Source organism: Rhopalosiphum maidis, chromosome 1 (genome assembly GCF_003676215.2).
Source record: "Rhopalosiphum maidis isolate BTI-1 chromosome 1, ASM367621v3, whole genome shotgun sequence".
In the NCBI taxonomy this organism is placed as follows: Eukaryota; Metazoa; Arthropoda; class Insecta; order Hemiptera; family Aphididae; genus Rhopalosiphum; species Rhopalosiphum maidis.
Window position 1 is genome coordinate 60636424 of NC_040877.1, and position 288358 is coordinate 60924781.

At 28.5% G+C, this 288358-nt stretch overlaps 5 protein-coding genes and 5 non-coding genes across 11 annotated transcripts in view; 6 read left to right on the plus strand and 4 right to left on the minus strand.

The window, feature by feature from the left end:
* The window catches only part of LOC113547769 (protein bunched, class 2/F/G isoform-like), a 10068-nt gene extending 6384 nt beyond the window's left edge, over positions 1 to 3684 (plus strand). The window contains exons 4-5 of one of the 2 annotated variants that reach the window (XM_026948254.1): positions 639 to 850; positions 2025 to 3684. In XM_026948254.1, coding sequence (XP_026804055.1) covers positions 639 to 850; positions 2025 to 2131 — 319 coding nt within the window. In that variant the 3' untranslated portion in view covers positions 2132 to 3684. The remainder of the gene's footprint in view (positions 1 to 638; positions 851 to 2024) is intronic. The other variant, XM_026948255.1, reaches the window with a different exon arrangement.
* Positions 3685 to 5159: 1475 nt separating this feature from the next.
* LOC113549337 (protein LZIC-like) lies at positions 5160 to 8029 on the minus strand. The gene is made up of 5 exons (XM_026950589.1): positions 7777 to 8029; positions 7414 to 7549; positions 7117 to 7272; positions 6859 to 7000; positions 5160 to 5481 (listed from the first exon to the last, which is right to left on the minus strand). Exons 1-5 carry the CDS (start codon positions 7863 to 7865, stop codon positions 5441 to 5443), a joined length of 564 nt encoding a protein of 187 aa, XP_026806390.1. The 5' UTR covers positions 7866 to 8029; the 3' UTR covers positions 5160 to 5440.
* Positions 8030 to 13020: 4991 nt separating this feature from the next.
* Positions 13021 to 142363, minus strand: LOC113548779 (alpha-mannosidase 2). Its single transcript, XM_026949840.1, has 6 exons — positions 142001 to 142363; positions 97002 to 97103; positions 58691 to 58863; positions 25890 to 26023; positions 16267 to 16556; positions 13021 to 16155 (listed from the first exon to the last, which is right to left on the minus strand). Exons 1-6 carry the CDS (start codon positions 142361 to 142363, stop codon positions 13777 to 13779), a joined length of 3441 nt encoding a protein of 1146 aa, XP_026805641.1. The 3' UTR covers positions 13021 to 13776.
* On the plus strand, positions 54347 to 54419 carry Trnav-uac. Its single transcript has one exon. It is a non-coding gene; the product is annotated as a tRNA-Val (tRNA).
* Trnav-uac lies at positions 55706 to 55778 on the plus strand. The gene has a single exon. It is a non-coding gene; the product is annotated as a tRNA-Val (tRNA).
* Positions 61274 to 61355, minus strand: Trnas-uga. The gene has a single exon. It is a non-coding gene; the product is annotated as a tRNA-Ser (tRNA).
* Positions 66517 to 66598, plus strand: Trnas-uga. Its single transcript has one exon. It is a non-coding gene; the product is annotated as a tRNA-Ser (tRNA).
* A 49776-nt stretch (positions 142364 to 192139) lies between the features above and the next one.
* On the minus strand, positions 192140 to 192221 carry Trnas-uga. Its single transcript has one exon. It is a non-coding gene; the product is annotated as a tRNA-Ser (tRNA).
* Positions 192222 to 209681: 17460 nt separating this feature from the next.
* LOC113550387 (zinc finger MYM-type protein 1-like) lies at positions 209682 to 211896 on the plus strand. Its single transcript, XM_026952165.1, has 3 exons — positions 209682 to 210972; positions 211583 to 211806; positions 211885 to 211896. The coding sequence occupies exons 1-3, from the start codon at positions 209682 to 209684 to the stop codon at positions 211894 to 211896; spliced, it is 1527 nt and encodes a 508-aa protein (XP_026807966.1).
* Positions 211897 to 226158: 14262 nt separating this feature from the next.
* Positions 226159 to 234659, plus strand: LOC113550537 (troponin C-like). Its single transcript, XM_026952438.1, has 6 exons — positions 226159 to 226320; positions 226447 to 226519; positions 226585 to 226728; positions 232191 to 232316; positions 232442 to 232573; positions 234371 to 234659. Exons 1-6 carry the CDS (start codon positions 226318 to 226320, stop codon positions 234394 to 234396), a joined length of 504 nt encoding a protein of 167 aa, XP_026808239.1. The 5' UTR covers positions 226159 to 226317; the 3' UTR covers positions 234397 to 234659.
* Positions 234660 to 288358: the final 53699 nt, after the last annotated feature.

Genomic DNA, 288358 nt, shown 5'->3' on the forward strand with positions numbered 1-288358 from the left:
TTGATTTCCCGTACCACTAGTGGTACGTGTATTTACTGTAGTACTGTAATTTTTAGAATCTCTGGTATAGTAGCCAGCAGGTATAACTAATGTAAGTACATCATAGTATAAATTAAAGTAAGATGTTCAAAAACAAAAGTAAATATTTGCAGCTGTTTAAAGTGTTATTTTGTCATAAATTATCGGTTAATATATACCAAAATCAATAATAACAATGAATTGCTTAAATTATTAGTATTATATAATAAAATTAATTGCATAAGTAAAGATTAAATAATTAAAGTATACCGTAGGTTAGGTAAGTATGCCTATACTAGGTATATTTAAATAATCATGCAGATATGCTACAGACCTACCACCTACAGTATAATATTAAGTTATTTTTATATTTATTTAGTAAACTTTATTTAGTAAACGTTTTTTTTTTGTGATTTTTTTAATAAGCCAGCATCCTCAAATTTAAAAATTTTTAATTTACGTTCTGCCACACAATCTTGCGCGAAATTCCAAAACATTTTTCAATACACCTAATGTATATAAACGCATGTTGAGTTCCCGTAGTTATAATCATAAATACTGACAAACGACGTTCGCGGTCACTTACTATATTTTATTATAATGAATCGTTTGGTGTTTAGCAGCATCAACTCGGCGTTCGACGAGCTCCGCGGTCATGTGCCCACGTTCCCGTACGAAAAGCGGCTCAGCAAGATCGACACTCTCCGCCTGGCAATCGCGTATATTGCGCTGTTGCGCGAAGTGTTGTCGGCCGACTGCGACCCACTCACTTATGTCCAACGATGTCTAAGCGGCGAACGGACACCTGAACGCGCTGAATGGAACACCAGCGGTCAGTATGATGTCCATATATTATACGATTTATGCGTGAAAATATTTTATTGCAGTTTTTAAAAACTTCGCAGTCACAAATAATTTTAGTATTGATATATCAAAAAAACTCCTGCAGAGTGAACATTGATAATGTTGTAACTTTATAACTTTAACAATTTTTGACACCTTCACTTTAATATGAAGATATTGAAAACTATAAGAAGACTGAATTAAACTGAACATTCATACTATATATTGTTATATTACGCGCTTGTGAGACAACTACAATACCGTGTAGCATCCTATAATACTCCTATACCTATTAAAATGTCGCATGATTAATATGAATTTTAATTTTCATCTCATCCTCCCTTGAAACAAAGTCATTGTGAGACAGTCTTTCTCGACGTTGCGCAGATATTTGATCGGGTGTGGACAGAGGGACGTCTTTACAAAATTTTCACGCCTAAGTCTTTTCAAACTAGTCACAAATTTGCAGCACAGATAATATTTTATATACACAAGGTAATCCTCTTGAGGTAATCCTCAAGGAAGTAGTGTATACTAACTTCTATCCTCTACAACATTTTTACCTCAAATGTACTTCACTTAGATGACATTTATATTAGGTAGATATTTTGCTACCTCCGACGATGATACGACTATAATCTCTTCCCACCCAGACCTTGAATAATCCTCAAAACGACTTCGGGATCATCTATTAGGTAAATCTCCAAAGCTGGTTCCTTTTTTGGAGAATAAAAATAAATGAAACCAAATCTAGCCAGACAACCTTGTTCACTCTAGGCTCAACTAATAGTATTTTCCTATCTATCAACAACAATGTTATCCCTGAACATAATAATGTTAAATACCTACCTAGTAATCTACCTCGATAAAAAACCACATAAAAACTAAACGTAATCGTTAACCATTAAACTTTCGTCTTTGTACTTTGATAAACCTGAATTTACTCAAATTGTAATATAAATTTGGATTATACTAGTCTTTGAAGTTCACAACCTGTTGCAGAAAAAATAATCCTATACGACTTAACGACCTCAAAAACAATGTTAAATATTATACTCTAATAAGTTATTTTAGTTAAAATTTAGGTTTTAATTTGTAAGCTTTATTGTTTAAGTATACCTATTAAATGTATGGATGATAAATTGTTTTTTTTATTCCCACAGATCTAACAGCTAGACTTTCGTGGATCAACTGGGAGAATTTGGGCGTGAATCCCAATAGGCGAGGTGTCTTGACGTCTTACTCGATTCCTGACAACGTAAACAACTAAAATTAACTTGAATACTGGCGGACACTTTGATCGTCGTTTAAAATTATCACTGTGTATATTACATACAAATATGTATATTATTTTTGTTTTAGGGATTTTATTCACTGTTAATATTTTATTATATCGATTAATACATTTTTAGTTATAATATAAGGGAATGTGCAATAGGTACTTTCTTAAAAGATAAAAAAAAGGAGACTGCATATTGTAGACGTTTTGATCCTTATTAATTACTTACTTACTTATATGTTATAATAATAATGGTATTTACTATTTTAAGGGGATTCGTTATCAACCGTTTAAAAGGAGTACAATATAGGCAATATTTAAGTGCGTTCATGCATGTTGAAAAATTACTAGAACTTGCAGCAAACGCACGCACATAATATTACCAACTGATCAACTTGTGGTCAAAAGATATATTTTTCATTAAAAAATCGTAGTAATATTTTTAATCTACCATTTTTTTGTGAATCGTATCAATAAAACTAAATATTATACTATTATGTTAAGAAATCTGAAAACATATTCATTATAGTATTTAATTTAATCTTATTAAAATTGTTCATCCCCGTTTTTATTTTCATGATTCCATAATTCCGTATAATTATAATAATTAAAAATTATTCAATTTTTACATTTTAAAATCAAATTTAAAGAGACAATAAAATTTAGTTAAAACGTATAGAAGTGGAATAATAGAACTAAAATAAACTTTTATAGTTTTATTGATAGGAATGTGGACCAAAAACAAAATATAGATATATATATTTGTCAAAAAAAAGTAGGTATGGATGAATCCCTTTAAGTGCTAATAGTATACTTTATGAAAATAAAATTAATAACTATTTATTGGTCATTATAAATTATAAGCTAAAATTAATTTTAATACCTAACTAAAATATTATCACCACTCATAGTGTTATAAAATACAATATATTTATTTTACAACATACCTAATTTATAATTTGTACATTTAAAACATTGTTGTTACCTACTTAATAACCTGGCTTAATAGTTCCTGACTGCCAAAGATAAAGTTATTTATTTTACAATAATATGTGTTTTTTTTTTTTTTTGTTGCTTTGTGAATCACTTTTTGAAGCATTAATAACGCTCCAAAAAATCTATAATATTATATTTGTTTCCTCAATTGGTTACAAATATTAAACAAGGTTAAAATATTGCATAATATATTGACATTTTTAGCAAAAGAGTGAAACTGTTTGATCTGGAATGACATAGTAGATAAATATGAAATATGACTATAAGACAGTAACAAGTACAAATATAATTGATTCATATTCATGACTGGTATTTATTATTTGGTTTGAATAATTCAAAACATATACGATATACCTATTACACTGAATATGTGGTTACCATTTGAGGTACTTATATATTATTTAAAATAAATTTAAAAAAAATTGTATAAGATCAAATCAAATGAAAATAGACAATATTCAAAGATTACACATTATAAATGTATTCAAATAATGAAACATCACCGAAACCTGTTTATAAGTATCATGTTTAATCAATTATACTTAGACTTTGGCGAGATAATTTTAATTATTATTTACTATTCAATTTATTGTAATGTTCAAGTTATTTTTTTTTTTTATAATCTTAATATACATTTTAATAACACCTATTATAAGTGATTTATTATTTAAATAGGTAATGAAATTTAATGTAAAATTGTCAGATCATTATGTCGACAGTTTGAATATTGGACTTAAACATTTTTTACAGCATTAATATTTTACAATATATGGCATAAATGCCAATGTAATGTTCACTTTTTTATATTAACCATAACTTGCTAACCTAACCTAGACCCTAATAGCTAACTACTTTTAAGTTATATCTTGTATCAAACACAAACACAAAATAAATAAGTACAATATACAACTATTAGAGAAATGTATTAAATCATAATATTTAAATAAAAAAGTCTTAATACTGTTCTTCAGCCAGTGAATCCTACAAAATATAATTTATTATCTTAATAATTCAACATAAATACAATTACCAGACTTTATTTTTTAAGTAAAAAAGTACGATATAATAAAATCACATAGAAAAATTAGGCATGTGGGTATCACTTTGTTATACATTGGGTATCGAGTAGGTCACTGTTATAGCCTTAAAGGTATGTTAAATCTGAATTTAGGTTGTGAAACTTTTGTATTTAAGATAATTTGTTTTTGAATTAAAATAAAATACTAATGAATATTAGTAGTAAAAATTTTAAATTCAAACAGTCATAAAAAAATTAGTTTACATTTCCAGTAGAATTTTTAAATGTTTAATTATATAATTACTGATTAATTGTATACACGGTTATCACATTTTTGTTTGTTTTTCCTGACTAAAAAAAAGTATTGAACATTTTTTTCTTCTCTAAAGTACAAACTAAATCCAATTTGCTATCCAAAACCAAATCACAAAATTGAAAATTGAAGAAATTTATTGACTACTTATCAACTATTGCGTACACAATAGAAAACACATCATTATAAAATTATTAATACATTCATCGCTCTACTTAGAATCTTAAATGTAGTTATATCGTATTAAAATGTTGGATTAAAAAATATATACCGTAACTGCACCTAACTTAATAAAGATAAGTATTTTTTTTAAGTAAACATTGATCTTAAGAAAATAATTAACATTCACATATGACTAAGATTAATAATGGAATCAAGTGCCCACAAGTCATAAATAATAAATTACTTTAAGAATTGTCACATTGACAATTTATACAATTTACGTCTGACATTGAAAACCTGGAGTACCAACTATGAATAATTCATAGGTTAGTGGTCTCAAACTTAAATTACCTACCACAATTTTAGACCATTGATTTCAAAAATATTAAACAAAGAGAATAAAAGTTATATAATAAACATGACTTTATGATATTCTTAGGTATATTATATGGCAAATAAATTTAAATTATATAATTATATTCTACACAGTATAACAGATGTTTTTTAATATAAATTTGGAATTGCACAGCTTTAGTTAAATTATTACTTTTATTTTTAAATTACATTTCTTAGGGTAATAAAATATTAAAACTATTTAATATTTTTTTTAAATAAAATTCACAAATATTTACAAATAACACATAAGTATTAGCATATAATGTACAAGTCTTTTATAATTAAACATTGAAAATTTGGTCAATATAAATTAGGACTATGTAAATACATGTACAAGAATTAATCATACAAAAAATATAATTCATTACCACACTGGTTAGTAGTTGGTGTAATATTAACATTAAATAAGCGTTGTTTACATTGTAGAGTCATCCAGTTTCAAAAACATATTGAAATCTGAAAAAAAAAACATTGTTATTTTTTGTGTACATATTAATCTATAAGTATTTACTACTTATAGCTAAAATATAAAAATAAAGCTAAAAATCATAGTTGTTTTTTAATTCATGTCTATTATGTATACTTATATTATTATTTTCTTATTGTAATTACAAATTTGTTTTCTTATACCTAAATTTAATTAATAATTATACCATTACTGTAATTATCTATATATTTTTTTCATTATCTGAGTAGATATTTTACTATATAGCCTTATGTTATGATATTGTAAATTATTATTAAATATTATTTTTGCAGGAAAAGTTATTTTTTTTTTTTAAGTTATTAAAACTAGTGGCCCAGTCAATTATTCACTGATAATTTTTAATAATAGTGGTATTTTATAATTTATATTGAAAATTGTTTTGCTGAACGTAGCTTATAAAAATAAATAATTTATTAAAAAAATACAAATTTATTAACTTACTTTACGGTTACTTAACAAAGTTAAATTGGGTACATAATAAATTATTAAAATTGTGTAATAGCGACTTGGCCATATAGATTTTATGAAATGAACAACAAACTCCAATAAACTTAAAAATATTAAATTTTTTTACAAAATAACTCTGTATTTAGTTAATATTTTTAATAATCACTTTAGTTAATTTTACAACCACTAATAATTTTTTTTATTTTATAATCATTAATTTGTGACCAGTATAAAATTGTTTATAGATTATCTCGAGTGTTTATTTTTTGTTATAAATATGATAACTTAATTTATGTTTTGAACACAAAATTATTGTTTAAAGTGTATTGCATCATCCCATATAGTTTGTTATAAAATAACCTAAAAGTGTTGTATATTTTACGATAATATAAAAAGAATAATATTTAAAAAATATGCAACATATAAGAAAGATATAAAGTTTATAACAAAATCAAACTCACATCTGAATGTCTTGCAAAAAAAAAACCTTTTATGGTTCAGAAGTAATGGAATACGAGAAAATTATAACAAAAGTATAATTGTTAATGAATAAATAAATAAAGACAAATCTCTGGAAAGTAAAACATGTAACAAAAACATATATATGAATATTTATTACTTGTGATATTAAACTAATTTTAATATTAATATCAGACCTAAACTATTTATTCTAAAAATTATTAACAACAATATTTTGAAGCAATTATTCTAAAAATATATACTTAATATTATGTTAAAAATTATCTTACAATTTAAATTGTTTAATATTAGTTTTATTTCAGATACATCTTTAACAATTAAAGTAATAAATTTAATTAATTCAAACTGGAGATAAATACCATACTTATATACATATACAATTTATGTGATTTAAAATTTAAATAATGAATTATTCATACCAAATCCATTTAATGAGTCTGTTATATTAAAACCATTTGATAACACACTGCTTTGAAGTTTGCTTGTTTCTTCTCGAATAAATATTTTATCACTATCTGTCAGTTCACTACCAAGATGTCTCAACGCAGTTAACACTTCAAGCTGTTAAATAAAGAATAAGCCATAGAAGAAACAATTATACCAATACATTTAATTTGAATATATCAAATACAAAAACATTTTAAGTATACATCTATTTTTAGAGAAATAAGTCTAACCTTTTGTCGATTTCCAACCTCCAAGCTCAATTTACCTAATTTTATATCTCTTTCAATTTGATTGCGTTTGTCTTTGAGTGCATTTGGTTCATTCTTAGCAAACATCTTAATGACAGAAGGTGTTTGAAATGCTTTTGTTATGGCTGCACTAGTTGCCTATGTATAAAACATAAATAATACACAGTTAATTACTTACTTTTATTGATTAATGATTATTTTTAAAATTAACTAACAAAATGTATTTTATATCATTGAAATAAGTACTATTATATTATTACAATTACATTTAATACTAACTAAACGCATAATGCTCAAATTGTCATGAATAGTCATGTCACCAGCAGTAATTTTACTTAATCTATCGTTAAATTCTTTTAGTTGTTCGACGGTGTCTTCTTTTGACTCGTTATATTCATCATCAGTCATGTCACTTCTGTAACATAATTTTATTTTTCAAACAAAGAATCTAACTACTGTTCTAAACAATATTCTTGTATCAGATATTGAAAATACTTAGGATTTGCTACAACAATAATATCAATGGATTAAAAATCATTGAAATGTTTTAAAAACATTATGAAATATGATAATTTTTATGACAAATAATATTTAAGTTAATAGGAATATGTGGGTATTATAGATGATGCATAACAATTTTACCTGCATTCTTCTAAGTCGCTAAGTTGTTGGACTAAACGTTCCAATTGAGCTTGTAGATTTTCTCTTAACATTTCATTTTCGTCAGACATTTTGAACAAGTCTAACAGTATGTGATAAGGAAACTGTTTTAAAATCTATAGACAATTAATTTTTTATATGCTAAATTCCTACCGGTTGTAAAAATATTGTGATTTCTAGACTTGTTAAATAATAAATTTTAGAAACTTGTCAGTTCTTAGTAAGTTGTTTTCGGTCGTTGTCAGTTTATCACTTGATAAATTATATTATCAAATCAGCTTTATTCGGTCTATCGTTATCAATATATTCTATAAAAACCACAGAGATAAAACAATCACCGGTCAAAACAAGTCTTGGAGTTGATATTACTATAAATTATAATACTATGTTAACGGCTACCTATCTCAAATTTGTAATTTTTTTGCAGTTTGCGAGCCTAACAGTGATGGTCAAACCGGAGGATTTTTTTTTTAATATTTATAGCAATTAAATAAATATATATTGTACTACCTATAATGTTGATGTATTATTATAATTTTGTTTTATTTTTTTCTCAAAACAACGCCTATGAGCGTATAATATGATTATTATCTAGATTCTAGACTCATCCTAGGAACAAGGCTATCATTATTATTAATATTTAGTTGCTTATACAAAATATATGGGAATTGCCCCGCTCGATAATCGCATGAATATTCAATAACATAAACTCTTCACTTGTTATAAATAAAGTACTAATTTACCTTAATTTAAAAAATTGATATTAGACATAAGTGCTTAGTGCATAAACATAAATTATATAAAAATGCAATTAAGTAGTGCATCAAAAATCAGTCACGTCCGTTCTCCCGTGACAAAATCATTTGACCACCACTAGCACCACTGGAGCCTAACAACCGTCATCCAAAAAATACAAGTATGTGTACGTAATTAAATAATAGATAGGATCATGAGGATTTTATCCGTTCTAAAGGCATAACAAATAACGATTCCTATCTATTACACCAGATATTTGAGATATTATATAATATGATGTCTACATATACATATAATACATGTACAATGAGTCAATGGATCTATAAGAAAAAAAAGATACATGAAAATATTGACATAAATTGTTATAGTTATCTATTGGGTTTATATTTATATATATACATTACATACAGCGCATATATTATATTTCGATTGACTTATTAGCTATTTGCAGTTTAATGACGGACGATGATTTAGAATTGGGTATACATACTTATTAAAAATGTAAAAATTACAAAAATGTACAAAATATATTACAACATTTCAAGTAAATATAACAAATGGATAAATTTATTTGTAGTTTTGTATCCTACATAGCATATATAGGATTTCAAAGTAAATATATTAGGTACGTATGGGTCAACATTTCAAAATCATAAGGTACATTTATGTGCTCGATATCGTTTAAATATCGTATCTTTATAGTTTTTTTTAATGATACATGATTCTCCAGCAGTTAGTCTATAACGAATAGTATATCATAATAAACTAAACGATATAGTGTACTATTGTCTATTATGTCTTTTAAATGTTTACAATGGTTTTATTCTCAAATAGGAGAGAAACATTGGAGAAAAAAAGTATGGAAATGCAATGAAAAAAAAAATGTACTGATCAAGCTCATGTAATCCAAGGTGAAATTATTAATCTCTAAACATTAGGTCAAAAAGTTCGGAATATAGACGAATTTGAGATAAAGAAGTTCGACTGTTCAGTCTTGTGAAGTATTCTAATAAATCTATTCGAATTAAACACTCATAATACAATAACCATATAATAATTTAATATTTATTGATATTAAACATAATATAAAAAAAATTAGCAAGGAAAAATATATCCTAAAAGTATTTGAATAACTATACTGACTACTTTAATACTCATAACTTGGCATTGCCCATAATTTAAATTTTTGTAGATAACAAGTTTTGTTTTTGTCTATATTTAGATTTAATTTTTTTTTTTTTATAAATAATTAATATTTTAGCCTTTAGGTGACAATTATTGTCATGTACTTGTTTATGCTTATTAAATTATAAAAATTAATTTCAATGATAAAAAAATATTTCAATAATTATTAAATATTGAGTTTAATACAATAATTTTATGCGACAAATCGATGTGCAACCAAATACAACATCCTTCGAAATTACATCACAAGATGACATATCGTACACGTCCAAATGATCGCGATGAATTAACGCGCAACCAATAAATTATAGAATATATTATTTTGTCATTGTATTACGCACTGGCCACTGGCCCTTCTTGATAAAAGGCGGCCAATTGGTGATCATGACGTATGTTGTATGTGCTGTTAATATCAATACAATATCTAATAGAATTTTCTTAAAATTTACATTTTTTTTTTTTTTTAGAAAAGTGTTTTTGTTACTGTTATATAATTTATAACACCTCTCCCCATTACAGCCTCTATGATCGAGGGGTGCAAATATATCTGAAAAATTAACCCTCCTTCCATGAAAATATTTTTATTATATAACATAATGTAGAAACTGTACTAAATTCCATTTAGTAGGTAACTAAACGTTAAAAATTTCTAACAGTCAGGTTATTTGTATCATATATGTTGACATATTGCATGTACACAATGACTCACTCCGTTCAGAATCTAAAAGCGTCGTATGTAAAGAACTTTTTTTGTTTGTTTGGGGGTGCCTCTGCATATCCTGCAGCACACCCCCTAGCATTGCCTTGCCTCTCCCCCTACCCTCCCGGCACCCACTCGTTACGAAAATGAATCCTGAATGTGCTACTGAACTGAAAACGATACCAATTTGTACTCGGAAAGTCGTGAACAATAATATATTATTGCAGATAATGCTTCGTCAAACAATATCATAATTATTGACAATACAGACTGCACGGACAGAAGAATACTATGCTGTTAGCTTCAAAGGCAGTCTAACCAATTAAACTGCTTTCTGCAGTATATGAAACTGCGACGAGTATACCAGGTGTAATAATTGACGAGTAGATTCTGTGAGAGTGGATGTCTAAATTGCGTTCATATGGCTGTATAGGTTTAATAATATCGCATAACTAAAATTAATTGAAATTATTTTGGAGTTCATTAACGATTTTAAAGTTTGATTTAAAGTTCCCTGATGCATAGAAATAAACCTGATCAAAAATCACGGATTATAATTGTACACCTCAAGTCCCCAATATTAAATAATACATAGGCAGGTGTCACTCTACATTACAACGATTCTCCAACTTTGATATATATATATATATACATATGCGATAATGCGATATATTATGCACGGTGAACGCGTTTCGTCAAAGGCGTACAAAATAAACGCCAAAGACACTTCAAAAGGGTGGATGAGTTGTGATCGATGAACATATTCTCCAAGTCGTATGTATAAATTGGAGGGCTACAGGTACGTGATCGAAACCGGTTTTCACAAGTACACGACTATAGGTGTACACAATATAACCTAATGATCGACGTTCAGTCAATATCGTACGTTTACCGTCTTTGATACTCGAGTCTTACAATATTATTTCCAAAGATAATAACAGTAAATCAATAATATACAATATTTATTTACAACATTGTTAAATAACACAATTTTACCATAATATTTTATACTGTACATATTATATACTTTATAGGTTTACACCTAACCGATTTTCATAGAATTGGCGTATTTTTTTTTAAACATATTATTATGTTAGTGTGACAATTCAAGGATATAAATCATGTATAAAACTAAAAAACATTAAAATTCAACATTTCTATTTAATAAAAGTTGTTTCAATAATAAAACACATTTTATATATCTGTAGTGTGGTTATAAATTCATCTTACACAATACGCCAGTCGCCAATGCTCCCATACAATAACAATTTGTTCGTTTAATTTCATAAACGATGAATAATTAAATTCATTGAATAATATGTAGTTATGGTATGATATGATATAACTGACAACTGTCTAGACTTCAAATAGAGACAGTAGTCGACAGATTTGAGTCTGACTTACCGTTTTAAAACACACCCAACATAAATGTGAGACTCTTAGCTATCAAGTCTTAACCCGGTTTGTTTATAAAATTGCGGTTATTTACGCAATAGTGTAATTTTACACTGAAAAATGTTTTAATTTAATGAAATATTAACATGAGTTATTGTATTCAACAATTATTATAACACGAATAGCAGTTAATAATGAGCAAAAAATAATTGAAAATCTTATTACAAATTACAAATTATAATTATTTATTAATAAGTGTCATGAATTATTACTACAGTCTACACTGTCTTCAGGAGCACGAGGCAATGGAGTTTGAGAAACTCGTTTGTATAATTTATAAAAAAATTATATTGAAATCTAAAACTAAAAAAAAATTCCACGGGAGCTTATCTAAAAAATAAGATCCCAAAAAGGTATTATTATGGAATTCGTATTTATAATAGTTAAATAGTTTCTTGTGTCCTAATTTCAATTTAAAATTTGTCTGACCGATAGGAACCTATTGAACATTATAATTTATAATGTAATTCTCAACAGAAAATAAAAAAATAAAAAGTGTTAACAGTTTCTTATGAACATTTTTTTTTATTATTATTATCAATAAACACCGATCCATTTATATTATATCACAATTCCTACAGCCTATAAATATAAGTTAACAATATTTATTAACACATGGGTATTTTTTTTAATATTTATAAAAAATAACATACAATATAATATAATACACTACTTATAGTAAAAATTACTTATTTATATATGAGTATATGACACACCTAATTTCCGTTTATCGTAAAGAAAAATGAAAAGAAAAAGTAAAAACAGTACTTAAATTTAATAATAGTATTATGATATTACCAAAGCTACACAATGTAATATCACTAATATCCAAATAATAGTCAAATACAGTAAGTTTAAAATGAACGGAAATTAGTATACATAATATGTTTATTATCGAGATTTGCGTAAGACATGTGACTAGAAATAAAAAAATTTCCATAATTTCTAAAGATAAAAATAAAAGAACAATAATATTGTAAACAACATTTATGCAATGTTATTATAAACGTTGTGCAGTGATTATATCCGTAACATATAATAATAATAATAATAATAATAATAATATAACAACAACTTCATACATGCGTTATATTTAATTTGATATTTTTAGTATTTTTCAACAAATTTTAAATTCAAAATATAACATTATATAGGTATAAATCATACCTACTATACTGTTGCGAGAAAATAATATACAAGTTTCATTAAATATATATTTTTTTACAAACAATGAGAGCGTCGTTAACGATAACACGTATAATATAATCGCTTACGTTTATCTATATATATATAATACATTTCTGCGCGACGAAAATTTTGCGGTAATGCTACATATTTGCGCATAGTGTTCACGGTAAGCGGTTGTGAACAACTTCCTCTTACGGAGAAGATTCGTGTCGATGTTTACATTCTCGTAAACAATCTACTGCCAGTCGCGGTGTGTGAGAAACTTAAAAATTAATACTTAATAGTACGATCGAGTCAATTATAAAATATAATATTTATAGTTAAAGGTCTTAGAAATGATTCTTACTCAATGCCGAACTCGGAATAATTATCGAGGAAGGGGAGGGGGGGTTATGAAATATTAATGAAATGTTAGATTTACGTTAGATTACGTAATCTGAGAAATTTTCGACGATAGATGTTTGAACCCTTAACCTGCCAGCCCCCAGGTACGGTCTTGTTCGTATTGTATAAAAGTATGTGATATATAAATGTAAAATTGTAGTTGTAGGCGGAGACTAAGTAATATTATACGACATTTCGTTTTCGTAACACAGCGCGAGGTTCTTGAAATATGGTCGCGGGCAGATAAAGTACAAAGTATTATAATATCAAATATATGTTGTGTGATGGGAACGCAAGAGCGACTAATGACTCGCTCAATCGACAAACGTGACGTTGAATACGGCCAACTCCATCGGAGCCACCTCGACCTGGTCGAGTCGGTCTACCGTGTCCATCGGATGCATACCGGTGACGGTGGTCCTGGCGATCTGCAGACGGCCGAGCCCGGTGAACGCGGTGCCCGCGTCGAATACACCCCTGTCCCGCCTGAGCTGGCACTCGGGTATCCGGTAGCCCTTGTCTGCCCGGCAGTCAAAGCCCTTCCGGTGCAATACCATGAGCGCGGAAGGTGACGGGAACTGCTGGAACACCGGGTCGGTGTTGGTCCGGAAGTTCATCAGATGCACGTCGCAAGGCACGGGCCTGTCGATCATGGCTAGCCCGGGCCGGAGGTGGTGTTCGGCGTCCGGTTCGACGACGAACACTTCGGCCGGATACAGGAGGCTCTCGGACAGCTGATTGGCCACCAGGCTGGGGTTGGACACCCGGTCGCCGCCCTTCGAGCTGCTTCCGTCGTCCGACAGCGTCTCCAGGAGTATCCAGTACTTGGTGAGCGTCGGCTTGTTGTCCACCACCCCCTCGCCCATTCCCCTCGAGTCGTCGTACAGCGTCCGCCGGTCCAGCATCAACTCAATTCGGCCTGGCTCCCATCCGGCCGCGCCCTGCGCGTGGTTCACCAGCACGGTCAGCCGGTGCCGGTCGTCCTCGATGTACGCGGCCGTCGTGGTCGGAAAGTAGTTGCCCTCGATGCCCACCCTCTTCACCGTCACCCGCTTCTGCATCTGGAACCCATTGGAGTCGGTGTAGATGACCGCGGGCTCACCGTTAGCGATACCCGACGACAGCCGCATGAACAGCTCCGTCTCCCGGTTCTTGGGCGGCTGCTTGAAGTCCACCACGTTTTCCACGTACAGGCCCTTGCTCTCCACGCCCTTACCGTGGTATAGCCGCACCTTGTGCGTCACTATGCCATAGACGACCGTGATCTCGGACGACAGCGGACCGGAAGTTATGATCACCGTCGACGGCCCGGGATAGTCGTCCAGCACCTTCTTCTCGGTGTCCCGCAGGTTCGGGTCGGGCATAAACAGGTACGCGCCGCTGTGCAACTGAGCCGCTTGGTAAGCCGCAAAGTCGATGTTCACGTACTGCGACACGCCCGTGCCCTTGTCCACGATCGAGCTCATCAGGCCCGTCTTGCCGTTAAACAGCACCTGCATGTGATCGTTCTCCAGCTGCACGTCGCCCAGCCTCATGGGCTTGACGGTGAACACCGAGTGTCCGGCACAGTTTTTGCAGTAAACCAGCGCCAGGCCTTCCGGGTTCGGCGCCTTTTGGATGGTGAATGTGGTCAGGCTCAACGGTTCCAGCACGGCGATGAACAGCAGCTCGAAGCATACTTTGGACATTGCTAATGGCTGCTCGGCCGTTTCGCTCAGGTTCCAAACGGGGTTTATCTGGTGCCGGACCACCGATCCATCGCTATCTACCACCCGGACGTTTGGTTCCGACACCAACACCTTGATGGGTTCTGTTTTCCGGCGGCCGTGCGGGTTGAATACGATTACGTTCCGGGGTCGAGACTCGTTGATGTTCAACGCCAGTCTGTACGTCGGCTGGTCGTACGTTTGACGGTCGCTGTCGGGCACTACGATTTTGGCGGACAAAGGCGCGCCCGATTCACCGGCCTTTGACAGCAGACACTGGACCGCGAAGCTCTGGATCGCCGCGCAGTTTTGAATGCCTTCAAACAGCTTCAGAGCGTAGTCGTTCATCACGAATGATTTGGACGTGCCGGTGATGGCGTCGTGATGTTGAAACAGCGCTAAGTTCTGTCTGGCCCGGGTCAGTTTCTCGTAGTTCCGCTCCAGCAGCCTGACCGTCTGAAGCTTTTTCCGTCGGGCGTCATTAACGGCAAACGTGTACAGCATTTCCGTCGACCTGAGTTTGCTTTCTAGCTCCCGGTCCAACACCTTCCAATACGGTCGGGTCGTGTAGTAACCGCTCCAGTAAGCCGGCCGACCCTCGGAGAAAACGTCGCTGTACACGAAAAAATCGCCACGTAACGTGGGGAACCGACCATCGCTTCTCGCCCTCAACGCCCGGAAGAAATCTGAAGGCGTGCCGAAACCTACTTCCGCTCCGTGGTATCTTTCCTTGTTGGCGTTTATGTAGTCAAACAGTTTCATGTAGTTGGTGTACTGTTGGTCCCACTCGGTGTCGTGATCGTACCGGAAGTCGTCTCCCAACGGTATAAGAGCCACATTGTACGGCGATACGGAGGCCGTGCGGCCGTATTGATCCATCAGCACGTCGGCCTTCTGTTTCACGTTCTGGTCGTCTATGAAAACCGCCAGTTCCGAATAGTCTGTGAACTCGCCGGGAACTTTTCGAAAATCGTAATTGATGCACACCTTATTAACAAAAACAATACACGCGTTAAATATTTATAACGATGATAATTATACTACTATCTATAGCAATAAATTATAATTAAAAAATGAACATTTCATTTCGTCATATACCTGCGGATGAGGTCCACAAGAGCCTCTTATCGAGTAAATGGAAAACGGCATGTTGTGTACCAATGTGTCGGTGTGACCTGTCCTGTCCCAGTTCTGCCTCCACAAAAAATCGCCGTTTTGCGTCCGTGCAAACCATTCCTTCCACGCGTAGTGCAGACGCTGTATGACCGTTCCGCCGGTAATCTCAGATTTTTTCAACAGGTAGGGCACCGTAGGACCGTGTCCAAACGGGTCCACTGACCATCCGGTCTTGATGTTTACTCCAAGGTTGTTCTTCACCCATTGGTGACCTACACAGGCAATCGAAAAATATGATAAATACGACTGATTTTCATTGCTGATAAACGTTGATATAAAATCATTGAATATATACTCGTAAACGATGTATAAAAAATGATCTATCTGTGGACTGTAGTTTTTTATTCTTGCATTGAACATTATTAATGTTATTTATTTTTAATTTGTCTGTTTTGGATTTTTAACGTGAAAAAAAACGAATCTAATGATTAAACATTAAAACAATAATTTTGTCTGTATACTCTGTACAACTATTAATCTTTATACATTATCGGTAAAGTATATGTATAGAAATTCCGTTTAGAGTTTTTTGTTGTTACAGAAAACAAACAAAATAATTCTGACACTTATGTAGAAATAACATGTCACTAACACAAATTATTTACATTTAGATTGTAAGCACATCAACGCTTTATCTTTAGACCTTTCCTTTCACACACACGTATGCTTGTTATTCAAAACTTCAATTTAATTAAGAGTGATCTCTAAGTAGTATGTATGTAAACAATCAACATTTGATTAAAAATATGACTAAGAATAATAAAACATTTTTATTAATGCAGATATACTGAAAACTGAAGTTATGAAAATCTACCTTTGATAAAAAATCTAAATTAATATTTACTACCAAGTAAAAAATAAAATATTTAGAATTTAAGTTTCCGACAAAAAAATGGTTATAAAAATATCACAATTTTTTTTGTGATAATTTAATAACGACGATGTTTACGCAATCATTAGAATTTGATGTTAAACATTAAATTAATGATGATTATTATTTTTATTTTATAAAGATTTATAATCAATTATTTTATCAAATTTTAAATATAATTTATTATATATTATTATAAACATATAATATTAATTAGTATATACATATATATACATATATTAATAAGTAAATAATATTTTTGAAGGTAAGAAAAACATTAAAATGTGTACAGTTTAATTTTTTCACAACCTATTTGTAGATTCTCGTAAAATCAAAATTTTTAAGTTACCAATACATAGCAGGTTTTTAATAATTCCACCTTCAAAAACACTATTCTGATATATTACTTTAATTGAGACGAAAAATGTAGCTTTTATAAAAACATTTCATCGATTTTTAAGTTACGAACAAGTGTTACGGAAAAATTATTATTATTTTACTTTGGTAAAATAATTATTGTTTCTTAAATATCTAGTAGACCTTTAATTTAATATTTTTCTTACTTCAATAAATAATGATTATGAACTTATAGGGTTATGTATATAGCAAAGTATAAAAAATAATCTATACAGAGATAGTTATTACTTATAATATACTATATAGTATAATATTATATTATTATTAATTATTGTGATTTACTGTGTGCGATGTAAATTATATTAAATCGATTGGTTTTGTTGATAGAATGCAAAGGTTTAATTTTCAATTTAAAAACTAACTATAATATTTATAAGTAGATAAAAGTCATCAACCCAGTGACGACAGTGACGTTATATTAAATAGTTTTTGTGATGAAATAGCTTTATCATTATGATGAAGTACAATATAAATTACCCATTATTTAAGGTTATGCTGTATAGTAATGCAATGATACCCATTTCATAAATACAAATACAAAACATTTTTCTTTGAAATAAATTTCAATTGAAAAATAAATACATTTCAAAAGTGAGACATATACGAATACGCAATAGACAGTTTCGGGCGAATTTATGACTCTATAATATAGTCAAACAAAACTCGTTAACAAAGTTCACGCACGTAATAACCTAGTTAAATAAATATACGCACGTGTATTTAACCGACAGTGTTCACCATAGACATATGCGGTGCATAATGTGGCGCGGTACAGCTTTATTTTCGACCGTCGCGTGCCGGTCGCGAATTTCACCTTATTTAACACAATAATCGTATACGTATAATAGTTGATCAACGATTTTCTTAAGGAGGGCTTCCGTGATTCGATAATGGATTACGGCTGCAGTTCCGGTCTTAATTAAGCACACACACGCATACACAATATAATGGAAGCGTTTCTCGCAATTATTCTGTGCCCTTATTGTCTTGCGGACCTACACGCACTATTAAACATATTATATACATATAAATAAATATACGGGGTGATCAATTTAATTCGGGACACTATAACTATTAAGAAAAAACTTGTTTTTGACATTATTTCTCTTACATAATTATTATTAGTCAAAACAACATTTTTGAAAAAAAAATTTTATTTTTTTTAAGTTTTTTACTCTTAAAACACATCAAACATTTTTAATTTCATATTCTGAAGCAGAATATTATTCAGAGTATTTTGACCAATAAATATCTTAGACAAATAAGTTTATTAGTTATGATTTTATATAGGTAGATAAGTATTTAAAACTTAGACTATCTCGTAAAATATTTTAAATTTTTACTAAAGAAATTCAATTACCCGTATATTCTAAGTACAATAAGCCAAAAATATATCTGACTTTGATTTGACAGGTATGTGGGATTAATAGAAGAGACCTTTCACTGATGGTAGGTAGTTTGGCTTATCAATTTATAAGCTACTCGGCAATATACAATTTTTTGTATCGAAGTACTCAAAAAATATTTTTTTTTTAAATAAGGAATTAAAAATGTATGTTGTCACTAAAATAAATAAAAAATAATGGTTTCTTAACAATTTAATGTAAAAAAAAATATATTTATAAAAACTAAAATAATTTTGAAAATAATGTCTCGTATTAAACCGATCACCCGGTATAGGAGGTACATGTATAGTGGTGCTTTCAGACTCCCCATTTTGCGTGTGCGTTCGTATATTATAACGTCGAACGCGACTCGGCGTTTTTATAACAAGCCCCGACTATTATTATCGTTCTGGAAGAGTTGTCAAGTGTCGTAGTATTGTGCGTTTGTGTGTGTGAATGTGTGTGTGTGTGTGTGTGTGCCTACCTACCTGCTTCGAAGGGGCCTAAAACGAAACGACTGCAGTCGACGGCGTAACACGAATAACGCACGTATGAGTATACTCGTCGCCTGCGTCCCGTTGAAGTATATACGCGTGTGTACATTATATTATTATACTTTTGAAAGTGACGAGATCGATACACCATATTCGAAATACGCAATAATACGCAATACCAAATATACATATATATATATAAATATTCCTCTTACAGTGGGAGACGAGTTTTGTGTCATTTGGTTTTCTACCGAATGATGATTGTCCGTGATACACTACACCAAATAATATAATTATTATTGTATAATGCCTAACCAGCCGAGTTAATTAATAATTTGTTTCGATAATTCCGTATACAATTGTAATTTAAAACGGTCCGACTTTAGTAGTACATGTTATCCTATTTTTTTCAAACGTTTTACATCCCTCAACTTACTTTTATTGTGTGTTCACCAAATCATAACGCATCCCCAAACAAAAAATCATATGATTTTTAATTAACGCGCATTATATTTTTCATAAAAATAATTTACATACAACTTATATTATACTACAAATAACTAATATAGTAAACTTTATACATGTCTAATTGCATTTAACAAAAAATATATATCAAAATAATATATTTTTATACAAGAGGAAAGAACGAACATTCAGAGAATTTCGGATATTTTAATAACCTCTATTTGTTTTGAACCACTTTGACAGTTGCATGTAGCATGTAAGTGAAACGAAACTAATGATCTGGTTAATATATGACGCTCATCAGGGTGGGTGGGCGAAATAATAAATTCTACATTTGAACAATGTCCCGGGCGCCATTATCTTTAATCGAGAAAAATATAAAATGTACTTTGTTATTATTATTATTGTTATCAACACGGGTATAATGCACATAGTAATAATATTACTGTGTAACGAATGCCGCGGCATAATGTATGCGGGTTAAAATGTTGCTATTATATTATATCGTTGTGGAGAATTTACCGAATTTTTCTCCGGTAAAATCGGCGTTTTATTCGACGCGATAACATTGTGATAATAATATTATATATCATACGACATTGTTTAGCGTATTATCGCAGAGCGTTATGCTCTATACGAGACATAAAACTGTGTTGCGTTCGTCCGGTCACGGGCAGATGATTTACTCGTGCAGGAACATCGCAAAGAGTCTACCGTGGAATAATATTTGGGTTTCTATTATACGAGTATGGGCACACGGACACGAGGTGGACGTATATTTTTTTTGTTGAACGGGACGCAATAGCGGCGATCCATCATATTACTATTACTATTACTATTATTATTATTATTATTATACTCGATTACTCGAACCGATTATCTTTTACGCCACAAAGTCATAACTCTCTCTTTATCTATAATGCACCGTCTACACACGCAATGGGACCGCGTCCAAAATATATGAATAAATAATAATCCTCCGGAGCAGCTGACAAATCGTATACATCGAACTACATAATAATATTTTTTATACTTATCCGCGGTGAATCACGAGAGACGTTCACGGAATCGCTACATTATTATACATATATATATTGTATATATAATGATATATATCTGTGTACCACGCGTATAGCCGAGAAAAGAAATTATTCCGCGGTGGCGGTGGTGTCGTCCTCTAGAGAAATCACTGGCGGCACAAGTCGTGGACAGAATTAAACGACCGTGCACGTCATTTGTAGTTAAACACAATATAAAACCGTCTCCGTTACCGGTTAATATATACAGTATATAAACTTCCGACGTTGCGAGAGAGATAGCGAATATAACGAATAAATAAAACGCGCAGTATTGAGTAGGTATAGATTAAACATTGATTAATTCGTGCGAGTAAATACATTTAACAAACGTATACATAATTCAAGTTGTATCTTTGGTTCAATTATTATTTTATTGTCGGATCGATAAAGTTTACTCACGTACATTTAAGTCAAAGGTACAATGGACCCGACGAACCCGTGCCCCACCGTCTTGCTGGATTTATATGACATAAATATTGTGTTATTATGTGTATATTAATATAAAAGGAGATGTTTGTGTGCGTGTATAAGCGATCCACAGCCAAGTCTATCGCATTTTTAGTTCTTAAACTTGGTTCATAAACCTGCGGTAATTCCGAGAAAGTGCACCTCGAAGCAAATTTTTTAAATTTTGAATTGTACGAATAAAGAGGGACTCGCACAGGGATTAGTTGGCTCACGAGAACGAACGTTTTGTAACTACATATATATATATGGGGCCATTGTGGGTTACTGAAAATAAAATAGTTGTTATGATTGGATTAATTTTAGACTTGTATTTTATACTTGATCGAAACGATCCACATAATTATTGTGTTAAAAATGTGTTCAGTTTATATTTTATTCGGTTTAAAAAAGAGTAAATCTATGGGTGACGACGTTTAAGTTCAGGCAGATCGATGATTATTATTATATTTTCAGTAATTATCAATTTATTATCAGAACTATTTATTTGTAATTTGTTGTACGGAAATAATGATGTTATTGTTTAAAACACTTAATATTTTGAAAATGATTTAAATTGATGTTCTTTAAGATGTTAAATTTAACATAATTGTATAAATAGTTTTTAGCTTGATTAAGACTAGTATTGAAGCCTGCAGGGTGTATTTATCAAATTAGAGCAATACATGTTATACTATCAGATTAATAATACTATATTTAGCATAGACATATTAATTATAATAGTTCCCCGCAAAACAAAGTTAAACGCAAATAATATAATTATTATGGCAAAAGCAAAACCATATCAATCAATTTCAAAATTTAGATTGGACTGTTTAAATTGTGCAATACAAATGCGATAAGATGTGAAGTAGTTTTTTTAAAATTATCTTCGAAGTCTTTTATGTCTTTGGTAAAACTGAAAAAAAGTCTACACACCGTTCGTAAAATTTAAAACCCGTAAACGTTATAAATCAATAAGACTCGGCAATACGCAGTTGTTAGCAATAGCAGGATCGTTTCAACCGTTTGTGCTCGCTCGGCGAATCCTCTCGGAGAAGGAAGAACTGATGACCGCGGTGGATGGATCACGAACGACGTGGATATCGCACGCCGAGTTATACAATATCATTATTACTATTGTACTATTAAGGGTGACCGCGTTTTATAATAACAATATAACAATCCTCACGTCGTCAGCCGAAATATTACAAGCAATGACTCTCCGGGCTATAAGTACATTATATATTGTCTCACACCCATAATAACATAATATAATATACGGTCCGCCACACGCGAAAATATCATACACGTGATACGTGATATATGCGCAAAAAGCTCAGTCGTGTGCCGCGCGCATAACGGAGAACAATGCTGCGGCATAATAACAATATAATGTATGGCGTTCGGTATAATATTTGGCACGTCAGACAGCAATCGCTGTGCGTAATCTACCCGGCGGGGTTATGCAAACAACCCCCTAGAGCGGTGGCGGCGGCGGCGACGAGCAGACGAATCTCGGTGGAACGGTTATACGCGGCGTATACCTACCTATCGTCCTCCTCCTCCTCCTCCTCCCACTAATATACAATATTTTATATATATATATAGGTACGCGATATAAACGCGCGTTATTATATAGGCGTACACGATGGGCACGGTAAGGCCGTAGTAGTAGAGATATTCGTGATAGGACTTGACACGAAGATTTCGTGAACACACATATCCACACACACGACGTGGTCGAGCGGTGTGCGTGCGTTTTCGGGGGGGGGGGGAGGAGGAGGGAAACACGCGAGTCTGATAAAAATAATATGACGTATACCGTATATTAGGTATATATGTAATAATAATAACGATATGCGTGTAAACACGTTGTATATGATGTGTACACCACGCGTCATCCATCACCCATAAAATTCACGGTCTCGTGATTTCGCGTCGTATATATAGTCGATGCAGACGGACGGCTGCAGGTTGTCGTGTGGGTAATATTATGTTTTATGATGCTTAGTGCCGCGACTACATATATATTATTATATTATATGACTAAATATGGCCCGCGATCTCCAGACCCGAACACACGTGTGTATAAAACGCGCTATTATAATAATATTATACGCATAATATACAGTCGTTGTTATAATTATTTTTTATCGCCACGTACAACGAGTATGACGAATTAAAATTGCACATAATACATATATACGCGTAGGTATAGTCGCCCGGGCTCGACATCGCAGTTCGCCACGAAATTATAATAATATATACCTATGTAGTGTAGGTATAGATGGGTAATAAACGATTATTCGCCAACGTCTATAAAAAAAAAAAAACATACGAAATCGGATGGAAATATTTTATAATTTATTATAATCCACCGGTGCGTGCATGTGTCCATTATTGTAACCTAACCTTTCGGTTCTGCAGAGGAACGATCGTCACTCGTTTTCGTGTATACCAATGACCTGTTTAATTATTGAAATATTTTTTCCACGGACATTAAACGATTGCTTACATTACTCGGGAATTAATCGGCGTGCTATCGATTAATGTTCACGTTACGTCTTCCAGCGAATAGTGTGGTAAAATCAAAACCACTCTTAAGCCATCATATCCCGCGTTCGCCCCGAATTAAGCGCGCGGTCTTATATAATGATAAAAGATTTTTCATCGTGTATATATATATATACACTCAGATTATATATATATATATATATATATAGAACGTATATAACTACGAGAATCTCTAATTTTTCACCCTACCCTACATTATTGCAACGGCGAAAAAAACCAAAACTCGGTAGCAGATTATTTCCCATTAAAATAATGTACGCGAAGTGATTGCACTTTGAGCGCGTTCCGCGGAGGAGTCTAACAAAGTGCCGTCTGTTAGCTGCTGTACGAAAAAGCGAGTAAAAAGAAAAAAACGTGTACGCACACTTAAAGAGGGTATTATAACGGTACAACAGTTAGTAATAGTAATAATAATAATGGAAAAAAAATGAACGGAGTGCCCTGCCCCGCGCTATATAACTGCGGAACGACGAAACGACGACGACGAGAAGACGGAAAGCTGGAAATTATTTGAGTTATTAAAAGCGTACTCGAGGAACGCTAATAAATTCATTGTGCATTTGTCGGTGAATGCTCGTCGAGAAGGCGGTGTAAACGGTCGCGTTGGGATCGTGACTGACAACATTGCACAATAATAATATTTGATTAGGGGGAGGGGGTGCAATCAGTTTCGAGCTCCTAGTCTTGAAGGACATTTAAAGCTGTGCGGAATTAAAAATATGTATACATATTTTTTTTCAGTTTATAACCGACGGCGTTGTGGGGACCAGCTTTCGCAATACTTCCGCGACGAATTTTTACATATTTATATACATTAAAAATAATTTTGCTGTAGTAATAAGGGTTGTGTATAAACGAGAATAAGTTGTTATAAAATCTAATGATAAAAAAAAATGTCGGACGATCTGCTAACATTTTTTTTTAGACATCTTATTACTTCAGCGCGACATGAACAAGTCATGTTAGTTTATAACAATTAATCGTTTTATATATTATGTAAATTATTTTAAAACTTGTATGAGTTATAAATGAGAAGAACATAATAACGGAATTATACACCTTTATACGCATTTATTGCTTGAAAAAAGTGTTACAATAAGAGTATATTGTCATGGGCGACACGGGGGGGGGGTGCAAGGAGCGCACTTGCACCCCCCTGGCTTTACAAAAAATAAATAAAATTAAAAAAATTGAATGGTATTGTGAACTATTTTATTTTGCATATCATCTACATTATATTATATTATATTACGTATTTAACTATTATTATTACGTATATAAGCATTATTTAGAAATTAGCGTATACCTGCTAGCACGATGCACCCCCTGATAAAATTCCTGGCGGCGCCTGTGTACATTGTATAATATACAAGTACCCGCATATGAAAATATTATTCTAATATTTATAAAAGATAATTTTTGCTGGACAATTATAAAAATGGCAGTTTGATAAAGTAGAAAAGTGGAATCGTTTTATAGAGTTACAAAATGCAATACAACTGGAAGAAAAACCATTGGAAATCAGCATTTTGAAGGTAATTATAAATTGACATAATATTATTGTCTCATCTTACTTAGCAAATAAGGAGAGGAACGCTATTCGTAATATTGTCAAACTTAATACATAGAAGGATCAAATCAAAGCGAGAAATGTTGAGTTGAGATCGTGACCAATATCGCACAACAATAAGTAAATAACTATAATAACAGTGATATATTGTTGTTGTTGCATCGGTAGACTGTTTTATTGTACATACTACACCTCGTTGTACGCGTTCGGACTGTTAATATTATTTCCCTATTATTACATTACCTTCAATCAATTGATCCAACATGGCATAGATGTGTGTTGTGGCCTCGTCCGTCATCACCCATCCACCAGTAGTGATTTCCAAACGTCCTTCCGCCAATAACCGCTGGACCACTTTCTTTTTCGTTGGATGAGCGCTGAAACATTGTAATAAAATAATAAAATACTATGCCAATATCATTTTGTTGTTTAAAGAGTAAGTGGTCTTGTCTCTTGTATATAGGTATATAAATATTTTTTTTTTTATAAAATATATATAACGGTTAAGTATAGATAGTTGAAAACTTAATGAAAGCATGCGGGTTCGCGATTTAAAGTTTGAAAAAAAAACATTAAACTTTTTACAGCATCACCTGCTATTTATTCATTATATTTTCAAATTAAATATTTGTTAGAAAAAATAAATACAAGTTTTTTTTTTTTAATATTTAGGTACGGTTTACAGAATTATAGATGGTAATGAGAAAATTGAAATTATTTTTCAAATACAATCACCAGTGATACCGTGATAACGCTTGAAATTTCCAGCTATAAGTATATTATACACAGTGCAGTGATCCATACATAACTACTGATTTTCATTCTTAAAAAAACTTTTTGATACCTGTTAAAAGTACTTAAAACACTTAATTTAAATTTTTTATTTATGTTGTTTTTTTTAAGGAGGTGTTATAAATACTTCACATTTTATCTATTAATGTGAACTTTTTTTTTTAAATAATACGAAAATCGGTAAAAAAAAAGTATAAGCAGTTAAAATAAATTTAGACTATTATATGTATAGCTACAAAACGTCTTTATTATTTATCATATGATGATAAGTTTACACCTCTCAATACTTTTGTGAATTGATATTCATTCAATTGAAATTTATATACGACATATCGAAATACGAAATATACGAGTCTTGAACTATTCACTCATCATCCTATTTTTTTGCATTTAAATGTAAATTATGTTTTTGTTTTGATTTTGACCTACAAATTAATAAACACATTACACATTTTTGTGTTTACATGTCAAATATGCTTTAGAAATATACACTATTGGTAATTACTTTAATTCAGTTTCTTTAAATGATCATGTACAATTTTTAATTTATTCCACTATTCAGCTATAAATAAAAAATATATAGTAAATTATGAGCATATATTTTTCAAAACTACGTAAATAATAAATAACTATTGGCTTGACTATTTGAAATTGTACCAGAAATTTATAAGATTTGATTTAATTGATAACAACGCGTGTATTGCAATAAAAATTACAAACTGTATTTTATATTAAACGACGTGTCAAAATTGATTTAGGAGATAATTAAGCACGTAAAATGTTTTTTACATTTCATGTTTTTTGTTGGGTACAGCAGCATCCCCCATCAATAATATATTTTATTAGCGTCGAACTTTAATGGATGTTTCCAATTAAATAATATTCGTGTCAGATTATGTGTGTGTATACTATACATAAGTATAACGTGTAATAAAATAATACGGGAGTATTGGTACAGTGTTGTACTGTTGTCTGTTGTATATAATCATTGTGTTACACTATACGCGCGCAACATACTGTGTTACAATGAATAAAAGTTACCATTAGGATAAAACGAGATTTCTTGTTCACGTGACGTAGATGAAAAACAAATTGCGTTTTTTACGAAAAACGATTGTAAAAATAAAAAATTGTAATAATAATCATATAAATTATTAAATAAGGTTGAAACTTAAGACAATTAATTTGTTCGATTATAATATATTAATCTTTATATAAGTTCCGATTTTCGGTGTCATTTTCAACATCGAGGGAATGGCCGAAATATAGATTAGATAGTTTTTACTTCTGCAAGTAATCTGTGCAAAATTATTTCGACCATCATTATTAAAGTATAGACACGAGATAAGCGAGCAAAGAAAAAAATCGCTAATCTGCTATTGTACCCGTGGGAACAATAGTGTATTTATAGAACGACTTCTATGCCTATAATATATATATATATATGCATGTATATGTATACTGCTCGATGAGTAAGTCTGTAATCGGTATGCGGTTATTCTTTTCCTCCCGTCAAGAGATTTATTCGTGAAAAACGTCTGCAGTAGTTTTTTCGTTATGTTTTTAATTACTATGGCCCGAATAACGTTTTATTTTAAAATGTTTGCTCGAAACAACGAGAAAATCTCTGAAAACCTCTTTCTCAACGATTTTGACTCTCGTGCTTTATTAATGAAATGAAATATTAATGTATATAAATGATTATATTATAATAGAATGTTTTATCTCAAAATAATGACTGAATGCGAATACCTATATTAATGAGGCATTTAGGCTACAATCTTTAATTACGATATGCCTATACCATCATAACACACAGTTTCATTATTATATATTGTAAATTGTAATTTCTCCCAAAAACATGATAACTATTATAACACAATATATATTTTTTTTGTAAACTTTTAAAATTTTGTTTGTTACGATTTTTCAATACCTATGTGAAGTTTTTATTAATTTAGATGTTAAATTTATGCAGTTGTTTTATAAATGCAGCCAAATTAAAATAATTATTAATTTTGAACACCTATTAGTTATTACTTGTTTATAAATGGCATACCTTATTGCTTATGAAATGTCATTACGTTTGTTAATTAAATAATAAATTATATAAATGCATATATTTAACATAAATTCACCTGAACATTTCCAATGTTTTATAAACCACATTTCGATAGCCAAACACTTTTGGAAACGCTAACTCATAACCATAACCGTCAATAATACATTTTAGAGGTTGAACGATAAAAAAAAATGTATTCTTCTATTGGTTGAAAACTATTTTTGAATATGGTGGTGCTAATACCTTACTGGCTTACTGCAATGCAGCTGATCTCAACACGGCTGCTAAGCGTTACGTAAAATTATACTTATGTTTTCATAACAAGCGCCACCGCACCAGGTTAAAATGACGCTTACAAATTATATTATTTATTGTGCACGTAGATTACGTTTTGTCGATACTTCTTGTACCACCCCACCCGTACTATTTGGGTATACATCTTTCTCGTTTCGAAACCGCGCGTTCCAAACGAATTTTTAATATTCAATAATTATACGATTATAATATTGATGGTATATAGTCGACCACGCGTGTATGATTGAAGGTACGTCGAACCTATACGAAACGAAAAGTTGATTAGGTATGACATATTATTATACGGACGACATCACAGTTCCACGTAAAATCACAATATAACATCAATATTTTATCGTCTCACGCTTCATCGTGTACGTTTTGAGATTTAAATTCTAATCGAAAATAGTTATGTACTACATAAGATAATAATTCGAGTCTTACGTGTCTTTGTAGTCTTTGATTATTATTTATGCCTCGTACCTAAATATAATAATAATATTATAATCGATTCGTTTACACGCACACACACACACACACACACACACGTCATACTCATCGATTTAAGAGATTTGACGTGCGCGCAATCCGCGTCTAAAAGCTACAGTGGCTTAGTCGTGTCAAATGTGATATTTATTTTTTTTAATCGAAACATTTTATATTTACATATTATATTCATATTTGTACAACGTACTTTCGTGTACCTCTGCGAGATATACACACACACACATATATATAGCGGCAGCCGGACCGGTACAAACAACGTAATTACAATAATATCAATGCCGATCTACGTGTATTGCGTCGATTCAATAATACTAGGACTTAAGAATAATATTAATCACGTTCACCTGACGGATTATTCTTAAATCTGTATTAATAACCGGCTAAACACGACGATAAGAAACGCGTACAAGACATAAATATACATAATAATATATATTATAAATATTTTAATATAGGTATACAGTATACGTGTATAATACTCGTATAGGCGCTTATAAAATGCGAATCATATATTATATTAAATAATCGTATCATCGCATACCAATATTATACAAAGCCAGTGGACAAAACGACCTATAAAACCGACCGAATACAATAATATTATTACATAGTTAGGTATTTTATGTTATGTGGTATAATAGCTGCAGCATTTGAAATATTCATAAAATATAAAATATTAAGTACCTATAAAAATATGAAATTATGAAATATTTCAATGAAACTATTCTCGTGCAATTAATAACATTATATTTTAGAAATATAAAGGAAACACTTTCTTGTACATAATATATACTATATTATTATATACGTATACAATAGTCGATAGTCTCCATTCTGTGTCTCTCTACACCTTAACCTGCGTGCAGCTAAATCCAACTAGAAGAAAAAACGTAAATGCTTCAACTAAATATTCACTTAAGTAAAATTAATAGAAACAAAATATAAAAACGAATCTGATTTGGCGGGTCATTTAGGTAATAAAATATTATACAGCGGTATAAAAACCGCTCAAACTAAAATGCTGAAAAGGCGAAAGATGTAGGTACGAAAAAACAATCCGACAATGAGAATAATGGATAAACGAAGTACACGATAATAATTTCGCAAGTATACCTATAAGCTGCAGTCGCACAGTGGAAGTATTCCGAGGCGAAGGCTATTTCGTCATTTTCCTCTGGTAAAACATAATAATATATCATATGTATATTAGTATTATTTTTACGATTATAATAATATGCAACGGACAAAAATCCGGTCTGGTTAAACGCTCGCGTATATAGGTACATTTGTCATTCTATGACAGCCCGCGACTCCGTTATATTATTTCGCGATACCAACCCGCCGTATAATTCTTTACACAAATATTGTGAATAATTCTTTAGATTTAGAATAATTGGCCGGCATATTAATAGACCTGTTACTTTTTATAGTTGTGTGTAAAAATGATCCAAAACGAATTTAATTTATATAATATATGACATGCAGTGTCTCTAAAACGTATTATTATTAGTTCCACATTCGCGTTTTAAACTACTTATTATATATATATATATATATATATATGTGTGTGTGTGTGTTTTTTTTTGTCACATAAAAAACGTACGATTTATTTATCGTACGTTATAATAGTTATAAGCGCTGCGGCGTTATAAAAATGTAAATTTTTTTCCTTTCAACCAACTTGTTTTATTATTATTGTTCATAAGTTGTTACGAGCGAAATAATAAAAAAAAAAAAATCAACCAGCGAGCAATCGCAGTTCGAAAGAAGGAATGTAGTAACAGTCTATTTACCTGCATCGTTCAATAAATAATAGGTAATAATATACAACATTGATTTCATACAATCTATAACAGTTCAATTTTATATTTTGAATCACCACGATGCGCGCACAAGTACCTAATACCCACACACAGTGTATAATATTATAATTTATTATACACAAGTAAATATTATAATACGCCGAGTAACCTAACTCAAATGTCATCACTTGTTACCGTTGATTGGAATCATTTTTTTTAAGACCCAATAGTATCTAGCAAAAACACAACGCGTATTAAAATGTTTACGGAATCAAAATGACCGAATTCAAAGTGAACTCACTGGTAGTACAACAGCACGCATTACTAATATTATTACTATATAAGTACCTAAATCTATTGTAAAATACAATCTTACGGCCTGACAGTGCTTTCTCAGAAATGTCCAAGCATTTTGGAGTGAAGTGTTTCATCGCAAACACTATACAGACACGTAATAAGTCTGGTCGAGAGGTAAAAAAAAATTATATAAAATATCTTACTGAAATTTCGAGTTATAGCAGTTGCATAGTATTATACCGTATAAATTATTTATACGCGCCTAATACGTCATAAATGATATGCGGCGACTGGCCATTAGTTGAAAACGACGCGATTTCCAGTAACCGATAAAAAATGAATAAAAAAATATAACAATATCATAAATGATATAATATATTCACACACACACACACACACACACACACGCGCGCGCGTGTATAGTCTGTTCGCAGACGTTTATGAGAGAGCGCCATCGTTGCCACCGCTGTCGAAATGTCAATGTCAATGTCAATAACATTATTAGGTGTATATAGACGGTCTTACATATTATTATATATACATTCACAATATGCTGAATACAGTGGGTATGATAATTTATCAAAGCGAATAATAGAAAGTGTGTATATAAAAAACAAAACCAAGGATCTTATTGTATAAATATAGGTACATATATCTATATACTTAAGTATATAAAATAAAATCCTCCAGTAATTATTACTTTATTCTATTATATGTATGTGCGTCTATATTATAATTAGCTGTTGTTTTGTAAGTGCACAAAATTTAAGGCATGTTTTTTACACATGATGTGAACGACCGCGATAATATTTGTGTACAGTAGACATCTGCATGGACATAATATAGCCAATATAGGCACTGGAATAAAAATATTGTCGGAACTAATGATATTTTGACCTAAAGTTTACTTTTTTTTCAATTCTCAGCCTAATTTTTACATTTATTTAAATAAACATACTTCAATATAATATGTAATATTGTAATATTCAATAAACATAATTGCATGCAATTTTTATACATAAAATTGTAATACTCTTACTATATATACTATACACAATGCGATCATTTTCTATATGGTTTAAAGTGTTTTTTAAGCGTTGTATGGATTATAATAACTGATTGATCAGTTTTAAGTAAAATTTAAATCAACAAAAGTTTTTAGTTGTTTCCGGGGCATGTCACCGCATATCCCACACTCTCCTAGCACTGTCTATGAGTTAATGATAACATCGAGAAAATTTACATGATGGTTTTAATTTAAGCAACTCATAATATAGAATACAAACATAAATATCTTATAATATATAATAGATACTTTAGTTATATAATATTGTAGTAGTTAATATCAAGATTATCGATTTCACTATTTTAGAATGCGGGGTTACCTATATATACTTATACTATATAGTGATATCTGAAATTCTTATGTATATTATTGTGCGTCATTTTCTTAAACAGTCTTTAAAAAGTCCGAAACTAGAACAATTTATCATCAAAGTTTTAGTCGTTATCAAACATAGAATAGGTATCTATATATCTATACTCGGAGCCTAGCACTCGCTAGTCACCACCTGTACGTGTACAGTCATACAGCCCACGTATACATGTCGTATATACACGTGTTGAACTAAGGTGTACGAAAAGTGCCACGAAAGCGAATAAACCGAAAATTCGCTAGGATTGGAAAGGTTGTGTTAAGCGAAACTGCAGTTGTAATTTCCGGGCGTTCCATTATTGCGTGTACATAATTGGCAAGCGTATTATAGGAATACGATGATAGGATACGAAGAAAAGCGTTTTTGTCTGTTTTTATGTTTCGTCTTGAGTCTTTTATTTCTTCCGGAGAAACAAAACTGCAGCACACCACTTCAATATACACGCCATGTCGCGATCGCGTACATATAGCAAAAGGACGTGGAGACGCGAAGTCGGCGACTTATTGGCCGGGAAAAGGAAACGCCGCGTCTTTATTATATAATATTATGTCTATACACGTAGGTTCGGATCGTGATATTATGACGTCATTGTATTTATAGACAGGCCGAGTCGGAAATTTATGCTGACAATTTTTTCGCAATACATTTCAATAAGCCGCGGTGCATACAAAGTGTTCATTATAGAAACGTAACGGGCAGGGGAAAAATAACAAAATCTCATTTATATATACATAATATATATATATATATAAATATAATACCGACGGCGGTAGCGAATATCACGAAAAAGAAATTCGCTTATTTTTTTCCCCGTTAAAATATTAGTTGCGGAAAAAAAGTATAATATAAATAAAGAGAAAATATAAAGCGGCAGTATCGTACGCACGCACGCGCACACATACACACCACTGAACATAATATTTGTATTGTTGAATTATTCAGACCTTCTAATGAAGACATTAAAAGCTCACTATATAATAATAATATATATATATATATATATGCCCCGCCCCCGTTTCGGGCCATATCTGGCGCGTTAACCTTATCCGCGGGAAAACATAAAATGTACGATTTTCTTTTCCCCGGCAAAGTTAATGAGTTTTTTTCCTCTCGCGTAACTGGTGTTTTCGTAATTATTATGTCGTTAAACGTTTTGGCTTATTTCCTCGTTTGCTCGGGAAATTATGTTTTTGGCCGTCGCGTGCTCGACTATTATTCGCTCGTAACGACGAATCCAGTCCGATGATATCGGTCGGCCCCGTTATTCTCCGTCCTCGTGCCGGCTATAAATTACTGTTATTGGCTGACCGGGCCGCGTGCACACAACTATACGCCGACGAGAGTCGACTGGGTGCGGGTTGACGGCGAGAGTGTGATGATAGAGTATCCGCACACGCACAATTGACCGCACAATACAAATTATAAAAAGGAGCAACATAAAGTCTGTCGGTTTTTATTTAACCCTCTACACGTCTGTCTCCGCGTGTACCTATACGTACATGGCAATAGTGTTTTCCCATTATTTTTCCTTTTATGTTTATTTTTGGCGTCAGTCCACTGTCGCCATCGCGCGCGTGCAAGCACACGAATAATACACCGGACGACGGACGCACTATTCATCCGAAGTGTACGCGATAATAAATAATAATATGTTTTGCATCTTCAAATAATATGTAAAAATATTCAAACTAGATTCGGCGCGAACCGTGATCGCGACATCGCGCGAAACACACATTTGCATGTAATCTGCGTGAATTATACACGCGTACAAAGTACGACCCACCACCGATACAAATGCCGAAAAGGAAAAAAAAATTACAAACATATGCATATGAACGTGTACATTGGATCATATAAATACATAAGTTTCGAGAGTTTTTTCTTCTCTTCCAATTGCAATACGCGACTTATACACAGACGTTGTCGCAGGTGTATATATTTCACGCAATAAACAGAATTCTACGGTTTTTATTTCTTATTTTATTGTGATGCTAAATTTTAATGTTTTTTTTTTCTCGTATATATTAACACTAACGCGAGTGCCTCTCTAACATTTGGGATTAAGCACTGCGCGGGGGGGGGGGAAAACTAGCCAACATTATAGGTACCTATTATGTTGTACAATCTGATGAAATTTTTACACCTATTGTGTGCGATGATAAAGCACATACTATGTGTATAGTATTTAATTTAAAAACGGCCAAACTTTTTCCATTTCACGTCGTACGGCACGTCATATGCGCAGATACAATAGGACATATAGGTAGGTACATTTTATATATATTATTACCTATTATATTTTATACGATTTCATCGTGACCGTTTAAACACAGGTATATATGTTGACCGCGCAGTGTCGTATTTTCGGACTGAATATACCTATATACGTACACCGCATAGCAGCTGTATATTTACGAGGAAACTATAATATGCACGTGTTACTACGGTATACGAAAAATTATAACAAGTTTATGATTTTGAAACCAACTCGGGTATAATACAACCACGCGAGTTTTGTCAGATTATAATTTTTTATGATATAAATATACGTATCGCATAACATACAATATAATATAATATGTAATATGTATATAATAACTTCGTACACAGTTTATGTATGTTTCATCGAACGGACAAAAATGCGTTCATATAGATATACATCGCGTTGGTATCATGCGTGTAATATTATTACAGGTACCTATATACTCAATGCGGTCTCGGTACAAAAGTGGTGAATAAATCGTGTATTAAACTAGTATATGTTGTACAGGGTGATTTTTTTTTAGCGAGCTTTATATGTGTATACGATATATCGTATATTATGCTTAGAGACAACATTTTTGAATATTTGAATATTTTATGGAACGTAATAAGGACTGACTAGTAGTATAATATACGAACTTTTCTAACTTTATTTTTCTCAAAGTGGTACCTGCTGCTATTCTTTTTCTATATTCAAATAGGACATGATTTTGTTTGAATATGTTATGGACGAAATTGAAATTTGAGCGAATAGTTTCTGATAAAATGTATTGAATATTTAAATACAATGTTATAAGAATATTGGTACCTATAAAATAAACGAATCAACTAAATATTACCAATAGACGTAAATTTTATATTTTATTTGTATGAGGTTTACCATGTTTGATTCTAATAAACGTCTTAACTTAGTATAATAGCATATTTAATCAGGTATTCTTAGTTCCTAAGGTGTAATGACTTTCAACAACTATACTTGTTATAGGATTTTAATTTCGGTGTATCGACATAATTTTCAATAACAAATTGTACGCAGATCGATGTATTAGAAAAAAAGAGATACTACAATATTGTAGTTTGAAAAAAGTCAGTATCACTTGTAGAGGAAAACCGTGTAAAAAATAAAAATCTTTTTGTGGTAATAAATAAGGTCTTGAGTGTGTTTAAAAAACTCAAAATACTTGGAGAATTTAAACAAATACCCTCCGTTTTAGGCACGTGGCTTAAAAATTTAAAAAATCATAATTCCGTGTAATAGATACCAACGCACAGTTTGAGCATCACATAGTATAAAAACGGTAAAAACGTGCATAATACATTACCATTTACTCTGTATAAGATATAATGTATAATATACTCTGCTTATAAATACTAACATATGCAACGCACTATATATAAGTTGTTATAAAAGTCATCCGATAACGTTTCGCGGATACATTATACGAGGCAGACCCATAGGTTTTTGGTGTATGTACCTGTAAGCCGCGAGGTGAATATATATGGTCGCCGTAACATGTACTGGGCGTACACCAGACAAGTGTATATGTATACGAGTTGATTTGCTCTTAGGTGCAATAATGCAATATTATACCTAACGAAACGGATTCAGAAAGGTCGCGAAAGCAATGAATATAATACGAAAACAACTCAGACTGAGAGTACGCGTGCTTAACGTGCTTTGATCCGTGAGGCGTATACAAGATATTTTTTTCGAGGAGAGAGGGTTAAAACACTCAGCAAAACACCCATTCATAGACATTTTAAATATAATATACAGAATGATTCTTTTAATAGTAAACGACAGTCGTTGTATCAAAAAATATTAACGTTTTTTAAAAAGTTATTTTTACTTAATTAAATGTTAAAATCATTACAAAAAAACATTTTTGAAAAAATGAATTATATTTTTACTTTTTTTTTTTTAAGAAATGTTGTTATTTTATTCGAATGAAAACAGCATACATTTTTAATTTCATATTCCTAAGAAAAATATTTTTCTGAGAATTCGAATGCATATCAATAATCAATAAAATTGAATTTCAGACAAATAATCAATGTTGGTTCAATTGCAGTTCATCAGAATAATATAAAATTAAAAGTATATATTCTGTCAATCAAAAAAAAAAAATAAAAATAAAAGATTTCAAAAAATAGTAAAACAGATTAAAAAATACAGTTCAAAAATTGTAATTTTTGTGATAATGTGTGTTTATGGATAAAATATAACCACTGCTGATATAGTGATATTGCATATTGTACACGATTTTGTCTTACAAAAGCTATGATATTAATTTCAAGTGGACTTTGCTGATGCCCTCAACGCGACGTACCGATTGGCCGACAAATCAATTCGCCGACACATCATTTTGCCGACAGCCGATTTTCCGACACACTATTTTATGATGAATTATATTTACTAATTAAACTATATAATTTTATATTGTTTTAAATTATTTGTATAAATCACGAACATTGTTCAAGTCAACTGTTAATACTTTAACTTAACCTTATAAGCTTTTGTTTTTTGAATGAAAATAAAACATTATTGCATACAATAAGTAATTCAAAAGTATTCCAAAATACAAATCGTATCATCTCAAAATGATTCCACATATTTCTATTAAATAGACAAATATTTGGATCCAAGTATGTTTCGGTAAAATAATTTAATAATTTTAACACACCTAAAATAACAATAATAAAATAATTAAGTTTTGTTAAGTTCTAACAAATTACGTAAAAAGTTATATTTACTTTCTGTCTGTGGTGCTTCACTATGAATTTTTGTCTAACAATTATCAATTTTTTTATATTTTACGAAACTACGTTTTGTCGGTGAATTGGAACTTTTTTTCATTTTTACCGGAAACCGGTTTCCGCGTCGGCGAATCGGGCCTGAATCGCCCTCAAAGCGTTCCACAAGTATCTACACCGCGACGTAAGTGTTTTCGTTTTCACTGCTTTCGGTGCGTATATTATTATTATTGGTATCATACTACGCCTATTGTCACAATCACATTCAATTTGTTCAACGCACTGCGCACCGGTGTCGCATTAACCAGAGGTGTTTTTAGATTTATTTTTCGTTCTCGGAAGTGCTGTAAATAGTTTATATATAGGTAGGTACTTACGCGTAGGTAGATAGGTATTAGGTATAAACCGACTGTATATATTTTATGTGCAGGGCGGCGCTGCAGAATGTGTACGGTATGAAGTATTGAAACGGTGGCGACAAAGGAACATAGATATATGTATAAGAGCCGAGCAAACGGCGCGGTGCGACGTTGACCTTTTGGCGATCCCGCGCGCCAACGAAAAGGAATGAAAAGAAATAAGGAAAAAACCGACTATAGAACGATTCAAGACGTTCTGTGGGCGCGTTTATGCGTATAATTATTATTTATCACATAGATCGGTAGAGAAGAAAAAAAATATGAAAGAGAGATAGAGAGAGAGAGAGAGAGAGAGAAAATAACGAGTCTCGTCTATATAGCACGACGCGACGATATACCATTAACAATATAATCCATCACGCGTGGTATTTTTATTTTTTATATATATTTTCTCTCGTCTATTTTTTCTCATATATCGCGCATACCTCTACTCGCGGGAGGATGTGACTGCCGACTACTATATATATATATATATGTATATTATTATTATTTATTCGTTCAAGTTGAGTAATAACTGAAAGAAAAAACTAACTGAAAATAAGCGATAATTATCATTATATTATATAATCACGGCGGAGCGCGGACGAGACGCGTCATAGTGCGGTTTACGATGATAGGTACGCGCATAAGGGTGTTTATAATAATATTACAGATATCGTTTATTATAACGGTGAGTGAAATATTTTATGTATTTATTTCGTGCAGCAGTGTTAAACAGTAATAATCGATGGTTGCGCAGTCGCAAAATAATTATTGTTGCAGCAGCAGGGTAATCATTATTGCAAACGCGATGTTTACGGTGATGATTTACGCGGGTACAAGGCGATTCTTTTAACAGTATACAGGAATTTTTTTTTTCATTCGATAATTCTTTTTACAAAAATTGCGGTATCAAGAGAAATTAGTTGGAATTATTGCCTTGGCGGCGAGTGATGATTATTTTTTCAGAGATAGGGACATTTTGCCTAAAATGATTAATAACTTGTCCGAAATCGATTCTTAACTCGTCGAGTCGTTTTATGATTGTTTTGCATTTGTGTCAGTCATAATAATTTTGGCGTCGTCGATATAATAATTAAATGCTAATTATTTTCCAATGGTTAATTTGATATTATTATATTCAAAAAATTAACGTGTAATATTCAAATCGCACGGCAATCGTGTGCATATTAAGCATAATTGTTCCACAACTAACCAATTAAACCAATCAAAAATATATTAATTTAAGCCTTTTATTATTGATGGATAACACTTTTTTACATTTTTTTAAAAATAATTGTAAGTATAGGAGTATGTTTGAAATGTTTAAATAATAAATAATTAGTGGGTTAAACTGAATGGTTGTGCAAAATAGTTATTTACTCGATATTTAATTATTATTTATACGTTATGATACATACCTAATCAGAATGCATACGTTAAAATAGTGGAAAAGCAAACAGCAGACTCCGATACATCGATAATAACCTATAGGCTATATTATAATACCGATATAGGTATACGCGTGGAACGGTAATATAAATATATAAGACTATCGAAAATGTGTGTTTGAATAAAACACTTAAAAACGCTTGAGGCTGTAATTAATAATAAATATATACGTATATACTACATAGATAACAGATTTATTCATTCGCCTTCATTTTTTTATTATTTACTAATGAATTTATTTAAATTTTTTAATATATTTTAAGACAATATTTTTATATTCATGAGATTTTTTTGTACTTCTTAAAGAGTGTCCTACGGCGATACAAACTTATGTTTTTCAAATGACAATCCCTTTTTTTACTGTGTAATTATTTGATGGATAATTTGTTTGAAAATGTTGTTGTACTTAATTCAGAATTCATCCGAAAAACCAATTTGTCAGTTATTAAAATGTGTATGTTGAGAGGTCGCTACACCTTTATTTATTTTCTTGGTCATACAAGTGCGTAACATAACAAATCTATGCTCAGTAGTATTAAAGCTTCGTTAGTTTTGATATCAGAGTAGGCACATCAATTTACTGTGAAACTAAATGGTATAAAGTGACTAAAAACGTTATCAGTGTCCGTATGAAGGACCGTACCGAAGTACGGTCGTATAGTAAATAGTTATCTTTATGAATCAACGATATTACCCCGCGAGAGCGATAGAAAATTTTGCATATTGCATTACACAGACATACAAAAAAAATTGTTCTATAGTGGATTCAAATCAACGATAAATACCACATAAATTATAATCTTTGTTAAACCAATTAATAAGTACCAATATCCTGATACAAAAAATCAAATTATGTCAACATAGTAAACTATGATAAACATAGGTAAAAAACTAAAACTAAAAACCAAATCAAAAGTTAAAAAAAAGCAATTATTTACTTAACAGATTAAGAATATATATAGCATATATAGGTACTAAACAGCATCCTACTTACTCGCATGGCTTAATATATACGGTTTTAATACGTCATATCCTACTTTTAAAATTCAATCAACAACCAAATATATTATATTATACTACTAACTAATAACTACAATTGCAGAATGTATCCACGGAATACAAAAGAAATGACATTTTCCAACTACGTATCTAACCAACTATTATACGAAATCCCGGAATGACCTCAATTCAAATCGACCGATAAAAAAAAAAATATATAATAGTACATTTTCAAAAACAAATCTAACCGTACAAATTACCAATTTAAATAGCGTAAGTAATTATTGTAAATAGCTGTAATATATAACCATTTTTGGCAATGTTTGAGATTGAGTAAAAAAAAAAAAAAAAAACGCAGACCTATCTATGCGATAGAAGTCAAAACCCAATACACATATATACAATATAATATATCTTCTGAACAAACGTAACTATAATATTATTATTTATTATACACGGCAATTAAATTAACACAGCACACGTATAATTTGTACGACGGCTAAACTGATTTATTTTCCCCGTGTACAATCCGTAGGTATACATATTATTATATTACAGCGATAATAATAATATAGGTACCTTTAATAGCATAATGTGTAATAACGCGTTATAAAATCGTGATGGAACGATGTGCATACGAAACGGTTGTTGTCCGATACTTTGCACGGATACAATATGTGTGTGGATAGGTGTCGGGACGAGTCCGTTTTATGTTTTATACGACGTAGTCGATTTCCTGATATGTTTTGAGGCGTATAATTTCGGCACGCCACGCCACCGATTACGTTAATATCGTATCCTAAAAGCAAAACGGTCGGATGTATACCGCGCAGTGTAAACTTAATATTAAAAAAACGCAAATAACGTTCAAAAGCTTTGTGTTAGCTGTAAAAAGAGTAACGCGAAATTCCGTGCACCCACGCCGTGAATTCAATCATACACCGTAGCCCGTGGCTTAATGAGTTTCGCTTTCGCCATACATCACTATATATATAAAATATATTATACGATTATAATAATTTGACGTTTGGTAAATTTTTGAAAACTCACCCTTTATGTTCCGAAAAATATGAGTACTTCCCAAGTAAATGAGTATAATACTATTATTACATAGGTTATCCCTATTACAAAGCAATATAGGGCACCCGTTCACGTATTTAACCCCCGCGTACATTGTATAGCACAAACGAGTTGCAAGTACAACGACGGGTTCTTAATTATTTCACACCCTCAGTTATACATAAATATTTATTATACTACACTCGTACAAACCTCGCGAGTACCACCCGAGTATAGGCCATACAGTGTTTTAAATAATAATATGATGTCCTATATTTATATTTTGTAGCCATTTTCGTGCGTCATTCCACTTCCTCGATTTATTATTTATTATACTGTATTATGTATATTATTATTATATTGTAATAATTATACGAACATGTATTATTGCAATAAGAAAGATAAATCTATCGTTGTTAAATCGGTCGCTTATTTGGAAATCGTATGCTCGTATAATATCGACCGGCAGAAATAATGTTTATATTGCCAATTACGCTGTAAATTTGGAAATGGAAAATGTTCATTGAATTGTTTTAATACACCTACGTATAGCAATTACTATGCTTTGTTCTATGTCTGTCGAGTATTATAATTGCGATCGCAATTGTCTATATTTCTTCGGTTATTGCAATTATAATAAAAACACTCGATCGACAATTTAAGAAATTTGATTTAATTATCGAAACACAAGTTTACTTCGACAAAAACCATTGCATTGTCATCTCCGACGGCTGTAGTCAAATTACATATTATAATATAGAAAGGCGACGAAGATGACAACTTGTCCACAATTTCGACATACAATTTATGAAATGCATTCTGTGTAATTTTTTTTTTTTACTACAGTAGATCAAGAATTTTGTCATAATAATAGAAAAATATTAGCCACATGTATATATACAATAATATACTTACTATAGCTCTGGAGTTATTTTGGTTATTTCATCCATGTTTAAAAAGTGGAAAAAAAGACGATGAGCTACCATTAGGTTATATAAGATGAGGATTATTACATACATGCGTTTGACCGCATTCTTCGTTCACTTGTTGTATAGGTACCTAACCATATTATAAACACCAATTACAAACCTACATCATATATATATATATATTATTATTATTATAAGATGAACGAAATTTAAACTATTAACACCTAACCAAACAACACATACTATTAACAAACTGGGGCTGAGTGGGGCCGTTGACAAGCATATTCGTATGCATTTATTCCTGTATTATAATATTATATACATATAGATATATTTTACGTGGTGATTAATTTAATACAAGACACTTATTATTTCATTAATGAACACATTATACACACATTTTTGTATAATTATTTTTTTTATTCTTTTAAATGACAATATATACATTTTAAATTATATATTCCAAAGCAGAAAATTAATCCGGAGTATTTCGATTTTTTTAAATCAAATTTCAGATAAGTAGTTTATTAAAATATTACTTATATGCATATGAAGTTTGAAGAGCGAAATAGTGGATTAACATATTGCAGGGTACCTCTGTTGTGCCATTTTGCTAAACTAAACATTAAAATATTATAATTAAATAATTATATAATTAAAACTATATAATATACATATTATAAACTAGGTAAATTACTCGTCCAAAAATTAAATTTATATGTATCGAAATATTCCAGAAAATATTCTTCTTCGAAATAAGGAACAACGTTGGATTTTCTCCAGAGAAATAAGTTGGTTGTACCTAAATTGTATTTAATGATGGTCGATGGTAAGTCAGTAGCGTTATTGTGAGGCAACTCTGGCGACGGTATTATTATTATTGTAATGATATTTTTTTTCACATAGAATAAAAAATCGCCAATTTATACGTAAATATAGTTTAATTGCTATTAAAACGCAGAGAATAGTGACAATTTGTTTAAATCTTGAGTAATCGCCATTTTTAAAAAAAAAAAAATGAGACCACATAACGGCGTGTTATGTTAATCATAATATTAATATATTTTCATTTAAAGGATCTAACGTAAAATCAAAACGCATTATTTTGATTTGTAGAAAACGTTCGGCGAACGGAAGAAATAACAAATTCCAGCGCATTATTTATTACATCGCGGCACGCAACCGACCGATGATGATCAGAAACTCGTGTTACGAAAATTTTAAATTTGTATAATCGTTAAATAACCAATAGGTACGATTTTTATGATATCCGACGATAGCTTTTATCATCATTATTAAGTATGCCTATAGTATTACTTTTTTTCTTCTAAGCAGAATAAAAAATTGCCAGTTTTCGTAAACATAGCATAATATTATCATTTTGTCACCGTTGTGGAAACGGGTCCGGCGGCGATGATTTGTTTAAATTTTGAGTAATCACTGTTGCAAAACATATTGCAGCGAGGAGAAGAAGACGCGCGGCAGTCGTTACGTTAATGCCATTAATATATTTTCATTTGAGTACCACCGAAAAGGTAAGATTTATTATTTTTTTTTCCTGTACTTAAAAACCGTCCCGTTGACGAACGGAACAAATCGCCGGACATTTGTTACACGTCACCACGCAACCCCGTCCGATCGGTATAAAAATACGAGAATTGATAGGAAGCTAAACTTGTCGTATGATAGTTTTGATTTTGGTTCACTTGGCGCATGAAAACAGAAAATACCCTCTGAAATAGAGCGTAACGGATCTTCTATTATATTTTAATACACAAACTGATTCACCAAGCATGCTCATTGCCATCCCCCTTTTTATTATTAAATAATTCATTTATTCCGATTACTATAGCTGGTATAATATATACTACATTTACTCTGATTATTGTGATATTTAAGTACGCTTAAAAAACATATTTTTATATTGGTATTTTGATTTTTTTTATGCGATTTTAAGATTTGTATAAAGAGTAAAGACCACCTATTGTTATTGTTGATATTTGTTAATCAAACGATTCTTTTGAAAATTATTTCACATCTAACTTAAATTTAAACAAAAATACAGTTTTCGAGTTAATAAAATACAAATACTAAGTAGGAATAATAATTCTTAATGAAAGTATTATATATATAAAGGTAATAAAATTATAGGTGGAATATTTAGTCTTAGAATAAATATTATGCTCGGACAGTTTTTATAAATTATAAAATGTTAATACATTTATATCAGTATTACTTTAATTTTCAAATTTATGATTGCAGTATCATATTTTCGAAACCTATTATCCTTAGTACCTTAAGTTTAATAACTCAAAAAATGTCAATAAAATCAAGTGGCTTTCGTTTAAAAAAAAAAAAAAAATCATTATTACTACTTAAAGTAGGTTAGTAGTTTTGCCTATGAAGGCATATAATATGTATACATATATATAATAAGAATACATAAAAGTACTGACCGATTTATTGGATAGGTAATTAATACTGAAGTTTGATACGTGTAACAATGATACAAAATAATATACATTATTATAGCTGGTCGCACCTAAGCAAAATAGCACCAATTAATATCGAATCGTCGAAAGTTCGAATTATGCGTTTGTGTGCGTAATATCGTTTAAATCTGATGTACGAGTATACAAGTATCAAGTTATCAAATTGTCCATGATTACGATGAATTTTCATAAAAAATAAAATGATCTATTTACATACAGCCAGTTTAACATTTGATATCAAATATGTGTATAATAATATTATTATGTACAGATAATATCCCAAAGGAATTCTTCACGTTAATGTGGTAAAACTGCGCGTATAGAATATAACTTAATTGTATATTATTATTATCATCATTGTTTAAGCTCTCTGAATTACTGAATATTCTCGTGAGATGATCGTGCGGCTTACAATGCAGGAATTATAACACATAATATTATCTGATTCATCTCCGGCAATAAATGCTGTTTATTTTAATTCCTACGATAAGATATAATGGTAAATTATAAATAGTTACACTGAGATGACGTGTAGGTACTTAATATTTCAATTTTCAAATGCACTTAATACACTTATTCGTGTATAGAACGTAATGTATAATATACATACACGTCACATGGTTTAACAATATGTATTTTCTCGAGAAATATATTATATTATTATTCGATTGAAATCCGATTAATCGACAAAAAAGACTGTAATATATTGTCTGTTCAAAGTCAACAACCTGCAGGTGTTGTTGGAAACCGACCGCAATGTTGATTTCATGAATTTAGCTATATTATTATATAGTGTGGCAATGAATCCGAACCGAGGGGAACATGGAAACCACAGCGGTCCTGAAAAACTATTTATTTAACATTGTTTCATTAATGCCGCAGGAGTTTAAACCAAAAACTCGTTTGTCACTCCGAACCGTCCGTTTTAAAGGTATCACTTATATAAATCGGTTCTCAAGAAAATAATATTTAAAATTAGTGCTACGGTAGGGTACGTGAAAAATTTATGGTGCTAATTTCAAATCTAGGAAAAAAACCAGGGTAATAAAATTTAGGCAAAAAAATGACACAGGAAAAAAATAATTTTGAAAATAAGCTGTAAAAGACCTATGCATTAATCTATAAAAATAAATTAAATAAATAAACATCATTAATATCATTATTAATTACATTAATACCTAGAGATTAAGTTATATACATAATCTTATACATCTTTATTTTTGAGTCCAAAATATATTTAAATTACAAATAAATGGAAAATACTAAAGCTATAGTTTTTAATATCATGAAAGAATAGACACCCTGTATACTAAACACTTAGACGTACGTACAATTTTACTTATGTAATGAGGTACAAAACTTAATTTTAATAGTTTTTAATTTTTTTTTAAACGTACTTATTGATTTATTTAATTATTTAATAATATTATTATTAATAATTTGACTTCTTACAATAACTGTGCAATCGTGAATATAGTGATATTATAATATTCATATGCATAATCTTCATAAATAAAGCTAATGATCTTAAATGTGTTATAACGTATTTAAATTTAACGTACTTAGGAAGTATATCTAAAATAAATAAATGTACCTATATATTGTATATATTTAATAATATTACGTTTTACAAAAATTCTATAGCAATAATTGCCATCTTTGTAATGTATATAATGATATAATTCGATTAACCTTTTGATGTACAGTGATGCAAAAGCAGAACATCAGAATCATCAGATCATACCTTGCACGATATACTTAACTTACTCAGTCCGGAGGTTCTTGATTGTCAGGGGGCGAATGGTACATTTAGGCGTCACGTTGTAAGCCCGGACGAAGCTATACACGTTTAGGATGATATATATAACAAAATTGTATTGAAAAATAAATTGGTAATCGTTTGGACCAACTACATTTCTAAACGGGAAAATGTTCATAATTTTTAGTTATTCGTTATTGTTTTTTTTTTTTTAGTCATTATCGTTGTTATCGAATAATTAATATACTGTTATACTAGGGGTTTAAACACGATCATCAAATTAAAAAATTAAAAAATCCACACGCAATGTACATGATATATCTACAACATCAACTATCTCGATCGGTGCTATTCTGTCATTGTTTATTGTATTAGAAAAGGTATGAATTTTATTATAAAAGGTATAGGTTTGTACATAATATTATGCATCGTTATTGTGTTATACTAAAACGTTACATAGGTATTCGGGGAATTTTTGTATTTCGAATCCGCTGAATTCGCACTCTATCCAATTATACCACCATCCGTCGACTATCACAATAATAATATAATAACATTATATATAATACTGAATACCTACTCTTTACGACTTAACACAAATATTACAGAATGACGATAATGCATAATAATAATATTAAATGATTAAACGTCTCCGCGGGATTCCATTAAGGTTCGTGATTAAATTATTAAGAAATAATAATTACATATTTACAATTTGTTTTAATTTATAGCCATAATCGGAGTCAAAAACATTTTTTGGACCTTTTTTTTGATAATTATTTTGTAATATAATTGAAAGTACCTATCAACCTTAATAATTTTGGCACCGGTAAACATTTTTTGCCCATAGATTATCACACCTTCCTCTTTAATACCTCCACACTACTCCTAATAGCATATATCATATAATTAATATGGATATACGCGTAGTAATATTACCTCTAGCATTATTATTAATGTAAAAACCGACGGGACAAGAGGACGATTTTAAAGCAAAATTTGAAAAAAAAAATGTCATTGTATTATACGTCATTGATTTACCACGCTGTCACCGCCACTGCTTATGTATTCATGTCCATAAGCTTGTGTTTATTACGACCGTTTGACAAAGGCCAAAACTTTAAAAATCCAATTCGTTGCCACGTGTGTGTCGTTCCGTCAAGACCCAAATGCAAATGAGTTCGGGACCAAAGCATTTGAAGGGTATTATTTTTTTTCCACTGGTCCTGCATCTATGTACAGCTGGTCTTATTTACTGTATAAAATATATATGGGTACCTGTCGTTGGACTTAACAGTTTTATCTGCTGTTGGATTGTTTCTTTTTTTTTTCTTTTTTTTTTTTTTTTTGGAAAGCTGCAAAGTGTTTTCAATTCTCCTCTTAAAATGTATACGAACAAACAATAGAAAAAAAAATATATAATATAGACCTACTTTTCTCAAAACAATAATATTGTAGTATTGTCGTTGTTGAAATTTCCATTGTATTCCTATGTCTCTTGCGCATACACTATAGAAACCACTACGACTTTAAGTATTTACTTTGATAGAATTAAACTTTTGAAATATTTAATTTTTATCTTTTGTTTTCAATAAAAAAAAAAGCTGCACGCTATCACCATAGCCCGTGAGTTATATAAAAGGAATATAAATATATACATTTTATACAATTAAAATTTTAATATTACTTTGGTTTTTCCTTTTTTACAAATTTATAGTGCTGTAATAAACAGCTAATAACAGTAATAACGGATGTAGAACTATAAACCTAAAATGGCAACAAATATTATTTCCAATAACTTCTTTAAATGTTCCGCTGTATTTTAAAATAAATAATCATTTTTAGTATTGTTTATTTTCATTTATGTTATGTTATGACCATCCAAATATTTTATTTTTATTATGTCACATTAAAGAATAACTGTATTCATATTTTAAACTGCCACACGTTTTAGAGAGTTAATAAGTCTTTGGTCTTTATTGATAATCCTATATAATAATTTGTTTTATAGTAATTTATACCAACCGTGATAATAAAGTAATGATTAGAATTTAGTTTAGGTAATACGTATTATTATATTAACACATATTATTATTAATGTTGGGCTTATAATATGACTATCATTTATGTATATGTATCACACTATTATAATAGACAATATGCAATTTTTATTTGTCATATCGTAACATTATATTATACAACGAATATATCATACATATATAATAAAGTTGTAGCTGCAGACGGTAATGTTGTAGACCAGTTTATAGTACCTAAAAGAAATAAACAGAGACAAGGGAGAAACAAAGTTATTATAATTTAATAGGTATTTTAATAAAGTAATATCCGCGGTACGATGTCCATACTATGGCATCCATATAATATAACGGTAATGTGATAAATGATAATAATATATATGATTCACATTTAAACTTGAAATCTATATACAGTCGCAAACAGATAGGATTTAAAGGTCATTATTAATGGTGACCATTGAAAAGTTTTAGTTTCGTGTATATTATATCATTATATCATTATATATACACTCAACGAAAGTCGAAAACCAAAAGCATACATGACCCGGAGCTCAGAAATAATTATTTAAACCCACTGGAATTAACGACGGTGGTATTATGTATCTGCGCGGTAGTATTGAAATTCAAAACGTGTAAAACTTTTACGGACTTGTTTTGATGCAGAATGCATACTTAAAAAGTTTTTAAGCTTATACGAGACTTATACACACCGACAATAACTGTGGGTTCTATTATTCCGTGTTTTCCAAATTAACATAATATCTATAATAATATTTAACACGCGTGTATGTACGCGTATATACAGTAAAAATACATTATTTTAATTATATTGTTGACTTTATATGTGTTATAATATTGTTTATTATACAGGTAGATGATATTAGGCTATATAATGTATATTTTACGAAACTGCAATTTTTACTTTGGTTCATATTTTAAATCCATTTCATTTCACATCATATATATAAATGCTGCGTACATGAGTAATCCTCGTACATAAATGCATTGTCGTTGAATAAAATTCCAACGGATAAACACTAAAAATAATTACAAAAATATAAAATTAATTATAAAAAATGTATCCCAAACAATTCTCCCAGATCTTATTTTAAATATATTGTAGTATGTTCTTCGAATAATTTTATCGAACTCGTACTTTCGATGTATAATGTTATTTATCTTTGCAATTTAAATCTTATCGTTTAAAAATGTATATGTATATATACAGATAATAAAACCGTGTAATTTGTAAATATATTTACTAAATAGTCGTATAATCAAAGCTTAGAACTTTTCACTAGAAATTATTATTTACCATTTATACGGGGAATCACATACTTATTACTTTTATGTCATAAGCCTGCAGACTACATTAATTATAATACTTAACGTGGAGCTTTATTGACACTAGTAAAACATAGGTGCATATTGGACAAACAATTAAATCGTTAAATTAACTAATCCTCGACTAAATTCGCAAAATTGCAACATTTTGCATGTAAATGTAAAAATAATTCCATTTAAATTATTTGAAGACGAATTGCTCGTTTAGTTTTCACTTCTGAGTAATTATGCCATACATTTTGCTCATACTTTATAGCATATAAAGTTGCTCTGTTCCTATATGCACAAAATACAATTAAAGTAAAAAATTTTACGAGATAACGGTATGGGGTATATAGTATAATATACGATATTATTATGATTATTTGGATTTAACGTATCTACAACGTATTTTTTCTACACTCAAACAATAAGAGTTGAATGCGGAGGTGGTAAACATAGATTCAGATTTATATAAAAAAAAAAAATAAAAATACATATTGGAACCTTCCTGAGAGCATACAAACTATTGATACTGTATTAACTATTTATAAAGAATGTGCAAGAGTTACACAAGTAAAATTATTAATGATAAACTTTGTGATTAATCTTATAATATTATTATATTTATACAATCCAATGATGTTTAAAAAAGAAAATAACTTTGGTAACAGTTTTTAGCTTACACAAAAAGTTCCTTGGAAATAAAGTTTTCATTGTATTTATTTATTTCGACTTTCGAGTACCTACATATAGTTATTTTTACTATTTACATCAATGCATACATCATAGGTAAAAAAAATATTTTAATTACATGTACATAATGCGATGGTTGACGTTAAAATCAAATTTGAAATTCAATAAAATGTATGTGTACTGCGTGTCTGTGTAATATAACGTTTAAAAGGCCAAAAGGATATAAATGAAAACACCAAACCTTGGCAATAAGCATATGCAAATATGCAATGCATCTATATATTAATTGACAAAAATTGTATAAAAAAAAAAAAAAAATATTATTAATTATATTATTGTAATTATTTTGTACATATTAATTAATTTATTTTTCTGTTAATTCAATAAAATTACGTAAGTGATTTTAATTTTAATATATAATCAACAATTTTATATTCCATCACAGTGAAGAAACACAAAATATTTATTCAAATTAACACATCATGATGCATTTATATTATTATTATTATCTTAATATCTAAATTTGTCAATATTATATTGATTAAGAACAATTAATTAATAGACTTTACGTGATATTGTTAGTTAAAATAATTTTATCAGACATAAATGTTTCAATAATTTGTATTTAATACTCTATTTTGAATGAATTGGTTTAGGAGATTGCTCGTTATTCATTAAACGTAATTGAGGACGGGCAGGGCCATAACACAATACATTATTTTGGATTTGGGCGTTTACCAAAAGCCGAAATAAAATAAATCGAAAGTTTGTTTTTGTACAGTTGAAAGAAATATTTTTAGCAAAAATATAGTTGGGAATAATAGAATCGAATTTATTTTTCATGAACCGTAAAAATAGTTAATAATAGGTAAAAAAAAAAATAGAATTAGTGATAGCAATAACAAGGATATGTTACGAACATGGATGGACTCGCCGTTGACAGCTGACCCACAGTTTTTTTCTCAATATTATATTATAGTCCATATTCTAACATTACTACTATAATATTAAGACTGTATGTTTTCATTTGAAAAATATGTACAATGAACAATGATTATATCATTTAAAAAATGTTGCATGCTGTGTAGTCCCTTTTAAATGTTTATAATATTTAATAAAGTTTCTCTAAAAAAAGATAATAAATTATAAGTATTACAAAACATACATTATTAACAGTTATACTGCAAGATATACGAATACTCTATTACAGTGGTTTTCAAACTGGGTGCCGCGGCACACTGGTGCTGTGCCGCGGTTTTTCCATAAATTACCGATTGCATTTAATTGTGATAAAAGAAAATGCGGGTATGTGTCAACTCTTCGTCGAAGAATTAAAAATATTTGTTAGCCCATCAATCACATATTTCTTATCAAATGTTTATATAATTAAAATTAATTCAAAACAATTTTGTTCATCTAAAAAAAAGGTCAGTGTGCCGTGAAAATTTTTTGAAGTGTATGGTGTGCCGTGTATATTAAAAGTTTGAAAACCACTGCTCTATTATAATATACGAATGGTGGGAGGGATAGGTTTCCCCATGACCCTTTTTTCAATATTGATAACAATTTATATATGATTATTCTATATTGTATAATGTATTAAATGTTGTTCTAATTTTTTTTTTCTAAAAAACATAAATAATCAACAATAATACATTTTTACAAAATTTTTTACTTATTAAATTTTTATTTACTATAATTTAAAAAATGTATCTTAGACTTAATTATAAAATAATATTTTTAATAATAAATAGTGCATGTTAAAAAATTAACCACGCACCACCACATAGCAAAATTATTTTAACTCCACTGACTAAAATTCCTATTTTGTACCCTGTTATGTTCACCATTAATAACGATGGTCAAGGTATACAATTATTGTACAGTTGTCAGTTGGTAATTAATCATAGTTGCATAAGAATATGAATGGAATCTTAACGTTCGGTTCTCGTCATTACAAATCATGTTAAGAACATATTTGGACACACATTTACACCAAATAAGCAAATAACAGTCTCTAAGCATAAGAGTCGTCAAATGTTTGTAGTCTTATAACTCACTATTATTATATACAACTATATACCATTTATATCGATATATCGTATTTTATGAAGCGTTGGTATAACAACGAATATTTTCACGTCTGAGACAATAATATTATAATAAGAGAAGTTAATCGCGTTCGTTATAGGAGCGGATGAAATAATTATTTTTGTCCTGCACAGTTTCGGAACATTATTGACTGGTCACCGGTCATCCGGTATATTATATATATATAACTTTATTTCTCGTCAATCGACTCGATCGACGACTATCACTGAGTATTATTGTACTGTATATTAATACGAATAATATATACCTGCAGTGTGCAGATATCGGTACACGCATCATCCCGCCTCCAACCCTGCCGAGTACGGTGCTTGACGACGACCACGATGACGATCGTGGGCCGTTATCGGGTTTAATTAAAATACGTGGGGTCGCCCGAATTTATTTGCTCGGACGGCTTTTCAATTAAACGGCGTTTGTCTGACCGACGACGGCACTATGGATATATTGTATACCACCGCCACCGCAAAGGCCAACACTTATTCACCCCGTCAGATCGACCGCACTGTGTATACCCGCGATATGGTCTCCACAAATTTTACTCGCACACACACACACACACACACACACAATATAACATATATACATACAAAGCGCATATTTGATATATTATGTACAAATAAAACACATTATAATAAACGTGGGGCATAATGGGCACATAGTACTATAGCTTTATGTTAAATTCGTACACATATAAAGTTTAAACGTATTCGGTGTGTACATCACGAGACCGCCGATCCCATTTTAATTTGTAGGAATCGTTTTCTGATTTTATTTTCAATTTTCCTGTGAATAATAGGTACTTAAGGTACTTATTATAGTTATTATAGTAATATATTATATATTATTATGATTTACTATTTAGCATTGTGCATATTTAACCAATGCCGTCCATTCCAGTTAGGTAACTCGTAAAAGTAAAATTAGTCAATATTAAAATGCTTCGTTTTGTTTTGTATTATCGCCATCATATCAATTTCAATATCTAGTACGATGTACAAAATACAGGGAAAGGCCTGCAATCCATCAAAATACTTTCGGAATAAAAGAAAAAATGTATAGTATTTCCCCCACTTAAGTAGTTAATCTAGTCAATTCAGATGATTAATTTGGCGTTCAAGTTTAAAAATTCCAAGTATAAAAAAAATATGATGTAAGTCATAAGATAATATTATATTTGATATCAAGAAACGCATTTTAATCTTGTATGTTACCATACATTGTTTCGACCAGTTTATTCAACGTGGTTCCGTGGTGTAGCGGTTATCACATCTGCTTTACACGCAGAAGGTCGCCAGTTCGATCCTGGCCGGAATCATCTGATTTTTGCTGGATCAATTTTTTTATCAAAATTATTATTATTTCTTTCTTAATTTTTTTATTTTTAAAACTATTTTTATTTATTGTTTTACTTATAATACGCATGACACAATTTTAAATTGAGGCAATTGCTTATAATTCACTAAAATTTCTCCATAGTTAAAATTTGCAAATTTGTAAATTTAATTTATAAGCTCACACATCGCTGATATCCATTTCAGGCGTACAATATATTTAAATTGCAAATGACTATTTTTAATAAATAATTTTCTTAATATATACAAAAATTTCTTTATATCTAATAAAAAAAAATATATTTATATATATATATGTAATAATATACTAAAACTATATTGATTATAAATACTAGTATAGTACCTAGTATTTATAATTAATGTTAAAACTAATATGGATATATCTCAGTATTCTCAGCAATAGCTAGATAGTAGATACTATGTATATTATGTAATGAAAATAATATTGTAGGTGTTGTGTTAATCAAACCTGCATTTTGATCCTTTAAGTAGAAGCATTATTATAAGATTATTTTATAATTATAATTATTATTTACTATTCTTTTTTTTCTTCAAGTTTTCTATATTGTTACTGAGTAAAATAATAATAATAAAATTATTACCAAGATTAAATGTCTTCTCAGTCTTCAATATTTTCATTAACATGACTTATTAAAGTTTTGAAATTTGTTCAAGACATAATATAATTTTATTTCTCAGTACTTTATCAATTACCAACATTAATGAAGTAAATTAGTAAATATATATTATTACTTAGAATATCCTGTTTCGATGTAGGTATCTACAATCTAATTTATGATTAAATGTTCAAACTACTTCAAACACTTTCCTGGCCAAAAAATGATTGATATAAAAAGATTATTAATAAATTATACATAATAGATATAGGTATAAATTGTTCAAAGAAAATGTTTTTTTTCCTTGTTTGACTGAAATTTATAAAATAGATCATAGATATGCCATAGGTCTAAGCAATTAATTGAATTTGCTAAAAGTATTATAAAAAATATTGAATTCTAAATGGAACAAAGTGCTCGATGGTTTATATATTATGGAGACATAATATAAGTACATATTAAAAATAAGTTAATAGATTGGATAGAAAACCCTCTCCTAATGATGACTGGTAAAAAGTGTAAATTGTACTTACTAAAAAAATTTAATTTAATTGAATATAATATTTATTATAATAAAAATTTTAATGAAACATTTGCCTTAAATAATGTATAAACGTTGCGTCTCATAAGCAGGTTCCGTGGTGTAGTGGTTATCACATCTGCTTTACACGCAGAAGGTCGCCAGTTCGATCCTGGCCGGAATCACACATACTTTTTGCTTATTTTTATTCTCACGTAACAATGCTTTTATAAATTTAATTGGTAATTCATAATACTTTTATTTATTTCCATCCATAAAAGTAAAAAAAATTATTTTTATACATTTTTTAGTTTCTTTTATTTATATGATTATCATAATGCTAATACGTAATGAAATAATATAATTAATTAATATAATAATAAATGCAATAATTAATTACATAGGAATATAATTTCATGTAAATTAACATTTTGCACCTAGCTTTGGAACAAAAAAGTAATTTCGCGATCTGTTCACTAGAAAATCCGACAAAAACGTTCCGCCGATAATTGGTTTTTTTTTCAATGACTTGATAATAAATTGAGATAAATTGCTTTCAGATAACGTTATACTGCACGACGATTGCACACGACATCACGAGCTTATATCCCATGATCATGAAATATGCTGTGCAAGATCCACCCTCTAAGAATTTAAAATTTTTATATTACACGTCGTCAAAATAATACACGTGTATTATGGCCACATAAACGACAATTCAGAACGAAAGTTCAATATTTATAATCGAACGATTCAAAAACTAACTCGTTTTTATGCGCTCGTAAAATAAAACCGAACGGCATAAAGTGCAGGATCGAACGGGTGTGAGACGGAAAAAAAAATCTCATCGCGTTTCTAAATAAATAACGTGATGTTATTATAAAACGCATCGAATATGTATAATAATATTTTAATAATGGCCAAACCAAAAGAAAAATATTATGAGTCGTGTAGTACGACACGTCGACACATCGTGGCGATGGTGTAGGAATTTAGATGTTATTGCCCTCCAGGGTTAGATCTAATAATTAATAAATAATAATGATGATCATCGTACGCATTTTTGAAATATTTAGATTAACTTTAAGCTACCTATAAATAAAAACAAAAAAATTTTTAATTTTATTTCTTAAAAGGAAAACAGATATATAAATAAAGATATTGTTAATATTAAATAACTTAAAAATGTATATGACAAAATTCCTTTTATAAGATCGGAAACAACGACAATAATATAACAAGTTACAAGTACCTATATGGACAGTAAATAACACATATAATATTATTTATATTATTTAGATATTACAATACTGAATGTATAATAATAAGCAACGTCGTTATAATATGCCTACATAACAATGGTGGTGGTGTATTTATACATTAATTATATAGTCATATGGATGTATTATTATATATAATATAAACATTTTCTTTCACGGCGCACATCTACCTAAATAATATGGGTTAGTTGCGTTAAAAAAAACACATTTTTTTTTTATGTAAAACATATTTTAAAACGAATATATAGCTATAGCATTTCTACCAATTTTCTGGTTGGTTAAATATACTAAATTATTCATGTGGATAGTATGATGAAATTTTTTCTCATAACACCGTGGTAATCTGCTAAATTTATTTAAAATAAATCGGGTACCTAGGAAAACGTAGATGATAATTAAAAATACATTATAATATAAGAAGAGGGTACATATTTCAGGTACTCTAATGGTAATAATTAATATTGTATAATTTAATTTATTTTTTATGCAAAAATTCGATTTTTATTACTTAAGCAGTTAAGCCTTTAATGTTATTCCTGCACTATTTATAAGTTATAACGGTATAACGATTATTAAAAACTTAAAATATTGTGCATTATAGAAATTTGATATTAATTACTTTTTTATAGAGCTAAATTTGAAACGTTATTTCATATTGTAGTGTAATAAATCCTAATGTATATACTACGGCACTGCATAAACAATTGAACATTAAATGATTCAATTTTTGGTCCAAAAATAAATAATAATGTAGTTACAGACTTACAGTAACAAACCCAGAAATGTATAATACGAGAAATCGTATTAATATAACTAATATTAATTAATTAATAAAACTTATAAGTTATAAGCTATATAAGGACATATCAGACGATGAATAATAGCCATCATTACCGCGGTTAAGGTCAGAAGTTCAGGACATATACATAGTTACACCACACATCGATAAACAGAAACAGAACAGTTAGGAAATTGGTCAAAAAATATCATAAATTATTATGATACCTATTATATAAAACCAACGAACTTGTACATGGTACAAATTTGTTTTGATTTTTCAATTATATATACATATATAAACTCATCTATCTTCTATCTTCGATTTCTTAACGAAAAATTGTTGAGGCTTTTTACAGAAAATTCCTTATTTTATAAGTTTTTTGAATCGTACTTATTTTTAAACTGGTGGTGAATGCTCGAAAATATAAAAAGAATTTTTAAATTTTTTATATTTAACGTTTAATAAGAATACATTATTTTACATTTTCTATGATAATCACTGATAATTATATCAATTTGTTATTAAATTAATATATAATATATATATACAGTGCATAGTTTCCGTGATGTATAGGTTACGTCAAAATGTTTTCCATTGCTTGGTTACATGGGCCACACTGTATATATAGTGTATTAGTGTGTATATATAGAATACGCGCAAATTCCGAAATACCGGTCAGGTTAATAAATAACAGTATTGTGAAAACTTTCGGTGATTAACTGCTATACCTTTTACCTATATATATATATATGTATATATATGTATGGTGGTGCGCGGTGCTGGCACGACGAAGAGGGTCCCTCGCCATTCGCCTAAGCACTGAAACTTCAACGATACTCGAAATGTCCAGAGACAAATGTATAGTTTTGTGTCGGAGAACCGGACGAGACGCACATAAGTAATGGGATGGGGTGTACATACACATAATAAGAGTAATTGCTTTAGACGAATATATATAGCTGCAACGTAGGTACGTACATATATATGTTCGCGTGGGGACTATAATAGGGAGTATTATGAATGACATAAGCATTACCTTTCCCACCACAGTGCCAAAAACGATATCTCAGACCAAACGAACGTCATGTTTTTTAATACTGTCATTTTTTCCACCATGTAGTTCAGCACTTTGCTTGTTTGCAAATGATAGTAGCCCTCGAACGTTCTCAGCCATCCCGGGTCGTTGTGCGAATGGGGCACTACGATAATCTGGAAAAAAAAACGGAAACGAAATTATAATTCATATTATTATTATTATTATTATTATTATCATACTAAACAACAATAATAATAATAAAAAAAATATTGTAATAATATAATATTTAATAAAAACGGATGAAAAATACGATGTGTCTTGCAAGAGAGATGGTCGTGTGTGTCTGTGTAAGAGTGCTTGTGAAAAAGAGAAACCGATGTATAACATTTGCATAGAAAATATTATTATTTTCTTCGGGCTCTTTGTGTGTCAAAAACTCTGACTCCTTAAATCTATGAAAAAGCTCTTATCATCCGAGAACACACAAATCGCTTTGAGCGCAAGTTATATTTTTTCCCTTCATTCATCGCGCCGTCGGTCTAACTATAATATATATAAACACACTTAAAAAAATCTTAAGTTCAACTTCTATCTAGTAAACCTTTATGAATTTATTTTAATAATATAACACTAACCTAACACTTGGATAATAACAACAACATCGTGGTGCAGTGTTCAAAATGCTTACGAACAATAATAATGTTATAGAATAAGATATAAATAATTATATAAATACCACTATACGTTTTCAGACAATTCAAATGCATTTTACAATGAATATTTAATATCATAATGTTCATTTCGTGCTTGTGTGTTAGCGTTTATGTTTATTTTGTATGTTTTAGAGAATGTTTTTTTTTTTTTTGAGTTTTTTGGAGTCTCGCTAAAAGCGCACATTATTTTGTTGTTCAAACATTAAACAAATATAATAATCGAATTTCGAAACCGGCATTAAGAGTCTCGAGAAACGGAGTAAAATTGCAAATAATATATTCTAATATAATAATAACTCGTTTTGCGTGCGCACAAAAACCGCTACAGGTATATATATATACTTGTATGTATATACATACATAGCTAGGTACTATATCGTGTATATAATAATACAAAATGAGCGCAATTAGATTTACATACATAATCAAATGATTGCACAGTCCGCCGAGCAACCACTCCGCGCGGCATACACTGCATAATATCAAGGGATGTTATTATTCAATTAACTGAAACCATCATGGCGAGCGAATCGTCGTAAGGATTATAAGGCCCCGCGATAAACGAGTTGCAGGCGGCACGGCGGCGCGTTCTATTAATCAATGCAAACAAGTGGATTCAGATCGCAAAAAATCGGTGCGCATTTATACGTAATAATAATATAATATACAATTTATTATTTATTCTATCACACGCCACTACAGCGACGCAAAATTTTAATGCTCTGCCTACCAATATTTTCTCTTACTATAGGTACTTGGAATAGTTGGAATATATTATTATATATATCATACTCTCTGCTCGAATTTATGAACAGATATTCTAAGATCGTAAAAGTGCTATGCTTATATTTTCAAGTAAATATATAAGATTCGAAGTAAATACGATAGCAGCCCGTTTTTATCTGAGTCGATTATAATATTGTGAGGCTCGTTGTTTTCGAGACATTATATAATATTACTATATTATTCTAACATACAATAATGGTTGTTGTACACACAGCACTGCAGTAAGTACCTAATACATAAATTAATAATTATACAATAAACACAGTTAGAAGCACGACATTTAAAACTATAACATGATAATTGAAAATCTAGAATATTTAGTATACTATTATGTCCGTTTGTTCACTAAGGATATTATAATATTGTGGGAAATGAAAATATTTTCTTTTGAGGAATGAGAGGGGGGGGGGTTATCACTTTTAAATTTAAATCAAAAGATTCGGGTCGAATCATTATCAATTTAAAATAAAAAAAAACCATAGAAAATTTAATACCTATCTTTTAACAAAAACTCAAAATAAAATAAAAAACTTTTTTTAAATATTCATTATAAAAACTAGTGAAAATCCAACGAGTTAATTTCAAATAATAATAATTAATTAAATGAGTTATTTCCTTTGTGTATATTCATTAAAATATTTGAATGATACTAAACTTGAAATGAAGTTGAAGCCGCAGGTAAATGTGAACTTTGTGGGACACTATGGTAATATTATTTTTATAATTTATAATTTATAATATTTTTATAGTTCAGATAGCACGTTTGTATAAAATAATTATTATATGTTATCTTTTTTATATATATAATTAATATAATTTGTAAAACATAGTAAATAACTACTTGCCCACTTATTATCTACTATAAAATCTAAATTCTTTTTTTTTTATATATAATTTTGAAACATCAGAATATTGTATACATAAACTACTGAAATAATATTTACATATTATAAATTTAAGTAAAGGTATTGTACAAATCGTACTATTGTATAAACAATTAACGAAATTGTATTTGAAAATAAAATACTGAATATATAAAAAAAAAATTATTGTAAAAATTGCAAAAAATTGTAGGATACCACTTCGCTGTGGACAGGGTTCGAACCTGTGCGGGCAGAGCCCATTGGATTTCAAGTCCAACTCCTTAACCACTCGGACACCGCAGCGGATGATGATTCTCATAAAATCGATCGTAATTATTATCGGGAAGTGTACCATGAAAAAATTTAATTTAATGTTTTATGTTGAAAACTAAATTTATTTAAAATACATCTACATATTATACTGTCAAATACTAAAATATAATGTTATATAGTAACAGTTTTTATGAATTTATTATGTATCAATGTATCAGACTATCAAAGTATGATTTACAATCAATTAGCACTGTTAGTGCTTCAATTTCAGATTCAAATATGACATAATACTTGGAATCTAAAAAAAAATATGAGTGAAATAGATTTTAATTTTTTTTATTAAATTAATTCCAGGAAAGGGAATATAATTTAAAAACTACGTTAGTACCTACTACCTATATAGTTTATACTGTCGTCTTTATAAGCTATCATATATGATAGGTCTGCATACTCTGTATTATAATTCTTCATTATTGTTTAAGGAATATTATAGCCTATAGGACATAGGTGAAACTGGTACAGTTATAAAATATCTTATAACTTTAATATTTAATAAGGTATATTTTTCCATGCATAGTTATTTAAATTATAATATTATATAATATACAAACAACAAACGATTACCTAGCTCCAAGTACCTAATGACTGTAAATCGCTTAGTATTTCATAGTTTTGTTGTAATACCTACTGACTGAATTCTGTTTCAAAAAAATCTTAAGTAATAAAACTTTTAAGATAAAATAAACAAAATAAACGAAGAATTCGTGGTTATGATTTTAATATGATTAATAGCAAGTTATAATAAGTCACATTAAAATAACAGGTTAAATCTATATTATCTAAACCTTTATTGAATCGTCAAAATTTGTGGTTTTTTTAACTATAAACTTCAGCCTTACACTGTTTTTTTTTTATAAATATATAAAAATAATATACGCTGTTATCCGTGGATGTTTGTTCTAATATACTCTTACGACCTATTTAGGATCCAAAATAATGTGTGTCTAAAATTTAGTTTCAATTGATCAAATTTGATTATTTGCTTACGTGTCATTTAGATAAAATCCTACTAAAAATTCCCGTATTAGCCTTGGATTATCGATTATGATCTATCTACTCAACATTTCAGTTTTGTATCATACTGTAAAAAATGTTGTTAAATTTCAATTAACGACGCATTGTAAATTTATGGTTTATAAATATATATTATAATATATGGTTTATAATATATATATATATAATTGTGCTTTTAAGATATTTTCAATTAATTTTTTGTCAAAATCGGTTGAGTATTTTTTTTTTATACAAGCCTTAACCATATACTACCTTTATATACAAAAGCTGTTGTTAATTTTATATTTATATAGAATAAAAGCTATTATAACGCTAAATACAATATAAAATAGAATGTAGACAATTAAATCCAATCATAATAATTACGAGAATTTATTTATCCGTGCATAACCAATATCGTATAACTCTATTTATTTTAAATTCAAAATATATTTGAATTTAGCTACCTAAGGGTTGAAATAATAAGCTTGTAACCCTTGTCGAAGAATTTATTGATATATATATATATATATATTTTATTGAAATGGTCCAGTAATTTTATAGTCTATAGAAGACAAAGAAAGAAAGAAACATTAATAATTTATATACACATATAATTATATGTGTATAAAATATATAAAATCACATATAAAATCTATGCATAAATGTATAAATTGTACAATATTATGTTACCTATGTGTAATTATGACTTTTACGATATTCTTTAACCATTTGAAATACTGCATGTGAACTTACGTCAAAAATACATAATTTTAAATCAACCAATAATATACATATTACTCGATTGAACTCTAAAAGACATTGCTATTTCTTAGAAAAACCGAACTAGAGAATTATATGGTTGTAAAGCTTAGTTTGTATTGAAAATCTTTATATTATTTATTTTCCATTGTATGAGAGATAGAATATTAATGAGATCAGCTAATGGCCGTTATCAAAGTTTATAGGATTAATAATAATAATATTAGATTTATGTATATACTTACTATTAAAATTTAACAGAATTGATAAAATACTACGATTATACAAGTATTATAAACATATTATGTATATTACATTGTATAGGTACCTAATTAACTATATGCCAGTACGAGTAATACTTTCTAGTGTTGTTAAAATAATTTTTAAGTAGATACAAAAATCGAATTTCGGACGAATAGTTTGTGAGTTATAAGTATTTTAAATTTGATTGGTCGCAGAGTGGAATGGCGAGTTATATAGGGTTACCTCACAAAATATAATGGTCCACCATACTCAGCTTATCTTATTTCGAATATATTTCTTATTAATATTACTTCGGAAAACGAAATAGAAAAAGGATTTTGTTGTTCAAAAGAGTGAAAAAATTAAATTTTTTAAAAAAAATGTTGTTTTTTAACGATGACTAATGACTTGAAACTATGTAAAAAATATATATAATATATAATAACGAGTAATGAGTTTATCACGTTAAATGGATCACTCAGTGTTGCATAAAACAAGAATTTATTTTACTGGTACTTATAACGCACGTATATTATGATGTATACCTACCATGTAAAAATGTGAATATGTGTGATATGGGTTGATACGAGTGATACGACAGATACTTATCATACACGGTAAATGACTGGTACATATACTCGTGGTTGATAAAATACCAAATACGCATATATTATATACATCGGTAAATAACACGGTTTTATTGTATTGTATAAATGGGATAGGTATGTTTGATGAAAAAAAAAAAAAAAAAACTGTGCACACACGCAAAACACCGCGCCTATATCGATTTGTAAAATATTAACACGGTTAAACCGTCACGTACCTACGCGACTCGCGACGCGTACGTACCTACGTGTATTCGCACATTATTAAAGAATACCAATAAATTTGTGTGTTTTATTGATCAACGGTTTGATTAATAATAAATTTAGTTCATGGAAAACCAGAAATGATACGCCATTTAAAGTACCTGTATAAATGATAGGTATATGTAATATATATTATTATATGCATGAATTATTCGCCAGCAACACCAGTCCGCGTTAAAATATTAATAAAATATATATATAATGTCTATAGACCCGGCGCTAAGTTTTCAGAAAATGTATCGTTAAAAATAACTAACTTGGGCGAATTCATATGAAATGTATATAATAATTTACAAGTAACGAGTTATTTCTGAACACATTTTTTTTTCATATATATTTGCATACATTCAATTTATTATATCCTCGCCAAAATAAACAATAAAAATGTGAAAATGTGACGAGAATTAATTTTCAAGCAAAACCAATAAAAAATACACGATTTGAAGTAAAGTTTTTCTACATTTAAATTTTTATCAGAAATAATAAGCTTACAGAAAAAATTGTATTATATAAATAAAACATAGGTTTATTTTTATTGCACATAATGTATAGTTTAAAGTGTGTAAAATTAAAATTTGCGACGAATAAAATTAATAAAAATTAAAAAGGCATATTTTAACGATAAAAACTGAAAATTTTAAATTTATTACAGTAACTTCCATATAAAAAATGTAATATAATACATACTACATAAAATAAAATATTGTACGGACCGATACTTTATATGAACATATTATGTTAGTATATGCATTTATTTGGGTATGAGTGCGACTTTATTTAAATACTTATTTGTTAAATTAATAATTCAACGAGTATAAGACATAAATTATATTATTCATACATTTATGAGTAAAATACATTAACTTAAGAGTATATGACTCATCATATTACCTCTACTCTAATGAATGGAATAAAATATTTTTTTAAAAGTTTTTTCGTAAATTATTATGATAATATAATATGTTTAATTAAACATTAATGCCCGCAAGAGGCCAAGAGCTCATCACATCATGTGAGTACCTGTTCTAGTACTGTTTTATAGTGACCATGGTACTTATATGTACAGATATTTTCATTGTATACAGTTCTGGTTTCTTGAACTGCGTTCGAACTCCTAACGCCAACAACTACCTGTTATAGCCTATAAGTACTCCAGAGAACGGCTATTTTATTGGCATTTACGTATATTTTAGTGAAATATCAAGAAACGTTTAACAGTGTGACAGCGAGTAAGTAATATACATTTATTTTGAAATACAAATCATTAAATGTAAAATGCTATAATATTATAATTTTTCTATACCTGAATAATATTATAAATACTTATTTTCGATCATTGAACATATAAGTATTTAATTATATAATTTTTATTTTTTAATTTATACTTAATAAATACTTATACGATTTTATAATATATACATTAATTATTGTGGATAAATATGTTAATGCATATATTATTATGTATACTATTTTATTTTTACCTTTATATTGACTAACTCATATGGGTATCTGACCAATCGTATAATTTTTATTATAACTTATACGCAATATAGGTAATATAATAGGTACCTATTTATTTTATTTATTAATACCATATCGTGTTTCACAGCCGAATTCTTATATTCTTTTTTTATCGTTTCTATAATAATAGGTAATAGTTAAAATTAGTTATTATTAGGGCTCTCCGGCTCGGCTATGAATTCCCTTAAAAATACCAAAAAATGCATTATTTATTAAAAATTCAAACTATTGGGTAAAAAAAAAATTCGTATATAAGTGAGTAAACAATTTAATTAAATTTGCATTAAACTGTACAATAAGAGCGATTTGAAATTGCAGCCTTGTTTGATTTAAAACTGGATTACCTGATGTTATGTTAAAAATAAAAATAATTTTTATTACGTAGTGCTTACTATGGAAGTATTACCATAGAGTATAGTAATAACTTATTACATTATACCTATAATGTAATAAGTTATAATAAGTTATAAGTGATTTTACCTATAATAATAGTCGGTTATTTCCATGACGCGTATCACAATCTTCACAATATACGTATATACAATATGCTTGTACGTCGTACCTATTGCATACAATTATACAGATTTTTTTTTAGTAATACCTAATAATAATGATAAATGTATAATAACTAATAATAAAAATATTAAATTATTATTGATTTTGATTTATTGTCTATATTACAAGTTGTTGTATCAATATTAATTTGCTATAAAAGACACTGTTCTTGCAGGTCCTTACCATCCGCTGCGGTGTCCGAGTGGTTAAGGAGTTGGACTTGAAATCCAATGGGCTCTGCCCGCACAGGTTCGAACCCTGTCCACAGCGAAGTGGTTTCCGATAATTTTTGCAGTTTTTTTTTATCATAAACACAATCAATTTTATTTTATTGTTGTAAATAGTATATTTGACAGTTCAATTTTCACTTTTTTTTTAACAATACAATTATGTTAATTGTCTATAAACTAATTAAATTACCAACATATTATGAATTTGATACGTAGTAGGTTCATTGATTTTATATACTTAATATACTATAGTATGGTATTAGTGTATTACCTATATTATAGTAGTCAACGTATTATAATGCATACCTCAGTTAATTTGTTAATAAGTATTTTTTTTTTTTTTTAAACGATTTACACGTGTGTAGAATTACAGTATAGATAAACGATTGGTATCAGTGGCGTATTTCGGGTAATTTTTCGCGGAGTGTTAAAAAAATATACCTCGAAAAATGTCATTGAATGATTCAATTTGAATCTAATAATATTATTTTTACTCTTTCTTATATAAATATTTTAATAGGCACAAGTAAAATACAAATACGTGTATTGGCTATTTTTTTTAAGTCGAGGGGTGTTCGGACATGGACCCTCTCCCAAAAGTACGCCTCTGACTGGTATATAATCGTGATTGTAAAATATAAATTAAACATTATTATGACTGTTTCAGGTATGACCTACCTATATATTTATATATACGCGCTGGTCATCAATATGATTATTCACGTACGACCTACTCGAATAATGCGCTTACAATATCATATAATACCGATTCAGAAGTATCGGTCATTGTTGTGCGACATGTATAAATATAATGTATTGTACGGAAATAAATAAAATCGTGCAATGCACATCGGAAACGCGTGCAAAATTTAGGCGAAATTGATATTGGTGCGTTCGTTTCGAATCGGTATAGTATGTCATATATTATATTGGTCGGATACGCCGTGATGTATATAACGTCAACGTGTACATGTTGCTATATACATATTATACATAGCTTTTGTATGTGCAGATGTAACGAAATTGGACATCCGAAACAAAACAATATATATTATATTATTATATATATATATATATAATTTCTGGTGTATACGCTGCTATCATATTTTGTGTACGTGACAGCCGATTGCGCGACAGCTGATGACGTTTCAGATACCCATCGCATCTTCGTTATTGATTTTTAAATAAGCTGCAAGTGCTCACGAATGATCGCGTTGAAATAGTGTTCAATTATGATGATGACGACGATAATTATAGTTACAATAGTAATAATAATAATAATAATAATAACACTATAATAAGTTTTCGGTCTGAATGGTCGAATTATACGATACTGCTCGTAATGACGTATAATCATAATCATATAAAATATAATATTATATTCGATATTATACACGTATAATAATAGTGATATAATATTTATATCGTTTTCGTATTCATAGATGCCCGTAAAAAACATTTTGAGGGAGGAGCAAAATAAAAAAATACTCAAACTTGAGGTTTATTAGGGTGTAATGTAATTTCAACATATAACATATGTAAATAAGCTATTATTTGTATGATTAATATTTGTATTGGTAAGTTACTATAGTTAATTAAAATAAATGTCAATGGTTATATAGGAAAATAATAGAAAATAACATTTTTATAAATTTATTATTCGCTATCGATAAATAAGAAATGTACATTTCTTCGTTTCATTCATTTCTCATCTTAATATAGTTAAAAAATGTATTATATGATGTCTAAATCATTAATATTATTTTTCCGGAGTGAAGGAGTGGCACGTTTTGTCCCCCCCCCTATGGGCGCCCATGAATATATTTATTATATAATTGTGTATTATGTATTTGTTTTTAGCAGTATATTTTTTCGATACAGAAAATGTTATGATTATTAAATATGTATAGGTAAACTGATTTTTCATACGTATAAACTATTAAGTATTTCATTGAATTCATAAATTCCGCTCAGTTCGAACCATTATATGGTCAGTAGGTATATCGCAAATTCGAAAATATGGCAATAAAGAGTGTAATGATTTAATGATATTAAAAGAATAAAATAATATACTAATTAAAATAAGCCAAAAATGACAAAATTAGATAATCTACTTATATTCAGATACTCTAAGCTGTACATGTAGAAGATAATCCAGAATAACAATCTCCATAATCAAACTTTAAATTAATTGTTTTCAGTTTTATTTTTTCTTTCTCTTCTCCTTTTTATACAATGCAAACAACAAAAACTTATTACGTGTAATTTTATTTTTATTTTTATCTCCTTTTTATATGTATTTTCTTCTCGTATAGGTACAATTAATTAACTCATGATTATAAATACAATTATTATATAAATCCCAATGGGCCATGTTTTAGAGGGTTACTATAAACAACAACAATAATAACATAAATTAATATTTATGTGCTTACATTATTTACTTACCTATATTGTTTTATACATCCAGATAGAAATGCCCAAATAAAAAATTTCAGTGGTAATAATGGTTTATAAAAATGCATAATTGGTACGAATTCCAAAGTAAAAGATGGCTAACACGGATTTGCCTAAATGAAAATGGCTGCTTTGGGTGGAAATAGCCATAGGTAATAACAATTCATACCACAAAATAGGCACCTACTTAGTATTCCATGATATATATGTATGAATCTTATATTATTCTATTTTATGTTTAAAGTATTTATTCTATATTTCGAATAATATACTATTGTACACCAAGTAATGTTGAGAACATTATTATTAGCTAAAAATTAAAAATTAAAAAGTATAAAATATTTTATAAATTATAAAATACACACATATAAGCACTCAATTAAAAATTTTCAACGAGCATGAAATAGCTTAAAATAATTATGATTTGTCAATAGATCTTTTTTCGCTATTATATTCTAAAACATAATTTATTATTTATTTTGTTTTTGATAATTGATTTAAATTTTGTTTTAGGTTCAAATATAATGCTTCAACTAATTTTTAGCTAATCCGTATACCTACCTAACTTTAATTTTTGTAGTTTGTCAAATCAACGTCCAGTTATAGAGAGGTATGAATTAATAACTATTTTTGAAAAGCCATGATCCCATCCATTTGTTAGTTTGATTATTAATTAATTATGGTCCCTTTTGTTATGTCACATCACGTATCCACCTTCATTCCAAAGAGAATCTAACCGTTTTATGTTTGGAAATTTATACTTATATTGACTATTTCTTTATGGTCAAACTATTGGCCATATTGTACATGGACATTTTTAACGGATATTGAGATAAACATTTTATTATTATCTGGTAAGAAGATATAAATATTATGGTAGAAAAACAAACTATAAAAAGTTAATTGAAACATAATATAACAATAGACTTAAAAACTCATCCATGGTATAAATAATGAAAAAAATATCCATACAAAGTTAATTGATTAAGATCATTTTTTTTACAGAAACGTAAATAATATTAATATTCTATAAAAATTAATCGTAAAAGGTTATTAATACATAATAACTAAATTATAATATTATATATTATATTAATATACTTCAACTGCAGTAACCTACTGGCTACCAGCTTCTGTAAATTTAAAATTACGGTAAATTATTTTTTAAATTGTGTTTGTTAAAATAGGGTATGGATATTTTATTGGATAAAACTATACATATTGTTTATAATATAAAATGTCTTTCAGTACAATTTTACAGTGTTCATTAAAGTATTTAATTAAATCATTTTTTACTTTTTCATTTTAATCTACGTTGATACTTGATATATTATAATAATGACTTTTAAGAAGACAATTTATTTTTAATAAATCATATTATATAATATGTAATATATGTGTAAAGTTATAAGACGATAGGACAAAGTAAAACGAGAATAATTTGACGAATGTGATTTCCATAACAAAACATTGTTATTAATGTACTTAGAGTTTATATTTTATTCGTATTTCATTAATATTTCATAAAACTTTCTTCTATAAGTCGAATATATAAGTATATTATATTATTATAATTTATAAGTACATTGAAATATCTGAGAAATGTGTCAAGCACTTTCTTTTGACGTGACATCACGATGTTGTAGTAGTTATAATAAAAGACTAAAAACAGTGTTTCTGACGAAAGTAAAAAGCGAATTTAACCGTGTATTATTAGGTATATTTTGTTAATAGTTTTGATAAAAAAATGATTGTCAAGCATAAAGTGAAACTATAAGTACTATTGACGTGACGCATTTAAAACATGTATATCGTTTACAACTTTCCAGTTTTTAGCAATACAATTATAGTGTTAAAAAAAAACCCCCAAAAAAAAAATCAACAAGACAAACACGGTGTAATTAATTATATATACATGATATAATGCAGTGTAAATTATCCGTATTGTTACTGTATTGTATAGTTTTCAATTCATTAAAAACATAGCAAAAAAATTATTATACACCTATTTATAATTGCGAGTGAGTCAAGAACACATTTGACGCGTAAGTCACCGCTATTTCGATGTTTTTGTTTATGACGTGTTTACGTTATATAGTAACATAATAGTGTATATTATGTTACAATATATATACTCTATGATGTATATATACAGCAGACAGTGTGCTATTGTGCTTATTTGGTATACAGAACGATTCCCTAAAAGTATGCTCACCACACTTTTTTTTTTCAAGCAATCGAGTGATTCAAAATCTGATTTTCGGGATTTTTAAATATGTTCTCTCATATCATACTCTCAAATTCTAGAAATTGTAAGTATCCTATACTTAATAGTATGGTCCTGTGAGTAGTGTTTGATTTTTTTTTACGATATTTTTATCGGGTTGTAAGATATGGGTGCTACGGACCGCGATTTTAAAATTTTAACTTTCATTATTTTTATAAATTCTAAAACATAATACAAGTATAACTAACATTTTATAATTGTTGAAAAACTAATCGTTCAAATATCGAATTAGTCTCAATCAGGATTCTGCTGTAGAAAGGATTCCAATTTTAAAAATAGAAGTTAGTAACGCCACAAGGTACTCGTTGAGAAGTACAAAAAAATGCCAAGAATTTGAGATCGTGGTCTTGAAATATTTTAAAAATCAGAATTCGAATAAACTCGTCGTTAGAGGAAAAACGGGGTCGGACGTATAGATACTCGGAGAATCACTCTGTATACTGCATCGTACATCGAGTTCTGCGAAAACGCTTTCACCGAAAAACGACGCATTCACCGCGTAGATTGTTTAGATATTATAATGTATTATACCTATATGTTGTAGGTACCTATACGCAGTTCCTTTTCTTGCGGAAAACGTGACCGACCTGTCCGCGGGGATATCTCAATGTCTGTGGCACCGGTAACACATTGTGTGCGTGTGTATTATGTGTAGCGAGTGGTTGGATGCTGTTAACACGAACATTGTAAGACGGACGCGTACACATGCACAAATACACGGCGCTTATTATACTCGGTTTTGCCGCAAAGAAAATTGCCTGCGAAGACACGTACCTGTGTATAACAAAAGTTCGTCATACAATATATACACATCACATCCGCCCGCCCACGTACACACACACACACACACACATAAATATATACGATTTTACAGTTGTGAACTCGCTCTTTTCGACATTCGTCTCTGCAAACAGTATATAAAATCTGGCGATGGCAGTGCGCGTCTGCTGCTGTGACGCATATAATATTATAATGTATATAGGTATACCTATACTGTAGTATTATTATAATTTATTATAATATATCATTTACGACTTTATATATTATGGAAACGTTATATGCTAATATTATATAAGCGCGAATAATCGTTACCCAAACGACGCCGAATCGCTTTACCGAAACTACACATACATTTCGATGACTGCCGCCGCAGAAAACAGATTTTCAGTTTTAGCTGTAAATCATAATTGTTTAATGTAGGTAGTTAAATTCCGTATTATATTCCGCATGAATAATAATATTATATAGCTACCTACATTATACACAAGTCATTTTCAATAACATTCATATGGTAAACACATGTATGTGTATGTATACTAAGATTTACGAGTACCTACATAAAATAAAAATACTCAGGCCACGGTGGACGTTACAAATTTTTGTGAAACTTCTGGGTTTTTTTTTTTTTAAACTTGCACTCGTAAGCCATCGTCACATCTCACCGAGCCTAGCAATGGTTATCTATATAAGTATTATAGGTACAAATTGTTAAAAGACTACATAATTTCGTATCCAGGAAAAAGCAATTGAGACAATCATATATGCATATATTTTGACGTGTGTGACCTCGTGACAGTTTCCGCAGAAGAACTTGATTACGAGAAGGATTTTAATATTGATTAGTGATTACTCTATTATACAATGCGTCTTTGAAAATAAATATGCTAAACGGAAAACACTACACCATACGCCTATGTCGCAAAAATTTGCCGAAAGTACGACCTATACATAAATGTAATATATATATATATAAATGCACTGCGTTCGATCGTTCTAATTTTCTAACGGTTGGCTACGAGAAAACTTTCGGTCCCGGCGACGTCATAAACAATGAAGGCAGAGGGGTAAGAGGGCGAAGAGTTTCGGTCGGCATAGTGAAGAGATACCTATATGCGGATGGGTCGGTGTGTGTGTTATTTTGTCCCGCAGCCCCGTGAATACCTCCAGGGAAAAGCAGATATGACGGGTTATATACGAGCCCGGGGAGACGTGTATCGCAATCCGTTTGCACACACACAAAAAAAAAAGATGGATGTAATAAAAATATATAATAACAATAAAAATCAAAAAAAAAAAAAAATCGAAACGACGTACATATCGAACGTTGATGTGTGTTTCCCCCGAGAATTGCGGAAAATCCTAGTCAATAAATCCTTAGTAATTTTTAACTACTTCTCCACAATATTGTCACTGCAGGTAATGCTGCGCATCATCCACTCCCGCAGTTTTTATGTCACATTTATCCATACTTTTCCGTCCCTATTTTTATATATTTTTTCATTATTTATTAGTATTATTGTATTATGTTTCACATTAAACGTTATTATTATTTCAATTGACGCCAAACGCTCAGTCTACGCGTTAAACGATAATTGTCGTGGTCGGTGAAACGCGTATAGCATTTTTGATATACTCGAATATTACTCGAAATGCGCTTAATGTACACGTTGATCTCACGTTTTGTATTTAATTATAATTAAATTTATAGTAAAAACAGTGTTAATAAAATAACTACTTAGGTATAACTACTAGAAAATAGAGAAAATAAAATAGAAATAGAAAGCTAAATAGGCGCGTGTCCAATAAATTTTTTATAAGCGTTCCTAATCCTAGTGTTCGATAAAAATAAATAATTAATGTGACACATACACACATACATATATATATATACTTCTTTTTTTAAATTGTATTCACTTTTTTCAAAATCTACTTAAAACGGATTAATCAATAGTTAAGTAGAATAATATATCATTTTATTGGATAGTTATTACTTTGAACCAAACTAATCTGTTTTCTGCTTAAAATATTAACTGCGCCTATAATTATGATTAACTACGTATATCTTATTTTATTAAAAATTAAAATACATAAAATGATGTATAGTAACTGAAATAAGTTTACAAATTTACTTGGTATTTTCGATCATGGCTTTTTTGGAGATTCCCAAAAATGTTAAAACTATTTCGGGCGGTCCCATGCGAGATTATTAAGAAGCAAGGAACGGATAACATAATGTTTTTTCAAGAGAAAGAATTAAACAACTTCATAAAAGAGAGCTATACAATGTAAAAACTATGAAACCTATTCTATTTAAAAGAATAATTTTTATTGTAACAATACAGGGTTTCTGTTATCTCTTACACTTGTTATTCGCTGTGATAATAATATATGATCGTATCGTCGATTGATGTAATTCGAGATTTTAATGACGGAACGCTCGACCGGCGGAGGTTTGAAAATTACATTTCGAAGATAGTCAACTATAACAGTAGTATATTAACGTGTTCAAAGCTCGCATATATTTTAGGAATATTTGATACGAAGATACGATGATATATTGTATGGTACAGCTATCTAAACCGAACCTGTATACATAATATATATTATTATATATTATAATACTCGTCGTAGTATATGACCACGGAAAAGTATTTGATAATACCGCGTGGAAATAGATTTTTCGAGAATATATATATTATATTATTATAGTGTGATTTAAACAACATGTAGACAGGTAGTATAATATATTTAATACACCTAAAGTGCCTGATGAAGAAAATCATAATTTAATTAAATTTGATTTAAATGTTTTAAGATGGGGTAAGGGAGAGGGCAAGAGTGTAATAGCGAAAATAGATTAACACTTCAGAGTAATAGTCATATGAGAGTATAGTATAATACAGGCGAATAATTAAACTCGATCAGACGAACCATTTGACGTAACGATGACTATAATAGGTACCAACTACCAAGCTAAATTTTATTATAGATCGGTGATTAGGAGTCGATTATGATAGGTTCCACCAAGGTGGTAGTTTAAAACTTTTCGTAAAATTTCGTATGGTTTAGAAGCCACGTGACAGAAGAGGATATTGTATTATTTAAAAATTATTCATTATTTTTTATATAACCACACCGAATTTAACACCCAGGTCCGAGTGAGTGCATATTATATTATATTTCGCGTTGTGATGGTGCAGCGGTTCTGAACCTTTTTTTTCTTCCATATCCCTAAGCTTAATATTTTGCTAGATTGTACCTCTCATTATGAACTTTTTTCAAACTACTCTAAAAATGGTTAAATAAAAAAATAACAATAATATGATATAATGTAAAAATATATCTATTTTTATATTTTGTAATAAGACACACACACAAAAAAAAAAATGAATTATTTTACTTATTATTGAATAAGTATACGCTTAAATCGGATAAAATTCATTACACACGATCATCGAAATCTACCATATTATTATATTATTTCATACGACATACATATATATTATTACATACTCCATTTTTATAAGATAAGTTATAGTAGGTTAAGTTTTAATTTTATATAACGTACCTACATTGCATGTTTCCGAAACAATAATCATTTTAAATAAAACAAATTTGACATTTTCTGACATAACACATTTTTTTTTTTTGCGTACCTCTTAAGATCATCTTGCGTATCCCAGGTTGGATACCGCTGCTTTATTTAATACAATAATAGATCATAATATAAAATCAATAGTTTATAAATAATTTAACTCGATACCGTCCATATAGTTTACATCTAATGACAAATACGTATACTATACAATACAATATATATCATACAGGCGGGTCATATAAAATTAATGAATCAACTAGACACGTTTTCCGAATTATGTACGTACGCTATACATTAAATATTTAAACGTATTTGAGTGCTTTTAATGACATGGCCTAAACAGCCTGACACAATATGGTACAAGTTTATTGAACATTTTCCAGTGTTTAATTATATTATTATTATTAAATGTGATTAAGACACCAAGTCATAGCCAATTGTATAATATTACAGTAAATCAATTAAATTATTTAATTAATTAATATCATTACTGCAATATAACTACCTATATTGGTATGTTTTTTATGGTTTTTAAAAATTACTATTCCGCTAGAGTAATACATACGACAAATATATAAGTACAGATGATTTTTGTGGTTTTAATATAAGCATGCAATAAGTACGTCCGTTAATGATATACAATGTAATACAATAAAATAATATTAGTGTTTTTATGATGATATTACAAAAATTAAATTGAACAATAAACATCTGGAAAAAACAAACATATTACAAGAAGTATTTAAAAATTAATTGTTTAGTATATATATATATATATATATAAAAAAAAAAAAAAAAATAGCGCCAAGGATCTAATGCAGTAGTCGTAATACGTCTCGCATAACGTTTAAGATTTAAAGTTTCTCCGGGGACATTTATAATTGAAAAAGAGAGCAAAGATAAGATGGTTGAAAATCTTTTGCGAAACATTATTATACAAACGCAAAAAGGTTATCGTCGGATAAAATTCTGAAAATGGTACGACGATAATAACATTAAACTATCTAAATTCGCTCTTATAAAATAAGTTGCACGTTCTACACAAACCGTTTGATAGCTTCGCAGAAATAGCAAGCTATCTCGGTTTTTCGTTCGACATAAAAGTTCTACTTGAATAAATTTGTAATTAACTATATATTATAGGTATTGGGTATACTCTAATAATATAGTATCTATAATAGGTACACAGAAATTAAAGATCTTAAAACAGCTATTTAGGACTATTTTTGAACAGTATATATGACATATTTCTGTAAAATTAACTACGAAGAATATTAGATTTGGTACTCAAAGCTAAATTTATTAATACGTATCGTTTTGATGTTTACACGATTTAAAACACTTGTGTCTTGTTATAGCCACCCACAACCGATGTACGTAATTTAAAACTTAAAATGTTTCTATTGATAAAATCTTGGATTTGGTTTATTGATCCTCAATGTGGTGTACAATATGGTCGGAATAAGTAAACGTGAACGCGTCTGAACAGACGTCTATTTATTATAATATTTTTTACCTATTTCAAAAACGCATGGTCGCGCGCTAAGGCCCAATTTGTGCTGCGGAGACAAGTCTGCAATAATGTAATGTACATAATATATTACATACGTATGCACTATATATATATACCATACTTATTACATATATGTAGTTTTGTATGTTGTAGGTACGAAAAGGACGATTTTCACCTGTTATCCTGTCATCCTGACGTATACAAATTACGGCGTCCAATGAAATAGTAAAAATAACCATCCTGCTGCAAGACCGGTTAAAATATATATCATATCGAAACGCATGTTGCAGCTGCAGGTGCTATTTAAAAAGAAAATAATAATAATATACACGTATATACGTTTATAATATTTATTCATATATATCAACTGTGAAAGGCTGCAGTAGGACGTCATCGCGCGGTCACGATATATTATTATATATTATTGTAGATACGCGGGCGTCTTGTTCAGGCCGTTTAACGGGTAAAAAATGTGCGGTCTGCCGTTGTCATAATATACGAGTTCGTGATATAATATATGGCGTACTGCACTCACACAGAACCTATAACACGTAACCGAATTGGGTACCAATGGTACCATACATCTGAACGACATTAACTAGATATAGATTTTAGGCACAGTTGTGTGATTACAGTGTTAGGTTAAACACAAAACAACCTGTAAGCAACAACCAAGAGTTAGGATTGTAAGCGCTGAAAAAAAACCACATATTATGCATATTTTAACGCGGAAAAGTTGAAAATAAATAGATACAGAGTAATATACACAGTGTCACATTGTATATACAAATCGGAAAAGAAACGGGGTTCTTCATATTATTTTCTATAGTTTATACTTATTACAGTGTTGGAATAAAACAAATAAGTACTGTTTAATTTTTTGTTAACATTTTAAGAAGTATTTACACGTAGGAAAATGTAAATTAAATCATTTCAAACATATTATGTACTATATTATAGTATTTCGTGTTGAAATCACTCTAACTGAAAATGTCTATTTATTCACATCGAAAACTTGTGTTTTGTCGATATAACTACGTCTTTAATGCGGGCTCTTAACATTTTTTTTTTTCGTATAATCGGTGTCGTAATACGAATGCATTGCGTGAGCCTACTATATACTGCCCGATTTTACGTTTTCTAAGTCTTAAATGTATACAGAGCGGTCCAAAGCATACTAAACTAAAAATCTGATTTTTGGAATTTTTAAACATACCTAAACTATAAGCATCATATGTTTTTACTATCTACGTAAGGAGTGCTTTACAGTGAAAAAATATGTCTATATTTCAAATGAGAATCCTTCTTATTTAGTAAATAATTTATTTGAACATTTTGAGGTACCTACCTACCTATTAAAATTAAAATTTTAACGATTAGTTTTTGAGTAATTTAACTTTGTGTACCAAGAATAATAGGCTCATATTAAACAATTAAACTAAATAAAGGTTTAGAACATACGAATTATATGGATACTTGTTCAAATTTTTAATTAGTTACTTACATCAACATTTTTAAAAATATTATCCACTAAATAATTTACAGTAAAAAAGGGATCCTTATTCAAAAAACAAAGGACGTCCTTAAGTAATACAAAAAATGTCGACAATTTGGAAATATGGCATTTAAATATATTCAACAATTTCAAAAACCGGAAATTAAATGAATGTACTATTAAACAAGAAATAAAATAAAAGAAGCGCGAGTATGTTTAGTGAATCACAATGAATATTATACACATAGGGTGGCTCGATGCGGTGATTTACCGTTTTCCCGGGTCGTGGTTGAATGAGAAAACGGGAAAACACTGCAGCAGTGGTCCACGCTATTCACATGGGGTCATATACCTACTGTATACTCAATTTTATCGGTTGCGGATGTTACTATAGCCGCCGCAGTAATGATAATCGAAAAAAAAAAATGCTGCACAAATCATTAAGTCAGGCGAGAATGCTTGGTGAATTACACCCTGTATAATACGCCATAAATATGATAAAACGGGAAATCGTTTTAGATATATATATATACAGTGCGAAGTTACAGATTGTGTGCGTTATTATAATACATTATAATAAACGTCGTGACGTCCGGAAATGATGCTGCGCAGAGCTATAATAGCTAAATAACTGTCACGCACGCCGCTCGACGACCGTTATCAATCGCCAAACCCGTCGCGGTATCAACCACAGCTGCAATCTCGTCGCCGATAAACGAACCGAGGCGAGGTTTTTTAACGCACATATACTCAGATGTATTATAAATTATAAATAATATTATATAGATATACGTATCAGATAAATATTGTTGTTTTTGACCGATTTAAGTCGAAATAATTTAATATTTATAATGTGTATAATAATATGTAAGTATACATAGACGTATAGCAAAAAAGAAAAATTTGAGTAAAGTTACAATACTATTTTTTTTCTAGTTTAACAAGTATAAACATTTAATATAAACATTTCATTAAATTGTAATTGTCACTGACAAAGTTCTTTTGCGGTGATGATGAATGTTTAAAATGTTTTGACCAAATTGTTCAGTTTTTCACCGCTGAAACGCATATGAGATACAAAGTTTTATATAAAATATTATACATTATATAGTGTAGTGAAAACCAATTTTGTGAGAACAGCTTTGTCGTGCAGAAAATAATCTCGTTATGTTTACGTTATTCGAGTTGATGCTGAAAAAAAACTTGGTTAAATATATAGACATAGCTTTCTTAAATAAGTAACTGTATAGAAACGTTAAGCTTAAGACGTTCTAATTTAATAACGTTAATGTTCATTGCCTTGAAATGTGGTCGAAGATTACGAGTTTCCCGATAAGAATATTTATTCCCCTACAGAAAAATATAGCACCTGTTTGGTTAGGTTAAAGGTCTAACTTCACGTGACACCCACACTTATAAAGATCGATAATTATAATAAAGAATACAATCATCTAAGAATAGTTAAAATAATTTTTTTTATGATTTTAAGTACACTAATAATTAATATAGGTTAGTTGGTAATAAAAAAAGTTCTTAATACCAATAATTATCTTTAGTAAGCACAGGCGATCATACTAAAATATTATTAATTTATTATATATGTATATAACGGAATTTATTATCGAGGTTTTTAATTGACTTTGATACGCAACATTTGTCAAGTATAGTGTATTTTTCATGCATTTATTGTAGTTGAAATATATGTTGTAATAATACAATTTTCAGGTTAATCGTACTCTCTTAAAATAATTATAATGTACATAATTTAGTTAGTTCTATTTATTACAGTATTAAATTAAAATAATTAGTCATTTTACATAATATATACAACCATAGAATAAAATATAGTGAAGTATAAATTGATATTAAAAGTTAATTTACTAAGTACCATCATTACTAAATAATAATTAATGAACGATAATCGTTATTATATTGGGCCGATTATAAACATCTGAATATAAATAATTTTAATAAAAATTATAGTTTATTTTTGAGTCACTATATTATGGACATTTTGGTATTTTTTGTTGAAAAATGTATCAATTCATGCAATTAATTATTTAAGATTCAGCACGATAAGTTAATAAATAACTTGTGTTACATTAAAAACTTATAACTATAGATGTGATTAAAATGTATTAATACAAAGCGTCTTTAAGATTGTATAAATTAGTTTAAAAAAAACGTTTAATACAATTTGTTTAAAAAATATACATTCAATATTGCAATACTATATGGTATAAAAATATATCATTTTCGTGAAAATGTTACTATTATACACATTGTTTACTATGATAACGCAATAGCATCAACCATTAGACGAAGCCGAGAAGGTGTTATTAAATACATTTGTATTTTAAATTTCTATACTTGGCTAGATAAAATTATATACCTACGGAGTACTGACGGTACATCAACTACAATTGAATTAAACAAAATATGAAATTTCGAGATACACGATGACAGACAATACAAGTAGTATCCGTATGATATTATATTACAATAAATATAATAAATGTCAAAAGATAACTTTTTTTTTATCCGAAATAACATTAATTAAAAAACGATCCTTATTTTTTTTTCTGCAAATTAATGTATTGCATAATGTACAATAACGTCAGTAATTACATAATAAAGTAAATATAGAATAAAAAATAAAATACAAAGGAATGGTAATATATTCAAACGTTTCAAACGGTATATTCCCGGTATGTTTTTGCGTCTAACTTAAAACGACATTACAACAATATGATGTTATTGTTAGTTAGTATATTAATTAGATTCACGTTTTTAAAGTCGTGCGATTTTTCCAATAAAATGTTTTGTATGTACGAAATTTATATAATCACGTCCGACAACGGCTATAATAATTTATTTAAAAATCAAATAACTGTAAATACTTGAAATTTACAACAAATGTTTAAAGTATTGTTTTTGATTTACAATAAGATTTCGACTACTTTTGAGCTATTTATAGGTATAAGAACTTATCAATTTTTTCTAGTTTTATTTTTAGAAATGTCGACTAAAAATTATTTGTTGGATAAAAATGCCTGCAAATTTAATATCACGCTCCTCGTAATTTGTTAATTTTTCAATCAAAAAATATCGAAAATTCACAATATTTTTTTATAAGCGTTTAATATTAGAATTTTGACAAAAATTATTAAATTATTTTGCAGTTAAAAATTCATAACATTATTAAGTTTTTATACCTAATATATAAAAATGTGATACTAAGTTATTTATTAGTTGTTTAACCTATGTATGAAAAATTAATTTAAAAAAAGCCAAATTAGTTTTTTTTGAGCATTTCAAGTTTTAATGTATACAACATTCGATATTCACTTGTAAAACAATTATTTATCCTCAAACAATTTTTGATATTTTATTATATTTAAAATAATAATAATAATAAATACACGAAAGTAAACTAAATGACTTAAATAATTATATAAAAAACATATCTGCACTATCATTTTGTAATGTATAGGATATAAGAAAAAAGACTGTCTTCTCTCAGAAACGTTTTTCATATATAATGATATCGTAGAATTCAAATTTAACACACTCATGTCAAAGTAGTGACCCACTCGACACCAAATGCATACCGCAGTGGTACTCACTTTTATAATTTTTTTCTTTAATGATGCAGTTATTCAAAATCTGATTTTTAGAATTTTTTAACAGACAGAATTATGAATTTTTAAGTTCTCGAGATTTTTGTTTGTGTTACCTAAGGAGAGCCTTGTAGATATATAAACTTTTTTTTCAAAGGACAACCTTCTATCTCTACTGTAAATTATTTAGCGAAATTTTCTGAAAATGTTGACGTACCAAAATTTGAACGATTAATTTTTAGATCATAAATGTATGTACTAAATATATAATAGGTCTATACAGTGGCGTGCTCAGCTTTTTTGAAAGGGAGGATATTCATTTTTGACTTGTCATAGACCCTAAATTTTTTTTCGTGTAGATAATAAATCTTTACAAAAAAATCCAAAAAGAGGGGGATATGACACCCTGATCGGGGATGTGAACATGCCATTGGGTCCATGATAAGTTTGAACGATATAGTGGATGCTATATGTTGATTTGAAAATTCTAGTATCTAACATTTATAATTAATAAAAATGGTCCGAGTATATTAAACATTTAATCCAATATTACATCAATTTTATATTTTTATACAATTTTAAAGGATTATTATTTTATTAGTATATAACAATTTTTTATAACTGAAAAACAATATACTCATTTGAATTTTTAATTAGATACATTAATTATGCACTAATAATTTATAGTAAAGTTCTCATTAGAAAAACAGATGGAGTATAGTTTTTATAACCACAGCTATAGGATTTCAAGGCATTCTTTAAATAGTACACAATTATTCAGAAATTTGAAAATAATCTTTATAAGTACCTATATTTAAAAACTCGAAAAATTCGAATTTGAATAGATTCGTTATTAACTGAAAAGTTAAGGGTGCTTAGTGAGCATATGTATCTGTATATACATATATGTTGTAGGTAACTTACGCGTTTTTGAATGTCAAACTTAATGTATATTTGCCGCATTGTGCACACCATACATATATCTATATTACGTAACACACGTATCGGTATTGTATATAATGTGTTGTCGTTGTCGTTATATTACGAGTATTATCATCATGATCATTATTGCAATATACTGTACAGTCTTATACGCGCAGGAGGAGGTGCCTTAACCACGCGATGACGGTTTTGCATGCGCCGATGGGGCTATTTCTACGATACTGTTATGTAGGCAGGTATACATATATTTTATACACCGTGTGCTATATTATACGCATCACTAATGGGTCGAATAATATCAGTCTGCAGTGTGTACGTCACACATACCTATAGGTACATGTACAACACACCTACCCATATAAATATTATGATATCACGTAAAACGAGCATATTTTTACTGGGAAACTGTTATTTTATATAGACGACGATAAAGTCGAGTGGTGCAGATCGAGCGCGTGCAAATAAAATATATTATGTTATTGTCTACGTGTTATGTTTTAACGCGTATTATATAGCGTAAGTCTATATATTTATATCGGTTTGAACTGAAAAATCGACAATTCACGAGTGTGCGTACGGGGTAAACGGTGCCAACGAAAAGTCGAGTGTCGTTGCCGATTTCCGCCCTCGAAATGAGTTATCCCCTGTAAATACACGCGCACATTGGCACTGATGATTGACCAAAAATAATATATTGTGTATTATAATAATATGTCGTATATTATAGCCATTGCCTATTACTACGTACAATAGATACCATTATTTATCTATCGTTGGCAGGCATTCAATGATAAAAACGAATTTAAAAACATGAGTCTAAAAACAATATAATATGTACCTCTACGGCCGTATGAAAAACGTTTTCAAACGCAACATTAGAAACCAAACTTTGAATACAAAATAATATTATGAATTTAGTATTTCTTCCTCTATATCATATAAATACTACCATTGGTTATGAATACTATTATTTATAATCAATGATACAACTCACTATGCTTTACTAGTCGCTTGATTGAGTTGTTGACAAATGTATTTATACTTTGTAGAGAGTTTCTTTAAACACGTAACAAGTAACAAAATATACAAAATATAAATTACCAATTTTTTTTTTATCTTAGCACTTCTTTCAATTCCTTTCAAAATTGTTATCATGAACCAATGATTAAAGAACTCAAAAACCAATCGTTAAAATTATTCAGATGCGTCAAAATTTTCTAAAATAAATATATGCTTAATAATTTACGTTAAAAATGGCAGTTTTTGAAATAATACCCTCCTTTAGTATAATATAAATTGTATTTGAAAATTTGATTATTAAATAGATATAATTGTAAATTACAAAGATAAGAATATAATATAGAATAAATGCATAACTAGAAATAAGTGTATAGGAATACCTCCATAAAGGAAGTATACAGGATAAGTTTGGTGAATCACTTTATATTATCCATAGTATAGTATCTTAAGACCATTTGCATGAATTGTACCTTTCCACAAAGAACAAAAATCGTGGACTAATGTCTTCAATTAATTCAGATCTAGCGTCATTCGTGGGATCGACGAATTTACATAAAAAGTGTGTAGCACGGGCGAGAGTAGGATTCTTCCTTCTATCTCGGGGAACTATTATGCTACATATAGCTGTTTACACGAAAACAATAAAGTTTTTGTACAAAATTGGTATTTGATGTTTCTTTGCTATTTTCAACAAAACTACTGGAAATTGAAAATAACTTCTCTGATTTGGGGGTGCTGTGGTGGTTGTTAAATATTTTCAATGTATATATATATATATATATTATTTTATATACTTCATACCCAGAGCGTTGTGGTGGTGTGAAATGCTCGGTAACATAAAACAAATATCAAAGCTCGTCCTCAGGGAAAACGAAATCGTTTTTAATCAGTCTACGATCCACATAAACGAAATCGGTGGGTGCAATGCAAGTCTTTGTTCAAATTCGTAGAAACTGCCCAAAAATCAATAAATAAAAAAACACAGTAAAGACTTCTCTGCAAAGCCCATTGTGAAGTCAGCTGGGCTGTTTAAAATATTGAAATAACGAACTTATTAGAATCCCTCGCAGGACCAGGATTTTTCGTCAACCGAGAACTTATTAATTTTCTTTGAAATTTACGTCTTTCGATTCAGACTTGGCATAATGTCAAAATATTACTTAATATTTACTGTTACAGCCAATGGCGTATAAAGGTGCCATATAACTATAACGAAAAAAAAAAAAAACTTTTCACGTTGTGAAATAATCATAATTAGCGCCGTACTTGCATTATTATTCGCAATAATTATTTTTATACTTAATATCGAATGAAAATTAAAATGTAATAATAATAACTCTTACTGTGACGAAACACGTACCAAAAATATAATAATATCAATATGTACATCACCGAGACGATTAAAATAATGCTGTCTGTGGTAAGATACGCGTCGAACGTTATCGCGATGACATGGTTGATTAAAACCGTTAATGCGGATTCGTGAAAACTAACAGTATTTTATAGGTAAGTAGACATTATATTATTATATATTCATCGTGTACCTATATAGTATATTATATTGTGTAAAACCAATTTGTGGACGATTCTTTTTTCTTGATTATCATTACTGTGGTGACTATAATAACAACCACAAGTATAATATATACAATAAAATGAGTACAGTATTATTATACGGTATATTCCATGTGACCTCATGTGTACAGGGTGAACCACTGCAATGCTTTCCCGAATAAAACCAACTCAGGAACTTCATACATGTATATATAACATAAAGAGGTATCACCAAGTATGCTTATCCCTAATGAATGTATTCAAATTCCTATTTATAAAATTTTTAAAATATACTTGTTGACTATATTTAAAATTTTTTAAATTTTTGTACTTCTTAAAAAATGTCTTGCGGTGATAAGAACATGTATTTTTAAAACGAGACCTTCTATTTTATTGTAAATCATTTGGTGAAAAGTTGTTTTGAAAATATTGATAGATCTTATTCAAAATTTAAACAAGTATACAGTTTTCAGTTATAAAATCTTTATATTAAGCATAATTATATTAATACTTCTAGTCTATGTTACTCTTTTAAAATGTATGATTTTGTGACCACTATTAAAGGAAGAAGGATAGTGTTGCGAACGATTCATATATATCTAGATAGTCATTAAAAATATTTAAAAAAAAATATATAAAATCGATATAATATTATATATTTAGATCAATAAGTCCCTTTTTAAGTAATCGTAAAATTATTAGACTTATTATCCAAGCTTATTTTTATCAACTTATTATTATTAGTAAACAAAGTTAAATGACTAAAAAACTACTAAAACAAATTTTGATTTTGATACATAAATATTTTTAAACAAATTATCTGCTAAATAATAAATGAACAGTAGAAAAATAAGGTTTTCATTTGAAAAATAGAAGTGTTTATTTCCACTGGACGCTTCTTAAGAATGTGAAAATACGTATGACCTCTAAGAGTATTTAAAAATTTTAAACATCATGTTTTGAAAAACCGCAAGATATCTGAGAACAAATGGGACAAATGGGGTGAGTACGTTTGGTGAATCGCTCTGTATAGTTAGGCGATGGCGCCGGTCGTGTGGTATTTATATTAGGTACAATATGGTAGTTGTGGAATGATATACGTACGTGTTTAGACGTAGTTAGAATAATATTATGTACGTTTTATGCGCTAAACGCTTTGAGAAGGGACAACGGCGTCGCGGTTAGTGGGAACCTATATTAGCGACACTGATATACGGCGGCGAAGGTATACGCATTATACGTTTTGTTCGCGTGTTCTATACCCACTGATTTTAAAAGATTGTGCGAACCCATATTATTATTATTAACGGGGCCGTGCGTCGTGTTGTTATAACTAAGTTTTTTTTTCACTGTTTAAAAACAATATACGTCAATTATAATAAATAAATACTAATTGGTCGATAATAAGGACTCGAGGCGGTACCTAAATAATATGTCATTACGAATTCAACACTTTGAGCGTACATTCACACTGAATATTATTATTTTAACGTGTTACCGTTGACGATGATGTATATATATTTTATATATTAGCGTTTATACGAAAAAACTAAAAACCGTTTTGTCCGACCGGTTGACAGGTGCCGTCCGAGCACACGTTTCGATATTTGATGCGGTAATATATTTATTTATTTTACGGGCAATTATTGTCCGATTTCAAATACCGCAGTAATGATAATAACAATAGTAAATATAAATAACAATTAATTAATAAGTAACAATAAAAAGTTTAGTAAATGGACTGATAACAAACGAAATGTATTGTATTATTATACAAAATGATATTAATAATGGAATGAAAATTTAAAACTAAAAAAAAGAGGGATACTAACTACTTTAATTATATTTACATGTAGATTATTGCCATATGATTAAAATATTAGCGGGGTGATTTATAACGTAGTTTTGGGAGAAACGATGAATATAGAATTGATGGTTATTGCGTGATTGTTGTGGTTATAATATTTTTAAATTTTATCAGGCTCAATAAAAATGAGTCATCAATTTCATCATGAAATAATGCGTAAGGAAAATATTATTATAATAGCATTATTATAGCAATAATTCCACTTGCTCTTAAAGAATCCGTTTTTAAAATTCTTAGAATGATTTTGTATAACTAATGTGACTATAATATGTGAGGACTTGTTGATAAATTCGATTTATAACATACAGAATGAAGTATTATTTTACGATTTTTTTCAAGTTTGATATTTTATGTCCAATATGAACTATATTATTTTCATAAATTATCGATGCATATTTGAGTAAAGATAGGGGATAGGGGTGAAGTATAAAGAGGCTTAATTTTCGCAAAGACGCATTGACTCGCTTGCGTGCGTTTCTTTGTATAAAGGTATATTATAATATTATGTACGGTAGGTATGTACTGTTTTATTCGGCACATAAAATAAATAGGAAATTCTATAATTTGCCTTTAATTCTTTGGAGATTTTCACGGTTTATCCGCGACGAGAGCGTACTGTGTAAATCGTTACGCGCGGCAGCGTGCGCTAAATAACACGTGAAAGACCGAGATTTCACCCAACTCTATTATTAAGATTGTAAAACCTCGTTAAACGCCGCAAAGATTCCTTTTAGTGCGTTATTTCGTATTCGCTTAAAGTTTCTGCGTAATTCAATAGTATTAGCATTCTCACGGCGCTCTTAAGTGGATATAATATACACGCCGTTTTGAAAATTAAAGCTAGCACAATTATAATACGTACCATATTTTGTGTATACGTATTACATAAAATAATAAAACGCGTGATAAGTATATAATTATACGTATTATATAAGTATTAAATGTATATAATTATATTCCTACAAATCTAAACTGTATTAGTACATCATAATTCAATAGTCTCAAAAGTGCACCAGCTTAATATATAATTTGATTAATAAGAATATCCGTTATAAATACATAACGATTTGAATAAAATATAGAGTAATATCGTTTCAATACGCGATAAATATACTATAAGTCGAATTAAGGGTGATTCTATAATACCGATAATAATAATAAACTCGTATAGATACCTACAACTTAATATGCATACCTTTTATGGCTTTATGATGCAATTATTTATTATACATTGCTATATTTTACCAAATATCATTTTCCTTTAATTATTATTTATTTGATTGAAACGTTATGATAAATCGCGTCTATTTAACTATAATTAATGCCTATCAAAAAGATCCAGGATCACGTATATTCATATGACATCTAAGCTGAAAGTCTGAATAAAACTATCTGGTAAATATCTACCTATACGTTTGTATATATTACTGAAAATTATACATTTTTGTTATATTAACACACAATAATATTATACTGGGCTTATGACATGTCATCATGTAAGCGTTTTTATGAAAAAATACCCGTTACAATCACTTTAAAATTTTTACGTATATTTTAAACATATAAATTCGAATTAATACATTTAAAACAGTGCGACTGGGGTTTAGCACTCAAAATATCAGAAGACGTGTGCTTGAATACTATTATTGCTTTACGGAAAATCATAGTAAAACGTGATACAGAGCAACGAGACACAAAAATATGATACATAATCATTTATTTCATTACAGTGCGGTAAGTGTTATACGCATACATTAAATATAGAGCCATCATAATTAAACATTGTAACGCATTATTCTTCCCGACGATGTTCTGTCGGGGGTAACAATTAAGAGATGAGGGCTCGTCGTCAGTGTCGGAGGTTTCCGCAAGTATACAATATAATATATGTGCTCAACTGTAGGCCGGGTTATTACTCGGCTCTTATGCGACGGCAAGCTCATGGCGCCCGTTAAACACACATTTTCGTATTTATTTTCTATTCCCGTCCTGCTCAGCACACGCATACCTTATATATATATATAATACCTGACCCATTCGTTCAACGTGTACACTCCCCGCTTTTCACTATCTCCTTCACTCTCTTGTCTCTACATACATATCGTCTCCGTTTGGTCCCGAGGGTGGATTTTACGTTGATCTCCTGTGACGTCGGCATCATTTCACTCGATACTCACACATCTCCGTATGCGACTGCAAAAGTGTATGTGTGTGTGTGTGTGTGTGTGTGAGAGACAGAGGGAGAGAGAGAGAGAGAGAGAGAGAGAGAGACAGAACGCGCGTTATTATTATTATGCGTACATAACACAACTGATGCTCTGTATATTATTATACACATATAGGTAAACACTAAATAATAAATTCGAATAGACGGCAGAAAGGTATATATTATTATATATATACTATATAGTACACAGATATAGGTACACATAATATATTACACATTCGTCGGGCGAGAAAAAAAAGCGTATAGTAACATATATTATATATTTATATATAACATTTGCAAATGTACAAGACGCGCGTGTGTGTGTGTGTGTGTGTGTGTGTATGTTCTGTCGACGGCGTCGCTTAATCGTACTCTAGCGGCCGTCGACGTGTAAGGAAAACATGATAATATGACGTGTGATATAGGCAAGAAAAATTATTATTTTATCATTCGTCGAGCGTAATATATACAGAGTGATTCTTTTACCACTGTGAACCTGCAGACAATATCTTAGAATATATAAAGACATATATTAATTTTTGGGATGAATGTACTAATATTAATATAGGTACTTGTAAAAAACTGTCAAATATGGTGTTGCCAGTGTTGGATGTTTTTATACACGTGTGTACATACACGAAAAAAGGACTATGAGTTATAACAATGTAATTTGAATTAGGCTTTCTTATAATCTACTGGAGTGACGGTTTAGATTTCTTTTTAAATTTACTTGGCTGCTTCGTTTAGTACAATACCAACGTCGTTTTGATTGTCTCTGATTTTTATTTGGGTAAAATTATTTCAGAATACACTTTGATTGCCGTTCAGAAAACAATTATTATACAGGTATCAAAAAAAAGTCAGTGGTCAATTTATTTGTTTGCTGAGTGATAATCGACAATCTTATTGATTAAAATGATATAAAATATAGAACACAGTGGTGGTTACTTCATATTATGCACGATCAAATTAAAAAAAAATGTTACAATGCCTAGTGAATACAGAATTGAATTCAAAACAGAAGCTGCAGGTATCTATATAAATATAAATGATAGTCTATGTATACATAAAAAATCGATTCAATGAATTTTTGAAAAAATAATTTCATTGGATGATTGAATTTAAGATGCTGTATAATTCTCTATAACGTTACATGCGTCATAACTTGTGATTGATCGTTTATTTCGAGCATTTATATGAATATTATATTATTATTACAAAAATATATTAGAATAATAATACAATTGTTTCTTCGAGAATTTATTTATATTTTTGTTTCAATAAAAATTATTTTTTTTAGTGTAATATATACAACAAATTTAATAAATATGCATTCTCAATTTTTTCACGAATATATATGTACTTATAAATATAAAAATTACAAAAAAAAAAAAAAAAACGAGAAACCGAGTTCTGCTCATATTATATAACTTTGCAATCAGTCTTTAACACGGAGCCAACCAAAGCAATAGAAGAGGCTCCCACGTATAATTATTTTCAATAAATTAAATTAAAAATACATTCAACGCTTGTTGAGTTTAATGAACAAATATATAGAAAAAATAAATATATAAATCTGTGTAATATTATAATTAGATAATTTATGATTTTTTTTCTTTTTCGAAGGAATTTAAATATTTAAATATTCTATATCTGTATGAACAATACATACATTATGCGAGTTTAGCTGATAATACATAATATAATATAGTTTAAATCACTATACTCGTATTATAACAACATTATTTAAGCACATGCTTTATGATTTACTGTTATTATATATAATATAATACTGTTTATCAAACATGTACATGAAATATCTTTTTCCGTTTTATAATGCCGGTATCAAACTTACTTATTTATACAAAATTATTCCAACCGCGTTTTTCCATTGTTCATTAGTTTAAATAAATTTTTCTTAAAACTATTGAAATACATCACTTTAATAAAATTGATTGAATCCTGAAGCACTTCGAGGGAAATGTTTGTTTATTTGAGAGAATAATAATATTCGAGATATTATCTTAAATATATAGAGATAAAATGGATAGGTGTGTATAATAGATATTGACGTGAAGAAATGCGGTGAGAATGGTGAGATAACTGCATCATATAAATATATTAAATATATATATATATATATATACTGTACATATTGTATAGTAGTGATCGAAGAAAGAAACGAGGAAAGCGACCCGGTAAAGTGAAATAAAGGCAGAGAAAGATCTTTACAAAGTATTATCCCTTTAGATTACACGAGTATTTCACATCACAATAAGAAAAGTATATGGATTACAAAAATAAAAATAGAATATAAGAAACTCTCTATCCCCGTATAATATATATATATATATAATATCTTCAATCTCTTAAAATAACATCCTCTGAACTTTTTCCATTCTTTGACTCGGTATACGTATAATATAGATATTGTCACGTCAGTGGCTGAAATATTAAACGGAAAGTATAAAACTAATTAAGAACAAACAAATTAAATAGTTATAAAAAAAAAGCGATTAACGGTGATGACATCACTGCAGGAACACGAACTTCGAAATGACTGCCGGGTAGGTTTATAAGTTTATAACACACATATATATAGAAAAAAAATAACCGTTCAAACGTCATGATAATACTATAAGTACATGAGATATTTTATAAAATAAAAGTCTTATATAGATCGACATTTCTATTCGCACGAAGTGTTATTATATAGTGATTTCATAAAATGCAATATGATTGAGTTTAGGTATGTACTATGTATAACAATATAACTAAAGTATATTATAAATATAATATATATATATTGATAAATATTATCAGTTGCGCTGACTTAAGTAACGTATCAGTAAACATCGGTTTTTTTTTAATAAATAGTATTTAGCTATTAATTGTTATTAATTCTTATTGCAAATAGTTTTAATTTAGTTATATATATTATATTTATATTATGTGACGATAAAGTCGTTTGGCTTCAGTTAACCACATTCTAGTAAAATATAACGCGTTAAGATTATGAAAGAATGGTAAATATTAAAAGAAATACTTTATACTACGTTACATTTAAAATTTTACTAAGAAAAAATGCACAGAAATTTTTAATTATTAAACAAATATATTTTCTGAAATAAAAATAAGTACGGGAAACATTTTTTAATCGAAATAAAATTCGGAATCGTAATTTTCGGTGCTGTATTACGAGGAATAAATAAATTGTTATTTATTACGAAATACGCACCGAAACTTTTTTAATTGATTCGTGATAATAAATTAAGTGTTGAATTTCAATAAGTTTTAATATTGAAAAGTTATTGAAACGTATGTAACTAAAATAATAATACAAACAAAACTTCGATAAACCAATAATAATGTATATTGATACCTTATACTATATCAACCATTAAAACATCAACAATGTGATGATTGAAAATCATTATAAGTTCAGTAGCTATTCCATGGAAACAAATATTAATCAAATGTCCATGATTATAATATACACATAATTAAATCTCGTATTTTATTATAATGGAATTTAATTAATTATTTTGATTTTAGATTCTCCCACATTTGTAGATTTGTGTATATATACATGTAAAATGTACAATTACAATTATCATATTAATTTTATTTTATAACAAATATACACAGCCTATATTTATTAATACACCTATTTTCATATAATTACATGTTTGACAATGCTTTATACGAGTTGTACCAGTGTTAGCGATTAATTCACTCTAAATATTATACCTACATAAGTTTGTGTGTAAAATCGTAAATTGTTTTTAACATACCACCCGTAAGCTTGCAGATTTCAGCCCAAATAATAAACATAAATCATACGCCTTAATTAACACAACAGAAATAACCATAAATTATAATTAAATTAGAGTTGAAAAAACGTAACGCGCGTTATAACCACCCTAGTATGTAGTACGCATTTATAACAACTTCAATAACGCGAAGTAATAAAAACGTATATTATTCTATATATTACTTTGGATTTTTGTCGAAACCGGTTTTATTATTTTATGTTGTTTGATTTTTTCACATTTATTGAATTTTAATATAATATTCAACATTTTAACTATTTAATGGTTGAAGTTCCGAACATTACTCTGGGACCCATCCCCGTGGTTTTTCAGACACCAGCGTAGACAGTGAATTACTTAAAATTGTTTTTGGTGGTTACTAGTTGCATTGGTTATTCATAATCAATGCTAGTTGTTATACATAACGAATAACAAAATACCAAACAATTTTCAACTTGAAAATTTTACCTCGGTGTACAGGAGTACGCACCTATAAAAATATTATTCTATTTAATCGTTTCCATAAATATTTATTTGACCCCTTATCGTGTGATCAAACAATGATTTGAGTCAAATATATTTTCATTGCATCGACAATTCAATTTAACTTATGCATCTACCGTAAACGTCATCCGTATGTAGTGTTTGATGAACAGTTATAAGTATTATATATTTATGAAATAATATGGTATAACTATCTGCAGTTGCAACTAGGTTTATACACCTAGTTTATTAAAAAAAAATCAGTTTGTATATAAAATAAGTATTTTATATTCAATGATTTTGTTAAAAATCGATTTTGGTAATTTTACACAAAATTAAACTATCGATGGTCAACAACATAATAATGACTTTGCTCTCTTAGGCCCCAAAGATAGTGTGATAATTGTGATAATTAAAGTTTAAAATTGGAAAGGTAACTATTGTATAGGTCTTTCATCGCATTTGAAAAAAGATTCTGAGTGAATTTTGGTTGCTGACAATTTTTTGACGATAAATTTTTTTCTATGCGATTAGCTTAAAAATTGTATTGTGAAAGTCAAAAAATTACCATTTCAAAGTATCGTCTAGACTCTAAATACACAGATATTAAACTGCTAGTTTTTGAACACTCATTCTATACGCAAGAATGCGCTATAATAGGAAACAAAAAAAATAAACAGAATTTATTATAAAACAAAACACCATCGTAGAACCAATACTGCACTGTATTGTTATTCTCTTATAGGTTAAAGATCCTAACCTAATCTTTTTTAGAATCTAATAAGTTAGAGTTCACGTGGAATGTATACGTTAAATCGATCAAACAGATTATAATCTGTACTATTTGAGAAAATCAAGATATAATAAAAAAAACAACTATATGTGTTTAATGTATATTGTACATGATATGATATAAAACATCATTGCGTACATATAGTATTGTATTGATATATATATATAAGGTATCGTACGGAGACCACTTGAAAAATATATTTTTTCAGAACATGCGTCACAGTGATTTTACCGTCTCTCTAACTACAGAATGATGCGAAAACCGTACTATATGATTAATATTATTTCCGACAAGAAATGAAAAAGAAGTTTTGCTGTAGTTTTAGACATTAAAAGACGTGTCCTCCTCACCACTGGCGACCACATATTTATATATATATACACACACACATACAATAAACTATACGCGAGTGTTGTACCGTATTATATAATATGTTCCCGTTTAAATTATTTCCTGTGCCTTTGCACACTATATATTATATATATTTATAAATGTATACGTATACTGCACACATGTGTGGACAAGGTACGCGTATGAAATATTTTCGTAGTTGACTTCCGCGCGCGCGGCGTTATATATATTGTGTCGGACCAGTAAATCCTATTACCGGAAAACGAAACGTGACGACGAAAGGCATAATTTCGTACGAGTTTGGGACGCGGTATGGCTGGGAAAAAAAATATAAAATAATAAAATACTTGCTCGGTGGCACCGACCTACCCAAATTAACTTCTTGTGCGGCGGCTGCAATTTGTTTCACCCCGCTGCGGGCTGCGTATAACAGCGGTCGAGCAAAGAGTCGTGGGTGATGTGTACACCAGTGGACGGGGAGGTAAGTGGACATTTTTATTAACGGAAACGAATAGGCCGCAGTAAATAACCAATTTCGTGGGTCACCTGACACCTCGTCCCACAACCACTCCTCCACCCCACGTACACCCCCGGAAAACCGTAAACTCGAGTCTACGATCCCTGGGTTCCGGGGTCGCCGAAGTAAATAATAATAATAATAAGAACTTTCGTGCAATTATTTAGGTTTATTATGCGCATTATAAAGAGAATATGAAATTCGCGGAAAAAAGTCGTATAATACTATATTATTATAATAATTATAATTATTGTGCTTTTATGGTTATTTAAACGATGACTGCTAGGAGACTTATTTTCACCTATTAATAATGATTAGTTGATTAAATTGCGTGTATGTTATTCGTACATAGGTACTTACACGATAGATATAGAGTATAATATAAACTTACTACTACATTACTACAATGGTAGATGCGCGTGCGAAAGTTTTTATCGATGTGATTTAACGAGAAAAATATAATAAAATATTATTGGAAATACCTGCAGTGGTGTATAAATGGAGATTTTTAAATGAAAAATTATCTCATGTTAAAAAAAATGTAAGTGTTTTTATGGAAACGTAATTTTAATTATGATTAAAATTAGTGTACCTATATTGTATTACTTATACATATAGATATGAATTATAAATCATCTACTAAGAAATAAATTTAACCTGTTCGAAAAAAATCACATACAAATAAATAAAGGAGTTTATTTTTATTTACTGAAATATTAATAAAAATAATTTTATTTCAACCATAATATAAGGTTTTATGTTAAGGATGTAATTTAGACTGAAATTAATTAAAAAAATGCGTTATTATAAGTTAAAGAATCTGCGTATGAAAAGTTGATATTAATGGAAAAGGAGGGATTTTCTAAAGTAGTTATGTTCAACTGAAGTAGCGCCATAATATATATAAAAAAAAAGGTGAACAAGGTGACAGAAGTCGTCTCCACAGTTGGGAAGTGTACCCGACGGACTGTTGTAGTGATTCATCCCTAAGTGTAGAACGCCCGTAATAATAAAAAAATACCTACTTTGTATACGGAAAAATGTCATACTCGTCACGCGATGACATTAATAAAACATTTCAGACATTATTGTATTTCCTTTAAGCTGAAGTATAATAACAGCATAACGGGTTTTCCAGAACTTACCTTGAGTGGAAGTCGTTTTTTATTGATAACGTCTTCGTGGAGTTTCTTGTAACGTTCGTCGAAACTGTTGTTCCAATATTCTTTACTTTTCATCCAATAAGGCTAGAAAAAAAAATATTATATATATAAAACATATGAATTATTGTTTTGTGCATAATATAATAATATTATTCGTTGTTTTATTAATCGTATCGTTAATTAAATCGAAATCTGGTATGATTCATAACTCCGTTCTTTAAAAAAACGACGTATAGACGTTTAGCCTAAATTAATGACTATTATTGATATAATTGTACTGTTTAAAAATATTTAACACCGTTTAATGATTATCGTCTGTACAAAAATGTTAATTGAAATACAAAACCACGAAAACATCAAAAGAATATAGTCTCTCAAACGGCGTGCAGTCTAAAATAGTTTTAACATGATTATTTTGTCGTTAATTCAAAAGCTGAATACCGATTTTTAAACAATTATTACTTCACAGCAGAATGTAAATAATGCACATCGCATAAGATTTTATTATCGAATTTCGATCGAATTACAATTGACACGTGACAATAACCATCTTATTAGCTATTTACTTCCACTTGAATACAAAACTATTGTTAAGCATTACCTACCTAATACCTAAGTACAAAAAAAAAAATCATTTAAGCTATTTAAATTTTAAATACTTAACATCCCGAAAAGTATCAACGTTTTTGATACCTATGTAAAATTTGAATTGGACCGAGTAGTTATGAGATATAACATAATAAGTACTTAAGGTTTAGATGAGCCTAGTAATGTTAAAAAAGGTACCGTCCAAAATATTAGACGACTACCTATTGCAATTATTGGATCTTATAATTACTTATAAGTTATAACTAATTATCTTATTTCATAAATGCATGTTTTCATTCATCTGATATAAATACTTAAAAAATATAATTTTTGAAAGATATTAGTTATTTGAAATTATTATTTTATGTACACATAGCTGATACTTTTGATATTATATTGTATTGACATTTGGTCGATGCTAATGTAGCGATTAATTTTATATTGATTTAATATTATTATTAGTGTAATATTAATATTTGTAGATTCGTCGCGTATACCTACTGGCCGCCGTCCGCCCGACTGGACAACGATATAGCGCGGGTCCGGGCGATCGGCGTGGTATCACGTGAATTATATAATTAGTGTAGTCGCGAGTTCGCGACCATAGACCGTGCCGTTCGACATTGTCCGCGTATTATTTGTAAGCTGTATATTATTATTGACTATGATCATATATTTTTAATTCAATTCATTAATGAAACGTACTGTTCCGTTACCCGGAGAAATAAACGAAATTAGATATATACTATAGTCTATAACCCTCATTTGTTTATTCTTGTTTTCATTTTAACGCTCCGGTACAAGTGACAATCTTTTGTAGTGTACCACACTAATTTCTATTTCTCGGATTGTATTATTTGTATTGCTTTTTCAATTGTTATACATTATAATGAAATTTATTTGGTTTTAAATCCATCGATTTTATTTATCATTATGATAATACCATTTTTAAGAAAAAAAAAACAATTCATATTTGACCAGAAGTACTTTTGCTTTATTATAAAAAAAATCCCATTTACACGTTTTTTGTCACGCCTTTTAGAGTTTAATTATTGTGTTTGTGTAATGGTATTTTTCAAGGTTTCCAGACAAAATGTATAAGTCATTATTAAAATATTAGTCTAAGATGAGATATTTTAAATGCTTAAGGTATTGTGTAAGGGTACGCTTAAACGTGAGCCCTAAATTTATATCATTAAACATGGTATTTCTAGTTATTTTATAATATGCGTACTGTTAAGTAATGTAACACAGTAAATGTATTCCTTTCATACTGCTAGTACTTGTAACATTTCCATAAAGAAAAACAGATATTTTATTTTTATTTTTTTTTTTAGTTAAGTATAATAATTAATTTTAGCTGAAATCAGTTTAAATGGGAATCAAAATATTATTTTCATAATATAATAATAAATAATTTATAAATTCATGATAATATTGTGTGTACATAATTAATTCATGTTTATTATTTTTTTGCTTATTAATTTTATCAATACTTAACCATTTTACAAAATGTACAGAGAATAATTAAAATAAGAACGATGTTATTATTTTTGAACGGGCAAAATCCTAAATCCCTATGCTCATTATTCGATATTATGAATTAATTGTATGAACGTTGTATGAAACATAAAAACATAATCATTACATGTATTGTGATAGTCATATACTATAAAAGCATATATAATGCAAGTAGAACAATATATTGCATTATAAATAGTATCTACATTGTATTGCAATATAAATTAAAAATGATCGTTAATTTATTAAACAGTGCAGTGGATTATCGGTAGATATACATAGTATTTATAGACGCATAATATTATTTACTTTTACCTAAAACAAATATAATAAGCAAAATAGTTTAGTACATACTATGCAATTATTTTGAAATATAAAACTGAATTAAAAATGAACTAAATAATATTTAAAAATGGGTTCATATTTTTTTTGATATGGTCGCAAACGATAGAAACAAACCTTTGTAAACGTTACTTCAGTTTTACTCATCTAAGAAATATCATTTTCTAACTACAGAATTCCGCAAACATTAAATTTGTTACCATGTATTTATCTTAATACACTAAGACACTCATAATTTCAAAAACATTTAAAAAATATATTTTTATTAAATAATATCGTTATTCGTTATCATTTTAAAGGATTTTAATTTTTTTTAAGGACAAAATAACATTTTCATTTTTATATTCCTGAGCAGAATATATTTTTTTATTTTTTTATTTTTTTATTGACTTATAGTTCAAAACCTAAAATTGATCTATTTACAGCTGTTAAAAAATTAAAAATTATTTGATTTAATGATTTTTCCACAAAACTAACACGTTCGTATTGATTAAATGATTTTGTCAATTTTGATATTCCTTAAGTATCATATTTTAATCTAACTATCTAAGAACGTCGGGACTGAGATATTTAGGAATAATTAAGTTCATTATATAAAAAGTGATACTCTTGCTGTTATAATACATCAATATTAATGCGTTATTAAAATGTGTATATCATATTATATTTGTATGTGTTTATTTAAAACGCTTATTGTACAATTGTGCATGGAACAATATTTCTTTAGTTTTCATCGGTTCGTTATGTACAGATGTCTCTGAATTGATACGATGGTTTCGAGCTAAAAAACAACTTTTTTTTTGTGAGTCATTTATATTTTTTAATCCTATGTTACTTAAAAAATAATAATTTAATAATATAATAAGCTAATCGAATAATTAAGTTTAATTATTGGGATAAATGTATTTTATTCTATTTCCATAGTTATACATTATGCTTATATCTTCTATATTAATCAATTATATAGGTACTGGCATTGTTTACTTTGTTAAATATTTGACGAGAAGAGAGGAATTTATTATAACTTGGTATATATTTGAAGTTTCTGATTGAGGGAAAATCGTTTTTTGAGTTTACTCTTTTATTAAAATTAATTGTCACAGCTATACACAAATATACTCGTACTATTATAAATGTTTATTAATAATGATATTATTATAATATTATTTAATAAATTGAAAATTGTTTTCATTTCTTTGGACAACACAGATATGAAGTGCGCCAACTATCGTCAGAATAAATCTTGAACAGCATATTATAGAGGAGGTTTACGTCATATAGGCATTTTTAAAACATCCTCCTCGCCCCTTATAAGATACACAAGTAGTTCCCCACTTACAAAATCAAGCAAAAAACGATCGAAGGTCAAAGCTTATTATTTAGCTATTATTACGTGTTGACCTATTTTTGAAATCATACCATGTAGTTTTGTTCTAAGGTTTCTTATTTTTTAAACACTACAGCTAGAATTCGTCCATATGATTTGTAAGTTATAATAGTACCTAACCTATCCTAACCTATAGCCATAGAATTACTTATATAGGTATATAAAATATATAGGTTGAATGAGAGAATTCACTGCATAATATCCATAACAAAAATGTGAATTGTTCAGTTTTATTTTATTATTATTCGGCTATGTCTTCACAAAATGTATTGGGAGGTAATATTTTAAATATGATTTATTAGAAAAGAAATGTATTTTGTTCTGAAAACTTTAGCACAGGGTGCATATTATATTATACTGTGGTATATCTTTATAGCTAGTAGTAAATATTTTAAAGGATGTGGTATTGTGGTACGCTTAAAATTTGTTATTAAATTACAATACGACTCAAGGCGCTGTCGCCTTCGGTACATCACTACGCCTGCATCCTCGAACACTTTATATTTTAACACGTGTACATAATAAACTGAATAACAAACGACAATTTTATATTATAACTGCAATTGAACTTTAATACAAATAATATTACAAAAATCATTTCTGTTACTTTGAAGTTTTGACATATAACTGATATCAGTTATCTGCAATATTATCGATATTCATAAAACGACCCAATGTAATATAGTTTTAGAAAAATTGTAAGACTTTAATAATAACAGCTGTTTGTGTATCATGACTGGAGTACAACGTATTATATGCTTGAAAATAATCAGCATCACAGTCATAGATATTTTATGTATCGATATGTATTTATTAATTTTATTTTTTTTAAATAAAACTGATGGTAGTCATAAAAAATAATATTGTAATTAAATGAAAAAAAATGTGTAGACAAACCTTATATAAATGAATACATTATGCTTCGAGTGATTATTTAAACGATAAATACCTATCATTATCTTAATACCCATGTGTTCTTATTTTAGAGTTTTTTTTAATGAGTATTTTAATATAAAATTTGAGGATAGAAGTGACCACAGATACTACGCCAGATATTTGTGTAATATACTAAACTATTATTAATCAATTTTAACCTATCAACTATAAAAACCTAATATCGAAATTTGATGTTCGGATTTTTATACACCGAGATATTTAGAAAAACATTTTACTAGTTTGAAATGAATGTTAACTGTTAAAATAATCCACCTTTGATTTATAAACTTTACTTAATGTATATTTTTACAGCGTTCCGCGTATCGTTTTAATTGAGACGATAAATGTTATCTGCATCATAAAATATATACTACAGTTACTACTCGATTCGACGAAAAGTCGTGAGCTCGACGTTTCGGTTATTTTAAAGGCAGGACGCCGACTTGAACAGGAAATATGAGTTTATTCACGTATGCGGTGTACACGGCACGCCATCGTTAAATACATTATTACTGTGTGTTGCTGCCGTATGCGATCCGTGAAACGTTTTTCGCGGGTGAAAAAATGCGTCTAAAACGAAACGATTAATATCTTCGGGCTCGTTTCACCATAACGCGCGTACTCGTCGCGAACGCGGCCGTACGACGATGATACAACATAATGGTTTATCGAACTCGAACGGACTAATAGACGACTACTAATAACAGTCATCGGCAGCGATCGGGTCGGCGATATTAAGCGGAGTGCGTGTTATCTGGAAACCGAATCGGTACGCGCGTGATGAAGGACGAAGGACGGCTTAATGGGTGGGCTATAACGCGTGGATGACTTCGCGTTCGCCGCGTCGGTATTTTCTTTCACTCACTTCCCGGAGATAACGTCCACATATTATATAGAAAGTGTCCACAGATTACCTATCAGTTCGAAAGTGAAAAATTAGGTACAACGCCAAACATGTCCGAATAATAGATTGTGATAATAATATATTTTATAGATCATAATCGAACGAAAAACAATACTATATAATACAATGTTATCAGCGACGCGAAATTTTTAAAAAAAATATTAGGTATTCTCGATACGGACGTTATTATCAACTGCACCTCGTTATGGTTCAGTTCAGAATTATATTCGCGGTAGGTATTCCAATAGATTCGCACACGGATGTACTAGTTGCTCAATACGCGAACACCGTCGGTTGACCCGCGTTGTGTAATAGAATTTCGTTATTTGTACTATTTTTTGATACCTGTACCTATACTATTGTACACCGCAATATGGCCAATACGTGAATATTTCAACTCATACCGTTATAGAATTTTAGCTTGTTAAGTAATAATAATAAATACTTCTAGTCTTGTACAAATCCACGATATAGTCAGGTAGGTAGGTACCCACCTGTTATGAAATTATAAAGACGTGTACATGATATTATAATCGTATGATAATTAAAATTATTTTTAAACATTAGGATAGATAATATATTATAATATAATACGTTTAATCTGCAGCCATTATTCGAGGAAATTATATTTAAACCATTATTCCATTTTTTATCCGACTCAAAATTCAACGCAAAATAAATCCGGACAAAAAAAAATATTTAATTGAGTATATCCGGATAATAGGAGGTAGTCATTATACAGGTCTACCAATGAAATCCGGTATATTTCAATTTAAATTATATTCTTAATAATGGTTTACTGCCTATACATTCTTACTAACTAACAAATAACAATTAAATATATAACATTTTATACTTTGCAGAAAACGACGAGTAAAATATTTTAGTTATAAATACTTATTAAGAAACTTCTACAAATATTTAATCAATTACGATATTGTACATTATTACTTAGGTATAAACTCAAATAAAGTAGTTTTATGATTCAATATTAAAAGTTTTTGATCCCGCACGTGCCGCGGTTCAAGTCGCGCGTTTGCCAATATTGTACCTTCCTAAATCATTACGTTACATTTGTTTACATAATATATTGCGGGTATTCATCTCCAAACAAATTGACGAAGATAGCTTCTTGTTTGAATAAGTTATTTACAAATATAGATTGACTTTTTTTTTTAATTGGTTTGACGTTGTGTCGATGTCAAAAGTATCCGTAGATATATAAACGACAAATCGTTCGAGTTAAATCGCAAATATATCGTGTTAGCTTATTGTATCGTCAATTAAAAATCACGAGTTAACTCTTAATAGCGCAGCGAACATTCTTTGTACTATGTGTTTTATTTGTACGGCAAACCAGCAACGAAAGGAAAATAACTAATTTTTTTTTTTTTATAAAATTAAATATTTCTGTGATTATTATATTATTGTTTGGCGAAATTTCAGTGAAATATATGATACACGATTATTTATACAGCTGCCAAATTTATTAAGCATATAGTACACGACGTTCTGAATATCTAAATATTGATTTATATAGATACGAGTAGTCGTTAAAATTGATAAATAATTTATCATTTACATTAATTACTAATGTTTAACTAAACGTAAATATTATATAATATTTTATGCTACTTTTTTCATTTGTTATAACTTACACGGTAACAGCTGTAGAAAACAAACGGAAATCATAAAATCCATTTGACAATCTATCACATTCCAGCAATTATTCATATTGTAATATTTTGTATTATTTTACGAATTTTTTATTATTTTGAAAATTAAAACCATTCATGATTCACTCTATATTATATTATATTACAGTAACAGCCTTACACGAATATTTTCACGTATTTTTTTCGTAATATATAATGTACCTAATAGTCGCAGTAAAATAAAAACTGTATAATAAATTAATAAATCAGTGAAATGCATCCGTTCGTATGACGTATGATTTAATTTAAAATAATAAAATGATGAAGGGATGTTTTGATTTTTTTGTTTTCCATCGCCATAGTACCTTTTAGCTTATCAGTCGATTTCCCAATAACCGAAAATCAGTGCACATCTCGGCCGCTAATATATTATACCTTTATTGATAGTAATTTAACATCTTCAAAAGCATTTTTCACGAATGCACTATATATTTTGTCATGCGTTCAAAGTGATAGAATGCCTGTAATATCGAATTTCACACATGCATAATATCTTGATATGTTTTTTAAACTTTATCTGGATAGAAATGGTTGATTGACAACGTTTTTAGAAATTCTATCTGTAAGAAATGAGTATACCCATTCTCATAATGTGAATGTGCATTTTAGCAAAAACACGGCAGCAGTTTGTTTCATTCGATTGGACTAATATTTTTCATCATTAATAACTGTTTAAAATCCAATTTTGAATCTTAGTGTTTATAATTTATTATTATCTGTTATCATACGCTGACTTTTTCTACATTTTTTAAAAATGTACCTTTTTATGAAATCAAATCTCATTATAATGCGCATGTCTAAAGTAAATTTAATCTTTTACATACATAATTAAAGTGTCACGACTAAAACAAATAATTATAGTGATTTAAATATTCATAGTACTTATGTAATTTAATCGAGAGATATATCAGAAATATATTGTTAACTAATATTAAGACGAAAAAAAAAATAATTTTACCGAATAACAGAAAATATCATAGTTATTTATTTTGAGGTTTTCTTTTTTTATACATATACCTAGATAAAAAATGCGATATTATTATAATCAGACTGCAGTTAGCTATTATATTTTATGATATGCATGTATAGGTAATAGGTACAGTATGATGCATACCGATATACATTATATATATATACATGGTGGGTATAAAGGTTAAAAATAATATATTTCACTTCCTTTGGTTGTTGAAAATTTCACGTATCACGTGATAAAAGGAAAATTCGTAATTAATATTAAATTATGGGCGTATACCTATACCTCTACCCATGTTCTATATGGCTATATAGTAAGTATATAGTGTATACTCATATACATCTACTACATGATGCTGTGTATTACCAGATATATGTTGCACGCACCCGGAAATATTGAAGTTATCACTAATATTATTTTTTTTTGCAGGTGTTAAGATGGTCGACAGATTAACGAATTCCGATAATCATCTTTATTAGCTTGCATCTGAACGTTATTACTTATTATACAGTCAAGGTTGCGACTGATGCAGAAGACGAATTCACTGCCTACAGGACTCAGGCTCGGATATAAGGTAATATGTCTGCTCCTCCCTGTTGTTTTGCCAGAGGAGGAAAAACTTATACGTATGTACTTTGTATTATTATATGTAGATGATTAAGTGATTTTCATAAGAAGCAAATTAAAATCGTCTCGAACGTGATTTATAGTTAACCATTTATGATAAACCTATGGTGATTCCTAACAGAACTTCACAAATCTCTTTACATTACTTATTTTGAATAATATTGGTGGGAAAAAAAATCATTAATTACTACTATTTCATTTTATTCGTGTAGTTCTATACTTATCTAAAATCTATAAGTACCAATAATAATAAAGTAGGTATGCTATTATTATATTTTATAATAAATTGTAAAGGTATCATGAATGCATATTTATAATAATCATTCTATTTAAATCTTATTAAAAAAAGGCTTTAATAATAATTATGTAGCATTTTAATAAAATTATTATTATTATTATAATATGTATAGAAGGGAAATTGTTTAGTTTTAAATGGTTATAACAATAACAAATGTCAAATAAGAGTAAAATACAGATTTATACATGTTTAAATTGAAAACCTAACTTTTATTCTATTAATAAATTAAAAAACTTATTTTCATAAAAATGATGTTTATTTAAAAAAAACAACTAATAATAACTATAAGTACAGTGAAATTATATGAAAAATAAGCTTATATATAAATTAAGTGGTTAGTTAATTTCAAACTTGTCTGGCTCAACTTAATGATTACCAGAATTTAAAGAAAACTATTTGTAGATGAAATAAAATATCATTAAGTTCTATATTATACTTGACACTTGTGTATCTATCATATTTTAATGCAAATTAATGCACAACGATGTACCATGTACACCATAGAATTATATAATTTTCTGTTAATAGGTATTAATATCAGTATAAGTAACTATAAATAAATACATCATCTATAAGTAAATGACTGATATGCTCTTATAAATTAAGAATGGGTGTGGTAGTGTAAAATAAAAAATCAATATCCTGAATTAACTGAAATTATTGTTAACACTATGAAATATTATTTATCGACCATTATTTTAGAAAAACTTAAAATATGTATTAATGTATATTAAATATTACAATATAATATTAATATATAAGTACTCATGTAATGCTAATTAAGTACATATTTGATATAAAAGTATTAAATTATAGATTATACTGTTAATGCGTATTCCTATATATTATATATATATATATACTATAGACCAAAAACAATAATTATAATAACATGTAAGCTAGAATGGACTAAAAAACATAAAAGAAAGACCCTATGAAAATCAATGAAAATTATTACAATATAAATCGATTGCTTACATTTGTTATATTTTTAAATCATAATAATTTTGTTTTAATTATTTTCAATCAAAAAATATCTTTTTTGCAACATCGTGTTAGTAAGTAAATACTGTATCTTTATTGACTACTTATAAAATTTAATTGCTGTGTATGTGTGTTGAAATAAAAAGGCCTACAGGTTTTAAAACATTTAAACATGTATGCTATTTATACCACCACTACAAAAAAAATGTATTACATCAATGCAAAATCTATTGTTCAATTCAAAATTGTTTTTTAACTTAAATTATTCAAGCTTGTATAGTTGTATATATATATATATATATATACGGATTATTCAGTTATACATTTTTTTATCTATTTTATGGACTGATGAGTTAGAAAAATAAAGCTGAATTAATAATTGCTCATGTTAAAGTTATATATTTATAATTAATATTATATTTAATTTAAGAAGAAAAAGGACACGAGGAGAAAATTATACTTATCTATACCTGTACCAATTGGTATTATTTTGTAATTAATCCTTATTAGAATGAAAAGATATAATTTCTTTTATTATTTTCCAAGCTGAATTTATATTAATTTCGATACTTGTAAGTTATCAAGATAACCAGTAAATTCACTATAGAAATATTAGTCTTTATGTAATTATTTGAACTAACTACTGAATAAATAGGAATTATATACGATATTATATAGTAGATTATCTGATTATTATAATATAATAAGTAATAACTATCATGAACCCTTATAGCTTTCGATTGTCGCTATAGCCTATATATAAATATTACTTGTTGGATATAATAACTATTTATATAGTTGAAATTATATTAATTTGCATACACATTTATTACGTCAAATGAATATTCATATAATTTAATATAATAATATTACATAGGTATCGTAATAAATTATTTTGATGTAAATCAAGGACACCACAAAGTCCGGAAAGGATACTGAAGCCGGGTGTTGGGTCACCGCCTCGGTGCACATGATATGTATAAATGTTGCACTTATTTTAACAGAGAATTCTTTAATATTTTGGTAGATAATCAACGTAGTGTAAATGTAAAAACATCGTTTTAGGACCAATAATACGCATTGTTTAGAATGCAAAAAAGCTTTTAAACATTGAGACTCGAGAGACGTTATATTTTATTGTTCATATTAACGTTTGTTATGAAATGCCGAGAAAATCGCAAGACACCTGCACGAAGCACGCCGCTAAGAGCGTTTAAGTGCAGCGATAAACTCCGAAACATGCCAAATGTAATTTTGTATTTGACTATACGCTGAAACATTTATGTCTTACCGTATTAGGTGTCTCCGCTGTAGCGGATCAAAATAAGGAAGGAAAATGCAACAAGTCTCACGAGCCTCGTAGCTTATGAATAATCTAATGATTTCAGTCGAAACTATGTACATAAAATATATATTACGTATATTATAGTACTCAAACGTTGTAACCGTTGTCGGTCAAAAAACATTGTTAAACATAATTTACATTTTGTTTATAATTTAGATATAGTTTGGTGGCAACTACTTATGTTATCTTTTTTTAAACGCTTCTCAAACACATATCCAAACACACACGTTCAATGTAGAAAAATTACATTCTTAAAACTTCGGAAGAGGGATGGAGGAAATAATGAATTCCTTTGTTTGCGCGGATTATTACCGTCTATTCATGAAACTCGTTTAATTATATTCAAACATACGCGTATAAAATAAACGTAATATATTTATATATATATATGGTGTAGGTACAGCAATCGATTTGGACGATTTGGTTGGATTTGGATACAACAGTAAACATAAAATCGGTATTTGACCGCAGTGGGGATGACGGTTTTCCCGGGAGAGCTTATAGACGCGCGTTTACCTGCCACTCGAAAAAGACCTAAGGTTTATTTTTTTATTATTATTATTATTATTATTATTAATGTTGTTGTTCAACAGCATATCTATACATATATATTATTATTCCGACGTATTAAAAAAAAAAAACTACCACAGACCCCGAGTGAAGTATTCGGTTTAGGTACCATCTGTTTGCGTATGGACGTATAAATGACGAGTTGGAAATGCGAGTGGTCGGCGAGAGTGACATATTATTAAAGACGTGGCTGCGATACACGGCTAGTATTTAAACTATATATTACCTCATATCTATGTAGGTACCTTTTTATAGCGTCGATCGATTTACCCACGAGGATAATCTATATCTATTTATAATCATAAATCCTGATTTATGAACGCGTCGAAAAAAATTAGTAGCGCGCGGTATATAATCAAAAAAATATTTATTATACGCAAACGAACGAATGTACGCACGCGCGAGTTATGCTCAAGTATTGTTACCATCCATAAGACTGCTGCTGCAGGTGTTCGGTTTTCCGTTCTCAGGCGGGCGAGTGCGAATAAAATATCTATAGGTATACCAACGAAAGTGTACATTCCCCGAAGCAACTAACTGTGAAGAACGCGGTCAGTGGCATACCTATAGCGAACTTGACGCCATTTTCCGAAAGCGACCATTTTTTTTTTTTTATGCAACACCCGCACCACAGCTGTGCACAACCACTAATACTTATTATTTATTTTGTATTCGAAAATAATTCATTAATTTTTTAGCGTTTTTATTAATGTACATCAATCAACGGGAGCGTATATAATTGGTATAATATAAGAAACCTGCACATTCGTTTGAATTATCAAACCGAACGAGAAATAAAACGTACGAACTCATAAGTCATAACCATTGCAATAATAATATACCCACTCCACATTTTGACTTTTTCAAAAATTTGCGATCGGCAGAATACAGCAGGTACTTGGTTGGAAACAAATCGTGTTGCCACGGAATAGGAGCAGTAGGCGCACATCTTTCCCGCCATGCCGATGGACTGCGTATATAACATATATATAGCACAACGTACGATATCGCGTAGGAGACGAAATCTCACTGTTCGGTTATTTATAGTCCGATAGAACCCGAGGCGATGCGATGCCGTCGCAGATGTCTTGAGATTTAGATCAAGCCGGACGAAAGACTTGATATACAATCGAAATATTCGAAATATCGTTATTATTATAACGCGAAATAGTTACGACGACGGCTGAAGGTCTGTAATTTTATACATAATTTCGTACGATTTATATGTTATGGTAACACGGTCGAACGTAACCGTAGACAGAATCCTCCCCAGAATAACCACACACACATATATATGGGAAATATAATATCAAATCGTTCGCCGCACAGCATAAAATTAACGAACGCCGAACGCATAACATCGTATTTATGTAGTCTGAGGGTTTTCGAGTGGCGGTGCAATATAATATTTGTAGGTACACACGACTCATGATAATGATGACGATGATGATAATAATAATATTAATATTATCTCTTTCAGCGCCGTTTTCATAATACATATCGAACCGACACTTGTAAGTCTCCCGTATATATTACATTATTATATGTCTTAACAGTATTCCCTACACACACACACACACACACACACACACACACACACACACACACACATACACTGCGACGATGACACATTATACACACGTTACACGATATTATATTAATGTACAGAACGATAATTCCGAGACGGCGGAAACATCCACTGCAGGAAACGACGACGGCGTCGTGTGCGCAATCGATTTCTGGACGATCGCGTCACGGCCGCATTCGACCGAGGAGAACAATGAGATATTCACGGGCGGCGGCACAGGCGGCGGCGGCGGCGGCCCGGAGGATTCGAAACCGGCGTGACAGGACCCAAGGTCACCTTGATATCTTATCAGCCATTTAATTACAGAGTCATTAAATATTAAAATCGATCATAATTATACGTACGCGCCGCCGTCATAAAATAATAATCGGTCGCCGCATGTTAATTCGTCGTGTTTTAATTTTTTTTTTTATTTATTTATATATATATATATACGCACACAATATATTATAATATCGTACTGAACACGATTTGTTTCCCTTGCCTCGCCGCGACCGCGTGCGTCCCGTCGTCCCGTCGTCCAATCGTCATTCGTTAAGTTTGCGATCACTCGCCGCAGAGCAGGATAATACTGCTATAAGTAATAGTAATAATAATATTATGTACGCGACTCGTCCACGCCACGGCCGCGGTGTTTTCTCGCGATTATTATTAATTTTATTGTATACACACATGTTATGTGCCATAAATCTACGACGTACCCACCTACCAATATATATTATTATAATTTATTCGACGCACAGAAGTATAGGTAGTGCCTATAGCGTACACATTGCATCGTATACCACAGCAGGCACGTTAATATTTTATTGGCTTTTGAGTTGTTTCGTTTTATCGGCTAAAATAAAAAGGCAAACATTCGAATGCTATAATATATGATATAACCTATTAGGTACATAAACCGATATATTTATATACTTGTGGTCAAAAAAAGGTTTACAAAAACTTCCCGTTAAAATAAAAACAAACAGTCGGCATAAGCAGACAGTAGGCACTACCTCTATGTGGGCTATATAAATATGTATATAATATGGCTCAATAATATCCTCTCAAGGGGATTTATATAGTCCCGTCGTCATAAGTCTTATATATTAAACTAAATACGAAAACTCTACACTCGCGCCCCATTCATAATACCTATTTATAAAAGATGTAATTCTCAATGTGGAAAATGTACTTCCTTTGACTGCTAAATTTCATTAACGTTATCTGCGACAATATGATATTATAATATTTTGTATATTGTAAAAAGCATATATTTTGTCGATTTATTCATAAATTAGTTATAATAATGAACATAATTTTGAGCGAATGCAATGAAAACCTAAAATGTTTCTTCAATTCGTCGTGAAACAATGAAAAAACAATGGACAACAATATTATTATCTAAAATATAAATACAAAGGAAAATATTTTATAAAATGTTTCTGTTGTTCACAAAGGTTGAAAATTAAATGTACGTGTATAGATATATAATATATTATAGATAACCTAACGTTTTCGAACAGTAACGATGGCATGGCAAAATCCAGGTGGTCAGTGCAGCCCGTGGCCAATAATTTCTAAGAAGGGGGTCTGTTGTTTTTATTTATATTTTTCAAGCTCGCGGAAGGCCACGCCTTCTTCCCTCATTCGCTCCAACCGCTACGGCGGTGTTGTGTTTAAGTGTTTAACATATTAATCTGTTCAACGATCAAAGTATAAATTATATTTTAATTTACTTAATACGTAACAATAATAAGGCGCTATGGCAGTTATATTAAGATACTAAATCTCAATAAATTCAGAAAGTAAAATGTGTATATTTAATTTTTTTTTTTATACGTCTTATTGTAGAAAATAAATATTTTAAACTACAATTTAATAATCGGGAAAAAGGAAATTTTTACAAAAAGTTTTATACGATTTTTTCAATTAATTTTTCTATAAAATTTCCCTTTTCCCTTATTATTTTGAAAAGCACAAGCCTTTTTTTATTTCGCTTCCCAAATTGATAAAACCGAATATGATTTTTTTTATTGTAATTCGAAAATAAATAACCATATAGAAAATACGTAAACAGCCTGTTTCTGATCAGAATCGTTTTTTGTATGCACTGGTTTTTGATTTGTTATTGAATTCAAACTTATCACATTTATTACAGTGACTTAATCAATGATGAAGTATAGGTATATTCGAGACCAATAATATATTGTACAGTAGACCAGCTACCTACTTTTTCAATTATTACAATATTACCTAAATAGTCTTATAACTTATAAGTAATATTAAATAATTATTTTATCATGGCCATTAAAAAGGAGTACAAAAAGGGTCTTACAAGTGGTTTTTTAAAAACCATTACATATATACTTACATAGGTAAATTATTTTTATACATAAATCACTGCGAAGAATGGCTTAAATGTTTTTTTCATTTATTTGTTTGTCACTCATAAAGACTGTGGGCGTGCTCGTTTGAATTATTTTGTTGAAATTACATTTCAAGTCACCCATATATACTAATTTAAAAACATAATTAGTCGTCTAAAATTGTTCAAATATAAAACCAGAAATAATTAATTTATGAATTTAAAGGGTAGAAAATAGAAATATGATTAAGTTATGTTGAATGTTCACAAAAAAGCTTATATAATTATAAAATAATATTATTTCGTAGAAGCGAAAAAATCAAAAAGGTTTAATTTAACTTTTTGTCCTTACGTGGACGGTATTCGTGCAATTAATGTTAAACAATTTCGATTCATTCTTACATTGTCACACAAGACGAATTGTTCAACAAAAGATCTCGTTAAGGACAACTATTAGTCAAAGCCATAATGAAACGTAATAAATAATGAACTGTGCGATTTTGCATTGTAACATAGTCATCGAATAGATTACACGCTATTGTATTGTGTTTTAAAATAGATAAAATAAAATGATATAAAGTTTCGATAATCTATATTATTATTAAATACAAAATAAGTCACTACATAGTTCATTATTTATTTGTTGAAAATATTTAAATATCGTAACTTACCTTTATAGTTAGCTCGAACTCAGTTATACTAGCTATTTATACTGATTATTTTGCTAAGTCACGAATATGAAATAGTCCTAAGTTGCATAGAAATTTAATTGAACATCTAACAGTGTCGATAAATTTGTAGGTTATAGGTTATAGGTAACTAGGTAAGTTAATATAATTAAAAAGTTGTTATATTTTTAATATATTAATTAACAAAAATAAATTGTTTCTAAAAGACATTATTTTATTTTTTGTAATTTAACGATAAGTAGTGATACTCTATAGTTAGTCTAGTCAGCCTAAACGTTTTAATAAAAGTTCGCTATTTGTTAGTAGTTCATGAAGTTTTATTTTATTGAAAAGTATAAACTATAATATCTAAAATGGTGTTCTAAACTGTGATTGAGTTCAACAGTTATTATTAGTTTTTTAAAAGCTCTAATCAGGGATAGGCTAAACACTTGAAAAAATCTATCTATAGGTAGATAAAAAATACATAACATTTCTCAAAAATACTAGATACTAGATACTAATACTTGGTTTTAGATACAAGATATTAAACATTATAAATACTGTATCTAAGATACAAGATGCACTTATATTAAAATCTTATAATATGATCGACTAAGGTTTTAGGTTTTAGTTTTATTTTTAATGAAATAAAAATAAAAACATGATAATAATAAACATTTTTGTGAAACTATTATCAAACGAAATATTAAAAATTACATGATTAATATTGAATATATATATATAAATATATTTATATATCATATTAATATCAAAAATTACAATAACTATACCTATATCAATAATTAGTAAAAAATTAAACAGAAGTATTATTTTGAGAACGTCTTAATACTTTTAAGAAATATTATATTTTTAGTCTTTCTGATGATTTAGAACGTGTCGGTGAATGTATAAAACCAGCAGAAGAAAATATTTGTTCAATTGGCGATTATGTAAGTGAACACAAACTATTGTGTTATACTGAATAAATAATTGTTATTAAAATAGGATAACTATCTAGCGTAGACACATCCCTGTTCTTATTGTCATTGAAAAAAATAATAAGTTTTAAATCGATTATGAATTCTTGTGGCCACTTATGGTTTATTCTCCAATGCATTTGAAAATATAATAAAACTATCAGAGTCTATGCTACTATTACTGCAGTCATTATTGTTACTATTGTTACCTATACTAAAATATTTTGTTACGGCATTAATACATATATATCAAAATCGTTGTGGTTCATGTTTATGTATTCTTGGTGATCGTCGGAGTTTATAATTAGGGCGAAATTAACTAGCCACAATTGCTTCATTAAAATCTAGTGGTAAGTCAAAAAATGATTTAAAACGTTTTCGGATTCGATCAGTGTAACAATTACACTATTTAGGCGCGATGAAAATGTTTTCTTGAAGCTTTACAAAGCTTCAAGAAAATCAGTGGTAACTAATAGACTTAGAATGTGACTTGCGGTTTGAGGTTCAGCAATCTTATATAAATCTGTCAGAAGTTTAGATAACAAAAGAATTATATACTTATATCGATTATATGGCTATACATAATAGAAGCTACACATTACTCTTATGTACCGACAGTACCGTACATTATCTAGGTTTAATGATATTTTTGTATATTTAAATGTGTAGTGGTAGGAATAATTATCATTTTCAGTTTATTGTTTATTTCAAAAATATCAAACAGATCTTAATTTTTATCCAGAATTTTTACACAAAAAAGAATATGATACACCATCAAAAAAGTAGGTACCTAGATACAAGATACTTACTATTATAAAACCATTTTTCATTTTAAGTTAATTTTTTAAACATTCGTTCTTATATTTTCAATTAAGTATACCTACAATATTCTTCTTTAAATATTACATTTTGGTTTTAAGTGTTTAAATAAATAATTTAAGCGTTAAACCTTTTTATATTTCGAAAGTATGAATTATAAGTTATATAAGTACTTAAATATATTCTTTAAATAGCACTATAATATTTAGGTACTATATAGTGTTAATATATATATATATATAAGAAACTCATCCGTTTGAATTTTTTTTTATTGTTATATAAATTAAGCATTAAATAAAGGTAAATGTATTAGTCCACTGCAAATAATCGCACTATACCACTTAGTGAGATTAACAAAAAAATAATAAAATTATGGTGTGACTAACCAGCTATAAATATCAAATATGCATATACCTACTCAAAATTCAAGATGTTTTTAACATTTTCATTTTTGTTTTTATGAGCTTATAATTATTCGCCAAAATAATTAAACGTCATTATTTCAACGTGTTGTGCATAATTAAAACTGTTTGAATGCAATATAATAACTTACAATACTTTTTGTCAAATAATACTTAGACTTCCAACAACTTTTGGTGATCATAATGTAATATACACTATTGTTATGTATTATTATTTGCAATATATATGCCTATATATAAAAAAAAATATTAGATAGTTAAGTTTTCTAATAAATTATTAATTGGGTCGTTAGTCTTCAGCACTGGTAAACGGATATAGCGTTATTTTTTTTAGGTTTATCAATTAATAATACCTAATGTAAAAATATTATAAAAATAAATGTATTAATTTATAACAATACTAACTACTACTCATATGATGAAATCGACGTAAAAGGTTCTAAAATAATTTATATTATTAAAATACTACTTAATATCATTGTAAAGTTACAAGGTTTTTTTGTACACACAAAACCACTGTGGGATTTATAAATTTATTATGTTCGGTCCAAACGAGCATACACTCGCGTATATTTTTATAGATTACGTTCGGTATAAAATACGATATAAGTTGACTAGGAAAATACGTTTTTTTTCATTCTGATAGAGAAAAACCAGCCAAGATTCCTCGTGGTGCAATAATATAATATATATTGTATACGTAAAAAAAAACCAACAAACAAACAATCAAAACTAACGCGATTGGACATGATCACAGCATATATATACGAGTATATGGGTATTGTTATAGGTATAACCTATATGTAGCTCTTCAAGAGAAAAAGATTTACTATTCTAGAACTTTTTTTAATGTATACGTAGGCGAAATCAAAAAATCCGTTTTCCCGACACATTATCACTGTTTACGAGCCGTCCTCCGCGTGGGCGGTGCAGCAAAATAGTGTACGGACATATTTCCACAAAATTACACGTAATAATATGTTATGTTTAGTAAATTCGAGTGTACTTACAGGTAATATTTGCATTATAAATGACGCAAAATAAATAAGACAACGACGATGATCCGATGCTCACACAGTCGGTTACCAGCTAAATATATGTCTATATATAATATATTATGTGGAAAATATCGAAATTTTATTTTTCCGTTTTCGTTTGTATTGTAAGCGTACCTACCACATCGGTATCATACACAGGGATTCTCGTATCACGTTTGGACTCGTACACATCATAAACCGCCAATGTACGTACTTACCTATATTATATACAATATAGTACATATTTACAAAGAAACATATATATATATATATATATATGAAATAAAGTCTTCTACCGGCGTCCTTCTGAAACCTTAAAACGCACTCAATTATTTGAATGTAATAAATATGAAAATTAGTAATTCTATTTTAAGATATATTTCCATTAATTACTTATAGATAATAGATAATATGTTCGTGTTTCAAGAAACGTGAAAATGTGAAATTATTTTTTTAATTTTGAGCAATATTTTTGAAAATATATATTATTGCGTGAATCTGCGACACAGTCAGTAACGATTTTCCAAACTCGCGTACTTATTCCTTATGGCATTTCAAAAATGTTAAGCGGATGACAAAAGTTATTGACACCGTGACGCAGACAGACGCGGTCGTGAAGCGACGGCCCGTACTGTGGCGTCGCTCGCGGACGCGTCCGCGTATAGTGTGGGAACTTAACTGGTAACTGCATATTATTATCTAACAATAATCGTCAATGGGCGCGCGCGCATACACACACACACACACACACACCCTACATGTCCATCTCATCGGCGGATTAACGGTTTCACGACGCCGCCGCAGTCGAAATCCAGCGCGACGATAATTCGACGTTGAAGACATACTAAGTATAATAATAATAATAATACATAAAGTTTACGCCTCACACTCGTATATAATGAGGTATCTATGTGTATGTGTGTGTGTGTGTGTGTGTGCGTGTGAGAGAGAGAGAAAGAGATATAAAAAAAAGGTTGATGGTTATTGGTCGAGGGCCGCGGGCTACGGACACGAGACACTATTATAATAATATCATATTATGCGCGCGCGTGCGTGCGCGTTAGTGAGTGTGTGTATATTACGTATCATTATTATATTATAATGTGGTCCAGGGGCTCTCATGTGAGCGGATCTGAACAATTTTTATTGTAACGAGCGCCAATTACATTGTGTTACGGTATTGATCATAATAACAGAAAAACTATTATTAGATTATTAGGCGTTTAAGAATACGCGCTCTGAAAATGTCTGAATGTTATGTGCGAGCGAAATAATACAAAACGATTTTCAGACGTCGAGTGACGTTCGAACGCTCGAAGGATCTTTATCCACGGTGTGGTTCGCATTTTGATATATACCAATATAAATTGTACAATACTATGATAATATCGCGAAACGTACAGTAACTACGACATGTGTAATAGTGATCTACCAATGTCGATGATCGTAAACGCGATCTCGTCAAAGTCACTATTACGTAACTTATAAGATAATGTGCAGCGGCAGATTTGTATAATTAATGTTGCCTTTAAGATGTTTCGAAAAATAACACTACACGCAGTTCGATTTAAAACGGCGGACGTAAAAAATACTATATTATTTTAATATTATCAGACGAATATAAATAATGTATACTTAATCATTACTTACATCGGAAAACGAACTATACCTATACATGTTGTACACGTCTATAGTGGCTAAATTTCCCATATCAATAGTCTCTTATGTGACTGTTTCAGCTTTTAAGAACAAGTCTCTCGTAAATTCAAAAGCAATGGATGATGTACCTGTTGTTATTTCGTACCGTCCAACTTCAAAATGTTGCTGTTAATGCTATTATTATTATTATTTTTTTAAATGGAATAGGTAGTTTAATCTTGGTTTTTCTTATGATTATGACGTATTATTATTATTATATAATTATTATTTTTAAATAAATAACCACACAGAAGTGTATTGGTATATGATATATGATTTTGTAAGAGGGAAAAATATTGTTTTTTATATTATAAGAAACGACGAGGAAGTAATAGTAAAACAGAAATTTAGAGTAATCACATTAAAACTACAAAACGCGAAATTAATTTAATATTAAAAGCGATTTACCATTTTAGGAAAGTTATAAGGCGAAACAATCTTCTTATTTTTTAAATCAGATTCAACATGTTTTACTGCAGATTTTTAAGTAGTTTTTTTAATTTATATATTTAACTAAACCAATATTTGAACAAGTGGTATCTGAGTTATTGAAAAATATATACTAAACATTAAGATCCGTAAAAAAAGTTTTACAATCAAATTAAATTTGAAAATTCGTAATGTTTATACTGTTTTGATTATTATATAGTCGAACGATTTCTACAAATTATAAAATATTAATAATACACTAGACAACATTAATTAGTTATAAACTAATAACTATAATTTTCAAATTACCGTAGCTCCCCCTCTCTCCCAAATCACCCAAACATTATATCATGGATTTATTATCTTTATAGTATACAGAGTTAAATTAATCTTCACATGATTAATAATTTACATAAAAAACGATAATAATTTTTTGAAGAGAATATTTTGATATCTAAACAGGACACTTAAATTTAATGAAAAATACAAACATTTGAATATAATCTCTTTAAGCATATTTGAATTTTCCAAAAATCAGGATTTGAATACATTTATTGTCAATGGAAAAATGGGGTAGCATACTCAGTGAAGCGCACTGTATGTAGTCCGTCGGGTCTTGCAAACGTCGCTGTGGGTAATCAAAAACGAATTTATATCTCACTCGTATGTCTCCGGGACGACTAAAAACAAATACAATATGCTAATATAACACGACTAGTCACGAGCCATGTAGTTGAATATATTAAGCGATATCGCCACACTCGTGGAAATGATTTTATCGTTATTCGTATTATATATGGGTACAATACAGGTGGGCAGGCGTTCTACTGACAACCCCGAGAATAAGGAATTATTATTGTGAACGGTTTTCCGTTCCTCACTTCCTCAGTAGATTTTTGTATTGGCGTTTGACCACGTTCGTTTGCGATATAATATTGCTACATATTGTATTTACTGGCATCGTCATCGACTCTCGACGAACGTAAAAGATCATTTTATTTGCATACTTGAAACATCGTCGGACGTAGACGAAGTGACACCGTAAACGCACCTATATAATATTAAGAATATGTTATTTATTTTGTTGGCTGCTGGTCAAAATAATGATAAAATTGGCTTTTCCGACAAGGCCACGAATGTATTAACAATAGGTTTTACGGTACTTTGATCTTAGCTTATAATTTTATAATCGCTGGTTATAATATATTTTAAATATCAAATGATACTATAATAGTTAATATACAATATTACAATATACATATGATTTGTCTTTTAGAAAAATCAATCCTGCTTATTATAACTCATTAAAAAATAAATTGAGTATCAACAACAATATAATATGAGTAGAACTTAAAGAAATATTGGCTGTCTCCACTTAGAATCATTTTTTGACTTTTTGTATATATTGATTTCAAATCTCAGTTATGATATATATATATTAATATTATTAGCACATTTATTATTATAGTAAATCATCGATAAATTTATTCGAATTTTTATTTTTAGTAAATTTAAGGTAAGGTATCTGTATAATATTTCAACATTTTGTATTGTTTTATTATTTTTGTTTTTATGCCCTTGGCTGAAACTATCATTACATTTTGATTTTAAAACCTGGAGAAAAATATTTTTCGAATATTGAATGAAAATGGTTTTATTTTATTAATAAGCGTTTAAAGTTTAGTTTAATGGCAATAATAAGAGAGATACCCCGCGGAATAATAACCATTGTAATGCATAGAACTGGCGTACAAACTTTAAAACTTTTTAAAAAACAAAGTTTCGAATAAAATTAATAATCTGTAATATTACTTTTAGTAGATACTATATAAATAAAAAATGAATAATACTTTTCAGAATAACGAGTATATCTACGGTATTCAACAAAACCTCCTCTATACAACACATTCATTGTATTTCATCTCTAAGGAAAAATCACATAGAAATATCGTATACTGAACTTTATATCGTTGTATTATTATTACATATCTTTGTCGTTTTCTATAACAAGTAATAAATATGATACAACTATAATATTATGGATAAATACAATATTATAATATTGTGTTTGCGTGTATGAAAAATAAACCTAAGTCGGAATGTATACATAATATATGATTTATCAAATATGTAACAGATATAATATATTGGCTAGTACCTAAATAAATGGTGTATACGTACAATAATATTATTATTCGAAATTTAAAATTCACAATTCTTATAATAAGCGTCAATAAATTATTATATGTTTCACTTTACGTGTACGAAATTTCATTGACGAACGTAAAATGAATCAATATCTGCGGGTTATGATTAAAAACCATGGTATTAACGTGTCGGTTTTATCGCGAGTTGATGATTTTCAAAACAAAGACTATTACCTTTAGTACCTATATTTATGTACACAATATAAAACATCTCATTGTGGGAGAAAAACATAATATTTACGTGTAGTTAGTAAGGGTAATCTTTTAAAATTATCCGTTGTTGTTATTATTATTACTATTATTATGATTGTAGTTATCAGTAGCGTGGTATACAGCCGTTATAGCGGTGTAAGCAATCACTAAAAATTATACCTAACTTTTTAGCATAGATATATGTGCAGAAGCTAGTATTAGAATATTGTTCTTTATTATTGACCACATTTACATATTATGATAAAATTAACATTTTTATCATGATCATCGCTCATCATAAAATAATCAGATGTATAAATATTATACACAATTATTTAAACAATTGATTATAATCAATAAATAAAGAATATCGGCTATTGAGTAATAACTAATAATAGTTCGAATTCGGAACTCAATGAGTGGCGGTAGCCAAGACAGTCTGAGTGGTCGTATAAACGTAATAGATACCTATAATGGTGTCGATTAAAACCACAATAATTTGTCGTGCATAAATATTTTAAAAATGGCTATTATGTCAATACTATCAACTCTTGTATCCTATTCCTTATACTATAATTATTCCAGTGCAACTAATTTTATACTATAAACCAATAAATCGCGGTAATCGTCTCGCATACAAAATTGGAAAGGAAAATAAAATCGCTTGACACCTGAACATTTGTGTATTGGTCAGTTGGAGGTTTTCAATTTTACCGAGTATTCTCGACTAGTGATCTTTCGACGGCTAAAACGCCCGAAACCAACGATGTTAATGTGAATAATTAAATTACCAACAAATAACAATAATATTATATAAAAATTATAGTATCATACCATTAACAAAATATAATCATGTATAATTTTACATAATTAGAACTTGACCATGGTTTAGATGAAATTTTAATTTGGTTATTTAAAAATATACCCATAACTTTGTGAAACTGAAATTGTAAACGTCGCTTATATGCACGCCATGTCACTGATTGTTATTATATTACTTAAGTTTTTGACAAGATAATTAATCGTAATTACGATGTAGGTATATTTCAACAAAAAACATAGACTACACGATCGAGTTGACATTTAGGTCACAGAAATATTATTATAATATAGGTATACCTATGATGATATTATTTTAAACAATTTTGTCTGGAAATAGAGTATTTAATTATAATATTTTAATGTCATACAATATATTTTAAAATTGTGGATAATATTATAGTACCTACTCAAATGAGATGAGCCTTTAAACTGCAGTATCTATGTGATGTGATTTTAATATTCGATTTATATAATTTCTCTATTGATAATATTCTGTTAAAAAATAGAAAAATACGTGACTGGAAAATTATTTATTCCAAAAATGATGGATATAACTCAAATTGTAATATTTATATATAACATTAATACTTTTCAATAATAATAAGATCGTGGCATTTTAACTACTGTAATACCTACTCGTAAATTGAACGATGTTACCACCGTATAAAATACACTGGTAGGTGGACTTTGATGTATATTTGAATTAATGTAATATATTATTGTCATATTTTTATTCGTGAAAATTTGTCCGATCAGCTCCTTGGTTTTATAAGCGTAATGCACTATTATGAATAAAATAAAATTGTAATTTTTTTTTTATGTGCAATTATATACATAGTATATATATATATATATTATATATTCAAATCACCTACGTCAACTAAATGGTATGTGAAGTTGTTTTATAAAGTTAATCCTAATAATTTAATATTGGCCTTATAACATATAATAATATATATGTTTATATAATATCTTGACTCGAGAATACATTAAGCACCTTAACATTAATCAATCGAGTTAACGCATTTCGCGTATAAACGCATATTACTTACGCAGTTCCTCTAATGGAATTATTTTAAATGCACTTAAGAGCAATGTATCAATTTATAATAAATATAATACATACCACACGGTAAATATGAAATGTACACCTAAGTTATGTTTAAATACGATTCTTTTTTTTTTCAAGTAGCAGGTATATATATTACGATAAAATATATTTTATTTTTATTCATTCCTCCGTTTCTTTATTTTTAAAACTTCGTGTGTACTATTTAATGAGGTATTCGTACTTATATATTACATACCCTTTACAATTTATTTTTTTTATAGCAATTCGATTTTCGGTCGTACGTGGATATTCGTTCTAGAATTTTACGTTTAGCAAGACGCGTATAACATCTTATATCTATCTATAGGTTGGTAGGTATATTTAATAATATTTTAAAATACTATCAAATTAATTTAAACGGGTTACCATAGAGTTATAAATAATATTATAATATGTGTCTACTGTCTATACGCAAACATGCCAGCTGTTATTCGTTTGAAATATTATATTAGTTTAAAATTATAATTATTGATGTCGTGAAATGATAGAACCCACCACCAGTGTTTATTTTAAACTTGAAATGAATATTTAAATAAAAAAGTAAATATTCGAGTTCTCAGAAATTCGTAATTAGTATTAATCAACGAATGTTATTTTTCGCATACAGTCTTTAAAACGACGTCGGTTCAGTGAAGAAGGTAAACACGTGTTTTAAACGAAAAAAGATTGCTTTACTCAAAGGTTTATCTTTTCGAAAAAAAAAATAGTAAAAATAATAATAATAAACGCGTTCTGTGCTCGGATCGCTTCGCACGGTAGTCCGGCAGTAGAGAATCGTGCGTACCACATGTCCACATGCAAATAATTTAAATAATTACACGACGCAAGACGTGTGAACGTAAAATTGGCCCATGTGTGGTTACTCTATTAGATATTATATCCTTCACCTTTACGACGAAATAATTTATTTTCGAGACGCGTATCCGCACGTCAAAAACACACCGTGAAATATCACTGACCCGACCGTAATCAGGTGTAATCTGCACGTTCATAAGGTATATTGACTTCCGTGTTAAAACAATGATATAATAATATTATACAAAAATATAATAATGTGATGAGAAACACATTATTTCGATTATTCAAAAACTTTGTGAACGGTACTATTTACAATATACCAGGTTTAATGGTGTTATTATTAATGCGTAATTCATTTTATTGCATGTATCGACATAACAATAAATGAATAAGTAACTTTTTTTTTTAATTTTCATAAAACCGAAAACGATCTTTTATCCACATGGTGTCGTCTGACTAAATTTATAGCCAAAAACTTTATTTTCATATTTAAATTTAAAATAAAAACTTTTAAATATATTATTATGCTTATACATAAATATAATATATATATATATATATATATCTGTGGACAGATCAAACAAATATTTATCAACTAGTACAATATAATAATTGAAATATTATACATATTATGTGTCATGATGAAATAATTTAAATTTTTATGAATATGAACCATGTTATATTATTAAGCTTTACTAAAAAATATGATTTCATATAATTGTATAAAAATAAAAGATTTTGGAAGGTATCGGACCATCACATCCCCTTTTGTTTACGACCCTGCAAGTTGTGTATAGCGATAACGATATCACTAAAAAACTGTTAACAAAATCTGTGACTAATTAATAATACAATTCAATATATTACTATATAGGTAGTAAATAGAATGGCTTAAGCACACAACATTGTACGGCGACGGTGCGTTTAATAGGTACATTAAACAATGTCAATTACGATGCACCACAAAGAAAATCAGAACGTAGGAAAATGTATTATAGTACAGTCTAGTATAAAATATTATTATAATTATTAGTTATTACAATATAAACGTTAAGACAACTATAAATTATTATAAGTATGATTATTTTAATGTACATAAATATGATCCCTTCGCAGAAAATGTATTAATATTAAATAGCTCAGTTAGATCCTATTGTTTAAATCGAACCCCAAAAACTGTCGGCTCTGAAACGTTATCGTAATATTAAAGGATAATATGTATAATAAACAGGATATTTCAGATTAAGAAAGATCTTATATGTCAGTGATTTAATTACCTACATTTTGTGTCTGCAAATACGAGATTTTTAAAAATATCTACTTCATATGATACCTATATTTATACTCGATTTTGAAATTATAGCTAAATAAATACATATTATGTACTTACCAAAAATTGTCGTCTCAAAATATCCACATTCTAATAATATAGTACCCCACAACTTTTAAAAATCCCAACCGAGTTACTCACAAAATCACAAAAATTATATGGTTTATATGAAAATAGGGATTTTGAGGGATTACAAATCTCGTATGGTACTTCATTGTTGATAAACTTAACAATTCAAGATTAACCATTATTGTTTGTTTTTTAATTAGTTTTATATCACTTAAAAGTTAAAATCCTTGAATTGTTATTTTAATCAAAACTTATAATTCTCTCAAAAATCGATGGATTTTGTTTGCGAGAGAGGGTGAGATCTGATATGTTTATTTTACCGATAAGTTTAATATGTAATAAGATTGATATCATAAGTCTCTTTAATATCTTGTATTTGTGAAACACAAAACAGGTTTTTGATTCCATACACTAACATGGGATAATTCTCAAAGTTTATACGAATATCGTACTGAAATACCCTGTAAACGAGCATGATATATATATAGTTTACAGATGACCGATGACTTTCGACCAAATGTATTATTCTCTGGAAGTATAATTTGCGAAGTTCTATAGGTACAATAATAATACGTAATCCCTCCTCCCACGTAATTTGTTCATTTGTTTAAACTATAGATATATACGATCTGACTACCAAGCGTAATGTGTATTGTATTATATATTGATGCGACACGAACAGGTCTCTGACATACATAATATTATTATATATCTACTTGCCAGATCCCTGAGATGGCTGCCCACTTAATCGACTGAAAAAGCTCATTATTCAGATATTATATCTATATAAATATATTTTACATTAATATAAATCCTGCGTAATTCCTATTGTTCGTATGTTAAATTTGTGCACGCGTATAGAGCTCTATAACATAAAAGGCATATGAAATATATTAAATTATATATGTCCAAAATTTTCCTATATCGAAAATCAAGTGATAGCAATTATATTAATATTTAGAAAAAAAAATCATAATATTTACGAATTTCGTAATACATACTCGTGCTTACTATTATAATTAATTCATTTTGATTATATTTTTCACATCTTTGTCAGTAACATAAATACATAATTTATGGTAGGTATCTACTTTTTATACCTGTATATAAGACAAGGGATCTCTAGGTTGGTTTCAAGTAGTTTAATTTTAATGTATTCTCAAATCAAAGTTATGCGTTGATTGAATAACAATATTAAACAGCAAAATCTTTAGAGAATCTAACACAGATTAGGGTTTTAACATAAAATGGAATTCAATGTATACCTATAATAGGTATTGAATTATAATTAAAAAATTAAATCGGTGTCCTATATTTGCCACGATACCGATATATCCGACCACAGATTATATATTATATAATATAGCAAAAATTTATTTTTACTTCATGGAAAATTCCGTTGGAAATTTAAAATCGTATCCTTCAAACGGCTATTACGGTATTTTGTACGAAAAAGATGCATATTTTTCGGTAAAAAAAAATACTCATATTATATTATATTATATTATATTATATTGATGTATTATATGCCATTGACAAGGGAAAATTATTTTAATGTGTAGATAGTATATAATATAATAGAAAAGTTTCAGAAAAACTTAAAATATAAATAAAATCGATTAGGCTCATTATACTTATAGTTTTGGTCTTTTGGACGTATTGAAATAACGTTTGGACGACCGACACGTATGTGTACATATACATACATACATACATACATACATACATACATACATATATAAATATATATACATATAAATATAAATATATATATATATATATATATATATATTGTAAACAGAGCATACGCGCTCATCCACCGCTCGCCACTTATATTTACTTCAACATCCTATTCACCTCCTGCAGCCTAAGCTAATATAACTTATTACCAACTGTTTGAATTAACCTTTTAAAATATTTACCTATACATACAATTTTACACAACTTATTTGGTCGTTTATTTGACTGAAGTTTGAAATAAATCACGCAAAAATGGTGGTAGGGAATCTATCTATTTCGGGTCGCATTCCTGCAGGCATATACGAATATCAATTCGTCAATCACAAATCATTGTCGACTGCGGGACGCAGACAATATACGCATAATATACGTAATTCGACTATAAGTGACAAATTATAGTTACGGCATCACTGCAAATATTGCTGTAAGCAAATAAAATCCGTCCAACAGAAAACTGTAACTGTCACCAACCTTTAAAATGAAAAAGATTTGTGCATCTGTGCGTGACGTCAAACTTTTCCGAATCAGTATATGATGTACAATGTACACGTCCCTGCGCATATCATCGCTACATAACGTATATATTCAATTTTACAATAAACGCGACATTTAATATACTTATACATAAAACACATTTTATATATACATATATGAATTTCGATGCTGTATTTTATAAGATACCATAATAATGTTTATGTATAGTCAATTTATTTGCCCACAAAAAGACAAACGCTATATAATATAATGATAATAGTTTTGCACAAGTCATGTCCATGATGTATACATCAAATTATCTACAGCTTTCACGTTTGCAACGGTTATTGATCGAATAAACATAATAAATTTGTAGTAAAGGTTCAAGCCAATACTATTTGAATACATTTATTTATTGAGTGGAAACCGAGATATAAAACATACGAGTATTATATATAGAATTGTTATCTTTTTTCAGTGACTCAAATAAGTGGTACATGGTTGAAAAATTAATGCTAGCGAATGATGAAGTCAGAACACAGCCGGCATATTAAAAACGAGTACACACACACACACACACACACACACACACACACACTTATATAAGACTCACTCGTATACGACAAAATATGATATACTATATGACAATAGTACAGTATATAATAATATAGTATTGTACCGTCCGAATAGGGTGAAAAGCCGCGACGATAACAACGCGCATTATTATTATATTTTATATTGCATTGTATTGTTTAGGGGTGGGAGGACAAGATAAAAGCTCGGACGAGAGACGAGGCAAGTGCCTCATTGAAGGAACTGCACGAACTATACTTAATATAATACATAACACGACAATATATTATATATAGAGCGTCGTACTTAAGAGATTTACGGATCGAGTAGGCATGCGATGTGCGTATATATATATATGATTAATATAACTACAGATCCTCCAGTGATAGATATACTACACGTATATATTATATATTTAGTTGCATTCGTTAGAGTTGCAATGATCGGTTGAGTTATTCGAGTAGCATTCGTGCGTATGTATATTATATAATATTCTATCGGGTTTACATTCAAACTATACCGATTCGAATTCGAATACGGAAATTAAAAAAAGAAAAAAAAGATGGACAATTGCATGTGTTTGCTTCTCTATTAAACATGCAGTAGGTGTCGAGTGCGGATTGGGTCACTGTGATGATAGATGAGTTAAATTTAAATTCAACGCTATATATGATTATAATATGATAAATTATTTTATATGAAAAACGATTTCGAGCGGAGACGGTCGATAGACTATATAATTTCTATAAGTATATTTCATGTTATGTTTTTTGATATTACTATTAAATAAGGTAATTTATTTTACTTTTAGTAATAAGGTAGGTTAATGGTTAATGTTTTCTAAAAATATTGCATTTGAAAATATAATTGTGTTTATAAAATATAATAATATATACGTACAAGTTTCATGTCCTCGCGAATGTTTTTTAGAACTATGAAAAAATAATGAATACCGTTATTCATAGTTTAAATAATAAATAGTTTCGTCCAATTTAGGACCTAAAATGAAACATATATATATATATGTATTTATTTTAGATTTTTAAGTTTCGGTATAATATACTACTAATGGGAAACTTTGTATTAAATTTTAAAATGTGTGCTATAGTTATTACATACATTTTAAAAGACACTACAAATTTTTAATTTTCGTAATAAAAAAAATTTGTCGAAATTTGAACTTCAATTGTTTATAAAAATAGATAAGATCATGCACATGTATTTTAAATATTTTTACATATCCATAAGAATAACTAATATAGTATCTTGTAATCAATTTTCAAGGATTTTAACTAAATAAATAAAATTGTATCGACATCTAAAGAAAAAAAATAATCACGATGCCTATAAATAGCTCAACATAGAAAATTATATACGTATATATATTAAATAATAATGTAAACATTTGGTACAAATCTCAAGTATCTATGGTAATTCGTTTTTGAATATTCATAAAATCGATTTTTTCAAAAACTGGAATCTCGGTTTTCTATTTTTCTTTTGTACTTTTTTAAAGTTTTTCCCAGTTACTTTGAAATAATACTTGGAATTTTAACCTTACTAAAGTACGAACTATTCAAAACCATCCACAAAGTTGAAAATCGTACATACAGAAAACACACGCAAATCATTGTAAAATCAATACATTTATCGTTCTGTTTAGAATCTAAAAACAGTTGGTTTTATACTTATAAATAAATCGTACACATCATTATTCTTATATCATATTAGATTTCAGAGGTATGATAAAAAAATATAATGTTCCTTAACACTTGCATATTTTTTGTTATATTAATCATACAACTCGTGAGTAAACTATATACATGTAGATGTAATCATTGAACAATGACATAACGTAATGCGCATAAAAAAACGAAATTACTAATAACACGCAATACAAAATTATACAGAGATGATGACAACGATATATATTCGATATTTATTGTTTTAATAAATATATCGGAAACGAATAAAATTTGTAATATAATATAACAATAATAAATAGTTTGTTGTAATTATTATGTTATTTTACATAAATTGAAATAGAACGCGTATCACAGCAATTATGCATTATGCTTAGCTAGTAAAAATTGTCGTGAAGATGCAATACGAATTTTACCAGGGAATATTTAATATACAATCAGCTTGAAAAAAATACGTATAGTTCGTGAACATTCATACAATATTAATTTTATTAAGTACTAAAAATAAAAATAAATAATCTTTATTTTTGCTTTTTAGTGTATTTTTATATAGTGCGCATTACACAATGTTACAATTAAGAATAAAACTCGGGATTAGATTTAATTCAATAATATTTCAATCAAAATCTTTTGCATTATTATATTATGGTGTCAAAATATTTTTATACCTATTGCAGGTCAACATTCTTTTATTTTAATATATAATGCGTTGGTATTTTAATAAACACATTAATGAAGATTTAAAACTACATTAATAAATTATTGAGAAAAATTTGTCGTTTGATAACAAAAACCGTACTTAATATTTTGCAGTGAAAATGTAATTATTTATTAAATTGATTTTTTTTTTGTCTTATAATACCTATATTTAAAATTTTTCAGAGTGTTATAAAATATTATAATATATTACATGTTATAGATAATATGCACACAAATTATTATTACATTGTATTTATATTATTGAATTGTTTACAAAGTTTCGATTAGAAGATAAGAAGAACATTATTTACGGGTTACAACAGGTCGTACATATGTGGTAAATCGTTTTGATTTTATATTATCTAAAAAAAAGTCTAATGCACAATCGTTAACTATACTTAAAAATTAATATTATTAATAATTTTTATAAATGATTTGTCGATTTCCAAAGTGTTGTCAAAACAAATACCTTTGTGATAAATTATAAATTTACTTAAAAATTACTGAATAGTTAAATTACTTTTTACTAAGAACCTATGTATATAAATACATATTACAAATTAAACATAAATACAATATTGTTTCATAGATAATCACATGATCGAAAAATTATGTTATTTGTAATCCAATATACCTATATTATTTATGAATTTAAATATTTTATTTATTTAAATACATAAAAGCTGCGTTTGTTCTAATTTGTTAGCACTTTACCATTTTATTCTTTCTTTTCTTTTGATCAAAACAAAATTAAATTTATTTATTTCTCAGACCTTTTCGAGCGATTTAATTTCCCAAATGTTCACCTATGTTTTCTCTTATTAAAAATCTATCTAAATGGGAAATTTTTAAACGTTTAAAGCACCACCATCATCATTGTAGATAATAAGTTTTACTTTACCACTTTAGTCTGCGAAAACGAAGCAATGTAAAACATTTATTGTTCCAACTACGACTACAATGTTACATAGTGTACCTAAAAATAGACGATTTACACAATACTTATTCTTTATATTTATGTATCTTTTTGCAAATTTTATCGTCACATAAACGGATAAAAAATAAAAATGTTCTATCTGTTCAATCTCCCGGCCAAAAATATTCGTGCCCAGAGGTCTAGTAGAACAATTTGAATAATACATACCTACAATATAATATTGTATGGCTGCTGCAACAGTACATTATAATAGATGACAAGAGCAAAAAAAATTCTGTATAGTAATTGCCATTCCATGATGCGATATCTCGTTCGATTTTCTCTCCCCCCCCACCATCGCCGTTAATACTTTGATCGCCATGAATAATGCTAATGACGCGTAGACTGGTGTTATATATTTTTCCGATACAGATTGATTGTTATCGACAAAGACCTTTCGCATATATCTATCATGGTGGTTTATTAGCAAGAAAATCATCGTTAATAAAAAAATTGCCTCCATTGACGGGCGCAAGTATATACTATAATACTATAATATAGCAATAACATACACGGATATATATTATAATATGGCGGTATATTATAATAATAATTATTATTGTTGTTATTAACATGTTATAAAACGTTTCGAAAAGCTTAAGGGTACTTTCGAAAATATCCTTAATTATTAATTATACTGCTTAATAATAATAATTACGTTTAATTACCCATAATAAACATAATAATTATGACAAAACCATAGTTGCGGAGCTACAGCTATTATTCACGTACGTATAGGTATACATAATAATATTAATATGCATATATTATTACTATTATTTTACAACCAGCAGCCTTCGTTCGTATCTTGACGTTGGAATTTAACAACTAGAACCTTGAATTGTGAAAAAAAAAACAAAGATACACATCAAAGTAAACATTGCATATCAGAAAAAGTTTCTGAAATTACGTTTGAAAGCGTACACAAATTTCATGTTGGTAGGTTTTTTACTTTGACGAATAATTAATAGAAAATTAGTACCTTAACACTGTTAAACCTTTTCGTATTACAATTCGTCCCCACTAATACTTCTTTGAAAAAAAAATTTAAGGTAGAAACTCACGTTTTTAATAATTTTCAGTGCTTATAAAACTATATACATTATACTGATGAAATTTTTTTACAAATTATTAAACGCGTTCAAAAAAACTATAACGCAAAATCGTATAGATGAATCATAAAACGATTTAATGATATTATCCTATTATATTGTGACAATATTATTATTTTCGCGCAACAATGCAAACATTATTTAACCGTATTTTATTATTAAAAGTTACGAAAACGTGAGAAAGATATTATATTCAATTTTCCACGATAACGACTTTGTCATTATAATACGACACGATACAGAATAATTTTTTCGATAAATATATCTACTTAAAAGTTGAAAGCGTACGCTAACGGCAGGGCGATTTATGGAAAAGAAAATTATGACAATATACGCTAGCTGGGAAATCGCGGGCTTCCTTTAGCCATTTTGAAAAGCTTATGGAAACCCTGCGGTCACCAACAGAAACCCAAAACATGTAAATAATCAATTATTATACACTCCAATAATATTTGTTGTGTAATAATGGTATAAAACGAATTATCATATTGTTATTATCATCACAATTATTTTGTAAAATCGTTAACCGACAAATAGAAAGGAAAACCGTTTAAAAACCATGACGTTTGTATTCGCATGAGTTTTTTTCTCAAAAATGATTTATTTGTATATGTATGCGTGATGAGGTGAATTTAATTTATTCAGAAAACTATGTTCCTAGAAACTTAAGTGAGAAACGATTTTTAATGATGATTTGTTACGGTTAGTTATATTTGGGATATTTACCGAAATATCGAATTTGGGCAATCTGTTCCAACAGCGTTATTTAAATTAAAACTAGGTATGAGTCAAATAATTTACAAGTTTATGTATTCGTTATGTGTTTATCGTCGTTCCACCTTTACGAATAAAATGTTCAAGTTTAATCGCACATAATTTATATAATACACTTTTAAGTATACAAAACAATTTAAATTTATTAAAGTTATATATAACTTACTTATGGGTATAGGTATAGTATGTTTAAAGGATCAACGGTGTCTGTCAATGTAAACTAAATTGGTAGTAAAAATAAATTACGGCTGATTATCGCGTATATGTATTATGTGTATAGATTCTTTAAAGTTTCTGGTGATAGAAAAGTTTGACTTAATCTTATAGAATACAATTTGTGGTACGAGTTACAAAAGGGAAACATTTTGAATGAGGAAATAATTTTATTTGAAATAACGGAAATATTCATTTAAATATATCGATATGATAATAATTTATTATATTATAATAGTAGATAATAATATGTATTTAAATATAATATAATATAATATTTAATAGCTACTTATTATAATCGTAATACAATTTGGATGAACGCTTAGAATTAATGTCATCGTAGGTACGATGATCGTACCTGATATTTTGTACGTGTACACCAAAGAGTACAATAAACAGTGAAAAAATTGAATAGTGAATTAATATCAATATGATAATTATTAATAAACGTGAAAACCATTTAAATACACCACTCCGATCACATATTACATATAATATTATATAATAAAGACACAAGGTGATTATTTTGAAGGTAAACACACATATTCTCAAAAAATATTTTTAGTTTTTCAACAGGTTTTTTTTCTTAATGGTTTTAAGTTATTAAAAAATAAAATAATAAATCGAAAAACGAGGTTTTATATTTTTCAAAAAACTATATATTATTTAATGTTTACTCTAAAAAGTATCACTTGGAATATTTTCTATTAAATTGTTAGTTAAAAATGTTGGATTTTAAATATTATACTATATTATAATATTATGTTATTATCATTGACCTAGGTATTGACTGTATGAAAATATGATAAAATATATAACAATGTAATAATGTTATACTTGCCGAAGGATTTAAACGTCACAATAATTCAAGCCGATTTTAAGGATATTTTCACAACAGATTTGTTATGAAAGCATTTTGGTAGTCGGTATACGATATAATGTACAGAGAGTTGAGCTTGTTAAGCTTATCTATACCATAAAAATTAATTGGTGGGCCTATTTACGACGTACAAGCAGACACGCTTGTTTTTATTTTTTTAACTACTGTGGGTTAATATTAGTATAGGTATTATTTTATAAATTATTATGTAAATAACTATTAGTGTTATTTAAATCTGAATAATCGTGTAAATACTATTAGGTAAACGCATAATTACATTAAAGCTTTAGTTGCATAATATCCACGTGTGATTTATGTAGGTATTTTATTTTTTATTTTATTTCCATTAGTGTCGGATAATATATTAATATTATTGAGTGCAAACATATCCAACGAATTTCATTAAATAAATTATAATAAATTAATAAATAATAACGAATTACGCGTGATGTTCAAATGAATACTATACGATTTAATCAATTTTAAAGATGAATATAAATTTAATTAAAATAAGTCAATATTTGATAAACATTCATGACGATACTTTATAGAGTGCAGATACCATAACACACAATTATTCAAATGCAAATAAAAAAAAATTAATACCGATACATTCATCGTAATAAGATATATGTTATTATATAATCAAATGTCTGAAATGTTTAATATAGCAACTATAAAGTGGCATAGTCACTAAAAACTGTAATAATAATACAATTATTATTTAAAATATAAATACCTACTAATAAGAAATAATCATTTATGATACCATTCGTTCTATACAACTAACAAATTTATAGTTGTTATAAAAAATATAGCAATCGGTCTTACGAAAGCAATATAACTATAGCAATAACTACTTGTCGATTCTAATTGTATTCAGTCATTAGTGATTAATTTTATGTATTATACAATATAAATACAAGCGTACGCCACAATGTACATGAAAATATAAATTCGAATATCCTTAATATATTGTATGGCATCTATAATTATAATTAATATCGTATATTATTATATAGAGCATACCATAAACTAAAATATTTAATTCTCATTATACGGTTACACGTCTCGACATCCACCTATGTAAATTAATCTCGACTGCTATGGTTAATGTGATAATTAAATATTAGTATACAGCCGTCTAATAAATATAAGCTAACATCTGAATTTTACCTTTAAAAACAAATCTCGATGGTCAAATATACGGTCATGTCCCTTTGACGTTAAGCCGGCTCCTCGGAGACAAATAGAGTTAAAACAAAATCAATAGTAATAATTATTTGTTGTGTACCGGAAAATGCGGTGGCGGACGACGGAAAAACGGAAACCCCAAAAATTAGATCTGCCACCCTTATACTTGTTAAGGTTTATGCCGGGATTTATGTATATATAAGTGTTACTAGTACGCGCGGAGGAGGTGGGGGTTAAGGCGAATACAATTTGACTCCAGGAATAGCGCGAAACACTCCACACCTGTCCGGAAACCCTTATAATCCTGTTTTCATTACAAGCGGTCTGAGCGGACACTTTTTATTATTATTTTTTTCACATCTACCTCACAAGTGCACACAATGCGTGCCAGATTCGACGTAATAATATTATGGACAGACGTCGTGTACCAAAACGTCACGAATTTAGAATGAGAAGAATCAGAGCACCGTGGTGCGTTCGTAATGTCCGTGTACGTTTGATTTTTCAACAATAACAATGATGATAATACCCTCTTTTGTCACCCCCACACTCCCAGCATCACACACCACTATCGCAGCGGTGCCGTTCATGAAAACACTACCTCAGTAGTCAGGTGCAACTGGAATTGTTCGTGAAAAGACCCACCGTGGACAATATATAGACAAGTCTAATCCCCTCCCTCCGTCACACAGCTTGACCGAAACGCTTCGAAGTCAGGGAGGTGTTACGGTAGACATAAGGGGGTAGGTCTAGTTATATTAAATCATATATATATATACATACTTGTGTGTATGTGTGTGGGTGTGTACAGAGTGAATTATTTTGGTAATATTTGGTATAATCAACATTTTAAAGCAGTGGAATTGGAGTATTATTGAGTAGATAATAATTATTATGTGCGTTAACCTCGCGCTTCTTTTTACGTATTCATCAAACATCGAAAGACACCCTGTAGTATAAAATAAACATATTTTGTGTGCGCGTGTTTTAATAATAGTTTATTATATTAGGTACAATAAACGAATTCTACGTAAACACGATTTTAGCATTTTCATTCACAATTTTTCTTATTTTATACGTATAAAATAACAATTACTTACGTATATAATATTATATTATCCAGTGACCTATACATGTATGTGTATGTGCGTATTCTACATGAATTAATACATCAAACCAAATTCATAACTAGGTAACATATATTATTTAAATTGTAATTAATATTCTCGTTAGCTGTATAGAAAATGTTGAAACTGTATTAGAAATAATAATACGAGTATATATACTCAGTATTTTTATAAAATAACTTTATACGAGTTCTTTACTCATGAAAGAGTAATAAAATGTCATGGAACGATGCTGTAGTTTCGGACAATGTTATAAACATCGAAAATGATCATGTAAATATATTTCGAAACATTTTAAAATTTTTATGTTGTACTCCTACGAAAATATTATACAAGTTAAATACGATTAAAAGTTGTTGAAATGTTGTGTTATGCTTAAGATTTACTAAACACGGGTCAAACGACACGACTGTTGTTAATTTATCAAAAAAAATTTCCTATCAATTTTTGTATATTAATCAGCATCATATTTTATTTTTAATGGTGATTTTTACAGACAAAAAAAATCTTCGACTTAGATAATTTATTACATATACCACCTTCATAAGTTTACGAAATTGTATCGTTGCTTCGTATACCTAATTGGATGGTTCATAATTTTGAAAGAGATCTTGGCCACCTTTAATATCAATTTAGAGTTCAGATTTCCATATAAGTCTAGCATAGCTGAGAAATAATAGTAATTATGTTTTGCGTATAATAATAATTAATAAACAATGGTTTTGAATCAAAATTGAGTCGATGTATAATACATTAATACAATAATACCCCTAAAAGCCCAGTGTGATCTCTAATGAGTAATCACTGATCATTGATAAATACATTCATACGAGCATTGAAAATTTAAATAATTTAAGTAGAAACTGGTAAGGATTTCGAAGAGCTTAAATAAATACGATTTTAACAAAATATTTAATTTTAACCGTTATAAATATACTGCATTCAACCAAATTTTTAAATCGTTTATATACTTCGTCATATATATAATTGAAATTTTGTTTGCATATAAACACAATTCCAATTATATTTTACAACTGTCAATGTACAAAAAAAAAGTAAATTTAAAAAAAAAAAATCAAAATATCTTTTAGTATATAATGAATAGATACAACAAACAAAAAAACGTTACATGGGACGAGATAAATTGTAACCCACTCTATCGTTTTTATAAAATATTTTAAATGTAATTTTAGCTTCAGACACCAAACATATTATATTGACTAAAACTTGGAGGAGTACAATCGAATCTGTCATGACCCATGAACATAACATAATATTGATAATCAATCAATACATTAAGTAGATTACCATTAGTATTTCAATAATAATAATAAACTAAAATTTGGTATGCACACTATATTTTTGCTTAGTATTGAGGTGTTGCTGAGAAGCTGTCATAGTATTACATATCATAGCTAAAATATAGGTAGTTACAGTAAATCTTAATTATTTAAAACTACATACAAAATAAAATGAGTGATATTTTAAACAATACATACTAATATTATATACAATATATTAAATCGTTTGTAAAATTGTGATCTATCCATGTACAATAAATTATTGATTTATTTCGTTCGGTAGAATTTTGTGATTATGATAACGTTTTCTTTAGACGGAAGTCAAGATGACGGGTAAGACCAATCCAGGACAGTTTCCATAGAATCCCATGCAGCGATAATAATAATTATTATGACGTAAATTAATATTATTATGGTGTAGTATGTACGAAATACCTATCTATAATTTATTTTAAATAACTGTAAGTAGTTCCAATGTAAAGAACAAGTATCATGATTCATAATACATAAGTCGTACAAAACATTAAACACAACGAAGCAACTTCTGCAAAGACGCAGATTTTGAATTATTCATAAATTTATTGAAGGTGCTCGAAACAAAAACAGTCGAGAATGGCTAAAAGGTACTGGATTACCGAGAACCGAATGAAAGTGAACAAGGAAGCGCTAATAGAGTAGGTAAATATAGCTCAGCCAGTAATATACCAGTGGTATACATTCCGGGAACACACTTTTACCACAATTACTTATGTTATAAATTATAATACACTTTAAAATATCGAAAGAGATATTTTCCAGAAAACTAATAATGCAAATAAAATTACTGATATAAATTTTTCACCTATAATTCACGACAAAGGACCTACAAAGTAGAGTTCTAGCAAAGACTTGAGTAAATAATAATAATATACTTTTTACGTTTTAAAATGAATACAACTATCAAAAATAAAACTTAACCAGTATCAAAACAGTATTTTTAACATTTATGTATTTATATTCTATACGATTAATAGTTAAAATAACAGTAAACAACGTAGAATGTCTGCTGATTTTTGGTTAGAATACATAAAATGTTTTATAAAATTTGTCATTAGAAAATTTAAACAATATTAATGACAAGTACATTACAAATATAACCTAATAAATATATATTTGAAAAGATTATTATCACTCAAAATTAATTCGTTTAAATGTGCATTGTGCAATGCGTGAAATGTGGTTTGAAAATACATAATATACCTATAATATATTTTTTTAAACCGTAAATCTTATTATTTATATATTTTTGAAATTTAATTTATGAACAAAAAATATCATATCAGGTAGGTGTAATATTTTAGAATACCACTCAAATATATCGTCGAAAAGCAAGAAAATATGAACCACATACTATATATATTGTTACCACACAACTTTCTTATAATTACAAAGATAAAGAAAACTCCGACAAACTCTGTTGAGTTTAAGTTGGCGTCGTTAATGCATTTGTTACGTGTGTATAGTATACAAAGCGAGGCACAACATGACTATATCTACTAGTCTACACATGCGACTGAATGGATTTATTTGTAAGTGATATTATGAATTGATACCAATTACACATTGTTGACGCCGGTTTGAAATTCGATTGTAAAATACTGTCCTAGTGTCCTAAAATATAGTGTCACCACGGAACAAAAAATATAATTCCGCTCAAATATAATAAAATGTCATCTGGTTTATTTTTGATTTATACGCGATTAAATTTTCATCTCACTATAAGACTTTAAATACGTTTCTGACAATAATAATTGAATACACCGTAGTTTTGAAGAAAAAACAGGTTCCAAACTACACACATAACGAGAATAATAATGATTTTGATTTAAGTGTTTTCATACGACTATAAACATTTACGATTCCTTACGAATCGTCAACTTGATCTACATTTTACTGATTTTGGTACTTACATAACATATATATAATATATATATACGAGATCCGAACATTTTTATTTACTGACGAAATGAAAAATCAGCGTATTCCCTTTGTTATACGCGCTGTAGTATGACGCGACTCCTTAACATAGACTTGAAAATAGTAATGGGTATACACCATCGCCTAACACTGTATTGCATGTGTTTGGTTATACATCTCGTATATTTAATTTCTGTACTATAGACGTGACGTTTTGATAAAATATATCTAACGAACGTAAGCAAATATAATATCGTATTATATTTTTATGTACCTTACAACTTACTGTCCTATTTATAATGGTTAAACTGTTGAAGACTACTGCATGACTCGAGACTATTACGTTTTGTAATTCATTACGCTTATAATTTTCTTTATATAAATACGGTAGTATACTTTATCGAACATATGACAATAAAAAAGCTTCCCCGAGTGCACTCATTGACGAGAAATATTATTTATGTTAATATCGTAGATATTTTATAAGAATGGCGCTGTCTGCATTTTTTTATTACTATTTTCATACGTCTGTTAAAATATGTTCCTCTAGTGTTTAAACACGTTTCATAGGTACGAGGCTTGACTGTGCGTAAATCATCATTTCACATTGATAATATTTTATTCTTTTTTATATAATACAAATAGAATACCATCATTACGTATTGGTATGCTATAGACGTTATATACTAAGAAACTTATCAATGGAAATCAGAGAAATGTAGGTACTATTGATACATTTTATGTCGTGCAGAATAAATTCTGAAAAAATCGTCTCAAATTTCAACCGAAAAACGGAATATTATTTAACCACGCTTACCCTTATTTATAAAAGTTTAGAACTTTACCTATTAACTATATCTGATGAAAAACATATTTAAAAAAATCTAAGTACCTTTTTTTTTCAAACAAGAACCTCATATCTTTTGCAAACTATTACATCAGTAGATGTTTTTGATTGAAAATATTTATGAACATATCAAAATTAGAAATCTGATGACTGGTTTTCTATATATGATTATATGTTTTTTATTTCTTATTCTATTTGATTTACATAGAACCTATTAGTAATAATACCTATATAATATATATGCATAGACCATAATAACATAGTCGTTGAGTCTTGAGTGTTGAGTGTAATAATTATAAATATGTTAAAATCTATTTTCCAAGATGTTGCCTGCTCGACAATAATTGTTCCGTTTCGTTTTTAAATTATTTTATGCATAAAATAAGGCAAATAGCCACTTAAATGACAAGATTGTTTTCATATCATCTCAGACTAACTGTCATAAACTCATAAATAATAATCTAAAATAAGCCTTTTAAAACAAAATGAATGGTTTTTAAATGTCAAGTATACAATGGGTACTTAATTTAAAAAAAATCTAAATTATAATTCAAATCCAAATTCATAATGAATCATTACGAGGGGCGAACGTACTCGAGAACTCAACCCGAGACATACCTAATTAAAGTAATCAGCAAATCGTTTCCAAACTAAATCATCGTCAAAACCCGCCTGTCAAAAATGGTGTTATATCTGTCTTACCTGGAACTCAAATCGCGAGAATTCCGACGCCGTGTCAATGGTGGTGTTGGCTAGTCCCAGGACGGGGCACGTGTCCCTGTCCACGGTGGCCGTCATCGGCACGACACGGTGTTGTAGGGCCGCGCCCGGCCGTTTTCTGGGAACGGACGGCGCGACGTCGTTGGCCGCGGAATCGTCCTCGGGCCGCTGTGGCCACTCGATGGCCGGTAATAACGCGGCCGGCTGTGGCCTGTCGTCCGACCGACCACCGCCTCCGACGCCACTGCCAGTGGACAAACCGTTGTAGTAGAGGCCCAGCGTGACCAGCGTGCTGAGGGCCAGCACGACGGCCAGCAGCCGCTTGGCCACTCGACCGCCGTTCATGTCCACGATTTGTGTTGGACGACGGCCACCATGCGTTTCGACTGCGACAGCAATTCCGCTATCAGCGCGCGGCCGAGCGATTTGTGTACACGCGCGTGAAACCAGCCCGTACACGTAAATAATAAAATAGTAATAATTACTATTACAATTATTGTCAGTACGTTTCTCGGTTATTACTCGTTTTACCGTAGGACGACAAAAAATAGAATAAAATAAAATTCTAATATTTATTTATTTTTCAAATATCGCGACGTTAAGTTTTCGGTTTAAATTCGACGGACTCGATGGACGCACGCACGAGTGACGAGCGAACGGCACACGTTGTCGAACGAGACTGAGACACCGCCACCGCCGCCGCCGACGACGACGACAACGACAACGACCACTGCCAACACGATTACGGCGACGGTGGTGAGCCCCCACGGTGAGTGCGTGTGCGGTTTGGACGAATAACCGCCACCGTGGACGGTTTCTGCCGGTCGTAAGTCCTTTTAAATATTTTGTGTATTATTATAATGATAATAATATTATAATAAGTAATTTTTTTTTACAAGTCATATTCCCGTACGATACGACTACATAAATATATACACACACGTATATATGTCACCCGCTGGGTAAGACCGCTTCCAGCACGACCCAACGACCTCACAGCTGATGTCCACCTTTTTACTGTATGACGTACGTTATAATATTATTATAATGTCGTATTAAAACGACATCGAACAAGTACACGATATGCGTTTCTTATAACGATTATGTGCCACAATAACTCAACTCGTAAAATGTAACATTTTGTTTGATTTCAGAAAACACATCATAAAATAAAATGTATTTTTGAAATCGAATTGGCCTAAACCCCTAAAACACAAATAAATACTCTCTGTATATAATATTCCAGATAACACATTATTGGTTTCGGTGCTATCGTTTAAATAACGAATTTCATCGAATTCCGCGGAACGAACATCGGCGAGTGTATGGAAGATGCATAGAAATTAAATGCATCGACCAATAAGTCAGTATTAAATGAATTCTCTTCCTATGATCACGGAAAACTATAGTGTATGCGACATATGCCCATAATGTAAGATATCATACACTTTGCTGACTGCTGATAGATTTAGTAAACTGAGTCACCCTAATTCTATACTATTTTGTATGTTCTACTGTACACCGACATTTTTTTGTCACGAAACATTTTCTATTAGTTGTGTATATATTATTTTGTTCTTATTATCAATGCCACCACATTAAAGAGAAATCTTCAAATAAATTAAAAGATGGATTTATATTTTTTTGATGTACACCTATTTATTTTAATTATATCATGACAAAATAGTTGAATAAAATCTCCAGTTATACACTTTTAAGAAGCGTATGTCCAATTCTCTGGTCAAATAATTCAGTATATAAATCAGTTAAGATTGGACATATTGAGTTTTTTTCTGCTGATGCTATTTAAAGAATGAAAGGAATATTATTATAAATACGAAGAAAAAATAATTAGCAATACAATAAAATCATTTATTTTTGTCCCTCTTTTAAATGTTTAAACTCCCACACCCATTTTAAAAATATTCGATAATACTTCAACAAGTATTCAATTAATTAATATTGGTGTGAAGTACGTGAAGTGTCTCTATAATCTAACTTTAGAAGTTAGAAGTAAACTAGAATTATATGTAGATATACATTCTTTTCTGATAAAATTATTTTTTATATAATGAGAGGGTAAAATTAAGAAACAAAATCGAGACATTTATTTTTAACTACTAATGTAAACACGTGACAATAGATCAACTGAATTTAAGTGACATATTATTCTAATTAATGTAAAAAATTTGAATTGTTTTCTGATATGAAAAACATATTTTGATCAATTGACCTGTATATGAAAAACTATTGAAACAGTTTAAAGATGGTGAATATTTGAATATGTATAGAGAAACTGGAAGTAGAATTTGGTGAGGAAATCGTTCAAATTAAAAAATAATATATATATATTTTTAAATGAAACAAAAAACTCTTCAATAATGCGTTTATATAAAAATAATATTTCTTATTCCCCTAATGACATAATGTCAAAATTGCTTATTTCGTATAAGAGCAAAAAGGGTTTTTTTCTGCATTAAAAAGATACAATAAAATTATTTACGGTCTGCGTAGCTAACGAAAAATGATGAATTCTAACAATGTTATGTATTGAAAACAAAGTTCCCAATATTATAATAAGTTGGACGAGTCAAATTACTATATAATATTTTCAAGACAAGTATAAAAGCTAAAAAAAATATTTGTGTAAGTTCTATAACTTATCAGTATTATTAAATATTATTATAATAGAAGTATAATAATATGTATGTATATATTATAGTGTATATAGTATCGACAAAAACTATTTTTAATTATTTTCTTATCTACATTATTTAAAGTTTATACTAAATTGTTTGTTTATTTATTTTATTGTGTACTTATCACGTTGTTTATATAGGAAATTGAAGTGACTAAAAAAATTATAACTTATTTTTTTAGTTAAAAAACAATGTGCCATCTGATTAATTTTTATTAATATTCATTGATTATTGATATTTTAAAATGATGACATAAATAATGTAGGGGACTAGGGGTTCGTATTTTACCTGATAATATTGACACGAACTATTTGCGAGAAAACTAAGCGGTTTTAGTACAGGTTTAAATGCGTGTAAAATCTTGGATTCGCTAGAAATTATATCAAATAGTGGGCCAAATACGGTATTGATATAGTTACTTTTTGTGAACTCTTATTTTGTTTTATAAATTCAGCTGTTAACTTATTGCATCGATGAGCCGATGACACAGTGCAATTATTATGCTACAAAGAAAAACTATATCGTTACACCTGTACGTCTGTACATGAGTGCGGCGTATTTAAGCGACCGCGCGGGTCAAACTGACTACTATTGACTACTGACTACTTATTACTATTTTAAAATCACTCTCTACTAAATACCTTTGAAAAATTCTAAATTCTATAGCTATGAGCATATGTAGGTATAAATAAATATATATAAATACGTCAATATCATCGAAAAACAAAAGGTTTTTATATTCAAAGCGAACAAAGGAATAATATTTAATTATTATTGATTTGAACCAGGAAAATGAAATCCAGTTAACATTGCTTTAAAGGAGGTGAAAATTTTGAAATATTTCTTTTTTTAATTATCCTTGTGTAAATAATCACAGGAATAGCATGTCCCCGTAATTGTTTATTTTGGTATTTTTTTTTTTTTTAAGAATACGAGTACATAGACAAAAATAAATACTAAATAAATGATTTTCAAATAAAGTAAAACATGTTTGGATTTAATACAGTATTACATTTAGTATTGATGTATCATTGCTATAGGTGTATAGGAAAACAATAACGCATGGTAAACCACGCGTTTATAGAAAGAAATTTTTGAAACAAAATTAATACATTTTTAATACGAAATCATAAATTAATCAATATGGTATTAGTTATTTATAACTGTTATAATTATCAGTTAAAAATTAAAATATTTTTTTAGAGTGATTAAAATTTGAACAATCAACAATAAAAAATAAATGCAATATAACTTTCAACTGTAATTTAGTATCGGTCGTATGTACTTGACATTTTGATACAAGCTCTTAGAGTAATTAATTTTATTACATTTTGAGTTGTTTATATAAGTCACCCTTATGAATTAATTGAATTAATAATGTTTAAATGTATAAAAAAAATATACATATTATATATATATACATAAATACAAAAAACTATTGATTCAATTTGACAATTTCGATGATTGTGGATATTTGGGTATTTCTTTTCAATTTTTTTAAAGAAAATATAATATTATGCTATTAGATTATAAAACTAAAAACATATGGGTTGCATTTAATTAAAAATAAAAAAATAATATAGTATAGTAATTCTACCAACAAAGATAAAAGTTCAAAGAGCTGATTTTAAAAGAGTAAAATACTCTTCGAACAATAATTGTCTACTGTAAAAAAAAATCCCACTGTAAATAAATTGTAATGGTGTCATCAAATTATTTTACAGTTCTTTATTACATAAAACTATAGCAAGTATAGTAGTGAGTAAAATATAGAACATTGCTAAATAAATATTAAATAAATCGTTTTAATATTAACTGCAAAATTATATCGACCTCATAAACCGCCAATTGTTTATAAAATATAGATAATATAATAACTAGTTTTAATTATAGTTCTTAATATTATCATAAAATAATATTTTTATGGACAAGTAAAAATTATAATGTGTAACACGTGTCGAGAATACAAAGCTGCACGTAAATCTGTTTAAATAGTATAGCGACGTGTAAATAGAAAGCACAACGTATAAAATGAAATAAGTTGTCTCTCTTAACTATAACATTTCATTATACTTTGGTCATTTTGTATACAAATAAAACATATTTTAATCAAATTATAATTCTTAAATTCTGAAAAACAAATGGTAAAATGAAATAAATATGGAAATACTTTTAAGGTAGAAAAATCGAATATCGATAATTGGTGAGAATTATCAACATTAATATAAAAAATAAATTATGATAACGGGTTAAAATTAAAATCCTCAATTTTATTAGTTAAACTTTGAAAATGTCATCTCTTTTTTATGTGAATATATTATTACCCCAATGTTATAAAAAAACTAAATATTTTGTCATTGTTATTCTAATATTCGCTCTTTTGTTGGCCGCATTACTCTTACTGATTAATTTTAAAGTTCTATTACGTTCTATTCGTCAAAATACTCAGTGTCAGATTTTTTTCTACTTAACCATAACTAACTGAAAAAAAGGAACATTGAATTATGCGCAATTGGCATAAATGATAATGATTAATGAATAATTACTCACAAATATTGAAATATGATTCGGTTTATTCAATGTAAACAAACCTTAATTTATATAAAAATATTTATATTTAATTTTTCGATGTTTATCCTTTTTTTTTTCGTGGCAAAAATGTATTTACATATTCAATGCGCTTTGCTATTATATAACACATGTATATATATATATATATATATATATATATATATATATATATATATATATTATATATAATAATAATATTATAATACCACCATGCTAGTCGCTAATTAATAACACAGTATGTAATATATAAACGAATAATACCGAAATGGTAAAACCACAAAACAAAAATTGTACATCATGAATTTTATATCCAGTTCTATGAAATAGAAATACATTTAATAGGTAAATAGCAATAATCAACCGTGAAGGAAAACAAATTTGTGTCGCAATTCATGCTCTGATTAGTATGATGCTATAAACTAGTATATAGGTATATGATATCGGTCACGATGTAAATAAAATAAAATGTACACGTTGATATAGTCATAGGCGTAAATAGGGTCTTCAAATGTACACGGGATTTTTGAGTCAAAAAAATGATGTCAAAATACTCAAAAATGATTTGGTAATTACTTGTTCATTATGTGAAAACAATATATATAGATTCTCACGATAGACATTTTACATGAAACAATATTTTTAGTAGATACCAGTTCAGTCAAAAATTACCATTTTTATTCTTTAGCTGTGACTAGTGAATGCAATTTTACAGTTTCTAATATTCAAAATGCTAAACATGATAATTATTAACAGACAACAATCTATAAATAATTCGCACAAATAGCGAATTTAATTCACAAAACACAATAATAGACACAATTGTCATTTGTTATTTGTCAGCTGTCACTGTTGAAAATTCAATGTAGACCGGCCTATGATAAATCTATTTATAGGTTTAACAATATAAGTTTTGAAACGTTTGAATCATTTTGATATAATATTTAAAAAATGTCTAGTACAAGTAATAAGCAACAATTATCAATTAATAAATTAAATACATTATTTATAATCGCACCTTTTGTATAAATGTATACAATATATCATAAATATAAAATATCTTTAAGGGGGCTTGAAATGGTCCGATAGGGTTAAGCTATCTTAAGCCTCCTCTATTTATACCCATGGATATATGGGTACCTGTACTTAGTAGTCGGTACTCACGATGAGTAAACTCGTCGTATGTATCGCATAGCAAGGTATTGAATTTTTTTTTTTTTTTTGCTAGCACGTTAATTTTGTCAAGGTCCAAAACTGGAATTAAAACTGATAATTGCTGCACTGGTATTCAGAGTCATGGGTACCTATAACTACACACGTCATATTATAAAAAAAAAAAAAAAAAATGCAAAGAAAAGAGAAATAATTACCGGTACTGCCTTCCAACTGGTGTCTATATAGACTATTGAGTCTAGACATAACATATTATTATTGCAGATACGTAGAAAAACGTTTTTTGATCAATTATATCATGTTGGTTTACCGAGGGCACTACCGTGCTATGGTGCTGCAGTAGCCATAGACGTAATGTCATCATTAAAATATCCATTGTCTATAATATACCTAATTATAACTAAAGTCCCGTGTTCCATTGGCACATACTACATACAAGCGCTACTATTCTCCATCTCGACCATCGTTTTCGAAGTTACGTCAATATAATATGTATACATTTTATACTGCTAACTTTGCAGGTTGAGTTGTACATAGTACTCGTACAATAAAATGATAAGTATTATTTTCAAATGTCGAAACCGTAGACTTTTCAACGTCGAATTATTTGTATAACGTACCGATTTAATAAATTGAATGATACCTCACGAAGTCACGTGTTACTTTCGAAGCACTTTAAGAATTACTAAGCTGATATAATGTTATACAGCGGTAGAATGACCCGTCAATCTCACTCAAAACTAAGATTTACATTTGTGGTTGAATACACAATTGATTCCATATATGTATAACGTACTATACAATGCACATAGTACTATTATACTTTTTTTTGTGACGGTGGACTGCAATATTTTGTTTGCAAACGGTCGATAAACATTATTTGGCAAATAGAAAGATACATTAAATTTATTCATAAAAAAAAAATACAATCTAACAAATTGTAATGCGTAGTTTTGACATAAATCAAATCATCTGACTTTATAATTATTTGTAAGTAATACTTTAAGAGATTATACGTGTGTTTTCATTTATTATAATATTATTATGATATCGAGGCACTTGCGATTTTAATTTTAATATTCGTTACATTAATTTACTACGCGTGTACTACAGAATAACAATATATACATTGTATACATTTTATAGGGAACGTGTTGTTCGTATACCGCAACGTGTTATGATTTATAAACATTATGTATACATTACATTTGGTGGTTACTGGTTACATAGTGTGTTTATAATAACTAATGAGTTGCAAAGGCTCGGACCGGACTGACCCGCGTCTGACCCGGCCCATCCGGTCTTTAAAACTGGACTGTGTCTTCTAAACACAAATGTCGGAATAGGGTATAATTTATTGCCCCTTTCCCCGCTGTTCTAGGAATACGATTTATCAGACTTGCAAATCACACGAAAACGCGTGCTCGTACGTTAAATTTAGCAAGGTTTCATAATATAATACGAATGAAATATGAATATTATACTAGCGAACTATATCAGAAATAGGTCGTAACGGTGTTGATGATAACAATGCTTTGATGACATTTTCAAAAAAAAATAATAATAATAAATACATATGCCTGGACATTACGTCCGCTAAAAATATATGGTTTATAATTTTTATTGTTTGGTTAGAGGTGCTGCAGTGATAAAAAATTGTTCCTCTCTCATGTTTCATACCTATACATGTATGTATAATACTCGAATTTATATAAGCAGCTTTACGTAGAGTTATCGTCAAAACATTTAAGTCGCTGTGATTTTTAAATTCTGAAATTCTGAATGTAATGTAGTAGTGCACAATAGCCTATATCTATACAAAAGTATATACTCGTACTTCATAAATCATAATACCATTTATTGTTAATTTATTTTTAGACTAAAAATAATTATTAACTTAGAGAAGTTGTGTACCTACATAATATTACATTTTTGTATAATCTGCTAAGTTAAAAATAAATTCCTTATTACATTATCCGATGACGATGTTACGGCAGCGCATTGTATTTCATTGATAAAAATATTAAAGCAATTTAAATTCTTTAAAAAAAAATCTGAACCATTAAAAGAGTATTATAGTTCATAGTCTTATGCTCAAAATATTTTAATGTTTAAATTCTCAATCGTCTCGATCAAGCAGAATAATATATTGAAGACTGTTAAAAGACTCGAAAGATGTTAAAATTATTTCAAATGTAAATTCGGTAAAATAAGATATAAGATTTAAATATTAAAATACTGTGTATAAAGAAGAGTCATATCGCATTATGATTTAAACACGTGAGTATATGTAATATGTATACCTATCTAGTATAAAAGTTGTGTTAGAAATAATAAGGTTACAAGTCAGTTATTAATTTTAAAATTAATAGGTAATATCAAAAATTCAATTTAAATAATAGATACCTGTTATTAGTCTTTAATAGTAATTTTTTTAATAAGTCTGTAATTTATGTTCAATGATTATTCGCCTAACAATGTTGACATATTCCACAAAGTAGAATATACAATGTCCCGTGAGGATTTACTCATTGAAATATCTCTTGAAAGAGTTATCATTAATATGTTGTTTTTAAAAGATTCACAGGGAGAAGGACTACAAGTATTTTATATTTTAATTTAATTTAATGTTTTGTTAAGAAAATCATTTTTTATATTAACTATTTTCAAATGTAGCTTTTTTGTACAGTTAATTTTTCTGAAAATTTTGACGTTTCAATATTTTATTTTTATTAAAATCGTTATTTTTCGAATAAATATTTTTATATTATTATATGGGCACGAGCCCACGGGTCACATGTTTGATTATAACACTGGCACTTAAGTGATATTAAATAATTCACAATTTTTCTTGAAACTAGAAAAAATATTAAAAATTACAATTCTAATAAAAATAAAATATTTAAACGTCAGAATTTTCAGAAAAATAAACTACAAAATGGCTATATTTTATTTTTTTTTAAATAAAAAATGATTTTTTAAACTTTTTTATCAAAACATTAAATTACATTCAAATATAAAATCCTTGTAATCCTTGTTCTTGTGATTCTTATATATATATATATAAAAAAAAAAAAAAAACAGAATTATGATATCTCTATTATTTCAGGAGTAATCAGTAATCGCAATGGGTAAATCCTCGCGGGACACGGTATATACTATATAGTCAAAATTAGAGAAAAAGACAAGTTATGTTTGTAAAAATTAATGATAAATTGATATATTATGTTAGTAAGTATAAGTAGATAGAATACTGACATTAATTTTCTCTACGTCGAAGTACAATATAATATTAATATTTATTCTCTATTGTTATTAACATTATTACTATTATTATTATTATTATCAGTATTATTGAATATTACACAAAACCAACTAGAACTTTGACACTTATCATTGTTTACCCAGTGGTCAACAATGTTTTCTTAAACCTTTTCGACGAAATCAAATGTTTTGGGAAACCTTGCAATTAGGTACTTACTACTAATACATAGTTAGAGGTATATATGTAATAAAGTTATAAAATATATTATATAATGTTACTATAAACGTAATTTATCAGTTTTTATTTTTTTATTATTATTCGTCTTATTGCGTATTTGCGTTTAGGTTTTTGTAAAACTTTTAATTGTTCTTATATTTGCTTACACCACATGGCTGATTATTAATAAACTAGAAATCGTACATTAATCAAATTGTTAATGTTGTGCTTAAAATTATGTTTAATGAAAAATGTCGAACCACGTAGAATGAGTGATGACGTGCGGGCGAGTGGTTCGACGTGTTTCCACGCCATTTTGAAAACTAATAAATTTCAAATGGAACGAACAATAATTAAGTCACTCGCCAAACTCCTCCCATGCAACTGTGTTTTAATTAAATTATTCACGTGTTTTGTACTTTCCGGTTGTTCATTTATATAATTATATGTTTTTCAGATGTTTAGAGATATTTATTATGTTGAAACGAGTTAAAGTATAAAATCGTAAAAATCTCAAAAAAAAAAAAAAAATTAATAAGAGATTACATTATTGTGCTTGTTTTTAATTATTCACATCCTCTTTTATTGCACATATTACAAGTGTTTCTATTGAATTTTTTTTGAAGCAGTATAAGTCTCAAAGAATTTATCTTTTATGGTATAATAATTAGTATTCATGAGACCGTATGCAAGAAACAATTAATATTTGTATATTATTATGCTTTTAGTCAGTTAAATTTTTTTGTTTTTATCTGTTAACTTTACATTAATTATTAAACTATACGTCGCCGCATCCTAAATATAAAATTACTAGAAATATCATAAAATAATGCTAAAAGTGACAGAACAAAAAAAATAAATACCGTTTATAATAAGTATAGGTATACCACTACAATAGTTACAGACAACTATAATGTAGTAGTTGTTCATTGCGAACCTACTATACACGTCAGATACTCGTTTTTCTCAATTCGCCTCGAACCGAATCGTACGTTAAATAATTGTACATTAGGTTGTTATTGCAGCCTTAAACTGAATGGTTATTATTTAGTGTAGTTTTGTTTTAAATTACGAACGTATCACAATACAAATATTAGAAAAATCATTTTGAACAGAGTTTAACGTGATAATATTTACTATTTAATAGTATGTATTGTGTACCACAGTGATTTTTAACAATTTTTAAATTGACGATTGACGACTTCAAAATTAAATGTTTAATTTTTTTGTAGTTTTTAAAAACATTTTTTTTATGTTTATGTGTAGTTTATGCTGTTATTATCATGCGTCGATATGTTAAAATAATCAATTGGTAACCTCTAACTTCTAAGGAGGTCACAAACCCAGGATTGAGAACCAATGGTGGATCATATATAGTACATATAGATACTAATAAAAGTTAAAGTTATAGCAATATAATGTATTAGTTAGTAGTTGATTTTTTCTACCAATTACTAAAATTTCTGAATTTTTGATAGTTTGGATTACTCTTACATCCCACGTCCCTTTAGAAACTTTGAGTTACAACGAATGTCGACTGTTGGTTAGATTTAATATAATTTATGACGAAATTAGACAACTGTCAACTATAGTAATGGGTTAACAGGAAACAATGGAGTACTCTGCAAGCACAGAAGAATATTTCAAAGTTATTGACAAATTCCAGTGGACAATGCAATAAAAATAAATAAATAAAAATAAAAATATTTTTAATATATCAAAAATATTACTTTTTGCTCTACTAAAAATACATAAGTAATTTAAAAATAAACTAATAAATTAAAAACATTATTAATTTAAACATCGATAATTTGTATTTATATACTATTGTAAATTCACTATTAACTGCTTAATTTTTCTTTTTTAAGACGTAAGTAGTATGCAACCATAACAACGTATTGCTATTTACCGTTTTGGCTTACCTTCATAAATCATTGTCTTATAATAAATAGGTTGTAGTGACGCAAGTATATGTATTATGGGTATTTTATCCACATAAGACATGTTTACCCAGTATTGTTTGTATTGAAATTGAACTGATTTGGGTTAGGTTAGGCAAACTTGTCTTGAGTAAAACACATTATAAGTTATCAAACCTGCGTAATGCGTTATGAGATATATACTTTTTTCTATATACCCACAAGTAGTTATGAAATAGAAATAAAGTCTCCAAGGTAGAAAATTATCTATAATTATTATTTAGATGAGTTTTAGTTTATTAAATTTATAGATTTAAAAAATAGTTGACGTTTAAAACACTTAAAAGTTTATTTATAGTTATTATAATTAACATAATCATAAAGACGGTTTTGAAATTGAAAAATATGCATATGGCATATACCTAAAGTTTAACCTTTACCTTTTCAGAAAAGTACCCATTATAATATGGCATTTAATCATCCGTCAAATCCCTAACGTCGAAACAGTCTTATCAGTATTATATTATCATATGCACTTAATAGTTCATGCTTTTTTTTTTGTTTATTTGAATGTAACTTACAAATGCGATCAATAGTGAATAATTCTTATTTGTTTCAAAAATTATTTAGGATAGATTTTAAATATATTGAACTTGATAGACCTATTTGGTTTTTGTACAAATTAGTATGTATTTAATATTGTAATTAAATTCTTGTAAGTTTTGGCAGTACCTATTAATTTTGTCGTAGTTAATTATGAAAATGGTGTAGACAAAAAAAACGTTTTTACCGTAATGCGCGATTTGATGTGGGTAAATCTTGAGATGAACTTACCCTTGAAAATGTTATTATGTGCAGGCCTAGGGCATTACTGATTATATAATATTAAAAATATTTTTAAAAAATAAATATTTTTTATATAAAAGTTTGTTAACAGTTATAAAAATAAGTTTAGTCATTATGCAGTTTAAATAACTTTTTTCCGAGAAGAGTTTACTGTACAAAAGACAAGGAAACAGCCATATTACGAGAGTGTTAAATTTCGTAACAAAGGCTCTCTTTTGCGGTGACGTTCATATAATGCATTAAACTTTGTTAACAAAGCTTAATTAGTATTCCCGGTCACCATCACGCAAACTGTGTTTTGAGTAATTGCAGTGGAATAAAAGGTTTACAGTTTAAAAGGGTTGTTATTATTACTGTGTATGTTATACATATATTATAACCGTATAGCGTATTATCGATAATTTGTATTATTTTATATCGATTGCGCAATTAATTATTAAACTGAATTATATGCATGGGTGTTATCCACCCGATGTGCATATAATAGTTTTACTTTGTAAATATTAATTAAATAATATCACATATAAATATGAGTGCGTTTACGTAAATATAATATTATAATTGTGTATTTTATCGTGAAACGCTTTTTTTATTGATGCAAAATTTAACAGACTTGTGGACAATTATTAATTCGTAAAAATATATTTGAAACAAATTATTCATTACTCAAGCGAACCAACACTAAAATATCAGTGTATCATATATATGCAGCTTATAAGGAATAACCTTTTATTTTATTTCATAATAATAATAACAGGTAATTTTGTTCTTATTTTTAAAACATTATACAATATTTGAGAAACAAATAAATGTGTACATTACATTATTTAAACATTTTAAAATTTATAATTATCCCTTATACGAGGAATGTTGGAGTGTATGAACACAATGTGTAAAGGAAGTGTTTACGTTTAAAAGTGTAAAAAAATTAATTTGCTATTTTTAGAATGTAAAATGCTTACCTACACACGATATAAAAATGTAAAAGTGAGTAATTTATATTAAAAATTACAAAGAATTTAATAAATATCATTAATATTTTTTTTCGAAAATTTCTTTTGGTTCTTAAATATTTTAATAAACTCGTTAACGTAAAAGCTACGAAATTATTTTTATTATTTAAAGTTTTTAATAGTCCGAAAGTTCATATTTATTTTTAATTATCGTAGTATACAACTGTCTTAAAAATTGTCATAGTTTTATCTTTAGAATACATAATTTTAAAACATTTATATTTTATCTCCATTATTTTTTACATAACATTCTTTTATTATACTTGTAACTCAAAAAGGTAGTTTAAATTTTAAATATATTTATAATATATTATATTATTTATTTAAAAAAAATATAATAGGTCTAATTAAAAAAGCTTATATATAAGGGTTCTCACGAGGATTTATAAATTTAAATTGGTGTGATGATTCAGATTCCATTATACCTCACCATTTTAAATTAGTACTTAAATCTTGGAGGGATACTCTGCTTATATAGTACTATAGTAGCGTTATATTTTTTAACGTTAATTATTTTAAAATATTTATTCGTTTTTAAATTTATTTAGTATTATATATATATATATATACTCAAAATGATAAACATTTTTAATCGACTTTCACTAGTCACTACGATTTAGGATACATTGTATAGTATATTTTATAATTTCTTTTTTCAAAAGTTTATTTAATTAGATTATCTTATTTGGACCAAAATAACTTTACTATAGTTAGTTATAATTAGGGCTCGGATTTATATGTATTTATAAAACCAAAATATGTATTTTACTAATATGATTTATTTATTAATATTTAATTAATAATATAATACAGCCATTTTGAAATTTTGAAATTCAAAGGTCTTCGATTTGGTCGTAAAATTGACTATCGAATTTTGATTATGTCTGAAGGAGTAAGTTATATCCACCGTAGATTAAGTTCAATACTTGGTATTATTTTGTTACTACGTTGTACTTTTGGAAATTTGGGAAATTGTTTGTATTGAAAAATACAATCTTACATAATTAATAATTATTAAAAAAAATCGTAAATGAACAAATTATCAAAATATGTAAGAAAAATGGAATTATTGAAAAATATGTAAAAACATATAATTATGGCAAAATATGTAAAAATAAAATATAGTTAATTTCATTGGAAATCCCTTGAAACGAATTTATCACTTACTTACATTAATTTATCAAGTCATAGTAAGAATATGTATTTACATATAAATCCGAGCCCTAGTTATAACAATACAATGTTCATTGTTTAAAAATTAATTATCATGGAAAAATTGAATCTGTCAAAATTGATAATATAGTTATTTATATTATAAAAATAAAATGAATATTTTTGAGTATAAATCGTAAAAATATAAATAAATTTATATCGTACAATAAGTTTAACTATGACACTTAAAGTACTACTTATCTATGTGTATTATGTACGTTGCATATGTATATTTTTACTACCATTATAACGAGTAAGACCTTTTATACGAATAAATATTTTACTGAATTACATCTCAGATAAACATTTAAATCGTAATAAATTCAACTACTATGAATTGTTTCAATTTAGTAAATATTGCAGAACGAAGAAAATAATAAACACCAGACCAACCCACCCTGTTTTTTAGATAGCCGTAATGTCGTAAATTATATTTATGTAGTATAATATACTTGCCTTTGTTCCGCAGGTACTATTATGCTGTTTTATATTTCAGATTCAAAACTGAATCAAAAAACATCTATATAAAACGTTGATGGATGTATAATAATATTTTTTTGGGGAACCTCAATTTTAGACAGTATGAAAATGTTACAAAGTTTAATGTAGTCCTTTTAGATATATTAGTGATTGAAAGCAGATGGTACTTTTAAGAAATTATTTTTTAGAATTTCATTGGATTTCTAGAAAACCGAAGGGAAAAACACACCAAATAAATCTGAACATAAATAGAAGTACGAATAATTGAAAAATGTTAAACTTTTTTGCTATAATTTGTTTTCAATACGATGTGTACGCATTGGATTTAATAATACTTTTCATTTTTCATAGGTCTATTTTTATACTTAAAAATTTATTTTATTTCATTGTAACATCCATCTTATTAGCTGTTTGTAATATAAGAATTCAAATTGTGACATGCAATCAACATAAGAAAATTGACAATACAATTAATGGCGGAGTCTCGTTTAACATAATATTATATAATATTATTATTATTGTAGTGACGTGCCATCGAGAGCGTCGAGTTGATGCGAGAATAACATATTTTCGACCCGATAGTTAGAAGACTAAGTTTGAACACAATCATTTTTCATTGCCACATTATTGTATTCCAAACGAATTAATTATTAACGTTTTTAAATATAATATACTATTTATTTTAAAAGATAAAGATAAATTACCTATTGCGTAATACCTATCAGTTACCAATAAGCGTACTCGCGTAGTTATACTCATAAGTCTACTTTCTATATTTATTTATTACGATGCCTATTCGTTTGTAATTTAAGTACAATAACTAAGGCAGCAATAATATTATAAAACATGAAAAATAAAAATATCTTTAATATTTTTAACGTAATTAAATAAAAATTATGAAACATAAATCTATATTTTGTTTTATATATATTGTATAGATTTTCATGTTTTTATTTTTTTGTTTCATATTTTTAGCAACAAAACTCACTTGAAAATCAGTCGTTATCCGCACACTTCACGCAATATTAAACAGTAAACGCATACCGTCGTTATTGTACCACACAATGACACAATCTTAATTTGGCGTTATCGCGATTGATGAAAATCGTAAATAAAACTATCTAAATATATTGTACTTGTGTCTTGTACTATATACCTATATAAAATCTGCCTGCGCGTGACGAAAATTTCATTTTTCAGATTGTTGTGCACCGCCGCATTTTTCAAGCAGCATTTTCATTCGTAAAAATAAAATATGTATAATACAAATAATATCAAACAAAATAAATAATTCCCATTATAATAAAAACAAAAAATGTACTCGAAGTATAAAAATGTTTAATAAAAGTTTCATTTTTAAGTTCTTTGATGTCGATGTATATAAAACAATTTTTTGTTTGAAAACCAATGATTTAGGAATTGTAGAAAAAAAAGTTCTGTTTGCATTTAAACCCGAGTCCTATTATGGGTAGCTACTAACTAACGTTCGAGCAATAGGTAAACCAAAAAGTATGGAGTAATTTACAGTGGGCGATTATTATTATGTATACTAATATTATATATTTGTTTAACACAAAGCGATATTATACTAATATTAACTAATACCGTTGCGTGTCGGACAGCAGATGGACAGACATACGATGTGCAGAAATAGCGTTTATATTGACGTGCTTGCGTTGTGAAATGATGAAGCTACAATAGAACAGTATAAAATAATAATTATATTGTGTCGAAGACGAGTCCGATTGTTTTTACCATACCTGTTTGTTTTTTTCATTTGACGTAGTACCGTGTGAACACCGTAGCATTATAAATAATTATCTTACGACTTCGGCACGACGTTAATTATTATTTTGGGTACTTATAATGTTACAAACATACAATACGTATTTTATACATTGATCGAATGCACTTTTATTACAAGTCTCGATCACGCAAAAATACAGCATTCGTGTCTGGCGCAGTACCTACCTACCTACTTCCGGTGCATTATAATTTATAATCATTTATAATTATTAATTAATAATTAATAACAATATTATAAGCTATCCGTGAGACTATTCGACGATAGTAGAATCAGACTGCAGTTTCTCAGGTATAGGTTATTACATTATTACAGGTATTTACTGAATTATAAAAAATATTTTTATAAACCTACATAAATTAAGTTGACTAAAATAATATTATTTTCATTTTTTTAAATTTTCAATCAGAAATATGTTTCTAAACAATTTTTTTTTATTTTATGTACTTTTTTAAAAATTAAACAACTGTGTTTTGTAGAAAATGTTTAAATTTAATACAATATGTACACCAGTACACCGGTAACAAAAAAACCGTAAGTACTTATAAATTATAATATAATATAGTCTCAAATTTGATACGCCAAATTTATAAAAGAAACATATTTTAATTTAAATTTTAAAAAAAGTTGTGTCATAAGAAATTAAAAACAAGTTAGGAAAGTTTTCAATCTATAGCGTTCTAAATTATCGATTTCTAAACTTTTAGTACAATCTAATAAACTATGATTTCATATACAATTTAAAAAAAATTCGTTGAATGTTATAATTTAGTACCTATTTTTTAATATCGGCTAATATAAATCAATGATAATCACTCGTATTTTAATAATTTTTAATACTGAATTAATAGTATACATTTAGGTTGAATAAAACCATTATAAAATAGTATTGAAATATTAATATTACTAAAGCATCACTAAACATTTAATGAATCAATAGTGAGCTAATGAACCCTTAAATATGATTAAGTGGCCCGTGATTGGTTCATTAAATTGTATTGAACCATTAAATTAATCAATTTTTCATGAAGCTCGACATAAGACTAGTCAGTTTTATTTCTAACTAACTCTATGTACTGGTAAGTGATTAGACAGATGGACTTAACAGGAGTACCTATAAACGATGTTCTAAACTTCTATTTAGAAACCTAAAATAGGTAGATCCTAGACGTAAAAATTCAATAGAATAATTTTAGACAATGAACAATTATTCAAACAATTAAGGTTTATTATTAAAACTCAACGATTTAACCTAGGTATACTATACATTTATAAATAAACATTAAGTTTCATTTTTTTTATTTTTTAATAATACATTTTCTAGAACATTCAATTTAATATAGCACGAGTAAAACCATAATGTATCTTTAAAACTTTATGTATTATTTGTTATATTAATTTCTTTTTTTTAGCGAAGTATTTCTTAAAACGTATATCCATTTCACTTGTATATAATCCAAATCAAATATAATATAACTATGTTTTAATAATGGTTTAACTTGTCTTTCGAAATATATAACTGTAGTGTTATATTACTATGTCTATACATATATATATATATATCATAACTTTATATAGTAATATGTAATACAGGGCATGTGCGCAAGTGCTCTTATAATATTTTATACAAAATAATACGAAAAAGTGATGTAATTAATAGGTATTATTATGTAATTATCATAATTATTCATTAATTTTTCTCAAGCTTAACAAATGTAAATGATTAAGTATGATAATAGTCATAAACTCATAACTAATAAATCAATTAAGTCATGGTAGTATGATACCTACATATGAACTATACCAGGACGAAGTTGATGGAGAACTAAAATTATGCCTGGAAATCAAAATTCGTTCAAGTAATTTATTATTTATTGAATATTGTATAATATAGTCAGGAAGATCAGTCGTAGAAGCTGTACAATTGGCAATAAATACACATAGGCCAACTAAAAAATATCGAGAAAATATCTTTAATTGTCTTTTGCAGCAGTTAATATAGTTGTAATCTTTATTTTGATTTAAAAAAATAAAAGTATACAATAAAACACTTGATCATAAAATGTTTGTTAAACGTTTGTTTAATATCTTCATTCTAATAATTTCTGCTAGACAATAAACTTATACGCCTACACAATACTTGTATATATGCAAATTACAATGAAACAAATACACTTACAAAGAAAGTAGGAATACTATATGTTTAGGCACATTACGAACACCAACAGAAATACAGTTATGTTTATTTTTGTAACATAAAAACTAATGCTATAGGTTTATTCACCTAATGTGCATATATACAAAAGCAAACAAAATTCAATTACTAAAACCGCATTTCAATTTCAAAATATAGTGTACACTGCAGTTACTTGTGTCAATTCAGATGTTAGCAGAATTACAACAAAACAACGTATTACATTTAAGTACCTAGTTAATCATACAACGAGTAAACGAGAATCTGAGAACACTACTGCATCTATGTGTATGGGTATATGTGTATCGTATATATTATATGATATATTGAAAAAGTGGTTTATGATTTCTAAAAATAAAATATTTTTTTCTTCCTAGTTCATCGTTTAATATTATGATCAAGGCTAAACATGAAATCTCTAATTTAGAAATAAATTTAAACCGTCATACATGTATTATATCGGACGTCGTAATGATGTTAATTCTACTGTTATAATATAATAATACTACTGGAACTCTGGTAGCATACTATCCCCCACACATTACCTGAAGTAAATATTCAATAAAAATCCTTTACCTGATATAAATATTCTCTAGGGAAAAGTAACTGGGAGTTAATACCACCAAAGTCAAAGTTAAATACTCGCTAGAGATTTTTTACTTCAGAGGTTAAAATATCACTCGTAAATTATACAGAAGTTTTCTTTTTATTACTAGCAACATTATACCTCACGATGCAATATTCGCTAGTGAAATTTTGACCTCTGGAATAAATTCTCTATGGTATTAATTTATAACCCACACGGCTACACGTAAAATATACAGAAGTAAATAATGATAACTAATGGAGTTCTACCAGATTAGGCAAATGGAGGAAAATAATCATGCTAGGCACTAGCAGATTTTTTATTCAGTGTACAAATCAATAGTAATACGTAAAAAGCAAAATATACTGGGCATCCAGAATAGTAATGAATATTTAAATGAATTAATTGTTAGTACATTATGTATAATAAAAATAATTCATTGCGCGTGTAAGTTCTACGAATATTTAATACGTAAGAAATTGGCTGTTTGGGCATCAACAAACAAATAATAACAATAAAATCAATTCAAAGCATATTATGCATGTCTTTATAGTTTATTTTATTAATGATACCTACCCATTATACGATTGGATAAAACGAATATAATATAAACGACCGTATAACATACCATTTCTATTGACGTATCTCTATAGACTAAATAGTGATGAAGTCTACTGTATATTTATTTATAACGCTTTTTAATTTCTATATTATTATATATAAATATATTATTAAATTTATAAAAATCAATATTTAACCAATGTAATAATATATATATATATATCATTTTTAATAATAATAATAATATAATATGTAGGTACATGATTAATCGTCGTACTATATATAATATCAAACATCGATTAATCTATTTTGTCTTATTGTAGACAAGTATATACGTAGCATCCGGGCGTTCAGTATCTTCACTAAAATAACAAAGTAATAATAATATTATATACTGAAACGAATTACGATAACCTGAACCATAATCATAAAAAATATTATATTGTGCGAAATGCGTAGGTATATATAGGTATATTACGAACGATACCGGAATTAATCACACATCCGTTAACGTTACACGTATAATAACATGATATATAGGTATACTCACTGTTATGTGTTATACGTATATTGTGACGGGTGGGTGCGTGGAATTGATTGCGCGCTTTTTACGCGAAATATAATACACACGGCATGTATATACCTCTATATATATATATATATAGTTATAAATTCGCACATATTATACTCGCGTTGTATATGCAAGTATATATACGCAGAATGTGAATTTGACCTGAAACTGTTTTTATATTTTTACACGCGTTTGAACTTCCATTTGTTCCACCGGTGTATAATCGAGGTGAAAAAATTGTTTAAAAAAACTTACGCGCGGGACCAGTAGTCTCTGCGGTAAAATTACGTTATACACAGATACACGTGCACACAATATTACTTCTATGTATATATATATGTGTTTGTAATATACGATCGGATCGCGGGGAGATAAAAAGTTTTTCGTTTTTTGTATTATAGTCCGTGGAAATCGTTATCGGAAACTCGATGACAACTTACTGCGTTGGCCCCCGCCGTCCTCGTGCACATAAGGCACACAATAGTATATTTACGGTGTTTTTTCGATATTATTTAAGCCTCCGAGCACAGAAAACCGTTGAATAATTCATGCAACACCTACAGCGAATAGAAATGTAATTCATGATTGTTTACGTCACAACAGCTATTGCTACAGTACGATATGTGTCCGTGTGTATGCACGTGTGTGTGTGTGTGTGTGTGTGTGTGTACTGCGCACCTGTATATGTATATGTACACTTGATACGCAAAACTGTTACATATTGCTATGTTACATATTTTTCAGAAAAAGTACACGCCATTTCGAATTGTTCGCAGAATTCGTAAATGTATTTTTGATCGACAAACCATCAAGATCCAATGAATTATAAATACGTATACTCATCTCATACCAATATTATAATATAACTGTCATTTTATCGATATTATAATTCGAATAATATCACATTGAGACATTGCGATATTCAAACAAAATTAAAATTACTTACGCTAAATTGGGTGTAAAAAAAGTAATCTACAGTGATGTATAGTATATTAGATTTAGCAATAATAATATTGTATTGATTTTACAATAACACGTTGTATGTATATTTTTTTAATGACATAAAGTGGTTTTATTTTCAATTTCTTGAATTTTTTCTAGTAGAAAATTATATCTAAACGGTAGTTTGCGGGAGTCAATAAAATTTAAAAGAAGAACGAAAATAAAATAATGGAAAAACGGGAATTTGGTCGCATAACAAGTTACTGCATTCAAATTGATTAAATTATATTGTTTTATTTCTAAGGCTTCGAATACATCGTTTGTTAGCGTACCGTAATTTAAAGTTTTTGATAATAACTGTGAACATTTTCCAAAAAATTTATATTAAAATACAATTATACAATAATCACAGTGTTGAATCTTTGGTGGGATGTTTCATATTATGCTATCTGTGAGATCGACTATCTTTAGGAAGTCTATATAATTGTTTATTCTTGTTCGCGATCAAATGCTTCTTTTTGTAAGGTTGCGTGTTCGTGTTAATGATGGAATTTGTTCGAGCGTGTTGATCGATGAGATATTCGAGGAATATATGTTTCACACAGAGTATATGTAGAAACACGTTTCACACATAGGCTCGGGTTCATTACACATAAGATGTCAATGGGTAAGGCTTGTGTGTTCAACGCGTACTCTACTTACCGTGATATGATCTCATACCGAGTAAAGCGAATTAAGCGATCTGGCTGTTTTTTTAGTTGATGTCTTTTTATAATTGAGTTTGTCATTTATTTGTTTTTCTCATTGAGCTTGCCATAGTGAACGAAATTTGATTTTGAGGACGTGGAAAACATCAGCTTCATATATTGCGTACGGATATGTTTTGGTGTACGGAGATCTCGCAGTTTTCATTGTTAATGTAACGGTGAGCACGTTGCCTAGCTGGTTTGACGATATGAGATGGTATCCACATGGATTTAACGGTTTTATTGGTTGTAAGGATCATATTTTGGACGCATTGACCTAGGTTGCAATCGGTATAATATTATGTATGCCGGGTATTGAGATAACTGCACTCGTAGAGTTACTTAGAATGAGCACTTTATCGTGGTTAGTGAAGAACGAAATCGACACGCGGCTTCAAGCATGGTGAAAGTTTCTGCAGCGCATATGCTGGAGAAGAGTTAATAAGTTTGTAGACTGTATCGTTTTCAGTGTGTGTAATGGCATGGTTCAATTATTGTTTCATTTATAGTGATTTGAGAATTCATTATTAATTATTTCGTGAAACATAATATTGATCATCTAGACTATGGAGTATGGGGCGTGTCGCTTTTGTTGAAGTGAATAAGTTCTATATTTGCTTCTATGTGGTTAGTGTTCCGAAGCGAGTTTGTTGCGTGAAATTTTATCGATTTTTTATTTTTGATGTTAAACAATATTTCATGTATAGGATCTAGTGAAGCCTTATAATATATTATGGTTTCAGTGAATGGTCGTGATAAGGTTTTGATACGGTCTCTATCATACGCGTTGTGATCGAGTGGACATCTTTTTGGCTAAGCTGCATATTTTGCGATGAGAAATTTTTGTCGGATGTCCAGTAATAAGAAGTTGACATTGAAACTTTGCACAAAAAGTCAAAAATTCTTTTAACAGTCCCGATCGCCATTCTAATATCTGTGTTTTGTACAGTATAGAGAATGTTTATTGTTTAGGGCGTTTTGATTGGTGGAGATATAAATAGTCGATCCGTAATCTAATGTATATTGTATTAAGAAATTATAAAGATTGAAGAGTGTTTTTCAAACTGTTCTTTGTTTAAAATGGCTGATGGATTTAATTATTTTTATTTATTTATCCAAAAATGAATAACTACGTAGATACTTGAAATTATTTGCATCTAATTTTCATATTACCGCATTCATAGTTGCTCGATACTTAAAGGAATTTTTTGTTTTGTTTTCCAGGACATCTAAAAGCTACTCCATAGTTATTTATAAATAAATGTATTTTTATATATATTTTTTTTGTAATTTTCTTTTTTTTTTTTTTAGATACATTATACTCTCATATTAAAGAGTATCCATCATATTATTATTTGTTCTATGTTTTTTTAATTAAAATATATTTGAAGGATCTATGTATTTCTATCATCACATTGTAATCTTATTAGTTTAAAATAGTTTACTGTTGTGTATGAACTTTTAAAAGTTTTTTAAATGTTTATTAGAGAAAAATTCCAAAGCTAAAAATTATTAAATGTTCATGTCTAACATAATAATAAGTTTGAAACCAAGCATCATCTTATAACAGTAATTAAAAATAATAACGATAGGTAGATTATTATTTTGCATATTTTAATGATTGTAAATAATATAGTTGAGTATGCTATACTCGCTAACTCAAATTAATTGTAATGATTTCTTTTATCATAATAATGTAGTTTTTTATCATGCTTGGTTTTAAATATTTTGTATTTTTGTGTGATGTATTTATTACAAATTAGAGCGATAATACTGAATAATTTTTAAACTTGTTACCTCAAATAAAATATATAAATATATTTTTTATTCTTTTAATATAATCTAAGGGTCATTGGTTTTTAATGCATACGTGTAGTTAATATGTATTATAATATATAACAAAAAAAAATCAATCTACATATTGTACAATAACAATTTTGATAATTTCGAGTATGAATAATAAATAACAAATATGAGTATACTAAGCTAGTGACTTCAATACAATTTTCTGAACTTGATTTAAAAATACAATTTTTCAGTTTTTTTATTACCATTAAAATCGTTGAAACTGAATAAATGGTTATAGTGTTTTTATTATTATCTTTACAATTTTATGTTTTAATAATTACATACTACTACAAAAATAAAATAAACCAATTTTTATACAATACAAATGTGTTTGGTATATCATATCAGTTTAAATAGTGTGTATGTCAAGGCCAAGTGAATCGTAATAAAGATGTAAATTTCTAAAAATATATAACATACGTATAATGTATATATGATTTGATTTTTTGATATATGATTTCATATGTCAGATTATTTTCATAATAAGAATTATCTGCGAGATAGTCAATAATTTTAAGTCAAAACAAGGTTTGAGATTGCTCAACGATGATTCATCGGTTGGCATAGGGCAGCATAAATATATTCAAATATTGGTCTGAACATTTTTAAAATAGGTATAATTTTAGAAATGATTAATTCGAATATAAATGCTAATAAAATAACTAAAATTGTTGTTTTTTGTAAATATCCGATTTTTGTCAAAATCTTAACTTCAAATATCTATAAAAATCTAGTTAACGTTAAAAGTCTGGTACCAAGGACGTAACCAGGGGGGTTTCAGGGTTCAGACCTCTCTCACCCGAAATTTTGAAATAAGATTGAATAGGTTTAAATGCCTATTACATTTAAAATTTGTATAGTATAACATATTTATACTCTAAACCCCTCCAAAATTTTTTTCTGGCTACGGCCTTGTCTGGTACACTCTAATTTAGAGCTTAACTGTTTACCTATACATTGACTTCGCAGGTTATCATAGTTCCATTATATTTACTAAGCTGAATTTAAAAAACGTCTTCGTAAATGCGTTATAAAAATCTAAAAGTTTATAAAAGATGGCTTACCTATTTAAGCATTATTTCCATAGTAAGCTCGAATTGTTCAACTGTCGTTTTAAAGTTAATCTTAGTTAAAGCCATAATTGAAAAATGGATACATGGAATTGTCTGTGTGCCTAAGGCTTACAAAAACTGGTGCTGCGGATATTATATATACTATTTTGCTAAAACCTCATTTATTTAAATCGGTTACCTTTATGCATAGTACCAGCTAGTAGGTATATAAAATAAATATGTGTAGATTATAATTTCTGTATTAAATATTATTTTTGTCAGAGCTTTATTAAGATTAATTCTACCGTATATCTTTATAATACAGGTTTAAATTAATCAAATTTTTAGTTGTAGCACTTATTAATTACTGTTAACCTACAAATCTCAAATTTTATCGCTAATAATTTACATTCATTTTGATTTTGTAAATATTTACCAAAATTATAAACTTTACTAATATAGAAAATGAAAAAAAAAACGAGTACACATAAATAATTTAAGAGTTTATATTATAATAGGTAATAGTATTATTTTTTACAGTAAGCTATTGAAATTTTCGCCAAAATAGTGATTTATACATTTTACTCTGAACATAAGTAACTATAAAAAATGTAATAACGTGAAATCGAAATTGTTTGAGTCGTGTTCTGTAAGAGAGATTTATATAAATATACATTTTTTTAAAACACCAGTTTTTGTGAGTATTTACGTACGCGGAAAGAAGGGTGCAAACATTGAACAATAAAGCTCACGAAAGTACCGGAACGGAATTTACAAGTCATAAAAAATATATATAATAATAATAGTAGAAAAAGAACATTGTGAATAATGGATGTTTGTTGTATACAATTTCCACGACCTAGCTATGTCCAGTTCAATGAATGAGGATGTTAAATAATTATAAATAATATTAATATACGCCTACGAGTAAGAATTTTATTTTCAGCTTGAGTTATCCTATTTCGAAAAATTCATAAGTAATATATGTTTTTATTCGTACATTAAAATAATTATACATCAGTAAAATATTCTTATTAAAATAATTTTTCACATTCCGATATGATAGATATATATATATATACAATAAATTATAAATATATCATATTAATATATTATTATTACCCATAACTAAATGTAATAAATAGGCTACCTATTTGAAGAAAAACAATTTTGAAACATTTATCGACTACTTACCTTTATACCATTTAAAAAAACTGTATTTAATATAATTGTATCATTAAGTTATGTAGTTTTTTAGTATTAACAATAATTATTAAAAAACCTATCGTATATTATTGCGATTTCATCTCAAATCATCATAAACTCTGTATCTAGAAAGTATACCATTATTAAGTATGGTTTTAGCCCAATTTTTGATTCATAAAAGGAATATTGTATGAAACTTTTGGAGCGCTTTTACTGCACAAAAAGTTTTTAACAAAACAAAAAAAAGTAGGTACATTATTATAAAACCATTTGCTTTCTCTCTGCTTTCAGAATCAAAAATGTACAGAATTAAGAGAAACTTTGAACGGTAAATTAATTTTGAATGTGATTTTTGTTTATATATAAGAGTAAGAATTTCAATTATTTATGAAGCTACTATATACAAATATTCGCTTATTGCAAACGTTAAAATAATAACTATTTGGTTACATTTATTCCGTCCGATTAAGTTACAACTCGGTAATTTGTATATGAATTAACTTTTATAATATTCTGTTGTCTGTCGTGTAATGTGCTGTTAAATTTATGTTATTATTTTCAAAGCAATAGAATTGAAATAAATTGTCTATTCATTGTAAATATATTTTTTTTAAACCATTTTTTGTAATTAAAAAATATAATAAATATTACATAGTACCTATATTATTATAATTCTTAAACATAAATTAATTTAGTACCATAGTCAATTTTAAATGTATAAAAAGTTCGTGGATATCCTGACTGTGTTTTATATCTATATACGATATTAAATAGTCCAAGTGCATCTTTGCTTCTAGGAGTCCGTAGTTGTAGGTATTAAAATAATAATATTATACAAATTGAACTTTGTGTAGAACTTTTAAGAGGTAGAACTGACGATCGACTATGAAATAAACATCAAATTATTGATAAAATTAGTGATATGTATAATCGTGTAATGTTTAATGTATAACAAAAAATAAAATAAAAAAAGAATTATTATTATAATATTAAAATAAGTACACTTACCCCAAAAAAAATATTTTTTTATGGTGTTTGTTATTAAGAGATCGTCATACCCGCGTGTGATGTCTCTGTCTTACTAACGTACATCATAACAAACTGGCATTCAGCAAAACACATTTTGTGATGTCAGTTTAAATATTAGAGTACATTAATTATCAAATTTAAAGGTAAAAATATAATCTAGAAAATTACATTTGTTTTTATTGTTATTATCATTTTAAAGTAAGTTATGAATATTTTAAAGTTGTAATATTTTACATAGCTATTAATTAACTTTAAAATGATATAATATCAATAAAAGCATAATATGTCATTTTTTAAATAATATTCTTACCTTTGAATTTGATAATAGGTAAGTTTACTAGCTAACACACAAAATTTGTTTTGCTGAACACAAATTTGTTATTGTGTACGTTAGTAAGACAGAGATAACATGTATAATATGGCGTCCTCTTCGTAGTTTAGCCCGGGTAACTCTAAACGAATTTAGATACATTGGACTACAAAAAAAAAAAAATTATATTTTTTTTCTGAACGCCCTTGGGTGATACCTTATTTCGGATGCATTCGGGACTTTAAATAAGGGTCATACCCGGATAAACTTAGGAAGCTCCCAGAAAGATTACCACCAACTTACATAATAAGCGTTTTTTTATTTAAATATAGCTATTTTGTACTAGAAATTCACATTTAGAAATCTGTTATCCAAAAACTAGTACTAAGGGTACTCTAAAATACCTATAGTTGTTGTCAAGGACTGTAGTGTAAATTATATTATTTTCTCCCAGTTTTGACACAATATCATCTCGAGGTAATTCAACTAGTATTATAGATAAACCACTACTACCTACTAGGTTTTAACTAGGATCTATGGACCTTTGTATAAAACAAGGCACATATAGTTTGACTATACATAGTAAAGACATTTATTTTACAACACTATTATTGCTACTGCAATAGTTTTATAATATTCTTTAACTTTGAATTAGATTTTTTTCTCACATGATTTGTACGTCATAATTACGTGTACTCCAGGAGTGCTACAATATGATATAATAATAAGAATGTATGTAGGTACTTACTGTTTATTAATGCATAATTTTTATTTACTATGTCTGCGTCCTAAGTATATGTCCGCATTTTTTTTTATGTTAATCGTCGCGCAAACTTTATGCTAATGTTTTCGAGTGTATACGCAGTATTATCCAATATGAGCATCTTGTATGCAATACGCGTTCGTCATCGTCATTATTAATATTGTCGTCGTTGCGGTTGGTGACATAAACTATGAATATTCTGACACAACCACACGCCATGACGTTTGGTTAACGGAGGTGAATACTTGTTTATCACTGGGTTGGCTTATGAGTTAAGACTTGAGAGTGCACTACAGGTATGTGGACGATGTGCGCACGTCCTTCATCTCGGCCGCAATCGTCGTTGTTGTAATTAAAATAATAATAACATTTATCACGGACCATTGTAGTGCTATACATAAAATTGTATTACTTGTTGCAATATTCTGTCTAAATTGTGTATAATATGTCAAAAAATGGAACCGACCGATCGCCATGATTTATACGCGAGAACCCAGTCTGTCTTTAGCTGTAAACAAAATGTCAAGAAGTAACAGGCTTTTTTTTTATCTAACCAAGATAGAAATAAAATATATTTAAATATACACACGTGTGGTGGTCTGGGATTACCGCACCAAAATAAAAATATATAATTTGCAGTTTGCCCCATATTAAATATACGTAACATGAACCATGCATAATAGGTAATATATGAAATAACTGTGGTTACATTAAAAATAAATTGTAATACAATATATTATATATATTTTATATATTATTATATTACTGATATTATTACTTAGTCGATTTTTTAGTAACTGTGTATATTTAGTATAGTTATATTGTATTGTAAAAAGCTAATTTAAATCTACCAGTGGATAACAATAATATTTCAAAATTGATGAATTTGAAGTTTGGACGGGCTTGTTACAAGTGTGCGATATACGAGTACAAACACGAGTTTCAAATTTCTTGAATCCAAAGGTAGAATTTATAATCTAAAGTACTTATCCAAAAGGCAAAAGTCTTCAATACTAAATAATTAATTATCTACTTTGATGGTTTAATATACAATCGTACTATTCGTACTTATTACTTTTTACTGATTATTCGGTTTTTGCGGCTAATTTATATTTATACACACGTTTTAGCTCCTGTAAGTAGATATAGCTTTGTTAGTATAATCAGGACTAAGACACTGTTATTGGCATAGATTTTTAACTTTGGTACAGGTTAGGTACAATTTAATATACCACAAATCTAAATCTATGAGTGGTGCAATTCACACATCAAATTTTGCTAATGTTGGTCAATATTTTGAAGCCGAACGATGAATGTATTAATTTTACTGTAATAATGTGTTTATTTTCGTCTTTTTTTATCAACTTGTGAAGCATAACAAATACTTATATTTTCAACTTCAATATGTTTTCTGGTAGTAAAGTAAATCTATTTGGTACTTTGGAGATTTAAAAGTAGACAATTTCAACTATATTTCTTGATAACTGGTTTTTAACAAAAATAAAAAATAAGGAAAAACGTGAATTTCTACATAAAACCGGTTTTTGACTTACTATATTTTATTATTTCAAAATTTAAAAACAAACAAAATATTTATGATAGTATTTTCTATATATATTTTATAATTTTCAATATAATTTAATTCTTATTGAACTATTTATAGGCATTTGAAATTTTCTTAATTTTTTTTAGTTTTTTCTATAAATATAATTAAAAAATTCACTTAATAAATTAACACCAGATTCTCTTGTTATTACTGGAAACAAATAAATAAAATTTGCTGATAATAGGTATCCAGTGTAACTCCGTCATCAATCATTGAATAATGTAATGTAATAATGTAATGTATAAAATAAATTTGAATCATTGTGCATAAAATAAAACGATTCTAAACAGTGAGTAAAAACGATTTACAAGTCTATACTAGTATACTATAGTATATTTATACCATAAGTATAATAATAGTATATATTTATATTTCTACTATAGTTAATAATCATTAATTTTACTATAAAAATACGGTAACGATAAGCATAATTATTTTTTGTCAAAGACGCATTTATTACATTTTTAATATTTAATTTTTACAATAAATGTTTACCTATAGGTTATAGGTACTATAGATATTCAATTTATTTGAAAACTTTTAATTGATACCTATTCTAATACTTACCCTGTTTTGAATCTCCCGGTATTGTTGGTATTGTAACTTTTTTTTAATTAATCTCATTACGATGTAGAGAATATCGAACCGTTGAAATTTGCGAACGTCACTCGAGATCGTATTTTATAAAGTTTATAGTTTATTTTCAAATAAATAGGAAACTAAAAATAATTCTGAGATAAAAAAAATAAGATTTAAAAAAAAATGCATTGATTTTATTATTCACATTGTTTGTTGAAGTCTTATTGTAGTTCTCAAACAATATTATTGACTATATAGGTTTATGGGTAGTTCGGTTTTAGTTTACATGTTAATTCCAAACGTATAAAGTCAACCTTAACCATAGGGATGGTCGTGCCCGTGTGTAGGAGCTTAAAAACATTAAATCTATTTTGTAAGTTTTCGTCGCGATAAAAAATATAATATCACTAATTGTGTATAGAAAGTTATAATTACAATTTATTTATTGTATAATACAGGATGATATTGACGTAACTTCAGTAAAACGTTCAAAATGAATTGCATTGACAGTCATGTACTGTTAACTTATTAAAAATAATGTACTTAAAGTATCTTTGAATTAGTTTATCTTAACTAAGATTTTTCATAACAGGTTAATAATAAAAAAAATTAGAACCGGGTTTATCTTGAATATTTAGTTGTACCGCATCATCATTATTTGTACACTTGCTAGTTGCTGTGTAGTCATTATACGATGTATTGTAATTGAGTTGATGCTTTTAAAAAAATATATAGACGATAAAGCCTATAATTATTACAGTTGTTAACAAGTTTCAAGCTATAGATTCGGGTATGAATACATTTGTCTAGATGACAAATTTAACTCTCGTGTTTTTACAAATTTTAAATTATATTTAAAAAAAAAAAACTTAACCGAGTCGAATTAAATACAATCAAGCGTTAAAACTGTTGTCTATTTAAAATAGTTGTCTTGTTAACCGCTATTTTTACGCTTTCAATTCAAGCATTATTAACTTTACCTCGAAACCGTGTACACAATCTTAACCATTCTTCAATATATTATCAAGTACATAAGTTATAACATATAACTCGTATTAAGTCACAAACGAATGATATGTATAAAAAATATATTTTATGTATAAGCCGAAAACAATATCAACGGACGCAGGCGATAATATTGGTAAGTATATATTATACGGGATGAGATACGACGCGTTATTGTTAACAGTCGCCGTTGTAGACACCGCGGCATTATCAATAATAATAACATCGAGTGTATACAATATATACTATGTAGACTTCGGTAGGTCGACGTTCGGTGAACTTTTTTCTTTTATTTTTTATTAGATTTTTTTCTGGTTTTTATATATTTTTTTCGTCCGTTCACGTATCATATATAATGTATACGTTTGCGAGCGTTTCCGAAGAAACGGAATTCGAAACCGTCAAACTGAGAAAGAATGTCAATATAACGCTCTGTGCGTATATATGTATATAATGTAGCTATATACAGTGTATTACACGCGGTTTGTCGACTTGCATGTGCGCGGGTTTTTTTTTCCGGTTCTGAGCGCGGGTAGATGACGATAATAATAATAATAATAATAATAATAATATGTCATCCGTCTCGTCACCGCCCCTCCGCCGCCGCCGCCTCCCCCGGTCAGCGGTCTCGCGCGATACGACCTCTGCACGAGCGTCGGGAAGACCGTATACAGCATCGCGCCCGAAGGCGATCGTTTCGCTGCAGCCGGTTTTCCCCTCTACTTCGCGCCGCCGCCACCGCTGTCGCGTGATATATGACAATTATTATTATTATCGTTAAACGTTATAATAATATTATTATCATAACATTATCTCTCCGCAGGATTCACCGTCCGCAATAACGCGCGTGCGCGCGTACATAATATAATATTATAATAATATACGCGTCCCTCGCACCGCGTACCACTGCAGGTGCAGCAGAAGTGCACACACACACACACACACACACATGCAGAGTGCTTATATTTTATATCGCCGTGCAGCTGTTTTCTCAAAAGTCCGATTTCGAACCGGTGCGCATATATTATATTGTAATGTATTGTAACGATACTCGAACAACCGACCGAGACGACATTTTAAGGGCGTGCAAACGACAATATTAATTGACTTTTCTCGAAGTGACGAACGGCGCGGCGGCACGTTCAGTTGGGCTCGACTCGGATCTCACTGTATGACGTAGTAATATTATTATACATAGCCGGTTTAAGTTGTGTCTTGTAAATGCAACTATTGGCTATTTGAGGTTTATAGACGAACAGCGGTAGAGAGCAGCGGACTAACATTTTCGAGGTGTCCCGTCCGTCTCTGTTCTAGCAATGCAATTCCACTCCGCTCATCAAAACTTAAAACAATATGTAATATATTTTATGGATCAGAATTCGCAGAAAGTCATTCTGCAAAAACTTAATAATATGTTTTTATTGAATGTGAAATAAATAACTGAAAACATATGTATAAAAAATTGAGTTTTCTTTAAAAATGCCGCGTTGTAATAATAATTTCAAAATAATAATATAAAACAATTAATAAATCACTTTTATTGTACCTTGAATCACCGTGTATAATATTATGACAAGTACGCGCGCTTAGGTATAATATGTTATTATATTATGTATAGGTAGGAGGTACGCGCGTAATGGTTTTTTTTCTTTTCTTTTTATATATCGTTTTCATGTCGGCGATTTCTATCGTACAACAACCCCGGACGAACACCACCAAGCCGTGCGCACAATATACGCGCGCCGCACGATGCGATGGCGACGGTCAGTCATAATAATGATAATAATAATACCATCTGCAGTCATCGACGATACACACTGCACTCCGCAAGTTAGATAGACATACCTAACCCCGACCTAATCGCTGCAGTAACCATTGAGGTAAGTGGTGACCACGTCACCACGACCTACATGATATAAATTTCCAATAAAAAATGTATCTACTACTCCTTCGTCTCATATACGTAAATCATAAAATCAGTTACTTTGCGCCTTAAATACTCTGTGGGTAAAAGCGAATGATCAAAGCATTTTATTCCCATCTACTTTGGGGAAACTGTAGATGAACTTTTCCATTAAATACAAATAATTTTGGTCATCATAAATTTATATACTGATAAATAATCGCGTGTAATTTCGATCTTCGTGATTTCAGTTTATAACCGTGACGCATTGCAATAACATTACTAACGATCAAAATCACTATTCTTGACCAATAACATACAATCTTGGAGGGATTCATTTCATAATGTGCGTAATAGGAAGAATAATATATAATAACTTTACTGTAGTAAGTATCTTTAGTATATTCACTACTATACTATAGCAGGAAATAATAACAGTAATTTAGGTGAAATTATAAATCTAAATTGATTGTGGTGATTTAAAAACTATATATTTCATATTAACTAAACTAATAGTAACAGTTAAACTTTATAATGAGTTATTTAATAAGTGATTATGGTAATAAATAATTATATAAATAAAACTTTCAGTTATTTAATATTTTTTTGCAATAAAAGTTACACCTTAAGTATTAAAAATCTATTTGTTAACTTTTATCACATTTATTAACGAAAAAATTTGCAAAAAATGTATAGAGCATAACAGTTATTATTATAACTCGTGGTAAAATCGTATGACTGTACTATAAAATTATTATTATTAAAATTTTAGTATCATCGCCAATGCTGTTGTGTCGATTAAAACCAAAATGTCGATGATACAAAATACCAGTATCAATGGAGCAGCGGTAGTGTCGATTTCAACGGTTCTTACGGTATTCTTTTGAAGAGTTTTGATTTCATGCCTTGAAAACGGAAACCGGCATTTTTTTTTAAAACGATTACCAAATTCCGCTGTCAAGTATAGGTGTGAGAGCTTCGAAAGCCAGATAATTTTCGCTATATATTTTATAGTACACCCAACAAAGGAATAGTCTATTTTTTTTTAACTTTTATAACAGTTTTATATTAAAACTAGCGACCCGTGAGTCTCGCTTCAGGTGAAATTCGGTGTAAGTGAATACCCTAGGACGGAAACACGACTTAAGAGGAATTCTAGTAATAACAAATTTAGTTTTGTGTTAAGGTGGGTTATAACGGTGTTTGCGAAGTTGGTTTTACTGATGTGATGGCTCTATACTTTGGCGGTCTTGTTTTGACCGCGAAAAAGTTGAATTTGAGTGTCTAGTCGTTGATCATCAACCAGTGTAAATCAATACTTGACAATGTGATCCGCCTACGGCGGATTGTCCTACCTCTTGACGTCGAAAGTATGTTGCTGTTTTGTAAGTGAAAAGATTAAAGTAGAATCCTTGATTTGAATGTCCAGTTGTCAATCATCAACCTGTGTAATTTAATTTACATTGCACAAATAAACCTACCAGATAGGCGATCCGACTACGTCGGATCGCGGACAATGTGCGCGCAATATGTGAAATAACAACTTTGAATACTCAAATTGCGGTATATTATTTCACTTTTCACGTGCTACCGGTTGTCATTAGTCATGTGTTGTTCGGCACGTAAAAATGCGGAAGTCGAATCTTTGTTTTGAGTGTCTAGTCGTTGGTCATCAACCAATGTAAATCGATACCGAGCAATGCAATCCGCCTACGGCGGAATGTCCTACCTCCTGACGTCGTTAGGCGGACACTTTTTTGTTCGTAAAATATTTAAAGTCAAATTGCGTTTTTGAATGTTAAATACATTATCAGATATCAAATAGTAAAAATCAATTTACATGCAACTAAATCTACCAGGTATGCAATCCGGCGAAGTCGGATCGCGGACAATGTGGGCGGCATAGGTGAAATTGTATATGTATTGAATATACAATATTACTAAAAATCGTAACACGTGAGTATTATTAAAAACAATTTGTAATTTATTCTATTAATTTACAGAAAAATAAAATATAACCACGGAAGTAATTTTAATCGTGTATTTATCGTATTATATACAATAATAGTTCTAAATAAATTTAAAATAAAATATTTCGTGAAAAACAGAAAAAAATATTTTGGGCGGCCATGTTACAGTGTATGCGCCGCCGCTATATCCGCCGGGGCGGAATTCGTTTTCACTACACCTGCTTAACCTAACCACGGGGACCTAACGCCTAAACCTATCGACTACTACTCGAGTTGTTGGATGATACCAAATCTCGAGCATTTAAACCGTTTCCGATCCGTGACGAATTTTGCGTTAATCACTGTCTTTGAAATTCGTATATTTCGTGTGTAATGAGACTTGGATCTTCACATTGATTGTGTTTTTTATGCGTTTGTCCAGAATATTTGTTTGAATTGTATTTTTTTATGTGTATGATGACATATATTTATCATACAATATTAAATATAGTATTGGTACCTACATAAATTTATTAAAATAATTAAATATTAATACCCGCTATACCAATATAATTCCATATTATTATCAAAATACATTAAACAAATGATTCTTGAAATGTTATAATATATTTTAATTACAAATACATTTATTATGTTTAATTAGGTAGGTATCTATTTAACAACATTTATTAATTTATTCAATATTTTAAGACCTGTAAAATTATACATGAATATTCAGTATAATATATTTAAAAATTATAATTCATAGTCAAACTCAAACCTATTTTCTGTTATTATTAATATTATATTTGATTAAATATTTATATTCTAAATTGAATTTGATGTGTCTGATTAATACTGTTGTATGATGTTTAGTATTAAAGATTTTTTACTAAAAAAAATTATAATAAACAAATAAAAAATGTATATTTAACGTTTGCAACTTATTTATGGTGTTCTCGATTCCAAAAATCAAATATTAATACTTTTCATGATATATCAATACATAAATTTAAGTTTTTATTTTATTAGATAGATAACATTAAAAGTATAGTTAATTAAATTTATTTTAATTCATTATGGATTGTAAATATTTTATTATTACCATATAGGTTTGCATACATATTGTGTAGTACTTTAGTACACATTACTCTTTATAAAAGTTCAGTTGAACGCCAGTATTAAATATTACCTTGAATAAGTATAGTACATGTATATAACTGATCGACTACCTTGACTCAACCACTCACTTAAAATCATTAGTTAAAAATGATCTAACATTTTCGGTATGTTTTTAATTAACCTGTAATAGTTGTTTATACGGTCAATCTATATAGATTTGATTAAATGTAATTATCTGGAGTTGTATAAATGTAAATATTTAACTAACTCAAATAAAACGATTCACCTCTGTAGTTTTAAATCATTTATATTTTTTGATTTATTACGATGATATACTGTCCATAAAAGTACATTAATACTGTACTGTGCGAATGGACCTTTATCGTCGACAAACACATCCGTGCCACCGAGCACAACTGAGGTAAAAGATTAATCTAACGGTGTTAGGATTGGGCTACCTATGATAAGATAATGTAAATAAAACTACATAACGCAATTTATTGAATCAAACTATATTGTATTGTACATGAGTAATCAACACTGAATGTCTCTGCTCTACGACAATTGATTCGATGACGAAATTCGCGTACAAACGGCACACGTACGGCGTCTAAAAGACACCATCCCCGGGTAGAAAATCGCGAAACGGAGCGACGAAAACGAAAAAAGGCGAAACGAAATCGCCGAGAACGTCGGTCGGCGGCCGTCTCTGTTGACGTGATAGTGACTCGAAAAAAACAAATACGTAAAAAAGGGGCACACCGCCGGACGTAAAACGTTACGGCGCACGCGAAAAACACGACAACGGGGTCGAAAAACGGCGTAAAAGGACTTCAAAATTCGAAAAGCGTTAAAATTTTTCGAAAAAACGATATATATATAGTAATAATAAAACGACGACGTCGAAACGATGCGAGAACGCAAAAAGGCAATAACGGGTCGGGAAAAGAATTCTAATTTTTCGATTGGCCGGTTCCTTATAGGTATAGGCAGCGCAGCGATCGGTGGGTCGCGTCAACATTTATATTTTACATAATTAGAATAAGTGGGTGCTATATAAACATACAACGCTGTTGTCTACATTCAAAAACTGTGCAATATAATACTCGATATATATTTGTATAATTAAAATATAGCTTAAATAAAAATAATATTTTATAAATATCATGACTTTAAATTTATATGTAAAAATAATGTATGCGTAACTTTAAAATACAATCAACTATACCTACTCTAAATAAATCATAATCTATACAATTGTATAATCTTATAGTAGGTAATAAATTAAAAATAATAAAATAAATTAAATTCATATTTTCAAATAAAAAATTATTTATTTTACAGAAAAATAATAATAATATGTAAATATTAACATTTTTGAACCTTTATTACACAATAATACACTTAAATATAATTTCCACGAATATGTAAAAATAAGATAATATCAATACTTCAAACTCAGGTAAAAGTTAAGATTCTAAAACTTTAAAATGAAAAAGTTACGTAAAACTATTTCACACTGATAATCCCCCCCTCCATTACTAAGGAAACCATATAAACAAGAGATTAGCCATCATATAATCACTCGGTGTATCTATATTATAATAAAACAGAATATGATTAATTATTTTTCTAATAAAAAAGTAATACTTATTGAAGCGCGAATCACGAGGTGTGACATTTTCCTTATACTTTGTATTAAATCCGTTTTGATAACGAATTCATTTATCGAGATTGAACGTTTATTCGAGTGCGTAAATCGACGGTTATCGTTAAAATAATCAACCGAAATGAATGGTATAATATCGAAACCCACAGCAACTGCAGTCCGCCCTAAATCGTCCGTATTCATAAACCTGTGTACTGTGGTAGTATTATGCGTGTATAATATACGCGCGCAAACAACGCATACCGACAAAAGTGTATCTTGTTTTACACACGAACGAGTTACAATGAACTTTACTATTCGAAAGGCTTTGTTTTCCGAACATGCCATTAGCCGCAGGCTTCGATGTTAAACGTTCGAACTTGATACGCGGAGGTTACACGGCACAGCCATATTTGTTTACTTTATGAATCGCGTATAGTATGGCGCAGGCATGCGATTTGACGTGTCGAAAGCGTATATTATTATTTATTATATTATATTATATTATATTATATTATTATCTGCGCGCATCTGAGATACAAATCCCACGAGGACACGACTGCTGTACGGCATATTGTAGGTGATACACATTTGTGCCGAGTAAAATTATTGTTTAGGTACTGCAGTTAAAGTGCCCATTTAAATCTGAACCATCTTTACAATCACACACGTCCTTCGCGTATGCTATAATATAATGCGTGTGTTACAGACGTGGAAACTTGGCAAACTATGTAAAAAGGCGTATACGTATTGCACATACTTCCCGACTTTTTTCAGGAACACGTGTACACTGGGCTATTGTGCCATTGTGAAATTTAGCGAAAACCAGTCGCTCGCTATATAATGCGTTTAAACAAAAATTCCATAAAAATCATTCAATGACAGTTATTTATTCAAAAGTACAGTCAAATCAAACTTATAATTCTCGATGTCTATGATATATGTTTATTATACATAGGTATCTAATATTTCAAGCAGTGAACGAAAGTTTAAATTATTTTAATTTTTACAATTTTTCAGAAATATAATATATATAATATAAAAATTCAATATATTTTATATAAATAAAATGCCTTAATCGAATTACTTGTAGTTAATAGTCTTTTTTTCAGAATAAACTAAACCAAATGCTGTGTTTTACCTCTACTACATCCAAAACAAATATGCAATTTCTATACTAAGCCCTGAACCCTGGTTATGGTGTATTCCCTAGATTCACTTACAGGATCAAAATCCTTCTGCTATTTATATTATTTATTTATTTTTGTTTGTCCATAGTAGGTAGCACTATTATACTGCGTTGGAATAGGATTTGATAAGCCCGGGGTAGACTAGTTTTTGGGAACCGAATGCCGACTTTTTTCTTTCGCTATTTCATTATACACTCGTCGTCCACTCCTTGTCAGTCTGTTTTGGTTTGTGTTGTTATATAATAAAACGCACGTGAATCGATGCAGCAGACGGTGTACAATATAATCCAGAGAATTCTACTCACAGATCCATCTATATATATGGATAAATATATTGTGGTTAGAACAACCGCCAGGAATTCGCTATATTACTTGACCGATATATTATTGTTGAGTAAGTTTCTAAAGACTTAGCTATATTATATTGTACAAGCTTTTATTATACTTACACGGTAGACTTGATTAAAATGTAAGCCATTATTTATTATAAATTAAATATCTATTGTGCAAAATAATGCGGACGTGGTCAAAATAATTTATTAATTACTACAATTCTATTGTACGAGAACACAAGATTATTGAAATTAATGAAAAACAACTGGTTAGGTAAGAGTTTATGCTATGAAAACGTTGTAATTTTATTTCTATTATAACACGATTTTGATGTACATTTCTCTATAAAAAAAAAGTTATGAGTACTTACACAAGTTGGATTTTTTTAAATTTTAATTAAAAATAAATTATAAACATATTCAGTGGAGGTAAAATAAAATACATAACAAAAGTGAATTGTTGCTACTTTCATTTCGTTTTTGGTAAATATAGCTGGTTCTGAGATAAAAAAAAAAATCACCAATTGACCTATCTGTTGCTTGTTCACAATATGAGATTTATGTTTTCAAATAAAATCTGCTTCAGCAAATTATTCAATTTATATTTTATTCAACTTCAAATGTATGTAAGTTATATAAAATCCAGCACTCTAAGATTGGAATTTTTATTATACCTCAAAACTAATTTCCAATTTCACTGCTGATAACCATTATGTTTTACATTCTATATGATACAATAACTTAACATTTAATATTTTAATTAAAAATCAGGAAACTGTGCTCTGCAGTATAAGAGCCTGAATTGAGCTGTATTGTATATTGTAAAATGGTGCTAAAATAAATTTAAAACTAGGATCACTTAATCCACATGAACGAAATAGATGCAAATGATACACAAGTAAGCAAAGAGTATATGGCTAGTAAAATAACGCGTAAAATGTGTAAAATTGAAATTTATTGACATCACGTTGGGATTCGGTCAACTTAAACAGTTTCTAGTGTTTGTACAGGATTTAATTTTAGTCAAGAACTTCACATTGTGGTTTAACAAAATGTTGTATTAGTTTTATACGAGAATTCCAAACTTCAGCTATAACATGACGTAATTATAGAATTCGTAAATTAAAATTATTCACTAAAAAATAATTATAACATACAAGTTATATTATATATTATACAGGATAAAGGTTATTATTTTTTAGTATGTTGATTAAGAAGATGATAAACTGCGAAAAAATAAACTTTTTTGAAAATTCTATGAATAATTACTAGTCGAACATAAGGTCAACGAGCTGTGTGCTTTATAAATTAATATGTAAAATTGTGATTCAATGATTGAGATATTTCACCTAAATCTTATATTTACATGATATATAATGTATTATAAAAATAGCCTTTGCCGTCGTATTTAGTATACCTATAATAAGTATAACCTATCGGGTTACTAAATATATTATCTATAGGAGACACATTATAGCTTATAGTATTTAATTCATTTTTATACTTAAATTTACATATATGTATTATACATATATTTAGTATTCGCCTTTAAGATAGGTTATAATTGGATTCATCGCGTCAGATAGTACAAATACGCAATAAGACTCTGTATTTGATGCTATAACGTAGACACATAATGGTATCTATTAGCATTTTTCCAGTCAGTCGATAAAAATTAACTCATATTCTTGTACAATATACATTATTAACACGTCACTGAAAATAAAATACAATCCATTAAAATTATCATAATATCCCATTGACACACAAAGCCTACTTTAAAATGGTGACAGTAAGCGTGCGCCAGGCCGCCAATATCACTATAATAAATTGGAAAGCCCCTCCAAAGAAAAAGCTCATCTAAAATCGACACCATAAACCTAAGTAATGAAGACCATAATATAGATTGGATAACAGTGGAATCGTACTGAAAAAAAAATCTAAAAGGAATAATACGCGTGGCTCGGAGTATATTACTCCTCCTACAGCCAAAGCAAATCCATTTAATATAATATATATTATAGGTCTTTTGTTTATAAAAGCGACTAAAGCCACTTAGGATACCCACCATTAAAGGGGTTATTTTTCGTAGATACACGAAAAGTATATAAACCATAATACTATGAAAATTAATTATTCAAACTAAATTAAAGAACTAACAATTATATTACCTTTGGGTACAGCGAATGGTTATAGATATATTTTATTGTTAATGGTATAATTCATCGCCAATATTTGTGTAAAAAATGTAAAAAAAAATTAATGCGATTAAACAATAAATAAGTTCCAATTAATTAAACTCTAAAAGTTGTACGAGACTACGAGAGTATGACTAGTACGATCAGTATACAGTTCAATACGAATAATATGCAATTATTTATGTTTAATATTATTATTGGTAGTATAGAACGGTTGTGAATTTATGCTCACTACGTTTGAACTATATTATATATAAAAATACGTCCATTGATGATGATATGGTAACTATATACAAAGCAAATTAATAATTAATTGCTGAATTTATATTAAAATAAATTAAAACAACCACCTCTCGATTAATAAGAATATTGATTTTAAACTTAAAGGTAGGTAATGTTTTTTTCCGCTCGACTTGCCAATACATTTTGACCAAAACCTAACGTATTTTTTGATAGCCACGAGATTTTATTAAACGATTTTAAGTATTGAGGACTTAGTTCCATCGGGATAGTGGCAATTATTTCATGACATTATCAAGTCTGTGAAATACAATAACTTTTTTAATTTCGATCGGAGCGATGGATGTATTGATTATACAATAATGTTTGTTTTTAGCTGTATCTATAGTTTTTACTTTGGAGCGATTAAAATTAAAAATTCCCAATATTTTCTAAAATAATCAGGAAAAAAAACAAACAATTAAAGAATTGTTATGCAAAACTAGTATTTGATAAAATAGATTTTGTTTTTCAGTGAAAGTCAATAGCAAATATTTATAGATATTTTAAATTTTCCCAAATAATAATTTTTTTTTACATTTAGTATGATTTTAAAAATATTTTGATTCTTTCTCAGATATTTATAAATAGTTGAAAGTTTCAATTTTCATTTTTTGTACATTTTGATAAAATTATTTTATTGAGTTATGTTAAAAAAATAATACAAGGTTTCTTATAATAATAATTTTTCATATATTGAATTCAAATTTAACTCATCCATCTCAGTGATCCACCTGATATCTATAACGTGTTATAATAATATAATAATATGTACTTATATAGTTATATTAAAGTCATGCAAGTTATTACAATTTATAATTATATATCATTATAATATATTTATAAAATAATACAATAATAATAATGATGATAATCTATACTAGGCAATACTTTACTAGTGGTTTTATGTTACGATCATAAAGTTCGTAATAGATGAATAAATCATATTAAAATGTTCCAAGTTTGAATTACTGAAAATCTAAAATTAATAAACATTTTGTCATGTATAAAATATAATAAATAAATATAAAATACAATTAAAATACTAATATACATTATACACTCAGAGTTTTATTAAATATAAAAAGTTAAGGACGTAAGTATTAATATTTATATAGTTTTATAAAAGAAATTAGTATATTATGTGAATTTATGTCAAACGTGAAACGATAATAATACTATAATTATTATTAATTTCTAATATGTTCTAAAAATCACAACATATTATAGCGTTTATTAGAAACTAAACAGTGTTTATGCAATATAATGTATCGATTTTTTGATGAATATAAAACATTTGTATTTAGTTTATTTTACGGTTATGCAAAAATACAGTGATTTACTGTACTGGTAAAAGTATAAGGAATTTAGGGATACCGATAGGAATTCGTGTTTAGGCCTTTGCCGTATAGTGTTACCCGCTTTTATTCACGTATAAATATGCAAATATTATATGCAATACTTACTTTCAATGCTGTGAATAGCTGTGTGATTAATGGAGACATGTCAATGAAACATTTTGAAATTGTTTAGTAGAAATAACTACTAATATTTTAAATAATCTATGTTAATAATTTTAGTATTTTACATAATGCGCGCAGGATGAATATTCAACGCTCGGTATTGTTTAAATACTCTATCAAATATTTATCATACACTATCCATATACTTTATCGATCGTGCATAACGTTGTGGAAATAAAAAAATCTTACTAATATTTACGGTATTATAGTATGCTCACAGCGTATTACGAGACACTATACTAATATAATATTATCGTGTAATCGATGCAAATGAACCGTCTAAAATTTCACTGTCGTGCACCCGTTCGAATTGATTTGTTCCCATCTGTTTATATAGTTATCCGGATAATGTTTCAAGATCTAAGCGGTTATGTTAGATCCCAGACTCTCCATTCGTGTTATGAACCCGTATCGCACGGAATTTGACCTCAGACCCGGATCATTTACTCTGCTGTCGTCTAATTCGATTAATTAGGGGATTATTTAAACGCAATCTGTCCCAAAGCTGTCAGCTGAAATATATTCCTCATTACACGATGACATATATTATTATGTTACACAGGTATCCTAGTAAGTAATAATATGATATATACAAATAATAATAATATGTCGTACCGTATATAATATTTTGATCTCCCTGCCGCTTTAGGTTTATTGTTCGCCGACGCTATTGCAGTTGCCCTGGTTTCACACGTGGCGAACGTTCACATGAAATCAATCGCTTCTAATTTTAAGTGAACGTTATTATTTATGTTCGCAACGATTATATCGCGTTTACCAACACCGAGAACGTTGCGGGTATTCACTTCGTGCGAAACCACCTATAACTACTTATAAGGTCGCCTATAGTGCTATAGACCAATAAAGGTGTGATTGCAGTCTACATGTTATCCACCTCGTTATATTTGTAATTTTTTATACCTGTAGCTCGTATAATATACCTATATGTCGGTATATTAATCTTATAGTATTTACATAAAAATAAATCGAAATATTATAAACATAACATTTATACGTGTTTTAACGTGTTCACGTCTTCCTCTCGGCGTAAACAAAAATATATATACACAAATATGTATTTAATTCATTAATTTGAGTTCAAGAATCATATAATACTTGTGTGTTTAGATAAAACAAATAAATACAATAATCCGATGGAATAATAGAGCGTTATTCTAATATTATTAAGCATAATGAATTTGGTTAGGTTACTTATCTAAGTTACCTTCGATAAACCGTGTTTGGTTTTCAATTCAGAAGCGACAGCAGGCCTCGATGTATAGCTTACAAATGAAAAATGAGTTTTCAGAGGATCTGGAAGTTTAGTAAAAACTTGGTATTCTTTTTCCAAATACCTCAAAAGCATTGCGTTTCTTTTTTTCAATTCTACATTTATTATGCTGCATGTACCCGGCTATACGTCGAAATGAAAACAGCTAGCGCAAAGGAAAAAAAAAAGAAAACGATAACGCGTCCCGCTGCGGTCGTAAAGCACCAACATATTATGGTTTTTGCTCGGTGTGTATTTCTAAAAAGTCTCTGAGGCAGCGCAGCGTCCGTGGTTCGATAAACGACATTTTCGAATCCGGTTTTTTTTTTGCATGTCAAAAGCGAATAACGAGATCGCCGCCCATCGCGTCAACCGTTTGACTGTTTGTAAGATAATATTTATTGCACAAATTAATTCCGATTTAAAGCATACATTACAATATGATGAGTAATAACGCAGTCGATTGTGCATAATCGGTGGCTTCTCAAAACAGTATCATCTTATAATATTACATAAAAAACACAATATATTAACAAAAACATAAATATTATTTATTGTTACTATAAATTATTATTATAAACAGTTAAATGGCGATTTACACACACACACACACACACACATACATACATACATACTTACGACACACGTAAGTATCATTTAGTTTATTAAGTAACATTTTATCCCTCAATCGTGCGTAATGTCTCGAAATTCAGATATTTTTAAAGTTTCTAAGTACAATATTATTGTAAGACTCCATAAAGTTTTGTAACATTTGTATTTTATACTTAAAAATATTTTAATACAATAAACTTACTAAGATACGCGTAAAACGGGGGGATGGAGAGTATACGGTTCGCAGCCGAATCGCCCTGTATATAGAACGTCTCAATAACATATAATATTTTACTCGCCGCAGTCGTCAGACAAGAATTTGATCGTGTATATGCAGTGATGATCAACATCGACGTTTCGTCTTGTATACGATATAAATATTTTATTCATTTGCGGGTCTATTAACGTTACTCGGACGAGCTCTGCGCAGATACGCAGCGCGCACGTCCGAGACTTCTTTGGCTTTCCGTTTTTTTTTCTACAAACATAAATTACTCTGATGGGATTCATGGAACGAAAATGACCGACATAGCCGTCACGGGTAAGCATATAGTCTACCTATATATATATATAGTTGCGCAGTATGTGTATAATATAACGCATTCCGCGTCCGTACCTCATCGCGATACGTTTTTCGTTAGTCACTCAAAATACACTCATTTTGTAGTGTTGAAATCGTGACGATAACCTATGGCGAAGACGACTTAATCTCTCCGGGAATATTGTCGTTCGACACGGCATTATGTATTATTATTTAATGATATACGCTACCGGACGTCGCGCGCCGCACACACGCGGACGGCGGACGGTCGTAATAATATGAGATACGTTCGCGTGTCGCGCCGCGTTCACGACCATGACAATAATATAATATATATCGTATTAATTGGACGGGAGTTGGTAATGGCCTACACGATAAATGCGAAGGTCAAGCTGCTATATTTATTTGGCCGTCTTAGATTTATATATGTATAGTGGTAGTTAGGTAATAGCAGCTTTAATGAATATCAATAAAAATATTGAATTTGACTGCATTACGTAAATACACACACACACACACACACACACACAGATATAAAGTATATCTAGAAGATCTGTCAGTTCAACACATAAATTACATGCTATATCTCCCGACTCCCGAATATACTTTGTATTAGGTAATAATCTGTGGACAACAATTTTACTGATTAAAATAATATTTAGTGTGGTAATATTTTAGATCACAATTACTGCTATGTTGTTCTCCAGTCTGACATCGTGAAAATATATCGGACCACAATAAGATACAACATACAAAGTATACAATTAAAAACATACTACTTACTTAGTACTTATATAGGTACTGCTTGTTTAATTGCACCATGTCGACGTTGGTATATTGTTTTTGTAAACATATTTTTATTTTCCCATCGATTCAAATAAAATCAACATAATAAATCAATTTTTAACATTATTTTATGTTACGGAATAAAATATTTTTAAGATTTTAAAAGATAACTTCATATTATATTATAAAATACATTTTACACACATATTTATAGATACATAATTTGTTATGACTGGATATTAGCTAAAAGTTGTAACTCCTGTCTTTTAAATTAAACTTTTCCAAGCAACTGTTTATATTTATGTTTTATTTTCACGATTTTAAGTTACTATTTGTCAATTAGATTCACGTTTAGAATTCGTTTCGCGATTCCGTTAAACCTACATTAATTATTAAACTTGTAGCATCGTGATCGACCGATACAGAATTAATTCAATCATTTCAATCAATTTGATTTCGATACAAATAATAAAATATATAATATTATTATGCACGCAATTACAATTTATAAGATTTCGTAAGTTCCGTTTAACGAATATATTGAAATTCAAACTCGATGAAACTCGCTCGATTTCACATGCTTTTTTCATAAGTGCATTATTGAGTAAATATTTTCCCGTGAAAATAGGTACCTATATAATAATATACGGAGAAATTCAATTTGTTTCGAATAGTAAATGAGATGCAACATAATTTATTGTATATTATTCTATAGCATTTCACAATTATTGCCATTTTAGAATCTCATACTGCAGCATCCCTCACTATTGCTATTATTAAGCTCTAATATATTTAGTACAAATTCATACTGACTTTTACTTAGAATACTGTCATTAAAAAGTTGTTCAAATTTATTAAGAGTTCGTGTATATAATCATTATAATATAGTCGCTCGAATGTTTGATTATAATTTACAATAATAAAAGTCAATGTCCTAACGATCAATGAAACTAAAATAAACGTTGTTGTTTATTTATCGGTAAAAATAACGCTAACCATAATTTTTTTGTTTAATAAAATACTGGGTTGGTTTGGCGTATCACATAACTATTGATTAAAATAAAACCTTAAAACCTTAACTAAATAAAATATCAAATTTTATTCGTTCATAAAAACTAACATAATTTATATAAATGCTATAATACTTCCAGTTTTCTATATTTACATTTTATCTATGAATAAATCGACTCGTTTAATTAAATTTGCTTTTTTTTATTGCACAGAATTCATTTTTATTTGTTCACATCAGGATTATAATGAAAAACATATTTTACGACAAATTCTAGTGTTTAACTCAATAATAATGATAAAAATAATAAATACATTTAAATTATAAAAAGTATATGAATTTTATTATTACGATTTACGAGTATATTGAGCGGTCGTATAAATGTATTAAATTTAGTACGGTAAAAGTCCGTGTGGTTATCGATTATTTAAAATTTAAAACTAGTGATAAATAATCGTATTAAAATAACAGTTCCTGTTTAGAATAAAACAAAATTATTCTTATAAAACCATTACGATAATGGTATATAGTTTATGTCTAAAACTTTAATTATTCCAGACATTCTCAACCGTCGTCATCATCCCCTCATCCCATCATTCTTGTGGTAATCCATATTTGCACGTTATAACCATAATAACTCGAAAGTATTGATGAAAGTAAGCAATTATGATTTAATAAAATTAAATCCTTTGTTTGATAAAAAAAAAAAAATTAAAATGTATTTTTACTGTGCTAGCTTGAACATTATATTTAATTGTAAAACAATTTAATGTTTACAAAATCATAAAATGAATGACCACTTTTTACTCAACCGAAAATTAGTTACATAAACGGAAAAACATTTTTAGTGCAATTTTTTGTACTGAATAAAAAAATAAAAACGTTTATACCCGTAATAATATTTTTTTGCATATACTATTCGTATAGTTATTTAAATATAAATTCTCATTAAAAATTAATATTTAATAATAAATATAAACACTAATATAACAATAATTATTGTATCATGTTATTTGAATTTTTTCAACTTCAATTAATTATTAATACACCGTACACTTAAGTATATGTTTAACTCATTGAATTCACATAAATTGTTTAAACATTAAATAAGAAAAGAAAATATTTAAAAAAGTAGGTATGTATAATACAATTTGAATATAACTTTTTATTTATTAGAAAGTGCCTTTGTATTACAATGTTTCCCATTGTAATATAAAACTATACATTTAACGTAAATGAAAAATTTTATTGGTTTCTATAAAAATCAAATTCCGTCAATTTATAATATTGAGTGGGTCAAGAATATCTATAATATGATATAGTTATAGTAACTGGAACTAAGCAAATGCTTTACAAATTACGATTTTCAAACCAAATGAGATATAGAGGGAATTTCAGGAAGCACAGCTATTTGATTATATTTTACTGTTGTTTTCAACAGACATCTATCTAGTGCAGCGGGTTAGTGTTTGGGTAAGGAGAAGAAAACTGGACGAAATGTCCAGAACGCAAACCGGAAGTCTATTTGAAAATAGAGACATGCAAAAATTTCGGGAACCACTTCGCCGCTGTGGACAGGGTTCGAACCTGTGCGGGCAGAGCCCATTGGATTTCAAGTCCAACTCCTTAACCACTCGGACACCGCAGCGGATGATGAGATTGCCAAAATCGATCGTAATTATCATTATCGAGAAGCAAGGGTTATCAATGGGCAAATGCCCCCTAATATTTGATTTTGCACCTTTATTTCCCCATCCCCCTATAATTTAATATTGAAAATTTCACTCTAATCAGAATATGCATTTTAAGTTGAGAATTTATTAATTTGTTATATTATCGCTGATTCGATTATTTTTATATTACTTATATAATTCGTTTATTGTTGTTGGGTTTAAGGAAATTTTTTTACTATTATAGTATTGTACGCCATGATATTATGATATGATTCCTGTTACGTCTAGCAATATCATAAATATTCATAACAATTTTTGCTTGGGAATGGAAAAAACCACTATCTAACGACGACGACAAAGCCGGTAATATTTTTTTGAAATTTTATAATGAAATAATATACGTCACATTATTCAATATAGCATAAAAATGAATTGACTACAGACTGTAACAGTTTTTCGTAACAACTACTTACAAAAATTAAAATAATTAAACTTAGACTTAAGTTATATTATACAAAATTTAACTAAATTGTATTCAAATATGCTTTTTTTGCACATTTAGAATTAAAAATACTCAATTAAATCAATACTAACTGCACACTTCTACTGCACACTCTCATACATTAAAAAATAAAAAGTTATATATTGTTACTTACAAATATAAGAAAATGGAGGAAATTTGAAGTTTTACTGTAGCACGTTTGTGATATTAATATAGTTTGTATTTTTTTTATTATTTAATTAGAAATATATACCCAAACCATTTTTAGCAACACTTTCCTGAAAATATGGTATAAACAAACTATATAATGTGTGACCGAGTAGTTATATATAAATCTTTACCAGAAAAATATTTGGTACTGCCACTGGGGACATAATTCTAAATAAGCAAATACGAAATGTTAAACAAACTGTAAACATCATTCATTACTCCTCTTGGAATTTAAAATATTTTTATAAAAATATGAAATAATTTCCATTTCTCCTTAAAGCTTTATTAGTACATAATTATTGTTAATGTCTATTTTGAATAAATTACGTACAGCTATATTCTTTTGCTCACTAATAATGCTTTCGGTTGTACATAAAAGTCACCCTAAACTTTTACCAGATTATCATGCAGTGTGATTAAAAACGAATAGGTGGGTGGTTTTTTTTAACTTTTCATTTTTTCATTACGGAGTGAAAAGGGAAATCTATTTTGTTTTGGAGTTATTATCGGTTAATTAATCGATAGATAGCGCCAAAATAAATTCTTTTATTTATCTACACAAGAATATGAATACTCACGAAGTTCCTAATTATTATTACGATTTACAACCACTAATATTGTCGACATGACGCAAACAATCACTTCGAAATCGTCTGAATTATTCAATCATGCACCATTAATATTATATATACAAGCGCATTACACTTAACAAGGAGAGCAAGGGGAGAAATAGCTCCTCCCTGTATACATAGCTAACAAATAAATTATATTTTAATGAAATTTTAAATTGGTAAAATAATGGACGCTATTGTTCTATAAGCTTAAAATTAATTTATCTTTTCGTACTTTTCATGTAAATAACCCCCAGCTAGCTAGAACATTTCGATAATATTACGTATACATATAAAAGCAATTATACGCAATTTAATCAGTCACGTAACGGTTAGGTAACATACATGACGTTGTGAATTAAAATTTAAATATGATAAACAATTTGACATATATAAAAATTGAAAAAGTATTCCTAAAAATGAACATCCCTCCTCCACGATGAAATTTCTATCTACTTTCCTTATTATATATATATATATTATCCGTAGACACGAATAAACGGACGTCTAAGAAAATTGTATAATAATAAGATTATACCTAATTGTTATTAATTGATATTAAAATTATATAAATTAAAATATTTATTGCACTTAATATAAAACTTTCCAATTTAGCATTCTATAATGTTTGTCTATCGTTGACTATTATATCATTGCCACAGTGATCAATATAACCGACCACTGCCAATTGACCATTACATAATAATATTAATTGATTATTTATTTTATATTGATGTCTTTTTTATAGATACCATATATATTTTATCATTTTAATCGTAACTTAGGTTAAGTAAAATTTGTAAATTGTAATTTTTACTATTGATAGGGCGAGCTAGATCTGTTGCTACACCTCTACAATTGCATATTGACAATTGTCGAAAGTAATGTCGATCGATTTTTTTATGTTTGGCATCAGATATCCAAACATTTTAGTACTACTTATTATTTTGTCAATGTTTAAAAAATATGGATCGATGTAATACAATGTCACAAAATGATTTTGATTTTTCTCGATCAATAATAATATAATATTTTTTAAATCCTTATTAAAATCAACAACTACAAGATAACTGTATTTTATATTATATGCCTATATACTGCACGTGTTTCAGTCTTATTAAACAAGAATTGTTTTGAAAATGTAATTAATATATAAACTTATCTTTCAAGAAATTCAATTTAATATTATAATACATTTGGTTATAAAACAAAAATACTTTCAGAATATTTCCTGAGCCGAAAAAAATCCATGAATATATAGGTATACAGTAATAAAGTTATTTATTTAATAAACAGAATAATATACATGAAATATCTCACAAGAAATATTAATATAAATGTGACGAGACTTAAAGGTGAGAAAACACAACGGAAATTACATTTTATTTTTAAATATCAAAAAATGTTAGATTAGTTTTTAATAAAACGAAAACAAAATACTTCCTGTTATAAACTATATTATGCCACAGTAAATTTGTATTGTAAGTACTTCAAAAATTGATTGCGGTTTGCTGATTAAAAAAAAAAAAAAAATCACTATAAACCTCAACGATGTAGTTTCAATCATCGACCTAACATATATTGCACGTAAAAATAATCCTGTATAAAAGGATATAATTTTGTATTTTAAACGCGTTATGTCATGATCTCTTTATGTGTAGGCGGTCCTTGTTGACGTCGCTATCATGCCTTTGATATAACTTGTAGCAGCTCCATTCTATTATATCCATACAAAATTATATCTCCGAAATTAATTTATATAAAATTTTATTCCTAGAACGATTTACTGTACAATAACATTTAGTGCACATATAACATTTGTAAATGTTGGCACATTAACCAGTTCTATATTTTACATCACATTTTGTCACTTCAAGGTAAAAGCTTCATCTAATTTTCAGCATCTATATATTATTATGTTTCATACGTGAAAACGTTTTCTTAAGAAATTCTCCAATTTTCGCTCGAAAGCACTCTCGTCATTTTAAAAGGCTTTTATTCTATAAATGTGTGTATAAAAAAATCCCTAACTTTAAGTGGCTGGTCAACATTCTGTAGGACGTTTTAGAAGTTTTTTTTATTATTTATATACACTAACCTGCCTCGTTTGCTCCAAAAACCAAAGTGAATTTTTTTATGACGTTCACCACCATGTCATATATGGTTGCTCGAGTTCAAGTAAAATGGATACAAAGTATATTAGTTGGCTATTATTGATTTTTTTTTTTTTTTGATAAATAAATAATGTTATCTCAGAGATATAGAAGAAGTTGTAAAGAAAAAGTTTTTGAATTCTACCAAATTCAAATTGATAAATAAAGCAGAAATGTAATATTATGTCATTCACCGAGAAATTCGTAGTCCCTACCTAAATAAATTAGATACCTAATTGCTATGCTGTTATACAACATGCACTTTATTGATATTCAATAAACCAATGAAATACAGACAGTATACTATACAGTTGCAGCCATTGTCGTCATTTACTAGCAATGAATGAACTATTGAAAATATTTAGTTTAGTTTAAATAGATAGTATTTTTTTTTTTTTTTTAATATTAAATTAAGTTTTATATGATACTTTTGTATGTGCATAACTTTAAATTGTTCACAGAATATATTTTATCATTAGGTATTGCTTGGATGTTGGATCATTAGATGGAATAACTTTTTAAGTAAAATGTCGATTTTTCACTTATTGAAACAAGGCTAGGTTAACGTACATGATGTATGCAGTATACTGTTTTTCTTATTTGTTTTTATATGTCAATTCTAACACGTTTCTCTACAATAATATTTGCTGAAAAATGAATAAACTAACGTTTATGAATCCTAACTTAAATAATCAGTTTTAGATAATAAACTGAAACAACTTGAACATTTTGATTGGTAATATTAATTTTCTAATTTAAAATATATCCACAGACAATATTTTTTATTTAAAATTAAAAATATTATAATGAATAGTGTTTTTTCATTTTTAATTTAATAATTTTGATTGATACAAACATTTCATATCTCTTGTATATATATTGAATTATAAACAAGTAGATTTAAAATTCAATATTTTGAAATACATTTGAAAAACTTGCAACAGTACAATATGATAAATTACAGTGGAGAAATATAAACGAGTTTCAATATTATCTTCAATACCTACTCCAATAAATATATTTCATATTTCTTTTAGATAAATTTGATATTTCAAATCAACATACAATTTTTACGGATTTAATAATTGTATCAGTTATCTTTCATTGCTATTTAAGAAAACACACGCTAGTGATCATCTTGATATTGAAAGTAATTACATAAATTATATAAATCTTAAATGAGTGTGCTTAACAAATTGTTGTGTAATATATTTAAAATATTATTACTTCAAAATTGTATGAATTAATAACAATATTGTGGTGGAATGCTATTTCGTATAGATTTTTTTGCAGTTTTATTATCAAATCGTTAGTTACAGTCAAGTAATCCACCAATTTTTAGTTTTCAGTTACCTACGAGTCTATGGAGAATTGTTTACGTTTCAACTACCAACTTTTAAAAAAACTCAGGCTGACGAAACTGCTGAAAAATCGAATTTAGTTCCCTCGCGAGTACTTGCAAAAACATTTGATGTCCGCACCTGGGGCAATTTCAAGTGAACATTCTCATAGTTTTTTTTGTATCATTAAAATTTGCCTTCCTTTTTTCCCTTTATATTTTACCGAGATTTTAGTAAAATAAAAATCATAAGTTATCTCAGTTTTAAAAGATATAATGGTAAATATTACTATTATTTCTGCCAAAGTGTAAAACTGCACTTGCATACAGCACGCTACTCTAAATCAAAGGATATTTCTTAAGAGTTTCTATTTATTTATTTATTTTTGTTTTAGATTTTTCCACTATGCTTTAAGACAAAAAAGTTGCAAAATAATAGCATCATAATTTAGAACTGTCAAAAAAAAAAAAAAAAAAGTAGGAACCAACGAAATTACGTTTTTACTACATTGCAAAAAATAATTACCTATTAACACATAATAATAAAACCGTGTTTTTCGAAAACGTATTAAAGTCAATATAATGATCCGAGTATAATAATATATCAAACAAACTTCCACCTACGCTTAAATAAATAATACTCAAATAACAAACAATAATAAAGGTAGGTATAAATATCTGTTTTTAGCACACAATGGTAGTTGTTGCTTGTTAAAAACATCCTTTGTCGACTGATTTGATATTTCACACAGAATTAATTTAAAACCCCCGTAGGGTGTAACGCAAAGGTTATCAGTAAATGTTATTTTCGTGATATTTTATAGTACGTTAAGTTACCATTGTTGTATTATAGTAACACAATTTAATATTTACCCATATGTGTCGTAAGGAGTAAGGGCATACATATTATATAATATATACTGTATAATAATAAACATAAATTATTGTGCATTATGCAATTATTACTGATCGCATATTATACTGAAGGTAATTTTAGTCTCACAAATAAGTTTGAAGACTTAAAAGTTCTTCCAAACAAATACAAAATATGAAAAGAAATTTGGGCTTTGGGTATAAATTTTATACGGTTGGTCCACAAATCATTTAAATACACAAAACACAAGTGAATACGTCATAGCATATTTTACATTATAAATTATATTATTAAGCTTTTATGACGATATATATTGCAGAGCGATAATAGTACCTATTTCAAAAGTTGTATTCGATTGGATAATTTGGTTGTTGGTATTTTATTTCAAATATGATGTAAGTTTATCAAGAAGTATAGGTATTTCAATTTCTCAATCAATATTTATCCACATTATGTCGAATAATAGATAATATTATATATTTTATCATAAATATTCATTTTCGTTTTAAAATTTCAAAAAACGTACCCGCAGTCTAAAATCAAATTTAATATTGGGTATAATATGCAGATCACAGGGAGACAGCGTATAATATGATGAGTTAATCAATTTAAAACTGTATTCGGTGTTTGCGAATTTCGTGCATTTTAATAGCAATAACACGATTTTCATTCTGCATGAAAGTTGTGCTACGTGTCAAACCACCTCATACACCACGTGTATAAATTATTATAATAATCATATAATACGACATTTAGATTGATATAACGTGAACGCACTTGGATGAACCACGAAAACATCGGGTTTGGTCCGCATTTTGAACATGATTAATGGATTTCGAGGAAACTTTTGGTCGCGTCAAATCTACGTTGATCGGATTATAATAATAACGCAAACGGTAACGGCTCTCGATACCGACGACTTGGAGGTGGGTACCTACGTGTGTTCAAATTACATGACTCGACACGGTGCCGGCCGTAAACTATGGTGATAACTGGCGAGATTATAATATTATTATTACAGGACACCCAAGCTCTGCGAGGATATGTCTGACACGTTTTACGTCTTCAATTCGTTTTTAAGGGCTACAGTATCATCTAAACACACGTGGAACACGAATCAGACGCAGTGGGTAGGTGTGTTCGACTTTTGCGCGAGATTTTTCATTTTTCCACGAGCGATTATATTCATAAAATTATTTGGATCGAATGATTGAAAAATCGATAAGTCGAAACTTTTGTAAGTATGACAAACAGTATATACCTTGTACTAATATTATATATGTATAGATTTAAATTTAAATTATCGTATTTAGAACAGCTAAGTGTGTTCCTTTTTTTTTTAAAAAAAAATATCGCATCTTAAATGTTTCTAACACCAATATTATGTCAAGAATATTTATAAGTATCGATAATATTTTTAATTTATGTTTTTTATTTTTTATAAATGTCTATACGATAATAATGACCAAACAAGTTTATTCGTGTATACAGGATATTTCAAAATTGTTGGTAATAATATGATTTACGCACCCACTGGGTGCTACGGAATTAATTAATTATATAGACAGCTAATCACCAACACAAATAAAGTAAAAAAAAATATTAAGAATTAACATAATATAAATAATAAGTAAATAAAAATAAATAATATATGTATATATGTGATATAGTATTTATAATGATTTTTGTGATATATTATGTCATGCTAATTATATTTCCTATATTTAAATAGAACATTCCTATATAAAGAGTGATGAGTAATATTATACTGTTTCGTCCATTGTACAATAAATAGATTTATAATTATTACATGAAGTGCAGTCATTCAGCACGGTATAGTTACCCATTTAACTGATACTTTTCAGGGAAGACTGTAGGCCCTTCTCACAAGTGTAGTCGAGTGGGGTGAGAGTGTCGGAGCTTCTAGTCACGCGTATTTAATAATAATTGTGTAAACTACTGTATTTTTTGTGACAATGAGTACGCTAGCTGGCTGTACGATGTATATACATATATTCGTGAATTTTTCCTGGTGGAAAACGTGTCATTAGCGCATGTATACATTAGTGCCTATACCTGAGCTTGAAGGTTGCGGCGGCAGTGAAACGGTTAATGAGCCTCGTAAATGTCTTTTTCCCAGAATGAGAACACGACGAGGGTCTAATAATATAAAGAAAATGTCGAGACACCGTCGACGACGGTATAGCCCCGCAGGACTATGCCATTGCGAGTTTATATATGATAAAATCGTCGCGTATGCCTATATTATTATCTTACTATTTTTTGACCCCTTTCCTATAAAAAGCCAAACACAAAATTACACAATAGCCATTGAAAATGGATTTGTGTACACCATGATAATAATAATAATAATAATAATATTACGATTTAACGAATGAATAATATGTCACGACTCGCGTTTAGCATGATTTATATATTAGCTATATATCTAAAATCCTATATAGTATGTATGTCATTGTGTAGTAATAAAATGAAATTGTATCTGCCATATCGATTGCACCAATATTTAGCATAATTTTAATTTTTTAATTTGTAATATGTGTCATTTTAATAATAATAATATAATATAATATATATTGGAAACTATATACACGATAAACATAAAAAAAAAATCGAAGTTAAATTAAATGCGCATACAACTACCTAGATACTATTATTTAGTTATTTAAATTTTAATATTTGTCGTAAGTAAATTATTTATTTGTTTATTAAACATTCTTATCTCTACTAAAATTTATGAAATTAATTAATTTTAAAACAGTTAGTGTTTTCTGAAATTAGTGTCTAAAGCTAAATGGATCACCCCATATAGGACATAATAAATTACATGATATTTATTTAAGATGTTTTAAAATTACAATTATTGTAATTTACTCCATCGAAATGTAATATTATAAACATTATTTCTTTGGTACCTATATAGGCTAAAATAAAGTTTTAGTCAGACGTAGTATACTATTTGCATATATTAATAAACATTTTACCTAATATGTAAAACATTGTTGTGATAACATTATTTTTCGATGACAATACAAACAAGATTACTCGACGTAATTTGTCAACACTATATAATATTCTATAAATTATACATAATAATATAACGTCGTGTGAGAGATATTCTGTCTATTATGCATTATTGATATTAACGATAAAGCGACTAGAAGTGCCTAAATAAAAGTATTGAAAAATGACAATAGCTACAACTCCTAACAATAATATGTTAATGTCGTTAATGGACTTTTAGATGTTTCACACTAATGTACACCATATTTAATGTTAAACGGTTTATCAGTTTTATTATTATAATACACTGATATAAATTTATACATTGTGATAATATGGTTAATATGTGTTCATGTATCAATAATGGTTAGTTTTATTTGAAGGCGTTTGCTGTGAAAAAATAACAGTCGGTCAGTTGATCATATATAGCATATTATACTATATAATATTATACAGAGGTATTCGACAACCTTGTTTGCCCGCATTTTCTCGTTATTTTTTATTTTATGACATAAGGTAGATATTGTGAGCGTCTATGATAGGATTTTTGAATCGTATTAGTGTAACAAATGCATATATTATATACAGTAAACAAATGAAATCATATTTTCATATACACTACATCAATCAAACAGATAGTTATGATATTCTATAGTTTCAAACAATTAGAACTTTAATAAATAAATAACACGGGAATGCTCGGTTAGCATGTTACATTTTGCATATTTTTATTGGTAAGTCTAAAAATGATATAATATTATAGCCAAGTGTGTTAAAAACCAGTTTCACTTTATCATGCTATTTTTATATTGCATATTTTAAAACTAAAAATTGTTTAGATCGTATTATTGAGTTAATTTGCCAAAATTTAATATCCTAGTATCTAAATTCTTTTATGTATTCTTTTTTTTTTATCATTATGTTTTATTTTTTCTACAGCGATAATGCTCGATTTTGCTTATCGTCTATTATTGGCTATCGCGATCGTATTTTATGTATCTATTGTTCGCGTATACTTTTTTTATAAACGAATGTTCAAACATTTCTGTACGAAGAATGCATAACTCGTTATTTGAGCATATTTCGACATTTTGCAACATATAATTGCATATATATCTGTTCGTTTTTCTAAAGCACATTAAAAGTCCTAATTTTATAATGATGATAATAAAATTCGGTAAACGGCTCTGTAAATTATATAATTATATGCACACGGGCCCCTTATTAAGAAGGTACGTATACACACTCACACGATAATACGAATATATAGTCGTGACGCGGCGGTAGGACGATCGAGATCGGTCGGTTTTGTGATTCGGGACGACGATGCCCGTCGTGCCCTCGGGCAAGAGGTTGAGTCGGACGGTGCAGCGGCGTGACACAACCCCGAAAATAAAACGGGTAAATTGGAATGAACGCGCGTGGGGAAATGATTAAGGTTTCGCCGGTGAACGAGGGTGTCCTATAGCAGCTGGTGTGCGGGGGCGCGCTGTGGATATTGCAATAGGGGCGGGCGAACGGATTATTATACGCGACTATATACTACATAATTATATACCTATATACGAGCGCAGTACGAAGTATAGCATTTAACGTGGGTATATACACGGAGAGTAAGGCTTTCGCGACATTTTCACCCTGTTGTACGACTCACGCCGTACATAAATTAAGTCACCGCTCGGAATTTATATACCTGGCTTTTCCGTTTTCGCCATACCCACATACTATTATACCTACGTATACCCATATATTCATCTGATATATATATATATATGTATTGCGATGTACTGCACCGGCCGTAGGCCAACCACTTGTATTATATATATTGTGAAAGCGAACCGTCCGGCGAAGTACCTAACCCAAACACGCACGCACATACATACGTTACATATGGTGTGATGCGTGATAGCGAATGTGACTTATACGAGGCATATGTATGCATATATACATACATGGGTTGGGTACAGCGATTTACGAAAAACATGAAAATTTCAAAATTCATTGTCGACCGTCGCAAATGTATAATGCAAATAAAATTATTCGTATAATTATTTATGATGAATTCGCGGTAATTAATAATTACTAATTAACAAAAGAATCTTTTTCGTTTAAATTAAAAATTGATGTTTACGATATTCACTGGTTAATTATGTAAATTGATATTTTACTTCATTTTCCGTAATAAAGAATATCGTATATTCGCATTGCGATATTATTATATCCTACATATACATATATATTAACGGCTATCTGCCAGCCTCAATAAAATGAGAGAAAATTCCGATTGTAAATTACTATATATTATTTTAGTACGGGGAGTTAAGATAAATGCCGTGATTTACAAGACTCAGTTATCAAGTGCAAATATTTAACACGTCGATATAAATTGCAGTATACTATATACAGCACACCCAATAATGTTTTTACCGATTTCCGTTTTAAACACTCGCATATAACAGAACTGCAGATCGTACAACCTTCTCCTTAGTCTGTCTTCAGTTTTTTTTTTTTAATCTATCTAGATTACGTACTCTCAAAATCAAACTTGAATATATTTGTAAGCAATAATAAGTATATGTTTAATTATTACATACATTCGAACGGTGCGTGGGCAAATATAATTACATCAATTCGTCGTTCATTATATACGCTATCCCGTCCAAATAAAAATGTCTTGTGTAGTTTTGAATAGCATGATATTTGATTTTTTTTTCTCATATTAAATTATCTCTGCAAATGAAAATGCTATTATATCCGATACAAAAACGACAAGTTAACTTTTCTGAAAAGTGATGATTTTAACTTGTTCCTTTTTATCCACGCCCCCTCCATTTATTTTTCGCGTCACATGTTATGCCATCCCGATTACCTACATGCGCTATCGTTCGTTTGCGATATTCTCAAAACAATTTCCAACATTATAGGGAAACAATTATTCACCGATCTATGATCATTAACATGTTGTTGTACGTATTGTATTTGATAAGACAGTATCAAAGCTGTTTGCATCAAATGATTGCAAGACTTTACACTTTATATACTTTGTTGCACGGAAATAGCACTTTAAGTTTCAAATACGCATAACAAATAGAAACGGGACATACTTATTTATTGATTGTGTTTTCGTGCAGAACACGTATTTGTTTTAAGCATGAATATATTATAAACCTAACCTACCTCAAGAGTCAAGGCAGTCCTACTCAGCAGAACGACCATTGAGTTTCCCATACCGTCTTTTCAGAATATTTTATCATACCACGTCACCATGACCTACACTACGTCAACGCGTAAATATACATATAAGCTTAATAATACTATCTATAAACATGTCCAATATTATCAAGTAAAATGTAAAACTAATATCATGTGCTTAAGTTTAAATCTCCGCATGTAAGAAATTTTTAAGTTTAATTTTAATTTATTTTATGGTGATGCATACAATATTTTTAGTTACCCAATACATTATAAATTGTGCAATATCAACAGATGATTTTTTTCTCGAAATTTCTAAATTGAATAAATATTTATAAGCCACACTGATTTTAATATTAGTGTTTTAGATGAACGATTAATTAGTCACAATAATGTCATATTACATTTAACCATTATATACTTATTAATAAATCGTTGTAACGTCTATAGTAATATGATGTATGCCGTGCGGTCAACGACCAGTGCCACAACCACAGTTTTAAAGATCCTGAAAAGAAAATATTTTAAAAATCCTTGCCCCGTCATAACGTATAGACGTATAGTTATAGATAGTTTTAGGGCAAGGACGGTGAACCTGTGATACATGTTTCACGAAATGACATCAGTAACTGTCCAAAAAAAGATCATTTGTAGGAACTTTTTAGATTCAACAAGAAAAAAAAAGGTCATCAAATAAGTTGGCACACAGAGAAAATAAAATTCAATCAAAATGTTTTATTTGACACGCGGGAACAGAAAGGTTCGCGATCTGGGTGTGGATAGAGTACTTATTTGAACAATTTTATATAGTTATATCATAATGTTATAGATATAATAGCATTGAGTTTGTATCGATTATTTTCTACTTTATAGCCGGATTTGCTTATTACAATTTTGAATATTATTTTGTTCTGTGTATTTGCAATATATTATGTTAGGTGGACGGATTTTTCTCTACTCGAACCACATCGTTATTTGTGAATTTTTAGAAAACATTGTTTGGTGTGAATTTTCAATGACATCCAAGTGAAACAAATCTATAGAATTTAATACATTAGGTTAGGTAAGTTACGGTAGGAGCATCATCACTTCTGATACATAGAGAACATCTGGAAAGGGGTTTTGACAATTTGTAACCATTTTAAGCTATGAGTTAATACATGTACAAGTTTATATGAATGAAGTTATGTACAAACAGTTATTGTTATTACTTGTGATAAAAAAAAAAAAATAGGTATAGAAGCATATTACTATAGCTACAGTGATACGGCAACAGCGACAGATACAAAAAAAAGCTATTTATGTGACCTAAGTTATCACACAAAATAAAATTGTTTGCTTGTATTTTTTTTAATTTTTTTTTTTTTTTTTGGTGTGTGTAATATGTATTATTATTGTACGAGTATAATATAATAATATAAACAAACATAGTTTAGAATTATTTTATGTCTGAAGTATCACACTATAATAGTGGATTTGAGAATGATTTTGGGAACTAAGATGAAACAAGATAGGACGTACCTCAGTCTGCTTACTGCTATGTTTATTATTCACAGGTTAGTAGGTTAATCGCATCATAACGTCTGTGTGTTCGTTATTTATTTATTAATTGTATATAGTAGTTGCGCATAATGTAGTGCGATGCACTTTGTATCTACAGTAAAAGAACCCATCGTTTCGCAAAATTCAAATAAAACTTTTATAAAACTTTCACGTGATTGCTAAATTCTTAAATGCTAGCTGTAGATAAATATTTTAAAATTCTAAAAATCAAAGTTTGAATAAATCCATATTTACGTAATAATGTGTTGAGCGTATTTATTATTGGCTATGCCCTATTATGCTTTACGCGATAATTACTTGTTGATACATTTTTTATTTTATTATTTTATTAATTTTGTAATTACGTTATTACACATGCGCCAATGTATCATAAATAAGTATAAGTATATGTATAAGTAAACATAATGGCGGGGGAAAAAGTACCGCGTCCCAACTCCTACATTTTATGATATTGTTTCTTCACAATACCGTTTTAAATTTTATAATATATACGTAATGATGTATGTATGAAGTGAGTGCAGGGGATAAATAAAATGGCAACGAGTATAAAAGGTTTTGAATACATCTCTGAAAACATATATTTTGGATATATTTTCAAAAAAAAAATTGTCGGTAGGTCAACATTTTAAACATTAGACGACTTTATAAAGTATTTTATTATTTTTTTTTAAATATATTATGACGTCGATTTCCACAGTCGTACGAAATTGAGATAAATTATGGAGACGTGTTAATTACGAGCGAACGAGTGTCATTCAATTATTTATTTTTAAAACAATCAATTAATTCAAACGTTCTGATTAAATTAATATTCTCATATTAAAATATTTTCAAAAAAAAAACTATATGATATAAGACTGATAAAAGGCATCTTTAGATGTAATGTATACGTTTGCAACACATTAGTAGTTACTAGTGTTACTACATTACGGTAGTCGTGAAACTGTTGACGACGCGAAACGATATGAGCTTTTATTTCTCCCGACAAAGGAGTTAAAATCGAATATGTTCTCGTAATAACCGTAATAATAATAAAAAAATACGGTAAAATGTATTATTTTTGTTAAAATATATAACGATCGATTATTATAGTCAGTCTGGGACAAATCTTTATACGCTATACGGTACACCCGTGTTCATAGTATATGTATATACGCGAAATGATGTTTCACGGTATAAACCACCGCTATTTTTTTTTTAATACGTCACCGTGTTTTCATGTTATTATATATCATATACAATTATACAGATGCACTTATCCGCGTACACGCTCAATGGACCGAAAACCGAAACGACGGTAACGGCGTGCACATGTATAATAATAAAGGTACACAACAATAATGCAGGTACAGCCGTTTACGCATAAAGTGCAATGACTCCGCGTAAGAGTAGTAGTAATAGGTATACTATACCGTAGTGATGGGTTTGGCTTATTGGTCGGGCGATATAGGTCGGAGAGTTACCGTGCGTTATATTGTTGCGTCGTTAATTTGCGTATACCAAATTTGCAGGTGTAAACTATTTTAAAATAAATAAATAATAATAATGTATAACGACGACCATATCGACGATATCATATCTGGTGCGGAATATGGTAATTGGATTACTTACATTCAAAAACCTCAGCTGCCGGTTCTCGTCCTCCCTCGACCATAAAATGTATCGTACCCCAATGGGAGGGGGTGGAGGGGTGTTGTCGCGTGAAAAACAACAGTTCGTATGCATTCCTTAGGCAGTGCGGAAAATTTCGAGAATTTAAAAATGTCGTATATAAAATTCAAAATATTATAATTTAAACAAATACACTTCACGACAAAAAATGGGGGTGAGCACTGAGCATCGTGCGTTTGCTGGTGACGAATCACTCTGTGTACCGAGGAATTTCTTCTCGTCAAACCGTTCGGGGCGGACGGTCGGCTATAGGTCTCGCTGCCGATAATAACAATAACTAATCATTATAATATTATCAAATCGCTGTATAGTTGCGCGGACGAATCGGTTTGCGAATAAAACGCGTGCGCACAAGTCCACGCGGTATCGTGCCCGTAATAATAATAATAATAATGCATCATGTGATGTTATAGTTATGCTGTTATTATTGTTTGTGTGCGTTGACGACGACCGGCCGCCAGCCGATTCGGTGTGCGTTTTTCGGCGGTGGCGGTGGCGGTGGCGGCAACGGCGGCGCGGCGTAGGGCGATCGCGGCCGCCGGCGGGGAACGAAATCGACGGAATTTCGTCACGGAATCTCGATCGTACGTACGGCGCGCGCTCTTTGTCGGAGATTTGTCGGTCAATACGAAATATTTATCTTGGAAATTATTTTCTTTTCTGTACTGTACCGACCCGGCGGAATGGGTAATTACCGTCCAACGGCCGTAAGGCACTGCGGGTCTGATCCGTTTCGTTGCTCTCCCCTCCCCCCACCCCCCGAAGCCGCCGCCGCCGCCCCAGTCTTCTTCTCCTCGCCGCGTTTTCCATCTCGTGCAGACTATAAAATATGCTCATATACGTACACCTATACCGGTACGGGGAAACTGGTTTTGTAATCTTGCGCGCGCCAGATTCACAAAATGACTTATGGTCAACGTGAACTCGACGTCAATCAGCTCGTTCTTTATGATCCGCAAAAATTACACTTCGCGCTTTTGATTTTTTTTTTTTTTTCTTGTCGTTCCTCATTCCCCTCTCCGTGTATACGGAGTGATCCATTTAACATGAGCCACTCGTTATTTGAGATAACACACGAGTTTTTTGAAAACGCGATTTCTTTTCACGCGATTTTAAAAATGTTTTTTTTTTTTTTTTAATACTCGAGAATCATGTAAAGAAAAAAATATTTTTAAAAACTTCAATAGTTATTAAAATATGAGCATCTTACGTTAAATGTATCACCCAGTGTATCTGTGTATAAATATAGACTCGCGTGTACAATTACGTCAATACAATATATTAATGATTTCAGCTGTGTTACGTATTAGCTAGATCGTTGGTCGGCACAACCGGCCAACGCACGAAGTAAAATATGAAAAATCTTCACCAGCCAAAGTTTATTGTTTATTGCTGTGGTCGAATGTCACTATACATTCATTACTTATATATTTACATTACACTATTACTGTGTACAGCCGTCAGGATGACCGATCAGTCAAAATGATTATCAATCTACCCACACGGCCTATAATATATTATTATTAAACATATTTTCTCACGCCAAGCGAACTCATTCCTGGTATATTATATAATATAGTATTCAGGTTTCGTGCTTTACACGTGTTTGGCCCGTCTCTTATTACTTAAATCATATATATATATATATATATCAGTGGCGAAGCTACCTATGAGACAAAGAGACATTGTCTACCCATTAAAAATGATTCGTCAATTTGTGTTTTATAATCGTATTAAAATATACCTAAAGTTTTTAAAAAATTAAAATGTATTGTAATTTCAAATTTGTATTTTTATTATAGACGATATTTTAGTTTATAATTATTCTAAAAATTATAAAATATAAAACATACATGCATAAACAGATTTAAATAGACGCTGTCGGGTCAAAACAAGACAATAGTCAATAATAATGTTATTTGCTAGATATATAGACAATGTGAATAGTGTCTCATACTTTAGAACATGCGGTGTGGTGGGTTCTTGAAGGAGGGGTATCGTGCGCATTGAGTTAATGGAGACATGTCTCACGAATGTATCGTTATGGTATATTTATAAATATACCCACATGACGATAAGATAATGATATAATATAGTAATAATTATTTTCTTATTCGTATTTATACAGTAAGCAGTAATAATAATAGCACAATACGTATTTAATTTTAATAGCAGTGTATTTTTAATAATTTATATTTTATATTTAAATTGATGAATCTTTTAAACATATTTTAAACTATTTAGGTACCTAGTTGTTGTTTCTCGTTGGAACGCGAAGTGTTTTAAATTTAATAATATGGAGTGTTCAGATATAATAAGTGAAATTTTAAAAATAGGAATTCATAACTACTCTTTCGAACATAAACTTCAATTAAAAACGAAAAAACCAACACCACGTTTAAGTTTGGAAACGGTTGATGGGAAAACAATACGAAAATTTCAAATATCATGGTACACAAAATATGCGTGGTTAGCTGGAAGTAAAAATCTAGGTAAATTATTTTGTTATTATTGTTTACTGTTTCGGGGAGAAAAAACATGGGGAAGTGATGGTATTTCAGTTATGAAAAATTTTGATCGTAAAGCATCAAAACATGCAATAAGTAAAACACATTTAACTTCCCAAGAACAATTTATGTTACTTGGGGCAAATCGGATTGAACATGCACTGTCGGAAGGACGTCGTTTGGCTGCAATTAAACATAATGAAAATGTCGGTGTTAATCGTCGAATATTACGTTTAATACATGTTATTTGTTTTTTGGGAAAGCAAGAAATAGCTTTTCGTGGTCATAACGAAGATAGTTCTTCTATAAATAAAGGAAATTATTTAGAACTTTTAGATTTACTTTCTCGAGAAGAACAACTTCTCAGAGAACATTTTATGTCGAATTCAGTTTTTAAAGGAACATCAAGCGATATTCAAAACGATTTAATTTCCTGTATTACTAGTGTGTTAAAAACTAAAATTTCAAACGAATTACAAAAAGCAAATTTTATTTCTATTCAAGCTGATGAAACAACAGATGTATCGTGTAAATCTCAAATGAGCATTATATTTAGATATGTAGTCGATAACAAAATTGAAGAGAGGTTTATAGGATTTTTCGATGTATCAAAAGATAAATCTGCCTTTGGCCTATCTGAAATTTTATTAACAGAAATAAAAAATTGGAATATAGGTGATAAACTAGTGTGTCAAACATATGACGGAGCAGCTGTTATGGCAGGGCAAAAGAATGGAGTTCAAGCTATTATTAAACAGTCGTATCCAAAAGCAATGTTCATACATGGTTATGCTCACCAACTTAACCTAGTGTTTCTACACGGATCAAAATCGATAAAATCTGTGAAAATATTTATAAGTGATTTGACTATGTTTCATACATTTTTTAGTAGATCGCCAAAAAGAAGTCAGCTTTTAAGGGAAAAAGGGTTTAAACTTCCTCAAAGTTGTGAAACGAGGTGGAATTATCACTCCAGAGCTGCTGCAACTATTACTACCCATTTTATAGAATTGAAAAAAGCGATAACTTGTGTTACAGACGAAGACGACTGGGATCCAATAACTATAAATATGGCATATGGTTTATTGCATAAGCTAACAAATTTTAAATTTGTTTATTTACTTTGTTTGTTTAAAAAACTATTTTTATACTCAGATCATGTATTTTTACATGTATACTACAGACTAAATGCACTGCTGATGTTCAATATTGTGTCAATCAAATAAAAATATTTTCTGATCAATTAATTGCAATGAGAAAAGAGGAGACTATATCAATATGTTGTAAATCGGCGATGGAGTTAAATAGCGAACTACAATATTCAGAAAAAAATATAATTGATCTCAAAACTCTAACTTATGAAATATTAGATTCTATAATAGTACAAATTGAAGTTCGATTTAAAGATTTCATAAATTTAAAATTTGTCGAGCTTACAAATAATACGTCGTTTAAGGATTACAAAAATAATTTCCCAATGGATAAACTAATGGAACTAAAAAATCATTTTCCAGACATATTTAACTTAGAACGATTACAAAATGAATTGGAAATAATTTATGACAGCCCTGATAAATATTTAACACCAAAAGATTTATTCAATTATTTATACAAAAGTAAGACTATAAAAAATTATAATGTACATTTTAATTTAAAATATTTATAATTAATTATTTTTATTTAATTTTAGACAATTTACTAGATGTATATCAAGAACTTTCAAAATTATTACAATTAGTATTATGCATCCCTGTAACAACTTCTTCTAGTGAGAGGAATATGAGTGCTTTGAAACGTATTAAAACGTTTTTAAGAAATTCTATGAACAATGACCGATTGTCAAATTTGTCATCACTGGCCATTGAAAAACAAATGTTGAACGAGTTATCCACAGATCCTACATTTATTGATGAAGTTATTGATTTATTTGCAAAAACAAAAAATAGAAAAATAGATTTAATCTATAAAATAATATAAAAAAATTGTTACTAGTTAGTGCTATGAATAAAATAAGTTTATTTGTGTATTTTTATTTAAATAATTTCTTTCTAAAAAATATTATTTTAAATTTGTCTACCCTAATCCCGAACCCAAGCTTCGCCACTGATATATATATATATATATGCGCATTTACCAGATCATTTTTAAATTTTAGGTAGGTTTAATTAGAACAGCTGTAATTGAATAGTGATCTAGTGATTATATTGATTTAGTAACTGGTTGAAGTTTTCATTGTGAAATTAATGATTTGACTTACTAAATAAAACAGTAAATTTATACTCGTAAAAATAAAAAAGACGGTAACCGTCTTGCTATACTACAGTTGGTGTCAAATGTATTTCGTCATTAAATTGATAATTGACTACTGTGATGGACGTGTTAAATTTTAATTCAATAATAAATCATTGGCAAATGAATTGTATATGAAAAAGGATTCTTAGCGAAGACGGTCTGTCAACCTATGTCACTACGTACAGGTAAGTATATTTTATGATATATGATAATATTAAAATTCAAGTTCTTTATTTTTACAGTTAGTAATAAAGTATAAGGTGGAATTAATTTTGCCTTTAAAATTGTATTTGAAAATATTATTGTGTGTGTAAAATATAACATATTAACATATTACGTTAAATGTTTCAAATACTTTGTATTGAATTATATTTTAAAATTTTAAAGCATTTTGACTAAACAAAAAATGTTCTATCGAAATGTATAAACAAAAAATAAAATACATCGATAATTTAAAACATTTACTAATAACTCTTTAAGGGTCAAAATATTTAAAAAACTATACAATGTTTATAAATCTTAATATAAATATTTGTTGACAATTTAAGGTTATTTGTTTTTAAGTTACACTAAAAACACAAAATCGATTTTATCAAAAATTGATTTTGCTTATAATTTATATTTTTCCGATTGTTTTGAACAATACTAGGAATTTTCTTTTTACAATTCCATGATAACAATTAAATCCGATTTTCCTCACTGAATTTGAAAATAAAAGCAATTTATTTTACAATAAATCGTGTGATAAAAAAAAAAATCACATCATTGTAAAATCAATAAGTCGTTTATCGCTTCAAAGGTTAAGTTCAAACAGTCAAACACATATAAATATTTTGTACTGTCGTTGAAAATTTTTATAAATAGTTTTAGTTGGTATTGTAAGATTTAATAACATTCAGATTTGTTCATAAATTAGAAGACATTTATCTTTCAGAAACTGATAACAATCGCTTATGCATAATATATCTGTATACAAATGTTTAATTATCAATTACAATGCAGTAATTATTAAAAACGACAAAAATAAAATGAAAAAATCGTTGTCCTATATGTGTATCATGACATTATGTTATATTATGTTTCTGTATTACGTTCGATATCTAATCCACATAAACTAGTACTGATTCTATAAAAAGCTTTAATTAAATAAAAACACGTTAGTCTTTTATAAGAATATATTTTATGTTACGTATACCTGTGTATACCTAATATTGATTATTATTTATAATACCGTCGTACACCGTTATAATGAGATGGCCTCTCTCTTTTATCTGAATTCTTTAAATATATATATATATATATATATAAAAACAAATATTATAATATTATAAATTGTAATAAATAATAATTATTTATATCGATTTAAATTAAGTATAGTTTTCAATCTGGTTCGGTAGGTTTCCTATTATAGGACGTGCCCAATTTATTGAATAATGCTATCATACTATCATAAAGTCATAAGCCATAATAATTGAATTCATCAGTCACTCGATGATTGTTCATAGCCTATTAATAATGGTATTTTAAATATTGAAATTATTATTTTGCCATAAATCAATTTTTATTAATTAAATATATAATACTTTTCTTTCCGAATGATGTTACAGAATTATACTTGGTAATTTAAGTAAATACCATATAAAGTAAATAATCAATAAATATTTCAACATTTTATGTTATTTTTGCAATGTATATTGTATATATTTTGTATTATAAATTCTTGATTGTAGTATACGGCGGTAGCAATATCCTACTCTCGCGAGTATATAAGTTAGACATCATTCAGGAGTAATATTAAACATTTAAGCTGCTTTTCTATACCATTTCAAAACTAAATAATAAAAAAAACTTTCTATAATTTTAAAAAAAGATTTAAGTTGTATTGTAATATAATATTATTATAATAAATTTATGAAATTAATTAAAAATGTTACAATATTATTATAATAATAATTATAATTATTTAATTTTTATTCAAATTTGAATCGATTAAATTGATAATAGTATAATATTTAATATTTAATTAAATATTACAATTAAGTATTATATTAAAATTTATATATAACTAGGAATCGTTTTATTGTATTAGTTCATATGCATTTTAGTATTTTTTTAAAAGATATATGCAAGATATAATATATTTCAAGTTATATATTTTGTATTTTGGAATTCTATACAATACTAAAATAAACACAAAGCAAAATATAAACTGAAAAATCCTTAAATATAAAAAAAAAAATTACTTTTGCATTATACTTTGAATATCATACATGGTCAATAGCTAACAAATTTTATTATATAAAAATTTTAAATTATAAAATAAACTCGCGCCAATATTGTATTTTCAAAAAAATACCTTTAAAATGCTTTAAGAAAAATATTCCCCTGATAAATCTTATATTATAATTATAATTTTTTGACTGAGGAAAAATGTGTAATTCATTAAAAAACAAACTAAAAATTTATCAACATTAAATGGCTTTTTTTATAGCTTTAAACTAATCTAAAATCTATTATAATTAAATAACTAAAATTGTGTAGAGAAAATAACCCCTACCAAAGATTCAAATTCTTTAAGAGTAGCAACACAAATTGTAGAACTCGAGCACAAATTTGCATAAACGTAATATAACAAAATTCTTTTTCAAAAATTTAAACGCAATATGATGGAGAAATGCACTTATTTTGAACTATAACATGTTATACAAGGTTTATCGAATTTTATGGATATTGTCAATATTTTAACTTCAAACGCTTATAAATAAAAATCATGACTATATTTTATGACATACTTTTAATACTGCAATAATAAATTATACAAACCTCATATTATATTTAACATTTTTTAAAATTAAATTTTCACTTATCCGCATAAATTGAAAAAATTCATAAAATTAAATACTTGGAATGCGAATAACTAATTCATATAACAAATTTATATCAAGCTAATATATTTAGTGGAAATGCTATAATTTTATAAATTATACGAAAAAAACAAGTTTTGTAAAAAATTGATGTTTTGTAAATATTTTTGTACTTCCTCTATTTTTATTTTGCTTTAATTATTTAGAAAAGTACAGGAATTTTTTACTTGATCACTTCCGGTGTTTTTCTCAGAATCAATAATCAAGTTATGAAATACTCAATGTCTCAATATATACAATATATTATAAAAAAAACTGCTAAAGCATTGCAGCCCTTGCTGAATGTACTACTATTGCATTTCGAAAACTGTGGATCATAGAGCGGTGGTCTTGAATCAGATAATGTATACGAAGTATAAATATAATATATTAGCCTATAATAATAACTTCTTAATAACGGAACGTTTAATGTTCACAAACCTCTTCAATGTAATCTCGACATAATTAAATAAAATAACTACGTAGAGAATCTTTGATAATATTAATGTATAAGTGAGATTTTCATTTTTTGTTTTATTTTTATTATTGTTCAATACACATATATTTAATTCTAAACAGTAAATATATTTTAACAAAACGGCACCTTGGATAGGCAATTTAGCTACATTGCCGTAGCTGGTAACGTACTCACGGCATGTCTAAGCACTTCTAACGGAACTGTGAAGATTGCCACAGTTTCTCATCCGAATTCTTTTGATGTCTAAACGTAACTAACCACCCCGAAACCGCCGAGGCTGCGACTGCAACAGGTTTTGCGTATTAATTTATTATGTTATAAATATTTGATCCATCTACTATTATACTAGTTGCAAAAAAAATATTATAAATGTAAAATCTAATAATAAAATACTATGAAATGATAACTATAAAATATGAAATTTATCAGATATTCATCTAACATAATTTTATATCCATGAAACCATCAAAATCAAAAATGGATAAAAATATCAAGAAGAATGATGTTCTTTAATAGATATTTGAAGTTATAATTTTGATAAAATCGAATATTTAAACGAAAATTAATATGATTTTATTTTACAATTTAAGTTATTATGTTTTAAATACTTTTAATTAAAAAAGTATTAATCCTATAGAATTGAAACTTTTCAGTATTCCGCATGTTATTATTTAGTATCAATAAAACAATTTTCAAAAAATGTGGATTAATTTGTAAGTATTTATACCAAGAACTTATTCAGAATATTTACTTGTTTGTTTTGTTTTTAACCAAATTGTTTTTGATAAAAATTAGTTCAACCTACTGTACAACTAAGAGTACAATAAATTACATATAGTGAAATAGAATTATAATATATAATAGGTAAAGTATCCTTAGAAATATTGGTTGACAATATTTGACTATTTTTCTCAAAATCGTTCTCTGTACGTATACAACGATTTATCATTGAATTCGAATTTAAACAAATCAATTGCATAAGCCTACTGCTTTCCTGGTTTTTAAATCTATCGTTTCTAATTCTTATTTTTATTGTTTGCCTGATAATTTAGGTTCTTGTTACTTATATTTTTCTCCTCGTAAATATTATCTTAATCATATTACCATTCGAATTTTGTAAACGGCAGTATTATATTACAGTTAACTGTACAGTGAATTAATAAAATATATTCGTTCATTATATGGAAACTGATAACAAAAAGCCAGTATCATCATTAGCGGTTATTTCCTGGTTTTATTGAACTGTATTGTTTTATTGAAAACGATTATTAAATTACTAACCAAAGTCGTTTAAGTTTTTAATATAGCCTAAATTAATTTTTGATTCATCTTTTTATTAAATAAGTGATACACTAATTATTACATATTTTGCTGGTTATTTATTATAATATAATAGTTGATAGAGGTATAGATACAGGTATAGATATATATGTATATTTATAAATCTATATATATCGTTAATTCATTTAAAATTTGTAATACAAAAGACAATACATTGTGTCACCCACAATACTATGTAAATGCTAAATTTGTATTCTTATTGTTTGGAAAAAAAAACACTTCAACAACAATAAATAATTTATTTTATTTGCAAAGTGAGACACATGCATTCACTAGTATATAATGTACTCGTATACATACATACATATATATATATATATATATATAAATCTTCAATAATAAATTTGTTACATTCATAACATAGATACAGTATTAACAATAATGAAACATACTCTCAAATTTTATGCAAATGCTTTCATTTATAGGTATATTATATTATATTGAACCTTTTAAACGAAACACTTTTTAAAACAGTTGAAATATTATAATTTACAATTCTTTAATGATATAATATATATCATTTACTTAATTATCATCTGGAATATTGTCATCTTTAGATGATGGTTTAAAAATTTTTATTATTATACTGATATTACATTAATTGGCTTGGTTTTAAACAAAAATAAAAGGTAATACTAAAATTTAAATAATTTTGCTTCAATACATGATATTTTTTGCTAGTTCAAAAAGCTTAAACATCGAATACAATGTCCCTCGTTCATTTTTATTATACATAATATTTAAAAATATTTAAGATACAAAATAAGTATGATTTTTTTTTTAGCATTTGAGTTCGAATGTTAATAGAATTTGTGAACATCGCGAATATTTGTAAATAATTTTGTAATTCAAAATGCATAAAATATTTAATTTTTATAGCTTAATATTTTAATTTTAATACAAGATTAATAAGCAGTTAATACTATGACTAAAATATCTAAAACACACATAAGCACAGTTTTTTTTTATAGAAATTTGGAGTTCAAATTTGGATGAAATCAGATATTTTAACAAAGAATAATGATAACAATAACTTTATCGCAATTAAAAAATATTATGCGTACATTTTTTAAAATTTAAACGTGTATTATTATATTTAACACACAATTTATTATATTTTTCTATGCAGAATTTTTAGCAAAAATTAATTCAACCATCTGTATTACTAATAGTAAAATAAATTACTTTAATAGCAGTATTTAAATATACCATGGAGCTTATTAAATTGAATACATATTACATAACAGTGACTTACTCTTCAATGACAAGGTACACTCTACACTTACTGTACAGCAGAACGATTAGCTATACTCTTCCCTTTTTTTTTTTTAAATTTAATTCTGAAAATGGTATAGAAAAACTATTTAAATTCATAAAATGACTCCTACATGATAACTTGTTTATACCTTTGGAAATAGAATATTGCTACCATTATGTCATAAGTTCAAAAACCAAGAATTATTATAATAATGATGGAATATCTCGTACTCTCACTAAATTATATTAGGTAGGCAACCAAATCAACATTTATTTCAAATATTTGCCGGAACAGCTTGAAACTACACGAGGTGAAATATGCAGATCATATTTTTCGAACCACTTCCTTTTAAATTATTCCAATATGCAGTTAAAAAGAAATAAACTGAATTAATTTAAACATAAATAATGTCGACCTTACTACATTGTGCTACAATATTTGTTAAAAACGTTTGCAAATAACACTTTATAGTATATAGTGTATACCTATAAATGATATTATACTCGATTTAAAAAAAAATAATTCTGCTTGTTTTTCCATAGAATTATTAATACAATTCTAGGTATTAAGAAAAAAGAAAAGTTTGAATTACTCAAGCTCCAGTAAGTTTGAAAAAAAAACTTAACTGATGATTTAAAATTTTGTTTTATCAATTTTTCTTTTTCACTCTGTTTCTTGTATACACAGTATACTCTGTATTAGTCTTTTCCGGCTTTAGGAAATGTTTTGCAGTCATGAGGAAAACATCGTTTAACCATGAAACAAAAATAATACAAATTAAATCATATGCTACTTTTGAGCTAATATTCTTTTTTCATAAATCTTTTTTTTCGTCCTCAAATATGTTATAGTATTTTAATTTATTATTTATTGGTCATCAAATAAATAAAAACGTTCTCTGGCCCGACCACAAATGTCATACGATACATAGTTGAAGATCTTCTTCCAGCTTCGTTTACGTATGCCATATATAGTGTCGGTTAAAAAATTCCATACCATTCGATCGTCTATGTATGTGTACTTTATAAAATTCTTAATCGCATGCCAAATTCTTAAGGCCCGAAGGATTCGTCCACACTGTTATTACCATATTATGCATATGCAACTATACTGTAGATTAATAGATATAAGTGATACAACATATAAATGTATCAATTCTAAAATCAATATCTATCAAAAATAATTGAATTTATAGTTTAGTGAATATTTCATAAGTTAGACATTACAGTTTCTTGTATTTTTATAATTAATTCAAAACGAACCTTAACATAATTGAAAATTGAAACTAATTGATACATTACAATTATTATAATAATACATTTAACGTATAATACTATATATATACATAATTTTATACTCAATATAATATACTTAAAATATAATGTTTTATTCTTAGATTGTAATTATATGGATAATATGAAGGAGCGTGGCGTGCGTATAATGCTACCGATTTTCTTGTTAGCTGTTGATACTCGCATGTTATAAGTATTATGTTACATATTTTTTAATTTGTTTATAGTAATGATTGTTTAAAATAACGAATTAAGTCTATTTGTCGATTGCAAAAATGCATGTAATATGTATGTAATAATATAAAAATCAAATGAATTCAAAAAAAGAGTTTGATATATTTATTTATTGTATAATATTTATAAGTTTTATTTTTTGAATTATTAATAATTAATACTAAATTTATGGATTTTGTTAATTACAATATATTTATTATTGCTTAGTATAACATCAACATTATCAACACCGTTAATGACTTACGTAATACAATTTAAAGTTGTGGATTTCAACCGATCACCAAAAAAATTAAATAAAATTGAGTGTTTGTTATTGTTAAATTTTAATATTTTTTTTTATAATACTCTTTGCTTTTTAGTCTCTCTCAATAATTTAAGTATGTAACATTTTATTTAGGTTTAAATTAGGGTGTCGTAAAAATAAATTGTTTTTGATGTTTTAACTGAGTAATTTTTTAATTTATTTACTAGATATTTCTTAATGTTATTTAAATTAATTCAATGCGTTCAAAATCGTTTTAATATTATTAGCCACCGCTAGACCGCGCTGTCCATTCTATTCATTACAATATTTTTATTGAGCACCACTAGTTTACCTATACTATTTTGTAGATATGCCGTGGTTGTATGTATTAGATTATTATTATAATAACCTTTTTAGGTAAATAATTATTTTTTACAAACGATTTTAAATCATAGTTTTACGTCAAAGTGTTAATCACTATTACATGGCTCAAAATTGTTTTCAACTTTAGAAAAAAAAATTTAAATGGGAAATTAAAAAAAAAACTTATTACAATAATATCCATGTAATCTATATTATATAGATATTATATCTATTATATGTTTAGTTAATGAAGAGCATACTTATTTTAAGTTTTGGTTTAAAATTATAATAATTTATGTCGACACGGCACATTTTAAAAACTTTCACGTAAGAACCAATTAAAAAAAAAAACCATCAAATAAAATATGTGGTTCGCAATGTATAAACTATAAAATCGACAAAATCTTAAAACGTTTCATTTACCATACTTTCAAAATTCAAAAAAAAGATTTGACAATTGAGTGTTAACATAACTGTTTTTAATTAAAAAATGCTTTGAAGTAATAACAATAAGCATGTACAATAATAAAATTGTTTGTTTGAAGTTGTGATACAATATTATTTACAATGTCATATTACATAATGTTTGTTATATGTTTGATCGGAGTTTGATAAATAACCAAAACAGTCGCGTATCCAGGAGTGGTACATGGGGCATGGACCTTCCCCATCCGAAATGATTAAAATTAAATTGTTTGAATATCCATCATGTAAAATAAAATATATCAACTGTAGTAAAAATTATGAAGACCCCCTCTTCCTACCGAAAAAAAAAATTCTGGTTATGAGGTTGAAAAAAATATAACATTTTTGTAATGTTAAAATCATAGATAATAGTGCCCTTAATGCGAATCATCCATCGTATACCTTAATTTATTAAAGCTTAGCAGAAACTAAACAATTAAACTCGATTTGGACTTCAATATTTAATATTGACATAGATTGTACCTAATTGTGTTAAAATAGCTTTAATCAATAACGTAATCTTGATTACAACTCAATAACCGCGTAACCTTGCGCGCAAACATTGTTGCTGTTGTAGTCAATAGTTTATATTGTTAAATATTAGCAAACATTTTCAATTTGGCTTCTGATATAAATAACCAAAGTTTTCTAGTGAAACGAATGAACGGAAATTCCGTTATGAAATCACGTTAAAGCTTATATTATAGTTTCCGGAAATACAGGCTGGCGGGTTGATGCGATCGATCCGTTTCCAAAAGTAGTTCGTTTGCATTCCCGAACTATTAAAGCAAGTTTTCCACACATTCGAAATAACCGGCGTGTAACGAGAAACCAATTACTACAATGTTATAACTACTGAAATAGTATGGTCGGGACGATCGTATGATAATATTTCCGCTCTGCCGCTACCACACATTACACAACATTCAGTTTAATTACCGCGATTCGAATTCAACGCATGTCCGCGTACTAAATAATTTTCGATCGTCCTTTGAGTAAGATTGACATTATCGATGTCGCTGTAGATTTTAACCGTCTACTTCGCGGTACGACACATAAACGCGGACTTGTTATATGTCATACATACATATTACATATACGTCTACGAAATTCGTTATTTGTATAGTTTAAAAACAACGTCATCCGTAAAACGTAGGCAATACCCGCCACCCGTGTTAAAAGAATAAAATACTTATACAGTTTATCGGATTAAAAGTTTTATATCCGATTTCGAACGGGCGTTATTGTTAACCACCTCGGGTTTGTATAGTTTTTTCTTCCGGTTCGCTTAGGCACAATAGTGCAATAATATAGACTTTCGATGTGATGTATATATACATATTATAGACATTCAATTGGAACTCGATTAGGTCGCCATTAAAAGTTTTCCGAAAGTTAAGCGTGTACGCTACCCTGCACTTGTATTTGTGTTTGTGTGTGATAAGTGCACGCAAAATTGTACGAGACGCGCTCGGCGAAGTTTGCGAAACTTGATCCGATGACGACGAGAAGCCGAGCGATCGGATGAGGAGGATACTTTTCAAATTACCATATACTATCGTAGAAAACCTACTTAAGCAGCCATTACAAGTTTAATGAAAACCCCCTGAAACTTTGGGTACCTATGCTAAATAACAAGCGACGAGTCTGTTGTGGACCATGTTTATACAATCTTATTGCGAATTAATTCTATAATACGTATATAACTATATATTATTATTTTTTTCATTAAATTAACTATGTTAAATTTATCATATTTTTTAACAACTTACACCACTTTGAATATAAATCGAAATATTAACTTCGGTACAAGTATAAATATGATATTAAAGTGGTACATAGGTATTATATATATTTACCAAAAACTATCATGTTTTTTTTCCATCTCGAGCATAATATTATATTATTATTAAATAGCTAATATATTAATAAAATAATTCAATATTTGAAACTTGTGCATAATAAAAAGGAATATTATTAATAGTAATCTTTTTTTAAAAATGTTTTTAGTATCTAACAACGCCTCGGCGTAAATTTAAATATTTTCAGTATCTTAAGCTCGCCTTCCTCCCTTATCCATTGGTTATTATTAAAATAATCAAAAAAGTTTAAGTTTATAATTTATTATTATCCTTTTTTTTTGCCACGACCTACTTATTATTTATGAAGTAAATTGTAAATATTAAATCGCTTGATAATAATTAATAATTACAATAATTAAAAAATGTTATCATCTAATATAATTAGTAATTATTATGGCTGGGATTTATGTGTAATAAAAAACCAAAACTATGTACATATATTTGTAATTAAAGTAGCCAAAATATGTAGTATAAAATAAAAAATATATAATAAAAAAATTTTAAATTATGTTAACGTGTAAAATTAAAATTAAATTCTAAATAATTTTTGAATAATATACAAATACAATTAATTGTTTTTAATTTTTAATAAATTTAATTTAAAAACCACGCGAACGCAAGTACTGAGTACTACTAAAAAAAATAAAAACAAATAATATTAAAATATGTATTTATGACGAAATATTTAAAAACGTGTAAAATAAATTATGTTTTATTTTATTGCAAATCACGTGAAATGAATTTATCATTTGCAATACTTAATTTATCGTGTTTTAGTAAAAATATGTATTTACATACAAATCTACAAATCCCAGCCCTAGTAATTATATTAGATGATAACATTTTTTATTTTTTTGTTAGGTACATATAAAGTTTATTAGAATTTTCACTGATTGAAATCGCTATAATTTGTAGATGATTTTATTTTGATATTATATGCACCTCTTGTATATTTTAAAGTATTACTTTTCAATAATATTTTTTTTATAAAAAAATTAAAATATTTCGGTTGAAGTAGTATTTAGTATTCTCAACATCGATGGAAATACAAATCAAGTAGGTACATGTCATGTATATAATAATATACGTGGTTATTCGCCAGCATATATTATTATAAACTTGTAACAAAATTAATGTATTAAGCGTTGAACCACCGATCCTGGTAATAATTAAGATAATCTAATAAATAGCTGTTGTAATGGGGATGAGACAGGATGATTTATCGGGTAGCAAACATCTATATGCGCAAAGAGAAAATATTTCAAGTCATTACTGACTACGGTTATCTGTTGGTGCCGATAATTAAAAAAAAAATAAATAAATAAATAAATACCAAAATACGTTTAAAGCCGATCCTTTTCGTTAGGCGGCAGCAGGAATTAACCACTGCAGCACGAGAAATGGCATCGGGAAGTTTTGCCGGATTTCCTGTACAGTAATTTACGATGTTTTGGCAACCGTTCTCGGGTGGTTTTTATTTTCAGCAGCAGATAAGTATGGAAATACAATATTATATTTATATTTTTAAGCTACACTGAATATTCTTCACACTTTTGTAATCTCGGCTGGCAGAAGGAAGAATCTGTTAGAAAAAGTGATAATATGCTAATATAACAAGTACCTATAGATTCACTATCCAATCTTATTTTTGGTATAAACTGAGTATTCAAAAATTATCAATGGATTTAGCATAAAAATACGGATTTACAAAGACATCTACATAATATATTGTAATATTTACATTATTTTATATATTGTATACAAATATATGCATTGTCACATATTTATATATTAAATAAATATATATATATATTATATATACTACTATGATATGACTAGTTATTTTTTCTTTGATTTTAAAAATCTAAAAAATATATACATATATATTATAATATAGGTACTAATTTATTAATATAACTGTATGATATTATGTTATACATAATAAATTAATTTAAGTATCGCAGTCAAAGTGCAGTAATATACTGTTTATATATTGCCTTGTAAACTATAACTATGTAATAAAGAGATAAATACAATTTGTTTAACGGAAAGAGAAGGTTATTTTATTAAATAATATGCATACCATAAACAGGCATGGAGTATTACTTTTTAATATTAGTCTATTATATGTATATCCATACTACCTAATTACTTTATTAAGGATGATTTATTCATCAGCGGAATTATCACTTACAAACACGATTATATCTATACGGCTTATGGTTAATAAAGATTTGTTTTCAGTGGTTAAACACAAGCTAAAAAAGAAACCTTCTCTCTCAGATCCACACTACTAATAAAAATAACAATTTATTAGTAATATTAGTAATAATAAATTATCGTGCATTATAATCAAAGTAAGTGGTGTTTTATAAGATAAAAAAAATGTAATTTAATAATAATGAAAAAATAGTTCATGATCGCTGGACTAATAACTCATTATGAAATTAATTACCTATATTAAAAAATATTTATTGTAAAACTTTAAAATGTAATTTTATGTTGACGCACTTATAAAACTCGTGATTAAAGGAGTGAACATATTAATTTTAACACATAAACAAAAAATAATAATTTGATAGAAATAATTTTCTTGCGAATTCATATCAAAAAATGTTAAACAAAAAAAATTTAATAATAAAAGTACGTTATCTAAAAAGCGAAAGGATTTAATTAAAAAAATATTTGAATAAAACCTTGTGATAAAAACAAAATATGTTTAAATTAAAATATTAAACGATTTACGTACACAATGATTACAGTAATATAAACTCACAGTTTTAATTTAAATTTTCTTAACGATTTAATGTTAGATAATAAAACATATAACTTGTTCTAAATACTTAAATAATATCAATCGTATTATCGACAAAATGTATTTTAATATAGAATATATAATAAATTTAAGTTTTACATATAATTTAAATAAATGGTTAAAATTGTATTTTAAAAATTGTTTGCATTTTATATTTTATAATCGTTAATCAAAATATTATACATTTAATAGGTATATTTATTTTAATATTTTTCCACGATGTTTCGTTTTTCAAAATTAAAATAATTAAAACTAATTCGAATCTATAGGAGTATATTTATACTCAATTAAAAAATGTAACTGAATTTATACTAATGTACCGTGGTAAAATAATACAATCAAAATTAATTGTATTCCTAGACTCTAGGTTGACATAAATTGATTTTTATAAGTTATTTAAGCTTATTTTTTTTTTTTTATAGTATAATATTAATATCACAATAACATCTGATAATCATATTTAAACTATAGTGCATCAGTGTGATATAATTGATATCTAATAACAAGTTATAATGTATGCGAGTAAATTCAATTTCATATTGTTTTTCTCGAATAAAAATACTCATTAGTTGGCCTACTAATGAAATGGCGCACCAAATGCATGTATAAATATATATGTACCCCCACTCGAAAAATCGGTGCTAAAAATGTCGCGCCGCCCGATAAAAGCGATTGAGTTTTAATTGGCGTCATGTCATTTAAACGTATTGAAAGGTAAATTAGTACTATAAATAAATCGTCTTAGATTATACACTTGGACGTTCGCACGCAATTGTTACCTTAAAGCTTCATCGGGTACAGATTCAGACGATATATCCGACGCGTCGTTGGACGTACTTTTCTTGTATACGACAGCTGTACGAACATTAACATTAAAAATGGTAAGTCTTTTCGAACAACGTTTGAAACTATGTACGACGAAAAAAAAACGTTACTCGTCGACCATAATATATGATATATTGTGTATAATAATAATTTTGGTGTGTATATTGTGTATGATATTATAGTCGTGGATGGACCCTCCCCCTCAGGCGATCGACCTCTCGGAAGGCATAACGCTGAGCAAAGATCAATTGAAAGGTAACGACCGCGGTTATTAATCTCTGTCGTGTGATTTTAATATTTTATTGTGTTATCGTATTAAGTTTTAAGAAAGGCTTTCGACACGTTTGACACGGAGAAAAACGGCAAAATTACGTGCGCCAACATTAACATTATTTTAGACATGTTGGGCCACGCTACGGACACGGTAACCGTCAGGAACATCGTCGCCGAAATCGACCACCAAGGTAAGACCGAGTGGCACACATCGGCTAACTTATTGATTCGCGATCGTTCTCGCGCTTTGTTCTAATTATAATACATTATTATATTGTATAAAAACCAGACCGATATTGATCTTATTCAATTAGATCAGTTGCATAATATTTTATTAAAAATATCTGATAATGCAACAGCGCAGACCTTCAGATCGTCGAGTATCATAATAGGTAATAATATCAATGCACGCAAAGGGCCTTCCAGCGAATGTACTAAATACTACTTTTATAGTGCGGCATATTATTATGTGCTATAATTTTGCGAACGTTACCTAATATTTGCGTTTAAAGCTATGCATATATTGATACTTTTTTTAAATTAATTTATCGTTAAATATGCAATTATGCGGTACATAAAAGAACGCGCGTTCGAATAGATTATTATCAAACGGCTCTTTAAAATCGTTATTCCATAACTATGCGATACTGTCGTGGACATTCTTTTTAAACGCGTTCTTCACCGAATCGTACGAAATAACTACATAGTACGCTTTTGAATTTGTATTCGCCCGTTACAAATACGGACGAAGCACTTCGTGCGCTACGATATTATGAATAAGTGTATTTCCGGTGTGCTAATTTCATAATCATAATCCAAAACAGAGATCCGAATTAAGTTTGATATTCATTTAAAAGCTCTTAAACAATATGATGTTATAGTATACCAAAGAAAATTGCGGTCTAAAATATCAATGCAGTTAAATGCATAACTGCAATCATTTAACATTAAACATTATAGTATTGTTTTGTCGGTTTACGGTAAAATATAAATAGTAATATAGCAAAATAATAATAAAAATAATCATGTATATGTTATTTTATTTATTTTTATCGGGTGATGAAATCGATGATTCGCCCACTTGATTAGCGCCCATGTTTTTTTCGTTTTATTGCTGCCTATAAAAATTAAAATTAAATATACAAATCATTTTGATGCAATCTACTATTTGATAAACAATTAACGCATTACCTAATAAATGTACGCGCGTTGCAATGGTTGTTTGAAAGTTCGACGTAACAATAGTTCTTTTTTTATAAAATAAATGCATATCGGCTGCTTAACATAATACTTATAAACAAATAGTAGGTAATCGTATATTTCATTTACACGTTAACGACTGTATATAATACGAATTATCCAAAATAATTTTAATACGTTTTTTTTTTTTTTTTATATAAATGGTAAAGCATAATTTATTCAACTCATATGACACCAACTAATAAATTACTATAACCCTCCGACGATTCAATTTACAACGCGTCCAGTGCAACGTACAAACGACTATAATATTATAGTCCTTCAACGTTTTTCGTGATTGAACCGATGACCCTAAACGAACACTCTTTTTGCGTACCACTTATATGGACATACTTTCTAGTGGGAAGTGTATACACGGCGTACCCATTCAACGCCTGAAAAAATAATTTGGTTAATCCGACGAAAATTGTTAATACGTCTTATCCTTTATGATGTTGCTTTGCCGATATAGGTACGCACGCCGCCTACATGCGAATAATAAATACTTAGTTTTACTATGTGCTGGTTGCCCAATACAATATATATATACGCGTATAAAAAAGTTTCATAAATTAATTAATACCTGTGTGTTCTATTGTTACGATAACGGTCGAGGATTATAAAGCGCTATCGATAGAAAGTGTTTTGTAGCGAATTTCAAACAATGTAGACACACATAAAACCTTATAGGATTTAGTTTTTTTTTTTTTTTTTATGAAATAAAACGGTTGACTTGTATTATAGTCATGTTCCTTTTTTCCGCTCTTACCTCGCTACTGTGTAAGCAATATGCAATTATACATTTAACATTTAATATAAAAGTAGATCACGAGACGTATGGCAGGTGCTTAGTTGTGAAAAGTTTTTTTTCTTTTGTATATCCAGTATATCCATAACGAATAAAAAATTTAAATAACATACAATTTATGAAAATCATATTTTTGTTTGGGTACAATTCTAATGCATTTATCTTAAATGCGTATCTTAATTTCTATACAATAGCATATAATTTTGTCGAGCTCAAATAGTAGTTTTTAAGGTACCTAGATGAAAAAACGTTCTTATAATCAAGACATAATACGCTCTCTCACCGTTATATTTAAATGGTAAATGGTAATCGGTTTATGAAATATGCACTTAAAATACTTGAAATAAGAACAGAAAATTCGATATCATTATGTATTACGATAAAATGGGTCTTTTACCAAAATATACATTTTTCTTCTAATCAAAAATATATATATATATAATGAAAATTATACTGTTTTAACGAGAAAAATGCAAATTCACGTTATTAATTAATTGTATACGCTTATAAATTTAAAAAATATACATATTATTGTAAGTAATTTTGCGCAATCTATATCTTTAATTTAATTATAATGTACAATTCATACACACATACACATAATATACATATTATAATTATTTACACAAGTTAAAGTTAAACTAATTTTAAAAATACCTAGTTTTTATAAAATCAATTAAGATTACCTCGTGGATTATTTAATGGGTATTTAGCTTTTAATGTTATAATATAATATAATATAATATACATAATATAGAGTTTGAATGAAAATCGATGGGTACCTTCTTTAAATGGTTTGTTTAGAATGTTAAAACGTATAATAAAACTTAGTTTATTAAAGTTGGTCCTTCGCAAACTATACGGAAAAGTGAATTGATTAATATCATTCAGTATCTTCAACAACGATGTAACTTTACTTAACCATGCATACGGTTATATTTTGTGTTTGTAGATCAAACACTACAACTTCATAAATCATTAGTTGTGTTTTTCATAATTTGTACGTTACCAAATCGTTTAAATAATTACTATATTCAATTACGTCGAACAATTAGTAATATTTTTGAAGTATAAAATATCATATTCTCATTGTTTTTTAGGTTTGGTATTTAGTCGACAAGATAATCTGTTTATAAACGACAGTTTCTCAGTACGGCGTGTTTGATCGTGCGGTTCTTAATCTATTTGGTACAGTATTATTTTCAATTCCAGATTTTTTCATTCGTGTATTGTGCTTTTATATATCTTCAATTTAGACTTATTAGTTCGCTATAGTGTGTCAGTTGCGTTTAATTTTAATTTTGTACAAAATTATTAAATATATGCTTTAGTTATTTTTAAGAGCAGTGTTTTTGTTAGTTCTATATATTACTCGTTTTGCTTCTTGATCCGCTTATACGCTTGTGATATTTTTATTCTTATATTTCGTTCAAACGACACGCATATTTAATAAATAATTCTCAATATTCACGCAAACCAATTGAAATATTAACAAATATATATAATATATATAGTATTGGATCCGAATCAATGTAATAAGCTGCTTTAGAATACGCGCTAAACTTTTCATTTTTGTTTTACAGAGACAATTCACCCGTCGAAAAAGATAACCCTTTTAAGAGTTACTATCTATGTTACATATATATATATTATTATTATTATTAGGTACTAGCTATGGCGTGTTCATGATGAAATCATTGTATTGGAAAGTAAGGCCGAATGGGCAGTGGGCAATATACGAAGGTTTAGGCTTCTGCATATTTATTATGATATTATATCATATAGTCTAAATTTATGTAGCAAGACCTATAATAAAACAATATTTAGACTCATTAATAAGTCGCGGTATGCAGTGAATTTTTTTTTAAAATTGCAAATCATATTATCAATTTTAAATTCACATTCAAACGAAATACTTTTATCCAAAATATTTTTATAAATATACTATAAAAAAAAAAAAGAAACCGATAATAACTGGTTAATAAAATACTAAAATAGAATACTATACTATATACCTTTGTTCCTTTGTTGTGTTATAAAAATGTATAATGCCATAAAATATTCTCATCACATTGCATATAGTAATGATATAGGACATAGGTGTACATCGTTTCTCTAGTTAATAATTACCACTGCATCGTAGTATACTTCGAAATTGCATTAGAAAATATATAGATATTGTAATGACTGCAATATTACGAACAATAAGTGTATCACATTTAATTGCAATCTATGCAATACTCTGATGAGAATTTTTATGTTCCTTATGTTCTACCTGAAAAAAAAATATTAATAATGACGCATTTTTAGATTTTTATTCTTAAATTTAATTTGCTTATGATTTTTATAACTTAATACTAATTGTAATTGTTAACTCAAATTGTTGCCTTAATTTTTAAAGACAACATATTTTATAGATATTATAATAACTCAATTATTGTGTTAGGTATTTTTTTATTATATAACAATAAATAACTTTGTATACATATATTTTTAGATTTTGGTTGTACTATATAAGTTTACAATTAAACAACCCAACATAATTATTATTAAACTTTTTTTTGCATAATAATATTATTTTTTTTAAATCTATAAAATATAAGTACTTTAAGCAATACACGTGAGTATTCAATAACTTAAAATGAACAGAATGATATTTTTTTCGATACAATAATAGGTACATACTACATATATATACAATAGACGTTTATCGGTATTTTTTTCTAAACTCTAATGCTTCGAAGCTTTTAAAGACTGAGTCAAAGAAAACTTACCGTTATTTATGAGTCTGGCATAGACAAAATATATATCCATACGTTTTAAAAAAACGGCACTATTCAGGCCCCACGACACAAATATCCTTAATATAGTATCCTGGAAAAAATATCGGTATATGAGACACTTAATGTGAACAATGTTTTCAATTTGTCCGCCAAGACTAAAAATATTTTCGTATATATAGAATTTGAATTTTTATAGTATTTCGAATAAATATCCATATTATATAGGTTATATCACACAATACACTACGTTCTACAATATATTATATAAAATAATATAATTTAGTTTAATGCGTTGGTGTTAGGTGTTATTCAATAAAAATATGATTATGCACAGTATGGCTATCAGGCTATGTATATTGCATATATATATATATATATATATATTTGTTTTTCTTCGTGATAGTTTTTAAAAACTTCCACTCAGATTAAAATATAGTTATTATATAATAATGAATAATGATATACTTTCGAGGAATCACGCTAAATCCGGTGAAGTATTTTGATTTTTATAACGATAGCCATCGAAGTAGGTACATCGTAATCATGATTTTAACATTTGCTAATACTTAATAGTGCGTATATCATCACGTTGCTCTAATGTAATGCATCTGAAATATAATAATTAGAGTATATTTACAGTCACCATTGTAGGCCGAATTTAGCACAATACGTGGCCTTGTGTGCGGTAAAAATAATATATCACACTGTGCCGAAATCTGTATAAATTGTCGATTGTTATTTATTTTTACTATTTGTGTCTGCATTTTGTATTTGGGTTTGAGATGTTTTATTGCTATAATACACGTCGTTTTCCCCCTTACAGGAACTGGTACATTATCCTTTGATGACTTTTGTACGCTGGCAGCGAAATTTATGACCGAAGAGGAAGAGGACTCCGAAGCAATCAAAACAGAGCTCAGAGAAGCTTTTAGGCTATACGACAAAGAAGGTGTGAATAACGAAAATACTCACTTACTAGCTAAATACGAATTGCGTGGGCCGGTTACTACTATATTGAGCTACCGGAATCGGTAATATCGACATAAAATAAAGACTGCTAATTTACATTTACAGGAAATGGATATATAACAACCGAAGTGCTGAGAGAAATATTGTCTGAACTCGACAACAACATGTCCGATGAAGAACTGGATCAGATGATCGATGAAATCGACGCGGACGGATCCGGGACCGTAGACTTTGATGGTAAGTCGTATATAGTTGTACATTATTATTTACAATAAGTTAATAGAGCTTTGCAATAGATGTTATTAACTTCTCCCGCGATATAAATCATATGTAGGTATCTTAATATGATATTATAATTATTATAATCATAAGTGTATGATATATAGGACACCGTAACAGTGCGACAAAACATAAGCGCCGCAGCGTATTGCATTATTTCAATGCAGTTGTGAACTTAATAAAGTCGACATATCGTAAAGACATACTGTCGAAACGCTTTGAATGGGTTTAAAATAAGGAAAAAAATTTCTCGAGTATCTATGTACACATTATTACGTAATTATCATTAACGCCTCAAGGGATCGAAAAGGTTGGCATGCAGATGACGTCCCCCGTCGCGTTATTATCGACAGTAATCATATCGTTGGTTTAGGGACCTGTCAGACGCGGAGCGGAGACGATGATTATTATTATTATTCAGGTGAATGCGCGATGTCAGTGTTGTTATTAAAAAAATAAAAATAAAATAATTTATCAACGGCGGCTTCCTGTTGCTTTCGAAACGCTGATAATCGTTATTATACATATACGCAGTAATTATTATTGCGATCGATCAATCACGATCGTTTCAATCGTAACACAACGGTAACACGGCAGACCATGTGGGGTCCGCCGATACATGTATTATGTTAGTTCGTCACGATGATTAATTTATCGGTTTTTAAAACAAATTCTAGTGCGGCATATGCGCGCTGGTCGACTGATTAATAATTATAATAATAATGAAATAGTATAATAACAACAGCGATAATCGGACGGTAATAATTGAAAGTTGGAGACAGCTGCTGTAGTTACAGCAGAGGCTACTCGCGGATATACGTCATAGTACACGGCGGTTGTCAAACAAAGTGAAATGTGACGAAGCTAAAATATATTATTACTATTATTATACTTTTTGATCGACCCGCGGGACGTTAATTGCGAAAAAAGTTTGAATAGATATTTGCCGTGGCGTAACGTCTATAACGTCTTATTAGCACACACCATCGCCTATATCAAACGTGTAAATTATTAGTTTCTAGAAGCGACCCCTTTCGACGTGAAAAAGAAAAAAAAAAATAATAAAAAAAATAATCTCCCCCTTCCCGACGACGACGATTGCTCGTATACAAGCGCACCCGGGGCCTAACATTGACACATTAACTGTAATACTTAGACACACACACACACACACAAAAACAACATTAAATATCATCAAAGATCGGTTCAACTATCTCTCCTATAAAGAGATAATAAGTAGATGCCCATAATATATTATTATATAGTCTATCCAAACCATCGATACCTATAATAATATAATAATAGGTGTTTTATAGAAAGAATTCGGTTGCGCAAAACCATTAAAAATACCTCAGCGGTCGAATTTATATTATTTTCGGTAGCTTGTTCCGTTCGGTTATCTATATAATTTGTTAGTCTAGTGTTGTTTTACGCAGACGGTTCTCAAATTCGTTATTATGCAAGATTTTATTTTACCGGGGTAAGTTGTATTTAACAACTTTCCCGTGTCAAGCGTATTTTTTTTCCGCAGGAAATTTTGCTTCGACGTGTCTTGAAGGAGCTCGTTATATCGTAAGATTGCCTACCCTAGCCCGGACTGATCCTCGAAACAACACTTGTAGGTCGAACAGCGTAATGTTTTCACGTGTATTTGGGGAATTTAATCATTAATACGACAACGCCTCTGTACATAATGTCTAACATATCAATTATTTTAAGTAGTAAATTGTAACAGAATAAACTTTTTTTTTTCAGAATTCATGGAGGTAATGACTGGTTAATGCGAAAATATCATAAGATTTATCAATATTATACAATCAGACGAATACAGCACTTTTGAAAAAGCAACATTTTACAATGTTATATTACTGTTATAATATTATCATTATTATTTTTTTTTTTTTTTACGAACAATTTGCAATCCGTATGCACATAATTCGTTGAATACTTTACACACTATGGGAGCTCCGGCTGATTTAATGCGTTAATTTATAGAGTAATAATATAAACACCCATTATAATTAAAATATTGTATTGTATCAAACTAGTTAGTTATTTTGTTCCCATAAACCGTATGTCATATCGTCATATTGCAATATACGTGTTTAATTCAAGTAAGTACATTACATATTTATAAAATATTGCAACGCGTGATCGAATAAATTCTCACATTGTAATTATCTATTAGGAAATAAGCTCTACATTTTTCTAAAACAATTGTGTACAATGCAATTAACAGTTGATATTAAATGATAAAAGTAATATTACTAAAAGTTATCAATAGTATGTCGACTAAATAATGATTTTTTACGGTTTACATAACATACGTATAAATAAAAATATAACGTTATTGGCTGTATTCATCAGATGATTATCATAATACAGTTAGAAATACGGTGTCGCCAGAATAAGTTAGCATTATTCTTTAAATAAAATACTGAAGTTGAATATTTTTTTTTATTATTCGTGGTTTGTAATATTTTTTAAATTATTTAAATAATAAATGTAGTAAAACTTACGTTGTACACAGTTTGCACGTACGTACAGCTACCGAAATGAGATAAGTATTAGCTAGGTCGATTCAATTTATGTAATTGCTTTGTGAATACCTACATCAAATTAAATGCATTAGTACTCAGATTGTCTTAAGGCTTATACTTATAGCATGATATATAGTAACTGTAGTTACTTAAGAGCAGTCTTAAATTGTATTATACATGCAAATATAAACAATATGTACTCGGTACAGTTAAAACGAAAACGCTAAAAATATGTAATTAGAGCACAAAAAAAAAACATGATCTGATTGTATAAAATACATTACTTTTTGCACGATACCTACTTTTTATGATAATTACTATAAATATAATTTTTTATTATAATGTCGGACCAGAGAATAACCTGAACAAAATCAGTGATTGAATGTATTAAAATATTAAATACATTATGAGGAGAAGGACAGGTGGGTGGTTTCGATCCGTAATGGACACGAATTGGTAATTTACGTTTACGCCCGAAAAAGATAATAATTTTTTTTTACCGCGGTTTCACGTACTGGGGCTGAAAACGGGTTAGGATTACACATTTATTTTTTTCAAATAAAAGTAACTGGTTTAAATTTTGCAGTGATATTTCGTGGTGTTAAATACGATTTAAAAACCCATTATTATAATGTTGGTTAATGGTTACTTAGCCACCTAAAAAAACGAAAGTGGTTTTGGTGATATCCAAAATTGGATCTAGTTTATTGATAATAAATTTAAAAATTCCTTGTACTTATTTTTATTATTTGGTAAAATAAACAAAAAATTAAGGAAAAAAGTGAATTTTTACGCAAATCCAATTTTCGACAATCGGTTTGTTTTTTTTTTTTTTTTTTGAAGTAATTCAAAATAAAAATATTTTTTTTTTATTTACGATAAAAATTACGAAATATTTTGACTATTTTGACAGTTACTAATAGGCATAAGACATTTAAATTTTTTTTGAATTATTTGTTGGATAGAAATGCTTGAAAATTTAATAAAAAGCTCATCTTAAGCTGTACATTTTTAAATCAAAAAATATCGAAAAACAATAATAGTCACAAAATATTTTTATGCATATTTTGAAGTTAAAATTTTGACGAAATTCGTTAAAATTGAAAAATTGTTATTTATTTTGTTGTTAAAAATTCATAAAAAAATATCTTGTTGTATCTTAGTTTTGAAAATTTAATACAAGATACTTCATGATAAGTTCATACTGGAATCATAAAATCTAAAATAATGTATACCTAAAGGCAACTATTCTTTATAGACATTTTAAGTCCCGATTTTGACGAAATTAGTTATTTAAATGTTAAATTAAAGATATGTTACTTATTTCGTTATAATTTAAAAACATTATCCGTGATAACTTAAACTTTTATGTATTTTATATTATTATAAAATATACTATACGGCATACGCAATATAGTTTTTAATTTATTTTAAAATATTATCTATTTTTTATAGGTGCTATGAATCTATTTTTACTGTTTTACGATATTTACAGAAAGATATTATTAACTATTTTAAGTTATATAAGTTGAAGTTGATATAATATTATAACAAATGTAATATTTTTGGAAATACTAGAAGTTACTGCTTAATAAAATAAACATATCACTTAGTAATACAGGATGATAGACTGTTTTCGCTTAGAATCGTTTTTTATACAATATTATATCATTGAAATCATTGAATTCAAATGTATTTAATTTAACACACCATCCATAAATATAATAGTGACCCATTCAACACCTTATGTACACTGTACAGCAGAGTTATACCCACTTGCCTATCTTTTTTAATTTATCTTACTCAAAATATGGATGACAAAGGCTATAATATTAGTTACTATTTGATTTCGTGACAAATCGAATGTGATTGCAAGAACTATTATGATTTAACTTCGTTTTATTACTTGTAAATTATATTTCTATAGTTTTTGAATTATTGAAAAGTCTGTTTATTTATTATGTTTACTATTGGTACTGACTGTCTTTGTTTAAATTGTAATTTCATATTAAATTTCATTGTTTGTTTAATTTGTTTATATGTTGTGAACGTTTTTTTATTTGAGTCTAATTTATTATGCATTTACTATTTTATTTTATAATAAAATATTACGCAATTTATTTTACGATCACTATTTACTATTTTTTTTATCATTTGCATCGTTAAAATCTTAATGGAAATTCGTTTAATAATTTAACTCAATGTTTTCAATAAAAGTATTATGTAACTGTTATTTATCGTTTAATTGTAGTTTAATTTATTTTAAATTCTAATTTCCACATACAACTACCGGCCAATAATTTAAAAGCAAAAGAGTAATTACCCACATTTTATATTTAAACTACTTATGAAATATATAATATATCAAAATGGTACACATTTAATCCAATAAACTTAACATTATAAATAATTATATGCTAACGTATTTTATATTATCCTCTACGGTATCGATTTAATAAACAATTATATCAACATAGTTGGTAAAACATACTTTTATAAATGTCCAATTTATTTGAAATTTAAAACTTAATTACAGTATATTAGCAAGGTTTGAGATGTTTTCATGATTACTCTTCCTACTCAGTCCCTACTCCGATTATGTCAATTAATTTGATTATTTAACAAGTAAAATTAATTGCTCGTACATTGTTTATGTAATATATTGACACAAAGCAAATTACATTTTCACAATGTTTACATTTGGTTGTTGTTTATATTATACATTATTATGTACCTACGTATTACAGTTAAAAATTATGCTTCATTATTAATAATAATGAGACCGACACGATGACTGTACTGGAAATTCGATTTAATTAAGATATTGAATGACCACACTATAACGCTTTTGGGCAAGTTAACTATACGGACAGCATTCAATTAAAATTTGACACAATGTACCTAAACAAAGCATTTAAGCATAAAACAATTGAATATAATATTGATGTGTAAATGTATTATTTTAAAAAATATATAGAAGTTTTTAAAAGTGAAAAAATCAGTATCTGTAACTATGGAATGAAGAAACTGAAAACGCCATAGTAATTTAATAACAACAATCATCTGAATACATTAATAAAGTCATAATAATATGAAAAACACAATAAATTGTTTATAGGTAGGTTTTGAGAGAAAGTTTTTAGTATTACAGTATTACACATTTCTTGATCTAAAAGAAAATTATAAAACGAACTTAATGAACTTGAAAGTGCTGAAATGTACCTTTTAGTATCGATAAAAATTAAACTACGTTATTACAGTAGTCATATGATAGTAGCTATGCGAAAAATAATTAAAATTTAAAATACTATGTTTAAGAGGACTTGATACTGGTATAGCTATATACCCATCCGTTAAATATCTAATAAGTATTGAATAGTATAGACAAAATTCACTAAGCAAAATCAAAATTGAAGTGTTTAGACTAATATTGGAATTTAAATGCCTACCTATTACTAATTTTGAAGTGAGAATATTTTTGAGATAGCGTTATATGTCTTCCATAAAATATTGTCTAGTAAACATTTTACTAGTAAACGATTTACTTTTTGTTTTTGTATAATGCATCGTAATACTTCTATTGTAACTTTTTGTTAAAAAATATTTTACAAAAACAAAAAAAAAAACACGCGATTTAATCTCGAAAATATTCTCCTCTTAAAATTTAGTGAAAGGCGTTTAAATTCTCATACTATACTGACCCAGACGCCACGATTTCGATTTTTCTTAAGTGGAATTAATTTCGCTATATCCTCCGCTGAACTGAACGGCGGTGTCCTACTCGCCAGTACGCCGGCCCAGCCTTGTATACGTAATAAGTGTAACATTATAATAAGGTACCGGATTATTGTTGTGGGCAAAGCGCCGGCCGAGCAAATATATAAGAGAAACAAAAAACAGAAAATAAAATAAAAGGAACAAAATGCGGACTACATTATATCGTTGGTCAAGGACGTGAGCTATACGTATATATATATCATACGGCGATGATGTGACTTGCGCAAAACAATATCTTTCGGATTGCACCCGGCGGGGGCGTCGGCGACTTAAAACAATGCACGGGCGGCAATGATGTAGGTATATTAAACACGCATATATACACATTTTTTATTATTATACAACACAATATAAATAATGGTTTAATACCGGTGCGCAGTGTCTCGGCGTAGTGCCCGTCGTCATCGTATTATTATTATTATTATTATTATTATTATTATTACTATTATTATGTAGAGCACCGGATTTTCGCCCGAAGTGATCTTCGTACAGTGTCCTGCACACAGCGCGTATTGTTTACACTGGCCCAGTTAGCCAAAATAATATATCATCAAGGTCTGTCGCCGCGCCGGTCCGGCTACAGCGGACGGCTATAGCTATAATACTAAACGCCACTGACACCTCAGTTCAAGGACAGGTTTCCCCTTTTGCGGCTGAATGTCGAAATTCCGACGATACACTCGACTATACATCTCCTGCGCACGCACAATATTGTTATTATAGTGAATATATTATTTCGGCGAACACGATTTTCGGTCCGGAGATTAAAATTGTTTATTTATCGGGATTACACCAGTTGGGTCACTGATAGTCACATCGATTCCGTCGGTTTGTTGCTGTAGTACAGTATAATATAGTACCAGCTTAGTATAATAATATTCATTTGATAAACAAAACACGCGTAACCGCTATGCAGGTGATTCGCCAAACACGATCATTCATATTTTTATCGTTGATAATGAATTTACACAAATAAATATACATATTTATATTCTACAAGGCGTAGGTACCTATTGGCGTATAGGAATCGAATTATTAAAATGCGGCAATTTGCAGACACGCAAGTATAATACTGTAAAAAAGGTGTAAGTAACAAACATAATATAGTCTTTGGATGATATTTTTAATATAATACGCAATAACAATACAATTGAAAAATGACGTTATATTTTTTGAAAAAAAAAAAAAACAATTAACGAAACTAAAAATAACAATAACTATATAATATAATATTACGCTATACCTAACAGTTATTATTAAGCACCGGATTTTTATACAAATGCATAATATACTTATATTATGTACAACATTTTTTTCTACTATTCTTACAATATTTAGCTATAAACAAACGTAAATTATATTTTAATGAAGGCATAAATAAGTAATAACAAAGGTACTTACTCAAATATTTAAAATATACGTGTATATTTTAGATTAAAAAAATAAATAATAATAAATATTTATTAAGAGTAATAAACTTACACTTAATTTCAGAAGCATTCATCGGAATTATATCACAATATTCACATTAACAATAATTTCTAAGCTTTTCCTCGATGTATTATTTTTTATATTTTGTATCTCATTTAATGTAGGTATTCTGTAATTAAAAATTAAGTTAGTTAGTCATTGTTCATTAGTATACTATAGCAACATACTAACATTGTTACACAAATAACGTTATTTTTTAGTTTTTTAATAAAATTATACAGGATTACTCTTTTAAAGATAAACACTCGTTTCCTTGAGTATGGAAATTATGAGCATTATTTTTGTTTAAAAACTTGAATGTTAATACAAAACAACATTTTTGATGAAAAAAATATACATATATATATTTTACTACTCTTAATCGTTATTTTGTTTGAGCTTATAATTAATAATTTCTATTTTAAAACACAATATTTTTCTGAAAATATCAATATATTTCAAAAAACTGCTGAAAAAGTAACTATTTTATTGTATAGTTTGTGAAAAGTGTATCTTTTCATTGAGTATGTCATTGTAATGGATGTCAACGGCGTAATCATGATTTTTTTCAGAGGGGGGAGCTAATTTATTTTTGTAAAATACAATTTAAAGTTTTTGTAACGATTTTCATGGACCATTAAAAATTAAAAACATTTTTGAACTTTTTTAATATTTCAGTAGGGAGGGGGGCTGCAGCTCTCCCCTGGCTACACCACTGATGGATGTTTAAAATTGTAATTAAATTAATAATCATCACTGAATACGATAATATGATGCAAATTGATTTTGAGAAAAGACTATCTATTTTTTTTTAATAATTATTTTCATATTAATAATAAATGTCAACATAATATGCTCAAATTTCACCGAAGTACAAACTAGATCTAGTTTACTATCAGAAACCCTATTAATCGAAACACTTTTACTGCTCCAAAAGATAATGCACAAAGACAAAATACCTATTATTGTACAATCAATACATTCAACACTCCGCTCAGAATCTAAAACATATGTTGCCATAATAGTATTTATTATTTTAATTTTTTTAATATTTGTGTATGAAATAAACAATCTATATATACATAGGATGCACAATAAGCTTATATACTAAGGGTAAGAGTTGTCATGAAAGGGTTAATTAAGCAGTCACACATTAGCAACAATTATCTTAATTCATCTTTTTTTAACTATTTATTATTTTGAGATGATTATTAGGGACATGGGTTATATTTGTAGGAAGTCAACAGTGACACCACTTTCTTTTATCTTGCAATAAAGACCCCCCGGTAGTGTTTGGATGGATACATTTTTTATAAGGGGGTTGGAATGATTTTGGAGTCACTTGTGAAAGCGTGTATAATAGAAGCTTGCTACCTTATCGAAAGTTTTTATATTAAAATCGTTAAGTACTGTTTGGTTAGGTGGAGTATTGAAAAGATATCGAAGTACTATATTTTGAAATGCTTGGATTTTGTTAATATTAGATTTTTTGCTGTATCCCAGAGCTGTAGTAGTGTAGTAGGTATCGAAGTTCAGATAGGTTGAACAATTTGTATATATGTACTTAAGTTTTAAGATTGATAGTAAAATATTTTGATAAAAGAGGGTTGATTTACTAATTTAAATAAAATTAAAAAAATATAAAGATAAAAAAAGTATTATCAAAATGTTAATGCAATTTGAAAAAATAAACCACCTTATATAAATAAAAATAAATAAATAATTTTTTAATACTCGTATTTCATACAAAAAAAAACTTAACTGAATTGAACTTAAGTTAAAATAAAAATACTTGAGTATATTATACATTTATATGTCTAATTAAAAATGTATTTTGTGTACCATACATTAAATGTATTTCAACATCAATTCATTATCTAAATGTACTAAAATACTATATGGTACTAATGACATACATTTTCTGAGTTTTAATTTATCACATATCAATTTTAATACATCACACTGAATAATTATTTTTACTATAATTATAATTGGAAAAAATATACAGGTTTCAATAAAATCTATGATTTTAACTGAATTAAATAACATATTATATAATATAAATATTATTTACTGGTTAGGTATAGTAACACTATATTGTGTAAATTATTAGTTTATTTAATCTCCAAATTAGTTACATAATTAAATTTTAAAAATCAGCTTTATTAAGTAAATCATGTCAAGTAATCAACATAATGTATCTGTAAGGATATGAATAGTATTAATGACTTATATTCTAATTTCTAACTTTATACAGTCATACTTATATAACATCAATATTATTATTACCTATTAGGCAATATCCTAATTCTTTGCAATAAGTACGGTTTTGTATAGTAGACTAGCGTATTATTTAAATATTGTTATTAAAGTTTTGTTCCACATTACCTTTTATATGTAACTATTAAACAGCTTATTTAAATAGGTAATCAATTAAATATTGTAAACCGTGCAACAGCTATGAAGGACCCTCGCGTTTCAGTATTTCACAGCTAGTTTAACGGCGGTGCCATGGAAAACAGCTATTTTACTATTTCAGCTATAAACCAGCCTCTATCGGATTATTATATAATAAATATAATATTTGTTCCTCGTTAGCGTACGGAGGAATCCAATACCTTATAATATGATACTATGACACATAATACATTATCATGACATAACCGTACCTACGTATTATCAATAATTACGTTGACGCCAAGCTTATTAATACTCGAACATGAAATAATATTTCCGATTTCTGTGATCTAAATGTTCTCGTTTTTCCGTCGAATGCCGAACGTCCACGCGCACCAATGCGCCCATATGCACGTGATATTTTTTCGGCCAAAAATCTAGAAAGTGAAATACCCTATGTGCGTATAGGTACACTGCAGAAGTGTCGATATAGGTGCCTACGATATTCCGCCAGACATCGAAATCGGCAGAGCGGTGTAGAGCTATCGTGGGGTGTGCCGGTGTCAGCTCAGGTTACATAATTACCACGGTAACCGACTGGCAATAACGAACATTGTACTCTGCACGTTTATTTTATTATTATTATTGTTATTATTATTTTCTATTTTTTTTTTCTGAAACACCCACGGACGTGTATCGAAACGCAATTATCGGAACACGTAATCCGCAGCGCGAATCTATATAATATAATATTATATACGTATAGGTATCTCGTATACACCTTTTAATTGAACGAATTCTCATGAGCCTTTGACTTACGTAAAAAAAAATCGTATTAATGCCGTTTCGTTACACGCATAACAACATAATATATATATATATAAAACAGTATGTGCGCCAGTGTAAAATACATATATACCTAGTGTTATATTGCACGTATGCGCCGTAACTATCCGCCGCACACGAATGACACGTGAATTTCGATTACGCAACTCGATATCATGATAATAACGACATTATATTATTATACATACGTATCATGTGTATGCGTTCGATTGGTTTTCGCGGGCGCCCGAATACACGGCGTCCCTGTGTTTATTACTTTTATTTCAGACACCGGGCAAAACCTGCGCATATTGCATAAATCAAATTAGATTTATTTAAGACAATACGCAATAATACAATACGTATAGTACCCATGTATGCGTTTGATAATCAACAAGTGGTTCGGAATTCGGTAATTTTGTTCTTTCTTTCTTTGACGCAACACACGTATACGCGAGCTGTCACTGTTCCATATGATATACGTAGGTACATTATACTATGGAGCACACAAGCGTATGTATTATTGTTGTGTAGGCAGGTACTCCGCGCGCGCAGAATCCCGTAACTGTGCGCAACAGTATACACGAAAAGCATATTAACAACAGTGTAATGGTAATAGTGTATTATTTATATGTGTGTATTTCGCTCCAGACAGCATTTCCGTGTGTTTTTATTGATACGAATCTAGGGCGTATAATATTGCTGTTGTGCACGTGGACTTATTAAACGCGATACGTTGAAACCTACACACGTATCGATTTAACAATAAAAAGTTGAGACTTTAAAATGAATTGTTCGGAGTAGGTATATAGAAATCGCGGCGACGACGAATTCCAAGGGCCGTCGCGTCGTTCCCGTTGTAACCGATACGAGCTCGTTCGCTCGTTATAGGCATACACAATAATATGCGGTTAGATCGAACATTTGTTGTGGCTCGTTAGGACGAGTGGTCCCGTCGCAAATGAAAAACCGGGAAAATACCAACAAAACAGACGATTTTACTTTAGTGTTATTGTCGAGTGTTTATTGTAACCTCTCATCAAATAATTGCACATTAAATCGTAAATACGATATGACGTGTAATCTCTTGAATTTAATTTAAAAAGGCCAAGATGGGACTTTGTGAAATATTTTGTGTCAACTGAGGGTTTTAATAAAATAAACGGTTTTCATTGCAGCACGAGCTTCGGACACCGACGGTACAATCACAATCTGGCACCACTCGATCACTTTGTAGTTTTTATATCACGATTTAACTAATATACCAGCACTTCCGGATGGCCAAACGTCATCATGAATCCTAGAACACGTTGCTTTTGAGTGTTGACTCACCCGACATCTGCGGCCGAAACTAATATTGTACCGTTGGCGAAAACGCGGAATCCAAGACGCAGAACATTTGAAATCCTCTATCTCTCAGCCAGTATATTTCAGTTTTTGCTTTCAAAATAGAACCACTAATAGGTTCTTACGAGAATCGTTGTCGATTAAACCACATCACAAGTAGCTCTTTTCAAAGGTCTATATGCTGTACACTACGCCACCGTAATTCTATTGACGTGGTTTCAAACGTCATTTTCAACGAATCCCGTCTGCTCCATATGTTCGAAATCGTTGACTTCGAGGGGCTAAGTTCTTTCGCGATCAGCGTTAACCGATTGTATTCCAGCTGTGTGAGTTAGCAGACAGCAGAGAGCTTTGCTCGTCGTTTTTTAACCATTCGATTACTCGCACGTCGATTTTTTCGTCAAACGTAAATTGACGATGCGACGTGATTGGACGTTTTTACACTACTGATGCTATTCGTAATCATTACTAACTTGAAAACACCCAAACTCGTAGAAATGTGTTAATATATATATATATAAATAAAAATCCAAATCTACATTGTAAGAAGACAATGATATTTTATTCGTAAAAACCGATAGTGGCTCGTTGTATTTTTCCCGCCGTTGCCGATTATCTCGTTCTAACCATATCTCCTTGTAAACGTATATATTTTTATTTACACGATCAAATTGACTCGTGTAATCGACTAACTAGCGTTTTGCTTGTTCTATCGGGAGCTCGTTACATTAGTGATTTACACAGTATTTACAAGTATTATAATAATACAAAAAATATTAATTATATTTATACAAAATGTGTGTATATGTATATGATGATTTATCAAGCGTGCTCACTCCCACGTTTTTCTTCGACAATTAATGTATTCAAATTTTGATTACTTTTAATTATATTTACTGAAGGGTAATATTCTCGATGATTAAGATTTTTTAGAAGTGTTCTATGGTGATACAACTTTTTTGTTTTCAAACAAGAATAAAGTATTTTCTTGCGAATTGTTAACCAAATGACTTTATTGAAAATGTTGTAAACTATAATCAACACTAGATCAAACACGAGTGTTGCATTAATTGTTATATATTTTCGAAAAACAATTTTATCCTTAGTAGGTGTATACATATACATATACATTTAATAACTCAGAGATCACTCGTTTGAATTTTAATTTAAAAATTAAATTATTTACTTGGTAAATTATAGTATTAAAAAAGGTTACTTCTCATTGAAAAAAAAAGTCTGTATCGCCACAGCCCACAGGACATTAATTAAACGGTACACACAAATCTAAATAACACCTATCGCTATGAAATTTTCCGAGATTTTTAACATTAAACAAAATATGTATATAGTAACTATAAATAGCCATATAGTTATAATAAAAAAAACTTGTCCACTCTACATGTCTTATACACAGGCGCTACATCGTCTGAACACCGTTTCGCTCGCGTACAATTTAAAATGTTTATTTTTAATCTAATCTTGTACCTATTGAAGGTTTTCTTGCAAAGTGCCGATATTAGTAAATAATAACTATGTATATTAGTCGCTATGGCCATACGAAACTATACATAAGTATTATTATATATTCTGTATATAACAGGAACATGATAGTATGATACGTATAGTATTTAAATATATTTATAAAACAACAGCCCACCATCCTAGTCTGTCCATGTGAAGCAAACCTTATTGTTCATCGTAAATAAATCAAATCGTGTCCAGGTTACTTAATATTATTAGCAAGTACTCGTGCTATGACACGGTGGCGTCGGCGTTTCCATGATTATTGTACAAGTTTTGGCGTGGCAAATATGGTAATACGTCAAATAGCCGATAAATAAACCCGACGCAATTCACACCTTTCTATTAATGAACAAATGCGCTCATATTGTTATTCAAATGGTTTTCACCTGTTTATTCGCTAACTACAAATAGTTTTGAATCTTTTATTTAGCGCGTAATCGAATAAATAGTGTGACGCACCATGCTAATAAATTAACATCGCATCTCTATAGAACAAAACACTAGATACAGATCAGGCAGACTTCTCGTTGACTCCGAAGTCGAAAGCACACATCAAATGAAAACTATAAACTAATAATTAAAATTCAAAATACAATAATTGCACTACTTGCAGCACTCAACATTATTTATTTATTTGACTTATTAATAAATTGTTCTTATTACGTACAGTAAAAAGTTTGTAAGCTTCTATGTGTTGAAACGTTTGGATATTTTATAACAAATAACACTACATCAAATCTCTGTAGAACAAAATATCAGAAACGAGAATATTATAACAGCCACAGCTTAAAATGTATCAACGTTAAGTTAAATATTGATTTAATTACATAATATAATATACTAAATGTTTAGTTAATTTGTTGTATTTAGTTTGAAAATATAATAATAATACTATTCTAAATAATACCTATATATATATAAATGCATTTGATTTTTCTCGAAGTAATGTACAATATAGTTTAAAACGTTGTAGTATAACGAGTCTGTTATTATAAATTATAATTGAAACTCGATTTATTTATTATAACTTATTAAAATGTAACAAACAAATCAAGTTTCAATCAGAATATTCAGAATATTCAATACGTTAATAAAATTTCAACAATAAATTCTGTTATTATCAAAAAAAAATTGTTTGGTTATAAATTTACAAGAATTTAACATGCACCAGACACGTTTTTAATATTCCAAATACTTATAACAGAGAAACTTGAATAGTGTAGTTATATCGTTTTATTCAGCGTAATGCTATTTGTATTATCAGCTAGGAATTCCGTTATTTCCTTACAACTAATGTATATAATAATAAATTTATAATTTATTTTTATTTGAATTGACAATGCATGCGCTGTCTATTATCATAATAGTCGCAATTTCCCATTGTCATTTCTTGATATTCTTTATAGAAAACACTATTAAAATTAAATTTTTTTTTCTTTTTAAAGTGATTTTAATGCACGCAAAAATTACGAATATTCTATCAATAATATTATAATATATTCCATAAACTTATAAAATAGCAAACAAGTTTAAATTATACATTATTGACTTCATTTTATATATTTTAATATAGCATAATAGCTATACTTACCTATGTTCAATGTTTGGGACGTGCAGGTACTAAAATGTGAACAATTAAATGTATATCATATTAAAATGTTCGTGCTTACCTTTAATTTATCATAAATATATTCGTTGAGAATAGTTATTAATTTAAAACAAAAATTTTTCAGTAATATCATCGTTCTCGTTAAATGTATAATACATATTCACATCTAATAAATTATTGATTAGGCCTACATATCTACATTATTTAAAATATATCGTATTATTATTATAGTTTACTTCATACACATAACATCGTGTACCTCGATTACAAACATCAATTCAAGATTAAATATTTCTTGAAGCTTTATCATTTTGATTGATGATTAAGTTTATTATTTTGAAAATAATTTAATACGATTCAACTATTTACATTTCAAGTTCAGATACGCCGGAGATTGGCGACACGATATCGTGTGTTTTTCTATCTCAGTCATCACTTTCTAATTTCTATTGTTTATATTAGTATTTTTACAAATCCTCAAATGTATAATACAGAACATGTATAATTTGCATAGATTATAACTATTATTTATTAAAATTATATTCTTGAATTTAACTTAAAATCTTAGTGGGCACATCATATACGTTTATGAATTTATGATATACTATAACTGCAGTTATAAAATATGTCTTCCCCTCAATACGTATTACAATTGAACAAAGAATCATATCGTCTGTGGCATGATATTGTTTACTTTGTTTCATTAAATAACGTCATCAAATACATTTCTCAATGTCATTAATTGAATTCCACGAACTTGAATCTTTCTTCTGTAAGGACTTTCACTTTTTTCATTCGGTCGTCCAATTTCTCTTCTTGCTATTTAAAACCAAAAACACACATGGTACTAAAAATAATTGTATTTTATACTTGATTTTAAATTATTTCAGTGTAATTTATACACATATATAGAATAATATGAATAATTTGGACTTAATGATTAAAGCGAATATGAATATTGAATAGAGTTTATATTTTTCTTTTCATAACTATTTTTTTTTATATAATATAAAATAAGTTATATTACCTCGCTATGATTTGAATATTTTATACTTAATGACCATTATTTTGCATTTAATTAATAACGGAAAAGTGAATTATATAGCATCTTTATTCTATAGGTACGCATAATTCCTGCAATAACACAATTAAGTAAATTTCTTTAAATATTTTTTTTTTTTTTTTAATATTTATTATAATAATTATGATCATGTGCAAGAATATAATAATTAATAATCAAAAACGATAATGTGAATTTGCAATAGTTTTAGATTTTAATTACAGATAAAAACATACAATTTTAAAATCTCTGTTTTCTTGTTAATTATCTTCAAATTTTTATCATGGAACATTACGTGTTTGGGAATGCCCTCCTGTTCCAAAAATGTTTGACCTCAAATTCATACCTACGTCCTACACTTAATAATATAGATTGTCACGGTTTTCTGTGTGTTTATTTCAAGAAAATTAACAACTTGTTCAAGACAAGATTTTAATTGCAGACTTGTTATTTTCTTATGTTTGAATTTTTTTAACCACTTGTTGCTTTTTAATGTTATTTTGGTATAAGAAACCAAAATCTTGTTTCACTCATAACGGTATTGTCTGTTTGATATACTGTATACATGACAACCAAATAGATAGGTAGCTATTATTTATAATCTATATAGCTTTTTTTTAAATTATTTTTCAACAATTTAGCGAATTCTGCACTGTGAAATCATAATATAATCTCAGTATTTAATAATTTAATTAAATTTTATGTTATCAAACTGCATAATATAGATGTATTTGTTGGAAAATATAATTTCATAATTAATTATATTCAGCATGTGATACATAACTATAATTACTGTTATTTTCATTTCAGTTTTATACTTTTCTGATAGATATCAATTGTCATTAAATTGAAGTTTAGGAATATTTTAAAATATCATTCAAAAATAATAACGATGCGTTATCAGAATGTGCTGTACGATGTATTTAAAAAATATTAACAATTAATTTAAAATATTTGATATCTAATATTACAACCGTTTATGAATAATTTCGATAATTATCGAATAGGTAACTATATTTGATATTTAAAATATCTAATTTAATTTGTTTTATTTGTTTGATAGAAAAACCACAACTTTTAAAAAATGCATTGTTTATTGATTACAACATACATTGTTGTATATACAAGTAGTTAATATTTTTTTATTTATTTCCAGCTTCATATTTAGATAATATAATATACATTATGCTTATATTATACTTGACAATTCATAACGTCATTAATTATAATTCCACAAGTGGAAGTAAGTGTGCAATATAATTTATATAAGAGTGTTGTAATATATTTAAAAACAATAATTGACATTTTAAGATGAGATTTATAATTTATTTTTAGTTAATGAATGTCAAATATAAATATCAAAAGTTAATTTAGTCTTTATTTTATGAAAACCATAACTTTTTTTTTTATAATATATATGTATAGTAATCACTTATCACTAATCAATAAGGATATGAATAATTAATAATATTTATTTGTATAACAAACTATGCTGTAATAATTTAAAAATAATCAATTAAATTTATGATTGTTGTTTAAGATCATCATCTTCCAAAGGTATAAGCATAATATGTTATTTTTATACAATTTTTAATACATTTAATTCGATTGGCGCTGCTGTAAAAAAATGTATTGAATAAATCAAATATTATTGTAATTTGTAGGTCAAAACAATAATGTGTCTCACTGGGTTAGTCCAATATTTTAAAAGTATTGAATATTATTTTATTTATATTTTTTACAACTCGACCACACACGCATCCCACGTTACAATCTAAACATTATAATCTATCCAGACAATCTTAGATTATCTGACAAAATAATTATATGATCAACTAAATAGACTTTTCGAAATGTATACATAAATTTCCCACACGTTCGTAGACTTTAAAAGGTGTTATCGACAGTTACATATTAATTTATCGGGAAATAAACGCACGCGAGATAAATGTGTAGATATTATACAGTTCAAATCGACTGATGTCTGATTCATCTGTCCCGGATATACCTCGGCTATCGGCCACACAATAGTTATGTATCTACTTAATTTAACTTTTTTTTATGCACTATAATGCGATGCGCGTTGTAAATATTCTAAAAATTCTGAAATACATCACGACAAGTATAATCAAGTATTTTATGAGATAGTTTATTGTTCGGTCTTACAGAAAAATATCGCTATATTTACACTGCGATTTGCTAGTGGTACGATTTTTTTCCTCTCAACTGTTTATACTTTATTTAGAATGCATTCAAGCGTGTATGTAAACGGTTTCGTGGATATGACGTTTGATATGTACATAATATGTATATGTAAAAAAAAAAAAACCATAACTTGTGTATGGCTGTACTCGTATAACGAATACACGTGCGTATAGGTACTCAATATTATAATATATTATAAACTACAATATTGTATAGAACATTCGCATACGTATATCTCAGCTATAGTAATAAAATTAATTGGTATGTTTCGAGAATGTTAACCGGCAACGTATACCAGAATAATACTGTTTGTAATAGGTTCGGTTTATCGACCAGCCTTATATATATACATATAGGTACATATAGAATGTAATGTATATATATATATATATATATACGTCGATGCTTTTAAATTTGATTTGGTTTTCATCGAACTGTATCTATTCCATATTGACGATTGGCGTGAACTCACTACTTTCTGATTAAAACGTATTAATATTGAATAATAATTACATGATATAACAAATAACAATATCCGGCATTGTTCGTAATTATAATTCGATCGTAAATAAACCATCGTATTATATGAAATACTATATAATTTTTAAATCGTATTGATACTTATATGATACGTATTTTACTGTCAATTTTCAGTTAAACGGAAACCAAAAGTTTATACTGGGAACAATGCTGTACTTCAAATGCAGTATGCGCAAAATACTACAATAAACGGACATGTACCAATACAATAGCTACATTTGCAGCAGTCGTCGAATTCGATGATTTTCCATCACGTTTCCGAACACGTGGCAAAAGTATTCAATTAAAATCGAGAATAACGTAAAAATAATCTAGATCGGATCTTGTATTATATTAACACTTACTTATTATACTTATGAATATATGTGCCTCCGTTACGTAGCTGAAACATGTAACTTTCTAAGTAGAATAATACGGTTACGACGTAAACACCGAACGGCGTAGGTCGAACTGAAATAATGGGTTCGTTTTTGTTTTTATCTTGATGTTTTTTCGTTCACATATGCTGACAACGCTATAAAAAAAAGTGAATACTACCGTTTTAATAAAAGTCATAATAATAAGCGAAGGAAATTACATAACACTATACATACGTCAGTGACATCAGTGACGTTAAACGTTTTTTATGTAGCTTTATATATTATATATACACACGGGTATCTTCAAAACGGTCTGTATAATGTATTAATGTACTTATTGTACCTATAGACGTGCATCATCATGCCGTACGTTATGTATGCATATATGTATATTGTATATGTAAATTAAAACGTAGGTACCTATACCCATTATTAATTATATCGATTTAAAAACATATTATGTGAATTCAACACTGCGTGTTTCGAAGCGCTTGTGCAGTATTATTATGACTTATGAGTGATATTGTATGTAGGTATATAGGTACAACGCGGTTTCCAGTCTTGTATGTCATTATTATTATTATGTCGCATCTCATTAATATAATATTTTATAATAATGATGTTATGCAATTCACAACAAACATATTACATACACATACCTGCAGTATACCGCTGCTGGTGCAGTGCACTCAGCCCTCTCATACACCACGACACACGTGAAAGTTTAAAGTTGGACTTAAATTGCACTACACGCCCGCGTGTATGTACATATGCGCTTTTTATACACGCGTTACGTATCATAACGTATTGAGTGCGGCGTGCAGCGGTTCGAAAACTAAATTCTTTTCGTGCACCTGTAAAATAAAATATTTACTGAACGAAATTACTAAATCCTGTTTCGATAGCCATTGTAATTTGTAATTACAATATTATACAGCAGGCGACTCGATAAATGAAGAATCCTCGATAATATGTATATTTCCTACGCCCGTGCAATTAGCGAAACCGATCGATCGCTTTCACGATCTATTCCTAGTAAACTGGATTTGCGAAAAAAAAGACAAACTACCATTATAATGGTACTAGACACAAAACTTGTCGTAAAATAGGTAGGTATACGTGTAAAGAGAGAAGGATAAAACGCGTTTCCTATTAAAAAAAAAAAATTATTATGCCGAAACATAATATTATATTATATATAGCCTGAAGTATTAAAATAAAATTTATAGTACCCGATGCGTTAGTATAATACGTTGTTATACGCATGTATACGCACCTATATCTATTTTATATGTATATTCGATGATCTATGCGTTGGAATGAGTTTCTTTTTTTTTTTCTAAATATTTTACTAACCTAACTGATAGTAATATGTAATTTCTTAATATTTATCAACTTATAATATATATTATATACCTATATGTATGATAAAATAATTTATTATATTGTTCAAGTAGCCATATCATAATTGTATTTCTTGTGTAACACTAAATCGATTTTTGATTTAAAAAATATATTACCCTTTGTGTTTCCTCAATAATAATTGTACGTAAGTATCTATACGTATATAGCACTCAGTTGCAGGAGGCACAAAGGGTATATTATATTTTTTCACAACTGTACAAGTAGTACATAGATACCTACTTACGTTCAACTATTATTGTTGTGATACAATTTTATAAGTAAGTGAACCTTAGAATGGCACCAAGATCTCGTCAGCGTTGATAATTTTAAGTTAATCAATATATTAAGCAACCACAGTTTCTGGGATTTTATTTTGGTAATAAACATCAACAATGACACATCACAAGACATAAATTATAAATGAACATACTACCAAAATTATTTGTATTATATATTTATATAGTTATACATTTCTAAAAAAAAGTCCGAGCAATTTCTAGGAATGTATCCAATTCAAAGAGCAAATAATTTAACATTCAGTAATGTGTTTCTGAAAATAACTTAAGCTTTGGATAAGTTCAATTTGGTAATTGCAGTTAAATGTCAGAGACAGGAAATTAATTTTAAATTTCACACATTATATAACAATTTTATATATTAGTTGCTCAACAAATATATATATTTTTTTAAATCGTTAATTAGCATCTTTTAAATATATTTAAATATTAGCAAAACAGTTTGTATTTTACCCGTGTAAACTAACTTTCTAATTAAAAAAAAAAAAATAAATACTACTTAAAAAAAAATAATATTAAATGTAATTAATTTTAGAAAATCTATTTTTATCATAAAATTTACTTATTTTCCATTCCATAATACGCATTAAATTATTTGAATTGCACAATAAGTGGTTGTAAATTTAGAATTCAAAAATATAAGCTTTAAGTATGACAGTATATCTGTTTTTATAGAATAATATAGTTATTAACTATTATTTATGTATACAAAAAAATAAATGTTATTGTTTTAAATAAAGTTATTCTCTATAAAGTGTTTGTTAATCTTTAAAAAAATACAAATCGCATTTAAAATTAACCAGGTGGGCAGAATATTAACCACAAATCAACTTGTGCAATACATTTATATTTCGATGTGGTTAAAGAGGTTAATAACGATTACATTTGTTGCAAAACGTTAGCTTAATAATACAGAGATTGACATTAGCGTGTGGTATGATTAGGTTAATGAGTCATTCCTGGTTAAATATAAGTACATATATTTAAATTTATATAAAATATAGTATTTTTAAGTATTATATTTACCTACTCAATTATAAATACGTTATAGTTATTTAGATAAAAAAGTTTAGATTATTTTGACATGTTTATTTTCTCTCGTACGGTATATACGTTTCATAACTGCTGTTTTATAGTTTTAAATTCTTTTCAGTTATTATAATATAAAAATATTTTAAAACAAAATAAGTTTAAGAAAAAAAATTCTTTGTATGGTACATAATAAAGTTACGTATTTATCTTATATTTTTTATTTAGTAAGTCACTTTTTTCATTGGCGTTTTAAGTTTAAATATTACTACAACATACAGTGACTATAATAATAACATCAGTAAATCGATTTTGATTTCTAATCAACTTAACATTTAGGCCAGTCAAAACAAAAACGAAAATTATACAATATCAATTAATTTGGTCTTGGGAAGTATTCAAAATTTGATATATTTTTTTTTCTCCGATGCAGTACTCGTATAATAATAGTACAGCAGCTGAGTTGCGGTTTTCTGTAAGATTCTATCCGAGGTGCTTATATGTTATAATGTGGCAACGGTGACGACTATATGGTATTTCGCAAACACATTTGCGCTAATGACGTGAGTTGCCGAAATACATACACACACATACATAATATACACACACAAATATTTGTATATGTATATTATTATTATTATTTGATTGCCACGACCAAAGACCGTAAAAACATTATGACAAGGTGTATTATCTATGGCCGTGTATAATAATAATAATAATAATAATAATAATAATATTAATATAATATACGACGAGCGACGACGACCTGCCAAGCCAACGGCGACCGACTCTCGTCGTACTTTACGTATATATTATTATTATAATGTTTTGGTCATACATAAACTACCGCGAATCGACCCGTCAAGTCACCGTGTTGCAGCTGTGCGGTCGGCAAACGCGCTAAAAAAGTGCTAATTCGATTTAAAAATCGAAACCGATTTGTCCTTCGGCCGCCGTCGTTTTTCGATTAATTGCATTATTAAATGAAACGTAGGTAATTAAACATAGAATTATGCATCTGCATGACGATTATTATAATATTCGAGCGCACGTCCGTAGTTTACGCGCACGACCGTTAAAGCGCGTTTGATAATATCAAAAATAAAGTAACGCGCTCGTTTTACGTTTTTAACTTACGTTCGCGGAAAAAAATGAAAAAACACTATCGGTAAACTTTCTCTGTACATACACATAGTATTACATTGACGTCTACCGAACCGTCCAATTAAATGAATACAACACTCTGATTCACATTGCTCGTACAGCGGATATATTATGTGAATATTATCTATTATCTACATATTATAATGTACACGTTATCCTCTACACGCTTTCCCCACGACTTCTGCGCGACCACGAGGCATATTTTTGATTTTTTTTTTTCCTTTTTCTTTTCGATTACTCGTTTGTCATATCACGACGCACCGCACACCTACGATCGCGCACCGCAGCGGCATCAAAAGAGCCATATCGTGTGTCCCGTGTGCCCGATTGAAACGCGCCGTAATTCAAAGGTCGCTCTATTATGACGCACACGCGGCAAATAGCGCACGGCACACTGCAATACGGACTAGGAAACGATAATACGATTACACCTCACGTGGTTATTAATGTGAGCGCGAGTGTGTTGGTTTGTTCACGCGGAGACCGGTGACGTCGTCGGGATGGTATAATATTGTTGTTGTTATCATTACCATGGTATAAAAAAACGCGACTTCGATGCTCGCGATTCGCGACGATAGCACTGCGCGTTATAATTACCGCAAAAATGACTCCTGCGCGACCGTTATTACACAGCAGCGGGAAGCGCGCTAGGCGTTCAACAATTCCGTATATGCATTATACTATATGGACCACATACGACAATAACCAACACGTTTTGTAATGGATATATATATATGTGTGTGTGTAATATTATTATTATAATATATTAGGCGTGTTATGTTCTCGCCGCGTCTGGACCTCCGTGCAACGCGTGTTACACATATAACCATCCTGCACACACGCCGCCGGTCGCGTTTAATGCATAAATCATATTATACATATATACACATCGTTAGATACACATTATACATATTAATATATTTCGTGTGTGTGCGGGATAGGCTGATTCTGTCATCACTCGACACTGATATTCTCGGCAAACGTATATGTGGTTACGAACACTTTTTTTTTTTTCTAAGATCGTTTCGAGACGTTGAATTGCGACATTCTGAAAATGCGATAACATTTTTTTTTTGAATTTTTACTTTGTTTTAAATTACAACATACGGTTTTAATTTAACATCCCAAAGCGGATAAAATATATTTTTGAGAACTGTGAAGTATAAAATCAAAAACCAAGTAGACAGTACTTAATAATATTAGTAATTAATTATGAGAATTCAAATTGTAGATGAACATTGCAGCTCGACGCTTCTGCGAAGTGGCACGGTTAGGGTACACAAAATGTTAGTGCATTGTTCTGCTTATTTAAACTTTAAATATTCTTATAGCAACAAAAAAAATATTTTTATTTTAAATAAGATTTGATTTACAAAAGTAAAAACTGATAACGATAAAAAAAAGAAAAATGTAATTTATTTTTTAACATGTGTTGTAATAACTTTAAACAATGTTACATATCAATTTACCAAGCAGACAACTGTTTAGTGATAAAAGAATCACCATTCACCATATACGTGCTTAGACGTAGATGCACGTGCGATGTTTTTATTTTTCAACGAATTCGTCAAAACACATTATATCAAATGTACTCTCAAATAAACATTATAATATTATATATAAGATCAATGCAGCTTTACAGGGCTCGAGGACAATTTTTGACGTTTTGTTTCGTCGTAGATAATCGTTCACCTTTTTATTCGAATTTGTTTTCGATTATTTGTGGGTTTCGTTATAACAATGCATATCTTTGTCGGTTTAGAATATTCATATTTGTTGTTTGTCAATAAAGTTATGAATTTATGATTGTTATGAATTCATGTTAACAAGAATTGGAATGTGTTATAAATAACGAAATACAGCAAATTATAAATAATATGTAAAAGATAACAACACGTTTTCTCTCACTTTGAGAAAAAAAAATAAAATTTCATGATATACAATTTTTAAAGCATCTTTGAAAATGTATACAGACTAACTATGAAAAATATTTCCAAGATATTTTACCATCAACAGTGAAATAAATGAATAATAAAACGTTGTATACCTAACATTATTATCTGAAATATCCTTTGCACAAAGTTATTTTAATTTTTAAATCGTTATTTTTTTGATTTTTTTCATCTTTTTATAAATTGTTTTTGTTTTATGGTCTTATTATACCTAATCACTATTTGAATATTTAGTGTTTGATTTATACTTTTGTTAGATAGAGTAGTGTTACTTTACAATTTTGTTATATTGTTTAATACATGATTTATATTACTTTTCATGAAACTAATTGAAAATTTCTTTAAGAACAACTTATTGATTTTTTATAAAATAGGTTAAATTCCACCAAACTAAGTTGAGAAATACGAATTTTGCATTTACCAAATTAAGCAGACCTAATTAAATTCTTAATAAATGTGTACAAATATTAAATATTATTATAATTTAGTATTGAATTTTAACAATGAGTTTCGTAATGTAAACGTCTCTGTAATATAATTATGGAATTATAACCAATTAATCGTTTCATGTTAAAAAAAAAAGAATTACAATAATTAATAATTACAGAAAAATCGCATACATTGATATTTTTTTTATTTGAATTGATATTTAAAGAACTTATAATATATATTAATTAAGTAGTTAACATTATATCATTGCAGTACGCAATTTTTTTGTAATATTTTTTAAGAAAATTATGTAAGATTTGTAAAAAAAATAATTGTAATTAGCTTAGGTATGTGAGATAGAGCTTGATAAATGTATATTGAGAATAATAAAAAAAGACACGAATCAGATCGGAATGTAAAGCATGCTTGGCCTTTGGAAACATAGAGAGAGGGTCTTTGGTTATCATACAACGTGTGACTATAGATAGCTCCAGATGAATAAAACATTTTATTTTTAAATCATTAGTTACTATTGCAATCAAAACATTTCTTACAGTAAGCCATAACATAGATAAAGATAATGCATTTTGAATTTAATAGAGTTATCTTAATACGGAATTTCTTTAATTAATATAAAAATAATAATATCCAATTGTTATTAATTAAACATTATAAAAACATTTTTCTACTTGTACACAGTTAGTTTTATATTTTTATGTAATAAGTTTTAAAGCGCAAATAGTATTAGTAAAGATTAAAAATTATCATTGCTAAAAAAAATATTCAATTTTTTTTATAGATATATAGATATAGCAAAATGCTTGAATACGATATTTTACAATAATTCTTTTATAATATTATATTTGTGTATAGCAGATTTACGTGTGTAGAATTGCAAATTATTCTGGATATATTACGGCTCACACTTATTTTTCCCTTTAACAACTATAATTTATTCAAACCATGGTTAATTTTTAAATGTACTTAAAGGCCCTATTCTAAAATTATTGAGAGTTTTTCTTACTAATTAGATATTCAGTGGTGATAAAAACTAATTGTTTTTAAATGTTTTTTTTTTCATTTTTCCCCCTTTTTGCTGTAAATTATTTAATGAATACCTTCTTTTAAAAAAAAAAACATTTGGTATATCTAATTAAAATTTTAACTAACAGTATTTCAATTATCAAAATGTTTATACTAAGGATAAAAGTCCTTAAAAATGGACTTACATTTTCATTTTGCCATAGCCTCCATAACGGCGAAATCCATTATCATCATGGATCTATTTTCTTATTAATTATTGTCCCGGGAACACAAAGTTAAATAACTTAAATACTTCTCATTTGAATTTGATTTTGATACATCAACATACTCAGATATTGTTTTATATCGTGAATTTAAAAATAAGATCTCTATGTAGGTATATTACAAAATTCCAAAAATCTGATTTTAAAAACTGAATTTTAAAAAAGAAGATAAAGGTGGTAGTTAGTATATTTGATAAATTAGTCTATATACACCAATAGACTATATAATACTCTTAACGAGTTACACGGAGGTCCAACTTTATCAATATTTGTATAACTATTTATTTATATTTTTAATATTTACGAATAGTATTTATGGTATTATATTATATAATATACTTAAGACTATGATAAATAAATATCACTTTTTAATCATTTTTAAATTGAATTTTAAAGATTAATAACATTTAATTATTAAGCGGATAACCCGTTATAAATTTAAACTATCCAAAATGGTTGATTCATTATAGTCCGACTTCATAAATTACATTTTTTTTAATAAGTGACCTAACACGTTTTGTGGTTCTTGTCACATGACTATTTTTTTTTCTATTTCTATTTGGATGAGGACCACTCTAACATTTTGTACATATTTATCGTGTTTTTTCTATCTATACGAATACCGTAAACTAGAAAACTTTATTTAATAGACGTTATTCGAGAATTCGACTTTTTAGATTTGCATAGAAGTACCAATATTGTTGTTTATTATGTCCTACAAACATGCAAAACGCAGACAACATCTCATGATTATATAATAAATATTTTAAAATGTGAAACATAAACACCATATTATATTATGTCCACGTACAATCAACGACGTCTTGACAGAAGAGATAATATAATATACTCTCCTTTTAAATTTCGTCACAGGTCAATAATGTACGCACCTAAATTCTTACCTTGAACTCGTATTCTTAAATTCTCAAAGCGTGATATTGCTCTTATTTCTGGCATGGATAAATCATATCATAAGGCTACCATTGTTTTATTATTTGAAGAAATATTAGTCACAATATTATATTATACAGCGAAAATGATTTCGTATAAATCTCACGAATATATAATAATTTTTTATTTTTATCCTGAGAATAGAGAATGCGATGTTAATATTTTATGCTAATAATAATAGGTACAACTGAACGATCGCACAACGTTCAAAGATAAAGTGTCTGACTATTAGAACACAGACCGCAAGGTAGGTAATATTATATACCTATACAATTTTTAATTTTTGAAAATATCGTTTTTATTACTCGCGTGCACACAGTATTATATTATTATAAAAACATTCCATTTGTGTGAAACACATTTTACTGGTATTTTACCGAGTTGTAAAACATTTCACAAACTGGGCATCAAAATAATATTGCCCGTTGTGTGTAGGCATCGCATTATAATATTGATAACCATGCAATATCATAATGGTGATTTATATTTATATAGCATACATTTTTCCTTTATTAAAAAATAAAAAAATTATGTAGGTAAATTTGAATTTTATTCATTCCGTGTTCACACATTTCGTGCATTATATATTGTTATTTTTTTTATTGTGTAAAGTATTTGTGAACGAAATAAATATTGATTGATCAATTATACTAAAGCAAATAAGCCAATCCAATAGATATAAAACTAAAAATAATATACATCGTAGTCAATTCTAGGATTTTAGTACGATAAATAATTTATTTCAAACTTAAAACTTTAATATTTTATCATTTTACAACGATGTACCTATAACGTTAGTATCATTAATTTTAAACTATATATTAATTGTTTAAATAGTTGAGACTGACGAATGTCTTTCAGTAGTTACACTATAATTATTAGACTAAATTATGTTATAATATTAAAAAAAATAAAATAAAAAAAACAGCATAAATTATACATACCTAAATAACATGTTATTCAGAAATGTTTACACAGCAGGGAAACGTATGATATTAATATACATTTATGCTATTAAATAAACGTGTAATTTTATATAATGTAGGTATAACGGAATAATATTCCATCAAGAGTATTATGTGCACAGGTATTTGTAACTACCAAATATGGTCCCGGTCAACTTAATAATTGCTTTACGTCTATAGTCCGTACATATCACGGTGTACAGCGTTATTTTTTAAAATGAGTTTTATAATAATTACGTCAACATTAAAATTCCCATGACACCATCAGTTCGATAACTTTTTTGAAATAATAGTAAGTAATAAAAAGACGTTGTATAAAAAAAAATCGTCATGACGCAAGGTTATCAATCTAAATTATTATTAGGAATTGTCCAGATATAGATCGACGTTAAGATCTACCGATAGAGACTATATATAATATAAAATATAACACAAACGTCATTTATTTCGCATTATATAGCATTGAGCCGTTCGATCTGTCAATTGTCATGTGTCCCGTTCATTTATTTTTATTTTTATTTTTACTATTTTGACTTTTTTTCTCATCGATATTTTCACTCATTAAAATGAATGAGCTTCATACTGACACGAATATAAATAAATTACCGACTAGCTTACCATTAATAATAATGGACACACAAGGTTTTAACAGGTACGGTTAAAGTACTTATTCGAGTATATTATCATTGATATAATTTCATGTAGACGACTCGCAGGGTAACAATTATTATTACGACCGTATCGTACGAATACAGCTTAAGATTATAATATGTACACTAAGTAGGAGGTATATCGCACAAAATTGTGATTCGTACACTGATCCTGAAGCCATAATTATAAGTTTTATGGAAATAGTTTTTCAGTTTGTGTTGCAGTCTTATAGACGTGACTCGCTCAGCCCTGACTGACAAACTTAATTATTGACATAAAATATTATCTAGACCCATAAATCTGCATCATTTTAAGATACGCATTTAAACATAATATAGTTTTTTTATACTAAAATCGTATACAACTTTTGTTATGTTGTACCTAACCTTCGAGTTTCATAATTATAAATTATAATAAATCAAATAGATATTGAAGTATATATATCAGATGATAAATCAATATTGATTTTGAAGTTTCCTACTATAAATGTACAAAACGTTTGTTTCGAATTTTTTTTACCCGCGTTCCTAGAAAATTATAAATAGTAGGTAAACTGATTTTAATATTAATTCATTCGAAGATTATCAAACGATTAAAAAATATATTTTATGACGAATGAGATAAAAAATGTTATAAAAGTATAATGAAAATATAACATTTATCATTTCAACACATATGCCTTTAGCAAAAAAATTGATTAAACAATATGAAGAATAAATCAACAAAACCACTAAAACTATCATATATTTTACTACCACAACAAGACGAATGTGTCGAGAAAATATTTTTCCCGTTTTTCATTCCAAACAGAACCTAATGAAAAATATTAGTATACCTACATTGGATCTGTTTGACTGATGGTCGCTCTTCTCAGATCCTCGATTCTTACTCTGTCGCGTGGAAAAATATGGACTGTATTATAGTAGAACGCTGATGACGACGCATCTACATTTATAATCTGAATCTGTACGATGTGCATTATTCGTACAACAATAGTGTACCAAATATTTTACTTTTTATTCGTATTCACACGATTTATGAGGTTTTTTAACAAATACAATACGCGTGGATTAAACATTGCGTGACAACACTGAAACATAACAGGATTAATAATCGAAACAAATTTCGCCTGTTACAAATATAATATAGCCTATTTTTAATAGTCCAAGGTAAATAATGTTTGTCATTTACAGACAATTGTTTGCGAAATCGTATTATTTAGTAATTTTTAACATATTGCAAGCCTGCAAAGTTAAACACTCCTTAAATACCCGCACTTATAATAGTAACCATTTCGACTGCACCACTTACACCGCGGGAGTAAAGTATCAAGGTAAATCGATTGGTCATTATAAAGTACGTGGGTAAATCTTATCTTTTGTTTTATTACGGACAGAGTTAGCCGTGATAGTGATGTTGTATACATTAACTTAATAATCTATGTTAAAAACACATAATCTGTTTAAATATTTTTTCCAATGGCTTTAGATTATCTGAAGGGCGACTCTAATAATTCTTAAATATGTTTCATAGCCACATCTATTTTTTTTTTTGGGGGGGGGAGGGTTGAACAATTTCATACCGTGAAGTTATATCAATGCGCTAGCGACCTATACTTTTAGCCTATAATTAATACATTAAATAGTCATCGAAAGTTGTTAAATATAATTCTAAAAATACAGTGTAAAGGTGTTAAGACTGATTAAGTTAAATAATATTATACTATGTCAGTCACAAAACTACAGAAATCTCTCGCTGACATTTCAGTGTCAGATACAAACCATAAAATCAGCGTTTCCGCGTTTGTTAGTATCCGTGTTATTGAAATATCGATATTTCACTATTATTGTATAGGTACAATAGGCACGTGTCAGCATTATATGCATACCATTTCATTTTGAATCAAGAATTTTAATCGTGACCCTTTGACAATTATTTTAGTTAAGTGTTTAAATTTAAAAACTAGTTCGAAAAATGAACAATTATATTATTTCCACGTCATTTATGTCTCGTTCTCACAATATTACGGCATAAGCTTACTCTACTTTATTATCCGAGTATATTTCATAACTCAATCCTGACATATTCTTCATGTCAGATGATAGATTTTCCATTACAATTAAACAATTGTTATATTATAGTCGAACAACAGTAATACAATATTAGAGTACCAATATAAGTAGTTTAAAAGTTTGATCATTAGTTTAGTTGTATACGACGGCAGATGTATAATATTATTATTGTTTCAAATCGTAGTCATTACTTTCAAAAATAATTAATTTAGAAAGGTTCGTAAAACAAAGTGTACAAGTCGTAGGAAACTATTCATCAATAAATGGATGTAACTACAATATAAGTTCGATGTTCGTGAAAAAATCCACTTTAAAAATACTAAATGCGATACAACTAGTAATTAATAATAATATAAATATATAAATTATTCTTAATCATTAAGTATTAAAAAATATCATGTAAATGTACGCTTAATGGACTTTATGATATTAATAAAATTATCAATGCAAATCATAAGTTCTCGTACGGAAACGTAGGTACATAGCGAGAAAACGTTAACCATTTGTTTTTATAAATTTTTATTATTCTGTATTCAATAATAATAATAGATTTCAGAATTAAATGATTGAAAAAAGTGCAACATTTCATTAAAAAATTATATGTTTGTTGATATTCAGGTCAGGAATTACAAGTATAACACATTTACTAGACTCACTCATTACTTAAAGATATCAATAATTAATTCCAAATTTCCAAATACCCTTAAGGCTCAGACATTTTAATTGAAACCGGTAAATTTCGATCCCAAAATCGCAATAGTGTGCAATAATATTAGGTATAACCGTCGTAAAATGTCTTAAAAACTTATATAATTTTACTATTACGTGGTATTATATAATATACATATAAAGTGTAACAGCCATATTAGGAATGACCATGGTATTTATTTTTGAGCTAATAACTGGGTAATAGACTTCACTCGATATAAATTCAGTACACATTATATTGATAGCATAAATGGATTTTCGTTAATACATCAAGCTTAACACATGATTTAGATGCAATTTAACCAATAACTAATATAAAAAAGTTTTAATTAATGATTTGACATTAATGTTTGTGTAGGTAATTATACACTATGCAGTGTAACTTTCATACTCAGTATTATTAAATGTATAGTGCTGTTTAAACATGTTTTAAAATAATATAATAATGGTGTTTTTGCACGAGTGAATATAATATAAATGATATAATTTTGAAAAATTTGTAAATAAAAAGTGATTCATTATAAAAGTGTTTTTTTATACTTATTCATTAACATAATTCTTTGTATTTACTTATAAATTTAATTTAAAAAGCTAAAATACGTTAGTAAAATACCCTAGTCTAATATTATTAATATAGGTACATTTCACATTTATTTGTTTTAGAAATTATAGTAAACAAAAAACAAAATTACCTACATAATAATAGTATAAATTGTATAATATGCATAGTTTTTTTTTAGTATTATTTACCAACATAAATATTATGTTTTTAGTTATTCAATAAGTGGTTTGCATTATTTATATTTATTACTAACAAAAAAGTACAAGTTTTTAAAATATTGCATGACGACGAAAATAAAAATATTTGACTTATGGAATTTTTAAAAAAAAAAAACCTTCACAGAGTACATATATTGAGTATTTTATCACTAGTTTTGCTTTGCTCGGCTTTTGCGAGGAATAGTTCTTTATCGGTTTTGTACATTTAGAAACAATAACGAACTGCAATACACGCGGAAAGAGATTTTAAGTGAGAATTGGTTTCAAATAGTGTTTTTCTTGTTTTAAATTCCTTGTAAAGTGAAGAAACATTATTTGTTTTAAAATGATGATTTTTTTTATTCTTTTAATTATATTTTTCTGTGAAAAATTGTTTGAGAAGCAACTAGTTTTCAAAAAGTTACAATAATAAAGTTAATAGCTAATAAAGTTACAGTAATATGTAATCGCTTTCGAGACCAGAACTCAATAAATCTCAATGGATATTCTTTTTAAAGAGTTAATTTTCCTATTTTCTCAATACACGGTTTTTTATTTTTTGAGTATTCCAATTATATGGAAAAAACCAACCGATAAATAAATTAAATAAATACGTACGTAGTCAACCATATTGATTTCCACTGCGAATCGTTGTTACAGACACCAATGTGAACAAAGACAATTCCACACTCGGTCTCTGTATTCTGCCCATTTATTAATGTTTTTATATTGATGTTTATCATAGAATGTACTGCGATAACAAAAAGTAGTATACAATTAATTAAATGCTTAAAATTAAAAGTATTAAATCAGTGAATTATATTTAGTAGGTACTTATAGTTTCGGTTATTTTGAAATTGATAAATTGTGCTGTTAAACAATTTTGCTAATTACTGATATAATAATATTATACAAATTTATCAATATTAATACATTTTCAAAATGACTTTTATATATATATATAATGGTTATAAATTATGAGAAATTACAATAATATTGTAATATCATAAAATAACATGTTCATTTCGTTAATCATATGTTTGAATAATTTTATTTTTTAATTTAATATAATCATTTATTTAAATTTCATGACAAAGTACATATATTAAATAAAAAAAAATTTCTACATTTCTAGTGATAATAGTGAAACATATTATTAAAAACATGATTTTTTTTTTTTTATTGTGCGTGTAGTTACTTACTCCAAAATAATAAACAATTATGCAATTTATTTTGTAATTTTTCACACTTAATAGTGTATAATTATTATGAAGATTTAGTGTGAATGTTGTAATAGATTAATAATTTTAGCGTAGTATATACTTAATAGTTAACTGCTTGCATATTTTGTATGTATCAGGTTTTATAGATTCATCCATCAAATGCTATTCTTATCGCTTTTTAAAAATGTCTATATTTGATTTAGATTAAATCCATGGTAACATAAAATAAATACCTAAATTTAAACAATAAATTATAATTATTATCGTGTTTATTGTCTTAAATTTTGTACGTACACTACACAAAAGTTGTTAAAACAATGAAACAAGGATATTTCAATATTTGATTTAAATCAAGTTTTATTGGCGTATAAGTTATATAAACTTTGTTTACACATAACAATAATAATGTGTTTATGCATTCATTTCATAGTGATAGTTTAATAAACTACTTAATAATTATTATTTGTGCTGAAAAATGTTTATTACAATCATTATCAATACTCATAATTAAGAGAACTATGATGAATAGTTATTTGATTGCGTCGGGGATTTCAAACCAATTAATAACACAATTAAATCGTGCATATAAAATTTAAAGTTTCTCACTTTGATATATAGTGATTAAAATGTATTATACTAAAGATATATCAACAAAATAAAACTGCTGGAATGAAATCATTCATCAAATAAAATTAACAATAAATAATAATTTTAATAAAAATAATATCGTAATCAAATCTAACTACTGTATAATATGTAGCCAAGTAGGTATATAATTATATTATTGTGATTAAATTTAACGAGTTAATGTAAGTGTAAGCCCACAATAAAAGATTTTATAATATTTATCTGACTTCTTTCTATGTACCCAATAGTTTCTAAAGGTTTTTTAATTTTAATTTTTCTCCTTGATTTCTATCCATTTTTACTATTTATTCAGAATTTTTTAATTTATTGTAAAAATATAACGTTACGAGTTGTAATAAATTATTGTGAAACAAAACTTAATATCAAACCTATGTGTGCAGTTATTTTGAAATTCGATTTCTTACAACGTCACGACATTGTACAAAACTAGTAACGAATTGTATTGCATTTCTTATCTATTGCGATGTGTATTAATTATCAATTATTGTAATCATGATATTACCCCAAAAATTATTAGTTATTACTCAATAAAAATTCTGATTTATAAAGATAATAACAAATAAGTATAAGCAGTCTTACCTTAATTTGAATTATTATAAAAGTAGTATATTTCGCAAAAATTGGCAAAACTTCATAACAAATGTAGTGTGTAATTTTTTATAGAATCTATAGTGAGTGTATTAATGAATGTATGTTTGTATGCAAAGCTTATAGACTTTAAAACTATTGAAAAAATTAACGCCAAATTTTGCATACACACACACATATTTCGTGAGATTTTTTGATTTTATAACTTCGTCTTACAAACCTTAAAATCTCTATATTGTGATGGAAAAAATACCCATTAAAAATATGGTTTTTTTTTAATATTGCTTTATTTCAATGGTAAATTATATATGTAAGAAAAATATTGTTAAAAAGCATAATTGGTTTTAAAATAAGTGTAGTTTGATAAAAAAAAAATTACCCTGTTATTTAATTTATACATTTTACATATTATACAGTGTGTTAATTAATTTGAAAGTCAGTAATTCTAATTCAAGACGTATAGTGAATATTTAAGTGTGGTTTTTTTTTAATGCAATATATGATTATTGGCCTCCATTTTACTAAGATACTTATATACCTATATTGTATTATATTACTTTAAAAAAAACTTCACAAAAATATTGGCACTACATCATAAAGTAGGGTCACTGGCTTTCCAATTAATTAACATTCTATTACTGTATAATAATATATTATATTAAAATAAATTTAAATGATACAAAAAGTATTATAAATTAAATATCAGTTTTATATTTTTTCTATGTCAACTATAGAACCAATACTTGAATCACCATTTAAAATTCATAAGTTTCAATTCAGTCTTCAAACTTTAATACGCTATCACGCATACATTTACAATTTACTTAAATTTAGGTAAGTAATAGTATGTAAATACCTAACTTTAATACACTTTGAAAAGTTTCTCTTTTATCAATATTTAAATATTTAAAACATTATTATCTATAGAACGTAGGTAAATTAACTCTATAGTAAATAACGCTATTCAAATAGAATTATTTATTCTGTAATTATTTATGCGATAAATAATATATATATATATATATATATATATTATAGATATATACCTTTTTTGTGCGATCGAGAAAAATTCCAACACATAGGTCTCATATTATATTGTATAACGTTTAAAATATAAAATTAACAAATTACATAAGACAACAACTACAAAATACAAAATATACAGCTCTATAAATAATATATCCATATGAAGTAGTTATTCAAATGTCACATAACATCTCTAGTTATCGTTTTAATAGTGAACTGATTGAGCCACTGAGGTAATCATTGACGTATCCTGTTTATACATTTTAAGTTTATAACTCGATAGTCATGTTCCGAGCAACACCAGGCTTCAGCGGTAATTTTACCTACCGAGTATTGGTAAATCGGAATAATTTTGGAAAAAATAATCATTGAATAACGTTGATGAATATCATAATATTGTATATAATAAATTATAATAACATAATATTATAATATTATAATTCATTATACCATTCTTGATTGTTCGTACTAACTTAGGCAAGTTACAACCGTTTAATATTTATATGTAGGTAATAATTCAAAACTTACACTCATAATATTGTCTATTTAACTAATTTTCATTGTAAATCTTTTGTTATCAAAAAGCCAAATGCCATCGATTCTTATCTTTCATCTACAATATGGGTTAAATAAAGTATAATACTTTAATATAGTCGTAATATATAATTACATGTAGATATATATATATATATATTAGATTTCAATTAGTTTATTACTATAGAATATTATAGTGTAGTATTTAGTAGTAATTTATTATGCACCTATCCGTGTTAGTACATACTTGTATGGCAGTTAATACTTAAACCTACTATTAGTTTAATCGCATACATTTATAATCGGACAAGGATAATACGAATACGAACGCTCCAAAATAATTATAGCGTATTTTTAAATCAAATATTTAAATTATTTATACATGTAAACATAAATGTATGCCATTTAGATTAAAAAACGCATAACAGTATCCACGGGTAGAGGTTAGGTATAATTACCAATTTTTGACACAAGCAACGTAGGTGCGGCAATTATAGGCCTTTCTGAAGTAGATAACATTTTTTACTGTATGCATGTCTTATACATTGATATATTTTCACTAAGAGTATGTATTAACTATGAACAAATTCATGATAAAAGAACGAATATTGAAAATATTGAAATTACATTTTTAAATTTGTAACCTTAGATCATCTTAGGTTGCAATGGTTGTATAATGTTGAGATATACAATTCTATTTTTTTTATTTTTCAATTTAGCTTCTACAGCCTTGAACAGTGTAATTGCTATATTCATAAATTGATACTTTGTAATGTTTTATTAATTCATTTAACTTTTTAGTTAATGTCGATTCGATAAATATTAAACGAAAATATTTAAAAATGTATTTGAACAACAGTTTAAACATTAAAATAAATGTACTCGTAAACACATAAATAATGCGTGCTGTAATTCAGTAAGAGATATTTGAAAAATTTAAGTTTTAAAAACTAATTTTCATAAATATTTTGAAAAACATTGCTGTTATTAAAAGTTTTTTTTAGCAAGAAAATTTCTGATGTGCAAAAATCTTTAGAGAAATTAAGTATATTCGTCAAATCACTGATAATTAAATGTATAATTTATACAAAAAAAGAAAAAATTATTTTTGGAAATAACAATGTATTAAATATGAATACAAACTAGGAAATATGATTTACTAACACAATATTTATTTTGAATTTATATTTGTAATTTGAACAATCAATATTTTAAAATATTGTAATTATTTATATTACTATTGACAACCAAGTATGGTATTGATAAAATCATACCAATAAATAACCCAGGTACCTAGTATATTCTGTAAAATCTGTTAAAAATAAAATTGTACTATCAAGTCTTGAGACCACGAGACCCGTTGAAGGTTAATGCAAAAAGGTTATTTTGGCATGGATGTTATAAGAGATGTATGAATGGGCGGGTATATCATGTTGAAATAAGTCAGAAATTGCATATGTACGTGAAAAGTCAAAGGTGACCGAAAATCTTGTCCGGACACACCTGGTATATGGTCAAGGTCCCATTACATGTGCACCGTGACTGCCGTAAAGCTTATTCTGTTTACATAGTGTAATATTGATTTAAAAATAATTCATTGGTTCCGACAACAATCCTGAATTCATATACTTAATAATAGTAAATGCCAGATGAGAATAAGAAAAATATTATTGATAAAAAATACCTCTAAACACTCCTTAGTCTTTAATAACTTTGATGTTCTACTCAGAAGTTTAAAGTGCACATCACTGTAATCCCTCGCCAAAATAAAAATCCTAAGCATAATTCAATATACTTTCATGAAAAAAAAAAATGAGAGTTTTGACACTATAACTACTTTAGTCATCTATAATAGATACTATGTTCAATTTTTACTTGCACCTTATTAAACCAAAAATTAATAGAAAATATTATAAATACAAGAACATTGTAATGGTACAATATTAGTCCATGCCTTACGGAGAATATTATTTCTTATACAATTATAGATCACGAATTTTGAGAGAATGTGGATGTAGGATAAATTACTGTGTTCAATAATGTCTAAGAATAGGTATTAACAGTAATGAGCTAATTTAAATATTAAAACCCAAAATAAATCTTGAAACCGACGCAGTAATTAAAAAAATAATTGTAACCTCGTTATATATTATATTATGTTAAATATTGGTTATTAAACGTTATTATAATACGTATACTTGAATAGCGTTCTAGTGAAACGAAAAAGGTGTTGGCTTATACAAGTCAAACTACAGCAATACAGCATTTGTATACGTAAACTATGTAAGAACTGTAACCGTAAGTATTTGCAATTACAAAAACCTACACTTTTTACATTATAAAGTAGACGTAGGTGTGTATTTTTGCCCGAAATTATGAAACAATAAAATGTTATAAATTTAGATTTCGTTCAATTCGTTTAAGCAAATATTATAATAGAAAACATTTTTATTTTCAACCAAACAGTAAAATACTTTATTGTTGCGCCTAACGTTGACATGTCACGCGTGGCAAAGGGCACATATTATAATAGCTAATACTGTCTAAAATTCCATATACTGAATTGTATTTCAAAATATAAAATAAGAATCACGTTTTGATTTTTGTTGTAAAATCATTTAGCAACATTTTCGTTAGTGATTGAAATTCGTTTAAGACTACCTATTTATCGAGATGATTTATTTATTAATATATTTTATAACGTATAACCAATTAAGTAATAAATTATACTATTCGCCAATGGTTATACTTTTATACGCAGTTATATTATGCTCAAACCAATAAAATGATCGAATGTATGAGCACCGCCATTATATGAATAGGGGTCACTGCCCACTGGTCGTTTCTACTTACTAAAAACTAAGAAGTCTTAAACTGTATTTATGAAAACATATTTCATTTAATGACGTTCAAATTGTATACTATTGGTATTTGAATTCAATAAATATTTTCTAAAAATCATTTATTATTTATTTTTTAATTAATTCATGGGATATTATCGTTTTTGAAAACATGTACTTGGTAGGTACCAAGTTTACTGGAATATTGTATGTCTTGATATTATAAATATAATATATATATATATATATATACATTTTATAAAGCTTACTTTCTTCTGATTTTTATACTCGTTATTTTATATTTTAACATTGAAATAATGTCATTAAACGTCGCGTTACGTTTATTATTTGTAAATAAAATCCTTCATTACTTTTCTGAATATTAAATAAGTTAAATACTTAGAAAGTAGGTACAGTACATTTTTTTATCAACTTTCATGGAATTAAAACTGTGTACAAAGTGTTTCACCACGTTTGTCATCTTGCTCACTCATTGCAGCTTTAACTTTAAAACTTGCATAACTGTATTAAATTGGAACACTTAATGGAAATTTATAATTTAACTTTGGAAATATTTACATAAATATTATCTTTAGGTATATAGTATAATAATTAGTCAATTTAGATTTTTAAGAAACACGAAAACAGTATAATATTGTATACACATATATATTTATATATATTTTAATGACACAAGTTTGGTTATGGACCAAAAAACACTAAAAATCATAACGATTTGCCCTCAGCGAACCACTAATAAATACCTATGAAAACAATATGGCCTCGGTTAGACGCCTTTCTGTAGACTTTCATAATGATATTATATGTACGTCCGCTACTCTGCGGGGAACGATTTTCTTGAATTTGTTTTGTCGTCTAATTTATACGAAAACGTTATATTGTATACTTTAATATTGTATGCAGATTAAAACCCGTTGCGAACTATATTGCAAATATCGATCGAACGAGTATTGTGTATATTATATCACGGCGCGACACCGCGAAGTGTTATAAAATACCATTATTACGATCTTTCTCCCTCGCCAAATGAATGTTAATCATTCGGGTGCGGTGCCGACCGAGCGTGCATAAAAATCGCATCCTTGGTCAAAATATCGTGTTTTCGGCACACATGTAATAATGCATAATAATAGTGGTCGCTAGTCATGCCCAGTCCCATTTTATCTCTTAATAATACATTTATTCAAATTCTAATTTTTTGAATTTTTAAATATACCTATAAACTTAAAGACTATGATATTTTTAAATTATTAAATATTTTTTGTGTTATTTAAGAGGATTGTTCGAGAACCTTTTCTCGTATCTAATTCAAATTTCTGTTTTTTAAATGAAAATAGATCGTTTTCACTATTAAATTATTTATTAGATAATTTTTTTTTGAAAACTCTGACGTACTCACTAATTCAAATTTTGAACGAGTTAAGTTTCTCAGTTATTAAAATGTTAATAGAAAAGATAATATTTGAAAAAACGATTTAAAAAATATAAAATAGACGTAATATTAGATCTATAGTATTTATTATACTCGGATCATTTTTACAAATTACTAATGTAAATAGAATAATATTATAATCACTAAAACTTTCAAATCACCGTAGCCCTCATATCTTTCAAACAAATTATCACACGGACTTATTATTATCATATTAATAAACAAAGTTAAATAATTTAAATCTACTTCTACTTATCGAATCTCGTTTTTGATATTTCAAAATATAAAAAAAAAAATTATCCGCTAAATAATTTATAGTAGAACAAAGATACCATCAATTTCGCATACGAAAATCGGCTTTTGAATAACTTCACTATCGAAGAAAAAAGTGGTGAGTATGCTAAATAGATCATCCTGTACGTCGTATACGATTTAGTAGATAGTCTTATTTTCTGTGTTCAGCCGTATGTACCAACACACACACACACACACACAATAATATAATATTATGTTTAAAAAAACGCTTAAAACGCTCGTGCAAATAGGCTAATAAAACACCGGGTATACGCCATAGATAAGCCTACTACGTATTACGTTATATTGTACACGTTGCCATTGATCCAATTCGCAGCCAGATTGTACATATATATATATACCATTGCTATTATTATTATATTTTCACGGCCCATACGCACATTCCGCCGCCGCCGCCGACGCAAGCAGTATCGTCAGCGAAAAGCTGCGATGCCCCCGAGACTATTACGGCTTATGTAAGTGTCCGCGCACACAGTGTCGCGGTCGGGCCAAAGTCACAGTAATATAATAATAATAATAATAATAATAAAAGTTTATTCGAGCGCCATGCCATGCGCATGCAAAATACTATATACTTAACGATACGGCGTCGACGGATATAGATAGGTAAAAACGTGATAGGCGATCGACACATATAATATAATATTATATGTTCCATACAGGTTGGCCGGGTAAACCGGGTAGGCACTATAGTGGTCAGACTCTGTATGTTCTGGGCGTTCTGGCGGTCACATACTCACAACGTGACCTCGACGTCCGGCCGCGGGCTCGTGTCTGCAAGATATTACGTGGGGCCGGTGCTCGACTGTATACGTTCGAGATTTTTTTCCGTCACCTTTTGACACGCACGCCACCGACAAGACTGCAGCTGTCGTGAAACTGTATGTTGACCACCGTCTAGATCCCATAATAATATAATAAAATAATCATACGTATATCCGGAGAAAAATTGAAAACGTTCGCAGTTTATACGGTTATACACGATAAACTGCAGTTTTAAAAATATCTCGTATGACGATTTTATTTATTTTTAAACGATAAGAATTCAAAACTACATTGTGTCATATTATTATTTTGGTGTAGTCAACTCAAAATACCATTCTCTCGATACTAAATATAATAAAAACCACTACATGATATGTGTAAATAACGTATTGTTAACCATCCGACGTATTATTTAGTCTTTTAAGTTTTAACAAATATATCCGTAGGCGACTAGGCGTGTTCTAAGTATTTTTAATATTATAAAACGCATCTTAAATTTAATTATTTATACAATAAATACACTGTAATAGAGATAAAATATTGAAACCATCATAGTTACAAACATAGATTTAACGTGAACCATAATGTTTTTATATTTATATAGCTCAACAGTTGCGTTAGGTAACCGTCGTACAGAAATTTAATAACATTAATATTAATTTATAAACTATATTACGTGTATGTTAATAAAAATAAAAATATTTTATTCAAAATGATTATTGTACCTTTAACTTGTAATATGCATTTATTCCGATGGATATATTTTTAGGTAGGTGTTATTTCGAATTTAAGAAGTTTTAGTATAAAACATTTATCATGAAATTTTTATTTTGAAATAATTCAAAATTGAAAATTGCACGTGAAATATTTCACATTCATAGCCATAAATTAGTATACAAACAACAATTGAATTTCTGACTACCGAATATAATAATATCATGTACATTCGATCACGGACACGCATGATGGCGCCGAAAATGCGCAACGGGAGATCGTTCCAGGACAGGACGCACAAACTTCGGCATTTATACAGCGTTAAATATGATGTATTATAATATTATAATTCGAAAGGTTTATTTCGTAAATAATCTTGATTTTCGAGAAAGTTTCCGCAAATGTAGATACCGTCCAACTTGCATAGGTACGAAATACGTAAAGCAAACTTGTTTTTAAGTATTAAATTATCATTAACGTTTCCCATAACTGTGTTATAAGTTCGCCTTCGTTCTAATTAATATAGTGATAGTTTTTGCATATCTGAGCTCGTTGCGTTATTCGAGCAAAATTGTTTTAAAATAGTATGTTATAAATATTTAAAATATAAAGAGGTTATATTTGAATGCGTATTCATCATGGTGACGACATTTAAATACCTACACAATGATTAAATTTCTCCATAGTAAATGTTGTTTCCAATAACTAAACTTCGATTATTTGTGTTTTTGCCAACACAAATACACAATATTATTTATATAGCACATAAAATAAAATCCGTCGTTGACGTATTATTTAAAATCCTTCGTACTTCAAAACTGAATGAAACTGTTTTAGACTTTTAAAATATAGGTGATCTGTACACTAACCTTTCAATCTGTAAGCTATTTGCTTACTTATTGAACTTATATTTTGTCATCGTCAATCAAGATCAAATAGTCAGTGTTGATTATGTAGCGTTACACATTGTAGCGCAAAAAATATAACTCAATGTCATTGAATAAATAATATATATATATATATCGCTATGACTATGTATCGACCTAGATTATTATTCTAACAGTAGACATCAATTTGAGTAAAAATATAGCTTATTGAAGGATAGATATTAAATTATTAGATACTTAAGAGCATATCGTTACCATAGCCAATTTTATTTAAGAACTAGAAATTCGTTTTTAGTTTTAAACTTGAATGCTTGGAGTAATTAAATTATAGGGCACATTATACATTTGAATTAAAATTATTGTACCTAAAATTATAAATACTATTTCAATCAATACAACTATGAAATAATTACGATTTGCAGTAACTAAAATTATGAATTGTATTTTGCAAATATTCTGAAAATTAAGGTAGCTAGGGTACCCTACCTATTAACATTTTGTAAATTACAACATTCTCATTTCATAATTTAGAATAGTATGTATCCAATCAATAGTTATAATATGGTTTTTTTATTAGTATTATGTTAGTAGATTATCGCAATAATTTAGAGAACTTTTTACATCGAAAAATTTTGTTATTTTATTATTATTCATAATTTTCAATAATCATGACAATCAAATGTGATTGGTATACATATATGTATGAAAATCATATTATGTATTACATATCAACATAATATCATGATTTATTTCGTATTTTACTCGTTATTATAATTGTTTAAGCTTTCAAAATTATTTTGATATATGCGAATAAACATTAAACAATATTGCCGTTAATATGTATAGTGTGAAAACAGGGTGTTGACTGGCAAATGTAGGTATTCGATAAATTGTATAATGTTGCGCTTAAAAATTAGCATAAGAAGGATATTGTACTATAGGCTTTAATGTATAATATTACACAATTTCCATTAAGTATGTTGTGATGATATACTGTAAACGGCAAAATGTAAATATTTGAAAGTAGTAAGAGTTCATTATTCACTGTATTTTCGACGTGTATATTATATTGTGAGTGCGGGAGAACGTTATTGGTTTTACATTTTCTGTTTTCTTCATTTATGCGAGTACCCATCACCTTTTTGTTACAATAAGTGCTCCGAAAGTGTCATCGTGTATAATATATAGTCGCTCATCTGTTTTTAAATTGAAAACATACTACTATCCACTTCAAACGGGTTAATAACAATTTGTATTTTTATTTTATATAATATGTGTATATGATGTGTAGTAGGTATGAGTTACGTTTTGTAAACATCGAAATATAAGTCGTGATAAGACATTTTTAACTCAATAATAAACACAATTATGCGCAATTATTTTCGAATTATCAATTTTGATAACGATCGAATTAAATAATATATACCTTTATAATAACATTGTTTATTACTCGCGCAATCTGCAGCATAGTGTATATCAACATAATTAAATACATTCGCTCTAAAATACCTACCTATCTACTTACCTATTTACTGTTCGTTATAATACGTTAAAAGTATAGCTGACGAGCGAAGGCGCAATAGCTTATGAATGACTGTTCAAAACAGCATAAAATAACTAAAAAAAAAAAAAAAACAAATATGTACACGTATTACATACGTCCATATAATATTATACTCTGTTTCAGATTACACATATCACTTACAACTGCAGCACTAACGGGTCTCGACGAGATATCAAAATAAATAATAATTCGTGAACAGACTTACTTAAGTAGGACATGGCCAAACTTATGTAAGCTCTATCTATATAATAATAGTTATCAACAATTTAGTCTAGGTAGTCTGATTTCGTGTAATACACACCGCCGAGTTGTTTTTTTAAATGCACTTGCATTTAAAACTAATTCTTGTTCTACTGTTCATAAAGATATGCTCAAGTATCGTATCATGAGCAATTTTGATCTTAAAATAAGACAGAATAATGAAGTTGAGTACTAAAATGTATTACGAGTTTCAAAAAACAATATTAATTTTACAATTTTGAAAAAGTATTGATATATAGTATAAACAGAACTTAAGATATTTTATACTAATTAAGGAATGCCCTGCTACTGTAAATTATTTAGTGAATAAAATTCTAAACATTTTGATCTATTGAAATCAAAATTTAAACTAGTAGTTTTTTCATTAATATAATGTTTATTCTAAGGATAATGGTTCTTAAAAATATAAAATATATGAAATATTGGGTTTGTTATGTATTATACATGGATAAATTATAAACGTTGATAGAATATAATTATTAACATTTTCAAATAACTTTAGACCCCATATCTCTTAAGCCTATATTATAGAGAATCTCCTTAGTACACAAAGTTACATAACTTAAAAATTACTCATTTGAAATGTTATTTTTATACTACATCAACATTTTCAGAAAAATGATCGACTGAACAAGCTTACAGTATAAAAGGAGGGGTGTCATTTAAAAATAGAAATTTGTATCTCCACATGATACTCCTTAAATAGTAAAAAAATTCAAATAATTGAAATAGGTACATAGTTTATAATATATTTAAAAATTTCAAAAATCACATTTTAAATAACATCATTATCAAATAAATAAGAGATGATCATAATATTTAATGAACCACTCTGTATAATACATATACATTATACATATATTCATATACTACATATACAATATTATAATATGTAAAATGTATTATATACATATAATATAGTATATATTTATACAGTAGTGTAGATCATTGTTTATTATGTACAAATTAATTCAAGTAAGAATTAGTGCAACCAAAGCTTTAATTTATAATTATTTTTATTTTTACTAAAACATATTAAAAAATTGTAGTTTTTCACAAATATTCTAAATAATATTTTATCAAAAATGAATTTAATATATACATATATATATATATACAGAATTTTACACAGATCATATTACTTTTTTACGCATTAATAATATGATGAACATTGGTTTAAACATAAATACTTATATTACTTATTTTACTATTATCAAAATAAACATTATTTAACTTTAATTTTTTTTATCTCACAATTGCAACATGCCTAGTTGAATTACATATTCATTAACATATACATAATACTATGCTTCACTTAAAAAGTACATAATGTACGCACTAAGGTTTTTGAATATTTAGACATTATCCATGTACCAGGTAAATAAATTTAATATTCATTTGTTGTGTGGGAGTAACTGAAGCGAAGGTGTTATATATGTTCTACGTATATCATAAAATGATGTGTCAATAATTCATCAATCAAATAACTTCCTATCATATATGATGTATATGAGCAATATTGATTTTTCCGCAATATTATTAATTGGTTGTATTTTAAAAATAAACATTATTCTTAGAAAGTGAAAATATAATTCATTGATTTTATTTTTGTTCATTTTCTACAGATCCAATAGCCCCGATATGAATCAGAATTAATTTAAGAGTAAGAAAGAATTGGCATGAAACATGAAAGTAACGTTTTTTAATATCCTCACATATAGGATTATTATTTCGTCGATAACTGAATAAAATATAAACCTATTTTGTTGACATGTACTATTTTATAAGCTGCAGTTAAATTATATAACATATGGTGAACATTTTTCAAAGTTGTCAGTTATACATTTAGCACTTACTCTTCGTGATAAGAATCTACCAAATTTTTATGTTTAATAGGCAATGGAACATTTTAATTAAAAACATTATGCTTTGCATAAATCTAAATCATAAAATAAATTGTATATAATCTTATATTGTATTCCTAGTTAATAATTTAAAATTTAGAAAAAAAGGATATGGATACAACATACATAAAAACAAATCGACAATACGCAGTTAATAAATAATAATAAGCTTACCCGGATCACTTACCAAACAGCCACGCGCACGGGGTCGACTATTTTGATAGGATTATTATAATATTATACTCATATTTTTTTTCATAATTAAAATTGTGTCTGTCGAGACACTTACATTTTTCTTCTTTAAATAATAATAATAATAATAACGGATAATACACGTCATGCAATTTTATCTTCATTCTAAACTCTGTCTGCATCACATTACATGTTTACAATACGACTCTATCGCAATGGTGCAACAAGTTGTATTTATACAAGGTTTTTATATTTTAAGTATCCGCGTGTACATAAAAACTTATCAATCTTGTATAAGTATAATCATTATTATATTATATTTTTCATTTGTCATTACTATATATATATATTATGTAATGCGTGTACGTGCTCCCAAACAAATATAATATAATATGTGGTCAATATAATAAATATACGTATAAGCAATCTCCGCACATGAAATATATATACCTATACACCATATCACGGACTATTCCATTTTGTCGGTAGGTGCCTATCGCTATTCCACTTTCAGTTACATAACGCAAATTATTCTAAGGTATTCCGGTATTCGATTTGGTGGCAATAAGAAATCGCTGTTGGTAATGATATTCTAATTGACAAATACCATATTATAACATGTGTATTATGTTATTGCAATACGACGCGGTTATAAACACATAAAATGCGTAACTTTTTAAATCACTCGCACATTTTAACATGGACATGTAATGATATGTTATTTAACGACGTCTAGTTATTTAATCGAATTTAAATACTCGCGATTCCGATAATTACCAGCGAGTCGATATACCCAATTCAAAATATGACGATTGATAACGATATATGAAACAATGTATATTTATTTTTAGTGGGTTATAGGCTGTTCAAACCGGTGCAATCGTATCCACTCGCCAAGTGTTATGGCGCTGTGCTGCGGACTGTTTACATTTAATAGACTGAGCAGTCTTATAACTATATGTGCCTATATAACAATAAGATATTATATTACAAAACAATAATATAACTTAAATGTATACACTGTTTTTCCAGCGGGATACGGTGGTGTCGTGGTATCATTCACGATATACTAGTACTTTGAGAAATATCGTTTGTAATTCTCGGTATGTGTTATTGCTTTAAAAAATTATCTCAAAATTGTCTGTGTACTATGATATTAATCATGCTAAGTTTTTGAAATATTTTGAATTCATTGAATTCATAATTTTTAAATTAAACGATAAAACAATTAATTTAATGAATGGTTTTGAAACGTGTCTAATAAAAAAAAATTGCATGACTTACAAGTACCTATCTATTACATTGTTTTTTCCTTACATAAACATATTTTGAGACTGCACCTACTCAACAATTATTTTTGTAAGCAGAGAAGAAAAATATTCCAAGAATATTAATTACCTGGTGGTACATTTACATTTTTTTTATTATTTTTTTTTTCATTAGGATACTAAGCCAAGTTCTTAATTAGGTTTACATTCTTACCGCTTCAGTTTAATGTAGGCTGTCTATTATGCAACGAAATTTCCTCTGTTATACTATCTTGCAATTATTTTATAATAATATAGGTATCGTTCTAATTCTATAAAAATAATATGTAACTAATGCTAGATGTCTTACGACTAATGTGAAACCAACTGTACTGAGTTGATGTCAATGAGAATAATTAAGTTTTTTAAAACATTATGTACTCAATAATAATATAAAGAAATTGTTTTTCTATGTACAACGAAAGATCAATTTTTTTTTGATACCACATGGACTAAAAATTTTCTTAAAAAATGTTTAGAATCAATTAAAATTTGAAACAATAACTATCGCAATTCTGAATTTAAAATTCATATAAAACCTAAACTAATATCATAATAAAAATTATATTTTTCAAAAGTGAATATCCTATTTAGGTAATGTTAATAATGTTGTTGATAAGAATATCTACTGTTACATTTTAAGCGATATTAATTATTCATTTACATTGACAGCAACCTTAAATTATATATAAAACAAAATTAAAATATATTTAAATATTATTTATAAAATAAATGTGTTAATGCTATTTAATATTTGAAAAATTAAAAATATAATTAATGTAGTATTATCTATTGATTTGTGATTAAAAATAATGAAAATACGACCTACCTATAGGTACATAAAGTCTTACATAGTGGTTTACACATAGTTTCACCTCTTGCTACAAAATATGATCATAGTACTTAACTTTTCATAAAATAACCAAAATAAGAAATACCAATATTCTATTTCAAAATTTGAACCATTCTATACAACTTAAAAACGTTCAAATATAAAATCTTATAAAATACTTTACATCCATCTCTAATCTCAACGATAAAAATTATTTATTTTTTATTTCCACAAAATAACCAGAAAATATTTCACTAAAAAAAATAAATAAATTTCAAGTTTTTTTGTTGATTTTTTTACTGTGTATCGTGTAGTTTCTGAGAACTACTTGAGAAATACAAACTCTTAACTTTAATATATATATATATATCATATCAAATTAAAAATCGGTACGAGTGGATATGTATTTGGTACGATCATACGATCATTATAGTGCGTTTTTAATATAGCTATAAAAATCAAATAATACACTCGTAATCGAATACTATGACGTGTATTATATATTATGAAAAAACATTTTTCTTTTTTTTTTTTTTAGAAACAAACGAACTCGATACGCCGGCCACAACGGAACCGACCTAACGCTTTGTAAATTCCATGCCGTACAATTAGTGGTGAATAACATAAGACGTACGATATATAATAATGTATTATAATACACATTATACAGGTACCTACGTGTATTGCATCGGGGCAGATGGCATGTTGGATAACGATATAAAGATTTTATTCGGCTCGGCGTGATTTAACGAACCGTAACGTATTTTTTTTTTTTTTTTTATCTTTCATTCCAGTTGTGAACACAAACGGTCAGAACAAACTTTCCCCCGCATGATGTAACATAATATATTTCGAATGCAGATTTATAAAAATCGACGGTTTTATTATTATAATTATTATTTGTTCGCTCGTTAATCCTTTATTGTCTCGTTTCATCACACAGTATCACGAGCAATCGCCGAGAGTACCACCGCCGTATAGAGTACAGGTATTTACATAGTGTACGGGATAGATGTCTGCTGGTAGTTACAGGTACTCACTGCTGTGGTGTAGGGGCACGAAGAGATCACGGCAGTAAAGATGTAATGCCACTGCAGCACGTTGCACGAGGCGAGAGGGGTGAGATAAATAGATAGATAGTAATAAACTCTCGGACGAGAAACGGAGAAGGATAGATATAAAATGTGCGTGTATATACATATATATATACATATCCTAGGTATATGTAGGACATTTTATGAGACTTGGAATGGCCTTCAAAAAAGAAAAAATACGACAAAAATGCGAATACATGCATACACTTACGCAGTAGGTACCTACCTATATGGCTGCGCGTATACATTGTACACGAGTTAATGTAGGTGGTAATAATTTTCACGCTATATAGTAATAAATTATTATACATATTATATAGTATATCTATATATATATATATATATATTGTGCACTGGTAATACGTACGCTTTGCACACGTCGACCATATACTCGTATTATAGGTCATTACCGATATATGGCATATTATTTGTAGTTATATTATATTTTGAATATTAATGAAAAAAATATATCATTGCGTGTATAGTCCGCGATACTGCAGTATAATGATATACATATATACATAAAGGGAGGGAGTCGAGTTTTATCAACAGACTGTAACACGGTCGCGGCGTAAACGTATTATTTTTAGACGAAAATGTACGATTTTTCCCGATTGAAATATATTTATTTATACCTATTATACATATTGTGTACGTATTTACACGGATTTGATCGGCTCTGATGATTTAAATGCAGTTCGTCTGTACAAAATACCGAGATGCGTGTAAGATTTTAGCGATCTACTGTGCGTAGACGACACACTAACTAAAATAGTAAAATCTTGTCACAATAATGTACGCTAAAGACAATATAATAGACCGTGTCATTCGATAAAACTTTGCAATATTCAAAAACGAATTCAGCTATCGCGCAATCATCCATAATATAACCCGCGGCGTGCATCGTCGTAGTTTCCAAATCGTTTGCTTTATGTCAGCTTTTTATTGAAAAACATAATAATATGAATCTCACGTAATAAATTAAAAGTACCCAAAGTCACCTGATAATTTCACAAATCTCGGCGAAAAACCCTTACAGGTTGTTTAAGCTGTATATTGTATGGACGACACAAAAGTTATACACTCACTTGTGTTATAATGATTCCGCGCGGATTTTATTTCAAAAAACATTTTAATTTATCTGTGGCGATTTTTTTGTGTATAAAAACTTAGCTCCATCAGACAATACTATTTTAATGTCAATTTTTTTGCGTATTTTGTATTTTGCGGACTTTTAAAAACAATCAGTACATTTGTTTTGCCGGTAAATTGTAACAATTAACCGGAATTCGTACAAATTGTTTTGTCATCAGTATCAAAATTGAATACTTAATACACATTTCTAACTGAAACATATTTTTTAGATAAATGCTATATCCATATTTACATTTGAATCCCAGCGATTATACACAAACATTTAATAGTAATTGCATAGCGGGATTAATAATAAATCGTTTTTATCGAATAATCGATTATAAATCATAACATATGTAAAAAAAAAAAGTTATCTAACAACCTGTAATCATGTTATCCACGATGGCGCTACTACAGGTACCAAACGCCACCGAAAAACGTGTAATGATTTATGAACAGATTATATTTAACCATCGTGCGTTTTATTCCATTATAATATTGCACGGTTATCAATTGTAATGCGATGCCAACAGCCAACGGGTTACATTATTTCGATGTCCATCTAGTGACGTGGAACGTTTTTTGACTCGTTAAAATACCAATAAAATATGTTTCGAACAGATGGAATACTATGAAGTATGAATATTATAATACTTTACGCGCGTTATAAAAAAAAAAAAAAAACTATTTCGAATATTAAACTGTTGTATACATAGGAATTTCGTACCTACACAGCACGTGCATTCACAATGTTCACCTGACTATTCCATCGCGTTATTGAAGTAGTATGATATTATATCGTATTACGAACTGACCTATTGACTGGACGAAATACTCGATCGCCGGGGCAGCGGTCAAGTGATTCTTTTTTTTTTTTAATTTAATTTAATTTTAGAAGGTGTCTGGAAATAATTTAATTTTGGATTTCCACGAGTATAAGATTATCATGAACGACGACAATATATTATTTGCAAGTGTTTTTTTTTTCGTTTCAAATTTTCACGACGGACGTTTTTTCCGCGTCCTTGCAATGTATAATATGATGGCGGTTGTATAGCCACGCGGCTTTCACTAGGCACGTATACAATTATTATTATTAAAAAAATAAAAAAAACCGTCATTATTTCGTCATTAATAACAATAATTTCATTGCGGCCAACCATAATATACCGATTCGATAAAATTCCATTTCGAATGTGCATATTCTCCTTCATCGAAAATCTTAAACGTACGTATTGGCAAATTATTTGACTTGACTTCGACGCCCTCGCCGAACAATATTTACCTACATCATTTTTCCGCTGTGACAGACCTTATATCATATTATTGTTTTATTTGGTCATCCAAAACTTTAAATAACCCATATGAGTTCAACTATAAATTACTTAAATCTACTGTAGAAAAAATACAATGCATAATAAAGCTCAAGCTATAATTAAAATGAATTGCTATTGATTTTGACAAAATGTGTCAACAATGTCGTAAGTATTAGGTTAAGACGCCTTAGACAAAAAAAGTTATAACTTTAGAAAAATGATATAATTATGAGAATGCAATTCAAAACGAGTTTAATGAAGTACGTAAGTATTTACTATGTATAATATCAACTTAAAATAATCCAATTATTTTAATAAATCATTTAAATTACTTTATGAATAGTATTTGATGAAAACTGAATGTATTTTGTTTAAGTATACACACAAGCTTCACAGCATAATTTCATTAAATATATATATAAATAAATTGACTCGATTAAATACCATTTAGGTTGTTCCAAGTTCGAAGATATACATCGTTTGTAATGCGTTTTCGTACATAATTTGCCTATCGCAAACGCCGTGCGTAGACGATTTGCGCGCGCGGGAACTTGAAACAGAATAATTAATATTATTCTCTGATCTTTGACAGTCATATAACGGTTAGCGTCTCGTTACAGTTTTCTAAACACGTGTATTTATATTACAGTGAAACCTGTATATAACGGACAGGTCACGGGACAAAAATAATTTTCCGTTACAGACAGGTGTCCGTTGTAGACAAGTTTCAATGTTTTAAAAGTAAAATTAATCTATAAATATATCTGTTTAATGATAGATGAAAATTGTGTACATACATTATATTAATATTGTACATATTATTATAATCTTTATCATTATTATATCATACATAAGGCACATTATGAATTTAATATTTCTTAATAAATGATAGTAATTTATTCCTAGATTTATTTCTGTTGAATTGTATTTGAACTTCTTAAATTCAATAAGTACTCACAATATTAACGTTATCGTAATCGGCGATAATGCAATTGGTCGTAATCCGTGTTTTCATGTGTATCTAATTGCGCTCCGTATTGATGCTGTTTCGTAAATTGTATACATACATAGGATATTATGTTTGGATTTGAACTAGGATTTTTGTCTGTTATGAAATCGCCGGGGTAAAATATTTGTGTCCGTGTCCGTAATACAAAAAGTTCGTTATAGGCAGGTCGAAATGTATTGGAATATATATCTTTTTGCCGGGACTTGGTAATTTTGTCCGTTAAGAGAGGTCCGTTATATACAGGTTTCACTGTATAACGTATATGCTATTAGTAGGATTTTTGGGATCCGAAGACTGGATCAATAGCTGAGATTAAAATTACTTTCAAACAGAGAAGACGACGAAAACCTCCTAAATTGAAGCACCGAGCGCATATAATAATAGTTCAACAGAACTTCGCCTCGTTCGTACTCGTTTGCCCAGTGACTTCTTAACTGTGCGCAATTCAGTAAGCACAATATTATTTTTCGCATCGGATGCGGTTAACACGTAAGTCAGTTGTACCGATGATTGCAGTACCCGTCCGGGTGCCACAAGGACCAATATTATTAAATGCACCACGAGGCAGTCGCGGTGGCGGTTCCGACCACGGCCGTGAACGAGAAGGCCAAGGACTATGGTAAATTCGTCGGCACACTAGTGTACGATAGCGGACCAGGATAAGTTAGGTACGAATCGTAACGTGCGTGCACCTGGATTTCCTATTCCGGGATCGAAATATATCGCACACGAACAGAGAGAGAGAAAATAGACAAGTACGTATTTTCTGGGTCCGGGAAACGCCCTGTTTAATGACC

Coding starts and splice junctions, on each gene's coding strand:
- LOC113549337 (XM_026950589.1), bottom strand. CDS start 7,865: ATGTCTGACGAAAATGAAATGTTAAGAGAAAATCTACAAGCTCAATTG. Junction 7,550..7,776: donor AGCGACTTAGAAGAATGCAG/GTAAAATTGTTA, acceptor ATTATGTTACAG/AAGTGACATGACTGATGATG. Junction 7,273..7,413: donor ATTTGAGCATTATGCGTTTA/GTTAGTATTAAA, acceptor TTTTATACATAG/GCAACTAGTGCAGCCATAAC.
- LOC113550537 (XM_026952438.1), top strand. Junction 226,520..226,584: donor GAGCAAAGATCAATTGAAAG/GTAACGACCGCG, acceptor TATCGTATTAAG/TTTTAAGAAAGGCTTTCGAC. Junction 232,574..234,370: donor CGGGACCGTAGACTTTGATG/GTAAGTCGTATA, acceptor TTTTTTTTTCAG/AATTCATGGAGGTAATGACT.
- LOC113548779 (XM_026949840.1), bottom strand. CDS start 142,363: ATGAACGGCGGTCGAGTGGCCAAGCGGCTGCTGGCCGTCGTGCTGGCC. Junction 26,024..58,690: donor TTGGCACTGTGGTGGGAAAG/GTAATGCTTATG, acceptor ACAATGTTTCAG/CGCTCATCCAACGAAAAAGA. Junction 16,156..16,266: donor CTTGTGGACCTCATCCGCAG/GTATATGACGAA, acceptor TTTGTTAATAAG/GTGTGCATCAATTACGATTT.
- LOC113550387 (XM_026952165.1), top strand. CDS start 209,682: ATGGAGTGTTCAGATATAATAAGTGAAATTTTAAAAATAGGAATTCAT. Junction 210,973..211,582: donor AACTATAAATATGGCATATG/GTTTATTGCATA, acceptor ATTTAATTTTAG/ACAATTTACTAGATGTATAT.